This window comes from Thunnus maccoyii, chromosome 21 (genome assembly GCF_910596095.1).
Source record: "Thunnus maccoyii chromosome 21, fThuMac1.1, whole genome shotgun sequence".
NCBI lineage: Eukaryota > Metazoa > Chordata > Actinopteri > Scombriformes > Scombridae > Thunnus > Thunnus maccoyii.
The window spans coordinates 18,561,429-18,838,828 of NC_056553.1; the positions used below are offsets into that span (position 1 = coordinate 18,561,429).

At 39.7% G+C, this 277,400-nt stretch overlaps 1 protein-coding gene and 3 long non-coding RNA genes across 8 annotated transcripts; 1 reads left to right on the forward strand and 3 right to left on the reverse strand.

Annotated features, from left to right (window-relative positions):
• Positions 1 to 6,971: 6,971 nt before the first annotated feature.
• On the reverse strand, positions 6,972 to 8,363 carry LOC121888597. Its single transcript, XR_006093282.1, has 2 exons — positions 7,983 to 8,363; positions 6,972 to 7,753 (listed from the first exon to the last, which is right to left on the reverse strand). It is a non-coding gene; the product is annotated as an uncharacterized LOC121888597 (long non-coding RNA).
• Positions 8,364 to 20,759: 12,396 nt separating this feature from the next.
• On the forward strand, positions 20,760 to 159,829 carry LOC121888476 (matrix metalloproteinase-16-like). Of its 4 annotated transcripts, XM_042399997.1 has the most exons (14): positions 20,760 to 23,205; positions 23,766 to 23,917; positions 41,220 to 41,289; positions 68,913 to 69,154; positions 97,336 to 97,484; positions 98,673 to 98,687; positions 99,060 to 99,182; positions 106,714 to 107,018; positions 129,513 to 129,674; positions 134,770 to 134,987; positions 145,575 to 145,713; positions 150,020 to 150,170; positions 151,214 to 151,329; positions 156,234 to 159,829. In XM_042399997.1, exons 5-14 carry the CDS (start codon positions 97,381 to 97,383, stop codon positions 156,566 to 156,568), a joined length of 1,668 nt encoding a protein of 555 aa, XP_042255931.1. In that variant the 5' UTR covers positions 20,760 to 23,205; positions 23,766 to 23,917; positions 41,220 to 41,289; positions 68,913 to 69,154; positions 97,336 to 97,380; the 3' UTR covers positions 156,569 to 159,829. The 4 variants fall into 4 exon arrangements, with proteins under 4 accessions (XP_042255931.1, XP_042255932.1, XP_042255929.1 ...); XM_042399998.1 differs by lacking the exons at positions 20,760 to 23,205; positions 23,766 to 23,917 and adding an exon at positions 38,164 to 38,332; XM_042399995.1 differs by lacking the exons at positions 20,760 to 23,205; positions 23,766 to 23,917; positions 41,220 to 41,289; positions 68,913 to 69,154 and adding an exon at positions 73,702 to 74,239.
• Positions 68,341 to 88,450, reverse strand: LOC121888477. Its single transcript, XR_006093247.1, has 3 exons — positions 87,893 to 88,450; positions 68,841 to 68,904; positions 68,341 to 68,632 (listed from the first exon to the last, which is right to left on the reverse strand). It is a non-coding gene; the product is annotated as an uncharacterized LOC121888477 (long non-coding RNA).
• A 92,577-nt stretch (positions 159,830 to 252,406) lies between the features above and the next one.
• On the reverse strand, positions 252,407 to 256,381 carry LOC121888305. Of its 2 annotated transcripts, XR_006093192.1 has the most exons (5): positions 256,090 to 256,381; positions 255,561 to 255,609; positions 253,634 to 253,755; positions 252,842 to 252,959; positions 252,407 to 252,643 (listed from the first exon to the last, which is right to left on the reverse strand). It is a non-coding gene; the product is annotated as an uncharacterized LOC121888305 (long non-coding RNA). The 2 variants fall into 2 exon arrangements; XR_006093191.1 differs by lacking the exon at positions 253,634 to 253,755.
• Positions 256,382 to 277,400: the final 21,019 nt, after the last annotated feature.

Below are 277,400 nucleotides of genomic sequence, written 5' to 3' on the forward strand. Positions count from 1 at the left end.
CAGCATTTGTTTGGAGAAACTTACTTGAACATCACTCTTTACTACCCACTCCATATAGAAGCAGCTCAGCAAATCACAATGAACCATGATAAGTCAAACATAGATGTGGGGGGAAAAGTGCTGCTGAATACATTTAGAAACACCAGTCCCTGATTTATTGCGTTTTGTTGGGCGTGTGTTCAATTCTGAGGCAGTTTAAGGGTTCACCAGGGAGACTTTGTACTGTAAATCCTAGTATGTTTACATTTTCAAGGCAACTGACCAGTATGGATTTTCAAAGTTTTTAACCTTGAACAACATGTAACTAACACATAACTTTGAGTCAAACCCTAAATTAATTATTGTTTATATTATGTGTGCCCCACAGAGAGTATAGTACCTCTCAGTATGCTATATGACTGGCACTGAGCTGCTCCTTGCACATGGGCATAGAGAGATGGCTCCACATGATTCCCCTTGTTTACACTGAGCTTCATCCAAGTCCTCTGGAACACAACAGGGGGTTCGGTGTTCGCTATTGACCAGCAGGTCAAACCTTTCATCAGCTCCAAAGTACAGTATTATTGGTAAATGCGCTGTTGTTTGAATGCTCTGCTTGCTCGGTGCTGTAGCTTTTAATTAAAAGGCGGTTACAACTACGACCACCAGTCAGGGATTGTCATAAAGCAAACACACCAATATATGAACATAAAGTGACGTCTGCCTGCTATCGTTTTATATAACAAAGAGTTATATCCTCCTAAAACAATGGTTTATGATTGCCCAGATGTTAGCTCGGAGACTGAATTGTGATCAGGATGGAGAGAAAGAGCACATAAGGTGAGTAAGTACACTGAACTGAGTTCGGTAACTTGTTCCACCACTGAGAGACCACACAGGAGAAGAGATGGATTTAGGACCATTATAGATTAGATTATTTTTTTATTTCGAACATGTTAAAATAACAAAATAAAACATATAGGCAGTGAAACAGCAAACTTTCAGTAAGCCACTCAAATAATAACCTTTCAATTTTCAAAAAGGGCATAGGATGAAGTAAAGAGCTTTTCTAGGCTCATAAATAGCCCATTTTATGTGTTTTACTGGTTTTAACTTAACTTCAGGTTTTATTCAGGAATTTTCGGATCTTTTTTCAGTTATTATGATAAAATATGACCTTATTCTTGGTGATTTTAATATGCCTGTTTGTTGCCCTTCTTCCTCTTCATTTATATCTGACTTTATCAAACTTTATCAAACACACACTTGACCTTGTGCTCTCACATGGTTTCCGTGTGGATGATGTGAACTTTGTTGATTTTGCAGTCTCTGATCACAATGCAGTGCTCTTCCAGGTTCCACCCTAAAACCACCTAACTGATTCACTCCCACCCCTTAAATACACTCTCTGTTCCTTGTTTCTGCCAAGCCTTCACTGCCTCAAACACATTTCTTAGTAGGCCTACCAATGAACAACATGCTCCCACCATAGAGGAGCTTGTCAGTGTTCAATTAATTGTCTCTGTCGACCCTGGAATGTACTGTTGCACTCAAAATCATCCACCTGACCTTCAGACGGTTGGTCCAGATATCTCAGGCATTATTAACTGCTCTCTGTCCACTGGTATTTTCCCCTCCTATTTGATACATGCCACTGTTCACCCCTTTTTAAAGAAGCCCTCTCTAGATCCCTCAGTTTTAAGTAATTTTAGACTCATCTCCAAGCAGCCTTTTTTTTCATCAAAGATTTAAAAAAAAAAAATGTCTCCAGGCATCTGATTTCTTTTATGAACAACAATCAAATATTTGAAAAATCTCAATCTGGCTTCCACTCCCTACACAGCTCTGAGACTGCTCTGGTCAAGGTCACCCATGACCTACTGCTTGCAGCCGACACCGGCCTGTATTCCATTTTATTTCTCCTTGACCTCAGCTCAGCATTTGACACAGCGGACCATAATATCTTAATCAGGCTTCTGAAATACTATGTTGGCATCAGTGATGTGGCTCTGGATTGATTAATCTCCTATCTGTCAAACAGGTCCATCTCTGTAATGCTTGCAGATGCCTCCTTCTCTTGTGTGCCTCTCTTTTGTGGGGTAACTTCTTATTCACCATTTACATACTACTCCTGAGGCAAATCATGCATAGACATAGCATCGATTTCCATTGCTACACAGATAACACCCAATTGTATGTCCCGTTATAGCCTGGTACCACTGATGTTTCATATTATGTCCTGCCTCACTGAAATTAAAAATTGGATGTCAAATAATTTCCTGCAGTTGAATGACATCACATCAGAACTGGCCCCAGAACAAGCAGCATTAACAATCTCTGAGGCCCGCAACCCAGGGGTTATTTTTGACTCTATTTTATCTTTTGATGCTCAGGTGACCAAAGTGCTGCAATTATGCTTTGCACAATTGAGACAGCTAACCAATATCAGGTCATTCCTTTCATCTGCAGACGTCCATGCTTTTATCTCCTCCACACTTGATTACTGCAATGCACTTTATTCTGGTATCATCAGGCATAACATCCAAAGACTGCAATTGGTACAAAACGCTGCTGCCAGGCTTTTAACATGTACTAAGAGAAGCAACCACACACCAATCCTTGCTGCCCTTCACTGGTTACCTGTGAGTTATAGAATTGATTCTAAGATTTTACTGAAACTGAATGGTCAGGCTCCTGCCCATACCTGTGATCTGCTAACTCCGTATGAGCCTGATCATGGCTTGAGATCGTCCAGCAGGGCCCTACTAAAGGTTCCAAAATCTCCACTTGTCACTAGAGGGGACCAGACCTTTGCTGTTTAGGCCCCTCAGCTGTGAAACTCCCTGCCTGGAGATCTCAGGCAGGCAAACTCAATGTCATCTTTAAAATCTCTTCTTAAGACTCACTTTTATCATATGGCTTTTTCTTAACCAATGGTAATTGCTGTACTATTTAATTTATTGTATCTTGTCTTTATCTTTGTTTTGGATTTTATTTACTTGCATTATCTGTTTTTATTGTAAAGCACTTTGTAAATTTGTTTTTGAAAGGTGCCATTATTATTATTGTTATTATTATGTTTCACTTATGAATTCTGGGTAATTAAGTTCTTAAACTTTAAACAGTTATCTAATTGATAAAACATTTTGGCTGAAATACAGCTAAAGATCAAACTACTAATACTAACTCCTTCCTATAAACCTTTTCAGAAATATTTTTTCACATCATCTCAAATAAAAACCAGACATCTCAAGTAAAGCCTGTGCGAGAATGGCCTCTCTGGACTACTGCTAATGCAAAGCCACTGACACACTGTTAACTTAGCCTGTTAGCACCATAGACTGTATAAAAATATGGACGTAGTTACCGTGACGTCACCTGTTGGTTTCTGAAGAGTGGTTTTGAAGCTTAAAGTGAGCTGCTCCAGCCGTCGCCATCTTGGGAGTCAACTCCCAGCCAATCAAAAATGGGCAAAGAGGTGGGCCGAATGACTGAAACAAGCCACCTAGCAGCTGGTGGACCTCTCACTCAAAGCAGCCATGTCCTTCATTATGCACAACTTTACGGCTTAATAAAACTTAAACGGGTGAGTTATAAAAAAAAAATCACCCCCCGTACAGTTGTCATGAAAGGGGAAATTAGCTATAGAGACCAAAACCATTTTTTGTACCAGGCTGTAAACATGTTTATTTCTGCTGTAAAGTTGGGCATTTTAACATGGGGGTCTATGGGGAATGACTCGCTTATGGAGCCAGCCTCAAGTGGCCGCTTGGTTAGCACCTGTTACCACCAATGTTACTGAGGAAAAATATATAAAATAGCTCACGAGTTAATTAAATCAGGGATTCTTTCTAAGAAATGGTACAAAACCAGCTGATGCATCACTGCAGACAAGCTGGAAATAAAGCTGCTAATGTTAGCTGGCCTAATTCATTCAACACTCAACAGTTCATAAAAACTTATTAAAAACTGATTTTAATCCCACTGCTTTGATTGTTAAACTGTCAAATTCACACCAATATGAAGAGTACGTTTGTCAGTCAAACTGTCAGGTTTTATGTTTAACGTGAGCAGGTTTTTTTGAACTGTTGCGTGTTGAATGAATCGGACAAGCTAACGTTAGCAGCTTTATTTCCAGCTTGTCTGCGATGATGCATCAGCTGGTTTTATTCCATTTCTCAGAAAGGATCCCTGATTAACTCTCACACAGCTCCGTAAATGCAGATTTAATTAGCTTGCGAGCTGTTTTATATGTTTTTCCTCAGTAACACTGGCAGTAGCAGGTGCTAACAGCTAAGCTAACAGTGTGTCTGTCTGGCATTGCATTAGCAGCAGTCCGGACAGAGGAGCTGTTAACCAGCCTAAGAAAACTAAAACTGTTGTCCCAAACAGAAGTAAAACTACAACTGTGGGTTCTGTGAACTTTCTAAACATACAGACATTCAGCTGGTGGATATTTTGTACAGTTCAAGATTTAGATGTTTGAAAAAGGTAATCAAATTAAGTGTGAAAAGGTAAACAAATTCACACAAGCTTTACTTGAGAGCTTTCCACCCTGAGCATGACGTCAGAGGAAAATGGCCACTGTGTGAATATGGTCCATTATCTGCAGTTTTATTTCCAGTTAAGTTTAGGTAAGGTCACCTCCACGTATTAGTCAGCTGCACCTTTTTCTCCATCTGGCTGATAATGATCTATTTTCAGTCTCCTAAAATCCAACACAATTTCCTTAGTTACCAGTACAAACTGATATAGTGAAAATAGTTGATTTTACACCATTTCTAAATATAACCAGTTATTACTCTGTGATCACCCCATCCGCTAAAACACCTCACAGCTGCTGTGTCAGCAGAAAATTTCTGCATGTGGCTCCCTCAACTGTTGGGTGAAGCCATTAGTGTACAGGGTAAAGAGGGAAAAAAAACTCACAATTGTTCCCTGTGGAGACTGTGCTGCTCTGACTGGCCAAAATCTATACGTACTAATCAATATGTACTGCTTACTGTGAACTCAAATAATGATTCATCAGTATGCTTTATAATCACCAGCCAAATTGATGCATGGCCTACTAATAACACAGAATCACACGAGTCACCTTTAACTACAATAATTCCTGCTCACATACCGCAGCAGTTTATATTAGTGCGATTATCTAATTTCCTTGCTCAGCCACTGATACATTAGATTACAACTGCCACTGGATGAATAAATGTCAAGTAGAATAGTATAAATATGCAAATTAAAATCAAGAAGACAAGTATCCTTGTTAATAATGTAATTTCATAAATATTTGTATCATGTAAATGTGATTAAGAACAAGAAACTATCCAACATTTATTTTGTAATTTAGTTTACACTGAGCTGTTCTGGATGAATGAAACATTTTTGAAAGATGAAATCTGGCAGTGGTTTTTGTGTTTTCAGCTTCACGCCCGGGAGGCAAGACATGAATAGTCCTGTTGTCTGACCTTGATTTGCCATCAAATGTGTCCATAATCAATTCTGCACTCACCTAGAGGTATGGCTGCAGGTACAGAATAATTTTTGTTTGTTATATTGTTTCTGTATTACCGGTTTCATATATGTAGAGTAACTTACATTCACAAGACAATTTGGAGACAGAGATTTGACTTTAAACTTCAATTTAAAGCTTAGTAATAATTTTGAATTCCTTGAATTTGTAGTATGTAAGCTACTTTGAAACTGCCTATATAAATTTGCCTTGCCAAATGCAGAAATGCCTGAAAAAAATGAACAAAGTACTGCCATTCCTCCGAAATAAAATGAGAGGTTCATTTCTTCTGGACAGTGGTCACTCATTCTCTTCTGTAGTTGTGTTCAAGTGATGACAGTGGCAAATGATGGGAGTGAGTTCACATACATAACGCATCAGTAACGTATATGGGGACTGCACATTGGTCCGAAGGCCAATAATTCCGAAACCCCAACATTTCGAAAACTGTCCCATTGGACCAAAAGCCTGTAGTCCGACAGCCTGTTATCCCAGAAACAAAAGCCCACTGCTCTGAAAATACACACTCTTGAGTTGGATTTCAGTGACTCCTGGCCTCACTACTACTTTCCAGACACCGTTAACATATTGCTGAATTTAACAGATAATGTATAAACCATAACATAAATCATAACGGGTGACTTTGTATGACTTTGCCTGGATATTCTCCGGAGACCAGTGGAGTTTGTTGGTAGTAATACAGAGCGTAGCACAAGCTTCCCAGATGCTCTACTCCCACAATAGTTAGACATCATTTAATGCTGTCACTATCCCACCCCAGTAACATTTGACTATGCAAGCTGCCAGGAAATTGCATTTTTATTTGTTATTGTTATACCCTTATTAGACTTTATTACAGGGTTATTTGGGACACATTACAACAGAACTGTGATGTAAACCATGGTTTGGCTTAAAATGATCACTTGCACATCAAGAGTGTGAGTGTGTATTTTCGGAGCAGTGGGACTTCTGTTTTCAGGATAATGGGCTGTCGGCCTATGGGCTTTTGGTGCAATGGGAAGTTTTTCGAACTACTCGAGTTTCGGAGTATTGGGCTGTCGGAACAATAGCATGGCACCACACATACTGCAGAGTCATTGTTCACATGTATTTCTCTAAGTGGGCATTACGGGAGGATGTTGGCAGTTCTGGAACAGCTCTGCTCCCAGTGCCTGAGCTCTTCACTGATTACAGATTAACAATATTAACGTTGCCTTTTTTTAATTAAAAAAATGCCTTTATACACATGCCATAAGAGAGAGTGTTAAAATGAGAAGCACTTTTCTTAATTTCACTGATTACCTTCAATATGTAAAAGAGTTGGTGCAGGTGAAGTTGTAAAGAGGTGAATACATTTCTGTGTTGGTAAAAAATGTTTCAACTTGAGTGAAAAATTTGTGCTTACCCAGAGACTTTATGACTCTAATTCATGAACATAAGCAGCAAAGGAGTGGGACTGGAGGGAAATAACAGAAACAGCTGGGATTCTTGGTGATTTTAAAGATCAACCAGAGGCTAAAGCACAACACACCATGCATACACCATTGGTATATACATTAGCTAGCTAAAGCTAACAGCTAACGTGATGAATAAACACTTGCAACACGCCAGTGTTAATTTGTGTGAATAACGTGAGGTGAACATTTGCAGTCTCAAGTCTGAATTACTGTACATAGTAAACCACATCTGTAGGGATTAAAAAACAAACAAATAAACAAACAAAAAAACATGAAACCTTATATGCTGTTTACCACCAATTGCTGTGAAAAGTTCAGCTGAGGTAGCTTCTCAGCTGACAGCATTGTTGACATCCACTGTTTCCTCAGTCCTTTGGCTCTGTAGGAAATTAATGAACTTCCTGTGAATTGTGGATCATGCTTCTTGCAGTGCAAATGCACAGCTGTAGTTTAATTTGTCACTCCTGTTTGAGTCAATGCTGCTTCTGCATCCTTTCCCCCTGCTTCAGATTTGTTGCAATTCTCTGTGTGTCCTCAGCGTGCAGCCATCTCTCTTTCACTGCTTCTCTGCTCTCTCTCTCTGTTCTTTTCTCTCTATTTTCTCCTCACAGGTATGGTGTCTGTGTTTGTCCCCCTTTGGCTAGCAGTGGGTGGTGAGCTGTTCTTATCATATTTTTGCTAAACCAAGACCAAAACTCACCAGCTCTCCAGACCCAACCCAATTTTACACCAGTGCACACTGTGAGGAGCTCAGCTGGGTCAATTCTTTTTTATTCTCTTTCTGGCTTCTGTCACTCCATCACTCCTGTGAAAAGTCATCAGAATTATTGTTAAAGCCTCACTGACCTTAATTTACTTATTTGTGTCAATAAGCCATATTCATTAACGTCATTCATCTTCGTCACTCTCAACATAGGGAACAATCTGCCATTTGTGAAAATAAACTCCGGCATGGAGACCAGACCCCCCTACTGTACACGTTTAGTGATTCATATCCGCTGTTGCCCTGACCTTTATGCAAAATATGTAATTACCTCATCAAAGACATCAATAACAGCATTCTGAGTCAGTGTATCAGTACATCTAATCTGTCTGAGCCGGAAAAACGTGGCTAAATGAAAAGGAGAAAGGAATGAGGCAGCACACGCCAGCGTGTCCCTGCATCTGTGGCAAAAAGTTTAACTACAGGGCTGATTTGATTATTGCAATTCCTTGAGCGCAGCCCAGTCAGGCTTTACACCAGCGGGGTATTGTATTAGTAGATTTAAGACCTTGGTTACAACAGTAGATGATAATCCTGCTTTGAGTAGCCTGACAACTTGCAACAGACATAGCAGTATTTTAGTCACAGTAGCAGAAACAGTTGGAGCAGCTGTGATATTATTGTAATAATAATTAGTAGTAGTGGCAGTAACATTAGTAGTATTAGTACTTGTATCTTTAGTTCTCAAACTGTCAGTGCATTCTCTTTTGATGAGTCAGTCAGTAGTTTGTAACTTGATTAAGCAAACGTACTTAGAAATATGTATAATGTATGAAGTAATTAAACTATTGTAACTATATTTTATCTCTGGACTCCTCTACAAGAAGAGGTCTCAAGATTATATGTCACCTTATATTTCGTTTTATATTGTGCTTTCTTGGGCTACTGTGCAGTTGTGCTTGCTTTTACTGTTGTAGTTAGTCAAGGTTTTTTTTCTCTTGTCACGTTTAGTGAAGCGTAATCTGTGAAGACAACTGTTTAAATCTCCCGTTATATATTTATGCTGTCAGTCAGCCTGGTTAAGGTTCTGTGGACAGAGACGCCCAAACGCAGGTCAGAGTTGGTGTGGACTGAACAGATAGAACACATTTACGCTTACCGATCATGTCTCGCTTTCTATGTGGATTCCCAGTAATTGGCAGTCAGAACTAGTTCATATGAAGTGTTGACAGTGTTGGAAATCAAGTGTTCATAGTTGTTTCGAAGGGCTATACTCAAAAGCAGAGTGAACAGTCAGCTGTCCAAAAGGGGGAAGATATATCATTTCAATACGTGGGTAATGGCACACATATTCAGACAGTCTCTCTCGGAAGGCATTTATCGTGTTTCACTCAGTTGTTCGAATGAAAGGCGCTAGAAGTAGTGAAAAGATGCCTAGAGAGAGAAGTTCAAGCCTTTGCTCCTTTCTCACCTGCACACAGCTGGCCAGTCACGAAACGAAGTGGGTGTTAATGTTCGATTGTCGGTTTCGGAAAGTTACAGAAATGATCCAACATCAAAAACGTGTGGTGGAAGTGTTTCCGAATCTATTTGACTGTCTGTCAAGCCGTTCAGATGGAGTATATATCAAGTGGTAATGTCAATTCATTTTTTTTTTCCACTAGTGAGTATAGTAGTAGTATTGGTAGTTTTGTTATCAGCAGCAGTAACGGTAATCATTTTAGTAAAAGTTGTAGGTAAGTCTGAGAGTACACCAGATCCAGCTGCAACGCCTACTCATCCTCTTACTGATCTCTTAGGTGATTCATTTCCATTTCTCTGCTGCTGTGTGCATCCATTTCCATTGTAAGTCCTCAACATCAATTAAACCTTGATGAAGTTGCTGCCAGCAGTTGTATATTTAACTTCTAAGAAATGTTGTCATTTTTGACAGTATGTGCTGAAAACATGCTTTCCTCCCACATTCTTGCTTTAGTCTTCACAGAATCTAAAAGGATAAAATTGAGCCAAGCAGTTTATTTGTGAATAAGTTGCCAGTATAATAGTGAATATTAGACTTTCCGTATTCTAATCTGATTAATTTATTCAGTAAAGGGCTTTGAGGAGCAGTGGTATAGAGCCAGGGAGGTTACCAATGATGTGTATTCACCTTGCCATGGGCATGTATGAGACATGCAACTTAAGCACTGAAAGAAGGCCATGTCACTGTAATTAGCATTTTCTATGCACTTATTTAACAATTAACAAAATGAAAATTCTCCATAAGTGCAGTTTGCATAAGGTTTAAATCTGAGCCTGTCATTTGGCACTGTCTTGCCTGTAGGCTCAGCCATTCTGTGTCATCAAGTTTGTTGTGGTACAATATCACTTTCTGAAGGGAAGGGTCATCTAAAAATGTACGTTTATCAGTTTTGTATTAATTAGTTTATCCTTGTAGCCAGGGGTTCTTTCCGCAAAAGCTATTCACTTGCTTTGGTCATGTTTCATAACAATTATCGTTCACAAATTGTAGACACATTTGTGAGTTGGTCATGTGTAGGTATAGCATTTATTTTGATAAGTGAAATATGTCAAAATGAGTCAGAGCAAATTATCTGATTAAGCTAATTTCAGCTTCTGTATTGCAACTTTGGTGAAACAGGTCCCTGGAGTTCTGGACAAAATGTCTGAAAATGAGATAGTTCAACATTTTCAAAATGTGCTTTCTCACCATCTTGCTGTGAGTTTGATGAGAAGAGCAATACTACTCTCAGGTATGGGGTGCCTATCTGGGATTGTCTTTTTATGAAGCCCCTGTAGTCAATGCATAGTCTTAGGCTTGCATCTCATTTCGTCACACAAACAATTGCAGATGCATACGGGGATGTGGATTTGCGGATGAAGCCATTGTTCAAAAGGTCCTGTATGTGGTTTTCAATGTAGCCCATCTCATCTTTGTGCCTGGCAGATATACTGTATTCCTCCCTAAGCATTTGTTTAACCATAGCTTGTTGTTCAGTGGTCATGTAAATGATAAATGGACTGTACTTGTGTAGCGCCTTTCTAGTCTTCCGACCACTCAGAGCGCTTTTACACTACATGTCACATTCACCCATTCACACACACATTCATACGCTGATTGGGTACAGGGGCTACCATGCAAGGTCCCCACCTGCCCATCAGAGAGAACTAACCATTCACACACATTCATACACTGATGGCATAGCCATCAGGAGCAATTTGGGGTTCAGTATCTTGCCCAAGGACACTTAAACATGCAGACTGGAGGAGCCGGGAATCAAACCGCTGATCTCCCTATATTCCGTCAGATCTTCCGCTCTACCTCCTGAACCACAGCCTCCTGTGGTCCAGGTTTACAGGTGGAACTCACAGTTTGTCTTTAGGATTACTCTGAGACTTTCCTGTGGTTGAGTTGGGTGGAAACTGGGAGTTTTTGACTACTATAGCATTAACCTGGTGTTCCTCTGGGTACACCGGATAACAGTCCATTATTCTCTGTATGCCCTCTATCAAGATTCAAGATTCATCTATCATTTTACAACACAAGATTGTATAACAAAATGTAGTTTGTAGTCCCTTAATGCTACTCACAAAAACAGAAATTATATAAATGGATTAATAAGTAATAAGTCATAAAAAGTAAAACTATTTTTTATACTGGAGTGTGAGACTTCTCAGGCTGTGAGGAGTCTCACAGCCTGAGAAAAAAAGCTGCTCTGTAGTCTGGTGATACGACAGCAGATACTTCTGTTTCTCTTGCCAGACGGCAGCAGTGTGAACAGGCTGTGGCTGGGGTGGGTATTGTCTTTTAGTATCGTTTGGGCTCTGTGCAGGCTCCTCACCTCACCAGTATCACTGATGCTTGGCAGATGAGTACTGATGATATTCTGGGCAGTTTTAATCACCTGCTGCAGAGCCTTCCTGTCTTGGGCCGTGCACATCCCATGCCAATTTGTGATGTTTCCAGTCAGGATGCTTTATATTGCTTCTCTGTAAAAGTTAACAAGAATTTCGGACAGGAATTTTACCTTCTTAAGAAGTACAGTTGTTTCTGTCACAGTATTACCTGGAGTTGTGATGTCATCGTGCTCGGTGAAAAGCAGGAAATGTTGACCAGCTGACAGGCGATTTTGAGTTCTTCATCCAATGACAGGTTCTCCTCTTCAAAAAGCATTTTAAGTGATCACTTTAAGATCTGTTTTGACAGGGCAGCTAATGCACTTTAGTTGTCCTCCTGAAACTACAACAGATGTCCTACCTGTTTTGACAGTGTAAGTAATATTTTCATTTGTAGCACCTTGAATTAGCTTTAAAAGCACTTCTGCCTTTCCTGTACCTAGTCTCAGTGAGTTTCTGAGCAGAGCTGCACTGTCACTTGGCTGAACCTGAGCCTCCCTGTCTCTCATTATCTCCAAGATGGCGTTAAACTCGATTATGGGTCTTTGTACTATGTCCCTGCTCACTGGTACTGGAACTAGTATCTCATCAGATCCTGCTGTTTTAGTTTTTGGGTTGTATAGACTTAGTCTAAATTCAACCCACACCTGGAACGGGATTTCTGAGCCATTGGCAGCTCTCACGTTTTGGGACTTCCATGTCTCACTCATTATGGACACTCCTGTGACAGCCCTGTCCCACAGGGCTTGAGTTTTACAACTGTTCATTTTGCACCAGACAAGACACTTTTTGCCTACCAACTGTGCAACTTGCACACGTTTTGTTCCAGGGTTGTGTTGTGCAGTGAGGGTTTGTCTGTATGCTTTGAATTTGGCTCCACAGGTGCTTTACAGTGATGAGCAGGCTGTGTTTTTTATGTACTGTACCAGAGTTAGCTCATAGCTAATTTTCAGTTTGTACCAGATGCTACTTGTTCTGTGAGCTTTATAATGCATATAAATACATGGCGCTCCTATTTTTGTTAATAGGGATTTTCTTTGGTTGGTTTGCTAGGTTTAGCTCAGAGTGAGTGTCTCTCCACTAGCTTTGGACTTGCTCTGTGAGTGACCTTGTTTGTGGCTTTAATCTTTTGGGGCAACTCATTTTCATTATATTGAACAATCTGCATATTTTGCAGCAGCAGCTCGTCACTACTGTTCTCATCCTGCAAATACATTCTCATCTCTGCTCTTATGTCGTCATTTGACAAGCCTGTCATGATAGACTGAAAACACTGACTCTGAACTAACTCTTTGTTATATTTCAGGGCAGATTGGGCATGCTCAGATGCAAACAGGACCTTTTGGGGCAGATCAAGTACATGGACAATACAATCAAAAGATGTTTCAGTTGTTGGTACAGTACATTTGCATCCTTTTCTGCATAGTGAGCTCTTAAGATTTTGTCTAAGAGTTGCTTGTGTGAGATCTGTTTTCCCCTCTAAATACCTCCTCAGTTTCAATCTAGGACTCACAGCACATATCACTGCTTCCAAAATTTCCATTTCAGGATGGCCCCTTCTTAGACCACTTTCAATCTGTTGCTCAAGGCTGCTAAAGCTCAAATATCTTTGGAGTTTGACTCACCAGCATTGTCTGTTAATTCTGAAATCTTTTTGGAAACCACTGGCAGAAGCACAGCAGCTGTTGCTTATGGAGTCTCAACCAACTGTTAACCGTTAGCGAACCTAATCGTCAGCCGCTCTCACACACCAGTGTTTTACTGTGTTTTCTCAGGGCTGGGGAGTCTTCAGCAGTGAAACAATATTATTCTCAGTGGGACCTCCAAATTGTTACACCATTCAGACGGGGATGACATTAGTGGTGTTGAAGAATGTTCATTTTTATTACTTCACTGGCAAGATTTAACAAAACAACAATTAAACCTTCGTGAAATTGCTGCCAGCAGTTGTATATTTATCTCCTAAGAAATCTATTCTAATTTGATAAATTTATTCAGTAAAGGGCTTTGAGGAGCAGTGGTATAGAGCCAGGGAGGTTACCAATGATGTGTATTCACCTTGCCATGGGCATGTATGAGACATGCAACTCAGCACTGTAAAAGAAGGCCATGTCACTGTAATTAGCATTTTCTACACACTTATTTATTGGCAATTAACAAAATGAAAATTCTCCTTAAGTGCAGTTTGCATAAGGTTTAAATCTGAGCCTGTCATTTGGCACTGTCTTGCCTGTAGGCTCAGCCATTCTGTGTCATCAAGTTTATTGTGGTACAATAAACTCTCCGAAGGGAAGATGTCATGTGAAAATGTACGTTTGTGTATCAGTTTTGTATTAATTAGTTTACCCATGTAGCCAGGGGCCCTCTCCGCAAAAGCTATTCACTCACTTCGGTCACGTTTCATAACAATTATCGTTCACAAATTGCAGACACATTTGCGAGTCGGTCATGTGTAGGTATAGAATTTATTTTGATAAGGGAAATATATCAAAATGAGTGAGAAAATTATCTGATTAAGCTAATTTCAGCTTCTGCATTGGAGTTCTGGACAAAATGTCTCACATTCATTATAAGGGAAGAGATAGTTCAGCATTTTCAAAAATATGTTTATTCACTCTCATGCTGGGAGTTTGATGAGAAGAGCAATACTACTTTCATAGCTCTCCATTAAATATCCAGCTAGAGCCAGGAGACAGCTTAGCTTAACATACACACTGGAGACAGGGGATAACAGCTAGCCTGTCTATATCGAAAGGTAAAAAAAACTGCCAAGCAGCACTTATAAAGCTCAGTGAAACCCATTACATCCCATTTGTTTAATCTGTTACAAAAAACAAAGTGAAAACTGCAATTTGTGGTGTTACAGGAGGTTATATGTGGGAGTTTCCTCCTGCTTCCAGTCTAACTAAGCTAAACTAAACGCTTCCTGATGTAGCTTCAGACTTAGCATACAGACATTAAAGTGGTTTCGATCTTCTCATCATCTCAAGCGAATAGCGGTTTTTGCCACAATGTCAAATTAGTCCAAACAATACTAAGGAGTCTATAACCACTTATAAAAAAACAATAAAAATGCTCAAGCATTGTGATGGCATGCTCAGCGTCTAAAACACATATTTGATCTACATTATTGACAAATCACTTTAGCCATTTCATAATCACTTATCAGAAAAAGTGTCTTCCAATGAAATCTTTGACAGAAGAAAATGTGCTATTTAATCAAGTTGACTGTTTTATATATCAATATTTTCAGCTTACAGTGTGATATTATGAGAGCTATTTAGATTAGATAACATAGAGACACTTGTGTGTATACTCAAACATGTACTGTAGTGTACCAGTTTGTCACCTCATGCCTCAAGTGGCACATTGGTTCTTATTTTAAAGAAATAGTTGCTATGGGGGTGTGAAAAGTCACTAAATCTACTGGCAAAGTTGCAGATTTGTCAGCAGCAGTTGAGGTTAACTGAGGTGCCTCTCCTCAAACTCAGAGGAAAGACGAGACAGTAGTCTCAGAGTAAACTGCATTTGGAAACAAAACTACTTTATTAGACTTACTCAGGTTATCTGCAACCAAACCACAACTTTGCTTTTTTTCCCCCTAATGTGGTTTTTAAATCAGCACTCAAACACACAAAGAATTGTGCCCCTTTCAGCTGTGGTCACCTCTGTCCAGGGATCTCCTGGTGAAATAGTCTGTCCTCTGCCAAGCCTCAGCTCCGGGCCAAATCAACCATTTGTTTCTGTTTAACCTTTCACATAAATGTGATATACAGGGGCTGGAATTGATGCTGGCAGGTAATTTGTGTTTGTGGGATGCATTTCTACTGGTGTGTGTGTGTGTGTGTGTGTGTGTGTGTGTGTGTGTGTGTGGTGACTATTTCACTGTGTAGTGCTTTACTACTCCATCCCTCTCTCCATAATGCAATGAGTTCCCTGGCCCATCAGTCTATGGCCAGAGAGACTGCAATGCTGCATCAGGCCTCTCATTATTCTCTTTGCTCGCTATCCATGCTTGGCCTGCTAACAACGTGAGTGTTTGATCACGTTTGGAGCTATTGTGTGTCTGGACAAAAGAGCTCTCATAAAGTTCCATATTTTTCTCCTGACACCTGAAGTGGCACACAGCACTGTTGATTTATACATGCTATCAATTCATGTACAAATACCCCTGGCAGGGGTGAAAGCAGGCTTTTGGAGGGGAGACAAAACACAAATGAACACTATGGCAGGCCATTTAACAAAATCACACTGCACATGAAAGAAAGAGATGATAAAATCCCTTTCTCCCTCCCTGAAATATCAGTTTATGTGGATTTTTTGATTCTTTCTTTATGTTCTTAATGATTTTTTTTCAGCATCCCCCCTTTAATCCGTCTGTGGTTTCTGTTTTGCACACATCAAAGTGTCAGCACCTGCAGATGCAAACTGCAGTTAGTCTATTCTTTTCTTGGCACCGCCACTACTGGCAGCAAACAAAATAAAAACCTGTTGCTTTTTTCCCCCTTCGCTGCCTCCAAAGAGCCTTTCTTCTGCCTTATAAGGCGAGAGCGCGCTTAAATGTCTGATGGTATGGAGTTTGCAGATTGTTAAGACATTTAAAAAAAAGGCAAAGCCAGCCAGCGCTGCATGGAGTGAATCACCGGGAAGTTGGATGACACCATAACTACCAAACGTCAAACACACTTTCGAATAAAGACCACCATAGCAGAAGACTGATGGTTAGGGTTGGATCTGTAGCTGAAAGAAAAAGACAGGATTTTAAATGGATTGTGGGTGTGCATATGCATGTGTGCGTAACTGTGTCTTTTTGTGTGGGCACACTAACAGGCATAATGAAAGTTTTGGAAGATGTGCGGATGACAACGTCTTGACAAGCTGACAGCCAGCACATTAAGCAAATCTGACAGGAATTCAATTACAAGACACATCACTTGTCTCCGTGTTGCAAACGGATGTCAATCTTTCTTCCAAGCGGCACAGGCAAAGGCCTATTTTGGGCTGTTAGCTTTTCCTTTTACCATTTTTGTGTTTTCATCTGCTGGGGACGTTTTTAAATCGGAAGGCGTCTGAGGAAAAAAAAGCTGCAGGTTAGCCGCTTTGAAAAGACTGAAATTAGCCCTCTTCTCACTTAGCACGGCACATTTAGTCTTCTGCTTTGATTTAAGCCTCCCTTGGGCTGACCAAACATATGTGAGTGGTTGTGTGTGTGTATACAGAGAGGCAGAGAGGGCAAAAGAGAAATAAAACCCTTCTCACTGTGTGTAGGAGTCATCTGTGGGTTTAAAGTTCTTTGTTTTCATCTGCTACCCACCGCTTTGACTCCACTGAAACGTACTGTAAGCCTGCTGTTGGTGCATTTGTTTTTTTAGTCCTCTCTGTGTTAATATGATGTGTGAACTCACAATCATGTCTGCCAAGCAGAGGGTAAATCCGAGATCTCAGAGATGCTTGACATGTCAGAGAAAAACAACAAAACATGTGTTTCCTATTGCTAATCTGCAAATCAGATCAGGGATTTTTAATCCTTGGTGGTCAGTGATGGAGCCTTGGAACCTTTTGACCATGATGTGTTCACCAGAATATTAGAAATCAAGCTCTGAGCTCAATAACACTTCTTATAAAAACAAGATTATGAAATGAAAAAATTCAGCCACTAGTTGTTGAGCTATTTTACTCTAGAACACAGTGGTGGGCCAACCGACAGACACACACTGTCATCTGCATGCCGCTAGCATGGCTAAAAAAAAATCTTTCATTCCTGCCTTTCATTACCGCGATGACAAATAAGGTCTAGTAAAATCTAAGGTTACGTAATGCAACGAGTGATAGAAGGTTAAATGTGTCATGTTTACGTCTTTTGCATCAGATGCTGAGGTGAATTCAGGCCAGACATTTGATTGTGTTTGACTTATGACACAGATTGCAGATACGCTGGCATCCGCACCACAGGCTGTTCAGGGATCAGCCGTCAACCCCCAAAGTGTTACTCTTAATCTCCCCCAGAAGTCTTGATGAGATTTAAGTCCTCACTCTTCAAAATACCATCAACCGCAGCTCTGGGGGAATTGGGAAAAGTCGAGAAGAAAAAAAAAAAAGTGTCTGCACATAAATAGATTTCAAATCAGACAGGGATTAAAGTCTATCACAACCTTCGCCTGACTTTGGACATTAGGTCATAATCCATTGGCCGCAGAATCGTTGTATTCTTCATTTCTCTTGTTTGGAGAGTTAATTTGTGGCTTCAGCCATCCGCTAAAGCTCTGCTTTGCTGTTTGTTATTACAGGAGGGTTTTTCCAGGGCACTTTGAAAGTGTAGATACTGTACAGTGACCATTCTTCCATCCATTTTTAACAACTTTCATAAGATGCACACATCTGCATAATATTCACAAACACTTTGTGCATGTGTGATCAAGAACAAAAGTATGAAGTGTTTCTCCAAGTCAGATAACATCAGCTGAATTGTTCCTTCTGGGGAAACCTGATGGAGTGACACTTGACAGAAATAATTCTCACTATGTTGACTGGTGATCGTTAATTAACAGATGTTTGCAAAATAGCTGATACAGTCACAAATTTGCTGTTCAGCATGGATGCAGAATGTGTAGTATATAAAAATGACAGAATAAAGCCTAGAAGTATATGCAAACATGATAGCAGTTCATATTGTACCTTTATAGGCTGAAGAACATTTTACATACAAAACATGTCTCTAACAAAACAATCCCAACTCAAGGTCCACTTTTTCCAGAGCTTTCAGCCTAAGCCAGGTTTGCTCAGTTGCATGGAGATGAATGTAAGCTCACTAGCTGTTATGATTTCATCTGTAGCGCTTTTAGGACTTCTTGTCCATGTTGGCTTAAAGGTTAAAGGTAGAGTCAGTTATTCTGGAGAAAGATTGTTGCAATTTGAACTAAACACCCAAACAAACACACCCCTCCCTTTGTGCTCCTTCAGAAGCTCCGCCCTCCAAATTCATGGATGCACATTGCCATGGCAATGACCAAAACAGAAATATGGCGGAATCTGATCCAATGGCTGAGAGGACAGCGGCCAGACAAACTGCCTTCACCAGGCTGACTGACAGCAGACTTTTACTGAACCAAAATAGTTTGCATGTTGGGAGACTGTCATGTCCCCAGACAGACAGCTGCTCTGATGTCTTGGATTAGAATCGCTGACTTTTCCTTTAATCATCTAAGTTCATTCTTGACCTTAGAAATCATAGTTTATGAAAACAATCAGTTTTCAAACATATTACGCAATCTTTGGTTTCTATCCATGCTGATTTGCTACCGTTGATGCAGTCATTTAAGGTTTTTAGTCACTTGGAGTCAGTAATTTTTGTAAATTATGTGAATTCCCAATTCTTGAACTAACTGGTTTACAATTAGAATTTGGGTTTAGGAAGGCAGGCAATTAATATCCTCTCAGGTGTAACCATACAAGCCTGTCTCTGTGTATGTGTGTCCCAGTGCCTCAGTGTTGATATGATAAATAGAGGTGTTTGCTAGTTTAATCAGCAGAAAGCCCACACACAACAGGAGTACAATAACTCATTGAGGCAATGTCCTCAAGAGGAAGAATGAAAAAGAAAGCCAGAAATACAACAAAAAAGTAAGATCTTCCTGTGATACCAGTTTTATGCTTATGTGAATTTTATTTGTCAATTCATAAACTCAAGTTCAGAAACAAAAGTGGTATTCTACAATGAAGTAAAACATGCCTCTTCTAGTCTTTACTCTTACAGTATATGTCTTGAACATCAGTGGATTTCTTGGCTCTTATTACACCATCCAATAGGCAAATCTGATTGGTTATCTGTTTCCAGGAATACTGCACACAGCTGCCATTGTGTGTAGAATTAGTGGATGTGTCTTGAGGGATGATAGTGGAGAGCACGGACACCATGTCATCAACTGCTGGTAAAAGGGATAAAGGTGAATTTAATTATAACAGCACTTGAGGGTAGCAACTGACTTATACTCATATCAATACTCCATATCTCTCTGACTGAGTGGGTCTAATGAGAGGTTTCATTTACAGAGCATCATTTGATTAAATTCACCTCACTCTGACAGAGCTCATGTCAGTGGAGAGAGGACAGGAGAAGCTTTATGTTTAAAATTTGACTGGACAAAACTGCAGAATTCAACTGCGAGCAATTCTTTTCATTGCATATGTAGCTGAAATTCAGAAATCATAAATGTTTAAATTGAATAAAATTCACATATTCTAAGATGTGTTTTCTGAAGCTTCAACCTCACCGACCTGCTTTCCAACTCTCCTAAGATGTAAAGTGAGATTTTTTTCAGCTAATCCAGGCTGAAAAACTGGAGTACAGTAAAGACGACACAGCAACAATCAATATGTATGGAGCCCTAAAGTGCTCACTGTTAAATAAATTAAACACGAATCATAAATCACTAAAGATCAGATCATTAAACATAATCATATGAATAAGTTGTGGAATAATTTAAGAAAAATAATTAAAACTCAACAATTTCAGCCCATTATTGAAGTTAGTTCTTATTTCACTATAATAATTTTTATTTCTAAATTTAAAATTCTGTTCCATTCATAATGTCATTTTATGACAGTGTTGTCATCTCCAGTCACTTTCAGCCAATCACATGCCCCCAGCTTCTCTTAGACCGTGTTCAGAGAGACATTAGCCAGATTGGGGGCTAATGGGGGCTAATGTCCGGCATTGGTGAGTCACATATGCAGGCGCACCTTCCTGGTGGATTACTTTATCAGTCCCTCCAGGATTTCACTGAGTATTTTTGTGATTATTGTGGCCAAAAATGCTTGATTTTGCTGCGTTTTTTCTAAAAAAAAAAAAAAAAAAAGCGATACAACTTGCAATGTTTTATGTGCTCTTTTTGCGGCACAATTATGGAAAATTGCAAGCAAAGGAAAATAATGTGATTTTTTAAAAATAACTACCATATGTAATCACTTCCTACGACAAAAAGCATACTGCATACCACAGAAACAACTTTATTTCAGCACTAATTTTTAAATTTATTTTCTGAACACGAGAACCATGGGCTCAAAGTTATTTAAAAAAGAAAATACTGTACTGTACTGTACTGTATGAGTCCCATTCATGAGTTTTTATTAAATAAACTTTTACCTCAACGTCACCAAATAAAATCAGTCAACAGTGCCATTAAAATAAATTCATTAACATAAAAATATAGTTTCATGTCCAAAGCCCCTCCACTGTCAAACTTGGTAGGTGAGATTTGTCCATCTTCCACCTGAATGCACACTGCGATGGCCTAATTTACCACGACATGAAATGGAACAATTGGTCCAAATCACAAACAGTCTGTTGATTTGGCCATTTCATGCTGAAAAGTTGCAGTAATTTAGCAAAATTGCCACCTCTCTCAAATATTGCAGAGATTTCTTGAATTTGTGTTAGTTATCGCAAAATCGCAAGTTCCTGGAGGGACTGCTTTATTATGTGAACACTGTATTTCGACTCTTAAACAACATGCCCTCGCCAACACAGCCCTCTAAACTGTTTTAAGGCAGGATTGTTTTCTGCTAACTGCTATCAAATTTAGCCAGTTAGCTCTTGTTAGCTCAAGCTACAATAAGGACCTTATTGTCAAAGTAATTCTGAATCAATGACCTAAAGACTGCTGCTGTAAATAAACACAGTGCACAGACATAGTAACTATCTTCTCCTATTTACTGTAGATTAACAAGAGCACATTCTTCCTAGCTAGCTAGCTAACAAGCTAGGCTGAACAGTAAGCCAATGTTAGCAGTTTTAACTAGCTCCTGATAGCTAGAGTGACCACAGATAAAGATTATCTGTATTTTTGACCTTCACAGAGTTGTGTCTTTCTTTGAGGAACACTTTTAGAATCACAGCACTGAGGTTACTCTGAATTAACTGATTACTGTTGCTGTTAACACAACAGTAGCTAATTGGCCAAATGTGATAGCAATTGTCGAGCTGGCATGGCTAAGAGAGGCAGGGGTTATGTGACACCACTGTCATGAAAAGTGATATTCAGAATTAAAAAGTGACATTGTGATATAATTGCTTATAATAAAGCCTATAGAGAGCAAAAGGCCATGATATCACATCGAGGTTAGACTCTTAATCTCCAGGTTAGCTAGTTCCGCTAGCTTATGTAACTCAATGCACTTCTGTCATTGGTCTTTCTGACAAAAATGAAATGTGTTCTTTGCATTAACTACCCATATTCTGGGACAAACTGGCATCCACCACAACACTGTTTGATATTCAAACCTCCATGATTTTGAAAAAGTTAGACAACATGTGAGCTAACAAAAAACTACAGCTCCCATGAAAATTTACCAGTGTGGCAACAACGGCATGTTGCATTGTAACGTCATCTTTCCAGCTTTTTATCCTTTAACCTTTTAGTTCACTAAAGATTGCTAAAACAGAAATATTGAATAAACAGTTAGATTTGATATTAGATTGTCGTTGATTGTTTTTTTTGTTTTGTTTTTTAGTTAAAGTGAACCACATGACTGTCAAGTAAGGCTATGTTCCAAGACTAGATCTTTAGGTGTTTACATTATAGTAAATGTTCCAGTTCCACTTAGTCACTTCAGCTCTTATTTATTTATGTAACCCTGACCACTTTGAGACACCATACACCTGATGTCAGTCATTGGATCATGTTACTGCTTGGGGCAAACAAATAGCTGGACTCGCCTTAACTTGTCACACTTTTTTTATCACATTCTCCTCACATTTCTCTGTCTGGCTGCTGCGAGCTGATAACAAATGGAAACAATAACCATAAACACATCATACAAATAAAAGATCGCCTTCCCAAACACTTTGCACTCCCCTTCATCATTTTAAAAGTGTGAGGGCCCAGTCAGGCATAAACAGATCCTGAGGAGAAACAAAGACTATAAAAACCAAAGAGATGTGCCGCTGCAGATAAACATAACAGACAGACCCTGGGGAAGCAAAGCAGCTTTGAGTGCTCTGGGGGATTTATTTAAAAAAAAAAAAGGAAGAAAGAGAGAAAGAAAAGGGTTTTCCCATAAGGAGTGAAGTGGTGTTTGTTGGGAGCTGTTGGATGTCCACTTAACTGAAGTAAACAGCATCATAAAATAAACATATCCAGAAAACAAACACCACCATAAAACAAATGAGAAATGCTACCTAATTGCTCGGGGGTATATCATAAAAGCAAGTGTTTCTAAAGTTTCAGTTCTGTTTCTATACAGAAAGGTGACTGACTCTGCCTGTTATGGCGTGATCACACTAAACACAAAGTGAATTTTTGCCTCGCCTTTTTCCCCTTTCCTCTCTGTTTGTCCATGAAGTACATTCAAGTACATTTCCCCTCCAGTCAGCAGTCAACATGGACGAAGAGAAACTAATTATGTTATAACACCCGACAGTGGAGGTCGGCACCTCTGCGGCTCGCTGCTGCAGACAGGTTGAGAAGTGAGAGTGAAGATAAATCCACTTTTTAATCCCAAAAGTTTAAAAAATAAACTCTGAGCTCTCCTTTCACTGGTAAACAGCTCTCTATCAGAGCAGAAGCTGGTCTGACTCCGAATGTTATTCCTCCAGAAGCTCCAGCTCTGCTCCCGTCTCTCTCCTCCTGAGCTCCCCGGCGCTCAGCAGCTGTCTGTTGGTAAGCAGCAGCGCCGTCCCCCCGGTCCTCCACACACAACACTCTGCGAATCCCTGCGGTACACGTAATTTTTTTGCTCAAGTCGAATATTTCCAACTCATTCTGATGATGCAAATATTGCATATTCGCATTGTGTAATTTGCGTCTCCTGGCTGCATTGACTTTGTATGTAATCACGTGGAAAAAAATTCGCGTTCACGTTTGGTGTGAACACACCATTAGTCTCCTCTATTCATTATTAAAATATTGTTGTTTTTCATTTGGCCCTGGAGTTGTTTATGCATACTCCAACCCACATTATCCTCTGCAGATAAGCATGGATTATTGCCAGCTAATCTATTCATAACCATTCAGAATTCTGCTTATCATCTATCATTCACAGCATGTAGCTTTATATCTCTTTTCAAGCCATGCTGTCATTTCATCATCAGAGTGAATGATCATGTTGGAGCTGTAAGCCATCTTTATAGAGGGCCAGATGAGTTTTTTAATTGTATATCCTGCAGTGCAGAATTAACTCTTCCCTTCTCTCCTCTTCACTCTTGAATGCCATGTTATAGCTAAATGTCCAGTTGAGATGACCTTTCTCTGCCGATGACTCATGGGCCTCTATCTGAGCTCCTGTCGGGGTGAGTCAGCAGTAAATCACCACTGATTGCTCCGAATATCACCTCTTGTCAACTGAGACAACAGAAGCTTCACTTGGGTTCAGGTGAAGATTTTTCATGGGAAAATTAGCTTTTATAGGGGAGGAAGGTTGGTTTTCTCAGCTGTGAGCTCACATAGTTTTATACTGCACACAAATGTCCTTTTAGCTATTTTCTATATTCAAATAATCAGTCAGGAAATCAAATTGAATCCCATTTTGTCAGTCAAGTCACTGCACCTTTTTTGTTTCGCTGCATCATTATACGCAAGACAACAGCATGGCAGGCTGAGAACTTTTACAACCCAAACCTTTGAGCAAATAGCAAAGTAACTGTAATGGAAATAAAGAAGGCTGATAGAAACTGAGGACCGAATGACGCAGAGCAGTGCGACTCTTTTACATTCACTGCGCCAATGCTCCTGTGCTAAAGGCTAAACTACTTTTAAACCATACTCTGGTATAAAGTCCTCTGCTATGTGATTCTTCCACTGACAGTGCTGTCAGCAACCAGGCAGCAGAGACACTCTGTGGTGCACTAGGATTTATTATACTGACCTATGACCAGGACACACACTTTTTATCTCTTTGACTGTGCGGAAATCCAATGTTTTCACACCATAAATGATGAACGAAGGCATTGAAAAGCTTACGTCCTACAGGTAAAACATGAGACTTTACACATAGGTTGTAATTGGGCCAGATGCATAAAACTCTGTGTGACTTCATGACTAAAACTGTGTGTACACACAAAGCCAGAAATATGCATACACATTCTTTTCGTCAGATTTATAAAGCCATGCGTACACGTGGCTCTGCTTCATAGCTAAATCTTAACCATCGTGGAACTAAGCACATGAACACCAGCCTTATTTTCACTCCAACAATTAGCCATAAATAGATGTAGACACAACCTTCACCAGCTGTTATATCATCATATAATATGTTTCCTGCTCCACCACTCTTTAGACCTGTTAATAAAACAAACAGCAAAGAAGTGGATGCAATTTTTGTGTTGTATCAGCAAGCTTCTCCGACAACTATCAGTACCAATATGTGTAGCGGTGGCCACATATATACTGTGATATCTCAATCATCATTACTGAATGTCAGAAATGTAATTAATGATCAGTTAATGATTAGTCTCCTATGTAAATTAAAAGAAAGATCAAATTGATCACTCAAAAGAGATTAATCAAGTTTATAATAGCACCTTTGATTGACATTTTACGCATGAAAAAGTAATCACACAATCAGCAAACAAATGTTTTTCTTGATATTACGTCTCTAACCTTATATTTCATCTTCACCTATGATATCACCCGTGGCTGACTGTACAAAGACTAACAAGTCCTCCAAATTAAACAACCAAATATGACCATGCACTCCAGAATGACACATAGGAGTGTTTTCAAATCTGGTGCCCCAATTTTGAGTATTGATAAAAACTAAATAAATATCTAAAGATAAGAAAGAACAGGGACAGCATGACAAAATAAAATATAGATGTTGAGAGGAACAGCCCCCTTAACCCCCCCCTACAAACCCACTTGCAACTGCAGTACTACTGTTTTGACATTAAGTACAAAAAATAAATTAATCAAAATGAAAAGTGGCTGCCTGGAAGGAAGGAAATTGATCTATAAAACATGCTCACAATAATACAGTTAATGCACTGAAACATGCAAACCATCCACAAGGCTTTAAACACTGTCAAAGGGGCGTATTTAGTTGGGTATATTTGTATGCACACACTGTCTACATGTGAGTTTGTGTATGCACTGTGTGTACTGTGTGCGTTGATGTGTGAGGTCAGTGTGCACCGGCTTTAATGCATTTTATTAAGGTAAATGAAAGGCAGCGAGGTCCTGGTGTCACCATGGTTAACATAAGTGTTTTGGTATTTGGGCGAGGTTGATGTACTGAAAGGTCATCTCGTTGTAGCTCTGCTTTAATATGTTACAGAGAGATGACCTTCACCTCTACGCTTCATTCCATCTCTCACTGACTCACCAACAGACGTGTGGCTTACACAAGAAGTGGGTGTGTTTTTTAGTATCCAGAGAGTGGGAGGTTTCTAATTCCTGCCTGTCTCTAGAGGAGAAAAATTAAGTTGTTGAAATTCTTTGAGTGAAGACTGAATTATTCATATTTATTGTTCGAAATATTTCTGTCTTCTTTGAATATATCTGCCAGATTCCTAGAATTGTGTTTCTCTCTTTCTTGGTGCATTTCAGTCCTTACACCATTCTGGCGGTGTTTGTCACAGCTTTTCCAGGAACATAGACGCTCTCCTCCTACAGTTTCTTTTTTCATGTGTTCTGCTATTCTTTACTTGCCACTGATTTCACACCTGTCCCTGTGCAACTCGTACTGACGTCATGGTGTTTTTCTGAGAATAAATTCAGTTTAAGTCTTTCAGGGACACGAAATTCCACAAATGAGACTCAACTATTGCATGTTTCCCCCACATCATCATTCTTTTGTTCTTTCTCTTGCTTGTTTTGTCTTTTGTCTTGCTTTCTCTTTGTCAATCAGTCTGTATATATAAAGCAAGGAATCTCTGTCTGTCTGTTTGTATATGTTTGTCCTTCACATATCTCAAGAACTGTTCATCTGATCTACTTCATACCTGGTAGGTGGATTGCTAGGGAATCAAGGAAGTGCAGTGTTGATGTGTGAAGTTGTTTGGTTCTCAAGAAATATAAAAATACTTCATAAACAACATTTATATTTATGACAGTGAGTGCCACGATGTGTTTAATGTTTTTAAAGTAATTTTCCACACTGTGTAATGTTGGACTGTATTGAAAAATGTACAAAAAACATTTATACTTTTGATGCATTTAATGAGAGAAGAATGTAAAAGGGTCAGTGTAAGGGGTGTTTGTGTTTGTGTATGTATGTGTATGTGTGGGGATATACACACACATACAGACAATAGGAATTAAGAAATACATACATATACATATAAAATTTCATATATGTAGCCTTTAATAAAGGGGAGGTTAGGGGTGAGGGTTAAGGGTATGGGGGATTAGGGTTATGGGGTAGGGTTAGTGGTGGAGGTCTGGTGTTGTAGGTGTAGTATGGATGAGCTGTATGGAGGAGGACTTCAGTGCATGATGGGGTTGAGTGGTGTGGTGGTGGGAGAGAAGTGATGGGTGGAGAGCTCCAGTTCATTTGAATAACTGAAGGAATCTTTTCCTTAGAGACTTCTTCTTGGGCTTCTTGGGCTCTTGGGCTTTGATCTCATCCATCTGCTTCTCCAGATCAGACAATCTGTCTGTCAAGCCGCCCCTGACTCCCTCCATCTCCTCGAGGGTCTTGTTGTTGTTATTGAGAGACTCCAAGAGAAGAGACTTTTCCTCCTTCCACTGGTTCCTCTCATTCTCGAGGTCCTCCTTAACCTGGTTCAGTGCTGCCATTAAACTGGAGGTTTCATCCCACTGCTTGGCCAGGAGACGGGACCTGTCCTCCTGCCACTTGTGTCCTTTGCGCTGCAGGTCCTTGTTTGCCTCAGTCAGGGTAGCCTCAATTCTAAACGTTACCTCCATCTGCTGGGCCAAGATCATCTCTGTCTCTTTCTTGTTCCTTCTCAGACTCCAGCGCCTTCTGTAATTGTCCGATTTTATGTGAAGCTTCCCTTTTGGTCTGTCTCTGTTTGGAAAGCTAAACCTTAAGAAATCCGTGCTGTTTGTTTGTGTCTCCAGCAATTGTTTCCATTGCTCTACATGTTTGTTTGAGCAGGGCTTCTTTCACCCTGAACAGTTTGGAGATCTGCTCCTTCTTTTCTCCTGTGATCCGCTGAAGCCCAAGTTCAGAGATCAGGATCAGAGCCTGGTTGGTCTGCTCACAGTAGGCCTCCACAGTGGGTCTTTGGACTGGACTGGCAGGCTGTTGCTCTGCTGTCACAGGTTCTGCTATTGATTCAGGTGCAGGCTCTGCCTCCTGAGGTGCTATGGCAGGCTGTGGCTTCACAGGTGATGTGGAAGACTGTGGCTTTGGAGCTGTTGTTGCTGGCTCTGGCCCCTCAGGTGTTCTGTGAAGGATGCTTGGCAGCGGCCAGCATCGGGGCCCTTTTGAATGAACAACCTTGCCTATCTCCTGTCTTATCTGGCCTTGTTTAAAATATCTTCTTGGCAGAGTAGGATAATCAGCCTTGTCAAGTACCTGGCAGTACACCAGGCTACTCCCCTCTTGGAGGTTTTTCTTCCAAGGATTCACAGGCTGGGGTTTTTCTTTTTTTTCCTTCCTCCACCGGTTGGGGTTTCTCTCTTTCTTCTTGACTGCAGGCAGCTGGTTTCACAGACTGCTTGTGTTCAACAGTGTGGTCCTTTTTGCTGATATTGTCAGTAACAGCTTTTAAACATCTCACACAGAACTGCTGTTCCCCCAGTGTCACATGACCTGGTCAGGAACTGTGAAGACAATCTGCCTGCAGGGCTCCTCTGTGGGGACGTTTCTGGTGCAGGCTCGTCTCTCAGGGCAGCTCCACTGTAAGGACAGGAAATGCCACCAAAATAAAACAAAACTTACAAGACGATACCTCTGCTGTCAGGAAAAAAGACCACAGATATATCAGCTGTCATGGCAAAAATACATGCTGCTGTTTAACGTGATTTTGTCAATTATATATATCAAATAATTCTGCATTAACGTTATCATATCCTATGAATTCTTTAAATGTAGCGATATATATCTGTCAATATAGCATGTAAAGTGACTGACTGCCAATATAACAATACATATTGATTAAACAATAACAGGATATCAACGTAGCAGTATTATTTAAATATTGAATGTATTGATTTATTCTGTCAACATAGCACATAGTGATGAATTCTGTCAATATAGTGATAATTATTGATTGATTCATAAACATATATAGCCTAGCTCATAGATTCAAACACTGCTTATTGCTTGAAGCCTCTCCTCAGCTCTCATAGACACAAACACTGTTCTCCTTTTACTCGCAAAGTCATAATTTCTTTTTGCAGACAGACAGACTACTAAACTGTGATTAGGTGAATTTAATATAAAAAGCAGACAGTTGATACCCTACTTGATCTGACTGTTGTTGGTTGTAATTACAACCTTTAAAATCTGTGTTTAAGAAATAATAAATATGTGTTCTGAGTTTGTCACACCACGGAAAAGTGTGTTATTAACCACTAAGCCAAATTTGAATGATTAAAAAAAATTGCCAAGTATATAAAATTAAGTTTTAAAATCGTGAAAATCAAGCAGTTTTCTCTGCTCTGAAAAGCTGGGGGTGTGTCCGCTTAAGGCGCTCAACCTGCCCAACCGCGGGAAAGTCACAGCTTCTCTCAAGTGTCAACTATCAATCAAATACCACCACTAAGACCTCAATCTAGCAGCTTTATTCCATTTACACAGCCGTACATTTAAGCCACCAGAGCCAGAATCCAATTCTGAGCCAGACGACACTGACTTACCCGAAATACTTCATTCTTCTCAGTCTGCAACAGAATGGTCACTTTTTTTCTCCAATTTAAGTTAGCACTATGAATTACTGACTGGCATTACTTAACGTTCCCCAAATAAATCTGAGCTATCAATAAATAACATAAAACATATTTTGTCACTTTACCAGATAGTTTGGTCTGTATAGTCACAGATCAAACTATCAGCCATCATGTTTTTAGTTTTGTTGCATATTACCAAATATATAGGTGCAAGAATTATCAATATTATGTAGATTAAAGTAAAAATTTATTGTTAGTTTCATTCAAATATACATACCTGCAGGTCTTCTCACTGCTTTATGTGTGGAATGCTGAATGTCATCACTGCAACACACAAGCTGAGCAACAGAATATGCTCTAAACTGTTCAGATAACTACATGATTGTTCATAATATAGAATTGACAACTCAAATGGTGGACAACATCTTAAGTCGTACTGTGAATTAAACTGTATTGTACAGCTGCACCAGTGGAGAATGCAGGGCGATGCACACAGAGGATCAGAATGTCCTCTAGATCTCCAGCACTAAAACACCTTCTGACAGATAATCCAACAGGTTCAGAATAGATGTGGAGAGCTTCCTGATGAGCCACGGTGCATTCAGGTATTGAGCCTGTCTGCCTGAACCCCTACTCCATGCAGAATGCTCTGAACATATACCAGGCAGACCATGGGCCACTGCAGATGAAGGAAAGAGCTGTGTAAGTTAGACAATATATTTTATTGATTTGGAATGTGTAGAGATTACATTTGTGTGATCAAGTTGTATGCCTGTCTTTCAAAAACTGGTGAGGTTTGGGACTCAAGTCAAACTGTTTATGCAATCATATTAGTGGTGTTGATTAATGTATACATGAATCTGTGTAAAAAATAAACTATGAGAGGGTTCACTATGTTACAGTAAGTTGAGGATCAATGTGCACTAAACCATCATCAGTGTTTGTTACACCTCTGTTGACTAACAGCCTGTAAGTACCCAGATGCCTCCTCATAATCAATAAACACCACGTTTGCTAAAGTGCAAAGCTTGTAAGGTGGTGTAAAAGATTCACAAGTAAATATATTTCAACACATACAATAGCCTATAAATACAGACCAATAACTGTATCTACCTGTTGTTTGAACAGTGCTTTTACAGACACTCAAAGGACATAACAAGTACTGTCTGACTCTAACCAGTTTGATCCTTCATATTCCTGAGCCACATCCACTCATATAGGACTAGTTGACAACAATAAAGACCAGCTCATTCTGGAGCTGTCTCTCAAGTGGCTTTCTCAACCTACACGTAGGGTAGGTGGGCAGGCGATTAGTCATTCTGAAAATCTAGCTGTGAGGTTGTGGAAATTCACTGGGAAAAAAAACAAACAAACTGTTGTCCATGTACTGATTCATCCATACAACTGAAATGATTTGAGGCAGACTGCAGGTTGATGAATCAAACTGTCATCTTCTGGGTCTCGTTCTGTAAGACATGACTAAAATGGAGAGGAAAAATAAGACATAAAAAATTATCACATGACAGTTCTTTAATTATTTTGTCATTACAAGCATACTCCGTATTCAGGAGTACCCTGATGAAGATGGAGAGTACATAAGGTTTAAACCTCCCATTTAATTAAAAAAAATATTATCATAATTTTCTGGACATTTGTTATGTTATGCTGTATGTTGTTATATCTAATAAATGTCAAGAGTTTCATAAGTTTTTGAGTAATAACATGTTTTTATGGGTGTCACAACCTTTTTTTTTTTAATCGAGGCTGGTGGGGCTCTAGTTTTCTCAAATAGTCTCTTCATTTCTTTGCCTCTCCCATTTTTTTCCCTCTTTGTCCTTTTTTTTCATTTGTTTTCACCAGGTACCGTGCTGCTTGCTGTTCTTTTTTGAGCAACATTTAATGTCACAGCTTTTAACATTAGCACATAGAGCTCAGAGGAAGCAGATATCACCACCAATGTATATAAAATTCGAATAAAAATTACATTTAAATCCCGCTATCGTTCAGAATTCAAGACACCTAATGATAGTTTGATGACCCACAGTACACCTAATAATTTATTACAGTAATAATATCTTGCTAGTCATCTGTTGGTGGTCCAATATTCTGCCAAAAAGAAAAAAATAACATGGCAACAACAAGAGTGCTTGTAGAGGACATGACTCACTTGACATTTAAAGTTTATAGTCATCCAATGCAATACATATATGTGACTGTAGCTGCTTTCCTGACTGTGTGATATCATGTTACTATGAGTCGGGCCTGTATGGATTCATATGATACTCAGAGAGGTGTACTGGTAGTGATATCATCGAGTGAGTTTCTATTGGATGATAATGTCTCTGGTGTGCCTGTCTGGCCCTGGAGTAAATAACCTGATACTCGATCTGAAAAATTATTGCAACCTGAGAATTCAAAGGTGCATCAAAGCAGCATGACATCACAGGCAATGCAGTCACTGAGAGAATATAAAAGAAGGGAGTTTCAACCCTCTCTAACCCTTTATTGACCAAACAAAGAGTAACACTTGTTTCAGCTAGTAGCCAAATACACCATGTGTTTGCATTCAAGTGACAAAGCCCTCTATCAGCTGTAGGATTTATGTCGGGAGCAAAGGAGGGAATAGCGTGATGTTGTTATAGAGCTACAAAGTTTTGCAGAAGGAGGAGGTCGAGATGGGTCAACAGAAAACTGGTGTCAACACGAGAGGCCGGTGTTCACTTCCAGTCAACGTTGGTTTCTTTTAACCATGACTCCAATTGTTGCCTTACTAGAGCTGCAATGATAAGTTGATTAATCAATAAGTGGATCATTAGAAAATGAATCATCAACTATTCTGATAATAGTTTTGAGTTATGTTTTTTTAGAAAAGATGTCCAAGTTGCTGATTCCAGCTTCTCAAATGTGAATATTTTCTGGTTTCTTTAGTGTTTTATTATAATAAACTAAATATCATTAGGTTGTGAACTGTTGCTCAGGACAAAAGAAGACATTTGAGGACATCACCTTCGGCTTTGGGAATGGTGATTTCACATTTTCACATTTTTCACCATTTTCTGACATTTTATAGACCAACAACCAATCAATTAATTGAGAAAATAACTGACAGATTAATCGATAATGATCGTTAGTTGTCTTAACCAGTTACTTATTTTAACTCAAACCACGATATTTCCTCAACCCTTAACAAGTCATTTTTGCGACTAAACCCAACCAAACATTAATTATGGTTTTATTTTAACAGGTCTTGTAAAAGAGAAATAAGACTTTTTACCTGGTTAAATAAAGGAAGAAGAAGAAGAGTTTTGGAAGGCAGGAAAAGTGTTGCAATGTGTCCTAAGATTCAATATAATGCACTTCTAAGGTCACACTTTTCATCTGCAATGATTATGATGCATTAAGTGATCAGCTCTGATAGCGTGTCTTCTTGGAACCATGTGGGTGTTCAACAAACCCCTGAGACCAGCGGCAATACAGCAGGACCCTACCTGGTTCCAATTAGACTGTATATAAGTTGAACCCAGCCCAAGACCTCCAAGTAAAAATATATGTCACCTTATATTGACCTGGGATTGTAGCATATCCTTGTAGTATTTTGCAGTACCACCTCTTAATCTTGTCATGTTGGGGTGCAACCTGAGCACTCAGCCACTTCACATCTACAATACTGCGTAAACACTGGAAGTTTCAACATGAGGAAATCATTTGTTGCTTTGCGGATGGCAACTTTCCTGAACTTACATATCTCAACCATGTCTTGACTTTGGCTTTATTCCACCATGTGTTCTCCACTAAAATAAATGGTGGTCTCTCCTTGACCTTAAAGGATTTAATCAACTGACTTTTTTCTCTATGTGAAAAAAGAAAGAAAAGAAACAGAAAATCCTCCCTCAAGGAAATAAATAATAGATGTCATAATAGAATAAACAATGGACTAACAGCTTTATTCAGCAATAAATAAATGCAAATATGAAAGAAAATATGTTTTAGTCATACTTGGAAGATCACTGGCATAACTTTGGGGAGAAAATGTCTGTTCTTTAGCTGTGTTTTGACTCTCTCAGTCCAAATATGTCAAGATGTTGACATCAACTTTACATTAAACCATGTGGGAGCAAAGACCTTCACCACTCTGACTCCTTTAGGTTGTTATTGACTATCACACGTTATGTTCTTTCCACAGCCATACATATTTAATATAGGAGCATATGGTTTGTCGTCGGAGGAGGTCAGTGCTGGAGGTAAAGCTGTGGCTGCGTCCTGTTGGCTATGCCCTCCACTCTATGGACGGGGTAAAGAGTGGAGGGAAGTAAGTACTGTGTGAACTGAAAACAAGAGGAGAGATACTTGAGCTGCATGTGCCCGCTGAGTGAACTATCAGTAAAATACAGCCAAAATAAAAATTTAAGTCATTATTATCTCAACTGAACAAAGGAGGAAAGAACATCCCAACCAGCAAGTTAAATAACACTTTTGTAAAGCAGCAGTATAAAGCTAGGAGAATAACTAAGAAAAGCTGTTAAGGCTGTGATTGAAATGTGTACTATTTCTACTGTTAATTAGTAATGTGACATTATATATAACTTTGTAGGGTGAATGGATGGTCAACAAAGCTGTGAGTTTGACTCAGGAACCTGCTGTTTCCCGTTTCAGACACTTTTATCATGACAACATGGTTTAGTTTCCTAACCTTAACCGAGCAGTTTTTGTTTTTAAACCTATGCAAATCTTAACTGTAGCATAGCTAGATATATAACTTACATAAAACCTCTGTAGACTGTAATGTACCGACTCTGCAGCTCCCTGCAGTTTTACGGAGCTTTATAGTGAATGTTAGCTCGTTGTTTAGCTGTGCAGCTGTAACTTCACTGTTTTGGTTCACTCTCAGTGCTCTCATAGTGCTGTTTTCAGTCCGCAGCAGGCGGCTGTTTTTTGAGAAAAAGCTCTAAAAACCCACAATACAAGAACAGCAAACACACACAGTTAGCAACTAGCTAGTGAACATAGTGTAGCATTTAGCTGCTACAGAGCCAGATATGTCCATCAAGAGTTGGTTGAAATTAAAAACAGAGCTAAAGGAGAGAGAATACTGGACTTACATTCATCAAGTGTCCAGAAACATGACTCCAAATAAATTATAATGTTGCTCCATAACTGCCTGATGTGGAAATAAGCAACTGTTTGCTAACATAACTTAAAATATGTTGATATGTTAATGTTGCTGCCCCCAAGTGGCCAAAAATCATATGTGCATGAAAACATCAAAACCATCTTCACATCACAATCAACTCATAAGTGCTTTCAGCCCTCATAAAATTATTTTAACTCAACCATGTTTTTCTCTTCCAAACATTTGCATGTAACTTAGAATTCAGCACAAGCTAGCATAGGTTTTCAGCAGATTAGCGTAGTATCTTGTTGTAATTCGTACACTTTTACAACAATACTCTTTTGTTCTGTGAAGTAACTTAACTCAATTGTACAGATAACTGACAGTACAGAAACTCCAATGCAATCATCCAAAACAAATTGCTGTTAAACAATAAAAAATATAAATAATAATAAAAAAAATATTCATCACTGCTTTCTGATGGTTAATGTTCTGTAAAATACTCACACCTACAGGCAGGCTGAGGTATTACACCTTTAAAATCCACCCACATGTGCATGCAGTTTTAGTGAAGCCTCACAGAGTATAAATATTAGGATAATTGAGCAAGTTAATGAACCATTTTACATGACTTTGAAAAGTGGGTTGTCTTGTTATCCAACTGATAAAGTAGGACAAGGTATTTGCCAGACGCTGAAGTCATTCCAGTCATGTGTGTCGAAGTCTTCACTCAATTTGTACATCCATCCTTATCCACTCTTACCTTCTGTTACTTTTCTGCTGAGGAGAGACTGGTGAATTTGCCACGGCACCAAATCCCCAAATTCCCTCCACAGTCAATGTTAATGTGATTGAACCAACAAGTCTCCAAATCAAACCACAAAATATGTTGTTTGTCATTTCCTTCCCAAATGGCTCATATGAGCATTTTCTCGTCTGATGTCCCTTTCAGCAGAATGACAGTTTGTCAGTGTATGTCTCTTTTTGAGTCTAATTTCAGTAACACGCACTGAGAGAAAACAGAAAGATAGACATTGATGGATGCCAGCATCCAGTGTTGCATGGAAAATCTTGCAAATAAAAAAAAAAATGAATACATGCAGATGTAAGGGGACTCAGAGAGCGGCTACTCAGATTGGAGTGCTGCTAAAGCTGTGCAGATGTAATATATTTCAGCTTTAATTGAATGCACATGCTCGCACACACACATTAACGGGTGTATGGTGGTGTGTTCCTCTGCCTTCTCATGGCCAGTTGTTGCAGCGTGGCAGAGGTTGACGTGGCTAATCTTCCTAATGCACCCTCCTCTGCAGAGGTCATAAATTAGTCTGAAATACAGAGCGGGCCACCACTGCCAACCTCATCTGCAAAGTGAGTGAAGTGAAGCAGAAAGAGGCGGCCTGAGATGCAGCGTCAGGCCATTCTCAGCACAGAAGTCTGGCATGTCTGCAGCGCCAGCCCTACTTTTCTGACTCGCACTAACAGAAATTAGATATTACATTCTGTCATCTCAGAGTCCTCACTGTGCTTCACAGCTGCATCCAGCTCCGACTGTAGATAGTATTGACTGATGGCCTCATTTTATAAACCCGGCATTAATCAGAATTTCTAGAAGTAATAAAATGTATTGGATTTCCATTATTATGGAGAGAGAAAGATGAGGACCTCTTTTGTCTGTACTGAACTCTTAAAAGTGTAGAACAAAAAAGAGATACGACATGAAGCAGACGTTGCTTTTTCTAATTTCGATTGTAATTTCATTTCCCTAACCTTTTGAACCATTATGGAAATTGAAAAGCCGACATTCCAGAGAAAATAGTAATTTCATTTCGACCCAAAAAGCAACCTTTTATCTGCATCTTTCTATTATGTTTCCAAATGGTCTCTTTGTTTGGGTTGATTGGAAGGTAATTTTGCACTGATTGATATAAACTCAACAATAGTTGCTTTTATTGCTCTTCTGGTCCAAGATGTCTGCTCAAATCATTTTTTCCACCATCAACCATGATAATTAACATGCAACTAAATTAATTCCACATCTGCCCACCGCCGACAAACATTACTGTTTTCAAACCAATTTAAATAAGCTGTTTCAGGTCATGCTCTATCATTAGAATGATTTATGAGTATTTACCAAATGCCTCCATATAAAATATGCTTGTGCACTATCAGTGAGTATAAAGAGGAGTATCAACTCAGCATCCAGCAGTCTAGACTGCTTGATTTTTCCAGATTTGTTTCAGATTACACACCTCTTTAAAAAAGTTCAGAAGCTTTCCATGAAAATGTATCTATGCCAGGGTAACATTTTTTACTGTAGTTGTTCATACTAAATTAACGAGTTTCTGATGCATGTAAATCAAAAATGCCTCTGGTTGGTAAGGTGCACTGCTTCTGCAAAAGGTGTTAGCTTTAAACTCCCACAAACACTTACACCAATGAACAGTGAATGAAACCCACCTCATATCACCTTTGTGTGTCTTTCTGTATACATGAATTTTAACAGTGGATACTTTTAGAAATTAAACAGCAATTTGTCACTTTACTCGTTACTTTAGTTTTGTTGATCAGCTATGTCAAACAACTTCAAAGCCACATGTGACATCCTCTGTGTTTAACGTGTAGGAAAAGAAAAGGAGATGTTGAACAAGCAGCCAGCAACAGCAACAGCTGGCTTAATGTTAGCCCCGGTGACTGCATGAAGTCTTGTTCTCTCAGTGCCAACTACTTGTTTTCACACTTCTCTATTTTTTCTCTCTGTCAGTATTGATAACATATGTATCTGTTATCTGCAAACATGGAGGAGTTTGGATTCTGTAACGTATTACAGAATTTTGGCTTGTACCATTATAATGGGATGAGGACTGATTGTAAGATTTTTAGGTAAATGAAGGGAAGAGGAGCAGAAATGTCAGGAGCTTTAGTTCAGTTCATTTCAACTCAAAGTACCCTTGCCCTCAAGGGGAGTTTCTAACACAAATACACACAATCAGTTCAGTCACACACATAAAAACAATCTAAAAATACAAATATTTTAACACCACAAAGGCATATTGTGTCAAAAATGTAAAAGACTGTAATGCTTATTACACACCAGAAAAAAAATTGTTGGATGGAGGGGAAATTTTGCTATACAGCACTAAGACCCTCACCATTAACAGGGCAACAAGAAGGTAGTTTGGACAGACAAAGCCTGCAACTAACTGGTGACCAAAGTAGCTTAATTCTCAGATATTTTATTCAAGAATTGGTTGAGATCAAACAAGTACAATTTGGTTAATATTGGTGAATATACATTCACCAGGTGGCCAAAAACACGACTCCAATATGCCTGAAATGCATCCTCCACCTCAGCCTCACATGAACACACACACATACACACACACACACCCAAACAGACCACAGTTTCTTATCCTGTCTCAATTAAGCAGCAGCAACCATTTAGCATTTACAGTGTTTAATCAGCAGAAGATGAAGGAAGTGAGTCAGTTATGAGATTAGTTTAATCAGCCCCTTCCTGCTCGTCTTCCTGGCTCATTACAGCTAAGACACTAATGGTTTGAAATGCGTCAAGGTGCACATCAAGGTAGGGTAAGGTAGAGCTGATCCACCACCGCAGCACAAAAACACAAATCAACACAAACCATAATAAATGTGTCAGAGTTTTATTTGTCTTAACTTACAAGTATTAGTTATTATCCGTTTCATCCTGCGTTTAAGGTAGAAGACTGTTGATGGTGCATCGTAGGCTGGGCTGGATTTTGCATCACATCTTCAAACCTGTAGCATTCATTCGTTCTCAGACAGCACACAAAACAGCAGAAATCCTTGGACCAAGTCTGAAGTGTCGTAAGGTGCTTGGGTCAAGCATTACTTATCCAAGTAAGTTATTATTCTACACTTCTTACTGCTGTTGTAAAGGATTATCACTGATTCTCATTGAATAGGATTAGTCACTTTTTTAAACTAAGCTAAGGAGGGAAAAATACTCTTTTTGTAGTGGAGGTTTTCTTATAGTTTGATATTAAACAGTAAGAACACTATAAATCAGATCTCTTTGGTTTCCTAGGCTGAATTATTCTGAATTTAAAGGCAAGAGGCTACAACCACCAAGACTTATGAATTAACAGAGAAGTGATAATGAGTTGTGTAACTTTCTCCTCCTGGGGAGAAATTTGTGAAGCAATAATCAGACTTTAAAATGAGGACAAAGTAATGGCAAAGCAAACATTGTTACAGTAACAAGGTACAGTAACAGTACGGGCATGTCAGCCATCTTAATCAGACACATCACATCCATTCATTAATTAGGACTGTCCTGTGAGATCTTCCCTTTTTGAAAAGCTTGTTTCAGCAGTCTTTCCCATCATGCATCTCAACGCTCCCTGCTCATTGTCTGCTGCAGACACACTTAAGATAATGAATAGCTGGAGGAGGCTGGCGTTCTTTACTGCAGCCCAGTAAAAGGCCACTCTGTCTGGATCCACGAGGCAAGAAAAAAAATCTTTCTGGCAGCATCTGGTTGGACTGTGCAAATCAGCACACTGAATCTATTTAAATTTCAATGATTGCAAATGGTTTTATTAAAGATGCACTCATGTCATCATTTTATGTTGCTATGAAAACCAGATATCAGATAAAATGACATCTTTATTCACATTTTTTTTTTACCTCTTTTCCATATCTTCTCTGCTGCAACTTCCCATGACACTCCACAGGAAGGTCACTGCTTTACAGAATAAAACTGGAGTTTTTCACGAAAACAGTCAAAGGTCAACCTGAGACAGACTGGAGTTTTGGAGGAGCTTTAGAAGGGAGTGATGAAACCATTGGCTTTTGATTGTCATCATTTTCATCTGCCAACATTTAGTTGGCAACATATTTGAGATCTGTTTGAGCGTTTACTAATGAATTCATCCCAAATGAGCCAAATAGTGGCTATTGACACTTTTAATTACCTTATTTTGAGCTACAAGAAAAAATAGCTTCTACATGCTGACGGATATATGTGTGCATATGGAATCATTTCTGGCAGCGTTGGTGTCTTAATCGGGTCCTATTTAATCAGAATTTATCACAGTCTTAAGTTAAATGGAGATGCGACCACAGAAAAACAAGACTGTCCTCAAACTCTTACAGCCTGAGTTACTAAAGTCCAAAGTAAGGTGTGTTACTGTAAAATACAGTTGTATTTTAATGGAAAACTCTACACTGTATGACCTGCTAAACAAATGGTATGATTCAGCTTTAAGTTGTTTGTATTATTAAATTATAAAATGCATAAATAAGTTCAATTTTCACTGATCACATTCCAATATGTTTTGAAAGTATCACTATATTAAATAAATAATAGCTTCACTAGGTGTTATATAGTGCTATATAAATAAAGTTGTTCCTAAATAAAGACTGGCACAGTAGACGCTCCATATTGCATGACTCTTATGGGTGACTGCTGGTGAATCATCCGTTTGTTCCTAGCGAATGACTCCCAGTCTCAAATCTGTCGTAAGTTATAATAAACATGTTTAATCTAGCAAACTCTTTTATCAGTACTGTATAAAGTATGAGCAAAAAAGGCTAGTCACTTCAGTTCAGTTTGATGTATTATTGAATCAATTTCAATGTAAATTTTAAGAGTAACTTTACAACACCTACCAAAATCTTGTTTTTGCTAAGCTTCTGCGGTTTAACTTCTCACCTCGTTGCACTGATGCACAAGTGTACTCCAGGGTGTTGTTAGTACTCTGTGATGTCACGGTTGGGCGTGGTTACAGTTGCAACAAAGCATAATAGTGAAACATACTCTTAACCAAAGAGGGCAACGAAATACTGCTTTTCAGCCCGGTTGTTACTCTTTAAGTTTAATTTATCCAGACAGATATCTTTTATGTCAACACTTTAATGTGAGTTAAACGTGTAGGAAACTTGCTATATAAATAAAGTTGATCATCTGCTTTCTGCTAGAAAATTACAATGATTTTCAGTCTTAAATTGGCTAAAAATCCCATAAGGCATGCAAAATAACCTAGTTGCACACTCTTATACCATAGTTGTGTACAGTATTTGTATAAGAGACTATACACCAAACATAACATCTTTAATAAACCTGCACAAATGGCTTCTATTCTGCTCATTTGTGTGACAGAACCCTCTGCATATTCTCAGTAGATCAGCTTCTTTCCTTGTTTTGACTGTTTTGATCACATTTCCTATAAACACAGCCCATCAGACTGTTGACACTATTACTGCGACTACCCCAGACTGCCTTTTATGCAAGACAGTGTAAACTGTCTCCAACGAAAGCCTGAAATGGGTCAGGGGATATTTAGGGACAAGACAGTGCTCGGGGAGTGAAGAAGGGAGGATTCAGAGGGATTTGAAAAGCTATTTGTTTCATCACCATTTGTTATTGAAGCAGTGGGGATTATGGTGCATGGCTTGCATTTTTTTATCACTGTTTTCAGCAATATAGAGTGAGGATGTTTAGTATCACGAGGTGAATTATACCAAGAGGGCAAAGAACTGTAAAATGCAGGAGATTCTTTTAAGGTCACCAACTTACTGTAAGCTATTTACATAATGAGCTCCCTGGATAGTTAGTCTTCCCAGGCTGTGCTGCTGCACTGAGTAGACACATAGCTGAAAATATTCTATGCTAGCATAAACATACTGTACAAAATATGTTTACAGTACAAATTCATACTCAGATTGTTTTGCTGTGCTTGCCTTTTACATTTTTAATCTTTTTGTTTTTCATCTTCTCAGTCAGTCAGTGTCATCCACCTCTAATCTGATGCCTTCATGAAGCTGCAGTGCATTTCCACAGACAACATGATGAGGTACTGTTTATCACTGAGATGAATTATTAAAAAGCAGTGAAACTCGTTGCATATACAGTAGGTCTAGTTGGTGAATAGATCCATTTTGAAACTTTTGTCCATAATTTTAAACTGTCCATGTAACCTTCTTTTCATTGGATTTTATACCCTGAAATGAAAACTGGGAAACAAAAAAATGGAACTTGTTTAGTTAAATTCTGCAAGAGTTCTTAATTAAAGCCAGTCACATGCAACATCAACAGATAGAGATTAGAGTATTTAATGTGAGATGAGAAGATAACTATGGGGAATAACATGGGGAAATAAGATAATTTTCATCCAGTGAAATTAAGGTACACAAACCTCAAACTTCCTTCAACTTTTGACTTTTTTAAGATCAATTATCTCCAATCTTGATTGAACGAAAAAAGGAAGAGAGTTTTATCTTGCCTCTCCTGTTATCGTGAAAGTTTCAAAGTATATTAAATTTCACATTTTTCACTCACTCTTTAAGTACCTCCGGGTGTCTATAGCAGCCTCATGTACTGCCAGTATCACAGATGTGTCCCCACTCACTTATTTCAGTCCCTGTATACAGGTCAGGCAATGACACACAGTGTAGTGCCGAGGGGCCGTGCACACGCTTTCATCCTCACACCGCACTGCCAGAGATGAACATCACACACACACACACACACACACACAAACAGACCGTCGGCACGCATGCATGAACTCGCAAGCAAACACAGACGAGCAGGCATGTACTCACACAAAACCCACATATGCAGCCTCACACTTGCATACACAAACACATATACAGGGGTCATTTCTCGCTCTGGCGCTCTTCCACTCGCTCAAACACACACACACACATGCTGAGCGAGGAGGCCAGATGGAATCACAGCGTGGGCTGTTGGCCTTTCACACTCTGGAGACTTGATTTCTCACTGTTTCTTCTCCTTTACCGACCCTTTTTCATCTCTTTCCTCGTCCCGCTTACCCCTTTTCTTCTGTGCTCTCTCATCTTTTCTTTCTATCCGACCTTATTATTTGTTCTCCCGATTGCCTTTTCATTTTGTAAATAATACATCACAAAGGTCGATTGTGTTGAGCAGATTGTTCATTTGACAGTGAGGTGAGCTTTTTCTGAAGACCCTCTTTGACTCCGATGGTAGTGGAAGGTCAAGAGTTATCACATTGTGATGCTGGGGGGGTAAAAAACACCCAGCTGTCCTGAGCTACAACCAGTAAGCGCACTTTCACTCTGGCTGCACTCTTCCTCAATCAAATCAGAGGCAAGAGGAAAGAGAGAGAAATGCTTAGTCCTCCAGCCTTTTGGTTTGCCTGTGCTGTAAATATTGATTACAGGTTAAAGGCAATTAGAATAATGGAGCAAAACCTTGCAGCCACTGCCAAAACGCTTTTGGCTTTGATGTGCAGTTCGTGGAATAAAGATGGTAGAGAAAGCTTGAGAGCAGACCGGGTTCTGATTTAAAGATGTGGAGTGTCTTACCGAAATAAGCCCTTAATACGTCTTACAGAGGATAATGCACATTATACACTACCGATCAACATCCTTAGCAAGAGAAATCTCTTGCCAATGCCCAAGAGCTGAACTTAAAAGGAAAACTCAAAATTAGACAAGGAAGTGTTTAAGGAAATCGACTGCCCGAAAACATTGAAGATTTAATCAGCAAAAACAAGCGGAGGTGTTTAAAGTCCCAATGGGCTCTCTGCTGAAGGAGGCCAGATAAAGACTGACATACAGTATCCTGTAGAGCAGTGGTTCCCTCTCAGATGAACTCAAGGACCTCTTCATGGACACCACTCGTTTTAAATTGAGATGTTTAACACCATCAATTATATAAAAGTCGATATTGTTACAATACATTTTTCATTTCATTTTCATTGAACTGTTAATTTTTAGGCTGGTTTGGGAATGCAAAATTTTGCATTTGCCACATTCCCTTGGAGTGAATTTGGATATTTCAACCATTTATTCATTACTTTTAGCTTTTTCACCACTCAGTCATTAGCTTTAAGCTAGCTAACTATGTTTATACATTACTTTTAGATATCTACTTTAACCATGTATCAATACTTTAGCTATATAAAGTGCTTATCAGTTACTTTTTGTTATCTACATCAACCATTTATCCATTACTTTTAGCTTTACTTTTAGCATTTTTGCCACTTATTCATTATATTTAAGCTAGCTAACTCTTTGAAATGTTTATCCATTACTTTTAGCTAGCTATTTTAACCAATTAAACAATACTTTTCACACTTCAAAGTTGTGGGGGTGGAGCTGAGCCCCGCCTCAGTCAAACACCAATGCAGAGGCTGCCTGCAGCGCAACCATAACTTACAAAAACGTAACAAAAATACCGATAAAAGAACCAACGGTAAAAATATTCTTATATATAATAATCTTCTTTTAAGGTTCTTCAAACTTTAGAACCAGTTCCAAACCTGAACCAGGTTTCGAGGGACATCCTTAGTCGCAGGGTGTCTGTGTCACGGATACGTGGTGTCGACAGCGTTGTCACAGCTGTGCATGGTAAGGTGGTTTGTGTTTGTATCGGTGTATTTCTCTACACAGAGCTGAAATGAATCCAGTGCACATAAATTAGGTAAATAATATTATAATATAATATTAACATCAGGTTTCAGTGCGAGCCCGTCATGTGTGAGTCTATCGCACTCCTGCTGTACTGCTAGTATAAGTTATATTTGTTTTTATTTGTTTCTTCCAGGAGGGTGGAGGTCTTGTTTGCCACAATCACAAACTTTTTCAACTATTTATCAAATAATTGTAGACATTTCAGCAGTTTTTTGATTACTTTTAGCTAACTGTCTAGACTTCTTTGTTGCTAATTAGTTTTCATGTACTCTAAATCACGTTCAGGTGTTAAATCTGACTCAATGTGTTCATATATATTTTAAAATCCAAATGTAATTTATATATTTTCAAATGAGTTGGGTCTCCCTGGTAGGGAATCACTGTTGCAGTTCAGCTCTCTGCTGGTGGTGCTAAATTGAGTCTCAGGTCAGAGAGTGACAATCAAGAAAGTGAAGATGTTAGGTTTGTTTTAAAAAGAAGAATAGTAAGACTTTTCATTTGAAGGTGTGAAATGTTCTTCAGTGGGACAGTGACCACATCCCTGATGGCATATCATGACATAATCTGTATGAGGCCTCCTGATGCCAGGCTGCAGATGGCAGACACCCCAGGGTCCTAATTCAAAGCAAAGCATGGCAAGCAGTCCACTTCTGTCTTATAATGTGCCATACAGCTCAGGGCAAAGTCTATATCACCCACATACACACACACACACACATACACAGATTATCTCTCTCTCTCTCTCTCTCTCTCTCTCTCTCTCTCTCTCTCTCTCTCTCTCTCCACACGCTCTGTGTCAAAATGTCATATAAATATTTAAAGTCTGATCAGGGGACAGTCACGCAGCCAGGGAGCAGAGGCTCACAAAGGTTCCCAGAGGATCCAAACTCCCATTTCTAGCTTTCAATGCAATCCACTTTGTGGTCAGAGTCCACACATTCCCAGAGATCAGTATGTGATCGACTCCAACACACACTCACACAGTCTCTCTCTCACACACACACACTTTCTTTATCAATACAACCATTCAATCAGCAGCGCAGTGGGAGTGCTCTGTGGAATATGCTTTAAAACCCACACTGGGTTGAAAAAAGTCTAAAAGCTTAGCACTATACCAAAAACTTTTTTTTTCTTTTAAAGTGGAACTCCTTCCAAAACTGCACCTATTGCTTGTCCTTGCAATGGGCTAAGAAATTTCATCGACCGGCCGTAATTTAAGACCGCTTGATTTTCTAGGTTGCACCAACCTTAGGAGGTAAAAAACGGACTCCGCTTGTAAGTAACTAACATAGTTTCACTTCCAGTAAGAATCGTCCTACTGTGAGTGAGTGTAATGTTATTTTTTCCAGCCAAGACTAAATAAAGCATACTATATGATGATCCACACTCTATATCCATAAAGGTCTTACAGCCCAACTCAGCTCTGGTTGTGAAAATAAATCAGTCCTGCTTGTCCATTCAGTCCTGACGTTGGCAGGAATGTAAACTGGGTGACGGTTTCACCTTGAATAAACATGGAGACCCCCGCGGCCCCTCCAGTTCCTCCTATAACCCCCATCTCGCTCAGTGAGGCTCATTTTAAGGATGGTCTGATACATGCCAACTCTCAAACTGACAAGGGAGTATGCATGCATGCTTGTGTAAGAGCAGGCATGTGGGGGTATACATGTTCGTTTACATTAGTATTAGTATACATATACACGTTAGTATGTGTGCAAACATATCTAAATATGTATGTGTATCCCTCTTGGAGTGATATGCGTGTGTTTGTGTGTGTGCATGTGAGAGAGAGTGGGGGTGTTGTGTTACATCTATGAAGGCTATAATGTATCATGCATCTACTGATGGTCCCACCAGGGGTGTATCATCATTAAATGACATACATTTAAAGGAGCAGTTTAACATTTTTGGAAATACTGTATGTTTACTCGCATTCTTTATGCTAAGTTAAGCTAATCACCTCTTGGATGTAGCTTCATATTTAACACAGAAATGAGAGTGGTATCTCATATCACTTTCAGTGAGGAATAAGTGTATTTCCCAACATGTCAATTATTCCTTTAAAAATGCACACATGCAAGACACACATGATTCTAAACATTCTTATCTCATGTACACAGAACAGGATTTCGCCATAAATCAATGAGACAGAATGTAGTTACGAAATATCCGGGGTCAGTCCATTCCTCTACTGATTCCTGGAGCCTGAGGAATCCTAACCAGTGTGCATACTTGCACAATAGGGTACTAATTTTCTAGATATTTTAACTGGTAGTATTTTCAGTTGATATATGTGTATATTAAGACAGTTATAGGTAACTCATTGCTAATCAAAAAATTGACATTTTCAAGCATTATCAACTAACAAAAGATGAGCTTTTGGGCTCTGTCTCATCCTCTCAACTTCAGAAAAACAAATTTCACAACACCATTTACACACATAGAAAGACTCTGCCTCTGCAAAGTATTCTGAATATCCTCTTAAGGAATCTTTTTTTTTTTTCATGTTAAATGAAGTAGTTCCTTTAGAGACTATGAATAAAACTTGTTTTGTTACAGTAATCCGGATTTGTAAACCAAAATCTTATAATGACATTGAAATTTCCTGCAATGTAAAGAATAGTTACAGTAAATAAGTGATGCTAAGTTGCATGATCTCTTTCAGGTGCATTTATCATCCTCAAGCAACCCTGGCTCCTAGAAATTACATTCATATACAACAACATTGTTTCCCCAATAAGCTTAACTAAGTGCTACCAGTGCCTAAACACAACCATAAAAAGTTTAATATTATTGTACTGGTGGATATTTTGTACTGCAGGATCTGATATTTTGGTGGAAAAAAAACAACTAGGTACATTGTCTCTGAACATTTCATTCATACGTTCAGTATCAACATTTTTGCAGCTTGCCAAATGTGTTAACATTTTCTCATTATGTTGAGGGAAAAAGCAATTCAGCCAGCATTACGTTTCTAGCAAAACATATTTGCTGTTGCAATTTAGTTGTTTATGAATGTATGGCAGCAGATGTGTGCCAAAAGTGTGAGAGGTGCATCAGATTTGCTGTTACATTCTGTTTCAGGATCATATTTGAGGTCAAGATGGAAATCCAGAGCAGACATACAGTAATAGTATATAGTAAAGCCCCATTTTGATGATGAAAGTCACAATTACAGACATAGAGATGAAGTCTTTGGTGTTTTCATAAACTCTTACTGAGGATGGGTATCAAAATGGCTCGTGACAAAGCTGTGTTTTCACAACTACAGTTTAACAAAGTGGGTGTCAATGAGCTTTGTTTAGCTAATTCCCTACAGTAACCATATAAATAAAAGGACTCATATGCTAAAACTTCCAGCCTCTAAAGGTAGTGATGCTCATTACCCACAATATGCAAGTGTTGGACTGCATTAGCAAATAATGATTTTGCCAAAAGCAAAGCTTGTGGAGTGTCCAAAACAGGAAAGGTGGAAGCGTGAAAGAAAAAGCATTACTCTGGAGTCTGACTGACAGGTCAGTCACATAACCTCGATAAATACGCTTCATGTACACCAGTCAGGGCACCCGTTTTTCAAAGTAGGGGTGGTATTGTTTGACTTTACATAATCTAAATGAAAACAGTACAAATGGCTCATCTTACAACTGACAGGAGATCATCCCAGATCCCTGAACTGATCTCTAAACCTCCGAGTTCATTCACTTTGATCCTTGATCCTTCTCTATCCTCCCTCTCTCTCTACGAAAGCCCCAGAGGAGTCTGCGAAACAGAAACACATCAAGCAGATCAAACATGCACTCTTCGATACTGAGAGCTACAAGCTGAGTGTGTGTGTGGAGGGGGGGGATTCTGGGAATATGCTAGTATAGTATAGTAGTATAGTGTGTTTTGTATGCAAGTTTGTGTCCACCATGAATGTGTTTAAAACAGAGAGTGGGAGTTTTTGAATGTATGCCTACTGTGTGGGTGGTCCAGGTATTCCTCACATTGTGGGGACATATATCTCTTTACAGTCACGTTGTGGGGACTCGCCGCCCTTATGGGGACAAAAAGCAAGTCCCCTTAATGTAAATGATTAATTTTAGGGTGAAGACTTGGTCCAAAGTTAAGGTTAGTTTAGCGTTATGTTAAGGTTAGGGTAAGGGTTAGGGTTAGGTCAGAAGTGGTTATGGTTAAGGTTAGGATAAGTCTCCAGGAAATGAATGTAAATCAATGTAATGTCCTCTGAAGTGATGGAAACATGACTCTGTGTGTGTGTGTGTGTGTGTGTGTGTGTGTGTTTGCACAGGACAAAGGTTCTGTGATATAGGATATGTATATAGTTTAGGGAGAAAGAGAGAGCTGGCAAACCCACTTGGCTAAAATTGCTTCCAGCTTTAAAAGAAAAGAGGAAATACCATTCTAGGAGAGAGATCCTCTGCGTCTGTGTTCAACATCATTGCCATTGTTCATGTCTGCAGAGTTTAAGCTGAAACACCTGCTCCAAGAGGCCCTGTCAAGCTGAGAAGCTAGTTTTTCTGTGTCCATTATTGAAGTTTGTCTTTCGTACGAAAAGATTTAGGCTTGCAAAAAGTTCTTGTGTAATGGCCTCGGTTAACCTGCTGAGGCCATTAGCATTTAGTTCGGCTCGAGAAGGCAGAAATGTTCAACAGAGTAAAGCACGCTGGCAGTTTAAGGAGAAAATCACAAGGACTCGCTTGTATTGAACATGTGCTGCAGTCAGAATCTTAAACATTTAACCACTTTTTCAAGGCTACTTCAACAACTGTTCTGTTTTTACAACTGGGTGTAGAGAGGCGGGTATGCAACAATCTTACATAATCCACAACTGCTGAGCCAGTTCCTCACTACTACTGCACAAAAAGGCATCCACCAGTCAGGGGTATTTAATATGTAGATTCCATTAATATACAATAAAATCAATCATCTGGATTAATGAATGTATTTCTTGAAAAGAGGACAGAAAGAAATCGACACCTGCAGAAGCTGAATTAAAAATAAATATTGAATGAATTGATTTACAATTAGTGAGACACACTTTAGGACACGCACGCATACTGTATATGCTGGGCTGTGACTACCATTTAGGACACTGAGGTCATGTCCTCAGTATGTGGTGGGATGTGGAGGTTTTCAGCTCTTGTATGTCATTTCCCATAATTTATATGGGCTCATAAAAACGTATTTTTTCGCAGTGGTTGACAGAAAATAGTAAGATTCCATATTAGATTGATAGAATACAATTACTTGTATATATTAAACTTAACTATCAACTTTGTCCTCGGGGTCTGCCTCTTTTTGCTCACATGCACACATTTTTTGGTAACATTTACATAAAATTATGAGTCCTTTGGGACACCCTGGTAGTCTACTGGTTAAGATGCATACCACATAACTGCACCATCTGCATTTTGATTGTGGCTGCAGACTTTCATTGCATGTCATACCCCTCTTTCTATGTTTCCTGTCTCTCTCCACCTCCAACTATCAAAAAAATGTATCTGGAAATGATCAAATAGTATTTTACAGTCATTTTTATAACAAAAAAGAAGCAAAAAATCACTTCTTGTCCAAAAAAGCCACATGTAGGACTTGTGACATCTGACTTTCAAATTTCTTGGCTATAGCCCTGTGTATATAGAAAAAAACATGGACTCTGGAACATATTGTGTTAATTTATTCAGCTAAGCAGACTTTGATTGAAAGGATCCATGGAAGCTCCAGTGTTCAAAATGTGCTGGCTGATCCATAGTACAAATGCATTTTTGTGGTACAGCATATAGAAAGCAGCTGAAAGGCAAATCCCATTAAATAGCTCCATATATGCCAAGAAAAAAAAAATGTCAGAAGACATTTCCTGAAAAGAGGCTTGCTGCTGATATAATCAAACACACATGCTGTGTATACTGCCAGATACCATGTATAACTATCAAACCGAGCTGAAAACTGTTTGGGACAAATGTTCTGTTCTGATGATCAATGGACAGGTTGTGCTGCCTTATGATGACGACTCAGTGAAGGACATAGTTCACCACCCACCTCGTCTTATGTATGATTCTTTGGCTCTTTGTCTCTCTTTCTCTCCAGATAGTGTTCAGCGCACACACTATCTCGTCACTGGCCATTTGGGCCCAGACTGCAGCACCAGATGGATAAAACAAGAACCTTTAAGACTGCGGAGTAGAGAGAATATTTTCTAACTGGTGATATAAGAGGCCGGATGTTTTGATATGTCTTACCTCTTTTTACCAAATGGCCATTCACTGATCGTAAAAGATTCATTAATTCACAATATTAGTCAAAGATTTACTTCAAGGGGCAAGGTCGGTGACTCTTTGCAAGGGAATGAAGGCTAATTATAAGTTATTCATTGAAAAATACAATAAATTAATCACAGTTTATGGGTGTAAGGACATTAAAAGCAGAATTTAAAGTGTAATAGCATTGTTACTAATGTTGGAAGTACTTGTGTGGGAAATGAATCAGCAGGTAGATAATGTGACATTGTCTTGTTTAGTTCAGGCTATCTTGACATTGTTGTGTGACATTACAAATGTACCTGTTTAGGCGTTAAAAGGCAAAATTCAGAAGCCCCCTCTCACTGTTGATTTTGTCAACAAAACCTCCAAAAATAGCTAAAAATATTTGTCAATGACAATTTTTTCCATAAGGAAAGTGGTGAGACTAAAACTAAATTTAAAAAAGTCACCTTTGAAAATTAGAACTATATTGCAATTTTTATGTTTTTTGTAGTTAAAACTAAATAATAATGTGAACAAAGGACAAATAGAACAAATTACTGTTATAGTACAGTCTTATTCAACAACCTGCATGAATCAGCAAAATCACGCATTGTAACATCTGATTTGTAAAACCTATCCTCCACCACTCAGAGTATCTCTTCTTCAGAGGTTGATAAAGCTGATTGACTTGTACTGCAATAAGCAGCATTTTGCATCTCAGTAACATTATTCCCCTGCCTGAAATGTAAGTTAACGTTACTGGTTCTTGGAAGGAAAAAAATTTGACCAGAAGCAGCAGCAAAACAGCTGGGACAAACCACAAAAATGGTGTTAACTGCGTTGGCTATCTATTGTGTTCATAGGCTGTCGGCAGGAATAAGAGTAGGAATAATGTAGGCTGTTAACCATTTAAATCTTCCCCTAGATGTTTGCCAGTCCCATCCATGATCTGAACAATCTGTACACTACTCTGTGATTTTGTCTCATAAACCTTAGGAGAAAAATCTAAACATACAGTAATTGGTGGTGTGGACAGTATTTTAGTGAGCATAACACACCATTTCATTGACAAAAACTAGACTAAAATTATTACTTTTATAAAGCTAACAGTAATCAAAGGACTAAAATTTGCCAAAAAAAAGTAATATACATTTACAAAAGACTAAATCATCAAACCAGAATGCTAAATATAACACCACTTCTCAGCCTGTAAAGACCATCATGTAACCACGTAACCTTGGAGCACCTGGCTAACATACATCTTCACTTTTATCCTGCTTCAAGGTTGGTTCTACAAAGAGCTATAGTCATGTTCTCTCTTTTGTGACTTTTAAATGGATCTATAGCCTAATATCCCCAGCGTGTCCTCCTGCTCACCCCAAGGGGCCTCTGAATAGATGACATTTTCAGTGTCTCACCGACCCAATCGCTCATATGAAGAATAAGGCAGTGATACCCTTGAGTGGCAGAATTAACCTAGTGAGTCTGCAGTTATAAGCAAGGATACATACATGGAAGCACCAACCCCTCGGTCGGCCTAATGAGACTGTTGTTTGGTGAAGTCGTCATTGATCACTGGAGGCTGTCATGATGATTGAAGTGTTGTAAAATGCTGTAATGCGATGTAGGAAAATGAGCGAAGCATCCACTTTGTTTATGATGACAACACAAGGGTTAGAGTTGCATCTCATGTGGTGACCGGATATTTGAAATGCGTCTTTCAACTACATCAATGTGAACAGAGGCCAGGCAGAGAAAAGAGAAAGAAAGACCCGAAGGGTGAGATGAGACGGTGACGACAGGTCAATGGAAGCCTCATCAGGGGTATGTCAGGTATAAGTCAAAGGCAGGACACAGCTGTTGACAGGACTGAGTGCCATACGCTGCTATCCAACCCTCCCACTCAGATTTACAGCTGACTTGCCCTTGACAAACCAGCCTTGAGACACACAGAGGATTGTTAGGAGCTGAGTTTGAGTTTTTACTGTTAACGCCAATACGGCTAGACCGCACAAGACCTCTAGATGAAAGAAATTGTGAAACTTGTACTTTCAGCTGAGGTACAGTTCACTGCACATATTGAGCTAAATTGTAAACTGTCTAAGTTGACCTCCCTCTGAGACACAGAGTAGCATTTCCTACCCAGTGAGTGCCATGCTTGTTGAATCAAATGCTACTCAATTACTTTCTCCCATAAGTGCACCATGACCTCGGTGAAAATATACAGTACTGCAGGGCTGGCAGGAGTGGAGGAAGATGGGACTCATTCTGACAATCTCCAGCAGAGTATCTGGGGTTGATAACACCCATAACCCCCCCAGTGTGTCCAATTTTTCAAGCTTTCACAGGGTTTGGACATAAAAACACTCCCCCCAAGGCAATCATACCAGCTTGATTTTTATGCCACACTATACTCCGACTCCATAAAATGTTCATGTCCTCTCATAACTGGCATTGCTACATGAGCAGCAGTGTATTAGGTTTTTATTGATGATGATTAGGTGGTTTTCTTTTCCTCGAGCCAATTGCATGGCTCCTGTCGGCAGCGATTGACACAAACAATAGGGAGTTAATGTGTGTTTATTGTGTTGGTTTCATAACTCCTTTCTGTGTATTGATATTAGTTTTATTATTATTGCTCTCATAGGTGCGTTGTCATCTTAAAAGTTTTCCCAGTACAATGATGCACAAGCAGCAGTGATGGCAACGATATAGGGTTTCAGCAAGTTCCAAGTGTATCTCAAACTGTTTGCCTCAAGGGGAGATAAAAAATTATTGAGGAGAGACCTATTGTTTTATGATCCTTTTCATATTTGTCAGGAAATAAACTTTGGAAGACTTTCAGCTCATACACTATTTTCCACTGAAAGCTACATAACAAATATTGCTGGCTATGGGCAAGCAGTTTGTTGGTTCATAGGATTGAATGTCTAACTCGTGTTTGTGTATGTGTTATAAGACTACTTCTGTGTTACAAAAAGTAAACTAACTGATAATTCATGTGAACACTTGGAAATGCATTTTTGTCTTTAAAAATAACAATAAAAGTCCTTGTGTTGAGGATTAGCCACTTGAAGAAAATTTCTCGAACCTTTTTCAAGGTTTGAGAGAATGCTTATTCAAAATGCACTGTAATCTCTCAGGTTACCTCTCAGCCAGGTAGACTATTACTGCTCTTATTTTTAGCTGGACAAGATGGCAGACAAAGGTCATTCCTTTGTCACTTGTCTTCAAGGCGTTTCAGAAAGAACACCTATCAGGACGAGCAACATATGAATCTTCCAAAAGGTTGACTTGATATAGAACGAAACTTGACTGGAGGAGTGATATGAGACTGGTACTGAGTGCATTGCCCAGAATTTCTCTGCTACATCAAATGCATTTTTTAATACTAGGGCTACAGCTTAAAATTCAATTTAATTGCTTTTTTTTTCTCCAACCAAAAGTCCAAAACCCCAAAATATTCAGTAAACTATCAGAAATGTCCAAGAAAACCATTAAATATTCACATTTGAGAGGCTGGAAACTAAGTTTTTTTGGCATGTTTGCTTAAAAAATTAAGCAACTGTTGATCCACTGATCGAATAATTGACACCTCACCACCATAAATGCCGAGCAGTAGCTGATTTAAAGAAAATTCTACCCTTGGCTAATTTTAAAAATATGGAATGCTCAGTTTATTCTCTCAGTTTCCTTACATTTCGTATTGATAACCTGAGGTGCTATCTATTGAAGTACCATGTGAAAGTGAAGTTATACCTCAGGCTCTTCTATATACTCCTTCTTGTATAATTATTGTTAATTGTTGAACCAATGTCTCATGGCAGCTACAGAAAGAAGCCTTACAAAAAAAACTAGTGATGATGATTTTACATATCAAAAATATTTTCTATCCTCTTATATAGAAAATATTTATTGTATTTACTTATTATAGGTTGTATTGCTTGAAAGAATTTAACCATTTCTAAGTAATATTGCTAGTGATATAATGTCCTAGTGTTTTGGCCAGCATCTTAAAGTCCAGGTTACTTACACTAACTATCCAATAAGATCAGTCATGTGAAGGGTTGTTGAAGAGTTTTTGAAGATTATACTCATAGAGGCCATTTTGGTTTTGTCTTCTTTTGCTATCTTCCTCCAGGTGACTGTTGATTAGAGGCATCAGAACAGGGCATAATTCAGGCCAAGACTTTTTATAAAATTTTAATGGGAACCTGTCCAAGCCAGGTGCTTTGCCAGAGGGCATTAACCGAATGGCCTCCCAAATTTCTTCCATGGTAAAGTGAACATTTGGATGAGCTGGTGTTCATATTCTGACACAGAAGGACGAGAGCTCCTGTCCAAGTGTGCCATTTAATCCTCTCGAGTCATTATTTCACTCCGAGGTGAAGAGGGATTTATAAAAATCATGAAATGTGCTATTAATGACCAGGGGAGCATAAGTATTACTGTGTAAGTAATAGGTCCCAGACTTTTTATTCTGCTCAGTTTCCAGATGATTTGTAGATGACTGGGCCCGCTTCCAAATTTGTAGTTATTTTTGTTTATTAAAGTTCATTTCTTGGCAAGTTCTCTGCAGTCAAGACAGGTGAGTTTGGATTTATCTTTTCTCTAAAAGAAAACAAGAATGTATCATTGCTTAGAAATGAAGTGCTAAGCCTTCTGTAATTGACCTTTTGCTATACTCGCCTCCCAAACAGAAGTTGTCCAATTATAGATTAACAACAGCGGGCCTGTCAAGCTACAGCATTAACCTATCCCAGCGCTACTTCCAAGGCCAGATGGATTTCATACTACATTATTTTGTGTCTTTACAGGTTAGTTAAAAAAACTGTTCACAACTAGGACATCAGCTGGTCCTGGATGCAACTATAGCAGAGTATAGGTCAACGTTAGCTACTTTTTAGTGTGATGTAATTGTCAAGTGCATGTTCAAGACACCTTATGAGGTTTCTCATTTTCACCCTGGAACAGTGTTTTCAACCTCATGCAGACAACATTAGCTTAATTAGCTAGCCAGTTACAGCTGATGAAATCTACTAGTGACTGTTGTCATTTCAACCAAAAAATTCAACGGTTAGAAATGAAAACCTGCTTTTGGCTATTTTGTCTGAAATCAAGGAACCGTTGCTTTGAAAATAGGCCACCGTTATCATGTAAACTGCATATGTTGCCATGCAAAATTGGAAAGCTTGACAGTTGCAGAAACTGTAACAGGAGCAAACACTCAGTTTGAACTTGGAATTGCTACATCAGGCTCTAAATACACAGAACCAGTATAATACAGAGAAAAATGTTCACAGAATGTTTACAATCAGAGCGAATGAGAAAGCACTGCAATCTAGTAATTTTAAATAATAGTAATTTTAGTGGTAGATTAAAATGTAATGTTTTACTCTTCATGTAGACTATACACAAATATGTATCTGTACACATATCATAAAGACCATATGATTGACCATAGTGCAGGAGAAAATGTTTTTAAATTACCTTCTAATAATGAAATGTTTTCTATGATTCTCATTCTGTGTACTCTGTATTTCTTGCTCAAATGTACTGCTGCGAGTTCAGTATTTATTTTTCTTAGAGGAGTAAATACTGTAGGAGACATATTCAGAACTTCCCCATCCATCCAAGAGCTGAGGGAATGCTCCTTCTCCGAGGCCAGATGTTTGGCCTTGGTTTAAGCTTGCATGTTGTCGAGTGAGAAGAAAAAGCTGTACAACACTTGTCTTTCCTGAGAACCTGGGAAATGCAGCTGATGTCTGTACAGACTTTGAGGGAGGATATGTTTTGAAAATGACCTGTAATCCAATCCGAGCTCCCCAGTTCCTCCCTGATGGGATTCCCTCTCCGGCCTCTCTTGTTTTCATTTTTGACAACATGCTGAAGCATATTTCATCTCCACAGTGAGCAACCTCCTCTACAGATCATCCAGTGCACGTTACGCTGATGTTGCTGAGCCAGGTGCCTTTGTTCAAGGAGAATATGCCTTCTCAGCATGGTTGTCTCCTGTGGTGAACAAACCACAGGCTTTTACAATAACAAGCCTCACCGACTGAGCTGCACAGGACCAAAGTGTTCATAGCTGGGCACTTTTATTATGCTATATCACTGTGATTAGACTTTCTTGTGGAAAGACCAAATCACAAATGAATAGAGGCACAAGTGGGACCTGAAACTGTATTTATTAAGGTTATGAATTAGAAGAAACATGACCTCTAATCCTTTGCAGAGGGCAGTGAGTTTTGTATATCCTCTCAACTCCACTAAGCAACAAGAACTCACACTGTTCATATTCTAGATACTACATGCACTAGAATATACTAAATGTTGAATATCATTAGCAAATATCACAGTCATGAATTCACACTTTACAAATTCACTGTTGCAGATTTAGAAGCTGTTCAAACATGCAGGAAAACATTTAGTCATTACATCTAATCTTGAAAACAATACAATTGAATTGCACAGCGCACAGTGCTCTTCTACATGTCTAATGTAAACTACCGTGTGCTACTTTTTTTTGGGTATGCTTGCAGCTGAAAAACCTAAAATGTATGTCTAACATTATATTATATTGATTAGTGTTTGATTTTTGTCAGCTATTAAACCAGTGAGACATTAATGGGTCTTTGATCACACAGTTACATGATAGTGCACTGTTTTTACATGTGTTTTGTTTTGTATTGTGAATGCACACAAGGAAGCGAATGCACATGAGCGAGCATTCATGCATTTGTGTGTATTGATTGCTGTTTTTACTCATTGTTGTATTATCGTTGTATTTATTACATTGGGGACATTAAAGCTTTACTGTACTCTCTACTCTACTGAATGTGAATATAACTAATTTACAAAAAAAAGTCCACAGTACACCTTTAAGTTATGTTTTAAATGCAAAACCACACCAAACTGTTCACTAATTACGCAATATTTTTCTGCAGAAAGTATTGAATTATTTAGGTCTGAAGTAGTTAATTTAATACATTTTTCAGACACATTTCCCAAATGTATCAAACAGATCTATAACTGCAAGGAAACCTCTCATGCTGGCAGCCCCAAACATCAGTGTTAGATGAAGTTAGAATTGAATTTTGAGGACATCGATATCCAGAAATCCTCTAATATGATGTAGGTAAACTAAAGCTGTTTATGCAGTGACTGCTGGAGATGGAGGTACTGAAAAGAATAAAACTTCCTCTGGACTCTGCACAACTTGACTCAGTGAAGTAAAAGTGTGTTTATGGAGGATACATTTAATGAGGCTTTATTTGCATATAATAACCATAATCTATATACATATATTTACAGTAGGCATTGCTGCAAGAAAGTATTGTATGCTATGTTTATACTTTCAATATCAGGATCCAATTCCTATCATTGAACTTTATGTTAAAAGCAACTCTGTCTACCTGCTCACTCTATTGGACACAGATAAGAGCTGAAGGTGTTCATTGATATTTTTCTCTCTTTGCCCTGCAGCAAGTTTTTCTGCAAAAAGTAGGCTGCACAGCTAAAGCTTCCTTCGCCTGCAACGGCTCCATCTGGGCACCAAATGAAGAGTGGGTGGAGGGAGGGGGAGAGAGAGAGGGAGACGTGTGCAAAGTGACCAGAGTCCCTCCCCAATGTCAGCTCTGTAACAGAGACAGATTGCGGTGGGAGGGACATGTCCCATTTCTGAGTGTGAGTAATACTGAAAGCAGATGACAGTGTGATCTCAATCAAAGAGGCTGTCAGAGATGGAGGGATGGACAGAAAGAGAAACCGAAACAGAGCCAAAGATTCTAATGTAACACTTCACATACAAAATCAGGTCGTGATAACTGGGGCAAACCAAACCTGAAACTGTTTTTTTGGAATTTGGTTTATTCATGAGCAGCTTTGCAAATCAACGTTGCTGTCTCGCCAATAATACTTGAAGTCAAACTGAAATTTGAATTATAATCTTATTGTTTGATTTCAGTTCGACTTTAACGAAGTAACGGAGGACTGGTGTACAAATTCAGGAAGTGGAACACTGGTTAAAATATTCTGCTGCTCTGAGGCTGAGAATATATTTTGTGGAAACACTGAATATGGAGAATGTTCTCATTTCTTTGTAACCTCCCAGTCACCCACAACACTGGCGCCCGTGTGGTCCTGTGGCACCAGCAGAGTGATTATGCTGTTCCCGCTTGGAACATCGACCCTGCAGCTGGCTGCGGCCCTCAATAACTACCCGGACAAATCATAAACGACCCAATCAGATAATTAAATTCCACCTGGCGATCCAAACGATTGACTGAGCCGCCTGGACGGTTATTAGCCATTGATTACAGCACTCACAGATTGCCTATCATAGTTTTAGTTACAGCTTTAAGCACCCATGTGCTGCAAGCCCGTACTGGGTCAAAAGGATAATAATGCAGATAGCAATAAGCAGCACTGATGGTAAGATAGCTGATGCCAGCAGCTGTTTGGCTCAGCAGAAGGCCACCAGTGGAGGACAACAGTCACTGGATTCATTACAAAACAGAATGGGAGCAATTGAGAATTGTTACTGTCAGATATTACTGTTTGCTTTTGTAATGGGGATTAATGATGATGATAAACTCTGCGAGCCTCATAAGTCCATCAAGTGAACACACAGAAAAGCGCGCACACACTCACACGCCCCAATAAACTGGTGGATAGGGGCTGCATATTGATGATAAAAGTGACAGAAAAAAGCAAGAAACCCAGGAAAATCACAGTGTAGGATTGAAAACCTGCTTAGGATCTCACAGGAGGAACATAAAAACCCAGGGGTGCATTTTCACTCTCCTCAATGATGGATTACAGTGTTTCTACCTTCTGTATATTGTCATCTCTCATCTTTCTCTCAGGATTTTTTTTGTTGAACAAGTAAATAACGTAAAAGTGTGAACTTTGAGCCTCCATCTATATGCAGAGGTCTATTTGTTGATTGGTTGAACTTACCATATATATGCTTCTTCATCTTCTGGACACCCTCTAGCTTCAAAATATTCAATACATAGATAATGTAATTTTTGCAAATATCTTCAGCTGTCTGTTTTAGACAAGCCTAACCTTTCAAATGAATATATCTTCTTATCGTGAATACAGTTGAGAGATTTGTTTGCCATGCAGAATACCAACAACAGCGCTCCCTTTGGCAGAATTTATTTCCTGTGGCATTTTGATGTGGCCCTGCTTCACGCTGTGAGGTATTCATCAGGGCTAGCTCATCATCCTAAGGGAGGAGATTGCTGACCTGCACTTGGTACACAAGACAACCCAAACGCAGGACAAAAGACTGCTCTCCCACCTGTGGTCAACAGCCCTCACCTAATCCACAAACCTGTGTGCAGTAACGTAATGATAAATTTAGTGTCCGATAGTTACTGACAGTCTGTGTGTAAACACATAGTTGAGTCTGACGCCATCACCTCTTCTATCTGCCCATCACTTGAACCCAGTTATGTAAGATAGATATAAGAGGTTGAATCCTAAGATGATGACTGAATTAGAAGAGACACAATCTCATTACTGGGATCCACCTGAGATTCCCCCAAAAATCCATATCTGCTTAAATGTAATGATGATATATATATATTTTGGGTGTAGGGATTGTAATGTCATTCATTTTGCTCAGTGGTCTGGCACTTTGATCGAGACTGAAATATCTCAACAACTGTTGGATGGATTGCCATGAAATTTTGTACAGACATTCATTGTCCCCAGAAAATAAGGTATACTGACTTGGATGATGCACTGACTTTTCTCACTGACACTGTACTGGTGCTGCTTGACCTTAGCGCAGCACCATTGATTATGCTAATTAATAGATTTAAGGATTGTGTGGGCATTTCTGGAACGGCAGGTCAAAGTGTTCAATTAAAATATGAAATATCTCAGAATCTATTAGCTTTCAAATTCATGGCTCCCAGAAGATGTATCCAAATAAGTTTGGACATCCCCTGACCTTTCCTTTACGGTCACCATGAGGTTGTCATTAGTCTAAACAACTAGTAGATGCAACAAGTCCTCCGAATTAAACAACCACATAGATCATTTGTACAATGCACTTCAGAACGACCCATAGGAGTGTCAATAGGCAGAACAACATAATTTGTCTGTGCTTTCCAAACCTGTTATACATCACTGTTAAAAAATAATTGTTTTATGATGTGACAATGCTGTGGTGGTCTGGTTAGGTTTAGGCACAAAAACCGTTTGGCAACCTTCGTCATCATGGCTACAGTAAACACCATAACAATCGTAGTTATGGTTTTTTAAAAACTTGCAGTTGGAAACGTGACACTCGCAGATGGAAACAGGAAGTAAACAGCGGTCTCCCGCAGCTAAGTCCACTAAGTCCACTTTTTGCAAATTAAGATCTATCCATCCGTCCGACTCACCACCTCTAAATATGGAAATTTGTCACTATATATAGATGTCATCTAAACTGCGTCACTTCTGCAGGTCATAATTACTACAGCCGCTAGATGCCGTCTGTCACTCAAATGTAAATATAGGTTGTTTTTGGTGGCTTAGTTTAGGACCCATAGTGTTATTTTTCATAGGAAGACAGGCTTATTAAATGGATTGCAATGAAATTTGATACAGTTATTTATTCCCATATAACTTTGATCCTACTCTAGCAGCATCATAAGATAAAAAATGTGCTAATTTGCAAATGTTAAACTGGTAAATATTACACATGCTACACAACATCTTAGTATTATAATTGTGAGCATGTTAGCCTGCTGACATTAGCATTTTGCTTAAAGCACTGCACTTTGTCATAGCACAACCTCACAAAGTCTTAGGCTGGGCTGCACCAACAAGGATTCATTTTTAAACCTGATTAAATCACGGTTTAACTTTAAAACTTAAAATTCAGAAACATTAAATTTAAGCCTCTTTTTAAATGTCAGTTGAGTTTTTACTCTAAACCTAGATTAACTTTAATTCTATTGCACTGAAACATTAAACTCCTGCCTTTTTGAGATGGATTGAACAAAATAATCAAGTTACTTGAAAAAAGTTAAGGGACAGACTCAACCAAATTGAGTTTTCTGATGCTGCTGAATTTTTTTTCAAGATACCGGTTCAGCAAGGAAACTGTTATGGAGCTGAACAGGAAGATTGGACCAACTGTCAAACATGGCAGTGAAAGAAATGCAGCTGTACCACCAATGCTCCAGCTCCTCATGGCCCTCAGATTTCGTGCCACAGGATGTTTCCGGAGGGTGGATGGGGGCCTGTTTGGCCTACACAACTCCACTGTCTGCCGAACTGTCAGCAGGGTGTCTGGGGCAATAGCAAGTCTGAAGACCCAGTATATCCGGTTCTCTCCAACGGGGGAAACAGCTGCTGCTAGATTCTACAGTTTTTCTCAAAAGAGGAAAAATAAGAGCTTCTCTGCTGAGCCGTCATGAGTAACTTTTTAGTTAGTTAGAAAACAATGTAATGTTTATACAGAGTGTTTATATGTTAATGCAGAGCAGAAAGTTAACAGCTATAATAGTTTCTGCCCCTCTCTTTTATGCTTAGTAGAAATTTTATTTATTTTCATTTATTTAGCCTTTTTTATTTATTCATTTTAATTTGGATAAGCAAGCATCCCCATACTGATTGAACTCTATTTAATTTCATTTTAAATCAACATACTTACATTTGCTTAACTGAGATCAGTTTTTAATTGTGCAACAGAGCTCTGCTTAATTTAAAATCTGGATTTACCCATTTTAAACCTACTTTTGCTAAACTCTGATTGGAACTAATCTTAGATTAAATTAATCTTTTTTGGTGCAACCCAGTCTTAATCTTGTTTTGAGTAAGTTTGGAGTGAAACTGGCACAAAAATAAAGGCAGGTAGCTTGTATTATATTTGATGGTGGATCTTTTAAATTGTATTCGTATCCAAGCATCAAAACTCCCAATTTAAATAAAGTAACATTTGTAAAGTATCCATGGATGCTCATATTGAATATGATCAAACTGTCCATTAGAAACATTTCATCTGAAAAGTTTTCTATGACTGTAGTGTTGATCAATTCTGCATTAAACCCTAACCGCTCATTCTGTAGTATGGAGGATCGCACTGACTGGATCGGATTTATTATAAAATGTCGACAAACAGTAAATATCAGAGGGTGTGACCTATTACATCCTCTGTGCAGGGATCCAACACTGATGCAACACACATAAACACATTCTACATCATCCTCACCCCAGTTGGCAGTTAAGTTTATGAGTCAGGGTCAAAAGCAGCAGGTGAACTTCCTGTGATGCTGTCACTTGTGTGTTTAGGGGGGCTGCCAGGAAATGACACATTGTCTAGGAGGTGATGCTGCCAGGTTGCTCTCTGACACACACATACTCTTCGTCTATTTGTTTGTTATCTGTGAAGCTCCCGTATCTTTCTCTATACTGTCCTTAAGGACATGATGCTTGATGTCATTCTTTCCATGTCCTCTCCATATGGACTGCATGATCTCAGGTTGCTACTGGTGGTGTAAGCGCCTTAAAATGAACACTGAGTCTTACTTTCTCCGGTTGGGCATTTGACAACGTGTGGAAAGTGGGCATAAAGTTGGACAGAGAGACATATCCCTACTGGATTGTCTGACACCACACACTGCTGCTTTGGCAGTCTAATGTGAGTTTAATGTCTAGGCTGCAGGTGCGCTCTTTAAAAGAATATTTTCAGGATTGAATTATTTGGTGTTAACAAGCACAGCGAGCCCCCACTCCTTTCCTCTTACTGCTCCCAGAAGTGTTTCCACTTGCATCATCTGAAAGTTGGCAGTGGTTTCAGTCAGGAGTATGTTCTTGTATATTGCAGAGAAACACAAAACCAAACCCTTTGTACTCCTTCAACCTCCTCACCCATGTTCCCAATTCACCCAGCTTATTAGCAAGATGCATTTGCATTAATGATCATAGTTTAAAAGTCCTTCTCTTCTCTCCCCACTTCATATCAGCTCCACATCTGCAGCATAGACTTCCCATAAAGTGTTTCTTAACTGTTGGAGCAATTTTGCCTTTGAAAGCCCAGGGCTTTTTGCTTACAATTAACATTTTTAAAGGCCTCTAATGTCATAACACCTTTGTTTTAATGTGATCATTCATCTGAGAAGCATCTGCAGGATAATGGTTTTCCCATGGCATATTTTCAGCTCACGATTATTCTTGGCCCAGGGCTAATTTAGCCCATTACATTTTTTACATTTACATTTCAGACGTGTAGCTAACACTTGTATCTGGAGCTGCTTACTGGAACATTGGAGTAGGCTTCAATTACAGGCTCACCCACATTACCAGCAATAAATACATTGTTGCTAAAATATGGAATCATGGAGAAAAATAAATATATATCTGACCGCTCATCAGAAGTGTGATTCAACCCACACAACTACTTGCTGCCTTTAGGACAGCACAGATCGTAACAGTTGCTGATGACAAGAAAAGGAGCAAAATCTTCCTGTGACCATGTAATAATGATAGAGACGCAAAAGCACCTGGAAAAGATAAAAAGATGTTAGTTAAAACTGCTCATTATTTTTTATTTATCAACCAATGATGCAGTTCCTCTCAGCTTTTACAAGCGTTTTAGCATGCAGCAGCTAATTGTTTTGGTTTTACGGCTTGCAACTTTACTATTTTGGTTCACTCCCACTGCTTACATCTGTGTTATTTCTAGACACAGGCAGCTGATAAACAGACTGTATGTTACCTGCCCAGTAACACACAGCAGAAAGAATATGTTTACTACATGGTGAACATAGTGGAGTGTTCAACAGCTAAAGAGTTGGATATTTGCCTCAGGAGTTGGTGGAGACCTAAACAGAGCTAAAATAAATGCGAATATATTCCACCCTCAGTGAAGACCTGACTACCCTTCCCGACCACATACTGGACCTCTCTGGGGCTATATAGGCTACATAGGAAACATAATAGAGTATCCAGTGCCGAGACGTGCCACAGCATTTTCCAATTTTTCTATCCACCGTAGACTACAATGTCATCTCTGCTCTGACTGGAACTTTTTCTTGTTTTAACAACATATGGAAGTTTCTTGTTATTTTATAATAAAGTTTGTTTTAATGCTATTCATTAAAACGTTAATTTTGTGAAATAATGAGAACATTTTGTGATATAACAGTCGATTCTTGTGAAAAATTAATAATTTGGTGTCTGGTAACGAGAAAATATTTCAGAACAAGAAAAATATCTTGTTATAACATAAAAAGAATCTCTTTTAAAAATGAAAAAAACATTCTCTCTTTTTTTTTATTGGTGCAAAGTGACAGTGCATAAACACAGAGGTATAGACAGGACAAAACTCAACAAAATGTTCTTGTTATAACAAGAAACTAAACATTTTATTTTCATGGTGGCAGCAATACGCTGACATATCATTGCAATTTATTTTACTGCACTTATTTTTCCCTACACAAAAAGTGAGTCAAATTTCTGTTTGACTTTAACATTTCTCCTGGTGTAATACTGCAATTTATCAGCATGTGGAGCAGATGGAGTTGGGAATCTGAACTGATGCAAGCTGTCAGTATAAGTGGGCATTGTTGTTAAAACTGACTTCAGTTCCTGTACATTTTTTTCCCTCCCTTAGCTAAACTGACAGAAACTTGTTGTCTGAGTCACACTACAAGAACCTGGCCAGTCTGGGACAATGAGTCAGACACACGTTAAAAATCATACACAACTACGACTGGCCTGGAGCCTGGTCTGCAGTCTGGAGGGTCTAGGTGTTCACTCTTTCAGACTACAGGCCAATCTGTGCCGACAGTTGGGTAACTCCAGTCACACTTAGAATAAGAGTAAAACCCATCTAGTGTAACATTGAATTAATTCATATGCTAACGGCGACAGGTCTAGGTTAACCCACTTCTGCAGTGCAGTCTGCCATAAAATGTTCCTGTGTGAAATGGTTTTTTGCCCAGAGCCAAGAACCAATTTAGTGCTTGGAGAAGACCGGTGTGAGAACCGCTTCTGGGAGCTATAATCAATCATAATTTCTCAAAATAGGGTGGTAAGTGCATTGCTCATCTTTCTGCTGTGGCATTCCCCTCACTGCTGAACGTGCATCATTCAGCTTTTTATTCAGCAGTATGTTGAGGTGGATGACAGGCAGCGAACGGCAGCTGTAATGCTGGAGGTGGTTGATCCATCAGTGAGAGCATTCCTACCTTAACATCAGCTGTATAAAACATATTGGACAAAATCTAAAATCTTCATTATAGGTCTCTTATAGGTCACATTTTACTCCTTATTTCTTTATTTCTAACACGCACACACAGACATTTGAGGGAGATGGTGCTGATATCATTAGACCCTGACTGGTAAATTATAGATCAGTTGGCAAACAGCACTCTCTCGCTGTGCTAGAGCATTCTGTGCTTTTTCACCACAACATTTCAAAAAAAAAAGACACAAACTATGAATAATGTATTGGTGGCAGTAATTTATACTCGTCATATTTCTTTTCTCTGTGCAAAACACATGGGATGTTGCTGCTTCCAATATTATTGGATCATTTGGTGTTGTATACACAGTATTTATCAATATGTCAGATGGGGAAAGTGATTAAAAGCCATATATTGTGACTCTTTTTTGCAATTTGTACCATATGACTAATCGATACATTGAATCATATACTGAAACAAACTGAAGGCTACAGCAAAAATACCCAGAAAAGATGCACTGCCTCAGCAAAAACTACATATATTTTTTATATCTTCTTATAAAGTGCAGGAGATGGGAAGTGGCCATTGCCTTCTTTAGTGTTGCACTTCTCTTCCAAGTTTCTCCCACTGAAGTTATTAACAGCTCTGTTATGGCATCAGTCTACCTTATTCCCACAAGCACAAGTCTAAAAAAAAAAAACAGAAACTGTTGGCCACACTGAGCCAGAGAGCGAGTTTGCCAACAACGCCAATCGACCTACTTCCAATTTTGCGGCGCAGATCAGTTTCATGATTTTGGGCAATGGGTGGCTGCTTGGTACACATGTACAGGAAGGGTGGAAACATTTTTGGTGCAGAGCAGAGATTTTGGGTTTCAGAGCTGCTGAAACCACAACCAATCACAAGGGAAAATCTCAAAGCCATATGTGTGTGTGTGTGTGTGTAGTGAATTAGTTTCCGTTGCTCTGACTTTGAAGCTTACAGTTTTTAGTCTTATCAGATCTATGGGGAGGTACTGCACAAGTCTTTCACATTGCAGTGGCCATCTAGAAGGTACAGAGGTGCTGTGCATTAGCTGATACTATCAATATATGTTAATAGCAATTAGGCAGAAGGTGTTGATGCAAATTTACTAGTTCAGAGGTACAGTAGACAGTACATTGATTGGCAGCGCTTATTCAGTTTGTCAGTCTAAAGAGCAGATACATTTTAGTCTTTACACATGAACAGTAGGTCAAGTGTGGGCAGGTTTTACTGAGTTTATCTTCCAAATCCAATCCAAATTATTATCAGGCTTCCATCAAATTTTTCTGCATGATGTACACCCAATGCCAATGTTCACTGCTAATACGGGAAGTAGTGAGTATATGTGTACAGTAGAGTATATGAAGTAAAGTCTCATAATGGAATAACAATTAAATCCATAACCATTCTTTCCCATTCTTTCTTACCCAAGCAGTTCTTTCCAAAATCTTGAAAAACACCATGACTTTTCAACTTGTTATTCACATCACTGTGGCCGTTCTGATTATGGGTCATGCTTATGAGATTAGGTCATGATTAGGAGAAAAAGGAGTCTGGAAAGAAACGGGCAGTGCCTTTTGTCCTTTTGCTGCCTTTATGCTTGTACTTATTTTTTTTTTTGTACAATTTCTACAACTTCCAGAGAGAGGGATGTACAATGTGCATTAAGATATATAACACCTGACACACAGGGGAAGGGACCACACTTAAACACACCGAGCTAACTCCTCCCATCCCCCCTGATGATGCCTCCCACAAATACTGACAGTGCCTACTCCATGCTTGGCTTTTCATAGCCCTTCTCCACACCCACCCTTTCTGTCTCTTTTCCTCTCCCTCTTTATCTTACTGTGTCTCCATGCAGGTTCCCTCTTCAGGTTTTTTGCTTTCATCAGCGAAGAGACCGCCAAGAGTCTAAAGCCAACAAATCCACCCTGAGCATCCTCAACCAGTATACTGCCAAATCAAATGACCACCCCCTCCCCCCTTTCTGAGAAGCATCAACTCATTCATTCATCTATTTCCATTCTCAGTAAACTAATTCAAGCGACATGAAGTTGTGGTTCTTCAGTAGTGAAGTGGCTGTCTACTCAAGAGGGTGAAGCACATGCACACATCTGACATATTCTTCTCTCCACACAGATAACAAGGACTCTATTGCTTCTGCAAAGTGAATCTAGATTCTTGCTGGTGTGAGCTGGTGTGAAGCTGACTGCACGACTAAGCTTATTATGTATATATCCAGTCTGTTCTCAGCGATGGCAACGTGTGGGCTGTAATCGGGTTATTTTTATACTGAGCCGACCCATTTCTGCTGTTTGTCTGTATGTCTGTGTGTCCAAAGATTAAACAAGCCAGTGCCTACCTCCGTTTGTGCCACATGGCAGGGACTGCGGTGTCATGGCTGGGTTAATGAAGACCAGCGCTCTGCCTTGTGTCAAAACTTCCTAGAAGGAGGTGCAATCACATCAGCTGTGATCAGAGCCAGAGACCCAGATGTGTTGATTTCCTGTGTCATTTGCTCCTGAGAGCTGAGCCAAGACACTGATTCAATATGGCAAAACCAGGTTTTTACATCAGTGCACATGCAGCGCCATATTCTGTTCGGTTGAATGACTTCATGTAAGTATGCATGTATGAAAACTGCAGTAGGACCATTATAAAAATCCAAAGTTACATTCAGGTAGCCTTGAATAAGTTGTTTGAAATGTGAAAGGATGCAGGGTGAAAAACTAGGCCAAAACTTTCCATCCTCTATTTAACTGAATGACCAAATAGGCAAAATTCTATTAATCCACCAAAAAAAGGAAAGATGAAAGGGCTAATGGAACAAGTGACGTTGAATATTAGAGCTGTTACTATAACTTGACATGAAAGGAAACCAAGCAACATCTAACAATGTCTTTATTTATCTATGTATGACATAAACAAAGCACTTTAAGAGTTTTTTTTTTAGATGAAATTTAAAATAGTGGCACAAAACAGACAAAGAGTAATGCTGCCAATCGCAAACAATTTGAGGTTTGGTAGAATTTTCATGTGAGTGAAAGCAACCCTGTGAGGGTGAAAAACACCCTGAAATGATTTTGGGTTCAGACCCAAGTCAAATGGTCCAACTGTGAAAAGGCTCTTGTTTGAATAGAGCAGTTATTTCTTACTGGAGTGGTGTTTCCTTTTAGTTGGCTTCAGCTGGCCGTATGATAACACAGCAATCAATCCGAAACCTTGTTGAGAGGGCGGCTTCTCGCTGTGCTTCCAAACCGACCCTGGAGCTTCCTCTGAAAGTGAGAACGTGATCTGATCATGATCCCACCCGACCTCGGAGTTAAAGATGATGTCTGGTTAAAGACAAGGTTTACTTCCAAACTCTTGTGCCAAATATCTTACCAATGAATGACTCATCCCAAGGGAAAAAAGTACTATAGGCTCAAAAATATCTTAAATGATCCAAAAATTTTGGAAGAACTTTACATTTAAATTACCAACCAGCGGCCCACTGCAGATCGCCGCCCTCTCTTCATCTTCCTCTCTTACTTTTTTCTTTATTCCTCTGTGCAGAGAGACAGGGAGACAGACGGGAGGCTTTGGATTAATGCTGCCAGGAGATCCAGGAGGTCTGACTGGGAGCAGATGCAGCAGTTATGAGACAGAGTCATGTTTGGAAAGGGAGGCTTTGAGGATCCTGGCAAAGCTCTGCGCTGGTGGGAGGACCAGTTGGAAAGGGCCAGAACCTTTCAAAAAGGGTATTCAGGATTATCGAGTGAGAGAGGAAATCATTAAGGAGAGGAGAGGAAGAGACGGTGAGTGTGAGAGAATTAAGGAAGGAGAGAGGAAGTTGAGATGAGAAAATGATTCAGCCAGCCAACAAACTTCTAAATGAGCACAAAGACAGGAAGGCAAACTTTCACGCTCAGAAAGTTATTGTCAAGTGTTTTCACAGTTAGGTGTAATGATATTAATGAAATCCTAAAGGGAAACAATGTCTGTGTCACAACTTTTAGGTCCCTGTTTATGCAATTTATTCAGCAACAAACATTGATCCAAATACAATGTATCATCTTCAAGTCAATGGAGCACACAGATGTTTTCTGAGATAGATTAAGGGATGCGAGAGAAGACAAAAACTCATCCATGTGCCCTTAATAGATTGCTTTCTTTGTAGCTCTGTGCTAATAAAAGGGCCTCTAAGCAATACCATTGTGAGATACACGTGCATGTGGTTGGTTGAAAACAAACCAGAAGCTTATGGAGAGCTTAACATGAGAAGTTTTATTCCTTCATTACACAAATCACAAAATAATTTGGTGAAAAATGTTCAATATCTCAAGGGATAAACCTCGCTTTTAGCTTAGAGTGCACAATTAGCCAGTAGCATGAAGTGATCTGGTCAGAGGCCTGGGTTTTAATAAGGTAATGGATAGTTTTGCATGGATACTTGGGAGGAAATAACACTTGTATTAGGGCAAGACTGCTCACACTGTTACTGTGTCATTATGGCAGTTAAATGAATATTTAATGAATGAATCAGTCTGACAGCTGATAGAAGTGGCAGACTGATGGCTTTGGATGGAGGATGCATCATGTTGTCAAGCTCATAATTTTTCATAGAAAAAAAACATCTCTAACTAGCATGTGGAGTCTCTTTTCATGATCCTGTGTGGCTGATGAATAATACTTATTAAATTCTGTATAGCCATTGTTTCTTTTGAATGAAGCTTTGCCTCATTGCCTCTATACACTGTCGTCATCTAATTTGAAGATTTGCATTAATGTTACCCATCTAGCACATATCCATAGTCTGTTATATTTGATGGTAAACAGCAGGATTTTCATACATGCTGACTAATATGGACCTCAGTTGTTGTCCAGTAACTATTAAAAAGATGGCAATGAGCCATGCCGTTGCACTGGATGACATGTTCCTTCGCCAAGTTCCTTGAGAAATGAACAATGCGGTACAAAGTTCAATTCATTGTTGGTTTGGTTCTGCACATGAGGTTTATTTGTTGACAGTAAGAAAAATATATAATATCAATAACAATATCCTGTGGTATGAGGACTGTAACATTTACTAAGTAAGGCAATGAGCACTTGTCACAACAACAGTACAATATATACACTTTCATACGATTGCCTTCTTTTTCCTTCTCCAGCTATATGTGTGAGTATGAGTTTGTCATTTGCTCCATCTGATAAAGGTCCCATACCATATTTTGGATCCATGTATTGTATGTGGGAGGGTCTGGTTTCAGTCATCTTATGGTTACACACTTCAAGGCTGCTGTAACTAATATATTTAAAAGGTATTTCTTGGCCCTCCCGTCCAGGCCTTTAGGTATTACTCCCAATAGTGCCACTGTGGGATTTTGTGGAATGTCCTGTTGGAAAACCTCTTTGAGGGCATCAAATATCTCTCTCCAGAATACACTTAGCTTAGGACATATCCAGAATATATGGGTGTGATTGGCACTGTGTGTTCCACAGTTCCTCTAACATGAGCTGGGATGTGTTGGGCATATCTTGGCTATTATTTCTGAAGAATCTAGTGATTATTTTCCATTTGAATTCCCTCCACGTGTTTAAATTTGTAACTAGAACCGCCTCAGTGCACACCTCCTTCCAAGTGTCCTGTGATATGACCTTGTTCGTTTCCGCTTCCCGTCTCTGCTTTATCTGTAGGGAATTATGTAGATTCATAGATAAAAATATATGATATAATTCACTAATTATTTTCTTATCTCCATTTCCCATTTGTATTCATTGTTGTTGTTCATTTTTCAACTGTTCAAGTGTCTTAAGATTGTCACCACTGAATAACTGGTGCAGATAAACCGGTCTATGATCTGACCATTTTCTAAAGCTGATATCTAAATTGTTAGCTGTAAAGGTCTTTGTAAATTCAATGCTTATTAATGATGCGATTAGCCTTGGTAGCCCAAAAGCTGGCTGTATTTTATTCCAGATTTTAACAGTGATCTTAGTCCAGTCTGCCAGTTCTATTATAGGTGCATCTAGAAAAGGTAGGATTTGCAGGGGCTCTGGACACATATTTTTCGATATTAAGCCAGCATGTGCCATTCTGAATGCCCACTATCAAAGGCTTCATTTGTGCAGCCCAGAAATAATATTTTAAGTTTGGAAGTTTAAGGCCTCCATCTGGGTGTAAAGTTTAACTCTAGGTTGCTTTTTTTTGCCATATAGAACTTGCCACTATAACATAAGTAAGTTATCTGCATGGGACTCCCCGGGTGACTTTATTGTCTATATTCTCATCACTTATGGGGTAAATCAACCAGCTGTGTCTAAACAGGGGCTCAGCTGTGCAAAGGTAAATCAGCTCTTTATGAGTCTGCAGTCCGCCTTCATAGTGTGAACTAATAGCCATGTGGGTCAGCAGACTTCAGAGCACAACACATCCCTTTATCCTATCGACCCGTGATGAACTGTGTCACATGATGTCAATCTCCGAGTATCAGACAGCGTTTGTCATTTACTGTGTGTAGAAGTGTGATGTACATTGAATTCCTGTGTATAAACTGTATTTATAATAGTCCCATTTTGACTTATAGTGAGCATGATGAGGTTAGTTTTAAACTATCCTGGTGTGACAGTGTGTCCTACACAAACTCTTGGGTCACACAGGGGTCAAACAGATAATTGTGCTGAAAAATTGGATTGCTGATGTTTCTCAAAACTTTAAATGGAGTTTCCCATTGAGTTTGATGGGTGAGAATTCCTTAGAGGAGGGTGGTGGTGTGTGTGTGTGCAAATTGAAACCTCATCAATGGGCTAATGGTGTGGCTCACCTAACTTGGCTGTGGCACACACATACACACACACACACACACACACACATGCACTTGTTTCTCATCCCTTGCTGTTAGTCTAAGTGGAAAATCATTGATCTGGCTCATTAGATGTGACCCTTCTCTATTATCCAAGGAGATTAGAGAATGGCTTTAGATACTGCTTTGTTTATGTATTACGAGGGAGCCACAAGTCAACATATCTCTTTTGCCAGGTGACAGCACATATTTTTTAATCTTAATATATGCTACATAAACTTATAACAATATGCTTTATATTGAGTGTGACAAAGATGGGACCTTGATGAAAGCCTTGCCGGTAAAAGCAGACTCTTTAAACCTTGAAAACATCAGTCACTTTAGAGTATGACAGGCCTGACGGGCATCATCATCATCACCCACTGTACTGGAAGACGTGCTGTGACACAAAAGACTCTTCTGGGTAGGATTAGTCACCTACAGTGTATCACGCTGAGGGTTATGGTTGTGTTTGAATTGAACACTGAGCCTTTTATCGCCCTCTAGTGGACTTGAAGGATCTACAAAATAAATACAGTAAATGACACCATACAGACAGACAGAAATACAATAGAACATGCTGTCTTGTGCTGGTAGATAGAAAATATGCAAACATAAAACACCTTTTTTCACCTTTTTTTCTTTAAAGTGTTCTCATACAACTTTCTATGCAACTCACTGAAACATTTATGTCAGGAAAAAATATAGGTATAATTAATTAAGGCTGTATAAAAGCAAAGCCTCAACTGCATTTTGTCCTGATATACACTCACTGGCCACTTCATTATGATAATTCTACTTTATGTTTATTATTCAGGTCGTAGTGGGTAGTGAGTGCATTATATTTAATGGTGTTCCTAATATTTTGTCCACTCCATTAACATACATGAGGGGGGTAAAATATTAGGAACATTTTTCAATATAATGCACTCCAGGACACCACCACCACCACCCACTACAACCTCTGTAATAAACATAAAGTGGAATTATCACCTTTCTGAAAATGTCACAAAAGCTGAAATATACAAGCTTCGTAAATGTATAATTTATGGTAGAGTTGTTGTATTGGATTGTATTAGATTGCACAGGTGTAGCTAATAAAGTGGCCAGTGAGCGTAGGTCATTAACTATATATTTCTTACATGTTTTCTCTCCACTTTTCTTATATATTTTAGTTATTCATAAATGAAAGCAAAATAATAAAAAAAAGCTCAGTACTTTCCTGTATCACGATTTCTCCAAACCGGTGATGTAAAAATATGCTTGAAAAGTGGAATAAAGAGACTTTTTGTGCGTATTTAGAAAGTTATGGGCAAAAGTTGTATCCTGATAAACGGACACTGCTGTTGGGTGACAGAGGTGAAATATTGGACCGAGTGTTTGTTTACATGAACAAGTAGGCTATAGGCTAATGTACTGCCTGTAAAAAAAAACAGCGACCTGTAAGATTAACAGAACCATCTCAAACACAGAGTGACTGTTTTGATTTTATAGGAGGATGTGGATGAGGAGCGGGATGGGGGCGCGCCTGCCAGTGCGCACATGCGCATTCGGTGGGAAACACGATTGAAAACGGGCAGCTATGCCGCGCGGTGCGGAAAACGGGCTGGACGCGTCCGCTTGGAACAACGGCCGGTGTACTGGAGGACTCACCCGGGGACAGCGGGACCGGGAGGCTGCTGACAGGCGTTAACAGCGACTCTATCCCCGGGGGGAATAACCTCCAGCTGGAACCGAGAGCGCTCGACGAATCCGCTCCTTCTCCCCTTCTCTCCTCTCCTCTCCTCTCTGCTTTCGGCACCGCAAGAGAGACACCGAGGCTTCAGCAATGTTGCTGCTAAACGTCTAGGATTTATTCCCGGTGTCCGTTTGTTTTTGTATCGACTGTAAATAAAACTGAGCAGAGACAAGAAGCGACAACAAGCGGGGTTCACTATGGTTTTACCGGCGCTCCGCAGTAGGAGATGTCTTAATAGCAGCTGTATGGGGACGTTATGTTTGCAGTTGTTGCTGTGGATTTTATGTGCCGTGAACGGAGAGGAGCAGCCGTTCAGTGTGGAGGTAAGAAGCGGGACTCTTATTTGTTGACATCATGAGATTTCATTATAGGAGCAAGAGTCACGCTTTTCCCTCCTCACAGTTTGAAATATTTCTTCTTTTTTTTTCTTTTTTTTTGGTCTGGTTTCACAAGCAGCCTGTCTGAGGCACATTGTAGCCCGGGTTCATTCTGTGTTGGGGCTTCAACAACAATCAGGCTCTTTGTGAGATGTCCAGCTGGGCTGTCCCATCCTATCCCCTTCTCCACTTTCTTATTTTTCTTTTTAAGGAAAAAAAACACCCACATAATCTGGAGGGGAAGTGAATTCAATGATTGTATTCTTGTTTTTTTTTTGCCTTTATGTGCTTGTTTATGTTGTTCTCAAAGTGAGAAGTCTCACCAAGTGAAGAGAGGAGAGCCTTATTTTCAGTGTAGGAATTGTCTTTAAAGACAGTAAAGAAAGGCTGCAAGACTGACTGTTGCAGTTTTGAATCCACTCTGACCATGTTGTCTCTCCACATAAACACATCATATTCATGCAATTCAATCCTGAGTCAACAGCAAAAATCTTCCCAAAGAAGTCAGTAGGGCAGATATTCAGAGTGGATCCAATGCCAGATGTTTGAGTTTCCAGGAGTCCGTGACTTGAAATTTTTCAAACAGGACATGAGAACCTCCGCTTTAGAAGCACTTGTGTCATGAAATCAAAAGCAGCACATACTCTAAGGCTAATTTCTGTTTAAAAAAAAAAAAAAAAAAGGCAGATTTTAAGGGGCTACAGGCAGCGATTTGGGCAGCTAGATGAGATTTAAACAGAGCAAAAAACCTTTCTTTTCAAACTGAGCTTTTAACCTGATCTGCAGCTTTAATAGATTGTTAAAAGCCTTCAGGCTACAAGTGTTACACCAATAAACTTAAACACACAGTCAGCTTTATAAAAAAAAAATAAAAAATCAATATTTATTCTTTTTGTCTTTTTTTTCTCCTGCTTTTCGAGACTTGCATACTACCGATCCTGCAGAGCCAACACAAGCTCGCCTCCTTTTTGAGTGAAATTTGGGTACATTTTGATCTGTCTATTTGACATCCTCCTTTATTTAGCCAGAGTTGAATGCATAAGCCTATCATAAAGTGTTACAGCGCGCCCCGCTAAACCCCCCTCGCTGTCTCTCACACTTGGCTGCACACACACAGACACCACACAGGAACATCCTGGCATGTCTACTGACAGTCATTCAAGTCCTACATCCACATATCCACATGATTTGCAAGCTTGGCATGCCGCACCGTTCCCTTTGGAGAAAGGCAGGCAGCAGATTCAGTCCAGATGCTACAGGTTATTCGGTTAAAATGTCCAAGCTCACATGACAGAAAGAGGAAGACGGTTAGAGAGATGTAAAGAGGGCTGTTCTTTTCACTCAGCAGATGTATCTTAATGCACACTGGACTGAGTAAGTTGACCGTTTTCTCCTAAAATGACTAAAAAAGCTTTTTTTTCTTGGCCAAACAGATGTCAGAACCCATTCGTCACAGTAATATCTAGCCTTGTTCTCTGTTGCAAGATGAAATTAACTATATAAATAAAACCAAGTATTGATTATGGCTGGAATCAACATCATCATCATCATATTTTAGTATTTATTTCAAGTTCTCAAGTCGCCTCAACATTTCCTTCTCCCACATCTTCCGCCTCCATTTGCATGTTGTCATCCTCCCTCAGCTCTTTCCTCTCTAATTTCTTTCTCACGCTTTGCTTTTCTTTGTGAATATTGTCATGATCCTGCCCGTTTTATGCAAGCTACTTGTAATTTAGTGATCTCGGAATTGTTATTCTTATGTAATTCGGTCTGTGGCAGCCGAGTGCTTTGACTTTTTAATGTCTGAAACGTGCCCTTGTAGCTCTATGGGCGAAACCACAGGAGACATGAGACCTTTTAATTTGAAAAGATGTATTTTCGGTTTATTGTCGTCGCAGACAAAATGTTTTTCAGCTTCCTGATGAGACAGCATGAGTTATGGCGTTGTAAAGCCTCCCTGTATTGACGTTTACGTTGTAACGCGAGCCGTTTACGGTGCCTAATTAAACCATCATCATTGTTCAAGGTATCTCAGAAGTGAGGGTCTGCTGGAAAGCCTGTGACTGACATTTCCCCCAATGCTCATGAGCAAACTTTAAAGATCCTCTCCAGACATGTTTGAGGACATATAAAAACACTCATCTTGGAGTAATAAATCGTGCCTGACATGTTTTTCCACCAAAAATGTTAAATTACCATGTTAAGAATCCTTAAAACGTCTCCTTCTACCTCTTTAAAAACCCTCAATATATGAATATGCAAATATTGTTCATTTCAAATGTTTAACTGCAGGACACAAGTTGTCTTCTACTTCACAGAGAAGTGCATTCTCAGTTTATGTGCATCGGAGATGTCAAGTTTCCACATCACACTTGTGTAAGTTGTATACTGGTCCACGATTGGCTCCTAACTAGTTGTGATGTCACAAATCATGCTCGTAGGTTTGCACCTTTAAACTGGGGTTTAAGGTGAGAACAGAGGAACTTTTCCTCCTTCAGCAGATGAATGTGTAAACAAACTCTGCACGTACACAGACTCCTTCTGCACAGTGACGCTCAAACATCCAGCTGAAGGAACAAGAAGGAAAAAACACATTTTCGAGTAGAGGGGAACTTTAAAGGTTTGAACAATGAGTTGTCTTTTTAAAGCAGTGGTTCCAGTGCAACTAAAAAAGCCAGACTGGCCAACTTTCAAGTGTGGATGTCAAGTAGGACGTCTCCGGAGGAAAGATTGCACATTCAGTGAGCAAAGAGTTATAAAATTTGATGCAACAGAATGCAAAAAAGATACTTTATTTGACCCAGAGGGGCAGTTAAGTGGGGCTAAGTCACAGCCTAACACGTGTCTTACAGTATGTATTTGTCCCAGTTCAGAAGCCTCGTCCAGAATGATGCTGCATTTGGACAAAACTAACAGCTACTAGAAGGATGATTGACGTCTGTGTGTGCTGTTTTGTTGCTGGTTAGAGAAAGTCTGCTCTCAGTGTGGAGATTGCAGGAGCCACTTACTGGACTTGTTATGACTATGTGTCCACAGGTTATGGAGGGTAATAATGAAGAGTACGATGAGTATTTTTCTCTAAATAACAGGTGTGCTTTGATGTGGGAGGTCATCCAGAACCTGGCCTGTAATTGCTGGCCAGACTGCGGTCTTTTAGAGAACTTTACCCTCCTGGATGGCAGCTTTAGTGCCGACTTCCTGGATTTGGCTTCATGGCAGAAATGACTGTATCACCACTGTTCCCCAACAACGTTTCTCCTTTTCTTTTCTTTCTTTTTTTTTTTTTCTCTTTGGATTGCAATTTTACAGAAAGTACAGCCTGCAGCTGAGAGATAAAACAGTAATTAATACCAACTTGTAAGACCTCACTTCAACACTATGCATCTGCCAGTCTGTGCTCACTCCTGAAATATTTCTGAAAGCTTTTCAGCTTTTGTTTACCTGACTGTCTTCCCTGAAGAAGTAATTTTCTCTGCAAATGCGACAATGTCCTTAACAACGGCACAGCCACGAGTTAATTTCATTTATCTCCTCGTGAGTTTTATTTTCCGTTTCAATCCATATTGATTATGTGTGAAAAACCGATGACTTTGTGTGTGAGCCGGTGAATTCATTATGAATGTTTTTTCTCTGTGAGGCCAGATACTGTAGGTGGGCTATGCAAGCAGTGGAGCTAACTTGAGTTATTTTTATCATTAGTTCTTATATAACACAGAGTAATTAAGAGAGAGATAATGGATTTTTAATCTCTTTTTCTTGTCTGTGTACGACGGTGTCAGTTAGGATGAAATTTCGCTTAATCTTGCATAAGAGTTTTCTCACAAACACGCAGGCATCTGGAGTAGTGTTCAGCTACTGTATGTGTTCCTATCATACAGGCCCTGTTCACACCTGTGATTAACATAAGTCTTAGGTGATCTGATCACAAGTGGGCGGCTCTTAAGTACGTCAGTTCACACCTGGCTTAGAATATGTCTCCACATGCGTCTTGAGTGACCGCTTGTGATCGGATCTCACTTCCTCGCTCTATATGTGAATAAACATGTACATTATTTCTGTTTGCAAAGACCAAATGCGGTGCAGAGGAGAGCAAAACTCGGGAGAGACTCAGTAGCCACACATTTCTGGTCCACTTTAAAGGTCAGTCCACTTTAAGTGAGCCTGGTCAGGTTAGGCTAACCCGTTGTCGCTAACTTTGAGGCTAACCCACTTCACTTGACTCAGCAGGTGGGAAGCAAGACACGGGAACTTGGCTTTGGTTTTGAGGAGTTGTAGCATTTATTCACTGACAAACAGCTTAAACTGTACACACATTGCACTGCTACATTCACAGCTATACTGCTAACTTCATACTCTCTGCTCCAGTCATCAGCCTCCTTGTCGTTTCTCACTTTAATATGACGCCACTGGCATGCAAGTGAGTACATACTTCCACTTACATAGAGGACAGGTCACGTGAGTAGGCGGTCCTTCAATGTGGTCCAGGACACATTCGGTCCACACTACTGAAAGAACGTGGTCATATGCGGCCCAGACCATCTCCGAATGTGGTCTGGGTAATCGGATCTCAGTGCGTCCTCAATGTGTCTTGGGTGCATTCACACCTGTACTTAGAGCTGTCCACTTGTGATCGGATCACCCAAGACGCATTTTTAAATGGCAGGTGTGAACAGGGCCTCTGTTTAAAGTGGTAGCTGAAGATACAACATCACATTTAGCAGTGATGAAAGCCAAATGCTTTGCTGGTTTTGCATCGGATTGAAGCTGCTCCAGAATTAACGGTTGAAGCTTTGAATGCAGGCATCATGTGACTGATACGTACATTTCAAGAATTCTCTTAACATGTCAGTGAAACAGGAAAATATTCACTCGACATGCCTGTGTGTTTCCAACTGTGTCAGTGAGATAAAATCCTCATTGTATCCCTCACATGTCTGTGCTCTGTAGTCTTACCTTCTTTTCTCTCCGTTGGGATTTGAGATATTTTGACTCATGGATGATTTTTTTTCTTCTTTTCTTCACTACAGTAGCTTTTTCCAAGAAACATGACAACAACAATGTGGAAGAGCCAAAGCTTTATGAGCATTTCTTTGCTTCGGTCACACTCAGTATTTCTCAGCGAGGCATCAGGTGCAGCGCTTCCCTCTGAGTCACATTAAGTGTTTGAATCATGCCGCTGTGCTCACCGGAGACAAAGCGAAGTTGCTTAGTCAGAGATAATCTGCTGCACAACAAAGAGAGAGCAAAGTTGCTCCGGTGTACTCCCATCTGTTAACACATCCTGTCTCAGATGGATGAATGAATTAATAAAAGCTGGTTTGGCTCCACTCTGCTGGCTGTCAGTTGTAATTATTAACTCCACCGTGGATTTGATCTTTTCCCTCTGTCTGTCTGTTTGTCTGTCAGCGTGGTGACTCAGATATTTATGAGCAGATTTCCATGAAATGTGGTCGACAAATATAAAATCATGAAACAACTGATTAGACTTTGTTCAGGATCCAGAAACCATGTGCTCCGACTACTCAATTAGTGGTTATTTTCATTATCGATGAGTCTTTTGATTATGAATTAATCAGTCAGAAAATGGTGGTAAATGTTGACCACTGTTTCCTAAAGACTCCTCACAGGTCTTGTTTTGCTCCAACCAAATAATAATTGAAAGATATTCAGTTTACTATCATGAAGGATTAAAGAAACCAGGAAATATTCACATGTAAGAAGCGGGAAGCCAAGAATCTTTGCATTTTTTTTTTCTTGGAAAAAATGACTCAGAACGATCGACTAATCGTTGCAGCTCTAATTTCTTGTGGTGAAGAGACTTCCTAAAAAAAAAAAAAAAAAAAAAACGCAAACCAAACCAACGTAAAACCACAACTTGTTTTTTTTTTCTACAGTTTGGTTTTTGTACAGATTAAACAATATAGATACAATGTGAGGACATTTCTGAGCTTGGGAAGGTGGAAATTTTTGTTCTACATGTTTGAATAGTTTAGTCTCATCAGTATCTGGGTGTAGATTTCAGCCATCGCATACCGCTGTAACTACTGTAGCCGTTTTCAACACTCCGCGAACTCCGAGCACGGTCTCGTCCAATGCAAACTACTTAGCGCTGTTGTCACCATGTGGGGAATGGTAGAGCTTCATTCCCATCACCGATCGTGTTACCAGTTGGCATGCTCGACCTCTGAGTGGCATCTGAATAATGGAAAGCAACTGGTGTGAATGTGTGCGCTAGTGTCTGTTTCTATGTGTTGTGGCTTCTCCTACTTTCATGGATTTTTGTTCTCACTGCTCAGTGTTTGTGCATGTGTTCATCTGTAGCCACGCCGTGTAATTGACCCAGCATGCAGTGTGTGTTTGTGTGTGTGTGTGTGTGTGTGGTTGTCTGTCTTCCCAGTCATATTTGCACGGAGGCCAGTGGCTTCCATCTCCCTCCCTGCCCTCAGATCTGCTGCGGTCCTGACGGTCACCAGACCAAAGAAAAGAAGTGGTAGATTTTTGTTATTCAGAGAGTCATTGCTGGACTAAATTTAGGCTTTAATATAACTGCATAACAATCCAAAACTGTGTTACAATAATCTGAAAGATCTTATTTGCTATTTTTGGTGATAAGAGCTCAGTGGCATATTGTTTTAGGCGCTGCATTTCCCAGAAATCACTTGGCAGTCAAACAGTGTACATGGTACTTTTGGTGTGTTTTTCCTTGAATTTTCTGTTAATGAAGTTTGATGTTCTTTTTCTTTCCTCTGCCACGGTGGTTATCAGCAATGGTACTTAACTACTCTACACAGTTGTACAAAATAGCCCTTAAATTGAAAATGCATCACTTTTGCAATGGAGGGTTGTTTTTTTTTTTTTTTTTGCCTCCCAGAAATAAATGTTCAGAGCAGCAAATGTAAAAAACCTTTTATCAACTGACTGCTATTTAAATTGCCTTTCTGTTACCCCAGTCATTGATTTACATGAAAATATAGTCAGTTATTATTTATTTTCTTCTTGAAACTTCAAACTACCGACGACACACACAACAACAACGGCTTTTTAAACAATCTATATGATTATCACCCTTATCTTTAACAAATTAGATGTTAAATAGTTGCTGTTGTTTCCATGCAGCCTTATTTTCCTCCCACATACACTTTTTATGTATGAGCTTACCTTGTATGCCTGTGTGTGTGTGTGTGCAGGCGTGTATATGAGTATATTTATATTTGTGTGCTTCGCCCTCATTTCTCACTGCGCCGTCATATGTATTGCAAGTACACAAACACACACACTCGCGCAGCTCTCTTGACGTCATTTGGCTTCGATAACAGAGCAGATTTCTGAGCCACTGGGGTGTCTGTGTCAGTCTGTTCATCCAATCCTACAGAAATACACAACACCCGCACTGACCTAAATGATTCATAATCACAAAGACATACACACACACACACATATACAGACACCTGATTTCCCTCAGCAGCCGCTTGTTATTGTCGTGTTTTGTTCTAAATCTTTCTCTCTCTCTGTGTGTCAACAGACAATCTTTCTCTCTCGGAGCTGCTTCTTCTTTGGTCACAGCTTACTGAGCTGTTAAATCTTTAATGTGACTGACAACTGCAACATTAGATGATGCCATCGGGGCATCGCATGTAAGGCTGTCAATTAAGCTGTTGACAGAAATGCTTGTGTGTGTGTGTATGCAAAGGGATGTGTGCAGTTTCACATTTTTACACAACACAGTTTTGTGAGTTGCACTCGGTGTCTGTTTGCAATAATGTAATCGCATACCAGCATGTTTGAATATGTGATTACTGTTCATTCCAAAATGAACACAAGTGGGTACCTGAATATCAATCAGCCTTGTGGAGGTTTTTTTTTTTTTCTTCTTGTATGATTGAGAGCATACTGCAGAGGGAGTTTATAAAACATCAGTTGATGTCATAATCTAGTCTATTTTTTTCCCATTTTCCAACATCGTTAGTTGTCAAAATGCTTCGGAAAACCCCAAAAGACTATCCACTCAAAAAGGCATCGCTCTGATCAGTATGTATGATCAGACTGTGACATTTTTGGGTGACATTTTTGTGACATTTTGTCCTAATGGGGGCCACTGAGATGGTGAACATCGTATGCATAAAGCATTTTTTTTTTTTTTTTGAATATATGTGTGTAGGCGCCAGGGGCTAAATATATAGCCTCAGCCTCTGCAGTGATCACACTGCATCAGGTCGCGAGGTGCAGAGGTTAGTTTTGGTATAAGTTAAAAGTTCTGTTGACTCTCCTGAATCTTATGCAAATGGAAAATACAGTATGAATTCAACTACAGCGGTTCAAATTATGTGTGTGGGTTTGTGGTTACTGGTGTGGGCAGGAAGGCTGCGGTTGCCTTGACGACCCTGGCACACTCGCCAGTGGTTCCGCGTGTCCCGATGAATTATTCAAGGTGGTCAGAGGCGGGCAGGCTTTCCCAGGAGGCCGTGATCATGTTTCGGCGAGTCACCTGTACCGAGTGCTCCGGTCAGTCGCTCCCAGCTGCCCGGCTGACTCCCTGGATGTGTCGACGCAATATCTCTCCTCTGCCAAATACTCAGAAATGTAGAAAGCATCTTTTTTAAATTGTCGGACCAGTGGTTAGTGGCTTCTTTGAATAAAGGTGCAGTGAAGCAAGTTTTCTCTTAAGTTGTCTGTTTTGAGCGTCTGTCTAACCATGAAAATTGGATGTTCTTACCAGTCATAAAAATACAATAAATCTTTTCTTTAACAATCTCCATAAATATCAAAGCTGGAATGATTCTGACGTCTGATTTCTTCTTCAATTGCTTTCTTAAGTTTGTAATAATTGGTAGACCTGTTATTTGTGGTGTAAAAAAAAAAAAGGACTTGGGGCAAAGTTCTTTACTGATTAATATCCTAGCAGGGAGCTAATTGTTTTCACTCAGCATCCCTGGGTGTAAATTGTTCACAGGGTAGATGAATAGAATGAAAACCAGAGGACTCACAGTACTTACAGGTACTGGACCACAGCAGGGGAATTTGTTGAGGAACTTATTGTCCTTTTTTACAGCTTTTGCAGGCAGTTTTTGGCAGAAACTCATCCCGCTGACACTTCACACGTCAAACAAAATAACACACCTGTCACTCTGTGTTTGTGGAAGGGTACGGAGTGCCATATGGCTCACAACCTGACCAACGTATCTGCTATAAAATAATGTGAAACATTATCTTGGAGGTTAAGTTACCGCTAACAGATGGATCTTCTGAATTATGAAAGAAAGTTTATATAGGTGTATCTGAACTGTTAGAAATATGCAGGAACGTTATGTGAACTCAGGGTGAGTAATACTGTTAAATATACAAGGCACCGTTTATCTCCTCTGTCCTGTCCTGCCTATAAACCTTCTCTGAGTAGCTCAGGCTTGTAAACACACTCCACTTTCTGGCTCGAGCAATCATTGGCAGTCTGTGGCAAACCTGCACTGATCACAAGCATGATTTAAACGTTTGGTCTAAACAGTCTAAGCCTAATTGCCTCTAATATTGTAAGCCCCGGGGTGAGTGAGTGGTTTTTTTTAAATTCTTTTTCTTATGAGACCCAGTTTATTGTAGCATTTCCCAAAGAAAGTCTGATTCCAGCGCATTAAAGCCGCAGTTACCTTTTAAACACACCAGACTAAGAGCTCATTTCTCCCCCCGATATTACTTTTTCATGCTATATATGGTTTCTCATTAAATTTTCAGCCATTTTTAAAGTCACTTTAATGTCAAAAGTACACCGTCACCTTCTGACTAAAGCTCAGCTGTCATGTCCACAACTCACCGTAAACCGTTAATGCACATGTGATCCGCTGCACAAGTGACTCGCTGCCCCTGTAACCTGAGGGACCCAGCTCCTATCAGCTGATCAGTCACAACCGTCAACATCCGCTACACGCTGTCTGCGCGTTGCTATGCCGACCAGGCTTCCCGAGGCACGCCTCATCCATAATAGAGCGTTTCCACCGCCTTAAGCCTTAGGTTGGCCTTTTGATGGCACCCATCAGCTAATTAGCTCGCCTTCTGCTCGTCAGGTAGCGGGCCAAGCTGGCTGGTTAAGAGGTGGTTCGAGGACATGAACGCCTCGGGTTCACCTCAGTTCAGTGCCTGTGTGAGGCATCTGGATGAGGACAGGGCTTCTGAATCACTCCAGAACTCTGCCCTTTCTTTTACCGGGTAACTTGCTTGTTATTTTCCTGACGTGTGGAGTGTTTTGGTACCACAGGCTGAGCTGCTCAAGATGACAATATTTTCTGGTTTTAGTCTTGCTCTTAGAGACTATTCTTTAAGTCTTATATTTGGGTATTAAACTCTTTCGGCTCAGATTTTTCAACTCTAAGTAAGATATAGTTGTAAATGCAGCAAAATGACCTTTAAGATTAGCTACTGTATGAGCTGTTTTTCTCATAGTGTGACAAAGGTGAAAAGGAAAAGCACTCTCTGTGAAAGTATAGAGAAGCGAGGTGAGGCCGGGCTCTTCTTGCATCAGAAGTAAGAGAGAATTCTACTTCAAAGTGGAGTGAAATCAAGTGTGGAGAGCCCAAAAATAGGCACTGATGCATTTCAGACATTTTAGCCTTCATCGGGGCATGCTGGTGGACTCCTTATCTTTCCATTTCAAGAGTGCGATGATTTCTGGAGAGGTTTAACCTCATTATTAGCTCTCTACTCTTTCAGGAAGTGCTCATTGCGTTTTTAACAACATAATGATCACATTGCACATTATGTTTGTTTTATGACGTGTTCACACTTGGCTGGTTTGATTCAGTTGAAGCCTGGTGTGGGTTAGGGTCCGGGGGCTGGGGGCTGAATGCGTGAATGGATCAAAGAAACATGCCAAAAATGATTTCTGGTTCATTAAACAAGAAACATTTTTATCTGATATCATAACAAATACATGTTTTTCTTTTCATGTTGCTATTAGACATGAAATCTATCTCCTTTTGTTTCTAGCAGAGCTTTTTGTTATTTATAACAGCTGAAGTCCACTTGCACTCTCATTGGCACTCTACATTTTGGGAAGTGCACTAATACATTTTCTTGCTGAGAGTTCAATGACAAGATTGATACCACTCAAATACAGTGTATATATATACACTGCAAATATGAAGCTACAGCCAGGAGACCGTTAGCTTAGCATAGCATAAAGACAGAGAATGAGGAAGAGCAAGCACTTAACCCCCCTTAAAACCATAACATGTCATCATTACACTTTGTTTTTTTTGCACAGATTACACAAGATAAAGTGAGTTTTAAAGGTGCTGGTCACTGGATTTCCAGCTTTATCTTATGCTAAGCTAAGCTAACCAGCTGCTGACTGAAGCTTCATATTTAACGGACATATAAGACGGCAGTATCAATCTTGTATAACTCTCAGCGAGAAAGTAAGTGTTTTTCCCAAAGTATCAAACTATTCCTTTATGCTCATATCCAGTTATTTCTTTTTTTAGCTCTGTGTTGATGATGCAGGTTGAGAAATCCCCGTCAGCCTCTGTGACTTGGTGATTTCAATTTTCAGTTTGGTTTGGTGTGTCAACTCTAAATGGGCAAGAATGAAAATTCACCAATGTATAATCTTCCCTCTTTGATCCAGGGAACTGAACTACAGATGTGAACATGCCCATAATATCTCTTCATTAACAATTCATGAAGCTTTTCTCCCCCCTGTTATGATCTGATACTTTGGCCAAGATAATTATTATGCCTTAGTGATGTTTTTAGTTCCCCAGACAGTTTCCCTGAGCTCTGTTTACAGTAGTGTTGCTGTGGGCTCTAGTGAGCCACTTATAATGCAGCACTACATGAGCTATGGTTACCATTCTGTGTCATTATTATTACACCAACATGAAGTCCAAATTGCAGCTATATCGAGCAGCACCGACTATACTTACAAGCTCCCTCGTTATCCATTTTCGGAGAGAGGATGCCGAGGAATGTCTGTCTTATTGAATAAGGAGGCTGTCGTGCAGGAGCCTCCTGCTCTCAAGAATCCTTACATCGGCAGAACACCGGGAACCATAGATCACGAAGAGAGTGAATCAATGAAAAAGAGAACAGGGCAGCAGAGAGGGAGAATAACGAAAGAAAACAGAAAGAGATAACCAGAGAGAGAGAGAGTGAAAGGTAGGGTCCTGATTCAGCAAAACACATCTTTACGATCTACTCTCCATAGGATTATAAGAAGAAGGGTCACTATCCTGGAAGTAGTGAAGCACTGGGAGAATGTCTTACTAGTCACTGGAGTTAAAATGAATGGAGTAATGTTCTGAAAGTCAGAATAATGCTGAATTTACCCAAACATTCAGTTTGCCACTGTCTCCAACTTTAGGCTTTAATAAAAATCTGTTGTTTTGTTTGTTTTGAGAATATTAGTGACTGTCTATTAGCATGTATTCTACTACTTTTGAGAACTTGTACAACGACATGGACGCTTCATCTCTTATAATTCCAGGCCCATGTGTTTTTTTTCCTTCCCAAAAGAAGTCACAGAATACTAATAACGTGTGGGCTGAGATAATCTATAAACTTTGGCACGATGATGGAATTAGAGATCAAAGACTTGGATTCAATCTTTGAAAGTTTATGCAGTATTAATATATGTAAGCCTTGAGCTTGTGCCTCTCTGAATCTTGTATTGGAGCGTGTGCAACTTTTGTGTCTGTTTGACCATGGAAGTTTTAGGTTTTTCTGTGTGACTGATGAACAAAGGAAGGACACAAGTGTCCAAGAAAAGTTACAGCTTTTGGAAAATAATGAAATGAGTTGAGTAGCCTGAACAGAGTCGCTGAGATATGGAGTATTTGACTGGATGAGAATAAAAACAAACACAACTTATCCGAAGTTACGGTTTAGCAAAAATGGGGCTTTGTCAAGTCTGAGAAAACAACTCTGATGATGTCATTGTGATGTCATTAGGGTTATCTCAGCTTGGGCTTGGAGACGACAAATGTGTAACAAAGTCTGCTTACAAACTGATGTGTGGAGTTTGAAAGATGTGGACACTTAACAAATGGGAAAGGTATTAAAAAAATGGAATTGGTTGCATCATGGGAAATGCAGGAAAGAGTACTTTGGAGCTTGACCCATAACGGGGAGTAAAATTCAGGTCAAAAAGTTAGTCTCTTGTGAGTCCCTCCACTAAAAGTGCAATACTAAGATGCTCTAGTCCTCCTCAAAGCCAATAATCATCTACAATCGTCAAGCCCCAGTGTGTATGACATTTATCTGTAATTCTATATCCACATCTACATGAACAAAACACAAGTCAATTACAGTATCAATAGTCAAATATTGATTAATCTACAAAATGTAGCTGAAGAAGAGACACAGTGACCAGAATGACTCAGCTGACTGTTTGCTGTCACTGTGGAAAGTTGCATTGAAACTACAGGCGGCTCTTTTCTGCTATATTCATTTGAAGCACCAGTGTGACAGCTACACCCTCCATATCCTCTTTCTCATTTTGTTATGTGACACTGAAAACACACACACACACACACACACACACACACACATCATCCAATATCCTGTCAGTGTCTGAGTGACAGACATATCCAGCAACAGTCTCAGCTTCGTGTTTACCTGTCTTTTCTTTTCTGATGGCTCTAATACATCTCTGGATCTGATAATGGCTGCATTATCTGAAAGCACAAACACAACACACCGCCTCTCTTAATACTTACTGCCAACGCCTCTTCACTGTCATGTTTTCTTCTGCAGCTCCTCATTTACATAATACTCTTGACATACTGCAACAATACTTTTTCATATACACTTTTATTATGTTCTGAGCAGTGCTCAAAACAGAAAAAAAAATCCAAGATATTATTTATCTGTACATGTAGATGAAATTCATAGGAAATATGTTCTGTACATCACAGAATACATTGTTCTCAGTTGTAAAATGCAAATAAAATTGAAATGAATAGATAGTTTCTGTCTGTTTGGTATGAGTGGTGCATTTTTCAAACAGCAAAAAGAATAAATAAGTCTTCACAGTCTCCTTCATCTTCAAAAAAAAGTAGTCTTACTTTTTCTAAACCCGTCAGATACTTGCGTTGAATTGAAATGTTTCTCTACAGGCACAATCAAGCTGTATTCTTTAAGACTGCAGGAGAAAAACAACCTCATACTGTTTGGATTTTTGTTTGGCTAAATATGCAGTGCCACGTCTAAGTCATATACTTTTTCATCAATATCTTTTTTTATTTTTTTCCCTCCTTCCACCCAAAAACACCAGGGAATTCACCGGGGCAGTGGTTAGGACAAAGCCAAATGTGGTTACAATAAAAAAACTCCGATGTCAGAGAGGAGATGTGAGGGAGGGACATGGGAGAGGACAGATGATTACAGGAGAAGAAAAGGGAAAGTAGACATTAGGAGGAGAAGGAATGGCAGTAGAGAGTGACATGACAGAGAGAAGATATGGGAAAAGGAAACATGAAGCATTGCAGAGAGCGAGAGGAGACAAATCAAGTGAATTTTATTTGTATAGCGTCAAATCACAACAGAAGTTATCTCAGGGCACTTTTCATATAAAGCAGGTCTAGACCGTACTCTACAATATTATTTACCCAACATTCCCCCATGAGCAAGCACTTGCCGACAGTGGTAAGAAAAAACTCCCCTTTAATGGGAAGAAACCTTGAGCAGAACCAGGCTCTGGGTGGGCGGCCATCTGCCTTGACCGGTTGGGTTGAAAGAGAGCAGGAGGAAAGAGAGCATAGCACAATGCAAGTTCCACATAGAGATGTATAGTGATAATAATGGTGGTAGTAATAATAATAATAATTGTAGTAGTGGGTGTTGAGCAGGGTCACGGGGGCAGTTGGAGGCTTGCAATTACAGATCCAGATTCTACACCTCCGGAGGCAGAAATACCTGCAGAAAGCAACAGGAGGAGAAAGACAAGAAAGCACAAAACTATGGGGAAGAAGCCAAGTTTGTAACATGCATTAATGAGACATGAATGCACACAGATGGAGATGGGGAGGAGGAGAGAGGAGCTCAGTGCATCATGGGAAGTCCCCCGGCAGGCTAGGCCTATAGCAGCATAATTAGGAGATGGTCTAAGCCTGAGCCAGCCCTAACTATAAGGTTTATCAAAAAAGCAAAGTTTTAATCCTACTCTTAAACATAGAGAGGGTGTCTACCTCCTGGACCCAAACTGGAAGATGGTTCCACAGGAGAGGAGCCAGATAGCTGAAGGCTCTGCCTCCCATTCTACTTTTGGAGACTCTAGGAACCACAAGTAAGCCTGCATACTGGGAGCACAGTGTTCTAGTTGGGATAATTGGGTACTATGAGCTCTTTAAGATATGATGGTGCCTGACCATTTAGGGCTTTCTAGGTGAGGAGAAGGACTTTAAATTGTAGTCTGGATTTTACAGGAAGCCAATGCAGCGAAGCTAAAATGGGAGAAATTTGATCTCTTTACCTAGTTCTTGTCAGTACATGTGCAGCTGCATTCTGGACCAGCTGGAGAGTCTTCAGAGACTTGTTAGGGCAGCCTAATAATAAGGAATTGCAATAATCTAGCCTAGAAGTAACAAATGCATGGACTAGTTTTTCTGCATCTTTTTGAGACAGGATGTGCCTGATTTTTGCAATATAACGTAAGTGAAAAAAGGCAGTTCTTGAAATTTGTTTTATGTGGGAGTTAATGGACATATCCTGATCAAAGATAACTCCCAGATTCCTTACGGTGGTCCTGGAGGCCAGGGCAATGCCGTCTAGAGGAGCTATATCATTAGATAATGTGTTTCTAAGGTGTTTAGGGTCAAGCACAATAACTTCAGTTTTGTCTGAGTTTAGTAGCAGAAAATTGCAGGTCATCCAGGTCTGTTTGGAGTTTAGTTAACTGATTGGTTTCATCTGGCTTCATTGATAAATATAACTGGGTATTGTCCGCATAAAAATGAAAATTGATGGAGTGTTTCCAAAATAATATTACCTAAAGGAAGCATATATAAGGTGAATAGTACTGGTCCGAGCATAGAACCTTGTGGAACTTCATATCTAACCTTTGCCTTTATGGAGGATTCATCATTAACATGTACAAACTGAAATCGATCTGATAAATAGGACTTAAAGTAGCTCAGTGCGGTTCCTTTAATGCCAATTAAATGTTCCAGTCTCTGTAATAGGATGTGGTGGTCAATGGTGTCAAATGCAGCACTAAGATCTAACAAGACAAGTACAGACAGAAGTCCTTTGTCCTATGCAATTAGGTCATTTGTAAATTTCACCAGTGCTGTGTCTGTGCTATGATGTGCTCCAAATCCTGACTGAAAATCCTCAGATAAACTATTGTTATGTAGAAACTCATACAACTGAGTGTTGACTGCTTTCTCTTAGAGAAAAAGGGTTGGTGAGATATAGGTCTATAGTTGGCTAAAACACCTGAATCAAGAGTAGGCTTCTTAAGAGGTTTAATTACAGCTACTTTAAAGGACTGTGATACATAGTCTGTTACTAAAGACAAATTGATCATATCTAATAAAGAAGTGCTAACTAAGAATAAAACTTCCTTGAACAGCCCAGTTGGGATGGGGTCTAAGAGACACATTGATTATTTAGATGAAGAAATCATTGAAGTTAGTTCAGGAAGGTCGATTGGAGAAAAACAGTCTAAATATATATCAGGTTTTACAGCTGTTTCTAAGGTTCCTGTGTTTGGGGGTAAATTGGTGCCAGTTGAGGGCAAGAGGTGATGAATTTTGTGTCCTATAGTTAGAAGTTTATCATTAAAGAAGCTCATGAAGTTGTTACTACTGAGAACTATAGGGATGCATGGATCAATAGAGATCAATAGAGTTTCAGACAAATCATCATAAATAAATTCTCCTATTTTGTTGTGCTATTGCAGTGGTGGTGTTAATTTTGATTAGGATTTTATGTATAACTTTTCTGTGTACTTTAGATTTAATTGATTGAAGTGGTCGGGGGTCAGACACAGTTTCTATGTGGTTTTGGGTGGGTAACTGCTCTAATGGGAGTGCAGAGAAGTGTGTAGAACTGCAGCTCTGCCTTCTGGTCTCAACTCTGGGTTGTCATGGTTTTGGTCTACTAATAAACTTGGCCATATCTCTAGATATGAAAGCTGCTCCATCCAACGTGGGCTGTATGCCGTGTCTCCTAATCAGGTCAACCAGTTCTTCCCCAGAGAGTCCACCAATTATCTACAAAGCCCACATCGTTTGCTGGACACCACCTCGACAGCCAGCAGTTGAGTGATGATGTGGTTATACATTTCATCACTGGTCAGATTTGGCAGGGGCCCAGATAAAACTACGGAGTTCAACATTGTCTTTGCATATGTACACATTGACCCAACATTAATTTTAGTGACCTCCAATTGGCGTAATCGGGAGTCGTCACCGCCGAAGTGAATAATTTTACTTTACTTATGCTTATCCTTATCCAGCAGTATCTAATAGGATTCTATGTTGCTTTGGCCCCAGGAATACATTTGATGATGGCTGCCGGTGTCACTAACTTCACATTTCTCACGATAGAGTTACCAGTAATCAGAGTTGGTTTCTCAGCGGATGTGTCGCTGAGTGGGGAGACCCTATTAGAAACATGAACTGGTTGGTGGTGAACTGTGGGCTTCTGCTTAGGGCTATGCTTCCTTTGGTCACTCAGCCACCTCCCGGCTGCTCCAGAGCTGCCTTGGGAACAGTAAAAGCTACGCTGGGTCTGCTTGCACCGGCTACTAGGGGCTGATTAACTACAGCAGCTAACAATTGGGTTTCCATGGTGTGGAGCCGCATTTCTAATTCACTGAGCCTCGCCTCCATCACGGCAAATAAAATATATTTATTACATGTACCATTATCACTAAAGGAGGGAAAGTAATAGTTAAACATAAGACACACCGAGCAAGAGACAGCAAGAGAGCGAGAGGGAGAGAGAGAAGTCATCGCTAACTGCTAAACTAAAGTAACCAGCAGATCTGAGTAGCATGTAAACAACTGTGGGATTAGTGAGAAAGCCGCTAACAGAAGGAGAGCTTGAGCAGAGCTAGTGTAAGTTTAAATGTTTAAATTTAAATGTACAGCAGGTAATTAGCCATTGTAATGAAGAATATAGCAAAATTAACTGGGTTGAGATAGAGCAGCAAAATTGCTACCAGTAACACAGAAACACCGACACCCAGAAATAAAACACTATGCTTACCACAGCATGTCGGCACAGCAGGCAGGCTGTGCGGTATTTACCAGTCAAGATCGTACAGTTTAATTGTTGTGTGATGCCTGCTGGTTTAAGGTATTTGAATAAAATAAGCTTTATTACTGGGCCACAAAGATGATTGTTTGGCTTACCTGTAATTTAATGTAAAGATATAATGTGAATGTTGTTTCAGGTAAAATCTAATTCACAATCTATAAATCTGAAACAAAGATTTGATATGTTAAAAGGGCAGTCCACCAATTTTACACATGAAGATTACTTTACTGGTCTTGTGTGGAACTAATGAAAATATTTGAGTAATGTCCTTTGTGGCTCTTGAGGATCTTTGTCAAGTCTGGGAAAACACCTCTGATGTCATAGTGATGTCATGAGGGTTATCTCACCTTGGCTTGAGACTACAAATTTAGAACGCAAAACTGCTGTTATAAGGTGGGGTTTGGAAGTTTGAAAGATGTGGCTATTTACCAGATGGGGAAGATCTAACTAAGACACATTATCAAGTTGCATTATGGGAAATGTAGGATCCATTGTTTTTGGAGCTTGACCCATACAAAGGGACTAAAAGTCAGGGTATTCTGCTTCTGCTTCAAGTTTTATCTTTCTTTTTCTTTTTTCTTTAAAATCTCTTTCAAATCCCCAACTTTATAGAAGTCCTGCACTAAATTGCTGAAGTAGTTTTGAAACTTTAAACTGTAATTTGGAAAGTTAAAAATAGGATGTAAAATTGAGATTTGAATGTCTGTAATAACTGCTCTGCAGTGGTAATGTTTGCAGTGTAATGTTTGCAAAGATTTAATTTCAGAGTTTCTGAGTACACCTTGCAGAGCTTCAACACACACCTCCAGAGATTAAAACATGCCCTTTCAGCTTTGCATGCTGGGATTTATGACATCATTTTAACACTGAAAAAAAGAAGCTTAAAAACAACTCAAACTAGACTTGGCGGGGTATAACAGAGGCATTTTTTGTGTTTTTCACACTCATAGTTTAAACTTTTAAAGCTTACTTTCAGTTTTGTAGATTGTGAATTTCATACTGTCACCTTATAATGTGACTTTCTCAAACCAGATTACAGGTCCATCCATGCAAAACAATAACAGAGCATATGAGTTTGTTTCAGAAAGATATTTATTGATTGTTTTGTTTGTGTTTGTCTGTGAGCATGTGTGGCTGTTGTATTGTCTTGAGATTTTTCACTTGGAGGCCTGATTCACTGTGGGCTGTCATGTGTTTAGCTGAGCTTTGTCAGTGTCACTGGGCTTTAGTAAGTGTGTGTCTTTTTAAGTGTTCTTGTGAGTGTATAGCCTGTTTGCAAGTGTTTCATGACTGTGTGTCTACATCTTTGTCTACCTTTGTGCACGTGTGTAGGTATGTGTGCTGTGCGTGTGTATGATTACGGAGCTGTAGTTTCAGTACCTGAGCAGCTGAATGAAAATCTCCCATGCACCTCTCTCCCCAGAGGTCTATTCAGAGTGTAAAAACCTGACACACATCATAATGTTATCACCCACTCACCGAGTGCAAGGAAAGGGGAGGGGGGAGGGGGGTAGCAAGCATAGATAGAAGTGGGAAGGCAGTGGGAAATCCATTAAATAGACCAGAGCACCCAGCAGAGGAAGATACAGAGAGGAAATGAAGGAGGGAAAAGGTGGAAGAAAGATTGACATATGAGGAGGAACCTCAGGGCGTGCAGGAGAAGTGCGAAGAAATGTGACTCATGACTTTTTGACAAGAGTTGGGTGTGATAAGTCATTGCTGCAGAGTGTGAATCTGTGCATGTGCCTACCTATAGTCCTCAGGGGACAGGAGGTGGGTAGGCAGAACATCAGCGATTTGTCAGAGTGCCAATCACAGCACAGATAAACTACAGAGAGAAAGTCTGGTTTAGATACAGCAGCTTCCTCTGCATTTATCATGAGACACTTGCGTATTTGTGCATTTTGGGTTCTTTGTATTGTTCACTCAGATTATGGGATGGGCAATAAATCAAGATATTATCAATATAATGATGTAAGACTCAATGTCTTCTAGGATTTTGGATATTGTAAAATCAAGATTTATCCGTAACACTTCATTTTTTGGTTTGTAATTTGCAATTTCCTGAAAACAACCATGTAATTTCATACTAAGTGTGGAGAAAATGGAAAGAATTTTCTGACATTATTTGAATTTAAGTAGTTGTGTTGAGATTAAAAATAGTTTTCAGAGGAATTTCTTTGAAATAACTGCTCCAATTAAATCTAAGTAAACATTATATTCATTCATTATTAACTATTAAAAACTTTCTGTATATATTGAATTGTATGCCTGCCTAGAGACACATTTTACATTTTTGCATGCTCAGCTGACCTGCTGTTGACTAATTAACTGGAGGTTTTATCAATTAAACACTGTCTCCATTTCCCCCATAACTGGTACTATTATGAAGAAGACCTTCTCAGAAAACTTTACTATGAATTTAGTTATGAGTTCCTTCATAGGAAACTATGGGACCTGTAAAGAAAAAAAAAAGTTTGACCGGTGTATCTTTAAAGTTTTCTTCTCCGGAGCTTTAAAGTTATAGTTCAACATCAAACTTCTTTGCAGAAAGTTAGATAAGAAAATAGATCATTCTCATATCTGTCCGTTTAAATAAAAACCAGTCAGGAGAGGGTTAGCTTAGCTTAGCATAAAGACTGGAAAAGGGGGAAACATCTAGCCTGGCTCTGTCAGAAGTTAGCAAAGTCTGTATAGCAGCATTTTGCTAGTTGCCACATTGCAACCCCCATTAAAAGCACAAAGTGTTATTTTCACACTGCAGGTTTTTACAAATTAGACAAACGAGATATAACGTGTTAATAAGTGAGCTTTAGAGGTGCTGGTAGGCATTTGGACAGAGCCAGAACTAGCTGTTTCCTCCTGTTGTCTTGCTTGTCCTGCTAATCTAAGCTAACATGCGGTTAGCTGTAGCTTCAAATTTATTGTAAAGATCTTCTACCTCAAATGATTTCTATTACTGGCTTGACACACAATGATTTTCGCATTTTATATTAATATTTCTCAATTGAATTTGAATTCTTTATGTCATGCTATTATGATATAAAATTATGTAAACACTTCGTCCCAGTTTGTAGCACTTTTAAGTATGTACAAACAGCCCCTTCAATGACTTTCTAAAGAGCTTGTTGTTGCTGCTTGGAGCCTGACACAAGGCTCACTCACTGTAATAAAAGCTGTAAACTCACATTTGTTCCATTGTTGAGTAATGGTTTGCCTTTTATTGCATTCTCCCCGCTCACTCTCACACCACACCTCCCTCCCTGTTTAGTGAATTTCATTCCGTGTGTGTATGCTATCCCGAGCAGCAGGCCTCCATAATGACTGAAGCAGCTCGACAACATTGTGTACTGGAATAGCGCTCAGGTTTCACAGCGCAGCTCTGTTGAATGAAGAATGAAAAGGTTTGAGGCAAACGCGCAGCCTGACAGTTCTGAGTTCATTGGGTCTTTGAGATTCTAGGCCAGTGTTTTTGTGTTGTTTCAGTTTCTCTACACTTCAAACAATACAATTTAAGTCTCTTTTTTTATTGGTTGGTTGGCTTTGTGTTGCTAAATGCAGCAGTCTGATTTTGTTTACCATTTTTATAATGAAGACTGAAAGAATTCAGAGAGGCTGGGACTTTACAAATCCCTAAAGCCTCTTCTGTGGGAAAGCCCAGCCGATCCCCCCTCTCCTGACTGGTCCAAAGATCTGAGCTGTGATTCCCTCTGGCAGGATTTTATAGGGACACTGAAAGCTCTATTACACCAAAGCCTTTCCCTGACAAGCCAAATGACGTGATAACAGATGATATTGTGCACTGTAAACTGGTATAGAGATTTCCCTCTTTCTGCTTATGCTCTTATTCTTACTAAAATGTCTTGGGGTTGGGGGGGGAGTATCTATAGAGCTGTTATTTACTGATCTTTTTCTTACTTATTCTAAGTGTGTCTCTACTTCCCATATAATGTTATATCTTCATGACATTTTAATGGTGTTCTAGGTCATGCAGAACTGGGGATTGCTTTTAGATTTATTTATTCAGGCAAAGTCAGCAGTATATCATTTGTTTAAAGTGTTTCTTATGCACAAAAACAATACTATATAAATTCACAGCTGGCCTTACTGGATCAGGTGTGGTTAAAGTGCCATTTCCCAACTCATGCCTATTTCTCTAAATAAATAATATGACATTCTTGCCGAGAGTTAGATGAAAAGGTTGATACCACTCTACTTGCTCAAGCTACAGCCAGGATACAGTTAGCTTAGTTTAGCTTAGCTTAGCATAACCGCTAACCTGGCTATGCTCGAAGTAAAAACACAAGGCTGCCTACCAGCACCTTTTTAAGCTCATTAATTAACATATATATTATATCTCGTTTGTTTAATCCGTACAAAAACCAAAGTGTAAAAACATAAATGTGTGGTTTTACAGGGGGCTATGTGTTAATTAGCTTTAGTGCTAAATGAGCTTTAGAGGTGCTCGTAGGCAGAGTTTGTTACTTTTGACAGAGCCAGGCTGGCTGTTTCTCCCTCTTGACAGTTTTTTATACTAAGCTAAGATAACCATCTGCAGTTTCTAGCTTCATATTTACCGTAAAGACATGAAACTGATGTTAATCTTCTCAACTAAAGCTTGGCAAGAAAGTGAATAAGCATATTTCCCAAAATGACTATTCCTTTAACCACTAGTCTGTAATTACCTCTCGTGTGTTTGAACTTTTTGCATAGCATCTGAATTTGAAACCCTTAACAAAACCATAATGTCTAACCTTTCCCTCCGCTCTGTATTTCCATGTTTTTGTTCCTAGGCATGGCTCCAGAGGTATGGCTACCTCCCTCCTGCAGACCCCAGAATGTCAGTGCTGCGTTCTGCCCGAGTCATGCAGTCCGCTATCGCTGCCATGCAGCGCCGCTACGGCCTCAATGTCACAGGGACGCTGGACAACAACACTATAGAGTAAGTCACAAACACCTCTTTAAAAATGCCTTTGAATAAGCCACAAAATGGGACCTTGAGTTCTTCGAAATACAAGGAAACATTGTTGGGAGGTATCAAATTTAAACAGAATGGAAATGTGTATTTTAGGAGTTAATTAGTTATTTAATTAATTAATTAAATGTGCTTGTTTCTTTGGAAAATTACATGTTCTAGTATTTCAAACAAAGCTAAATTGATAAAATGAATTTTGTCATTGTGTTTAAATGATTGATATCAGCTAAAAGAGAGACATGCTACTTAGATATTAGATAAGTATTGCTTTCATATAGATTTGTGTTTATTTATGCTTGATTTTCATGATTCTTCAATCACTATACGATGAGGAGACAAGACAGAAAACAAGGGAGAACCTGCCAGAAGGGTCAATGATGTTGTAACAGTCATTTATTGTTTCTGATTGTTAACATTCACACAGTGGTCTAAACATTTTCAAAACAGGAGAGTCGCTCATTCATCTCCTGTTTTGCATTCTGAGGGCAAGAGCAGTTATTTTGCCAGACATAAAGTTACCCTGACATGGATTAAGTGGGGCGTTTTAATTTGACCAGAGGGACCTTTTACAGAGAGCACACCTCTGTTGTCAGATCAAAGGCTGCAAAATGCCATAGTATTGATACGCAGCGGAAAAGAGGGAAGAATAGGAACAGAGTTTGTCTGCTTCACATTCGATCAGCCACAAGCAGACAAGGATGACATGTGGGTTTAGAGGAGGAATTCAATTTTTGTTTTTACTGTAGAATGACAAAAAGTGTGAATGTGCACATTCAGCGATGTACTGGAGGGTAGACCCAAGTGAACAGAATCTGTCAAGATGCTTATGTAAGGTAATGTACAGTGTATATATACAGTAAATACAGTTACTGAAATACTGCTGAAACATATATTTTCATGCTTGTAAATCAAAATGTAATGCAGGTTTTACCAAGTTTTAACCTTTGTGTCTTTTTACCTGCAACAGCGTTTACTGACATTTACACTATAAATACTATCCATGCCAATGAACTTTAAAGTGGGGATGTGGTGGCCAGTGGTGTGAATGCAGACTAACAGCTGTCCATCCACTGACCTGAAACACAGTGTAATGTGATAAAGCTAACAGTCTGCCTGTTTTTTCTATTTCCCCCCCTGCTTCTCTTGTTGATGTAGCAATAACACAATAAGGTGAGGTGTCTTTTGTGTGTAATACAGTATGTGTACATCATTTCATGAATGTATACGTGTGTACAGTGTGGGAATTATGAGGGATGTGCATGTGTTTTGTTTAATTACGAAATAGCTTTATGTGTAGTGCAATCATTCATTATCTGTGTCTGCGTATTCTCACTTGTACATACAAATGCTCAGAGGGCCTATATGAATCATTTTGTTCTCATCTGTTACCGTCACTCAGTCCGTCTTTGTTAACAAATCTGTAGACCCACACTGAATCAGAATAAGTTTCTATTAATCATGTCATCAGTGTCGACACTGATGAAATATGCTGCCGATGATACCTGCAGCACAATGACGGACGTGCCCTCATCTCTCCTGTAGGTGGATGAAGAAGCCCAGATGTGGAGTCCCTGACCAGATAGGAGGTGCATCCAAATTCAGTGTCAGGAAACGGCGGTACGCCCTCACAGGACAGAAGTGGCAACACAAACATATCACATACAGGTGGGTGACCTTTTTTTTAAAATCAAGATTTGTTATTAACTTAATGAAGAGGTGGAGACATTACAGCATTTTATTATTTGCTATCCCCATAACCACCCCGACATGCACAGAAAATCCCAGCAACACACTGACCATCCCCATCAAGAGGGCCTTTGTCAAGTTGCGAAGATACCCACACAACAAGATTAACCCAGTATAGGCCAACAGACACAAAGAAATAACTAACTATCAGCACACACACACACACGCACACACACACACACACACACACACACACACACACACACACCTTTTTGTTAGTATAAATGTTACTCACAGAGAGGCCGAAAAGGAAACAGCCTGCTATCATTTTTCCACACAGTTCTCACTCTTTTCCTGCAAATCTGCCTTTTTAAAAACCTCTTTCCTCAGCTCAACTCTTCTTAATGTGACAACCGATTTAAAACTGTAAAATTCTTGTAGACTTTAGACTGGAAAGCTATCTGTAGGCTTTTGTGCTTAAACATTTCCTCTCTACTAAACACATTTTACAATACTTGAACTTATGTAATAACAAGGAAGGTACAAAACTTAAGGGTCAACCAGAGTTCAACACAAAAAGTACATAGACAAACGAGCGACCAGTTTACTTTGCAACGTTCTGTATCACAAAGGCAATAGCAGCAAAACACTGTCTATCCAACATGCTCAACCAACAGAATATAGCTTAAAATACAGTATATTTACACCGGCAAGACCAGCTGCTCATCAGCTCTACAGTGCACGGCACTGTTAATTAACTATTTTATTGCACAAAGTGGCAACTAAACCCAGACAGCAGAGAAGGTGTGAACACAGACAGAAATTGCACTTATAACATATCCCTGGTGCATTCTTTACAGCCTACAGCCATTGTTTTTAGCACCAGTCAGCTCATGAAAAACCAAATCTGCACATCTCATAGAAAACTGCGTCCTTACAATCTATCAAGAAAACTGTCCATAACACTTTAATGAGAAGTACTTTGATTTTCCATTCTTGACTGTGCAGGTAATTACATACAAATTTAGCTGTGAATGTGATTCATAAACTGGCAGGTGAAGCCATAGCCATGAGAACATGATTTCAGTTAGGGGCACAGGGTTACTGACTATTAAACACCCCCTCCCCAAAAAATGTTATTAATGCACAGCAGTGTAGCGTCATTGATTATTTAAATCTCCAGACATGCCAACAGGATCGGTCAGGATCTAATTTTAATTATTGTTCTGTGTTCTTCTTCACATCCAAAAGGTCAGCTGTTACACAAACACACAGTCCAGGTTCATACAGTGAAATTGTTTGGAGTAAAGCAACCGTCCTCCTGATAAATCCTGAGCTCCATCAGAGCTGTCTAAAAAAATTTATTTCAGAAGCTAAAAGTTTAATTCTGTTTCCTCTGGAGAGTTTCCTCTGTCCTGTCAGGTTCATAACTACAGTTTTTAGTAGTCAGGCTGCCGGAGACAATTCTAACCAGCATGTGTCAACTGGGTCAGTGAGCTGCGCGTCTCATCTCATTCCTTTCCCCACTCCACTGTCTTTACGCCCACGGTCTACATGATAGAAAAAAAAAAATATTGCAACAACACAAATGGCCCTATAGGCTGCAGCTCCCCCAGCACCCCTAATTCCCACAGCAGCTACGGTTGAACCCGCATTAGGCTGACCAGGAGAAAACGCTGTACTGCCAGGGAGCGAGCAGCCAGGCTGACCTCGTTGTAGGCTGATGAGTCTGGTGGACTTAGTTAATGGAGGTGGTGGCGTTTTCTTCTTCCTCAACTTTTTTCAAATAACACATTAACGTTACAGTGCATGACAAGCCAGCCAGCTGACTGAAGGCAGCTCAGGAAGTTATGAGTTTCAGAACCAGTCAACTAATTACATTATGGAAACTTCCTACAACAGCTTTGTTTTAAACAGACGACCAATTCGACACACACGTCAAGTCAACAATAAAACCAGTTTATATTTATTTACTTCCATATATATTTTTATATTTATTGTTAAGAAATGTATTTTGATCAAACTAAGCCCATTACTGGCTACGTGCCTGTTACACACAACACATACCATGTTCTTCAAACCTCGGACTGTAGAAGAACTGTAGAAGAGCTTTATCCCTAATAAAACATGTAGCACGAATGGGAAAGAGTGCCATACATGCACCAGAGATTTCATCACCGATTTCATAATTCACAGGCACATTTTCTGACATCAAGCTACATGAGTAATAATGTATAGGACAACATGCTGCGGTTATATAATATTTCTCTGTTGATTTAGTGAGGTCAGTAGCCCAGATTCTGTAATATTTTATACATACGATTCTGTCACTTGCCTCCAGCTCCATGTTTCATTGGATAATCCTTAAGAAGTGAGCTTGTTTTTTTTTTTTATTTTTGCTCTGCCTTGAGGATAAATGTATGAGCAGTGTTACATGATAAATATAATCTAGTGGATCAGTGACCTACAACTGAATTAGGACTGTATATCACCGATAGCAGAACGGTTCGGCTTCACGCCTATGCATTTTTCTTTTTAAAATATTTCACTGGGACCGGGTTTGGAATTTGTTTCAGGAGCACTTGGTTCATCTGATGGCACAGATCTGAGAGCAAGAAAATGAGCAGGCTTGATGAAGAGTGGAGGATTAGATAGGTGGAAATGAGGAGTGGTGGAGGAAAAGCAGCTGCAGAGAGAAAGAGATGAGCTGAGAGGAGAGGAGGAAACCCCAGTGGAAAGCAGAGGGTGCTCTCTGACAGATTAGGGTTATATAATAGGATGGGAGCATTTTGTGTGTGTGTGTGTGTGTGCTCGTGTGTGCATATATGTCTGTGTGTGTGGTGCACAAGGATGTGTGTCTGGCCTCCAGTCAGTAGTCAGATGTGCCTGCAGCTGCTACTTTTATCTCATATTGGTGCAATGGAAGTAGTTAGAAAATGTAGCACATTTAATATCTTCTGAAGGCCTTTAAAACCTGAAAGGTGTCCTGTGCGGCATTTCAACATCAATACATTGTTACCATATTGAACTGTGAGATATTCCCATTTAAATGTTAATGAAAATCCAAAGTTTATGGTGAAGAAGAATAATACAGAACAAAACAGGAACCATTTACCCTCCACTATTCTACTATTCTACACGTTGACTTGAAGTGTCTTTACCTTGTCAGATTGTATATTGGCTGTTATCAAAGTATAAATTATTTCAATTGTCATTTCATTTCTTGGTTCTTCAAAACCAGTGCACACATATTGAATATATGCAGGGCACAAAATCCTCACCAGCCAAATGCTGGTAAAATAAGCAAGTGGCTGATAGATTTGCTTCATTCACCAGCCAAAAAAACAATGGTAATATATTGAGCGGCTGGTAAGATCTGAACATTTACTAGCTATGTGGCCAGTGGACAAAAAGCTTAATTTTGAACCCTGAATACAGGAATGTATGGACTGTAAAGATATGATGAAATTGTACTTTTCAAGGTGCTGAGATCCTCAAACATGGTGACATTGCTTCGATGAAGTCCCATGGGACAAGAAACAAAAGAATTATTTAAATGAGCCCTCGTTTAGCTAACTGGTTATTAAAGTATTTGCTTTTTTTGTTGTTGTGGAGTGCACCATCAGATAAATGTTTAGTTTTTACTTTTATATGATTGACAATAAGGCTTCTGACTTTAACACGAGTAGTGTTAGTTAGCTAACTAGCCAGCCCACTTAACCTCACTTACCTGAATCCTGGAAGCAGTTTTTTCCTGCCATTAATTATATTATGTTATATCATATCACACATTACCACTAAAAATGACACATTTTCTTTTCCATGCAAGGAAGACCGTTTTAAACACACTGTAGATCATAACGCTTTTTTTAGTGTCCTTTAGATTGAAGATGGAAGTTGAAGCAAAAGGTATATTTATTGTGTGTCACATTTCCATAACTGAGTCTGTAATTTCCCTCCTGGTGGCTCAGATAAGGTGCAGCAGTAAAACTGGGTTCGTTGTGGGTTTGAATGCAGCTTGGGGCCTTGGACTGTTGTCATGTCACTCTTTCTCCTGTTAAAACTTCCTTCTTTCTCCTTCAAACTGTAAGCTGAACGGGCCAAAAAAATAATAAATAAAAAAACAACTCTGGCATTTGGAAAGTATAACGAATGCATGGCCGCCCCAGGTGTGTGCTAGTTTCCACACAGCCACATACAGTACTTGCTGTCGGGAGGCACTAATTAGCTCTGGCACCCCTACTGTTCTCCCTGCATGCAGGTACTATTATAGCACAGGAGTTGCATCCGGAATCATTATCACCTCACAACATGGACTTAAATATTTTATATGGCCTTAGAGTAGGTTGGGAATCTTTCATTTGTCGCTTTGCATTGCCTGTGCCTCTCTCTTTATCCATCTTGCCCTTAAAATAGGACACACATGCAGTTACTTTACTTACTTTGGTAATAGAATCAAATGAAACCATCTTTTTATTCCTTGAGTAGCCGCAGTTGTTGTTGTTAAGGCTGTTCATTTCAACTCCAGACAGAGCAGTACAAGGACAAGTGTTCATACGGAGCCATGGAAGAGCTTCAATTTTTTCTCTATATTTTCATCTCAGGAAGAGAAACATTTGCACCTTTGCAGACTCTCTGTGGGTCAGCTGATATTGATTTGAAAGCAGGATTGTTTCCTTGTGTTTATCACGCTTGTACTCTGTGCATCCCTATCTACTCTACATAAGCACTTCAAAAGACAAAAGGGCCATTTCATGTTGCCTCCATAAGTTGCCTCAATCAGGCAGAGATAGTTTTCTTGCTCCACTGCCAGCCATCGCACTCACACTAACAGCACTTCAACTGATGTTCAATATTGTTTCTGTAATTTAAGGGTACTGGCAAATCTTGATGTATTTATTACTCACACTTGCTGTAGGTCAGTTGAGGACACACAGTTTTCAGACTGTTATTGATCACAATTTATATCACTTACAGCAAATGTAATCACAGACAACAGCAAGTCATCAAAACATGGTTGTTGTTGCCTTCAGTTGTGTGAAACTGTTCATTTCGGATAAAGCTATAATGTGATGTGTTGGAGTACTTGCACAGATAGTGGGATTGAAATGTGTAAAAATGACTCAGCACGGTCTCAAGGCATTTTGAGTATACACACTAAAATACAGTTTCTACTGTCATAAGTATAATTTATTTATTTTAATTTAATAGCAACTATTTGACCCATGATATTCAAATCTTTGTCATGTGAAAGGGTTTGCTGACAGTTAAAGCTGCTGTAATCAAAAACTTTTTATCAACAATGGATCAAATGACTGTGTGTAATGTGAAAGGTGTGGCTCGTAATGACGAACCCACAGAAAATTTTAACCTGACTCTGCACTTCCTCTCATCTCTAGGGAGCATTTCAGTGTCTTTCAGCTCATTGTTTTGGTTTCATGGCCCTTGGACTGTTTTGGTTCACCCTCACCGCCCTCATCAGCATTGTTTCCAGCTGTGGCAGGAAGCTGTTTCAAAGATCTAAAATCCCACTGTACACCACCTGGGCAGCACCAAACAGCAGACAGACAAAGTTAGCGACTAGCTTGTGGACACATTGGAGCATTTAGCAGATAAAGAGTCAAATATTTCTCTCAGGAGTTGACTTACATTCATGAGGTAGCCAGAAACTCCAGATAAATGCTAATGTTACTCTGTGTCTGCTCGATAAGTTAATACGCCTATTTGCAAATACAGGTTAGCCGTATCAACTTAATAAGGTGATTATTTGTAAAGGCTATGGTTATAGCTTGTTGGGCTGTGTCCAACTGGCCAAAATCAGGTTTAAGTTTGGGTAGTAAAAACCCTTCTGGGTAACATTAACTTACTCTTCAGATATATGCCTGCTGAAACAAACCTGTTCATCTTTGCAGATCTTTGCTGTTGACTGTTTGAACTTCTTACTCTACTGTACATATCTGATGGTTTGTTCCTGTAGACTTGTCTTTTTTAAAAATGATTTATATTCCTTTTTTTTATCATGATACCTGTAGGTGTCTGCAGGACTCAGATCTGTCAAAGCAGAAAGTCATTAGCTGAGGTTTTGCCAAAGCTTGTGAGAGTGTACAGTAATTAAAATAAACACATCTCTGCTAAAGTGGAAGTCAGCTGTTATCTCGTCAATTCTGAAAGAGGCGAAAGAGAAGTTTGTGGTTTGGTTTGAGCAATTAAATGAATGTTGCAGGTTATTCAGTAGCACTTTATTTATATTTCATAACCAGCCTTTATGCTTCCCTTTTCACTGAGTTTGATTGAATAATTAAAGAATCTGAGCTTACATGCAATATAAATATGCAGTATATAAATGTGCCTTGCAGCAGTTTACCCACCATGCAGAAGAAGATGAGCAACAGTCAAAGGCAAGAGACGTTCTGATAATATTTACTCCTATTATGGAAGATGACAGGCTGACAGCCAAACAGAGATGCACAGAAGAATTAAATGAAAAAGTGAACAAAGAGGAAGGTGACAGAGAGCACACAAAGGGAACAGGGTGGGTGGGAGGAGAAAAAAGGGAGTTCTTGAATCAACTTGAAATGACTGACAAAGAAGAAATTTGCACAATCTATTTACACACTGCACATGTAAGTATCTACTGAACATCAGCCAACCAACTTTCCATTCAACTCAGACGCCTCACTACCGACAAAGAGCGTTGTGTGTTTACAAGCTTCTAAGTTGGCTGATGTAAAGTATACCTATCTGTCTATCCCGGGAGTGAAACCAAATTTTAATAGAGCATGACCCTGAGATATTTTTGGAGGGAATAAAGTGGTGAGAGGTTTTCCTGATTGCCCAAACCAGACTGTGGCTCTCAGCAGGCAGTGGGCTGTTGATAATCCTTAATTAGAAAATAAATTCCAGTGGCAGGAAATTGTCCCGTCCTCTCCACACCTGCAGCAACTCAAAGCCGGCAGGGGAGGACTCAGCTGTTTTCTCTCACAGATCGCTCCATTTAGCTCTCAGTTGGCGAACAGGATGAGCGTGAAATGGCAGCATGCAGAGAAAACACTGATAGTGACGGATTTTTTTTTTTTTTTTTTCCTTTTTGGCTGGTGTGATCATGTAGATTGACATGCGGCAGTATTCTCTCTTCTTACACTTGTGTTGGTTATAGTAAAACTAAACTGACTGTATTGTTTTCTATCTCACCATATCTCATGCTTCAGAGGAGTTAGAGGCTGTTTACTCTGCCTGATTAGATTCTGTTCTTTCATTGTTCCTCTGAGTGGACATCTAGCAAAATAAGATACTCTAGGTATGCTTGTTTTACCAAATACTTGGAGTACCCATGAGGTTTATCAATTTATAATAGATTTGCTCATCCTGACAATTGAAGGAGAAATCCCAATCTGAGGCTTATTGGAGCACGATGATTAGAGAAAATGATCTAGTTGCGTGAGACGTTTGCAGAACCTTTATAGAGTGTTTCCAGCCTAACTTTTCTTTCTTGTATCTGGTGTCTCTGCAGCATAAAGAACGTGACACCCAAAGTCGGTGCTGAGGAGACCCATGATGCCATTCGGCGAGCCTTCGACGTCTGGCAAAACGTGACGCCGCTCCGCTTTGAGGCTGTGCCCTACAGCGAGCTGGAGCGCACCAAGAAAGACGTGGACATCACCATCATCTTCGCTTCAGGTTTCCATGGTGACAGCTCGCCCTTTGACGGCGAGGGCGGCTTCCTGGCCCACGCCTACTTTCCAGGGCCGGGAATAGGAGGCGACACACACTTTGACTCAGACGAGCCGTGGACGCTGGGAAACCCCAACCATGACGGTAAGCATCGCTCAATATTAAAGAATTTTTATCACGGTTGACATCGGACATAGGATAGGATTCAACTCATGTGGAAAGCATTAATATGTGAATATAGATGCTGGATATGTACAGCATTGATCTGACCTCGTCACTCCCTACAAAGAAACACTGAGCTCAGTACAACAGGAAGTGGGGAGTGACAGTAACGATGTCCCCCCCCTAAAGGAAAACGTAGACTCAGCAGCTACAGGTGGAGGCTTATAAAATGATGTTAACAGCAGCAAGGGACAGCATAACTTTTAGGTGAGTGGTGTGGCAGCAGGCACTACCATGGAACTGGGTCGTGTGTCATTATGTTTATATTATTACTAATATTGGAATAGTAATTTATTAGACCACCGTTTATTGGGAAAAAAATACAATGCTATCAATGTATAGTGCTACATACATGTAGTATGCGGTTCCTACTGGTCCTGGAGTTTTTACAGTAGTTTTTTTCAGGATTCTGAGGAAGTCAGGGAATATTGTTTGTACAATTTCCTCACTACACAGGAAAATAGCATCATATATTTCATTGCTTGTTTCACAGCATTTTTGTGCGTTAAATTGGGTTTTTCAGGCCGACTGCTTATGAAACTAGACTGTTTACCTCCTCAGATGAGTGGTTCCGTTATGGATACACTCAAACCAAAATCCTTGAAAAAATGTGGAGTTTTAAAATAGCAAAAGTGGAGGAGGAAGATATTTCATCAAGTATCAAATCAAGTTTTCCACATGTATATCCACTCTCACTAAACCACAAATGTTGACGTTTTGCTAACAAGTTAACTACCATGAAAACATGAAGAACTGTGATGCTGGATAATGGTTTTGCTGGTCAGTGTATTGTGGATTTCTGGTCTCTTCTGGTGTGATATAAGTCTGATCTGTTGGGATTTCTCAGGCTTTTGTCTCTGAAAACATTCAAGCGCGGTGACAGATATCTCCCCTCGGTGAACTATAGTAATCATGTCACCTCTCACTCCACGTCGAGCTTGTGCCCTGTGTACTTGCCCTTGGAGCTTTACCGCTTCTCAGGCTGTACATAAGCCTATATCATGGTCCATATGTCATTCTGTTGTGTGGGTTGCATGTTGAGCAGCTGTGTCTGTGTTTAATGTTGTGGTTAGGTCCAACAGATCTCTAAGTGTGTGTGTATGTTTACTACGTATGTGTATTTGAGAATCAGTGGCAGCCAGCAGCCAGTCGACTAAGCTTCCAGCTCGACCTCTGAACTCTGTGCAGCTTTCAGTGCGGTGATGCAAGGGCCTCGTAAGAGAGTAGAAGGAAAAAGAGATGGAGGAGAGGATGAGAGAAAGAAAGAAAACACTGTGAAGAAGACACAGTGAGTACATGTAATCGAGAGAAAAGACACTCAAAGCAAGCAGCAAAAGTTAAATGGATGCTTGGTTCTTGACTGGACGCTTGTGGCAGCAGGACAACATTTGTCTCTCGGAATCTAAAGGATGGATGTTTTCAGTGTTGCTCTTTGAATTATAATTAAATCTAAGGGACAAGCCTGCCCTGCGGTCCATAAAGACAACTCAAGAGGAGTCATGATGGTTACTGAGTCACGAGTCAAAAACAATGACTGAGATGACTGAGCAAGAGACTCCTGATGAAAGAGGGACACAAATGAGACAAAAGATGAGCGAGAAGGCAGAGTTACTAGCAGGAAAGCAGCAGAGATAACAGAGAAAGAGAGGATAAGAGAGAATGGCAGAGTATCTCTAGACAAATATTGGAGGTTCAAGAGCTCACAAGAGAGACAGATGGAGAGGGAAAGACTGAGAAGGCAGCATAGTGAGAAGTAAAGAAAACATTTGAAGAGGAAAGGGGAGAGAGGAGAGCAGAGGAGATGAGTGGGAGCTGTTGAGCACTATGCGTCGGAAATAGAAGTGAGGAACTTGATGTCGAAGACTGAATTTTAAGTAGGAGCGGAGGGGCTTTTGTAGGCTTAGATAATGTGTTGTGAACGGCTATATTTAAGGCTTTTGAGAATGCGTAGTTTGATCGAATCGACTAGAATCACTCCTGCAAGTTGAATAACACAATGGAAGTGATAACCTCAAGTAAACTATTGATGCTTCTGTTTTATTTTTGCACACTCACCCACATGATTCCACTCATAAAAACTCTTAATATATTTAAACACACATATGTGCACACATGTGCAGGTGAAGATCAGCTCCTGAGCACGTGCACACACACACACACACACACACACACACACACACACACACACACACACACACACAGTGTTGTCATCCCCACTGTCGCTCCTTGGGGGAAGGAGAAGCAGCTGTCATTGAAGGCTATGATTCACTCTCTTCAACACACACATACAGACACACACTCTCCCTGCCCTTCAATGCAATATTAATACAGCCCTGCTGCGGCCCACACTTCTGTGAAAATCCCATAATGCATGCAGTTCTATTACGCACTGTCCAGCTGGCTTTCTTGCCAAATATGAGCATGCACTGGCTGAATGCTGACTGCTTGCCGTGGTGGGGGGTGCTCTTACTCCTGCATGATGACTACTGCTACACTGAGATGAATCTCTGAAGGCTCCTACAGCATGAAGCTGAACATATTTTGTGCTGCTGTAAGTGTTGTGATTAATGTGCCATGTCCTCTTGTATGTTGTGTTTGTATTTTTGCCCTCTAATGCAAATCACATTTCCCCTTAAAGAGACAATAAAGATCTGAACTGAACTGAGATATTGAACAACTTTAGTTTAGCAAAGCATTTGCTGCAAATATCAGGTACTCTGTACTCCTGCCAGATTGTTTTTTCTTGGCACTGTAGCAAAACCTCATTGTGTAGATTTTGGCAAGCTAAAACTAAAAACCTGTAAGATAATACACTGTAAGTATTACTATTGTCACAACTAATAAGTAAACATTGCCATGTGTAGCTGTATGCAGTTACAACCATTGATCAGCTGGTTTTGTGATGACACAGTGTCTCTTGAGATATGATATTGATACTCTGCCATCACTGATTTCCTTTTAATGCACACATTAAACTCTGTAATGTTTTGCTTTCTGACAGTTCAGCATTTTGCCAGCTTTGGCATTGAGACGATGGCGTGGCTTGATTGCTAAGAGGAAATTAAGTTCCTACAGTTTAATCCCTGCCTCATAACAATCTATAAATCATGACTGCGTCCTCCACTTTGGACTCTCTGTCCCCTCAAAGTTCAGCACCGTCAAGAGGGTTTGCTATCGGGCAAATTCGTTTCCTCCAATTTCACCAAAGATGAGCTTGAATTGAAAAACTAGCCAGCATATCTTTGCCCATTCGAGTGTATCCACTAATCCCAACAGTTCCACTGAAATTGACAGATCTTGCCATTAAATGTTACTGTTGAAAGCGCATCACTAAAAGGAGCAAAAGACCGATGCTTCTAAATTATGATGGCACTGTTTTACAATCTCCTGTGTCTGTATGGAGTTGATGGAGTGAAGTTAAAGAGCCAGGTGCTTCACTGAGCACTGACAGGTAGGGGAACATTGTTTGGAAGATAAAACATGTGTCTAAGACCTTTTTTTTATGCCTTAAACATGCCCATTAGCCATATGTGATTCCACTTGGCTGACAGTTAGACATTCCACCTCCCACATGAGCAAAGATGTAGGCTTGAATCAACCTGGTTATGTCTTGTTTCTGTCAGCATTTTAATAACAACATGCGTGCTCATGTTCATTTTAATCTAGATATTGTCTCAAAATCTCTGATAAAAGATAATTCCATATATTTCCAATCCAACTTGTTTTAAGGATTTGTAATCCATCTACCACCCCATGTAGCTAGCTCCTAGCTTTGCAGAGAACAGCTGGGAATGATGTAATTTTAGCCCAGAAACAGCACATGATGTCTGGCTTTTCTTTTCTCTTTTCGTCTCTTCTCCCTCATTTTATTCACTTTTAAAACTTACTACTACACGTATTCATACACACACACACACACACTGGAGATGAGCTCCTGTCCGGTAAGCTGCCCTTGCCAGTCATACCTAATCCTCTACACTGTTGTCGAGATGGATCAGTCGCCACGGCGACCATTGGCAGCATCACACCGTAGATGTTATTGTTGTTGTTTTGGATGATGACGTCACTGATGCAGACTGGAGGATTAATCCCTGTCTGCATGGAGATAAACACTCGCATACACGTGTTTAAGTACTCACATACACACACACTTCCTCTCTCTCTCACACACGCAGTTTTGTCTGGACCTTCACTCACACAGCAACTCACGCATCTGAGAATAGAGGATTACTCGAAAGTTACATTCAGTGGGATGGTCGTTTTTAGCACGCGCAGCAAAATGAGGTTCTTATTAGGATTAGCTAATGGCATTTTAAGAGAGACGTGTGTGTGATTTGATGCTTTTATCACAGAGGAGAAAGTGGAGGGATGTCTGCACATTTAAAAACACAGTGGGTGAAAAAAGCAGAATCAGGCAGCATCAAGAAAGTGGCATCTGATTTGAGGAATTTCTTGCAAGAACTTAATATCTGTTGGAATAAATACATCTATTTCACAGTTTATTTCAAGTTGTCACCACCATAGAGTTTAATTCATCTGCAAGTTCCTAAGTGCCTTTTAGCTTTTCTACAATCACTGCCTCATCACCTTCATCTGGCCAATAATGCATACAGTAGACATTATCGTCTTGGCCAAGTAATAAAAATCAGAATCCCAATCAGGACTCGACATTAAGGCTTCTCCGCTTGTCTAGGACAAGTGGATTTTTTTTAGGGCAAGTAGAAGAGAAATTTACTTGCCCCACCAGACAAGTTAAAGTCATAAAAAAATTAAAAAAGGTACTTCACGTGTCATGTGTCACTCATTACTCAGCTATTTAGTTAAATTAATACATTCAGAAACAAATGTTTTTCCCCACGTCCAACTCAGAATGGGATAGCTCATTTTACAGGAGTTGCTTTGACCAATAAATAATAATTTCATGTACTTTTTTGGTGGGGGCCTAGGATGTAAGAAACCTCACTGTAATATTATCTTATTTATATTTCACGTTTAACCTTGATCAATGTAAATGTGAATGACTAACAATAATATAATGTAATAATAAAATAGCAAAGTTGGCTCGCTGGTACAACCACCTCTACTGCCCAGTGTGTTTGACTCCTCAGCTGACAGCAGCTGGACAGGAGAAACACTACGTGGCGCATTTAGATTTTATAACTGAATTAATACCAGGATGCACACTTGTTATTTCTTTAACTGTGTAGAAATCTGAGGTTTAACATCACAGGTGTTGAGCAGCATTAAAGTTCCAGCTAAACAGAAGTTAGAACATCTAAAGCTTCTGTACTGCACAACTATCAGCATAATGTGGATATTTGAATAGAAAATGCACATACAGCTATCTAGAAAAAACTGCACTTTAAGTGTGACACCAGAATAGTACCTTCAAGGCAAGTCTGTCTTTAGGTGTATGCCCATGTCATCATCTGTATGAGTAATTGCGTCAAGAATGATTATCCGCACCTGTAAAGTGCAACAATCTCCTTCACTGTTAATAACATTTAACCGTGAAGGCAGTCCTCGCAGACAGCAGCCTTGACATTCGAGAAGGATACAGCACACACTTTTTATCCCCTCTGTTTCACACTAGACACTCTCCTCTGTGCCGTGTGTGGTAACAAGTGCTACGGTTGACAGTGGACTCCGTGATGACACCACAAAGACACACACGTGCCAAACCCCAAACCAAGAGCCAGAACCTTTTTCTATGCAGCATATTGTGCCTGAAAAGAGTTCAGAGCTCCAGCGAGTAAAGTGTGTTTGACAGAGGTTTGGAGAAATCCTTTTTTATGAAGACTAACAGACGGATTTACACATTTCCACCCTCCCTCCCTCATTTCTCTTGTGCGTCAGCCTTTGGTGCTGCTTTATAAAACAATGGGGTTTGCAGTCGAGGGAAAGGATTTGTTTAAGCAATATTTAAATGAACAAACATTTCCAACAGTGGATTAGAGATCCAGTTTTGGCTTGAAGAAGTTGTTTGTGGGTTGTATGCTGTCATAATCAAAACCCGTTCATATTAGAGTGGTTTTGTTAACAAAGTGGAAGAACAAATACATATCCAGTTGGCAGAAAAGATAAAGTGGATATACTGTATGAAACCTGGCAGCTGGGTTTGCACTTGACATGTTCATAGATACTGTATACAAGATATATCAGCATCATTGTTGATTTTACAAAATTGAGCAACATCCAAGATGACTGGCAAACAGTTTGTTTCGTGCATCCATCCAGGAGGTAGATAACAACACTGTTATGTAATCTCAAACCTGTAGGCACCTTGGACTGACTTACCTGCTGTTCTCTCCCAGCATTTCCTCTCTCTCTTGAGCTTTATGAGAAGGACAAAGTCACATTACAAAAAATAAATAACATGTTTAAGGAGAAAACACATTGATTGACGTGCTCTGTCCTTGGATGTACTGTAGACAGCCTCATTTTATCTTTAACTGTGAGAATTCACACATTTATTGTGTTAAGGATTGCACAATGATCACTGCTAGCATTATTTTAGCCTGGATAACACAGAGTGAGAGACAACAGTGGAGCCAGGGAAGGAGTGCATGGGGGTGGGTAATCAGCCAATATCCCTATTGAGAGTGGGACATCCCTGGGGGCAAAACAGAGAGGAGTGATCCTGAAGCTCCTACAGCTGCCCTACATTCCTAGCCTGCTTGGCTGTAGAGACTGATGGATGAATAGCTGTGTAGACTGAGGGACAGATAGATGCTTAACGGAATAAACTAAAGACATTATAGATTGCAATGGAGGAGGGCAGAGGTTGGATTGGAAATTCACGCAGGGAGAGTAAGAAGATAGAATATGATTGGATGAAACATCATGGAAAATGTTTCAACAAAGGAAAAAAACGGGTTGCAGAGGCAGAGCGCTGGAGGGCAGAAAGGAGAGGATTGTGGAGGGATTTAGTGTGAACACAGGATAAAGAGAAAAAAAACTGTAGCTGAGATTGAGATGATTAGATTGTCTTTTCATCAGATCTCAATATGTCACGATCACTTTGAAAAGGAGCGCATTTACAGAAGGCGTTTTATTTGACAGTTTTCCATTTCTGCGCGACAAAAAAGGCGAACAAGCAGACGTTCATCCGAGCTTTATCACAAGGTCATCTTTGTGGGCTGAAGCCGCTGTGTTTTTCTTTGTAAAAAATCAAAGTGATGCATGCATGAATAGATAAGACAGATTCCATTTTGACTTTGAGTCATACTGATGCTGATTTGATTTTTCAAAAAAAAAAAAAAAAAGAAAAAGAAAAAAAAGTTTCATCACCACTGCTGCTGCATACCATGACTGACGCACAAACACCCAGCCTCACCCGAGGGTGACTTATAAGGCCTGGTATGCCTTCAAGGACCTCCGGTAGTAGAAGTGAAAAGTATGTAACATAACACAGCATGCGAGCTAGACCTACACACAGGAAATGAGAGATTCCTGGGCTTTATTATTTTCTTCACCCTTGCCCCCAAAATGAACCAAAGAGGTTAGAAAAACACATCATCACAAGGAGGAAAAATAGGCCAAGAATTTATGTTACCAGGTATTGGGATTGGATAACAGGGGCCCGGTTGGCAGGGCACTCAATAACAAAGTGATGATTGGCTGAGGGTGGAGTTGTCGGGATGGGCTTGACATTGATCAGCTGATTGATTGATGGTTGTTGCTCTGCGAAGGAGAAAGCTCGGCTCCCTGTTGTCGATTGGCAGAGCAGTTTATCATCGGTGTCCAGTTCTGTAACTTGATTGTACATTCCAAGTGGTCGTCAGTTTGGGTGTGTTACCAGAAGACAATGAAAGATCAATCTTCAGCTTCAGTGGGCAGTCACTGTCATGTGGAGCCCAGCTGCCTCAGTCAGGGTATTGTAAAGGATAAAAAACAATGTAGGAAATATAGAAAAGAAGAGAATATTTTAAATGTTAAAGCAGGTAGAGTACAAGAGAGGAGAAAGGAAGAGAGATTGAGGAGTCGAAGAGCATATGGTGGCAGGTTTATTTTTAGGTTGCTACTCCTACTGGGTGATGAAGAGGAAGCAGTGGATTCAGTGTTTTCCACCCTGTTTCTCTTTTTCTGTTGTGTCCTCCCTAGTCATTTTTGCTCCCACTTTCTCCATTAAGATCAGTGGGTTCTTGTTAGCATTTGATGTGTTTCCAAAGCACCATTCAAGTACTGTTAAAATAATAATGACTGCAAAAGAAACTGGCAAAAACAAAAATAGAAAATAAAAAACAAAACTGATTCAGATATCCTGGAGACTTTTAATGTAAGAAAAAGTAATAAGAAAGAAAAGGAGAAACAGATTATTTGCTTGATTCATAAGGTGATGTTTCCTGCCGGGCTGTCCATTTTTTGTGCCAGGCAGTAACATATTTTAACGGCCAGCAGTACCCAAGATTGAGGCGTAATTTATCCCTGTTGTCCAGACATTGGAATTACATTGTATATTTTTCCACATGTTTCCAAAAAGAATGTCGTTGCCAGTTGTTTGGACAAAGTTTTAGGAAGTTGAGTTTGTCTGGAGAGCAAGTTTTGTTTGTCTGCTTTCAGAGTGTGGTCGCACTAAAGTCTGTGCATTGTCATGGTCTTTTTTTAGATTTCTTATCAGGTACTTTGGTCAGTTAGTCTGCAGCTATGTTTTATTACTGTTTGTGTTTGGATATGTCATTCCATTTCAGAGAGTGATGTATTTTTGTTTTTCTTAGTAATAATTTGGTCTGCGTTTCTAAGTGACTGTCACTGTCACTGCTCGTGTCCTGTGGCTGGCTCAGGTTTGTGATGTCAGCGGGAACTCCTGTGTCCACTTCTTAGCAGGAAAGGCCTTGATAGTCTTCAGAGGTAATGCCACTATTTTTGATTTGGCTACACACCTTTTTGAGTGTTGGGAACTAAAGGATATGGAGCTTTTCTTTGGACCTTTAAGTATACTTTTGCAGAGAAATCCCTATATCTCACTCTGGACTGGACCAGACGGGGTTGCCGCATGAGCATAAGTGCATTTTGTCTCAACATAGTCTGCTCTGCTCTCCAGTGCATTGTTAAGTTCATTATTTTGTAACTCTCCCTCTGTCCTGGTATCAGAGAAGACTGTGAAATTCTGAGGAAAACAGTCTTTGTTTCCACATAAATGGTGTTAATGTGAAGTCCATTAATTGTTCTAAGTGGAATTCGGATTTGAATTGAATGATTAATGGTATGAAATGATGGTTTGTCTTCTGTTTGAGTTTCCTAAGAAATATTGCATAAAATCCTCTGTAAAACTACTTCTCTGTTTGATTCCCAGCTATATGAAATTTTACGGAATTTCCCTTTAACCTTGATGTTTTAAGAAATTGAGTTTTTTTGTCTTAACATTGACAATCAAGTCAGAGCCACGGAGTCGTGGGTAACCTGCAAAAAAGTTGTGTAACAGGTAAAAAATTTAATAATATAAATTCACGGGCAATGGTTAAAAATGAACTAAATGCGGGGGGGTTGCAGGTGACAACAAAGAAATTATTTGCAGTATTTTTAATATCTAAATCAGCTAATATTATCAAGTCTAATCAGCCGCCGGGTTTTTTTGATTTTGAAGTGAAGTGGAACCTGTCAGTAGATTACTATGAAACTTCAGAGTATATTGCACACTGTTAGAAGGCATACAAGGAAGCAGTCTTTTTTTTTAAAATCATTTTTAAGTGTGTGTGTGAGAGAGAAAGGCCTGCGTTATCTGCGACTGCGTATCTCCGTGTGCTCACTGGCATGTATGAATGTCAGTGAATGTGCAGTACTGCTCTTCTTGCAGAAACAGATTATGATTGTGCAAAAAGTAAAAATAAAGCACTTTAAAGTAAGTGACTGTGTAGCCTATGTGTTTAAACATAGGTTGGATTGTCTTTCTTATATTTATGGGTCCTGGCAGGTCTGGGTTTGACATGGAGATAATTGCTGGTAACGGGTCAGTTTCAGTACTGAGCTTTGCCAGTGCAGGTTTGTAAAACTGGACCTGTGCAGGACTCTGTGTCAAGGTTCAAGTCTTACAGTAATAACCGAGAAGGTCCAGGCCCCATTGAAGCCCTTCTTTAGTGATAAAGAAGCACGTCGTCTGCATAGAAGAGACATTTGCTTTATGTGTCATAAATTAGACTGGAAAGATTCAAACATATATCTCATCTTGGGTTTTTGTCTCCATACTGTTGCTCAGTTAAAGGGTAATCCAGAAAAGTGAAATCACACTTAATTGTTTCAAGGTTGTTCAGCTTTTCTGAAAACCTTCTTTCATCATTCTGCAGGTTCTTCAAAGATCTTCAATCTTATCTTTGTCCTTCTGTCTCTTTCTTTGTCCCTCTATCTCCCCTACCGCGCCACTGCCTCTCTCTATCTCCCAGAGAAAATAAATGGGGAGATTCTGATGCTTTTTCTTTCCACAGGAACAGATCTTTATCTTTTACTGGAAGAATGTGTATGTGTGAGTCCTGAGGACGTCCAGCATGGCTACATTTGGGCAGGCAGTAGGACCAGTATTGATGGTTGGGTTACTGTAAGTAGAGGACTTTGTAGGAGGACACAGGCGGTAAAACAGCACAGAAGGCTACACACATACACAAACACTTCAAGGGTGTTGGAAGAACTCCCTAGCTTGTTGGCAATTTATTTCAAGGATGCAGTATGACAGTTGACATTACATGATGTAACACTATGATATGATACAGTGGAACATAATAAATCACAGTCCATCATTCAGTTCAACATGATGAATATACTTGATGCAGTTCTATAAAACACAATACCTATATATGTGTTATACAGTACAATGCATATGTGTGATATGTGATCCACTGTACTACATACAGTTCAGTATGTTTTTTGCCCTGAGCTTTGCCTCTCAGGTTACATAAAGGCTATCATATGCTGTGATTGGTGGAGGTTGTTGGGGCTGCACATGGCCTGACAGAACAACAAAATGTTCAAGTAGGTATAGTGCTGTAATTCTATGTGTTAGAAGTACTAGATTTATACAAAGGTAAGTATATGCAGGAAATAGCATTCATATACTTTCAGGTTTTTTATTTATTTATCTTTGGTTAAAGATTTATTTGGTTCATTGTGTCCCTTCATCAATCTGAAGCCAAACCTACCTCTTTGAAGAAATCAGTATTTATAGTGACCAGTACTGAAAGGACTAGCACCCTCTATCTGTGTTGGAAATTCTGATGGGTTACTTTACAGCAAATAAATAAAGAAGTAAAAACTGCTTCATGGGACAAACTGGGAGCTGTTTTCAGGACTTGGCAGCATTGGCTGACAGGAGTTAAAGACTCATGGAAGAATAAAAAAATCTAGTGTGTAAGCTCTTAACTAAAGCCAAAAAAGTAGCATCAGGAAGGGGTGAGGTGCAGGAAGCAATGCTTTTTATGGCAAGAAGTCACAGAGTTTATAGGAAATGTGGTCTTAATTTTTGGGTAATATTAGCTGTTACAATAACACAGGTGTGAGATAAGTGTCTCAATCATGCTGTTGTTCATTTACATCACAATAAATGTAGTGATACTAGCTTTTGAATGTGCCACAGTAGATAGGCACCTTTAATACATTGTTTACTTAGTGAGAAAAAGTCTCCGGTGGTTATGTAACCATATTAGTTAAATTTTCCAATTATGAATATCACTTTCAAGAAACATAAGGGATTTGCAGTTTAGTGTTGCTTTCACACTTTCACAAAGAAAATCAAGCGAAGAGTAAGAAAGCAGAGACATCACCATGCGTTCCTGCCCACCAGGCCGCCACTAGAAATAGACGGCCGCCTACTGACAGCAGCATTAACTTCCACGTGGGCGGCAGTACTCTCTTCCGCCCCCACATATGAGTACACACACACGCACACACTTACACACTCAGGAGCACATACACACACACACAAATCGCGCACCTGGGGAGGCTTGCCCTCCCACTAGTCAGTCAGATGCTCTCATAACCTCGTACCCATAATCCGTAGCAAACAAAAAGTGTAAACAACACTGCCTAGGGTACATCTCCTTCTGAGAACACACATATTTTAACACTCTTCAAGGAATATCACTTGTGTCTCTTGTGATGTTTTACATATGCCCATTTTTGTATTCAAAACTGGTGATAGAAATGTTAAATGTTGATGACAATATGGCTAAGAGAACATTTTTTTTAATCTTAAAGGATGCTTTGGCACACCAAGCAGCTCATATTTTAATGAAATCTCAGCTTTTGCTACTATTTGGATCATTAAAGGAAAATGTGTTTGCTGCAACCCAGACAGCCACTCATAACCTACTTACATTAAGACCTCAGGCTAGAAACTCTGAAGCACATGCACAAAGGCAGCATTAGTCATCTCACTATCTGATTTGTAGTTCTGCATCCTGGAAGAAAATCTTGATCCTGATATTGCACCTGTTTATCCAGTTTGTGATGAGAAGGTTTTTGGCAACTGTGGAAAAACAGTGAACATATTCTATTACTACACAAGAAGATAGAAATGCCAAATTTATGAAGAAAATGCACGTGCTTGCTGCTGTAGTACTGAAATATTTGAAGTTGTAACAGTTGAAATACAAATACTGAAAGTTAAATTGGCAGTTAAAATGGAAGTGCTGAAAGAAGTTGAAGTGTCAATTTTAAGTGTAAGCACCAAATTGAAGTATCACTTGAAGGTACTGAAAGTAGACGAGAAGTTGAAAGTGGACGTGTCAGTTGAAGTGGAAATCCTGAAAGCAGTTGGAATAAATCAAGTATGAACAGTGGAAGTTATGGGGAGTTTTTTGTTGTTGTTCAAAGGAGAAGACCTGAGGCCTGAAAGGGTTTGAGGTGTCAGTCAAAGTGTGAACACTGAAAGGAGAAATGGCAAGTGAAGAGAGATTAATTAAGTCAAAATGTTAGTTTGGGTGGAACCAGTGAAAGCAGCTGATTTGTCAACTTAAAAAAAGATGAAAGCAGTTAAAGAGTAAATGGTGAAAGCAGCTGAATCGTGACTTGTAAGTGGTTAAAATAGTTGATATTTCAGTTGAAGTGGAAGCGCTGAAAACAATTAAAAGAGACGGAAACTTCACCTTCTTTCGGCACTTTTGTTTTATGTGTGACTTCAACTTCTCTCAGTTGTTGTATTTCGACTGCCACTTCCACTTCTACTGTATAGTAAGCATTGACGGAGAAATACTAGTTGGAAACTGTGGAAAAGCAGTGAACATTTTCTTTTATTCCACAAGAAGAGATAAAAAAAATGACTGAAGACTAACAAGCTGAGTTGAGGATTTATTGAAATAAAAGTTGGTTGGTAGGTCATCACTATGCTGAACGTACCAGAGAATCTTAATGACCAAAGAAAAGTCCAAAGTGATGCCCCACACGCTGCAGTATATTTTTCTAATCTTTTGGGTTGTGTAGCTTCACTGAAAATTCTGTTATCATTATCTTGCTGTCTAGTCTACTGGTACAAGCTGAGTTTGGACTTTTGAAGTTTTCTCTGGCATTTCTGTGGTTAAGAAACACAACTGTTTGTTGTTTGTGCTGTTCATAGACACAGCTGCAGAAGTGTGTGTGCGCAATTGTGAATGCACACGTGCACACACTGCTGCTTGCAAATGCATTATTAATGATTAATGATCACAATGAAAATGTACACAGATCCCCGTCTCACTCACAGGTGCTGCACAGAGATAAACATGACAAGAATAAAGGATGTCCTTTCCTTGGCAGCATTTTCTCTCTCCTTTCTGCTGGTTTATTTACCTCAAGTCCACAGGAACGGCCAATATTTGGATCCCTGGCACCTTTCCACACAAAGAATTTCAGTCTGTAGCAGTTTCTGTAAATAAATAATTACTCCAGTGTACATATGTTGCTCCCATCAGCTGGGGTTTTGTTCTCTGACAAGCTTGCGAGAATTAAGTGTAATGGATTCAACAGCACAAATGTTGCTCAACCAATGTCAACAGCCTGGAGCGAGGGGCGCTCAGAGATAGAGAGAGAGACAAAGAGGAAAGGGATAGAGGAAGAGGGGAGGGAGGAGAGCAAGTGGAACAATAGAGTGTTTGTCTATAAGATAGTATAACTCAATGGATGTTGGATGGTGCTGAGGGTTGGAGGGTGAGGGCTTTGATTAACTCCGGGGGTAACTACACTAACAATGGGTTCATTGCATCTCCATTACTGCTCATCATGGTATTCTTAGAATAACAGGCATTATTACAAAGTCAGAAAAGGTCAAAGAATGTGATGAGTGTGCTGTGCAGTAACTTTATGAATGAATGACACTTTTATCACATGAAATGATACTTTCAATCCTAATATCATGGAAAACAATGGAAACCAGCCCGACCCGAGAATATACTCATACTCACTTAAATTGTATGTTTCTGGACTGATCATAATGAAACATTATAGATATAGATGCTGCTAGATGGGACCTGTGATCCCATTATTATTAAAGTTAAATGTTTATCAATAAGACAGATGATTGCTCAGTTTGATACGGGTGGTTTGAAGCTACAGTCTTACTTGTTCTGGTATGACCAGTAAATAGACTGCTGTTTAACTGACATTACTGACTTGTGTTTTTACATCATTTGGGCCACATGGGCCGCAATTCAGCAAAATTTACACTATTGCTTTGTTCTGTAGAGGTAGTCTGTCTGATATGCTTCCTTATTGGATATTGGTGGTTGGGAGTAACATTTCCCTCCAACTTGGTTATGGAAAGACCTGGAGTTTTACCTCTGAAAATCTTTTTATTTATACTTGTGTTACTGTAAGGTAGTTTGGTAAAATGTACCCAATGGCGCACAGTGTGTGTTTCTGTCTTGTCCTGTGAGGGTATGTTGGAAGCAGAGAGGGTGTGAAAGCAAAGCAAGCAGAATGCAGCCATTGTAGTTTGGCTGCTTTCTTCACAATGGTCACTCTGTCAGGTTAGGCACACAGCTCTGGTTTGACAGCCAGCAGAGCTCCATCTGCCCGGGGGCCCTCTGAGCCAGGCACTGAACCACTGGGCTGAGATCCTCTGGCAGCTTGTCAGTGTACAGCACAGCACTCCTGAACGACCAGTGCTCTCATTGACTCACACTCTGTTTCACTGTCTCTGCTCCCTCACTGGACTCTCTGCTTTTCTTTCTCACTTCATATATCTCCAGCTTCCATCAGGGTCAAGGTTGTACTGATTTCTGATGACATACTGGCTCAGAGAAACAACATCCAGTGTCAGGATTGTGAACTTCACTGGGGCAAGTGGATAACAGCTGATTTCCTTCCCTTTCCTCTTCCTGCTCTCCACGGGTTGAGATTTCAGCCAGTGTCAGGGACAGAAAAATACCTTACAGCAGTGTCACCAGCTTAATTTTGTTTTTCATTTTCTCTCTGGATCACACAGATTAATGAACTAGTGAGACAGAACACCCAACAGACAATCAGTGATTCCCAACGAGGGGTACCTGCACCCCACAGGGTATTCCTGCAGTTGCAAAGGAGTACGTGGAAAGATTTTGGAGTACCTCAGCTAATTTGAAAAAATAGAAATAAGGATTTTAAAAGAAATGCATCCATATATTGAGTTAGCTGTAAACACCTACATGTTGTGATTATGAATGCATGAAAACTAGTTAGGAAGCGAACAGGTAAGTCTAAACAGTTTTCGATAAATGGTTAAAATTGCCTGCTAAAAGCAGTGGTTAAACAGTAGAAAAAATTAAGTTGTGTATATATAGTAGTAGTTTGGTTGAAATAGTGAGCTAAAATATAGGGAAAGTGGTTGAAATAGCTAAAAGTATTGGATAAACATTTAAAGGACCAGTGTGTAGGATTTAGTGGCATCTAGTGGTGAGGTTGCAGATTGCAACTAAGTGAATAGCCCTCCCCTCACCCTCCATTTCCAAGTGTGTAGGGGAACCTACGGTGGCCACAAAAAACATGAAGGCACTCTTTAGAGGCAGTGTTTGGTTTGTCTTTTCTGGTCTACTGTAGAAACATGGCAGTTCAACATGGCGGAGTCCGTGGAAGAGGACCCGATCCCTCTGTAAATATAAAGGGCTCATTCTAAGGTTACGAAAACACAATGATTCTTTTTTTCAGGTGATTATACACTAATTAAACATACTTATGAAAATTACATTCCACTAGATGCCACTAAATTCTAGACACTGGACCTTTTTAAAAAAGCAAAAAGTGTTGGGTAAATAGTTGAATAACTTAAAGTAATAGAGAAATGGTTGAAACCTCCAGACTCTGCCATTTCAGGTGTTAGTAGTGGTAGTAGTAGTAGTAAGGGTAAACTTATCCAAACTGACCTGAACACTGACAATTCAATTGTATGAAAAAAATCTCTTATACCATTATCTACTTTTATATAATTAATAGTGTTAAATAACATCCAGTTTAAAATCAATCCAAATGAACACATTTGAAAGAAGACAGGGTACTTGAGTTTATCTCACAGGGCTGTGGCAGTACGTCAGACAGAAGGTTGGGAACCATTGCCCTACATGTTCCCAGTGCACTGAGCCACCAAAAACATCCCTGCAATTGCAGTTGACACCTTTTTGCATTTACGTTACCATGCAGCACAAGATTTTCCAAGACAAATGCTGAAAATGCGGTGTCAGCCACTCAGGAAGTTGTGGGAGCTGAACAATGGGAAACATTTGAGTTCCTCTGGGACAAAGAGAGTGCTTATGCTTGCTTTGACTCGGACGGCAAAACAACCGCAACGTGATAACAGGAGTAACAGTTGCAGCTGTGTTTTCTGAAAGGAGGTTTCTTCCGAGTTATAGCGTGGGGGAGTTAGAAATTGTTCATGTCTGCTGGGTGACAAGAAGAGGAGTGAGGGTTTTTAATCGTTTTCTCTGTGGGGTTTCGTTAGTTCTAGATGTTGATGTGGTGCTGAAGTCGCAGAGGATGTTGTGTTTTTGAAAGACTTCCTGACTGCAGAGAGAAAAATTGGTCCCTTGATAGCGCTGGTAATTTGTCTATACTGGACAAAAATAGTCAAGAGTGTGTAATCCGAAAGCTGAAGAAAACTTGCTGTAGGGTTTGAGGAACAGTGAAGTCAACAAGTGCTGGTGGCCCTTGCTGGTAGTTCATGTCAAATGTCATGAATCGAGTGAACCACAGGCGCTTAGTTAAACAGTAAGGAAGCAGAGAGGGTTACAGCCCCCTGGAGGCCTGCGCTGACAACCTGAGCTATTACTGCAATTGAACAGCAGTGTCCAGGGCCCCATGCCTGATTTGTGGGCCAGTGTGTGTTTATCTGTGTGTGTTTTTATGTCTGAAACCTGTATTCCCACGTCACGTGTGCCCCCAACCATCAGACAGGCTGTAGCAGCAGTGGCATGTGCAGGGAGCCGGTAAATTATGGAGAAAGAGCAGGTAGAGTTTTCTGGTTTCTAATCACAACCCCTGTTTACTTTACTGCAACCCCTGTGGGGGAAGACAGAGAGAGCTACGTCTGATCATAAATCTCCAGTGACTCTCCTCCTCCACCTTTTCCACTCGATCTTCCTTTCTTTATTTCTGTTTTTTTTTCCCCCCTTTCCTTCTCGGCTATACTATCTCATCAGCTGCAACCTTGACCTATCCTGAAGAGAGTGCTGTCTTGCTGGCACTCTGCTGCCACCGCGGGCTGCCAGTGTGATCGTTGCCCACTTAACATAGAAAAAATGTTTAAATTATTTATCACAATTGGAATTTTGTGCTTTGCTACTTCAAATCTAGCTTTTGTGCCTTAAATAGTTGCTTCAGATGAGTTACTTTTATGCTAAATTCTTGCCCAAACCAGTGGATGGCACAGATGATAATATAGGACTCACTTTCTTTTGTTTTTCCCCCACAAGTAAAAAACTGTTGCCCTCAGCGGGTTACCACACATGCCCCCACGGAGCTTTGTAATAAATTTCATCTCCTGAATGTTTTGACATTGTTTTCTTCAACTGTATCTTGCAGTTGCGCTCTATTTTCCGCTTTATTTTTTTGTGTTTTGAACTGAGATACGGCCACTGACAAGGAGAGTGATGATATAAATGCCAAGGTCAAAGGTTAGACTTGTATAATTTATCATATCCATCTTTTGTGATTGCGGAAACATTGGAACACAAGATAACAAATAGTACAGAACCTTATCATTTTCCTCGCCTCAGTTTTTCCCCTTCTCTTTATCATCCAGTTCTTTCTCTACTTTTCCTCATGTAGCCATCACTCCAGATGCCCTTTCTCCTCGGTTTACCTCATCTTTTTTATATTTCTATTTATCTACTCTTTCGAACCCTTGTCTCCCACACATCTTTTCCTTCCTCCCATAACTTTTTCTCTCGCCTTCATCTCGCTTCTTTTCTCATCTTGTACACTATCCCCTCACATTTACCTCTTTCGTCTCTTTCATCTTTCGCTGTCTGCCTTAAACCCTCCTCGTCTCTTTTCCACACTCCACCATCTCCTGTGTAGTCTATGTATACTTTTCAGCTGATAATTAGCCAAGCAGTGCAAACTGCCTTGGCTTTGTTTGTTGGCCCCAGGTTCAACAGGACGTCCCTGACTTCCATAGCGTGTCTTACATAAGCAACTGAAAGAAAGTGACAACACTGACCTCAAATGGCCCCAGGAGGCAGAAAGGCTGACTCAAGATTGAGGGATGGAACAAGATGGAGATTGAAAAAGACAGACAGTCCTTCCCTTAACTCATGCAGCTGATGTGACCAGAGCTTCTGCAGTATCAGGACTTGTACTAGTTCCGCTCAGGTGAACTTATACTCCACTTGTCTGTAAATTACTACTTAAATCATGTTGGGCATTACATTTTCATAGCATAATTAGATCAATTTAACAAATAAATGCAGTAAATATGCTTGTTTCTATAGAGAAGTGGTAGGTGGTATGCGATACGTGAATGAGACAATGTACACAATAAAATAATTGAAGGATTTATTGGCTCTAAGAACTAGTATCTATTATTATAAGCTTTATTTATACAGGAAATCTCATTGAGATCAAGATCTCTTTTGCAAGAGAGACCTGAGAACAGGTTATATGTACACAGGATCACAATAAGACTTTTCATTCTCATCACAAACATTATGAAGAGTATCAGCTGTTAAAACTTTCAAGCTCCTCAGAGGAACAAGTGTCTCTAACTTTAAGCTGTGTTGCAGTTCATTCCAGTAATGAGGTATTACCTGAAACCAGTTTTCCCCAGTTCAGAGTCTGTATGAGGAACTTTTAAAGCCAACCTGCTCTGTGATCTGTGATGTGGTCATGGTTATTAACTCTGAGCTCAACTAAAGATGTTAAATAACTCGGCAACTTACATAGCAAGGCCTTATTAGTGAAGACACAGGTATGCTGGTGCCTTCTGATGTCAGTGACGACCGTCCAACCTTTTCATATAACTGGTGGTGAGTGTGATCGCTGTCTGCTGTAATGAATCGAATGTGGACTGTGGTAGATAGTGTCCAGAGGTTTAAGGATGGTGGCGGCAGCCTGAGCGTACAGGATATCTTCATATCTGTAAGGGCAGAGAAAGCAGGAAATAAAAGGATGGTATCTTTCTCCCAATGTCACTCTCCTACAGGCCTTATAGCTGTGTGGAAACATCAACCACATCAGGGTTTTAGACATTAGCAAAACATGTTAAAGGAATACTTTGATGTTTTTGGGGAATTGCACTTATTTATTTTCTTTTCAAGAGTTAGAGGAAAAACTGAATACCACTCTCACATCTGTGCATTAAATAAAGAGCTATAGGGAACTGCCCATTAGTTTATGTTAGCATAACGACTAGAAACGGGGAAATAGCTAGCAGGCAAAAAATCTCACAGATGAACATGTTATATTTGGTTTGTTTGATCCAAACAAACACTAAAATGTGAAAAGAACAAGTTGGCATTACGAGCTGGAAATGGTTTCTTGGCTGAGCTTCTTCTTGAAGTCTTGTACGTAACTCCCTGTAAACTCTTTTTGTACAGATTAAACAAGCAAGATATAATTTATTAGTGAGCTTGAGAGGTGCTGCTGAAGAATTTTGTTACCTTTGGACTAGAGCTGCAACGATTGCAACTAATTGTTAGTTGTTTCTTAAGAAGAAAATTTCCAAATTTAGTCCTCTATGATAATAAACTAAATATCTTTAGGTTGTGGACTGTTGATTGGACAAAACAAGACATTAAAGGACATCTCTTTGGGCTGTGGCAAACAGTTATCAAAATTTATTACCATTTTCTGACATTTTATAAACCAAACTAATCGATTAATGGAGAAGTAATCTACAGATTGACTTTGCACAGGTTGTTTCTCCCCGTTTCAAGTATTTGTGCTGAGCTAGGCTAACTGCATCACAAGTTTCATATTTACTATACAGAGAGCAGTATCAATGTTGTCTCCAACTCTTGGCAAGAAAGCAAATAAGCATATTTCCCAAAATGTCAAACGATTCCTTTAAATGAATTTGTTCACAATCCTCTGTACCAGCAATATATCTCCCATAAGAAGCTATCAGTTGTCACAGCTCTGGTTGCTTGTTTACAATAATTGCACTAGCTACTGTGTCACAATGAATTTGACAGTGATATTTTGATGTTAAAAACGGCTCCATTGAGCACATTATGCCATCGTGTGAAATGGCCTGAAGAAGGGTCTTCAGCTGCAGAGCAGTGTGACCCCGTTTCCTCCACAAGTGATTTTTTAAGTCACTGAGCCGTTTCTTTCTTCTCTTTATCTCCTTTCTCTCTTCTGTCTCTTTTTATTTGCTATAAACTCTATCTCCAGACACTTGTTCAGCTTGCATAAATTTTGCCTCAATTTCTGTACCTCTCCCAACTTTTACAAGCTGTCTATTTTCATTGGAAGAATTTGGCTGAAACGTCAAGCTTTTTCAGCGAACCCGTGGATATTAATGCAGTCTGTCTGTCTTTTTACACCCGTGGATTGGAGGACTTAACGTCCACCCTATAAAGAGTCACTGACATTTATACAGTCAAATATCCTTCACGAGGCTCCAATTAAGCCATTTCTCTGTGGTAGTCTAGTCTGTACATTCTTGAGCATTGTACTATACCTGCTAAGAAGTGATCGGAATCACCGTCTCTATCTGCTGATGTGTTATTCATGTGACAGATTTGCAGTAGATAAGTGCCTCACTTTAGTAGGAATCGCAATGAATAAGTGATGCTCTTTTTCATTCCTGTCGAGTCTCTCAGTGTGATAAGAAAGAAAGAGAATAGTAAACTGAAGAGATGGCATTGGGGAGAGTACTGGAGGAACAACCTTGAAACTACAAAATTTAGATCCTGAAGTCCAAATTCCAATTAAGAAAAACTGACTTTGCCAGTGTTTATTGTCTTTAAGTCGGCTGATTTTTGATGCTAAAACAGAGCCATCACTGGCTAGAAAATGCTCTTCTTTGAAGTACATAAGCAACATATTGAAGCTTAAGATTTCTCATTGGAATAATATTAATAGTTTCCCACAAACCAGCCAGTGTACTATTATAAATAACACAAGACATAACAGTCTAACCCTGATTATATGACTAGTGACAATGATGGTGAGTTTCTTCATGGGTCCGATTCGACATGTTGGCAAAACATCAGAGAAGGCGACGAGTTGTTTTCTCTTTTTTTGTTGTTGTTGTTTTGGCTCCGAGTGACGTAAGCCGCGAGGGACTTGAATGGGACATGGTTGGGAGGGGTGGCTTTAAATCCCAAATATCTAAACCTAATACAGTTGGGATTGGGCTGGGGCTTGGCTGTCAGCCACAGAGGGTTTCTGAGTCAAAAGGTCAACCCAGTGTAGTCATCGGCTTACCACGGCTCGAGACTAATTACAGAGCGCAGGCTTTTCCGTGCTCTGCAAGGGGGAATGTATGTGTGTGTGTATATATATGTATGTGTGTGTGTGTGTGTGCATGTATTTCAGTGTAATATGTATCATCAGTGGCTGTGGCTTGCTACATAATCCACTCATTAGGTGCATAAATGGTGGATTATCCATGCTCATACACCCACATTCACATATGTTTGGATGCATATTCTTGTGAGGACCGTGCATGGACTATTATATTGTTCAACCATTAACTAACCCTAACTTAATCCTTATTTAAATCTTCGATTCAAATCTATCATTTTAAGCACATTGTTGTCTTCTCTGAGCAAAGATGATGGAGCCATAGTGAAAGTTTGGGTTAAAGCTTGTTATTTATTCAAATCAGCCATTACACAACTCCCAGAACTTGGCTTTATTTTAAATGAACTCATTGCCAACTAGAACAGGTGCAACCTGACAAGCTGCGAGGTGACAAAAAAGATAACCAGAGGCTGACCGAGGACATGAACATAAAACGCTACAAACAAATTTACTGCACAACACTGACAGAGCTGCTCTCTCTTTTCCTCTGTCCCTCCTGTCTCTTTCTGTCTCTAGGTAATGATTTGTTCCTGGTGGCAGTCCACGAGCTTGGCCACGCGCTTGGACTCGAACACTCCAACGACCCCACGGCCATCATGGCTCCTTTCTACCAGTACATGGACACTGACAACTTTAAACTGCCAATGGACGACCTGCTGGGCATCCAGAAGATTTACGGTGAGGCCTCCTGGCTTCATTTAAATCTACAGAGAAGCATAATTATAAATCTAGTAAACATTTTCTTCATGTTAATCCATTTGTTAATGTCAAGCTGCTGTTGCTGTTGGAAATAACAAGAATAAGATATTAAAATGCCTTAGTAACTTGCTGCAGTACATGTCCAGTCACACCAGAAAGTGACTTACAGTGAAATTTGTGAAATATGTGGTTTTGACTCCCCTCCTACTTAAATTTATGGAGTTTTAAATGATTAAGTCAGGTATCATAACTGGCTTTCTTAAACTTGGAATAGTATATTTTGTGTTGTTGTTATAACACAAGATCACTTAGAAAACCAGATAAAAAAAGATCTAAGGTTTAGACTTATTGATTTGAGATCACAAGAGGTGAGAGCATCGTCATCAGAGCACCTACACATCCGTTTATTCTCACTGACAAATATTTGTGAGTTGACAGATGCTGAATGCAGTGCTTTGTCTACTCCTAAAACTGATATAGCTGTGGGACAAGTGTGTCAGAAGTGTGAAATTTTATTTGATGGGAACTGCTTTATATAAAAACTAGTGTAGTATTCATTTTTACACTCTCAATAATAATAATAATAATAATGATAATAATAATAATGTGGTGTACCCCTTGGAACACCTTTTATTAGTAGATCAGGGTGGTTGTTAATCTTCATATATGTTTTTTTTATGTATTGTTCCATTGTGGTAAGATAAGTGTAGAGAAGTAAAAGCCTCAGTTTGACATCTTAAGTTAAGAAACAACTTGGTGGGAAGTGACAGAATTGTCCCTCACAGCTGTTGATGCTGTAAACCAGTCACACTCCACTGAGATGACTCCGCTCTGTCACATGACTGGCTGCACACACACACACACACACACACGCACACTCACACTCACACGTACACACACACAGAACCTGCCATCTGCTTACATGGTCAGGGCACGTCCCTTTGGGAGTGACAGACCTGGGCAAGCGATCAAATCTCACCTTATCCCTCTCGTGTTTTACTCCTCTCTGCTGCCGCTCCCTCCTCCTCTCTGTTGTACTAAGAGTTGAAGGGCACGACAAGTGATGGCAGCTTCTCTCCCAGCCTCTTTTTTTTTTTTTTCCTCCCAGGAATTGGCCTCATTTTCTTTTCCTTGTGGCAACAGTGACGCTAGATGTGGAAGCTAAATAAGGACAACAGCGGGAGCCGCGCAGTTCCGATCAATTAGAAGGCGGCGGAGTTATGGTTGAATAGGAGAAGGTGTGAATGAGTTTGCAAAGGTAGAGGTGTAGTATAGTCGTGAGATGTGAAGAGAATAATGGGTGAGGCGTAAAAGACGGCTAAGATGAAGAGTAATTTAGAGATTTACATGGACAGGCGGAGAAGGGGTGTAAATGGGAAGGAGATGATTCGCAGTCAGGCGTGATCACACAGTGAATTGTGGGAGGAAAAGGTCTGACAGAGGTAAGATGAGCCTGATGTTGAAGATGAGATTTAATTTTCTGTTTTAGTTTTGGACATCTGTCTGTACTGTTCCTGTTTTAATGCTAAGGTCATAATTTGTTATAGCAGGGAAGAAGTGACTGCTGGTTCAGAGAATTTATTATCTCTTTCACAAACACATAATAATTTCTCATGAATAATTAACAGCTTTAAATTCAACGGATATTTATTGCCTTAAAAACAAATGCAAACTTTTAGCAGCCTGTGAGTTATTATAAATAATAAAGACAGACCATATCCAAACATATAAAAGTGGAATTAATGTCATGTAGTCATTTTGTTTTATTCCTCTTGGATAAATTACTTTTTTCTCAACAAGCTTTGAACATAATGCCTTCCTACCCTTTTAAAGATAAGAGCCTACTTCCTGTTAACAGTCACATTACTGCACATGATAATATTGCCAACTAAAGAGGAAAATCAACATGAAGTTATTCACATAGTGCATTTGTCATATTTGCACTGAAGTTCATCTCGAGTCCATTAAGGGTGGTGTTATTAAAAAAAATAATTATGTAGTGCTTACACAGTTTAGTTTATATAATGCCTTGTAGCAAAGGAAATTAATAAATCTAATAGCACACAAAACAAGTGGGTTTTGAGGGTGGTGACATCATAAGTGTTGAGTCTAGTCAACCTTGTCTCCCAGAAATGATTTGAGGGAAACATAATGACCCCTAAATTAAGTTGTTTTTTTTCCCACCAACATAATGAGAAAAGGTTTTTAATTCAAGTATCTGCCAAGCCGAAAAATATTCCTACAGAATGTATCTGTAAAATGTTCATTTACAATCTGTTTCATTTGGTTTCCCTACAGTATCTGCTCCTGCAGTTCAATATCCACTTGTAAGGACAGAGAAACACTGTGGCCTTGGTTTAAAATTGAAAAAGTTAACATTAACTTTAAGCAACGAGACATTACATGTTGTTGAAATCTTGGTTCGTGTTCCCTCTCACATCAGTTTCTTTTCACAAAGAGAGAAATCCAAGCAAACCAAAATGCATCACTACAATCCCTGTGAGAACATTAATTCTGCTGATTGGCTAGGCGTAAACAGCCAAACGTAAACACAGTAAGGAAGTCCTGAAGAATGTCCAATCTGCCAAATATCAGACATACCAAACTAGTACTTTGTTGTTAGTCCATGTGGACCTTGATTCATTGTCTAGCTGTTAGCAACTGTTGATTTAGCTCAACTGCATCCCAGCATGCAAAGCACCCCTGGCTACAGGAGCCGTTTAGCTCAAATTTAGCAGACAACGGCTCGCAGTTGGGTCGGATTGAGGTTGGATCATCGCAAAAGAACCACTCCGAAGTTCGTTTGGGACTGGACTGAGACCGCTTCCTCAAAGGGTCTCAAGACAGTTGTTTTGATCCACACCTGAGTGCGACTGCTGTATTCAGACCTGCCCCAACAAATTGCACCAAGCGGGGAAAACGAACCAGAGTCCGACTGAACAGGACTAAAAAATGCAGGTCTGAAAAACACCCAAAATCTAACCACGTGGGATTCTGGATGCAAACTCCGTTCTCTGGTCCACCATCCACTTCAACCTCTTCCCTACAGATCTTGTGTGGTAGAAAAACTTTCTTCTGTTGGAAAAATATAGCTACAGAACATAACCCAGGCAGCAATTACTTTTCCTGCTCAACTTAATTTGCAAAACAAACAAGTTGTATGTAAATATAATTTCCAGGAGACATGGTTAGCGGGTCTAGAAAGGCCTCTCAGACACGTCTGTTCTTAGCCGGATGCCAAACATACTGTACAGCAAGCTTGTTTTGCATTTGTACATGTTCAGCTTTTCTTGTCATGGGTTCACCATAATGTTGTTGTTTGTGCACGCATTTGCATGTTTGTCTACATGTCCACGCTTACATAACTGCAGAGTGCTTTGGCTCTGCTAATCTGGGATGTATTTCAGGGGATTTAATTCAGTCAGTGAATGGAATCTCTGTCGTGTAGACCGGCTGATCAGTTTTGTGGACTGGGAGATGTCTAGCTGAGTGGTGCTCTGGCCCTCTTAATCCTGGCAGGCTGGTCAACTAGTTTGATGGTTTATCTTTCTTCATTTCTTTGTTTGATTGCTCACTATAGATCAACTCCCTCAGTGAAAAGATCGATTGCTCATACAGTTCTTTAATCCTCTTTTCATTCGCTGACTTTTAAATCATTTGTCGAGTCGTTTAATCATTCATGCATTCTTCCTGAATGTTTACAGTAGCTTTCAAGGTCATTATTTATATATGCCACCATTACTCATTGATGCTTTTCATGACTAGGGGTGAGGTGATGGGGGGGAGGGGAGGGGTTACTTGTCACATTTGCATCTTTCATATTGCAGTCATCTATTCCTGCATCTGTTGGCCCCAGTCAACACATGGCGGGCAACTCATATCCTCGTTTTCACAGTTACACAGTGTGTTATCCGTGCGCCGTCATGTGCTCAATTATTCATACACACAGCCCATTGGCTTGCCCTCCCTCTAGCTCTCTATCGTTGTTTGTCCACTGCATGTCTTTTGTTCTCTTTCTCTCATGTAATTCATGAATTTTAAATGACACCATGTCTCAAATTTTATTTTTGTCTGTATATACATTTGTAAGCTTCATTCCACTAACCTGTTTTTATTCCTTTGTATTTCACTTTCTGTTTTTTTTCCATCTTAACATATCATATTGTGTTTTCAAACTTTACCCTCTCATTTTTGCATGACCTCAACTTGTTTTTCTATCTCCGCCTTTGTCTCTCATGTATTCTTTCTCTTTAGCCTCATCTTTTTCTTCAACACCTTGTTGCAAAATTTCTTCCTCCCTTTCCACCTCTTCCTTTGCCATATTGGTTCCAGTTCCAGGTTAAAAAGTTAGACTTGGCTTGAACATTTGGCTCTTTTGCAAGCTCAGGTGGCTGGTTGGCTTGAGTTGGCACAGTAATAATGAGAGTGTTTCACACTAAATCTGCATGCATTTTTACGTCCTGGATTATCTGAAGCCTCACAGTGTGCTTACACATTCACAAACTACCTCGCTCTCACGCTACATTCCACCGTGTTCATGGCTAATGCATTTAGGAAAGCATTAAATTTAGATTTTGTAATCATTTTCACATTCTTTACTGTCATACATTTCATTATCTGCTATACTTTTTCCTCATTTAAGAGATTTGTAGCAGGAGGATTCTTCAGATGCATCATTTTTAGGGATGCCAATGTCATCCTCAGTCACTTGTTTTGTTCACTACTTTGGTCCAGACTGAAATATCTCAGCAATAGATCACCATAAAATTTGGTACAGACATTCATGATCCAGAGAATGACTCTGACGATCCACTGACTTTTCATTTTGTGCCACCAGTCTTCACTTATTCAGTGAAATATCTCAACGTCTACCAGATGGATTGGTACAAATTTGGTACAGAATTTCATGGTTCCCAGACTATGTACATTATATGTAATGGTCCAAATGAAACCACCTTCCCCCATAAACTTAGCCCAAAAAAGTTACTTCTGAAATCATGATAGAAAATGTGTTGCAGATATATAGTATGTATGACAGCAACAGAAAGATATATTTTTCTCTGACTTTCTCCAGGGCCTCCTGATAAGATTCCCCAACCCACCAAGCCTTTGCCGACGGCGCCCCCTCCCCGCTCCCATCCTCCTTCAGATCCCCGCAAGCCAGACAGGCAGACGCGACCTCCGAGGCTTCCCCCGGGGGACAGACCATCCCATCCCAACTCTAAACCCAACATCTGCGATGGAGGCTTCAACACGCTGGCCATACTAAGGAGAGAGATGTTTGTCTTTAAGGTAAGCAGAGATTCTGGGAAAACAACTTGTGAAAACTTGTTGGGAAGGCTGGTTTGTGATGTATTCCCAAACCAACACCTTGGAATGATCCACTCAGCTGTGGATTACAGGTTTGAATTCTGCTTTACAGTATGTGAATCCTGAGTTAAGGATGTTATATATTCCGTTAATGCATGACACTTCTGGTTAGAACATACAACCTAATCGGCTGATAAATGTAACAAAATAACAACTCATCCCTGAATTCACACCACTGCAACTTGTCTGTATGTTTGAAAACACCTAATGGAGAGAGAGCTGCTACTGACAGTATTGAATGGGGTATGGATTGCTTGAGAGCTTCAAGGATTACCTAGATATACAGAGGGTGGGAGCTTTCCTGCTAATCTACTCCATGTTTAGTGTGTACATATTGTGCAAATGGCCCACTTGGATGAAATATAAATTATTTGGTCACTTTTTTTTCTTTTTTTTTTTACCAGTGAGTAGAAAAGTTGTATGGAGTAAGCAATATTATAGTTTATATCTTGTATAAATATAGTGGACTCAGTTATTTTATCTGAAAACTAGTGCCTGCGTATTTTATTGCATAATTTAAGAAGCCATTCATTCTAAAAGGAGCTCTTTCCAGGTTACTTTGGGCCAATTGAGCAAGAATTTAGACAAAATGGATGTTTCACTAAGAGGGAACACTATGCTCAGTGCACTACAGTTTCTACTTCTCCCAACAAACTCAGCCTGGTTTTTATTCCAGTACAAGAGAAAAAAAAACACACATGTCCGTTAATGCATCTTTATCCTCGGTCTAAGCTTGTGAGCACAAGACCTTGGCAACACGCAGTAAGGAACAGAGAAAAACCTTGGGGCAACACAAAGCTGTCCTGTGTTCTCCACAGAAAGGAGAAAGAGCGCCTCTGATGCTTTATGTGAGTGTGACTGTATTTTTCTGGGGATATAAATAGATAGTATTCATTGGTTAAATAAGAGGCTTGTGGAGCCAGGGGAAAAACCCTTTCTGTCCTCTCTGTCCACTGCCCCCCCCCCCTCTCCGAGTGTGTTCTTTAATCTGAGAAAATAAACCTGGCTGTAGACCAATGCTGCTACCTGTGGAGGTATTCAACCACAATTGGACTCAAAGCCCACACTGTGTCTATTTTTGTGGTGGAGATAGTATCCACTTGTTACAATAGCCTAAATACAGCTCCTGTCTCTTTCACATGGTTTCTGCAGTAGCTCCTGTCATCCTTCATTACTCCCAGGGCAGCAGCCTGGTCTGATGGAGTGATGAGGATCATGAGATTTCTGCAGAGCTCAGAGGTACCGCTGAGACAAAAAGGACGTTCAGCAATCAGCCTTTTTATGAGGTTTGGGAGTGATGGAGACAAGTTGGGCTCTGAAAGGCATCCATTGTAACTGCTGGCTCTGAAATTAAATTTAGATGTGTTAAACGTTTTCATTTATTTTTCTAGTGTCAGCATGTCAGTCCTCATACTTTTATTTGTCATAACTAATCAAACATGACCTGTAACCTGTTTTTTATTAATTAGAATCTATTAATTTCACCAAGAGCTCCTGTTACAAAGAGCAGCACACTCAACAACCACAAGCTAACCATCTAACTTATAACTGTCTGTTTATTTATAAAGAAATGTCTAGTTTGTAATGGAGGCAATTCCCCCAAATTTGATTTCATCACTGATGTATGGATCATTGGAAATGTGCAACAGATAAGATTTCTCTTAGTTTTGGTTTTGTGCCAGTGCAGAAAAAATGAACTTTTCTCCCTTTGTACCTTATCTAATCTGACAGCGGTGGAGACTGAGTCCCAATGTGGGTTCTTTAGCGTTCCTCGATCACTATGTCCCACTTGACAGTCTGATTTGCCTTGACAGTTGTTGTTAGTGTATTGAATTTTATCTATATAGTTGCTATTGTTTCTTTCATATTGCACTCGTGCAACTAAAGAAAAGAAAGTAAAAGTTTTAGAAACCTTACTGATGAATTATCACATAACTTTAGCTTAGTTTTTAGTAAAACCTCCGCAGTCCTTATTCTTGTATGCCAAATGAGTCTCCAAGCACACTCTGGAGGCTGATCCACAGGGGCCACCCATGTAAAATGCTGTTCAGCATAAACTGTATGGCTCCCCTTCTTTGTCTAAACTCACACAGAGACCCAGCTTTCCAATTAAAGGAAATGTTCGTAATTAACCCCTAAGCAAAAGGGTAATGGACTACAGCCGTCTGTATACTCAGTAGTGCATTATACTGTACTGTATGGATGTGTGTTGCATTAAAAAACAATGCAAATAAACAACCAACATGCACAAGATGTAGCTAAACAGGTCTGTAAACCAGCCTGTATTCTCGCTAAATACAACCACTCACTTATACCTCTACTTTCAGAGTTCTGCATTGTATGAAAGCACGAAATTTAAATAAAATCAAACACTTTTCTGATGCTTAGGTGTAGTGACGATTCAGTGAATGTTTTTCTCTTTTGACCTTTAAATAAGAAGCACCAGATCTCATTTTTCCAAATGTATAGAGGGATGGAGGAAAATGAGATGATTTGTTGCAGAACACATGAAAGTACAGTTGTAAATCCACAGTGCTCGGATCATTAGGACCACCAGTAATATTAGGACTCATGATGAATTTGCTCACCCTGTAGCATAATCCACATCTCAGTCGGTGAATCAAATGTGCCCAGTAAAGTGAAATCAATAAGGGATCACAGGTTTGCCTTGGATTCACTCAGCGGGCTGCATAGGAGGAGCAGGTGGTCCTAATATTTCTTGATTCTCAGTGCGACTTGTGCCAATTTCTGCTGCTGTCGAGGAGTTCTCCAAGAAGACTGTGGTATCATGTTCACGCTTTCTTTTCTTCATCATTACTCCTGGTAGATGAACATGTCCAACAGTTGATCTGGAATCATAATTAGTAATGTTTATATTCCTCCGCAGACTGATACATTCCCTTTGGAGCGTGCCAAGGAGACTACAGATTGGTTCAAATGATAGCTGACAGAATAGGAATGATTTATAGCATGTGCTTACTTCTCATTTTGGTTTTATTTAAAATTTTGTTCTCTTGTTTCTATCGTTTATGAGGCAGATTTTTTTTCTCTGCTTGATGGTTCGATTGATTGTTCGCTTGGTTACTTCGTGCTGTAGGTCCATTTGGCCTGGCTATACTCACCGTCCCAACTTGATTGTTTTGGAAGAGCTGAGTCCAATCGATGCCAAGTCATTATAGCAGAGATCTCAGCAGTCTCTCGGCCCCCGAGGTCCACAGGTGGTCCAGCCATGTAAAGTAGGGAGCTTTAGAGAGCAGAGTTTATGTGAGTTTATTTGGTGAAATACACTGGAAGAAAAAGCTGCATCTACACTGTTGGTACATATCGTAATTTGACTAAAATTGATTCATTTTGTACTTTTGTAGATGATGCCTCATGCAGTATGAACTCTCCGAAGCTTGTTCAGTTCATTGACAAGAGGTATGATGCAAGGCCCAAAAATGTTTGTCCACAAATGTTGTCAGCCTAACAGAGCTCGAGCTTTCACGTGAATGGAACCAAGTGGCTCCAAAATTAAAAATAAAGGCAAAGTTTTATGGTCAGTTACAGTTAAGAAGAGCCAACAGAAAAGCATCACTCATTCATCTCTACGAAAAAATGACTTTTTTTCAAAACTTTGCATGTGATTGTTTCCGCTTTCCTGTTTTGTCTTTGAAAGAGTCTACAGGTTTGTTGTTCGCCTCACAACCATTTACATGGAAATAGAACATTTCCTCTCAGTCTACTTTAGTATTTGCAACATTCCTCACAGTTTTTGACAACAAAAAAAAAAGTGAAACTTGGTCTTCCACTTTGTCCCGCAGAGACAGAGGTTGTTGTTTTCAAAACATCTAAATGTTCCATGTTTGAGATCACATATTATTGCATCTTATCAAACAAGTGCAGAGAAAATGGCCCCATATTTCATATTGAAGCAGGACTTCAAAGTTTGTTGTGATCTGTGTCAGGTGATACAGCAATAAGACCTGCAACAAATTACTGCTTTATCTTCATTTATTATATTACAGTTTCCAAAGAAAGAAGTAAAACATCAACATTTTTGTTTTTACTCCCTCCAAATTTCAGATTATTAATTATCTTAAAACATCAACCCCCTATTATTCTATTAACTTTCCTCATAATTAGCTGTTATCCTGTCATAAAGCAAACTACTTTGATTACATACGCCACGCTCCACAGAGTAACAAGTGGAGTAATAACATCAGCCAGTTGCAGAAAACATATTGTAAGAATAACAATGCTGAGAATGGCCTGCTTTATACAAGGCACGTTAATCTACAAAGGCAGGTTAGGAGTCATGCTTGTTAAGGTGGCTGTTTTACGGTCGATCATTTTTCCCTCCAGTGGGGTTACAGAGGGTCGTTTAAGGTTCACAAATGACTGTGTACAGCCATGTGGATCCAGTGTCACCGATAAACACACCACTAAAATTACAAAGCTACCACTTTTATGATTGCCGTCACTTCAGGTTCAACTTTATTTGAACTCGCCCACCATATGGTATCCCTTTGGATACATGCAGTGGAATTACACAAGCACACACCAGAAAAAATCAATGGTGGCATTCTGGGGAATTAATGCAGCCAGGTATATTTCTCTACATCATAGTGGACTGTAACCTCAGTAGTAATAATGTCCGACAATGACCAGACTGCAGGTTACCAAAAGTCCATTCATTTCCCATCAGACTTATCTGGAGCTAAAAGTGTAGAAAGTATGAAAAGGTACGGTATGTTGTAAAGGTATGTTTTGAAATCTGGATTTAGGTTTATGGTTGGCCGCCATCTTGTCCTTTCATTGAACCAGAGTCCAAACAGGGCTTTTGGGATTTACACCAAACATGACCTAAAACATACTTCTCTTGAAGTGTTTATATCCTCAAAACCAGCTTACACAGATTACAAGAAGGGAAATTAGCTACTGAGACCGAGACTGTTTTTTTTATTCTTTTTTCCTATTGACTCCCACATAGATTAAAGCAATTTAAAACCAGATCAGAACCACTGTTCACTTTCATGTGAAGTTTTTGGAAAGCAGTGATTTAGGAATGGGTTTTAGGATCAGTGAGTAAAAGCGTGAAGGTAATTATATTGAGATAACTTTAATTTTAATTTAATAGTGCCTAATTATGATGCATGGTCTGCATGTTCAAATATTTGTAGTTGCAGACCTTTGCATAGATGCAATCAGAGCCTCTTGCTCTGCTCACAGTTGTTGTTACACATATATGTGCGTAGAGCTTTCCTCTCCGCACTCTTTCCATGTAAAAGGAAACTGCTTGTCTGCTCTCTTCAAGTCAGACCTTCCTCTTCAGTCCTTTGCCCAACTCTCATCCTGAGACAGTCTATAATAAAGGAAACTGCCACCCTCTTGTGTCCCTCCTCCTTCCTCCTCCTGTCCACCAGCCCTCCTTTCACTCACAAGGGTCTTGCCAGTCACTGAGAGATACTTCCTTCCTTGATGTGGACACATTTAGAGCAGGGGATTCTGGGACGCCGGAGGGTCCCTTGCTGTTCAGGATCGGCCACTTGGCTGCTGAGGTTTGAGACATGCTTTGATTCTGACATCCATTAATGAGAACACAGTGGCCAAGTGGGCAGTAAAGCTGTCCTTTCAACTCAGTATCTTTCCTCTTTCCATTACTGACAGGAAAGAGATGGAGAGTCAGGCAACAACAGGGTATCTGAGTGGACAATTGTGGAAAAAAGAAGTTTTTGATGGCACCTGGAATTGTTGTTATGGCCAGTTTAAGACTTAAAAAAAGTCAAATATAGCTAACAAAAATATATATTGAGCAAAGGTTTTACTGTATTACTGTATACATTACTGTATCACGTTCATTCATTCAGATATTCAGGTTTTGAAGGTGTTACAAGATTCATGAATACCTGACACAGAGATGGAAAGAGAAAGAGGGGATGAATGTTCAAATATGTTCTTGCCGAGAGTCAGACGAGAAGATCGACACCACTCACTCACATCTGTACTCTGAAGCTAGAGTCAGGAGCTAGAGTCAGGAGACGTTAGCTTAGCTTAGCATTGTTGCTTGGCTTTGTCCATAGTTTAAAAAATCTGCTTACTAGGTCTTCTAAATTTCACGAACTAGCACATTATATCTCATTTGTTTAATTTTTACACTGGCTAGCTCTTTTCCCTCGCTTCCAGTCTTTATGCTAAGCTAAGCTAATTGCCAACCGGCTCTAGCTTCATATATTGTGCAGACATGAGTGGTATGAATCTTCTTATCTAACTCTCAGCAAGAAACCAGGCAAGAATATTTCCCCAAATGCTGAGTTAGTCCTTTAAACATAGGAAATTGCTATAAACGGCCCTCTGCACTCTGATTTTGGAGAGTGAGCCATCCAGCTTTTACTCTGCTTCATTTTGACATTTATGTACGTATTTACTTTTTGTCACATGGATGAACTGTTAGCAGAATGAACAGCAACTGAAAGAAACAGCTGCATGTTGAAAAATTGAACCACTGTTTATTACCGTACTAACTGTGTTTCAAGGTCATACTTCAGTATTTACAACAGTTGCAGTCGGGTTAATGTGATTTGGAGAAAGCAGCTTTGTATTAGTATATGTGGTAGATTTCAGCATGTGGAATTTCTCCCAGTGAAAAGGATCAGATTCTGGCAACAAAATCCTGGTAAAAACTGAGATCTCAGACTTCAAGCCGTATCCTCATCCCTCTGAATTATTCACACCTGCATTCTGCTCTAAGTCAAGCCAAGCAAGCCAATGCGTCACATTAACAGAGTGAGAGGTCAGCAGCGCTGTCATCCTAACACCACTGTCTGTCATATTCTCACCTCTTCACTCGCACACAAACACACACATGGCAGCAGCAGATGCTCACCCACGTTTGACCTGGATTTCAGTGATGACGAGGCTTTGATTTCACCTCAGTGTTACAGTTGGGCCTGTGTCCAATAAACAAAATACACCCGTATTTATCAAACTGCTAAAAGTTAAATTATGGACTTAAGCGAAAAATGAAGGTGAAAGCCCTTCACTTTTACTCCTACTCACAGAATTAAGTATAACAACTATTTAGTATGACATCAGACATGATTAATACCCACTCTTCAAGCTGCTGTTATCAGTTTTTATCTCCAAACGCACATTTAATACTGCATGTTTTCTCTCTTTCTTTCTTTCTTTCTTTCTTTCTTTCTTTCTTTCTTTCTTTCTTTCTTTCTTCAAATACTTCCTATGATGTACCTCATCTACCATTTTCGTTCTGCTCTGGTTTGTTTTTGTTGTTTGTTTTTTTTCAATTTTACTCACTTTCCTGTTATTTCACCCATTTTTACATATTTAAATATCATAAATATATAGATTTTTGTTTGTCGTTGTTTATTAAGTAAGTGTTTAACTGTTACTGGAGAAAGATTTCACACAAATAAGACAAACTTTTTTTGTAAGTAGGAGTGAGTCTTATTCTTTTTTTTACTCCTCAGTCTGCTGTTTAGGGCGTTACTGAGTGTTATTCTTAGAACTTGATAAATACTGGTCCAAGTTTTGTGAGATTCCCTTGTTGGTCATCTTCAATCAAAAGTGATGAGAAGACACCTAAATCATCCATCCTTAGTTCAGTATGTGAAGGTGGAGATCTATGATAGAGAACATATAACAGAAATCTGTGTGCGATTGATTAATGTTATAGCTCATCTGGAATCAGTTAACGATGATCAGATTTCCAGGAAACTACAGTTCATCTTGATTGATACAAACTCAAGTTTTTATCACTAAAATGTTAGCCTCTATATTTGCATAATGGTTTTTGCACCAATCAGCTAATTCTCTGATCACTTCTGTATACATGTCAATTTAGCTACTAATGACATGCAAAGCAGGTACTATTATTTATCTGTTCTGAAACTGAAAGTTATTTTGTCAGCTCAGCAGACCACAAACCTTTTTCAGTGCAGTGATGTCTTGTACAGTGTTAACTTACAGAACTCTCAACACATTTGTTGGCAGGACAATTTCTGCAGTTTGCGTTGCGCTTCACAAACTTCCCTCAACGCTGACAAAAGCACATCGGTAGGGACAGTTTGTTAATGCCGTAGAATTGATATTCCTGTAGAGAGCGTATGGTAATTTAGCCTCACTGCTCTGAATGCATTATGTGCCATGAGACAGTATGCGTGACAAACCCTCCACTGCCCTTTCTCTCAAAGCAGAAAACATGAACAATTTGAGGTATAATATTTCTAACTTCTGCCAGGACTTAAACTTGTAATAATTCTCGACGTTCCTGTAATTGCAAAGTGCCGGCTGAAAATTTCTACAAGTGAAGTCTGCTTGTTGGAGCTTTATTTTCAGAGTGGGAGTAGGACGGTAGGGTGGGAGACAGAACATTTTCTCTTTTATGAAGTCAAAAGGATTTAAATGGGTCAGATTTCACAGTTTGATCTGTTTTCAATTACTGGGCCGGGCCGTGTACAGAAGAAAATGCTGAACAATTGAAATCTATGGAGGCGGTAGGTGTAGAGCAAGAGAGAGAGGCAGAGGAAGAGAGGAGGAATTGGAATGAGAGGCCAGGGGAAATGAAAAGAAAGAGGAGCAAGAGTCCAGGGAGAGTGGAGAGTCTCAGAGAAACAATTGGATTAGACAGAGAGAGAGAAAGAGAGCAGCGGAGAGAGTGTTTGATAAATGGGCTGTTTATTTAGCTTTCACTGTGAATGAAGCAGGGTGTGATGATGTGTTGTCTCCTCTCTCTCTCTGTCTCTGCGTCCCTCGCTACTCAAGATCAGGTCTTTTTTGGCCCGGACGCTCAGTGCGTTCAGGAGGCGCAATTGTCCGTTCATTGCCAAAGGGTGGGACATCTCGCTGGGTCCTAATGGCTTTCACAGCTGGGTCTCCCCCCAGCTCCCTCTGTCATCAAGTTTCATCCAACATCAAAAAGACACACCTTCCACTTGGCCGCGCTCACGTTTCCCCATTCCCCCCCCCCACTCAAAGGAAATCAGAGACTCTTGGCTTCTCATAAAGCTCCAGGCTATCACTTTGCCCCCGTTACTTGATGGTTTTCCCAGTATGTTCTTGAAGTTCTGCGTGCGTAGCGACGGTCGCACCAGCTTTCCAGGCAACCTGAGAAAGTATATGTGGATCTTTTAAAGCATCATGGTTGTCAAAGCAGCAGCCGGAGTTGATCATCGCTTTCTGTAAGAGCAGCAAAGCAAGAAGTTGGCCTGAATTCACCGATATCAGATATTATCATTTACTGCCAACTATGTTACAGAATGCCAAATTCATTATGTTCTTGGTTCAGGACAGTATGTTGGTGTCAACAAACTTTTAACTAACTCAAATTTATTTTGCATGAGAAATATTTACTGCAAATAAAAGTCTGTTTACTGCGTTGTCATTCACTGATTTCCCACATAGAGATGCAATACACAGACTGTACATGTAGAAACACAGACACATCATACATTAGTCATGTTTGGGACAGTTTTGGATGGCTCCCAAAAAGAGCTAAGGGAACTTTATTTAACTTTATTGGAGGTGAGTAAGTTAACCAAATGTGCATTTGCCAAACTAACCGGCTAGTCTTCATACTTGAAGTAATTTTTGTGTTGCTTCATTAAGTTTTTTTTGTTTTTTTTTTGTGCTGCATATTCTTCACCCCCTCCTGTTGCCCCAAGCCGTAATGGGCACGTTACTGCCCCTGAGGTCACCCACTGCAACTACAGTTGATAAGAAACACAGTCATAGTTTGCGTTTTTCTCCCCATCTGCCACAAGGGGCAGCAATGAGACCATTCCGCACTTGAAAACAAACTACCTTTGCGCAACAAGTTGAGACTGAAACTCACTTCTTTGTAAAAGCACCACGAAGGTGATATGTAAGCATTATGAGAAGTTTTTTTATGTTTTACATGAAAGAATGCCTCAAAGATGAGCACTAACTAGTTGGTTCAGCAAATGTACGTCTGGTTAAAAGGCTTCTCCAGTGATTTAGTACTGCACGTTCATGAAGTAGGGGGGACTCATAAGTGACAGATTTAAAAAGTCGAATTAGCAGAGGCCGAGTGATCCCAACTTTTAGTCCCGGGTCTGGGTCAAACTTCAAAAACACTATGGTACATTTCCCAGTGGAACTCACTAGCATCTTTTATTAGACCCACACCCCTGCCTCCAAGATGCCCACGTCTTTCAAACTCTACACCTCCAATTTGTGATGTAAACTTAATGTTACAAATTAAAGAACCTGATGAAATTATTGAGGTTGTTTTTTCTAACTTTGAAAAGCTCCCTCCAGAGCCGCAGAAGATGTTATACGACTCTTTTCAGAGGCTGGCTGGTACTCCTTGTGATGAATAAACTGAACTTCATGTGTAAAATCGGTGGAGAGCCCTCCAATAAAGAGCAGCGCACAGCATCTTTTCAATGTAAAACATCTGTCTGTCTCCCACACTTAATGTATATGAAACCTACCAGTTTGTAAGCTGGAGAAATGTTTGACCTTTACTGTGTTTTTGCTTTTTTTCAGGACCACTGGTTTTGGCGAGTGAGAGATAACTCTGTAATGCCGGGGTACCCCATGCTCATCAGTGTTTTCTGGAGGGGTCTGCCACCCAAGATAGATGCAGTGTACGAGAACAGTGAGGGCAAGTTTGTCTTCTTCAAAGGTAAGGTCACATGCCTCACTGCCATCTTCACTGTCATCATCACTCTGCTGCGTAAAGCTGTTTGATTCATCCTCCTCCAATCTAAATATTGTGTCTGTACCATCCTGGTTTACATTACCTTCCCATGTGATCTACCTCCATGTATTATTCAACCAAAGGAATTCTTACTTTAGGTATGTTCTGTTTAAACAGCTGTCATGTTGTCTTTTTCTATAAACTGTATGCACATGCCTTTTTAGTATTCTGCATGCGTTTTCTATATGCACTCAGAAACAAACACAGGGTTTTTATCTTTACTCATTGCCACATGTTATCATGCTCAGTCAAACAACTCCCTTGATCTTATCTGTGTGTGTGAGTTCAATGTAAATCTGTGGAAGATTAAAGCAATGTTTTGCTCACTTGGTTGGAAAATCCACCATAATCCACCAGCTTTGACTTTTAATAATGCTGGTGTTAAGTTTAGTGGTGCTGATGGTAATATTTTTTAGTTCTTCAACTTGTCGGTGGAGCAACTGTTTGATGAGCCCTTATTTTGATTTTTCTACCTTTCTGAAGAGATTTATCTACATGTTTAAATCTAGATTAAGTTTGCCCCAAAACACAAAGATTTAAAGCTAATTATGTCTGAAGCCTTGTCTTAAAAGAAACAGAAAATAAACATAGCAGAGCTGTAAACTCATATTTGCATGCACTCCAGAGAAAGTGTGAGGGGGGGGGGATGAAAGGAAATGTAGGTAAGCCATGAAAGTCTGCTGGGATAAAAACTACAAATCTTCACTCAAACCCATTTCTATTTTCAGCAACAAACAGTTCCTGGAAATGCAGACTACAGGTCCCGTGTGCGCCACAAGCTCTCAAAGTTCTGCTGTCTTCGCAGGCAGCAGGATTGCACACAGATTTAGAAGAATTTTACTAAGAGAATGCTGTTTCTCATTTGAATACGCACAGCTGATTTCCCAGAAGTCCTCACTCTGTCCGTCCCCATTTGGAATAAAAACGTAGGAAGAAAGTCGGTCAGAAAACAAAATGCAGCACTCCAGGTCATTGTCTCACCAGCCGTTTTAGATATCCTCTAACAGCTCGTTGTGTGATGATTTCTCCTTAAATAAATACACAGATGGAGCATTTAGTATCTAGTTTGCGCTGAAGTCATGGATGAGACACTGATTAGCATAGTGCTGCTAAGGCGTCACAGAGCAGGTCAGTAAGCAGACACCACTGGTATACATTAGAAGTAAATTCAGCATGTGTTGTTGATTCCTACAGCGCAGCCTTCTGCCAATATTTAGTCAGTGTTTCCCGGTTTCCATTCTTCTGAGATATTGGATGTGTAAGTCAAGAATGTGCAGTCAGCTCATCATTTGAAAATTATATGCAAAAGTAGAATCAAGCCTTTTGTCAGCTTTTCTAATCAGACTAAATGTCTTCACAGAAACACCATTCAGAGCACGCAGGCAGGTGTTTGAATTTCATTGTTTAAGGCTGCACTTGGCAAGATGTGAATATGAAAGTATAACTACTTGATTAGCCAAAATCACAGTGTGAGGTTAGAAGTTGCATGAATTCAAATCAAATTAATCAAATTAAATGTTGGCAGTAACAGAGATACACGCAGACACCTAACACATGCAGCAGGGTCTATACGTCAATATGCATTTTCCTCCTGGGAGGCAGGATCCAATCAGAGCTGATTGGTGCTTTTTGTGTCAGGGGACAGACAGAGCTACTTGCTTCATTTACCTCATGCAGGCCTGTCTGAGAATGTGTTATTTTAGATTAGAGCTAGCCTGATACATCAGCTGGGCCAACCAGTATTGGCATATTACAGATATATCAATATTGGTGTGTTCACTGGGTGATTAAATAAGAAATTTAAGTACAAAAATTCCCAAATTATGTTTGGTCATTTAGATTAAGTGTCATCATTACATAAGTTATCCTCCAGAGAACACTGACATTTGACAAAGTGTATTTTTCAACTGTTACATGCCCCGCTCATATCTTATTCGCAAATCACCATTTGCTAAACCCCTCACGCTGGTCTGTTAGCCAAGCTAAAAGCTAACGCGACCAGGCTAGCCATTCCATCGCTCTTTCTGGTCAACGTTCACACACTGGATAACAAAATGGATCTGATCTGAGACACTGAGCGTTCATCGGAAGATGAGGAACTGTTGTGCTTTTCTCCTGACGGAAACTTGGCGAAACAGCCGTATTCGGCTTTTCAACTCACCGAGTTTCTACTCTTCCGTGCAGATCCGAATCAGCTGTCGGTGAAAAAACCTGAGGAGGTAGATTCTGCATATAATTATCTTTAATTATAAATGATCGGTTCCCTATATTTGTGACGTAGGAAATCCTGCCTGACAGTGTTTGAGACTGTCCTCGATTCACTGCATTCTCCCTAGACTGCTTATTTCACTCCTGATTTGTCTTGTAGCATATGAAAAACACCACATGGCCATGTTGACAAGATTAAAAACTTGATTTTACTTGGAGGGGGTTTTTAACAAAACATTTTAGGTCACAGAATCAAAACCATGCAATAGTCAAGTGATTTTTACCTCAGGAACTCTGGTTTGTGTGCGTATGACACGTGTTCATAATCATTTCATTGCGTACATGCACATGTGTCTTTCATTTGGCACTATATGTGTTTGTGTGTGGCCCGTGTAAGGAGGAGGAGTCTCTATTTGGAACAAATCTTCATCCTATACAACACTCCTCATACACTGCTGAGGGCACGCAGGGGATTAGTCGTTACACTGCAGCAGATGCTGAAGACGCCACTACATCAAAGCAGCCCTCACAGCTCTGAAGATGAAGCCAGACTTTCATGTGGAGGGCTATGCAAGACGACTCCGATTTTAAAAAATAAATAAAAAGAAGGAAAAAAAGAAAGGAGAATCCCATTTTTTTTTTTGTAAGACGGAGAGAGAAAGAGTAATACTTTGAGGACGCTTTTTTGAATTTGTAATCGAGTTGGACTAATTGTTTTTGGGTATGTGTGACCTTATTAATCTCAGGGTGTGGTGTGTTCTGTGTGTCTAGGCAAGAGGAAGTGTGACCCAGAATGAGCTGAGCGCTGTAAGAGAAAGAGGTGAAATAAAAGGAGTTTCCTTTCCAAAAAGAGGTCACTACGGGTCTCTCCTTCAGAGCTGCATTCAGCCAACACCATGTCCTACTGTTCCTTCCTCTTTTCCATCTATAAATCTCCATCCCTCCACCACAGCAGTGTAGTGTTAATACTTATGTGAACTTGTCACATATATCAATTTTCTTGTACTTGAAAATTTCTGTTCTGCTAGTTCCCTTAATCTGTAAAAACTCACAAATTCTTACCCCCATTACAATGATCAGTCAAATGAAATAGTGTGAAAAGGGATGATGGAATTTAAAAAAAAAAAAAGTGTCACTGTATGAGTCAGCATAGATAGGACAAACTATTCGATATCTTGCGTTATTTCCTTCTCTACCTTCGTCATTCTACCTCTTTCCTCTTTTTCTCTCTCTCTCTTGCAACACTCCCCTCCCACCCACACTTCCTCCTGGTCCACCCTACACCTCCACTAGTGACGAAGAAAAGCACTTCCTGGGGTCACATTGTGTCAAAATCGTGCTGTTTAACCTAATTACTCCACAGGAAGGTGGTTTGACTGGTGAAAGAAAGGTCAAGAGGAACAGACAGAGAAAAGTTACAAAATCTATATGATTTAAAAAGAAAAAAAAAAGAACATATTACATCGTTTTCAACAACAGTGTCATAAATATTCCCTCCCTAACTCTCTAGTGTCCAGGATTGTGCTTTTAAACTTAGTTGAAAAGGTTGTAATGTTTGTATTGGTTCAGTCTTCTAGCACTGAAAGTTCCCACAGTACCTCAAAGCAAGGGCAAGGAGAACTTCTCACCATGTCCTGTTTTAAATTAGAGAAAAATCAACATCAAAAACAGTAATACAAGGCAAAAGGTTATTGCCTGATGTTTGTTGCAAGGCTTGTTTCGTAAGCACTTTGTTCTGTAATGTGTCTTTGCCTTCTGTGCAGTTTTAATTTCTTTTTCTTGGTATTTTCTGTTTTTTACTGAATCTAACTTTCTATATATTTTTATTTTCTCTAATGTTTTTATTATACAGTACCTTAACTCTTGTTTCGAAAGTCGCTTTATAAATAAAATTGACTTACTTAGTTACTTGAATCTGTCCATGTAAATCTGGCCTTCTCATGTGTTGCTCCTGGAGGGTCATCCCTGCTGTTACTTGTCTTCCCTTCTTTAACGTCGTCTTCCCCTCTTTCTTGGTATGCAGGGAAGCAGTTCTGGGTGTTTAAGGACACCGTGTTGCAGTCAGGATACCCCAAGGACATCACCCAGTTTGGTCACGGCATGCCAGCCCAGAGCATTGAGACGGCTGTGTGGTGGGAGGATGTGGCCAAGACCTACTTCTTTAAAGGCGACAGGTAAGCCTGGATGGAGGAGGAACACTATTTCCACAAATGATAAGGAACCTTTTTTAAACAGTTAACCTGTAGGGGATGACATTATTCCAAAAACCTACAAAGTTGATTTTCTGTAGCCTAATCAATCTTAAAAAATGGTGGACAGCTCAGTTCTCACAAACATATTAAAGTGTTGCTGTAGTTCACCATTAACATCTCATTTCTGTCCCAAAAGTGACAAGCTTTTGCTGTGGTACAAGTTAAACTGTAAGCTTTGACTGCAGGCTGAGCAGAACTCTGTTGTCAACCATGACTTCGATGATGGATGTTGTGCAGGGTCAACACCAGTATAAAAATGTGTGACAAATTAAAGGAAAAAAGACTGTGAAAGACTCAGTAAGATGGTGTGTCAGCCTCCAGAACAGAACAGTTTCAGTGCTCATTGACATAGATTCTAGTCTTTTGAACATTACTGGGAGAACTCTACAAACTCATTTAATTAAGGATGTGGAAAGCACTGTCTCGCAGACACTGTGACTGCGACGGCCAAAGCATATGATTCACAATTTAGTATTGCACTTTCATAAAGTTGGGGAACTCGCAAGAGACAGATTAAAGATAGAAGAGGTACTTTTAGTACCTATTATGGGATCAAGCTTCAAAAACGCTAGATCCCACAATTCCCATAATGCAATTTTCATTAGACCTTCCTTATTAAATGCCCTTATGTGTAAAATCAGTAGGTTGACCCTTTAAATTTCTTATTTCTATATAAGTCACCAGTGTGGAAGGGGTTTCAGAGTAAATGTTTGACAAAGTTATAGTTTTTTAATATAGGTATGATATTGTCCTCCTATAGGTTTTCAATTCCTGTTAAAACACATGTATTCAGTTACATTCGAGTTCACTCATGTACTGGAAACCCTCAATCTGACGTGGTGTTAAGATACTAGATATGAGCATAAAATACCATGTGCTGTCAATTTTACCCAATTTACTCCTGCATTCATAGACATGTGGTTCCTGCTTTGTCTTCCTGTGGTTCATCATTTGTTCCTGTTTAGGTACTGGCGCTACAATGAGGAAATGAGAACTATGGACCCTGGCTATCCCAAGCCCATCACAGTGTGGAGAGGTGTGCCTGACTCGCCACAGGGAGCCTTCGTCGACAAAGCCAATGGTACGATTTGTCCTGCCCAATACTCTGATTTGGCAATAACAGCATGGTTGATGTGCCAGGCAGCATTGATTTCAGCTGGTCACTGGCACACATTGTGCACGAGGTAAACCAGGCTAGCATTGATTGAAATTTGCCCCAGTTATTATACTGTGTCTTAGCGGGTGGCACACTTCCATACATGCAGTATCAGGGGAAATAGACTGATAGAAAGTATTTGTATATTGCAAATGAAATATGAAAAGAGGTCAACTTGCCCAGAAATGCCTTTGTTTTTGGTTTTTGAAATGTTTCACAAGCCCAGTGTTCCATAATCAGTCCATCAAGCTCAGTGTGCCATAAGACCCAGTTGGAGCAGGATTGTGGAAAGCAGAAAGGACAAGACCACCGCTGGGTGCTCATTCCGGTTTAAGCCAGTCGGCCTTCACCAAGGGTGGGGAGGCGGGATTTATCTCGTTCAAAGAGCTCAGCCATTGGCCTGTCAGATAGCGTGAAGAGGAGAAAACCTTTCCCAATTGGATGTATGATGCCAGGTGGGCTTGGCAGCACCCAAGTTGGAAAAAGCAGGCCAGGTGGTGTTGAACGCTCAGGCCATCTGTGCTGAGGATCGGCTGCCAGATCCGTAGCCGGGCGTTTTTGCCGGTGAGGCCAGGTGGAGCGGGCATCAATCGGACCATGAAGGGTGGATTGATATCCAAGGGATGATGGGTGCTCATATGCATCACATGTATTTCCGCTACTTTGTGTGTCAGTCTGCATTTATTTGGCGGGCTTGCTGTTTGCAGAGACAGTGTGTCAAGTGGCACGCTCATAACATTGACCCAGATAACCAGGCGTAATTGAGTTTGCTGCTGCTGTCGATAGTGTGTGTGAAGCAGCACGTTTCAGAGTAGGGGCCCCAGGGTGATGTCTATAGGCCCTGAACAATGGAGCAAGTGGAGCAAATGCATCCTATTATTCATTTAGGGGGAGCAAAGTTATGGCTTTGCTACCCCACTTTTTGTCTTTTTAAAAATAATCTTATCATCATACAGTCCCCACAATCAGGCGATTACATTTAAGCAGCCTATATCTATGATTATTTTACTATTTTCAGCAACTGACAAAAACAAGTAATAAAAAAATCACACAGTTTCAGACCACCCTTTGAGTCAGTTCAGTCAAACCCCTCACTGATTGTTTGCCACAGCATGCTTTGGCTGTCAATCACAGTCTGTCAATCCACACAGAACTCTGACTGTTTACAACGGTGAGAAACCTGCCACTTAGCTTAACTGCGATCATTGATATAAAATAGAACATAGGAAAAGATACGCTAGCGCATGTTGAATGAACCTGCTCGGCCCACTGACTCCAGATAAACTTTAAATTAGGGGGAAAATTGGGATTGTACTGTCACCAAAATGCTGAATCGATTTGTGAGTAAACATTGCCTAACTTTAACATTCCACCCACCTAACGTTAGCTTGCTTGCTGTTTATTTTGCCCTGACACTTTCTTGCAATTCCCAATAATAAGTTTTCAGGCTAGTATGCACCATTCTCCCTTACTGGAGCAAGAGACTGAAAATAGTGCCTCCTTTTCAGTTCATTCAATCGAGAATCAGATTTGAATTGAGAATCAATTCTGAGTTGAATCAGCACCCAAGTATCGTGATAGTATCAAATTGGGAGATAAGCATATTGTCCCAGGCCTACAAAATAAACACTGTCATCTGTCACAACCTTTATTTTTCATCTTTTTGTTCCATCTCGGTATAAAATTTAAATCCCTATGGACACTTTTGTCTGTTAAGTCATGATTTTTTTCACTTAAGCACACAACACTCTGGTGCACGCATAAACTGTGTACGCCGCACCACGCACGTTCTCCAGTCTTTGCCACCTTTGTCTCAAAAAAATGCAGGGAAAACCCTGTTTGTTCTTAATGCATTCTTGGTTTTCATAGCACCCTCAATTTAACTAATCTAGACTAGTGCAGGTGGCTGTTCTTGACTTAATCCAAGAGATTAGGTGATATAGAAATACAGGAAATTTGTTTTAAATTATGACCACCAGACCCCCCCCCCCCCCACCAATTATGTATCTTTCCAAGTTTGCTCCCCCATTTTAAAACATAACCTGGCGCCCATAGTGATGTAGACCTGGCTCTAACCCACAACAGCTCAGCCTGTTTCCTGTTTCCTCTCATCCCCCCCATCTCCCCTTTCTCCCTCCATATTAATATTCACATTTGTCACAGTGCTGAATGTTTGTGTTCTATCTGTTGCTTCATCTGGATCTTTCTGTTTTTCACATCATTTGTTTTAAATGTAGGAGAAAATTGCGGCAGAAGCTGCTGCCAGGTTGGAAAGAAAAAAGTCCAAAGAGTGGTTATATTTCTTCAGCTAATCACAATACTCAGCTGAGCTCAAAATGAGAGTAGCTTGGTTGCCTAAACAGTAACATGCTGCTCGGACCGGTCAGGTTGTGAGGACCAACGCTGCGCCTCCTCATGGAGCAAAGAACTTGTTTAACTCTATTTACAGTTTGTGTCTCATAAGCTTTATTCATACTTAATTATTCATTTTTATTTGTTTCTCCAAATAACTCAAGGTTAAAGGAGTAGTTAAACATTTTGAGAAATACACTTATTCACTCTCAACATCAATACCACTCTCATGTCGATGTTGAATATGGAGCTAGAGCCAAGAGGCAGTTAGCTTAGCTTAGCATAAAGACTGGAAGCAGGGAGAAACAACTAGCCTGACTCACCTCTAACTTGCAAATAAACATGTTTTGTCACATTTATTTAATCTGTACAGAAAATAGAAATGTAAAAACAACATTTTGTGGTTTTAGAGAGAGTTACATACTGTTATGATGACAAGACTGGGAGGTCACTGGTCTTGTTTACCAAAAAATAGTTACAACATATGACTTCCTTTCAAACAATAAAACATCAGAGATACAATGTGTCATGCTAGCTGTTTCCCCCTTCCTCCTATTTGGATGCCAAGGTAATTTTTTTAGGTTACGCTAATCACCTTTTGTGTCTTACAGAAATGAGATTGGTATCGATCTTCTCATGTAACTCTCAGCGAGACGGCCAATAAGTGTAATTCCCAAAATGTCGAACTACTTTTTTAAGGATTTCTCTGATTTTTCTACTGCTCCACTAAATTAGTTGTCATGATGTTGGTTGTACAGACACACAGCCCAAAAACCTCATCATAAACACAGAAAATAACAAATTATTACACAGATAGAAATTTTAATGGGGTTTGCTTCTATCAGATGACCTCTGAGTTTGCTAAACACAAAGCACTTGCTGTAGTTTTTTACAGACATGGAAAACCTACAGTATATTGGATATAACTTACAGATTGAATTTGATGGTAATTAGAGTTACTTCTTATGAACACTCAATTAATCTCTGTAAATTGGGCCAGTGAGGAAGAGGAGAGCCTGAGACATCAGCCAGGATCATGTTTACATGGCATATATTTTTCCAGAAAACATTTCAGGGACAGTAACTTGCAGGAGGCAGCAAAGTTTAGTTTCACTCCAAATATACACAACAGTTTCACAACCAGATATAGTGGAACAGTGGTCATCTCAGCACTTTTTACGCCATTTTTCAAACTTTTCAACAATTATTCGTCTTCCAAATGTTTGCTGAAATGTTTGCTGAAATGGGTGTGTATGTGCTGAATTGATAAACAGAGAGAAAAGAAACATTTACTTTGTGTCTTTGCTTCTCTCACCGTTTTCATTGCTCTCTTCACAATCAAACACAGAAGGACAAATGTCCCCATGTGAAATATACCTCACTTTTCCTCTTGGGGAGGGAATCAAAAATGAACACTGACTCACTGTGTAAGTAGACGAATTCATTTGTGTGACACCAGGACCGTTGCCCACATGTTCTCGTAAAAAAAACTGACACACTTGTGATTTGAAAAGCACCACAGCGGCTTGTTTCTCGATTATATTTGTTGTGCTGTTGTGTGATATTAGCTGTGGGGTTTGGCTCCTGGTTGGGTGTGTTGTGTCTTTTATGACCAGATATAATTAGTCTTCAGGGACAGTCAGAGACATCTCAGCTGAACAATAGAGCTGCAACTGAAACAATGGCAGAGCCCCAGAGACTATTTCTGAAATTGTTTCAATATTTGAACTATTTGAGGCGCACTTGTTTTACCATACTGGCAGGTTGATTTCAGTTCAATCGGTATTATTTTTCCTCATGATAGGCGAGGCAGCTGTCTCAAGGCAAAGTTTGTTCAGTATTTTAATTAGATAGAAAATACTCTGCCTGAATTGAAAGTGAGCTGAACTCAGCCCTGCTTGGCAGACATGTTAACAACCTCAAACACAGACACGCTGCTTGCCAAATAAAGTCAATCAAGTGATTTTTGGTGTTTTGAGGTGTTCATCAGATACTATTGGATTGTATTTTGGACAGTTTGGACACACCATGCATGAAAAAGAAACCTGCATAAAAAGGAGCAAATTAGCTGAAAATGGATCTAGTGCTAAGATATTTATATATTTAGCCCATCAGACACTTGGTGAACTTGTGACCTTTACATCACTTGAAGTAAAGTGTCATCATTTTCTTCAGTTTGTGTTAAAGAGGGATTTTAGAGAAAGTGACAGCTTTCTTTGAACTGATTGTATTTACTACTTTTTCTTTTCATTTTAAGGTTAACTAACACCCTGTGAAAATCTTTTTTCTGCTGAATTCCCATGATTTAAATTCTCACCCAGTGATGTGCAAGTGTACTCCAGGGTGTGGTCAGTACACTGTGACATCACTGCTGAGTGTGGTTACAGGGGCAACAGAGCCAGACAGGGCTGTTGTTCAGTTACTCTTTAAAAAACTACAGATCACAATGCACTCACAGGTTTGTTTCCCTACCTCAGGTTTCACCTACTTCTACAAGGGGAAGGAGTACTGGAAGTTCAACAACCAGTTCCTCCGCGTGGAGCCGGGCTACCCGCGGTCCATCCTCAAGGACTTCATGGGCTGCGACCTGAAGCCCATGGACCCTGCCCGCCCGCCAACCGACGACGGCAACACGGACGTGGTGATCGAGCTGGACAACGAGGCAAACACAGTGAAGGCCATCGCCATTGTCATCCCCTGTGTGCTCGCGCTGTGCCTGCTGGTGCTGGTCTACACCGTGGTGCAGTTCAAGAGGAAGGGTACGCCGCGCCACATACTGTACTGCAAACGCTCCATGCAGGAATGGGTCTGAAACATGGGAGAGAGGGTGTGGCGATGGGTGGGAGAAGAGACTGGTGAAAACAGGATGACAGCCCCCACTTTCAGGGAGGAGAGAGTGATGCAGTGGACATCTTTAGTAAAAACACACAGCCACGCCTCCTCCTTTTGGGCAGTCTGATGTTCGTTCAGACCCGCAGAAACAGCCAGACAGTCCGTCGGCAGACCCTCATACACAAGGCACGACTCTGGGACTTCAAGTTGACTCTGCTAACTCCCAGCCTTTTTCACTAACAGGGGGGAGCAGAGGGACAGTTTGTGGGGGGATCTTTGCCTAAAATGACCTTCAGTCCCAGTCAAAAAAAAAATCAGGAGGGTCGGCATCTCTTTGTATCTCAGAAACTTTACTTCCTCTCCTCTTCCTCTGTCTGTCTTTGCCCGACTGCTCTTAATCAGGGGGAGGACTCACTTTCAGGGGGACACGCACTCTTCACACAGGGCACTGCATTGTCATCTGTCATATCAGGTGTTGATACAACAACAATTTTATATTTTCTGATCTCGGTGCCCCCACCCCCCCCTCTCGCTTCACATTGCGCTCAAAAGAAAAACCGTCTCAGATAAACACAAGTTAATCACATTAACAATCTTCTCTCCCTTTTCTTTTTTTTCTTTTTCTTTCATTTTTTAATTTAAGGTCCTCACAGTTCCCTTTAACACGCTCCTGAGGAAGAGACCAAACTAAACCAAATAAAATCAATTTCTCTCCAAAGAGGATCGCTTTTTTTTTTTTCTTTTTCTTGTAGCTTTTATTTTCTCATTTTGTCTTCAGTTCATCTTTTCTTCCCTTCTCTGGATCCTTGCAGCGATTAAGAGTCGGGGAGCTCTGACTGTTGTGGCAGTCTGTTTGAGACACAGGGGCCAAATTATTCTGCAATATTTTAACTCGCCTTAATTATAGATCATACTACTTGTGCTTGGTTTTGCTGTACTTGGTGTTGTTTTTTTTTAATATTATTTGTATACCGCTTTTGTTTGTTTGTAAAAGATGCTCATTGAAAGCTTATTGTGATTGGTATTTCTGGATTTTATTACATTACCCAGAATTCTCAGCACTGGCTTGCTGAGCTATTCTTGGACAGAATAAACAGTAGGGTCAGCCTGTATTGAGAGTAATGTATTGTACGTTGGAAGGTTATGGAGTAAAGCCACTATTTTTGTGTTAAGATATTTGTTACTGTCTAACTTACTTTTATCATTTCCCTACGACAGAAATCAGGCTAATTAAGAGCTTGAGAGTCTTATTATTGGATTGTAATTTTTTTGGCCCATATTCCCCTTAAAGGTCACATATTATACTTCTTTTCAACAAGTTAACATAGGTCTCTGACGTCCCCAAAACATGGCTTTTTTGCTGAAAATACCACTGAGATTACGCATTCTAGCATCCCTCTATACCCCTCTGTTTCAGTCCTGTTCTCCATGGGCTGTTTCTGTGTCTGTAGCTTTAAATGCAAATGAGCTGCTGCTCCCCACGCCCAACTCCGGAACTGGCTGTGACTTTCCAGCTGTGACACAATGCAAGATTATATGACCGCAACTGGAGAGACCGGGGACTGTTAACAGTATTCATATACATACTGGAACTGCAACGGAGGTGCAGTAGCGCCACTAATACTAGTATTACAGTAACGCTAAGTGTATCCGTGGACCAGAATGGTCGTCTTAGCCTCAGTTTGACTTTACACACACTGCCGAGTGGGCCACTACAGCTTCATGGTCTGAGCAAGTTAGCTGCTAGGTGCTAATAAAGGTTACACAACATTGCTGAGCAAAGGAATTCATGCAGTTTGACGATTTCTTTTTCACACGTGTATTGTTGTCTTCATGGCACGTCTATCATGTACATTTACATTAAACTACAGTAGCAACACACACAAACCAGCGAGGATCACGGTGCAGAAGGGGCTAACATTTAACAACAAAGCTAGCTGAGCTAGCACTGCAAGTTCCACAAAAAGCAACATGAAAAGATAGTTAACACCATCCAACCTACTACTGTTGTCATTTAGTTGGCTTCAAATGAGGATTAATGTTCACAGTTTTTCTTAACCGTCCCTCAGTATCACAACATTAGTCCAACATCGCTAACCATATTAGCTGCGCAACATGATAACACCAAGTTCAACAGACTAACCTGTTAAATAAACAGTAAAACAATATAAAACATGGCAAAACTTACAGCTTCCAAGTTTGAGGTCAGGTCGCAAACAGACAGTATCAATCCATTGCAAACACATACAACAGTTTTCCAGTCTGTTGTGTTGGTCCCTACAGCCAACCGACTGTCAGTCTGCTGGGGGGAGGTCAATGTTCAACAGATCCCTTTATGATGTCATAAAGGGAGCCGAATCTTAACGGTGTGTTTGCACACATATTTACTGAAAGATGGAGCAGGAGAAAAAGAGAGAGGATGGTCTTTTCTCATAGTCTTTCCCTTCATAGTTTGGGGGTCTGTAGACACACCAGGGACACATATTTATGTTGAAAAGACGTGAAAAAGTGCATTTAGCATAATATGTGACCTTTAAATTGAAGAAGAGTTAAAGTGTGCATCTGAAATGGTCACTGTATGGTATTTGTGAATGGACAGACCATTTAAAAAAAAAAAAAAAAAAAAAAAATCCTGTTGACTGCCTTGTTTGAGAGAGCTCACAGTTCCCAGAATGCTCTTGTCTCCTGACTGAGGACCCACAAAGTGAGACACCAAGTCAAGATCAGTGCCTGTGTCAACATGCATGCAAGCATTTACTGTACACCCAACTGGTTCTGCTCAACGTGGCTTTGGACCCCTCAACAGCTGAGGAGGAAGTTTTCTCTTGAAAATACTGTTTGCATTTATTTTTGTACATTTTCAGTGTACCCCAAGCCCCCTCCTCCCCCCTACCTCCAGGTACAATTAAATCTAAAAGAGAAATACCTTAAAAAGATTTAAATGGTACATTTGGGAAATTAGTGGGGAATCTTATGGGTGATTTGCGATTCCAATTGGCCTCAAATGCACCAACAAACCAACCGTTAGCGAACATTTAGTGTCCTCGCTGTTGTGGCGAGCAGTCTTCGAATGTGTGTCTGTTTTCATGATCACATACTGTTTTTTTTTTTGTTTTTCTTTCTTTCCTGTTTTCTGGTCAAAACAAATTGGACATCTCACAATGACTTCTTTGTGTAAGACTTTGGGACAACAGAGGAACATGTCCTGACCGAATGAATAAATTGATCAATATATGATTAAGAGCTGCCTTCTAACTCTCTGCTCATCTTTTGTACTGTATGTTAAGTGTGTATGTGCAACACAGATCCATGCTTTTTGTGTTCCCCGTCTCTGATTTTGCGGAGTGTTTGATTGCGAGGTTGTTTGTTGTCTCTAACTTTTAGATGATGTGCACCCTGCAGCAGTGTGATACTCACTTTTGTTTGAACACATTCATGAAGATGAAGCTGCACTTTGAAATCGTGCACATCACTCACTAACATTTACTATTTATCGCTAAACACTAAGTACAGCTGAGGCTGATGGGATTGACATCAGTTTTGCAGGTGTTGGAGTATAAACTAAAGTATTGGACAAATTAAGATTTTGGCCTGAAGATGGCACTACATTTAAAGTTAAATGATCACCAAAATTATTACAAATCATTCTGAGGGAAACTGACAGGATGCTAGCATGGCTAAAAAATATATCTTACCTTGTACAGCTTTAATTAAAGGTTAGATTTGTATTTAGAAACTTAAAACATGGCTGGAACCAGTGTGTCCTTCCACCTACAGTAGAAAAGAACTGTGCAGACAGAGGGCTGACATAAATGAAGATATTGGCTCAAACAGCAGTGAACTCTGTAACTCAGCCTGCAGCAGTAAAGGAAAATTAAAAAAGTTGCTTTTGATGCAGAGAAAACTGTACATGTGTTGATCTGGGACCAAGAGCCCTGCAGTCCACTGTTATTGTGTGCTGCCATATTTTTGGGTGGCACAATACAAAAATCAGGGCTTCAGATGTACGATCCCTGTGGTGCAGCGCTGGTATTTATTGCAGATTGAATGAGAAACTGGTGTTTATTCTGGCTTTGCTGGGACACATTCGACATACAGTTACTGACAACAAAGAGGGTGAGGGTGTGCCAGTTTACTGACTGTGGTCATTGTGTGTGTGTGTGTGTTTGTGTGTGTGATGAAATTACACTCTTAGGGATAACACTTCATTGGTTCTCATCACAGGACTGTTCAATGGTGAAATTGCCTCTCTGCTTTTAGACAAAGGCATTATATGCTCAGCTGTGTTTAGATTGGTGCTTTTTCTTGAGGCTCTTACTCATTGTCTGTTCTCTCTCCATCCCTGTAAGTACAGACTTTGAGTGCCTATTTGTGTTCTCCCTTATGTTTCCTACAGATGTACTGTATGTACCAGTCCTCTAGCAGTGACACAAGCAGTGCACTGAGTAGAGTGCAGTGTGGGTGTTAAAGAAGTTATAAGTCAGTCCACAAACCCCATGTTGCTTTGCCTGCCGGGTGTGTGTGTGTGTGTGTGTGTCTCAGTCTCTGTCTGGCTTATAATAAGTGAATCTCTTTCTGCATCTTGATCATGTGCATGCTTGGTAGAATGTGTGTGTGTGAGCATGTCAACCTCACAACTGGAGCCTGGACTAACCCTGTAGGCCCAGCAGCCTCAGAGACTGCCATGCTAAAACATTTGGTGCTAAACTGACCTACTCTGACCAGGGCTGTTATTCTACGGTGCTATTTTTGCCAGCCCTCCTCCTCCACCTCCTGCTGTCATTGGCTCAAAACTTGAGTGATTACAATGGGAGCCGATGTAATACATTTTCATTTAACCCGAGTCCTTACGGTGCACTGCTTATAATGGCCCCTCTTAGGTTACGGACCATTTATCCTGGTGATGGTTATTAGCGCAGCACAGTGATGCAGCTGAGAAGGGCTTGTTGAAGGTCAGCGGGGGTCAAGCTGTCGCCTTGGCCCAGATGAAAAAGGTGAAAACATATAGCTGAGACACACAGGAAGATTAATGGGTGTTTACTTGCACTGTCTCTTGCAGCTGGGAGGCCAGTGGATCATCCATATTCAGATTCACATTGTAACATCGCTTGCGAACATCTTTTCTTGCCACTTTTATTTGCCATTTTGTATTTGTTGGATCATTTATATGTAGGTGTGATGACATTTAATGTTTGTACTGTATGTGTGTGACATCTCAGCACCCCCTTTTCAGCTCACTCATTGTCAAAATTGACTGTCTGCTAAAACCTGCACCCCGATCTGCAATTGTCCAATCATAGCTTAGCAACCATAACTAGCTGTCAAGTTTCAGGCGGTATGAAGGGTGGTTTCTTTTATTTTGGCCTTTCCAAACCACAAGAACAAAAGTGTAAGGAATGAATTAAAGTGTGTTCTCATGTGAGCCGCAATTGTTAGCATGTCCGGCTAACTAGCTTACTACCTACATTAGTAAATGAGCTTTACTTCAAAGGCCAAGCAGCATATCATTAACTAGGTTACGTTAGTTTTTGTGGTTACATGATACATTTTTTTAAAAGACCCATGTGTGACTAGTAGTTCCACTGTGTAGTGTTTCCCTACTGTGTGGCAGCCAATCCTTTACGCTATCAGAATTTAGGCTAACGTTAGCAGCTCTGTCTGGTTCTTTCTTGGATTTGGGGAAATTTACAGTCTAGAAACCCCAACCAAACTTATTGTTTGAGGTAGTGTTTGCCAAACACAATAGCTAGTTCTCAACCTAAAAACCTCCTGTAACGTTAAAAGTGAAACATATTGTTTGAACAGAGGGAAGTATTGTCTTTCCCGACTGTCTATAAGCTAAGCAGCCAGACAAGTTTGTGTTAGAATGAAATGAGTCTGATTTTACATTTTTCCTTGTCACACGTCAACTGGTGAGGAAGCTGACTTTTTGTCTAGGACATATTTATGCATATTTAAGACCCTTTTCACAGGATTCTTGTCTTAAAAAAAGTCAGCTGGAAACATTAAAAGTCAGGCGGAGACAACTTTTCCAACCAGCTCATGAAGCTAACGCTATAAAGAGCCTGATTGTGTCTACTTCTGTCTGAAATCATTGTTTCCAAAATAAATATAAATTTTAAACAGTAAATCTGCCAGTTATCATTATAAACTGCATATATGCTGTGCAAGAACAGAAAGCTTGACAGTAACCAAGGAGGGCAGGGCTTAGCAAACTGTCAATTGACCTGTCTCACCATGTCATTATGTTTGGGGAGCCACTTTGATAAGACCCATTTAAAAAAAAAATGTCTATTCTCCTTTTTTTTTTTTTTTTTTTTACCATTTTTCCACTGAATGTCTCTCAGCATCGTTCTTCTGTTGTAGTCTGTCGTTGGATCTGTTCTGTCGATCAATAAATACATTAAAAAGATGTTCCCATGCGTCCTTGTCTTGTTCATGCCCATGTTCATGCATACACAGTCTTGACCCACCGCCACTTCCTGCAGAAATACAGCCAAGCTCAGACGCTTGTGACATGACAGGCTGAAAGGGAAAAAGATACAGATGATCAAGGAGGGCTGGGGATTTTTGATATACTTTTTTAAAACTTATCTCTACAGGTATTTGAATATGAAACAGCCATACCTGGGATCTAAAATGTTATTTTTGTTAACTTTTCTCCCCAGTATTTTATATTCACAGTTTGATCATCCTTAAGTTTCATGTCATTACTCCCACGCCCATTCAGAGATCCTCTATCACACCTTCAAAGAGATGAACAGGGCAGTGCCATGATTCTTTTTTTTTTCTGCTGAGAATAGAATAGTTACTGTCACTATTTGGAGTGTGACAGATGAAAGCCATCTTCCAATCTCCCTCGGGTCCATTCAGAGGCAGAGAGCCTTTCTCCTCATACCATAGAATAGACCATCTTCATATTTCTTCAGTCATAAACCACCTCTGTAAGGACAGGAGAATTCAGAAGGAGGATGAAACACTAAAGTTTCGAACATGGCACCATGTAGAATGATAGTGAATGAACAAATCAATGACGCCTCTCTGCTGCAATACACCAGACGCTACATCTACAAAGAAATACCCATTTCTGTGTCTGCTGGCTTTGAACGAGCTGCTCGGACCAGACTTGCTCATAATCTGTTTCCAATTTCTATCTTTTCCATCGCTGGTTCCAAATGGTTTTTCAGCAGCGGTGCACCTTCTCGCTGAAATCTGCTTAGAATAACACCTACATGCATATGAAAACATACCCAGGGCACATTGTACATTCCAGACACTCAAATGAGACACATAATGCTTTTGTTGAAAGTATTTCTGCACTGTTGTAACAGTATTAGATTTTTTTCTAATTGCTGACATTTTGTTTAGCCTTCCCACCATGTTTTGACTGAAAGCTTTCTAGTTTCTGATTCCCCAGCTGTCTCCGACAGTGCTGTTATGTGTGCTGTGTTCACATCATTAGCTTCAGTGGTGTGGGGCTGATGAAATGAGACAGGAAGGCCCAGAGGTTTAATACAGAACAGACCTAAATGAATTAAAGAATATAGTGGTATCCATGTGATATCCCTCCTAGGATTGATGGTATGGGGAACATAAGATGGTACAAGCAACAATCAGGCTGGTGAGAGTAGAGCTGCAGGCATTATCCTACTATGTAGATTTAGGTTATATAGACTTTGGGTTAGAAACATTAAGGCCATCTGCTCACCCTGATTTCACCTATAAATCTCCACTAGTTTGAGGACAATTACCCCAAACATTTTCAAGCTTATGCCTACTACAAACACCGCAAAATATGTGTCATGAAGACACATTTTGTGTCTCTGTTCCATACTTAATGATCTCCTCTAGACATGTTTCCAGACATATAAAACTACTGTACTTTGATAATTTATGTGTGATATGGTTTTTCCACAAAAAAATTCAATTTCCTTGTTAGAAATTCTTAAAATGACATCTACTCCTTCTCCCTCATTAAAAATCCAGAATCTGTGAATATTCAAATATTTTTTACTTCAAAATGATGTCTCTTAAAATTATGTCTGGAGGCTTCAAGTTTCCACATCACATTTGTGTAAGTTGCATACTGGACCGGTTGGCTCCAAACTAGTTGTGATGCACAAATCATGCTCATTGGTACACACCTTTAACTTAGATTTACAGTGAGCACAGAGAAAGTTTCCTTTCAGCAGATGAATGTGAAAAAAGCTTTGGAGTGTCAAACTCTGCACATATATCATTCTGTACAGTGAAGCTCAAACATCACAGTGATCTTTAAGCAAAGCATTTTTTTGAGTGAAACTGGGACTTTAAGCCTCTTCTTACTTCTGCATTTCCAGATCTGGCATTCACAACCTGATACTCCAGATGCTCTCAGACTTTTCCAGTCGATACACACTCCTCTTGATCCCAGACGAGTGTGTTTGGCAAGTGTTTTGTGTATAAAAGTCGTGTAATTCTTCAGCTCTAAATCTACTTTGTTAGAGACTTTAATCATCCAAATTACAAAAGGACATATTTTCTCATCTAATGGTATCTTGCCATGCAGACAGTTTTGGTTTATTTTGTCCAGGTTCTGAGATATCTTTGAAAAATGACATTTAAAAAAAATCTACATCTCTTTTCCCCCTGTCACACTGGATAATCAACACCACACACTGTTACCAGTTTTCATTGGGACTATTTCCTCACTGAAAATGACAGACTTTCCAATAAAAGCTGTTTGTAGCGAGTAACCGGGACATTGGGACTCATGCAAGAACAATTTTGTATTTTTATCCTAAACCTCTATCCCAAACTTTTCTACGAACTTTTCTATGAACTTTGCTTTACAGTGAGCACAGAGAAAGTTTCCTTTCAGCAGATGAATGTGAATTCAAGCAAAGTTTTCTATGAACTTTGCTTGAATGAAAGTTCCAGGTCAGATTAAATGAACTCTCTTAACTTGTAACTACAACATTGCGTGTTTTCAACTTGATAAATGCCACCTTTTCATGAGTAGGTCCGCATTTGTGAGGGGTGATCACTTGCATAATCAAATTGCTATATAAGGCCTCCTGGTCCGCTTCCGCAAGTTTCATTCACAAAAATGTTACCCAAGAGTAAAAAGAAAAACTTCCCAGGGCGGTCCAGCTGTCATAAATCAGCAGACAAAAACAGAACAAATTTAGCAATGTCAGTAGTCATATTAGGAGATCTGGAACAATCAGAGAGTATTAATGGTACAGCTGCCAACAATGTGCCATCAAAGCAGCTGTCAAAGTGCTTTAGCTTGGACTAAATTTACCTCCTCAAGTGTAAAAGAATCCATGCCAAACTATGCCAATAAAATCATAAAATTAAAAGAGAAGAAATGTCTAAGTCAATTCCCATGATGATGATGATAATAATATTGTGAAAAGAATATCAATTTTACAGTTTATTTTAGTAATTTATTTTTATTGGAATTTATTTTTGTAATGTATTTTGGTAATTTTTAAGCCAAACAAAGGTTTTTCACTTATATGGGCCAAAAAAAATCCATCTATATGAGCTATTTTTCATGAGGGCCGATATTTTTAAGAAACACACACTGCTGTTAAATTTAAAAATCTATTTTTTTAATACTGTGAGTACTTCAAACAAAATTCCTTTCACATCTATTGTATTGGTGTGGTGACTTAAATCTCACTGTTTTTTGTGAACAGACCCTTTAAATGGTGAGAATAGAGCTTGGCTGACTCATGTTGTCACCCTCGCACATTTATTGTACGAGCCCCTGTGGGCTTATTTTTTTCTCTTCTCCTGCATGGGTCACAAGTTCATATTTTGTAGGGGTCGTCCTGAGAAAACCACCCTCAGGAGGTTCCTTGTTTTCAGCTGTATTTCAAACTGCAGTCTCAGGTGGCCTCTGCAGCCATGCAACCTAAATTCACAGAGAAGGGCATCACACATTTGACCATGTCTCACTCTGAAACTGAGCTCAAGGTTAAAGTCAACAAAAGATGGTTTACTTAGTGTTGCTGTTGTTTGAAAATCTACAAAATGGCAATTTTGCCAGGGCTCAGAAAAACAGCCTTGACCTTATGTTGACCTTATCTTAACCACAATGCATCTTGCGTTTTGAAAGGGCTTCACAAACCCAAAAGGTCTGAAAATTTTCCCTTACCCCCAGGGAAACGTGTAATAATTCAAGCAGGGTAAAGTTTTGGGGGTTTTGGGGGGGTTTTTTTCACATAAAACTGAGGTTTTATCACAACATTTCTGCTGTAAAAGTGTTGCAGACTCAGATATGTAACACTCTAGTTGACCATCAGCTAAACTTCTTGCCTGAACAGCCAGGTCAAGTCAATTTTATTTATATAGTTACAACAGAAGTTATCTCACTTTTCACATAGACCAGGTCTAGACCGTACTCTTTAATTTACAGACACCCAACATTCTCACATGAGCAAGCACTTGGCAACAGCAGCAAGTAAAAACCCCCTTTTAATGGGAAAAACCTTGAGCAGAACCAGGCTCTAGGTGGGCGGCCATCTGCCTTGACCGGTTGGGTTGAGAGAGAAAGAGACATAGCAACAACAACAACAACAACAATGATAATAACAGAAATATGACTAACAATATAATGTTAGCAGTGGGCGTCAAGTTGGACCAAGGGGACAGCAGGTGATCCACAACTGAAAGTCTCCTGTGAGACGAGAAAGCACAGGGTGAGATTCCAAGTTAGTAACGTGCATTAATGGTACATGAGTGCCAAGAGATGGAGAGGAGGAGAAGGAGAGAGGAGCTTGGTGCATCATGGGAAGTCCTCCAGCAGTCTAGGCCTATAGCAGCATAACTAAGGGATGGTCCAACACAAGCCTGGGCCCGCCCTAACTATAAGCTTTATCAAAAAGAAAAGTAAATTATTTCCACTTTGTCTCTGAAAAATCACATTTTGTCTGTCATTTTGACATGATGGACAGCTCAAAATACAAAAATACCCATGGGCCTCAGCCACCGTTGCTATGGAGAAGAGGCCCATTAGAGGCGTGAATCAGAGCGGTAGCAAATCCAAAATGCTTTGTCATTCCTGTTGAGCAACAAAAAACAGCGCCATAGTTGCTGAATTCAACCACAGTTGACACAAAATTTAAAAGTGAATTGATTTATTGACTTTTCAGTTTTCTCAACATCGTAGTTATTTTGCTTCCGTACTCCTTTATGGAGCAGTCAGACCAAAACTCACTTCCCATTCATTTCTATGTGGAACAGGACGAGAAACATTCTCCTTCCAACCACCAATTGAGCTGGGTTGGTTTGAACTCTCATTCAGGAAATATTGATCGTTTATATTCTTGTTTTTACAACTGCAGCGGAGAAGAAGATGTGCTGCTTGGTTGTAAGGAGTTGCAGATGGTTAAAGAGGATAATGACAGTAAAATTTTTGTATGTCTTAATACATGTGTGTAGGGGATTTTTAAACTTTCCAAGTGCATCAACTAAGGGGGGCAGGGTAAATTCCTGTACTGAAATAAGTCTGGAGTTCAAAAAGAAACAAAAACAAAAGTTGCAGACAACCACCTCCACATTATTTAGGTCAATACGAATTAGTTTGGACTAAATCTGTTAATTACTTACATTTGATTTAGTGTTTCTCCCACAGTTTTATTCTCATCATGGTGGGAAAAGTCTGGGAAACAAAGTTGGCAGAGGCAAAAACTCCCCTTAGAAAGCCCGTCTAATGAAATATTGTTATGAGACAGGTATGTGGGATAACATTTCAAGTCAACACATTGTCAGTGGTGGACGCTGTAGAGAAGGTCAGGACTGTGTGAGCTGTGGCGGTGCTTTCAGCGGCTGCTACAGATAGCATCTCTGCTCGCCAGACTGCAGTCCCAGATGACTTGTCGTCCGTGGCTTTACCCTCCACTGTCCTCTGTCTCTCTGTGGGACTCTCATTAGTGAAGCAAACACATTACCCACGCCGACTTCCATATAGACAGAGGGAAGGAGGAGATGGAGAGCAGGAAGTAATGATCCGCAGTGTCCAGGCAAAATTAGCTCCATTAATCACACCATTGATTGGTGAGCTGCAGAATGCAATACCCCTTCCCCGTCTCTCTCACAAGAAGCACTTATGAACTCCTGGCGACTGGCACAGATATGGTTAACCATAAATTATATGTTTTGATTGTGGAGGAATAGCCTTTGTTGAGGCGTCTTTGTTTATATGGGGGCTCTTTTCTCGCGCTGTTTGTGTTTTTCAGTTTTCGGTGGAAAAGTCGATACCTGTCTCCTTGTAAATTAAGAAGAATTGGGCTTGAAAACTTCCTCCATCTCGTGCTCATTCAAAGAAGTAAGGCTCAATAGCAATTTGCGTGAAGACTTTCAAATCTCACTCTCTGCATCACCACCTTTGTCTCGTGACAAAGGTGGCTCATGACAATTTTTTAGCAGACAGATTCCAGAGGGGGAGTGAGAGAGCTTTCTCTTTGATTGATATCCACCTTTCAGAAGATGTATGAGATTTCAAAATGGAGAGGCTAGAAAGTTCATTACTATGCATCAACCATTAGAGCCAAATACCTGCAAACGTAGGAGAAATACTGCTGCTGTGTTCTAAACCTATGAAAGGTTGAAGCTTTTTACTTCACAAATACAATGGCAGGAATTTATTTAATTCATTTGCCTTCATGTAACTTTTTCTCTCTCATGTTACACTGGAGATTTAAATAAATCTGCTTTGTGTTATTTTCACGTAGAAACCTGGATCGCTTTCCTTCAGTCACTCTGATGTTTTTCTTCCAACAGCTTATAAAAAAAGATTTGTGTTAGTCCAAAACCTGTTTGTTCCAACACCCTGGTCGTAAAACAAGCTGGAACAAAATACTGTCAGCGAGGAATCACTTGTTCTGAATAAGAATACCTTTATTCAGGTGTTTGGGAAGTACACTTAGACTTTAAATTCCTCTTAAGATACACATTTTACTTTCACACTGTGAAGTTTCTGTTTGGGGTTTTTTGCCAGTTTTCATTGCTGATTCACAACAGACAGTCCAGCACCTGGAGGCAATGGTAGAAGAACTCGGATCTTTTACTTGAGAAAAGCTATGGATTGTTAATACTGATGCTACAATGTGTGAGTAGCATTTTCCAGTTGTAGCTGGTGAAGTTGGGTCTAGTTTATCTGCTTCAGACACAATTAGGTTTAGTCTAGTGGTTCCCAACCTAGGGGTCAGGCCCCCTCCAAAGTGTCTCAAGATAAATCTCGGGGGTCATAAGATGATTATTGCGATAGTAAAGAAAACAAAAAACTTCAACACAATTTTTTTTAAAACTTCTCTCTAAAGTGAAATATTGGATAGTTTAATCTCTTTGGACCTCAAACAATTATTTAAATAAAGCCCCTCTGACATGTTTACAAGGAAATCTGTCTTTGGTGAAACTACTAACAACTCATAGACATGTGAAATGTGACATGGGGCCCCAAATGGAAACTGCTTTTGTTGAGGGGCCATGAGCCAAACAGGTTTCAGATAAAACTATAGTGGTCTAAGAAGTACATTTCCCTCAGAAATGTAGTGTAAAAGTATAAAGGAGCAAAAATGGAAATACTTAAGTAAGTAAGCAAAGTTGCACTGAAGAACAGTACTTGAGTAAATGTACTTACTTTACACCACTGCCTGGAGGCTTATTTTGAAGAGTTCTCTGTTCAAAGATTGTATGAGGTCGCAGTTATTAAATGTCCCATTACACGCCTCTGATATGGTGAAATAGTCATGAAAATATGAGTGCTGTTGCGTTTGTTTTTGGTTTATGTTCATGCGATTCATTACAGTGTAGCTTCTAGCTGTTGTTTCTAGATTATATGAACTAATAGCACAGTGGCTATGGCTGATATTCTGCATTTTGACCTTTGCAGAGGTGAGTGTGAGAACATCAGAAGAGCAAAAATATCTGTTTATTTTTTCCTGAACCGATATCACAGCTTCCTGTGACAGTGATAGAGTTTTGTCAGCAGGGGACATAGGATACAATCTCTTCATGTTCAACACTATACCATTTTTGAGGACCTCAGCAACAAATCTGCTAAATCAACACACCCCAGACATTCTCCCTTCTTTTTCTCTTTGGTGATTATTTTCAGTGAGTGGAAACCCAGGCTCAGGAAGTGTTGCGCATTTCAAACAGTCCAGAGAGGCTGTCTGAATGGCTACCCACTGGCGGCCCGGCTTATTTGCTTTCCCTTGCTTTGTCTCAAGCCTCGATGTGAATATAATATGAGAGGCCTGCCTGGACTTTATTTTGGTGCTACAGCCATGATGGACCCCTGTTTGTTTCCAGAGACAATTTTTTTTCCCTGTGCTCAGCAGATTTTGACTCAAATCTCAAGCAATTAGGATAAGATCTACAGTATGGAACTCTATTAGCATCAGTCAAACACATCTACATCTATAATATCAAACATAAACATGTTACTCACTTAAGTAGACTTTATTAAGTCTCTCAGGAATATGGGGAGGAAAGGAAGTGGGGTTAAAATAAGATGACAGCAGGCTGTTTGAGACAAATGACTGTGGGAACAACAGGGAGCTCCATGAAGCAGTCAACCTGATGTAAATGGCTTTTTACAGAGGAAATGTGGGCTGTGGCCTCGTAAAGCAAAGTGCATGTTATGTATGCTGTACTGTATGATCACAAAGGAACTGACTAAGGGCAATGAAGGGTATAGCCGCATGTTGTTCTACTTACATGATGTATGGTCAGTGGCCTGAATAGACTGCAATATGTCTCTGTGTGGTGATGGCGTGTGTGTGTGTCTAAGTATATCTGTGCATGTATGTGCTTTCACTATGACTCATGGGTGTCCTTATGTGTTTGTGAGCTTCCTTGTGTACTTGGGTTCTGCCTCACAAACCACAGCTTTCACTCGCTGGGCCACACAACTTATTCACGGCTTTTAGGCTGTATATATGCATGGTGCTGTATATGGTCTAAATCAGGCAAACATCAGTATTATCAACAGTAATATGAACACATGCTTTGAAGGTTGCATGGTGTAGGCAGCAACACTGAGAAAAATACAGTGCAGGATTGGACCCTTAAGATATTATTTTCCAGTATTTAGAGCAGACAGGTGCAATATCCAATCCATGCAATGCTTACAATATCAGTTAAAAGTTTGGAAACACTTTCTCATTCTGGGAAGGTGGGTGAGTCCAAACTTTTGACTGGTACTGTATATATTTGTGTGAGATCCACCACATTTTATACACAAAAGCAATTCAAAGTGTTTGTCATGATAATAAAATACTGTAGTGTCCTTCAGAAAGAATACAATGAGACATTACCTGGATTTGTTTAGTTGTTTTAGTTAATTTGACTTAGTTTTATTAGTGAACAATACACAGGCTACTGGTGGCTGTAGCCAAAACATTCAAAACCTGTGCCGTCAGCTCTGAACTAGCCTCTTGCTTAGCCTCCCAAATAAAGACTAACTCCCCCTCCCCAAACTAGCAGGAAGAGCAACCACATTCTGTATAACTCTCCGCCAATCACATGTTCTTTGTGTCACACAAATCACTGTCATAGGTAGCTGGGATGACAGGCTGCACAATACATGTTCACTGACACCCTGGATATATCAGTAACTTTAATTAAACAGTAATTTTGTCTCAACTGAACTAATAAATTAAATAGAAATTACAGCATGTAAGCAAGTATTTTTGTTTTTTTATTCTTTCTTGGATTGTTTTAATTATTTATAACTATTGAATACATTTTAAAAACATAAAAAGGCATATTAAAATGAACAGACGCAGAAACAGAGTTTAAAGGAGATAGAAAAACTTAGAGCATTTTTTAAAGTTAAATAAATTCAGCAAAGCCTGCAACTAGTTCAGGCAAAGCTGTTGTAACACATGACATACTCTACATGCTGACAGTTATATCTAACGTCCCCTTTGACATGGGGTGCTGTATTTAAACAGTCTTTAAACACTGTTGCACTCTTTCCTGAAAGCTGCAGTTAGTTAGTCACTGCTGCCACCATTGTCATAACGCATTTAATAAAAAAATAGCTAGCTAGCAGTCCGATAATGTCGGTTCCGGAAATTTTGTGAAGGACATACATGTTTCTTTACTCGTCTTGCTTCTGCTGATGTTCTGTTTATTATTCATAAATGCTACAAGCCACAAACACGGACTTCAAGGTGGACAAAGGAGTTTGCTTGGCTGTGCTGAGATGGCTGGACGACCCTGAAAGGAATAAATCTGAGCTGGGACACCAGGGAACACTCCTTCTCTTCAACAAGATTTTCAACCTTATCTCTAGCTATCTGAATCAGGGATATAGTGTGAAAATTGCCTGCAGTTGTCTCTGGGGTGCAGCTGCAAAATCTGTCATTCTTCCAGCACTAGTGCTGTCATTTGACGTGGACAGTGATGTAGTTGGGGGCAAAGAAGAGGGCTATTTCAGCTTTGATTTAGCCAGGGCAGGTGGTGTGCTCTAGATGCAGCGCAAAAACAAAACTTGTATTGCAAACTAGCTACGTTTCCAACAGTGAAAATGGCATCCCAAAATATGAACGCAGAGGATGTTATGGATGAAAACGTGGCGAAATTTCCCTTTAAGTATTTTCTATTTCTGCTAACATACGTGTCAGTTGTTGTTTGGTTGTGTTTGCTCAGAGGCTATAGAGTATGAGGCTGTGCTAGCTTCACTGTAGCTACTGTATGTGTGTAATATTTGCATTAGTATGAATTGTAAAAACTTGCTGCAGGGGCTTAACTCATGTTCTTTTGGTTGTTGTTTGACTTGTTTATTTGACGCTTTTATGATGATTTAGTAGTGAAATATGAATGATCATGTTTGAGAATTATCATCGTAATGGGCTAAATTTGTTTTGCTACATACAATATATTTCCTTTAGTTGGTGTTTTGGTTGTTCCAATTGCTTGGAGTCATTACTTTGCACCACAGAATTTTATTAAACTGCAACAATTATATGACCATTGGGGCTGCAACTGGCGATTATTTTTTAAATTGTTTTGTCTATAAAATGTCAGAAAATAGTGAACAATGCACATTATAATTTCTTAGAGCCCAAGGAGACATCTTCAAATGTCTTGTTTTGTCAAATCAAAAAGTCCAAAATCCAAAGATAATAAGTTTATTATTGTATATGATACACAGTATGTATTTACTTGTATAGGAATGTAAACATGTATATTGCACACACAGGCCATTTGTACAGCATAATTTTTTCCCTGTGGGCTTTATTAGGGAAGACAAAATGACTGTTGTCACATACAGGATAGATAGTCACAACCACATTTTGTATATTCAGCTAAACATTAGAAAATATTCTAATTCAGAGCTGTGTATGTATATGTCAGCTTGTTTTACATATTCATATTAATGAATCTAATCAGCTCCTGTTCTTTGGTTTATGCTGGTGCTACATTAATTGCCAGTTTTTTGTGCTTTATCTGCACATTATGCCACATAACATTTGATAAGGAGAGATTTTCTGTGCATGTTGAGAATTTGTGATTTTAATATATGTAAATGAGTTATTATGTTTCTCTTCATCCTGCAAACCTGTTAAACATTTTGTCAGAAAACAACCAGCTTGTTTTTTTGATTATAAACTGTGGTGGTACTGGGACAGATCACTTCAGATGTGGATTCTGATGTAGTTTTTGAAGTATAGACAGAACCTGGTTTTATTGTCACATCTTTTGCTTTGTACACCTGATTTGCAGGATGTGTAGGCTGGAGAATGCGCTGTTTAGAACGAACCACAAGCTGTCATTTTGTTTCGGATACAATACCATTCAGACCATGAGGGTAGTTAACGAGGAGCATGGCTCTGGTGGCTCTTAATTATGTTCGTTAAAGCTCGTTAATGACTCCTGTCAGAATGGACTCAACACTATCGATGGCATCATATGATTTTAAAAATTAAAAAAGTAAAATTTATTAAAATTACCTTCCTGCTTTATCAAATTTTCAACTTGTGCACCACTTGGCCCAACTTTGTGAATCAATTTAAGACTTCATAATGGAATTTTCATTATTTATGACACAGTGGCAGTCATGATAAAACTGTGGCAGCGCGCCACAGATGGCCCTTTGTAGGGGAAACATTAAAGTATCATAAAACAGTCATTCATTGAGCCTCCACTGTAACATGGCTGCAACTTTTGTCACCTGTATGGTGAGGACACATAAAAAACATCTAGTTACAATATAGACCAGAGATGTGTAAGTGTGCTGCTCTGCAGACAGTGTGTATTTATAGGCAGCGGCTGTGTTAGTGGTGAGTAGCCATGGCTCTCTGACAGTGAGTTACTTAGCAAACCCCTGTGGGCTCAGACTATCTATCCCTTTTGCAGGGAAGTCATTATAGAAGTGGATTATACACGACAGCAGAATCTCATTTCCAAACCTCTCAGGAACGCAGGCTGAAACGTTTGGATTAAAATACTCGGGAAAGCTCATTCCAAATATGAAACATAAATTTGCACTCAATCTAAAATGCTCTGTACAGTTTAATTTTTCAACACAGAAACTTGTATTTATCAATAAATTAGATGTATTTCTCAGTGGACACACTCAACTATATGAATTCTCCCTGGACTGGACCTTACTACTTGTTTGATTCAACAACTGAAAGCATCTCCGATTCTGATCTGATTTAATCTTTCCTCTAATCCCACAGCACACAGACAATTTGACCTTCCTAATTGATGAGATGATCATCCATCCGTCTGATTTACCCATTTCTTGTGTGTTTGGGAATTAAGGCTTCAGTGATGTCAAGAAAGTGGATTACATAGTGTTTTCAAACACAATGATAAATGTGTTCAGATGATATTCATGTAAGTAAGTGTTAAAGATATTTGATTGTCACAGTATCAGGCTTGTTATATTAAATCAGATATCAGCAGGTTAAGTAAGGGTTGCCATATATACACTAATCACTCATGAAAAACTTTATGACCAAATCAGATGTCTTTAGCTTGACCACACTGTTGAGTAGATGAGTGAAAGGATTTTACAGGAAACAGTGTCAACATGAGAGGGAAGTTGAATGATCTTCTTTCACCTTAACAGTCCCCCTGCTGTGAGAAGTATATATGACTGCCTGGTTTCACCAGATGCTGCAGATGTCTCTTCACAAATGTGTCTTATCACAGCTTGTAGGTGACAGTAAGAAAAATATTAGGAGAAATAGAACATTTTTCCTCGTCTCCAGAATTGTGACATCATCAATTGTGACTGCCAAAACCAAAACATAACTGTGACCACGCCATTTTATCCTCGTCTTTCTCAATTGACAGCGATACAGTGATAAAGTTATACTAAGTTTCCATATTTACAGAGGTTGAAGCTGAGACCAGCTGAACAAAATCAGTGAATCAATATCACTGTATTTATTACACTATATGGCAAATATCATTACAGTTTAAATTCGCGTGGAATCATTACTTTGCACAATAGAATTTTATGAAACTGTATCAATATGAGGGCTGCAACTAAGTACTTGAAGCCCAAGGTGACATCTTCAAATGTCTTGTTTTGTCCAATAAAAAAGTCCAAAATCCAAAGATAATCAGTTTATTATCATGTGTGATACCCAAAAGCTCCAAATCCTAACATTTGAGAAACTGCAACTTGCAAATGTTTTAGCTTTTAGAAAGTACATTTTCTGACTTTTGATTGTTAAACTTAATTACATGTTTAACAAAGGTTGATAGGGGAGAGCAGCTCAGAAAAAGAGGAAATTAAGTTGCATGAATAATAAACTTTTGGCAACTGGAGTAAAAAAACATTTCAAAGGAGTTAAATGTTAAATGTTAGATTAGCAACATTTAACATTCGCTTTTTATTTTGTAAGGAGAAAAAAGAGTGAAAGCAAGGTGAAATCCATATTGGTGAACGTCAACCTTAAAAAAGTTTTTATCACTGGCCAAGACATCAACAGCTACCACGTATATGACTGCAGCTGAACTCATTTTCAAGTTTTTCTATTCCTCTTGGAGGTGACGGACTTTGTAGAGCTTGACCATGTAGCCAGAGGCTTTAGAAAAAGTCCTTTGACAGGTTATTGCAGGGTCATTTAGTCTGCATAATGGGCATCATTGATAACTGTAATAATGAATCATCTATATTTGCTTTATCCTCACTTCTTCATGTTATACCATTGCAATATTGTCCAGCATTATAACAAAGAAATTGCCTTTATCTGAATCAGGTCATTCCTTCACTTGAGTGCTCCCTTAAGCTATGCGCTCTCAGTGGTCACAAAAAGTCTCCGTCGCTCTCTTATTGCCGTCATGAAAATTGCTTCTATAAAAGAGGCTAATTAAAAATTGCACTAATTCTAACACTGGGTACGGATCTTATCTTTGACGATCTGTGCATTGCGTCAAAAGCAATTAAGGAAACTGGATGGGCTAAGTTGGCTTTTGTTCCCCAGTCAGTTTAATTAGTGTGATGAATAGTGTAAGAAGAAGGATCTAAATGCCATTCAGCACAGAACTCATAGGACGAAGGCTGTTTTGTGGAGTCTGAGAAAAATGCTTTGTCTTTGTCTTTTATATCAAACACTGCAAACGGCTCTTTGGTAATACTTTGCTAAGGCGCTGTGGTCGAAGCCTTACTGTAAAGGCAGTGATTGAAGAAAGGCTTTCTTAAATAAATATATAATATAAACTGTATTACTTCCCTCTGATTCTGATACTACAACTATAAATGCCCTCCAGCCTTTAAAATCTCCACTGGTATTAAAAAGAAATGCTCCTTTAATTATATAGCATCCTTTGAAACATAATTTCTATAGTATGTACAGGTACACATACCTAATCTGTAACCCATACCCTTGAACAGCATGTTCACCCCCAGGATCCCGTCTCTCCAATCCCTGAATAATTCAGACTCACTGATTCCCATTGTTGTGGTCACTATGGCCCTGAAGTGGTTCATAACAACTATTATTCATGCTGTTGTATCATGGCTTTTATAACTATAATTCTGGTACAATGGGCATAAGTGCTGAATGCATCTGTATTTGTGTGTGTGTGTTTGTGCGTGTTTCAGTGAGCGAAAGAGGAAGATATCTCATTTACCCATTTCTCCAGAAATATTGATCCACCCCTGAACATTTGAGTGGTTTCCGTATTATGTAAGTCGTTCTGTAATGGGCTCGGTTCTGAGGAATCCTCACCCCGGATTCATGGCATCATGTGTCAGTGATTCCCCTCAGTGATATTTGTACTTGTGTGCAATGTAACTACACTGATACCAACTGTAATGTTGCAGCATTATAATGAGGCAGCATGTTGGACATTTAGTCCTTCTTGTTTGACTCAAGAGAAAGATGGTGCCAGAATTTTACAGTAAACATTATCCAGCTTCTCTCTGGTGAATCAGCAAAAATATGAAAAATGGCAATAAAACATATTGTTCTTTCATTTGTTTCTTAAAATACTACCAAAGGTGTTTGGGATATTTTATATGGAAGCCAAAAGTAGCCATGGATGCTCTTATGTTTGAAACCTGTTGTCTCAAATCACAAAGTAATGATGTTATCTGAAGATATCACCCACTGTTTGATGTCTGTAACCAGAGATACACTGATCCGATACACCAGTTTGATATTGGTGCTGATACTGACTTTATTAAGCAGATCAGGTACTGGCTATGACGTGATCAAACCATATTCAATTCTATTTCTTTGTCATTGTGATTGCAAAAATCAGTTTCTTCAACTCAGTTTTTATGGCCACAGCAACACCAGGTTTCATGGATCAGGGCATCACTGTCTGTAACCTAAGTAAAAACTGTGGAAGATATCCAAATTGTTTCATGACTTCATATTTAAGGTTTCATGGTTTTCAAAATGCACGGTATGGTTTCGGCTGGCTGGGTATCAAAACTGTAGTTGTTCGCTCAATTTTCTTCCCAATTACAGCTTTATTTCATTATACCAGGTTAGCGTTTATTTGTGCATTTCATATTTTTTCTTCATTTTCGCTGTTCTCAGGATAAAAACAAAAAGCTATTTACAGGACAAAGCAGAAGCACATTGTGTCTCATGTGGTGTTTGCGGCAATTTGCAGCCAATGATGATGCAGATACACCAGGTGGTATAACTTTTTATTCTGTTTTTTCCAAAGTGGTGCGCTGATTCATTTATTTTAGTCACACTTTTATCGTCAAAGTCAAAAAAATCTGAGCATATCATATATTTACAAATGTATCTGTATTGTCAAATTCATGTTGAAAATGGCACTTTGCAATCTGCCATCATGTGCTTTGATGGAGATACAGTCTATTATCTCAATACATGATAGAAAGACATGTAACCATGGTAGTGCAGATGATTTAATCAGATTTAGTTGGATCCTTACACATGATTTACTACAGAACAATTAAACTAAAGTCTTCAATGTCTGAAAACAGCACTGCATATGAAATTGCAATGTAACTGTTTATTGCAGGGCATCAGCCATTACCCGGACTCACTTTCTACAGTTTAAATTACCAGCCTGTGCTTCTGAGTGCCCAACAGCTGATATATAAGATAGCCAGTAACACGTTTTTCAGTCCCACTGCAAATGTCCTTAAAGCACTCCTGTTAAATGATGCAGCGTGCTCCAACAATGAAAGCTTTAGAACACATTTCTGCGGTGATAACTGACTTGAAGTCCTTAAGCTGTTAAAACTGACTGCTTAAAGAGACATATGGTGAGTTGTAAGTTGTAATATACATACATAGCGGCAGGCATTTTTCCACTCTCATTATTTAGTGAGGCAGATATACAGAACAGAGACAGAGAGGCTGAAATGAAATGGAGGCAGATGGAGTAATCGTTTAATAGCAGGATAGCTGCTGGTGCTCATTCATACAGCTTCACTGATGTCCCTCAGGTCCTGTTCAGAACGAGTGAAAAAGCACATATAAACACACACTGTCCTAGACAGACTATGCTGCACTGTCATGTGGCACATTCACACTGACAAATGAATCAGAAATGATCTTATTTACTCGCATCAGAGCCTGGACCTGCCTCCTCCATGATAAATGATGCATGGTAATATACAGCCGGCTACTGAGACAAATGAAATACATGTCCTTTATGTGTGTATGTGTGTGTGTGTGTGTGCGTGTGTGTTTGTGTGTTCATCTCTAATCATCACAAACAAAAACACATGCAGAAAAGGCTGCAGAGCTTGGGAAAACAGATGATGCGCACTTCCTCCTTTTATGAAAACATGAACACACACAAACACGCACATGCACACATACAATGATAGATAGATGGCATTCTCTGTACAACCCACCCCATTAGAGTTGCATGCTATCCTCCCTCTCCTCGGTCCACCAAACCTCACCCAGGGGGTCAACAACAATCTAAATTTCAATTAAAGTGGAAAATGCCGCTGATAGAGACCGAATGAATGTTGATGCCTCTTCGTCTGAGGGTTCAGGTTTCAGCGACTGCTTGGGAAAAAAGCATTTGGGGCAATTATTTCATTATCTCAAATCCGCTCACAGCGGGCCAGGGTCGCAGCCCTGGCCGAGATTAGCCGGAACCACAATTATTATTACAATTAGAAACCAGACAGCACCAGCAGAAGTGTTTGGCCCTGGGAAAAACTGAATGTCAATGTAAGACTGTTATTAGAAAGCTGAAGGTGAAGAGAAGATTGAGACAGCGGAGAGGGACGGGGCAGGTTTAGGAGATGTTTTTTTTAATTGTCTGTTTTCCATGTTGTTCACAGGCTACAGCATGCAATGTATGCTTCATTGCAAAGCCTGAAGTCTGAGGGAGGATTTAATGAGTAGAGGAAAAAAATGAGGGAAAAGTGAAGCATTTCCCTACAATTGCTAAACAAAAACTACATTAGTGTAGTTAAACTGCACACAAACTGAGCTGTGGTAATTCATGGAGGATTGATCTGAGCACAGATTAACTGAGAACAGAAGGTATGAAACATTAATTCAGTTTATGTTAACCTGTGAAGGTTTATTGGGTTGAACTGGTGAACTTTGGCCAGCTGAACTAGCTTTGGTTTTCTAAAAAAGAATCATGCTCTCAAGCTTGTATTCATTGGCTCTTTGGAGAAGAATGAGAAGAGACAGCTTTGATGCCAAGAGCAAGAGGTGCACCCTGTACCTAAGAAGTAAATCAAATTTACATTTGTATTACAAATGAAGTCCAGCTGCATTTTACTTCATATCTACTACATCATGCCTCTCCAATTACTGTTAACAAAATAAGCAGTGCAGATCAGTCAGTGTGAGATCAAAGAGGAGAAAGAACATGGCGTGAAAGGATAGAGGGGTAGAGGAGGTGAGAGGAGATACTAAGAGGGGAATTTCCAGGCATACAGTATGTGGCTGTTTAACTGTCTTGGTGGTGATGCAGGAGAGATAATAGCAATTAATGTCATGGATTAACAATGACTGGTTGTGGTTATGGTGTAAAATTTCTCTAGATATTTCCCATTGATGTTTACAAAGCCCTGCACCCTTTTGTTACTGTTGCTACATCTGTCAAATTTAGGGTGACCATATTTTCAAACCTGCAAACCGGGACCCTTAAGTGTACCGCATGTTCATGCACGATTAGCACATGTATGCACTAATGCATGCACCTGAGTGCAACTTTCAACACTATGGAGCTCCTCTCAGCAGACAAAAAATTATGTTTTGTCTCCCGAAATCCACTAAGGTTTTTGTCAGTGTGCACAAGCACAGGCTGCCAGCTAAATGACCAACGAAACTGATGATACTGCCTCTTGAAATAACAACTGTCCTAGGCCGATTTTATCAGCTATAGCTAGTTAGCTAATTAAGGTTAGCTATACACATTGGTTGAAACTTGTCTCTGGCTGACTTTAATTTTTCTAACTTGTAAAAGGGGGTTTTGTACTGAAAGAAGAAAAGACTATTGTGCTAAAAGACTGATGCTAAAACTGTCCCAGGCAAAACAATCCATCTAACATAACACTGTTTGGCTGCTTAGCTTACCTATATGTTCATATTTTCATTATTTGTATTTGACAAATGTAACTATCTGGAGTAAATTTTGTCTGGGGTTGCTGGAATGTAAACCTCCCCAAATCCAATAAAACCAGGGCAGAGTCGCTAACTCTTCACTTCCACACAATGGAGATGTACTACACAGTGGATGTATGGTCGTGAACAGGTTTTTTTATGTGACCATAACGTCACTTTACATAACAGTTGGTTAATGATGGCTTTGGAAGTAACCATTGATTAGTACTGTTGGTAGTAAGCTAGTTAGCTGGGCATGCTAGGTTTGTAGCTTAGTGAAGATAAGCACACTTTGATTGATCCATTCCTTACACTTTTGTTCTTGTTTTTTTGGTTGTGGAAAAATTAGCAAAACTGTAAACTTTGTGCAGGAATATGACACAAAATGTAAACTTTTTTGAGTTATTGTAACAAAGGATATAATTAGTAATTAACATTAATTAACACAGTGCTGCTGTAGGTCCATGATAATAAAACAAACCTGTCCATTAGAGCAGCAGCAGCTCTAATGGACAGAAAGAAGGAAATTTATTGATATTCTGGTCTCAATCTTTTTCTGCTGGTCTTTATAAGAAAAAAAGTAAGAAAATTGTGTTTGGCAAATGATCAATCACTAACATCTGTTTGTTCTTGCTATTATCCAGGCTGCAACAGCAGGAGCAGATTGTGTTGCAATTACATCGTCTTTGGTTTACAAGAAAATATTTCAACAGGTGAAAAACAATGTATGATGGCAAACTGGTTTATCGTAGTGTGTATACTGTGATGTAAATCCCCACCAAGCAACTGAAGGGCTTTACATGGGCACATGCACACACATTCACAGTTTCATAAATGTGAATTAGTTCTACTTAGCAGCACAGCTAAGATGCTATTAGGGCAGACTAGCATCAACCAGAGGGTTTTTCGTGAGGGGATAATAATTGGAGATCTGAAGAGGTCGTCCTCCCCACTAATTGACTCCAGCTTAGAAGTGGCTCCCAGTTGACAGATTCCCAGCTGGCTCCTATTGATAGTTGATATTAAGGTTACGATGAGGTTGCAGAGATGCCATTTAGTGATAGCGGCGTAACTAGTTTTTGATTTGTTTCACGGCAGGGAAGGAAATGAAATGAGGTCTCCAGCGCCGGTGTGTGTGTGTGCTTCCAGCACTAGGAACACATAATGATAATCATAGTCATAACATTAGCGTCTAGGCGTGATAATGTTTGGAGCAGCGGTGTAAGCAAGAGCTAATGGGAACATAATGACTGCGGGTCTGTTTGCTGGGAGGTGGGATTGGTTTGGTGTGCTGGAGAATGCTTTGACAAAGGAAGAGCGAACTGAATGCAGAACAGAGACACCACTCTGTGTCATACAAGGAAACTCTGATGCTGGGCTGCTGTGTAAACCTCATTCATTCATCATTCTTCAATTAGCAGGCACAGTTTTGTCCCGGAGGCTTAACTTTATTGAGATGAAGTTCATTAGATGTTATAATATTAACAGCAAACCAATGCTGAGTTTAGCTCACGCATGCTTATACATCTGTGAGATCTAATGCAATCAATGTTTTTCACTGTAGATCAGCAATAATGATACATGATGCTGTAATATCTCATCTGTGTAATGTTGAACAGACACCAAGTGCAGAGAACACACCACAAGCAAGATTTCACTCTTCAAAACTTTATATTGACATAGAAGAGCTTAGCTTAGCATAAAGCTGGCAAGGCTGGCTAAGTATGGCCACAGCCTTCGTGGATGGGATGTTCTCCAGTGCTCTGGATTTCTGAGTGAGGAACAGTTTTCTTGTTTCATTCACCACCATGGTGTCACTCGTCCTGTCGTACATCAGCACCGCAAAGCACTCCAACAGACTTGAACAGCTCACTCACATCACTTGGCATCTGCATGAGCTCAGTGATGGCCTCGGTCACTTCAGAGAAAAACTTCTAAATCTCCCATGCAGTTTTCTTTCCTCTTCCAGCAAATGCTGACACTGTGTCATATCCCGTAAGTGTGTGGAACAATGGAAGAGTGGGACGGATATTTGGATCCAGCTTGTTGGCCACTTCATGAACCCCAATGTATCTGAAACTGGTGCCTGTACAAAGAGCAATCCACATTTCCTAAACATGGCCACGGCCAAGACAACAATGCCAGTATCTACAGTACTAATAGTCACCTTCTTGCAACCCTTCTGAGCAGCATCTGACACATGTAGAAGCAAGTGTGTGTCTGCTTCCATGAGAGAACATGGAGTGAGGTTCGTCCAGTCAGAAAGGGCAGGAGTGCAGAGCAGCATCTTCCTGTGAGTTGCATAGACTTCTTTTCCATCATCTATCGGGACACAAGCGACTTGCTGGGAGAGGAATCCAAACAATTCTGTTTCGTTCCCATCAACACACAGGAAGTCTTTCCAGTGCTTTGGCAGTGCAATGATTGGAATCATCCGTCTCTTGATTCCCTTCCCTCTCCTCTGTTGGGTGGTGCCTTTCAGACTGTCTGGGATGTGGACATCTCAGATAATATCAAGACGGCTCGTTTTCTCAAGCTGGAATTTTGCATATGGCTCAAAGACACTGTCTGCATAGTCCTGGAAGATCTTTGCTGTACCAGGATTCAGCATCTGGACCACAGCTGCACCATCAAGGAACACAGCATCAACTACAGTAGCAATCTGTGAGTCAGTGTCATTAGTCTTTATGCAGTGCAAGAGGTCTGGTTTTCTGCCAAGTCACATCTGCCCAAAACAAACTAGCATGCTAGCTTCTGATTAGCATGTTTGCTAATGTGCTAACTTGCCACATAATTACTGTAATTCTGTCTTCTACATTCTTGCTAATGTAGCTGTCAGTCAGAATAGAAACAATTACTTTCTCAAATTAGGTCCAACGAATGACAGTCATGTAATTCCATATAACATACAGCAGAAAGTACACCTGGAAATAAACACATACACTTGGTAGGGTCAGGAGCCCCTCTGGCCAAATTGGTACTCTAGAGTCTAAGCAGAATTTTGTTATGGAGCCATGGCTGAGGCAGCTGGCAGCAAATAAGCATCTTTATTAGAACAAAAATGCAATTTTGCTAAAGATATACGTGATTATAATGCAGAGTGATGGGGCAAAAACTGGAAAAATGCAAGGCTGAGGTCAATGAACTCTCAGGGTCACCAGAGGTCAGATATAAATTGCCTCCATGTCTGAAATAAAACCTTGAGGTATGTAGATTATATGCTAAAACTTTCGTGCTTTAGTCATAAAATGCACAATTTGTTTGCCTATCTGTCCCACTAATTGCCACATTATTTGTGAGAGCTAACTATTCATCCATCTCAGTATTCTCTCCAAAAGTTGTTCATCAGGAGAATTACTGCAAACTCATCACCTTATTCCCATAAAACCATCACATTCAGAACACTTATAAGGAGCACAAATCAATAAATATCAAAGTTATCCTCAACAGATACAGGTTTTACTATGTATTTGCCAGCTACTCACTACTACAGGAATGCTCACCAACTGCTCATATTTACAGACCAAGTGACTTCTTCAAACCTTCATATTATTCTTTAAACTGCAGTTGATTGCAAAATAACAAAGATGCTTGCATATTGCGTCTACATTTTATTAGAAAAGTTTCTGGCTCATAATTATGACAGCATAAAACATACAATCCTGGTGGGACTTCAAATAATTTTCTCAATAAAAACAAAAGAATAGTAAAGCATGGGAAAGGATATTGCGTGGTCAGGGACGAAACTCCAGCACATCAGAGATGAACAAAATACACTTTTCTACCAAAGCAAATATTGGTCTTCCCTGTTCGAAGGTGAAAGATATTCAGTGTTTTTTTTTTGTTTTTTTTTTGATAAAAGGTCATTTGCTCTTAATCCATAACTTCTGTCACTGTTCTCCTGTCGTTCTTTCTCCCAACTTCTTTTTTTTCTTTGCATGTTAATTACTGGTCAAAGTTGTCACCAATGATCTCACGTTATATGGAAGCCATGCAATGTTGCTGAGATAATCAAGCTCGATAGAAGTGGATGTAGCAGGTCGACTTTCAATCAACTCCTGATTAGTATGTCTCCTGACTAAGTTGACCTGCAGCGGAAGAACTCATTATCAGACTTTAGTAATATGCAGAAATGAGTTGTCCATTTTTTGAATAGGAGAACCAATTGCAACACCGGAAATCACCAATCTGAAATCACCTCTTGTCACATGTGTGCATGGGGTAACACATTCATATTCAAACAAAATCAAAATGTGACTAGATTGTTTCAGTTTAACTGATCTTTAACAGTGGTTAATAGGTAATAATTGGTAATTATAGGCTACAGAAAGCTGGTAATGCCATCTATCACATGTATCACTGAGTCATCTGTCATCTGGGTCAGCTAAATGTCAGCACTAACATTTTGATTTGTCAGTGCTATAGGACATGATAGATGCATGTCAGATAGCAGTGAGTGGATTAGAGTTCAACTTGTCTGTATATTAAAGTAGTGTGAGGGCATAGAGCAAAAACATTATTACTCGGTTCCCTTTGTGAGACAAGAAGAAATGCACCTTGTTTCCACAACAGATCTGATCCCACTGCTCAGCTTGGTATGGACAGGTAGGATACTTGATTTTATAGCATAACAATTTTCATGAATTTCAAGTTTCTCTACCTAGTCTCCTCTTCATGATTGATTAGCTGGGGAAAAAGAGTTGATGACATATTTCTAATAAGTAAATGTTTCAAGTAATTAAATGTTTCTTTGCTCACCAAAGCAATTTCAGTGCTTTATGTGTATAATAGGCAGCAGAAGTTTCAGAGGGATGGCAAAATGCAGATGGATGCAAATTCAGCTGAAAATTGGTCCAAATCACTCTATGATTTGTTTGAAAAATTCAAATGAATCCAGGTTTTGAAACAGTTTTCAACTTCTCTGCTTTGGTAAAACAATTTAAGGTTAAAGTCATCTTCCAGTTTTCTGTGGCAGTAACTGGTCATCAGAGTGTTATAAATCTGGCCCACAAATTTCTGTTCACTCATTGTGGCCTGGTCAGGGATCAAGCAAGAGGCATTTGATTGGGGTACACCAATACTCAGTTGGCTTTTTACCAGTCAGTGCTGCACACCAGATATGGAATTATGGCATGGCTCATTAATGACATTACCTACAACAATCTCTGTAATTTGCAGTTTCTAACTTTTCATGAAAGACAGAAATGTCTTGGCTGATTGTTGACTGATGCTCTTGTTACTCACCTGGAGTCAACATCCGATCAGCTGTAAAGTAAAACCTTCTCTGGCTAACCAACGTGTTGACTGAACCACGTGACACCTCAGTGAGCTCCGTATAAATGAATCACCGTTTCGTTGATTAACTTTTGAGATCGCAGCATGCCTGGCTCCCTATAGTGCCTTTCTACTAATTATTTATAAGTCCTAGCAATATGGATTGAAGTGCTAATGAGATGGCACCCCCTGCTTTGGCCCCCCTCCCGTCAGCAGCAGCGCCAGGCTTTAGTGAAGGTTTTAAAAGCATGCCATCGGTTGACACGTGCCACAGACTCAGCTGCCAATGAGGCTCCAGTCATTGATTCAATGTGGCTGTGAAATGGACTCATTTTTTTTTCAGTGTCTCATATTAAATCCGCCGGGGTAATAATAGGTGTTTGAGCTGGCTGTAGTCTGAGAACATGACTGTTTATCAGCAATGACCAGCAGTTTGCCCATATGAGAGCACACACTGCTCAGCATACATCAATATTACCCCCAATCGCTGCCCACCATTACTCTCCTCAACATCACTCCGTCCTTACATCTATACCTTCTCCATTCAGTAATCCTTCCCTCTCCCTCCCTCCCTCTTTCCCTTCCCCTACCTCCTTTCCTCTTTTTCTCCAAATGGTGTCATCAGTCCTTATTGAGGCCATTGCCCAGGCTCATCACGCATAGTGCCACTGGCTGCAGCTGAATGCATCTCTATGGGAAAGCAGTGAGAGCCAGGGGACAGGCCGGAGGATACATCTGCGATGACACTAATGCACTGACTCAGCGCTCAGAGCTCAACACTGTGGCCTGAACAGTCCCCTGAGAGGTCTGGACACACATACTAACATACACACACACACATGCACAGGAAATCAAGTCTGCAGACAGATGAGCGTGTATATGCATAAACAAACACACAATGAAAGTTTGTTTGGATATGTGTCCGGAGATTCCTAAATGTTGAAGAATATACACATGCACACAAATATATACAGAGAATCAGGCATGCATTGGGACACCCGTGGTCCCTCCACTGTCTCCTCTTATGTTCACATCAAAATCCAGACGACAGCCTATTTTCCAGCAAGCATCTGGAATACAAAAACACCATCGACCCTCTGGCCACCCGTTCTCTGCCAAGATAAAAATTTTCTTCCTTCCAACAGTGTCGTCTGTTTGCCTCTCTTTCCCTGAGCTTTATCTCCCTCACATCATCGTAAATTGCCCCCTTTGTGAAATATACAGTGTGAGATGGAGGGATTCTTTCAAACACACACAAACACACACACACACACACTTTAGGGATTTTGTGGGCATACTGGGAGTGCTGCAGCTGTCGTCCTAACAATGATAAATAGGAAAGAGACAGGTTGAGATGGTTTTGTCTTTGTCTGCATCGGCATCAATTGTCCCCCTGAGCAGAACGGTGATAATGCCTTTAATGGCTCAATCTCCATCAACTTCATGAGCAAAACATGCACAGGCATGTGTGCCGAGATGCACACACACACACAATTACTATCGCGTCCATATGCCACGATTCCCACGTCCCCTCCTCCTTCCTCCTCTCTGTCTCTTCTCGTCAAGTTTTTGTTCCACATTGTCTTTTGATGTCAAGGCCACCTTAATGAATGTCTCTCCCCTCATACATCCTACTTTCCAAGAGCAACGTGGAAGGAAAGATGTCATAGATCAACAAATGTTGAGACAGCAGGTTGAGGGAGAGAGCACTGCAAAAAATGTCAGTGGGATTTAGTTTCTTATTCATTTTAAAGGAGTTTGGCATGTTTTATATTTTGCATCCCTTTACAGGGTTTGGTAAAAATAACAAGACTTGGAGATGCATTTGGCCACACCACAGTTCTCATTTACTGCAAAACAATATACGGGAAAAAATTATAAATCACCGGGAACGAGAAACAGACAATTACAATTCAGCCAGCGTTACGTTTCTAGAAAAACGTATTTGCTGTTGCAATTTAGTTTGTATAGGAACATAATTTCTAGGAGACATGGTAACTATGCTATTGTTATTCTCTTTGCTAAAGCAAAATGGAGAAAACTAGCAAGGCGTGTTGAATGGATAATTATCTCACCAAATCATTTGGTAAAGATAAGGCTATTTGCTGACTTTTTAAAATGCAACTGCCACATACTTATGTTAGCTTGTCATTTGAGTGAAGCAGCAGATTTAGATTAACAGAACAACGTCCGTTCTACGTTGTAGTTTAGGATTAGGCTACATGGGTTGCCTTTAAATGCAAAATACATGTTGGTTCAAATTTTTTTTTTAAGTTAAAGCCCTACACAGTAAGTTATAGTACATTAGAGTGGTGGATATTTTTTGCAGTGCAAGAGACATAGTGAGAACAAGAGTGAGGAGGAGGAGGAAATAGTCCCAGCTGACCTCTCACTCGAAGCCAACGAGACAGTAAAAACTCATCTGTGTTTGTGTGCTTGGCAGCAGGCAGACCTTGTGTACACACAGCCACGGAGGCCTAATAATATTTTCCAAAGGAGATGAATCTGTTTTCCTTTTTGTGGTTGCTCAGATGGACCTCAAAACTTTTTTTTGCTGAACTCATGGAACAGATGGGATGTGTGTTGTTAAGGCTGGCTCCCAACAGCAGGTTTGCATAGTGTTCCTAGCCCTACTTTCAGGAAAGTGGTATTAGTTGGCTTCACGGGACTGACAGAGGGATAGGTGCACTGGCAGCTTAACACCGAACTCAAATGCCTTCATTTTGTTCAGAGAACATGAAAAAAAAACAGTCTTCAGCCATTGTTGGGATGCAGCACTTTCTCACTGCTGCTTAAAAGAAACTTTTGACAGAGATTTGATTTTAAGTTTCGATTTGTCACTAACTGTGCTCTAAAGGATTAGCTATTAATGACAGAAACAGACATCAGAATGTATTTAGGGCACATACTATGGGGGAAAAGCTGTTTTATTGCAGCCCAAACCTGTGATTTAGTCTGATAAACCAACTGGATGCATACATATACATTTTGTCTTCTGCTGCTTTAATGTAGAGAGTGTTAATGTTATACATCTCCCTGATAATGCTATACATAATTATCACTGTGTAGGAGGTGTAACTTTTAAAATGTGTCTTGAAATTGATCTCAATCACATCAATATCATGTCTGCAATTAGATCAGTTGGCACTTACACTACATAGATAGAATTTCAACCTCTTAAGGGAGCCAGCTTATTGGATTGTGACCAATTACTATAATTACAAGTACATAATTTTTTTCTTTAATGTCATCAGATGATGCAGAGTACAACCTCACTAAAGATTCAGACTCAGCTCCACATGATTTCAGTGAGTCAATATTGTCTGAAAAGAAAAGTTACGGCTGAGAACGAGGCAGGAAAGTTTACTGTATAAACACCAGAGCCCTGTCATTATAGCACCACAAGCAGGACTAGATCATTGTGCCCATGGGCGTTTGGCCCATAATGCATCGGCTGCAGAGGCCTGGTTACCTTTACCCAACCTCACAATGAGTCACTGGTTGCCGGCTGGTGGGGGAACAGGGGAATTCAGAGAAACATGATTGAAAGTCAATGGAATAGAATGAGTCCTATTGATCTCTGTCAGAGATACACAGTGAGAGAGCAGACACAGGCTGCCAAACTGACCCCATTTAACTATAATGTGTAAAGTCCCAGTTATTGAATCACCCTTCCACACACAAGTCAGTATGCCAAACTGTCCTGCAAATCAAATAACTCATGCCTTTGAGTGTAAAGATAGTGGAAGCTGTTTGAAAAAGTAGTACCTGAACTAAAGGAGGCTAAAATGTAAAATAAAAAATATGGCAACATTATTATTATTACATTTCCCATGATAACAAATCACAGTATTGATTTTTGTTGGGGTTCAGTAGTTTCAGTGATTTAATTTAAACAGTTTGTTGCTGCAATGACCACCTCTCTAAATAGTGAAATGAAGTTAAGTTTACTCAGAAACTATAATTTTCTTCATCCCCATTTGTTATTATCAGGTTCAGTAGTCTCCACTTTTGGTTTACTCAGGCATGCTCTCAGCTTAAGCTAGAGCTGAGATGATGAAGTGGCATTGATTTTTATAGCACCAAAGCAAGAAAGGAAAGGAAAAAGCTATCTGGCTTCGCTGATCATTCATACGGAAAATACAGAAGAGATCTGCAAGTAGTATTTTTTAGGGTGTACTAGTAAAGGAATAATGAGAGTAACATTATTGTTTGTGACTTTCTATCATTCCATATGTGATGCTAAAGTAGACATCACATGTCTCTGAAAATGTGTAGTGTGTAGTGTTTTCTCTCAAACAAATTGGTCTGTCAGCACTTGGCCTTATTTTCTGTGTTCCGTGTTCTACATTTGACACACCACTGTAGCTGCTGCTGGAAATGTAAATCTCATTATTATCCCCAGAAGGGACCTACCAGACCTACCTGCTTGAAACACCAAATATAAAAGCTTTTGCGAAGTTGCTATAAATTGAATCACTATTTTGTTATCAATTAGCAACACAGGGTAGTTAAAGCCCACAAAATCTTAGATCATGAGATTCATATTTTGGGAAATATGCTAATTAGTTTTTTAAGATGAGTGTTAGATAAGATTGATTGGTGAATATGAAGCTACCGCCAGCAGCTGTTTAATCGCTATAACAACCGCAGTGTAAAAATGTCACACTGTTTTACGGGACTTATCTCCTGGGTGAAGTCACTTCTTGAAGTCTAGTCATCACCGCAAGGTTTCCAGGAACCAGAGGAGACTTCAGGAAGTGACTGTTACTGGCCAAGTAATAAGCAGGGACGTATTAAGGAGAACTGGATACTGCATTCAAAGATGCAGTATTCATTCCTATTAAAGTTGCTCAGTGGCGCATGAAGCCAAAAAAGACTGCCGTGTTTCCAAAATGTATTCACCGTTTTATGGCCGCACCTTTTCCAATGATTGCGTATGGGGACAATGCTTTTGACGGATGACGGAAGTTGTAATTATACGGTTTTGGCCACCATGTCAAATTGGCTTCACAGTCCGGCTCTGTTCTAAGAGCATGGAAATAAGCCCTTTCTCAGTGTGCGTTCTTGTCTGTGTTCTTGTGAACTTGTGAAACGTCAGTCACAGGCCAAGTACTGTTCTAATGCAAAGTCCACATCTAGCACACAATTACAGTCCAAATGACTGGAAGTGTTCTTGCGCCGCCCGTTTTATCAAGGATACATTGGGAGCTGACTGTGTGGACTTGGGATAGCCAAGTATCCCAGAATGCATTTCGCACCAATCGGCAGCAATAGTGGAGATACTGAGTCAGGCTAAAAGCTATTAGAATTTTCGTCCTAGTACTGCTAGTATGTCACTTTATTAAGCTTTGATATTTTTTCCAGGCAAGAAAGTAACTATTTAAATTTCCAGTGTGGAAATTTGCGATGACATTTTTGGAGATGTGAGGATCTACTGGCAGGTCAACGTCTGTCGTCATCTCAGGGAGAACAGTATCACAGGTAGAGGAGCAAGTGGATCCAAATGCAGAAACAACAAGCAGGCAACAGAAACTGGAGAAAATGATTATTTATTTACCAGACTCTGGTTACTGGCAGTTGAAGACAAAAACAGAACTGGCTGACTTGAAACACGAGGAGCAAAAAATAACAACTGCAAACCCCTGGATACATTGAATACGAATTGACATAGAACTCAAAGAACAGACAGGTATAAATACACAAGGAACTAATCACAGAACAAGTCACAGCTGAGTGGGGCAGGCACTGGAAAAGGAGGGAAAGACAAGGAGACAACATGGGTGTGGCAGGCAACAAACATTGAACAGGTGTGCAGGAGAAAACAGCCGGAGTAGGACTACAGCAACACATAAGAAACACAAGGTTACAAACTGTCAGGAATAAAACCAAAGTAAGGCACAGATAAAACTAAAGAAAACAAGCCCTGGACTCAAAGGAAAAACACTGCCAAGCTCAGGCACTACACAAAGAAACACAAATGGCAAATGCAGTTATCACAGACAATTTGTAACCCAGAGCAACACCAAAAAATCCCAAAACACAAAAAGTCCAGACACAGATTCCATGACAAACAATCTTATCTCAGCAATCCCGATGGTAATTTTCCGCTGGCTCTAATGTTTCTGTAGAGGTTTAATATTTGATATAATTCCTTTTGGAAAATAAATATTGGTCTCACAGATAAGATAATATAACATTTGTTACTGCCACATTAGTTTGTCTGAAAGTAAAGTTAAGCTTCATGTTTTATTTAACAGAACAACAGTGCTGCCTGTGTGGATCTTTCAGATTTTTATGTTAAGATTAAACAAAGGAGTAATTGTAACATGTTAATTAGTGAGCTGTAGGGACACTGGTAGACTAGTTTTGCTGTCCACTACCTGTGGACAAAGCCAAGCTAGCTGTTTCCCCGTTTCCAGTCTTTGTGCTAAGCTAAACTAACTATTTGCTGGCTGTAGCCATCAACTGTATATAAATATTGACGACTGTCTCCACTTCCTTCCGCTATGCAAAAGTAAAGCCAAAATATCTTGTTTCCAGGAGCTGCTGTCTAGGTTGTGTGATGCCATTTAGAGCCAGATTCTGCACAATAGAGTCAGCACCCCCTCAGCTGTCCCTCTGCCTGACGGAGGTTTGAGAGTGGCTGTCACAAGTGTCAATCATGACGTCACATCCCCTTTACATATCATCAAATAACTAATTCATTACAGGTTTGTTGGAAAAATGAGCATTTGCAAATGTCAGCATGATGAGAACCACTTAAAATGACAGAAACCATCTTTGGGAATGTATTTTATGTGTGCTTTGAGTTTTTAGTTTGGCTCATGTCATCCACTAACATGGAGGGGACTTATACTGCATATAATGTATAGGTATAGGGGAGCTGACATGATGTCCATATTTATATACAGTCAATGGCTGTAGCTTCATATTTCAGTGCAGACATGAGTGTAGTAACAATCTTTTCATTTGACTCTCGGCAAGAAAGTTAATAAACGGATTACATCTGGTGCTATACGTTATAACATTAGGGCCTTATGAAATCTGTTTAAATTTTTTCCAGATTCTGTTTTGATTCTTCCTGAATTCTGTGTTTTTCTAATCATGTGGTGGATGAAAACAATTTCAACACTTCAGTAAGAAAGTATTCAAAATGTAATCATACATTGAATGAAATGAATATATATATATATACATATATATATATATACACACACACACACACACACACACACATATATATATATATATATATATATATATATATATCAGTGAATTTGTAATGACGCAACACAACATTGCACATTGCTCAAAGAAAATGCTTCAATAAACAGTACACTCAGACATTAGCATGAAGAAGTGAGACAGATATGGCCTGAGGTATTCCCTCACATTTTTGTGAGTGATCGCACCATAAAAAATAACAATCACAAAATAACATTGGTAAAATGAAGCTTATAATGAGGGGATTTGAACAGTCACTATATAAACTTGATAATAAAAATGTCAATAACATAAATAAAATTCACGACATGAAAATACTGAGTGAAGTTTAGAAAGAATGAAGAACACAGACATCAGCGAGTATTAGTCATTCCTCCTGTCCTCTGTTGTCCTCCCTCTGCTGCTGGTAGAGGGAGGGGGGACCGCCATCTCAGCCAGCAACTAAAATTACAAGAATTTGACACATTTTAAGATTCGTGGCAAACTAAGGTAAACTGTTAGGCTACATAAAAACAGCTTTCGCTTAACTTGTTCATAACAATTTACTATGGACAAAGCAGATGAAAATATTGCTTTTCTACATATTTATGCTTGTTGAACAGGTGTTTTTATAAATTACTCTTATTAGCCTTTTACTCGTGAAGCTTTTATTGCACTTTCAGTAACTAGCGTAGCTGTTGTCAACTCGAATAAAACTTTATCTTTCACTTCACCTGGTTCACTGTCTCCACCATGGCCTCTCTGATTGGCTGCTCCGAGTGTGTGTGTGTGTGTGTGTGTGTGTGTGTGTGTGTGTGTGGAGGAGCTGATCTCCGCCCTTCATGAAACTCCAACACAAACAGCAGAGGACAGAGAAGCAGTTCGCCCGTAAATGACACCAAAACATGGCAGAGACGCTTAGCATAGTTTTTTCTGTTTATTCAGCTAGGTGCTGTGAAAAAAAGCATAAGTGCTGCGCTATCTTATAATGGTAGGGAAAACTCAGATTTTTATAAATTGCATCCACTTTTTGGCAAATTCCATGAAATTCCACGTTTTACAGTTGATTCCATTTTTATCGTCAAATTCTGCAATTTCATCCATATTTTCCACTACACATAAATCATAGGGCCTATAACATTTTGAAAACAAAACATCTGAAAATGTTTAGCAGTCAAAACCTCATCTTCTTCATCAGGACTGTGTGTGTGCGGTTTGACCAGATTTGATTGATCATGGGCTGATTGATATACAGAAGTACATAATGTCACCTTTTGCCTACTGAGTCCCATCCACTTCAACCCAGTGAACACAGACAAAAACAAAAACAGAGATCTCTCATGTGAAATTACTGAAACTGTTATAACTTTGGCAGAAATTTTTGTGTTCATGTCAAACCCCATCTTTACTACGTCTGACTCATTTGTTCAGATGGAAACATTTCATGCTTCATTTCAAAATCAAACAGAATTCATCAAGAGGGTTGAGGATTGAAAAGCAAAAAGAAATTCCCGCTCAAAGTTCCCAGACTGAAAATGAAACTTCTCTCAACAGGAGTATTATAAGAGCATAAAAACAGGTGACTGTGTGTGTTCTCATGCAGAGATCTGGTAGTTGTTTGTCAGACCCTCCTAGGCTGTCTGGCCTGCCTGTAGGTCATGGTTGGCTGTCTTCAATGACACATCTGTCTCTATCTGAAAGCCTGGCCCTGCAGTCCAAAGAGCCAGCTCTGGTTACCTGAGGGGCCTCCCCTGTACTCTGAGCCCATATCAAAGCAGGGAAAGAGGCCACATTTCAGACGTCCATGGAGAGAGAGGGGAACTGGTGAGAGACTGTTTTGCCACTCTCTTTACTTTGGATACATCTCAGTTAGAGGAAGTGCTCTTTCCATGAATCCATTTCTTCAGCTTTAGTCACTCATAAAAGATGTAACAAAGAGAAAAAGAAAGTGAGTAGGGGCGACCTTACGCCGCTGAGCTGCGGCCGGCAGACTAAGATGACTTAGACCCTCATCAAGAGTATAATGACTTGAAATGACCAGGTGTTGACAGTCCGCTGTCATTAATGAGCAATGATGAGGTGACATGGGGACAAATTAAAAGGAGACAGAGGAAGTGAAAGAGCATGAAACAAGAGGCCGATGTGGGGTGAACTTGGCTTATGGGACTTATTTTCATTTTCTTAGAGGAGCACAATGGTAATTTTGTCAGGTGCAAATGGATTCTTTCTTTGCCTGCACTCATTTGGTAATTTCATGGCTCGTCATGACATTGCTTGCAGTGTAATGTTAATTACAGTACACCTTTGGTGTGCAAAAATATAGAGTAAGTGGAGTTACATTTCACAGGCAGGTGCAGTTGTATTATTGTATCATAGGGATGGAAATGTCAGTGGGTCGGTCCACTACTGTGGTCCAGACCAAAATATCTCAACAACTATTTGACATTTGCATTGCAATGACATTTTGTACAGACGATCATGATCCACAGAGGATGAATCCTACTGACTTCCTCTGAATTTTCATATAGCATCACCATGAGGTTGGCATTATTTGACATCTTAATTTATAGGCCTCCTGAATCTGTTTATTTATAGTTTTTATATATTGTTATGCCTAAATGCGACAGGGTGCTTATTCTTGGTGATTTTAATATTCATGTATGTTGTCCTACCCATTCCTTCACCTCTCATTTTTTAGATCTCATAGACTCTTTTGACCTCATTCCATCTGTTAAAACATATTCTAAAGGTCACAGTTTAGATTTGGTTCTCTCCTCTGGTCTCTCTTTTGAGTGTCTTAATTTGGAGGATATGGTAACTGACCATAAAGTTTTTTAAGTACCACTACAGCTTGCTATTCTCAGTCTCCACCTTACAATACATTCTTGCATTCACAACTCTGGTTCTGCAGCTAAATTCTGTAATGCTTTTAATCCATCTTCCTTTATTCACAATATTCCCTCTCAATTGATTCAGTTATCAATTGGGTAATCAATTGTGTAATTGATTCAGTTATTAATGGTCCCTCCACTTCTCCTTCTGTACCTGACTGTGAGCTGTCTGAAAAAATTTCTTGCTCATTTTGTTGATAAGGTTGAGAGTATCAGGTCCCAAATCCCGCCTGACGCTTGCCTTATTTCTAGTTCCCATATTAGTTCTGCCTCTTTGTTCCAGTTTCAACCCATCACAATCTCAATGTTAGAGGTTACAGTCTCCCATATGAACGCCTCCTGCATCTCCCCACTAAACTGCTCATGGAGGTATTTTCCACTATTGGCCGTGTTATTTTGCAATTTTTTTTAACAGTTTTAAGCATGCTATTATTCACCCACTGCTAAAGAAACCTAATTTGGACCCCCTTTCCTTAAGTAACTGCAGACCAATCTCCACATTGTCTCTTTTATCTAAGGTTCTGGAGAAAGTAATTTCATCCCAACTGATATCTTTTATGAACAATAATAGTGTTTTTACTAGTTTCCAATCTCGTTTTAGAGCACTTCATAGTACAGAGACAGCTTGTTAAAGTTACAAATGACCTACTGCTAATTGCTGACAAAGATGACTGCTTGATTTTAGTTATTTAAGATTTAAGTGCTGCATTTGATACAGTCAATCATGGTATCCTCTTACATAGCTTAGAAACTTGGGTAGGCTTCAAGGGCATGGTTCTCAGCTTATTACATTCATACCTCTCCAACAGAACTCTTGCCGTTGCTCTGGGTAACTCTACTTCCTTGTTGGCTCAGTTGAGTCGTGGTGTCCCTCAGGGTTCCGTTCTTGGCGTCCATCTGTTCTCTATATACATGCTTTCTCTTGGCCATGTTATTCAGAAGCATGATGCGCTTTACCATTTTACCATTTTTATCCTGACGACACTCAATTATATCTGCCATTAAAACTGCAATTAAAAATTGCCTCTGATATTAAATCCTTGATGTCCCAAAACTTCCTTAAATTTAATGATGTTAAGTCTGATGTTATTCTATTTGGTCCCTCAACTTTCATCAGCCCTTTTGCTGCTAATTTGGGTGATCTGTCAAATCATTTTACGGAGGCTTCTAGGAATCTAGGGATAATATTTGATGCTAACCTCTCTTTTGACGATCAGGTCAAAAATGTTGTCAAATCATGTTTCTTCCAGTTCAAGATGCTCTCTAAAATTAGGTCATTTGTACATGCTTTTATCTATTCTCGGCTTGATTATTGTAATGCACTTTACTCGGGTATCAGACAGGGCTCCCCCCACCGTCTCCAATTGGTACAAAATGCTGCTGCTCGACTTATTATTGGAACAAAGACACATGCTTATATTACCCCCATGCTTGCCGCCCCACATTGGCTTCCTGTTAAATTTTGCATTGATTTTAAAATCTTATTGCTCACTTTTAAAACCTTAAATGGCCTTGCACGTAAATACATCTCTGACTTATTGACCTGGTATATGCCCTCTCGGCCATTAAGATCCACAGATGGAGCCATGCTGGTTACTCCCAGGTCACAGTAGGTGACTAACGGTAATAAGGCATTTGCTATTAGAGCTTCCCCACTATAGAACTCTCTGCCCGCTGAACTCAGACACACTAATTTGCTAGTTTCTTTTAAATCTATTCTTAAAACTTTTCTTTTTGTAAAGCACTTTGTAATATTGTTAAGAAAAGTGCTATATAAATAAAGTTTATTATTATTATTATTATTATTATTATTATCATCATCATCATCATCATCAATAATAATAATAATAATAATAATGGTGAGTGAAATCAGCCTCAGCCTAAGCCTCAGCTTTAGTTTATGTTTAGTGCTGATAATCAAAAGTTAGCATGTTTTCCATTAAACTAAAATGGTTAACAAGGTAAACATTACACATGCTTAACATCAGCATGTTAGCATGGTCATTGAGAGCATGTTAATGTGCTGACATTAGCATTTAGTTCAAAGCACCACTATACCAAATTACAGCCTCAGAACAGCTAGCGTGGTTGTAGACTTTTAGTCTTGTAATGTATTAGTTGGCAGAATTGCACACATTAGAGCCCTTCAAAGACACATAAACCCCTTTGTTTTCTTTCATCCACTTTTTGTGTAGGAGCTTGAATTGCTCAAGAGCATTTTGTCAGATGTTGTTCATGGAGGGAAAGTATCATTAATTTCTTCACTAGCATAATCTTAAACGTTTCAGGGATTTAAAAACGCAGCTTTTCAGTTGCAGGTCCATCTCCCTAAAATTGAGTCTACCACCAGCTGAATGTGGAGCCAACTGTGAGCTTATACTTTGAAGATGAAGACATCCCAAGGGCAAAACAAACTCCTTCCCTTCAGCCACAACACACCTCAGCAGATGGATCACTTAGTGTGAAAGCAAAACACGTTTCCCCGTTCCTCATTTTGCTTCGCCTCTATCGCTCATATCTCCTACATTGCTTTTCTCATCCACATGCTCTTTCTCATTTTCTCTGATTTAGTCTCCATCAGGTTTTTCTCTCTGGCTCTTTTCATCCCTTTCCATCCTTCCTTCTCTCTGCTGCTCCATCTGTCTGAGATCATCACAGGAGGGTCATCAGAAGATGCTCATACATCCAGATGCATTCCATTACAAAAATGAATTTCAGAAGAATTGGCTTTCAAGGCGACCATGCAAGACGGGGCTGAGTCAAACACTGTCGGGCGCTTTGTTACATCGCCACCAGAACACCAGCTGGTGAGCATTTAATAGCCCATTTGGTCTCGAGGTGCACCTCAATCCCCAATGCTGTCAGGACTTTTGACATGATGGAAAGGTGGGTAGCAAAGACAAAAGCCTGGAGGGATCCCATAGAGCATGCTTCTGAATAAATCAGCACATACACAGACACCATAAGCACTGACCATATTATAGTAACAGGAGGTTAAATAATCTCAAAAACTTGGCAGACATAGATGAAAGTCTGTTTGCTCTGTCTTGGAATGGAGTTGTGTCAACAATGTTGTGCCAGTATTTCCACACGAGTGCTTTGGAAAACGATAGAATTCTCAACAAATAAACATTTTTTATAATGCAGACCCCAACGTTGTAGCTTAAGCATGGAAAGACATGCATGAAGACAAAGTCACACCACAAAGGAGCTAACGACTGACCTTAGTTACGTCGTAAAAATGACGACTGATGTGCTACAACCGTGCAGAGCAAGGCCTTGCATACTTGGATATATTTCCTCCTTCCTGTCTCCCTGCTGAAACAGGACCACTTCTCTCAGGATGGAGGCATCCTGCAAACAGCGGTGTAATGTCGTGGAACAAACTCCTTCTAGGCTTAGAGTAGCATCCCATTTTGTCTGCTCAATCTACCAGTCAAAGGCTGACAACGAGATTTATGAGTGAAATAAAGGCAGCCATCGGCTCCGGGTAAACAATGGAAGTCAAAGGAAGAGGGATGTACCTTTTTGTTTCATTATTTTTAGGTAAAGGTACAAAACACAAAGTACAAAAGAAAGTGACGAGAATTGAAAATGTTTTCCCATTGATGCATCCAAAGGCCTCCCAAAGTATCAGAGCTGCCTTTGAAGAGCTGTTGAGTGATGCAGCAAAAGGCAGGAAAGAACAGTTGGCAGTAAAATATGGAGTGAGAGAGGACTTTTTAATAGCATGCCATTCGGACTTATAGGACAGCGTATAAAAAGGAACATTCATTTCCCCGCCAGGAGCCATCCAGGGGAATTGTATTCCTCACCAGATGTGAAAAGTTGGTCTGCTACAAAGTAGCAGGCACCTAGTTAGGATGCATATATATACACACACTCAAACTCAACACAGTAGGCCTTCATGGAGGCCAAAGATGATCTCAGGCAAAAAGGAAGGGAGGAGGAAGAGGAGGGAGGGGTAGGCCTCTGAAACCCTCATGGTAGATCTGGAGCAGGTGGCTCATGTTTTTACACTAAACCTCCTTCAACAACACCCCTTCTTCCTCCTTCCCCCACAGCACCACCCTGACCAACGCTGGGATTTTCTTTACTTTGTAATAAACTAAAACAGTGAGCTGTATCCTGTTTCAATTCCCCTATCCCCTCCAGTCATTATTCACCTAATTACCGTCATCCACCTCACCAGTTCCTGTGCTCTTCCTAGCATGTAACTAAGCATCACACCACTGTACAATGTTGGTCTTCATTGACAGCTCAGCCAAGATCGAGGGAAATGCTTGAATACCTGCATTATATAGGCAGTTAAAATTTAATGATTGAGCCGAAATGTTTGCTGAATTTACATTTCCATGAACCATATATTTTTGTATCATCGGTCAGCTGCCTGGGAAATTACTCAGAGCAGTGCTGGTGTAGGGTATCAATGTGGATTACAGGATCAACTTAAATTGGGTGTAGTCTAAATACACTGGTAAGAGAAGCAGTGAGGGGTGGAACGTGCAAATCTTGACACACAATGACCGGTTGTCAGAAAGCCACCCCTGGAGAGTTTTGAAATGCTACAAAGCTAGAGATCCGGATGCAACATGCACTTAAACTTTCAGGTTCCTCATTGCCACCTGGTATCAAAAACAAGACTGAAAGTCTGCAAACCTTGTAATGGCTCCTAGAGGCTGAAATGTTCATTATACTCCAAAAAAGAAAGCATTGGATGATAAACCAACAACATACTGACAGTTTTGCTATTTTTACAGATTTACCAGTAGTCTGAGTTTGTCTTATGGGATAGACTATAAAGGGAAAGCCTCAGGGTCATTTATATCAAAAAGGTCTAGTTGGGAACATGAATGTACTCATTGGATTTCACTGCAATCTGTGTATTAGATTACCTGGGGCTGTATTTGCAAAACAGGCTAAAAGTAGCTCCTAAAAATAAGAGACACTCAGCCCTAACTTTAAGACTCCTCAGACTTCTTTTTGGTTTAACTTCCCACAATAATTCACAAAGCTTTTTAGGACTAAAACCAGTTCTTGAGGAAGAGAAAAGTTAAAGATAACCTTGGGGACTCCTAAATCAGGATGACCTGCTCACAGTTAGTCAGATGTTGTGATTAATGAGCCTCAGTGTGTCAGGATTTTGGAAAAATACAACAATATTGAACTTTTAAAGCACATTTTGAGTGCAGGGGAGTTGATAAAGATTTAATTGGCTTACCAGTAAATTGAAACAAACCTATAACTGGAGATGATGGTTTTCAGAAATCTGCACTACTTGGGCAATGGAAAAAGCTTTGATGAACTTAGAATTCAATCCATCTGTCAGAATTTTCATCAAACCCAAAATGCACTCTTTACACCCCAAATTGTTTGAAGGTTAATTAAATCTAAAACTTCAATAAATACATGAATAAAACTGATATCAAGACTGTCGCTGGATTAGCCTGTAAGAATGGCGCTGAATGTAGAGTAACCCCATCATAGGATGAAGATTTGTTCAGTCAACTGGAATAAAATATTACAATATCATTATGCAAATGGAGTTTGATGCCAGATACAATATAGTTGACAAGTCAATATTTTTTACTTTGTTTCTAAATGCCACTCAAAGTTCCTATCAGTACGTGTTGGACCAAAGAGTTCAACAGACAGATTGACTGACCAGCATTACTGCCCTGAGGCCTGTAATACAATATAGTCTAACAGCAGTCTGTTCCTGAGTGGTAGAAGAAAGAAGGTAGTTGTTAAGGTCTCTCAAGTAAAAACAAAACAAACATGTGTTACATGTAAGTACATGCACACAATCAAAAGAAAGTAAGATGAAGGTACTGTAAGGTAGTGAATGTATTATCCACTTTGTCATCTCCAATTACAGTCAGCTACTTTAACAGCTCCCATTATGCCATATTTGCATGTTCGTTTAACTGAACCTGGCTGGTTTGAGGATCAAACATGATTTTTTTTTTCTCGTTTCTCGTTTCGTTAAGGCCGTCTTGCCCATGGGAGAGCAGAAATGGGTCAGGGATATTATTTGGATGCCTGGCCCATTATTTGATGAAGTGCTTAAAGTTTCCCTGAGGTCTAAGTTAAGATTCTCTAATATGATTTCCCCACAGGCTAATTACATCATGAATAATTTGTAGCCAGTCCACCACTCTAGCTATCACATCTGGAGCAGAAATTGATAGAGAGAGATAGTGTGTGTCTATGTGTGTGTGTGTGTTTAGGGTAAAACATAAGAGAGGGAGGAATAAAGAATTAAACAGAAAGAGAGAAAAAGATCAGTCTCGGCGACAGAGGAGTGCACGGAGATGACAAGGTAACTGATGTAATGTCAGAGCAGCAGGCTAAAAGGGGCCATAAAAATGGGCCATTCACTAGACTGCAGACGATAATAAGACAAGATAATGCATAGCTTTCTAATAAAACCTTTATGAGAGTGAATCTATGCTGGAGCTCTTGGCGTGCAGATCATTCAGTCTGGCACTAAAATGCAAATTGTCTGTAGCTGAGCTGTGTCCCAGATCCACTTAATATGCAGATTTTAGTGTTTAAAGTTGATATTTTTATGTACTTTCTACGTTTGCACTTAGATACAGGTTACTACAATGTTAAACACATCATAGACTTGTTTTTTGACTATAAATTAATTGTAGAACTGATCAATACTACGCTGGTCACCTATGGGAAGCTGAACCTGAGCAGCCAACTGTTCTCAAAAAAGAATACTGGAACTGTTACAAATATGACTAGATGATAATGCTGCAGCTCCACAACAAATGTGTTTGCTTGTTTTTGCCAATGAATGATTCACTTGATTCATCAGACTGAGAGAGGCAGCTGTGAGAAGTTCGGGGAGGAGCCCGGCTTGGGAGGCGAGCTGAGTCGTGTGAGGCGTCGTCCCTTTGGGTGTTTTTGACGTCGTCGCTGACACGGTGTAATTTGTTTCCTCTCTGTTGTTTCATTTTGTCATCCATCTAATCGAGTTGCTGCGTCCCTGTGTTTTCTTCCCCGCGCCAACATGTAATTGGTTTGCGAGGTGGTTTTTTGTCTATGACAGTTGTGCGGCATATGGTGAAGATTAATGGAAAGTGTCCTAAAAAAAACCAAACTGTTGCAGTAAACTGTAAAAACTGTTGCAGTGCGGTGGCATTACATGGCTGTCTGGTTCAAAGACAGAATAAAACTGTGGTTTTCTATTTGTACTTTCACTACCAGTTATCAGCTGTGCGCCACTGTGTCTGCTGTATGATGCCTCATTGTGTCTGAAATAAGAAATTGACAAGTAACACTGGGGTCTGTGACTTAGGCTGATAAAACAAGTATATTTGCAGTTAAAAATCTCACGTAAAGCAACTCGAAACTTTCTTCTTTGTGTCCCTACTGTGTTTGTTATAGAATTCTATATAGTTATATAATTCAGTTTTCGATTGCTGCTGCTGTCTGAGTTGGTTTCAGCAACACAGTACCAGCATCGTCCTGCCTTCCCTGACCAGCAATACTGACTCTTCTGTTATGATATGATGAATGCGGACAGCCTGGATAACACAGGATACCTTGTCTGTGGAAGATATTTATAGCAACAACTTTGATTCGTAAGCATACAAAGCCAAACTCTCTCATAAAAAATGTCACAGTTGCCATAATCATTGTTAAAGGGGACATATCATGCTTTTTGTGATTTTCATTCATGATGATTTATATACTGTTATGATGTTGAATGTCTTTTTTAAACATGGTCCAAGTTCCAAAACGTGAGGTGACCTTATGTGAAAATGTTCGATGCAAGTCAAGAGCCTGCTCTGAATGCTCCGTTTGCACTGTTAACCTCTACTTCCCCATCGATCTGATGTCAGATTGTTCACACATACCCACAAATAGCCATCTGCTCTGTAGCCTTGCTTCCTAAGGTTGTTGCTAAGGTTGTTCCATGGGTTGTTCATGTTGTCCACTCTCATATTTCAGAATGGATTTTGACTTGAACATGTACGGTAGTATTTGGGAAGTTGACATTTTGAGTAAAGAATGAGAAAAAGAGGTGAAATCCTACTACAATTTTTTTTTTTACATAGCCACCAGAACTGACAGATGTCTGCCAAGGGGCAACTCCCAGGAGCTAACCAATCAGAACATATTAGCCTCATTGGGAGTGGGGCTGTGAAGAGACAGGAGCTAAAACAGCCTATTTCAGACAAAGACTGAACCGAGGGGCTGCAAAACGGGTCAATATAAGATAAATAAAGAGATTTCTTCTGAACTGTAAATCATGCAAATATATACTTGTAGAGCCCCAGAATATAAATATAGACCTGGAAATATGCATGATACATCCCTTTTAATGTTTTTAATAGACCACGTGTGATTGCATTATCCTCCTTATAATTTCACATTCCTCTGCTCTGTTTCTGCCAAATTTCAGTTTCAATTTAATGAATAAAGCACACCACACAGGGAGTTCATATTCCACTGTGACACCAACTGGTGTATACTTTAAATCTCAATTGTAGATGTTGTAGGCTCATGAATTAAATCTACACATATGAATTGTCTGGAGTATTCAAATGTACAACAGCATGCCTTATTAGTGACTTTTGGAGCCAAAAGTCACACAGTTCAGCGACAAGGACCCACGAGTGTTTATTAACACAATTCACCCCACTTTCTTGTGTGTGTGTGTGTGTGTGTGTGTGCGTGCCTCAGAGCAACCCATGTCTTTATCTGTCTCTCATATTGGTGGTTAAGTGACAGACAGATGAGCTGAGCACTGGACAGCAGAGGTAGATAAGATGACACAGAGGACTCAGAGACTTTAAAGTTTGAGGGCGAAGCATGGAGAGGGAGAAAGCGATCTAGCAGTGGAAACTGAGAGACCCTTTTGGAGGACAGGCAGACCATTGAGAAAATGAGGAGTAACGTCATGCTCATGAGCAGTGGCATAGAGAGGAAGAGAGCTGCAGGACACAGGAGCTTCAGAGTGACAGAGTGAAAGAAAGAGATGTATGAGATGCAGAGGCTATGAGAATACAAGCCTACTGTCCTACCATTAAAGGAAAAGAACTACAAACAAATTGCCATTTACTCTAAGCACTTTTTAAACTTATATTTACTTAGATGGTAGATATGTCAGTTCCATCAGTTGCAGTTGTGTCATTGACAGCTTTTATATTTTAGGAAAAATATTGCCGTAAATTAAACTTACGTCATGATTTCAAGTTTTCAGCCAAGAAGAACTCACAGGACCCTTTAGTTGCACTTACCCTTTAAGGCACTTTGATGCATAATAAAGAGTGACAGTCAGTCTTTGTCATTGTTTAATCGGCATCATTTCGAGTGGATTAATATACAGTGAGATTAAACTATTCGTCATTTGGCTGGGAGCCCCTACATCACCACATAAAGAGGACACTTCAATATTGGATCATCAATGTTAGTAATTTTCCTAATTTCCTAATAGTCCCTAATTTTGCCTTTGTTTATACAGTTGCATCTCAGCTGCCAAACTGCCTCGATTCAGGCTTTGTCCTTAGATCTTTTTAATGCGGTCATTACCAGCAGTGATTTTGGTTATTGCATCTCTAGTTTTACCCGAGTGCATTGAATTCTGGGTTTTATGCATTTTGTTGTATTTCATTACAATCTGATTTCACAGGATGCACACGCAAACACTTTTCAAACAAGATTAATTATCAGCACAATATGCAGAAAATAACTGTACACCAAACATCTGCCATTGGCCAATTTGCACAGGATAAGGAGTGTGTGTCATCAGTTTCAACAATTAGCAAAATTTTACAAAATCCCGACAACAAAAATATGCACATTAAATACGTAACTTTCCCCAATTAGTATTTAAACAATCAAAGTACTGCATGGCTTTAACAGCACAGAAACGGTGAAGCTTTGGGCCTCGACATCAGTCACAGAAACATGAAAAATTTAGAGGTAAAAAAGGAAGCTGACATGGCAAATGTGGTTTAATTTATAGGCCAGTATTGACTATGTTATATTACCACTCCACCCACTATATAACTAATCCTGTCCAAATACGGCTAAAGACAACAAAATCCACCTAAAGCTACAAAGGTCTCACACAGGGGGCTAATTTGAGCCTCAGCAGTAGGAGCAGGGCCTTTCACAATGATGTGCAGGGTTATTTAATATATTTAATGTTTCCAGAACTGTTCTGGGAAAGGCAATGTGGAATTTACTCATTACTCAGTTCTTATTTTTGCTCATAAGAACCTCACATAATCAGCGTTTAGCAGGTTTTGTCACAAAAAGGTACCCTTTTTATGTGTCGCATTAGCTGCTAAATTACTGTGTTTTAAGCAAATCCAAATTTACAGTGAAAGGGGTGTCAGAGAAAATCTGTGTGTGGGAACCTTTGATGAATGACTCATGAGACCCAGTGGCAGCAAAAATTGGCACTGCAGTTGGGATACCTGGCTGTATGAGCTATAGCCTAATGCTTATGTTTTACATTTAAGCAGTAAACCAGGAGTTTGTTCCATCATTCTGAATTTGCAGAGAAAACGTGGATAGTGCAGTTCTGGTGCTCAACTGTCCCACTGAAACCTGGAGGAACAATCCTGTAATGTGATGTACATACATTTGTGGTCCCCAGAGGATGTATCCTACTGACTTTAGTGATCCCCTCACGTTTCCTCTTGCACTACTATGAGGTTGACACTCACAGTTTCAACAACTACTTGATACATTGCCATGAATGTTTGTACAGATATTCATGTCCTTCTCAAGATGAATTGTAACAATACTGGTGATCCCTTCACTTCACATCTAGCACCATCCTCAGATGATCACTTGTCCAATACTTTGGTTTAATACCTGTAACACTAATGGCGTTCACATCAACATCACCTGTACTTGTGAACTAGTGTGAATTAGGAAATATTTAGGGCTGCAGCTACAATTGTTTAAATTATCTATGAATCTGTCCATTATTTTATTGATTAATCGATTACTTGTTTGGTCCATAAAATGTCAGAAAATGTGAATCACTGTTCCCAAAAGCCCAAGATGACATCCTCAAATGTCTTATTTTGTCTCGACCAACAGTCCACAACCAAAAGATATTCAGTTTACTATCATAGAAGATAGAAGAAAATATTCACATTTGAGAAGCTGGAATCAGAGTATTTTGACTTTTTTTTTATTAAAAAAATGACTCAATTAATCGATTATCGAAATAGTTGGTGATTAATTTAATAGTTGGAAAATAATCAATTAATTGACTAATTTTTGCAACTATTAGCATGCTAGCACACAAGATGGTGACCCTGCAAAATAATACCTTCTACACATCAGCATATCAATTACTCTTCTAATTGTGAGCATGTTAGCATGCTAGCATTAGCATTTAGCTCAAAGCACCCCTGTGCCAAAGTACAGCCTCACAGAGTTGCTGTCTGTTCTGTCGACTCATAGCCTTGTTTTTATTTTATGTCCCAAAAGCGACAGTGTGAAATGGGAAAACCAGCACACAGACAGTGAACCAAGGCCAGTGGCATGTTGTCTGCCTCTCTTTCCTTCCCTCTGTCTTCACACACATACTGTACACAGACACACACATACACACACAGTCAGTTTCCCATCACCCCTGGAAAACCATCAAATAGCAACCACAGTGGTTATTAACCTCTGCCACAAACCATAGACCAACAAGTTGGCAGCCAGTCTAAAGAGCCCTCATGTCTTTGATGAGGTTTTTAAGGTCCCTGTTTTCCTCCACTGAGGAAAACACTGAATTTTAGGATTTCACTGTGAAACAGTCTGTAGTAAATATGTCTTAAGTTGTCTTTCTGTATATTTGTGTTCCCATTTGCATCTCCAGTTGCAACTCCCTCCATCAACTGTCATTAGTCAGAGATAAAACAAACACTGCAGACAAAGGAAATTAATCAAAAACTATTAATGTTATTGCTATTTTCTTTACCAAATAGCCACTGGAGAAATTGTATTTTCTAGCATGGGGCACTTGATAATATAAGGCTTTCTTTATTTTGGTGGTTGAAAGTCATAGTTTGAATAAGTTCTGTAAGGGCATTGCATTATTCATGGGTTCCTTTTGTTACATTTCATGACAGTAAATAAGCTGCTCTGACTCTGTACTGTATCACTTTGATAATGTCCAAAAAAAAAAAAAAACATGTCAAATGGCCTATTTTTCATTGTATGTTTATAATTAAAAAGACAACAGATTAATTCCTAATACCTCAGGCTAACCTCAAATCAATTTACTGCTTTCATTCTACTCAAAACCAGGAAGGCAGTGAAGCATATGACTTGTGTCTGGAGGACAGTTCACCAAATGGTTGTATTTGTTGGACTGGATGATCAAGGTGGCTTGTGTTTGCTACCATATGGTTTTATTTTTCAGCTGAGCCAAAGGCCTGAAGGCGGAACCAGTTTCTCTGTTGTAATTATTATTTTTAAATTCTGCCCTTAGTTACGAATTTAGAACAGAGATTCAAGATTCAAGAGATTCAATACTTTATTGCCATAGAACTTGTTGTTAGGAATTTGCCGCAGTGTACTCATGACAGAACAAAGAATCACAGCATAACAGTCAAGATACATAAAAAAAAGAAAAACAACACATAACACATAACCCCCACCCCTTAAAACATTACATACATCCATGGATGTAAGATAACAGTCCAAGAGGAAAGTCTAGTGCAAAATAAGAACAAATTGTCAGGTGCTTTAAAATACAATAGTAGTTAGTGCTTTGCTTTTGTAAAGTGCTGATGCAGAATTGAGGAGCCATTTAGTAACTGGATGGTTCTGCAAAGTGCTGTCTTCTTCCTGAGGGGAGAGTTATTAAAGGCCCCATGAAATGAAAAATACATTTTCCCAGTTTTAATCCTGTGTCCCTGTGTTAATTGTTCATTATCTCTTGTTAGATGCCAATCATATGTCAAAAAATTAGTATCAGAGTATTTTTACATCAAAATGTCTGTCTATTCTCTTCCTCTAAAAAGGTTTTGAATGTTTGATGTCTCATCCTGCATTCAGGGGCCTTTACAAAAGTTCATCCAATCAAATGTGACTTTGGGCCAGTAGCTACCTACACTAGTCATATAAAACCACATTTCACTGTTTGTGGGTCGTAGTAGCTAACAGAGCAATATAGAGAGAGACAGGAAGAGATGTGTGTTTGGATGTCACTGGAAAAAAGTTTGTTTTAATTTCCAGAACGATGTGGCTGAGGTCTAATTCATACATCTCTCCTTCGTCCTCCACCTGATCTAACAACAGGTGAGGGAGTATGAGTATATATGTGGAGCCAACAGTCCTCTGCGCTCTGTTTCTCTCTGCAGCTCCATATTAACTCCGCTTAACTCTGTAAGCCCCGCCCACTTTTATCAGTCCAATCAAATGCCAAGGACTCTTGTAACTGTACACCGCTCAAATATTTAATTTCACTGGGAAATACGTCACAGTACAGAAGCTAAAGATGCTCTAACTTCCGTTTCATGGGGCCTTTGAGAGGGGGTTGGCAGGGTGCGTGGAGTTCTGTAGTATTTTTAGACCTTTGCGCTGAATGCAGGTCTCATAGATGTCAGAGATGAGGTTGAGTTTCTAGCTGATGATTTTTGAGGAGGAGCAGACAGTTCTGTCCAGCTGCTTCCTCTGCTGAGCTGTGGATTTGCCAAATCACACAGCTATAGAAAGGTGAGAACACTTTCTGTCCCAGCTCTGTTGAACTGCAGCATCCCCTCTCTGGACACCCCAAACTTTTGGAGCTAGTGCAGGAAAAAGAGTCTTTGGTGGGCTTTTTTGATGGTGCAGATTGAGTTGTCATCCCATTTCAGAGAGGAGGAGATTGTTCCGAGAAACTTAAGGCTGTCCATTCTTTCCACTTCCAGGCCATTGATGGTCAGACGGGAGAGCCTTCCCATCTCTCGGAAAAGTCAGCCACTAGCTCTTAAGTTTTGGAGAGAAGTTGTAGAGACAGCACCAGTCAACCACAGACAAGACCTCATTTCTGTAGGCTGATTCACTGTTGCATGAGATCAGCCCTACCACTGTTGTGTCGTCAGCAAATTTAAACATTTTAACAGAGTCATTTATGTACAATGAATACAGGAGAGGTGATAGTTAATTTTGACTACTTGTGTTCTATGCTGTAGAAAGTCAAAAATCCAATGACATAAACAATGATTGACTCCTGGTTGCCAAAACTTATCAAAAAGTTTTGGTAAGATTGTATTAAAAGCATAAGCGGATAAGTAGCAGGAGCCTCTAAGTGCTGCAGGATGGATGGAAGGGACGCAGCGTCCTCTACAGACCTATTTGCACTGTATGCAAACTGGTAGGGGTCTAAGCTGACTGCATTGGATAAGTGTTTACATACTAGGTGTTCAAAGATTTTCATTATTACAGATGTTAATGCGACAGGTCTGTAATCATGCAGGCAACTGAAGTTGGATTTCTTAGGCACAGGGATTATCACAGCGGACTTAAAACATGCAGGAACTTTGCATTCCTTGAGATACCTGTTAAAAATATCAGCGAAGACTGTAGCAAGTTCAACTGCACAACATTTTAGGGTAGCTGAGGATACAAGATCAGGGCCTGCTGCTTTCCTGCTGTTCTGTCTTCGCAGCAGGTTCCTCGCCTCATACTCCTCTATCACAAAGGGGGGAATTAGGGAACTCTTGGCTGTCTTATCGGGCTTTGATTGTTGTCAAAGTTACTACAGAATTTATTGAGACTGTCAGGCAGTTTTGGGTCGTCATTGATTACTGAAACAGTGGTTTTATAGTCAGTCATCTGTTTAAGGCCTTGCCATGCACCCCTGCTATCATTGGCCTTGAGTTTGTTTTCTAACTTGCACTTGTAGACAGTTTTAGCTTTTATGACGACTCTCTTAAAATCATATTTGGCATCCTTATACAGTTCCCTGCCTTCGCTCTTAAAGGCATTGTGCTTATTTTTCCATAATTGTTTTATCTCTCTACTAAACCGTGGCTTATTGTTGCTGTATATAACCACAGACCTAGATGGAACACACACATTTTCAGAGAAGTTATAGTAGGAAGTTACCACATCAGTATATTCATCAAGATCATGACATGGCTCTCTGAAAACAGACCAATCAGTATTGTCTAGACAGTCCCTTAATCTACCCATTGCCTGGGAAGACCATTGTTTTACTACCTTAGTCATTGGTTTAACAGATTTCAGTTTCTGGCCGTGGGACAGGGATGAGAAGGATCAAATTATGGTCTGACTGCCCAAGGTTGGCCCAAGCTACAGCATGAAAGGTGTTAGCAATAGTATAGCACTGATCCAGTACTTTAACATACCTGGTGGGCACATGAATCTGTTATTTAAACCTTGGCAATGTCCTCTTCATGTTAACGTGGTTAAAATCCCAGAGTATCAGCACTGTCGAGTCTAGGTAGGAGTTTTCTATTTCCATGATGTGGGCTGATAGCTGCTGGGCTCCTTCAGTTGCTGCTGGTTGTGGAGGTATTTAAACAGGAACTAATATGATAGAAGTGAAGTCTCTTGGCAGGTAGAATGGTCTGCATTTAATAGAGAGTGTCTCCAATACTGTAGAGCAGGCCTGTGAGATCAGTGTTGTGTCTGTGCACCACCTCAGGTTCACATAGAAACACACACCTCCAGCTTTCGTCTTGTGTGAAGCCTCGGTGAAATCGGCTCGGTGTAGAGAGAAATCCTCCTGGTGTAGTGCTGAGTCCGAGACGCCTGTGTTCAGCCAGGTTTTGGTGAAATACAGTATGGAGCAGTCTGCAATATCCTGTCCGCTGTAGATAAGGATGGCCAGTTCATCATGCTTATTAACCAGAGAGCGTACATTAGAGAGTAAAATACTCGACAGCAGGGAGCAATATTTCCGTCTTCAAAGCCGAATCAGAGCGCCAGTTCTTTTGTCACACCTCCTTGGCCATAGCTGGTGTTTGAGGTTAGCATTAGCTCCTCCTACGCTAGCCCTGGTATCTGTGGATCCAACAACAAAGTCACTTGAATAAAAGTTCAGCTCTGGTTGATAGTTAACCATGTTGTCTCGGATGTGTAGCAGGTCCAGTCTTTCATATCTGAGCAAGCCATTGATGTAATCCACATGAAAACACACAAACAACAGAGACAGACATAGGACGGCGCCATCTTTAGTCCTTAACAGATTTAACAGAGCCCAGAAGGTTCACCTGACCCCAAGGGCAAAATCTTCAGTCAGATACTGGGGGGGGGACCAAGTGGGTATGGGGTTTTAGGATTATCTTGGATTTCCTGACAGCTCTGATGGAGCTCAGGATTCATCCATAAAGGCTGCTTTATTACAAACAATTCCACTGTAAAAACATGGAATCCACATATAACAGCTGACCTCTTTATATACAGTCAATGGTGTAGATGAATAGCAGAGCACAGAACATTAATTACTGTCAGATCCTGACTGATCCGGTGTTAATGAAGTTACTGCTGCTGTGCCACGTGCGTAAATGCGCACATCACTCTCTCAATTTAAAGACACTTATCGTTTCAGCTGTTGTGTGATGCTGCAGGTATTTAATAAAGTCAAAGGAAAGAATGTGACACACAGCAGCTGTGGGAAACAAACAGAACGTCAGAACTGATGTTTCTGCAACATCGCAGATACATTCAGTGACACCTGAACAACAATATTGTAAGATTTAGACATTGATCTAACATGTTTCAGTCCTACCTAAGTCACATTAATGGCTGTATTTTGATGGACATTTGAGTAGTATAGATGCAAAATAATAGAGAAGTAAAAGAAGCAAAATACATGAAAGTTGATTTTGGAGAACTCTGCTGACTAAAGCCACACAATTTGAGGCTTTTGTGCTCTCTGCAGTTTTTCATTATGGACCGCCACTCACTGTAAAAATAACTTTACTGATCTTATAATGCATCCATGGCCTGTATGTGTCTTGTTATGTGCTGCACTATATTTCTCCCCCTCCCCCTGTCACTCCACATTAAGTTCCACTCTGTTGCATTAAAATACCATTTTTAAGGACCAGAAATATGCGGGGCTCGACTCAAAACACTCAGGGCTGAAGCAATGGCAGCCCTCAGGACTACAGGACGGACCCAAAGCTTTGGCATCGCGCTCACAGCTGTTAAGTACACTGTTGCTGTTGACATGAACACAAATGAGACGCAGGAGGTTTTCTGTGAATGACACAAATCCAGAGTGTTTTGGAGTTGGTTTTACACTGAATGTTGAGGGAACAAGTTAGCTGTCTTTCAGCTTATGGAGGGATTTGATGTTGTGTCAGTTATAAATATTGGGGGGATGATAAATTTCCATGTTTCATATTTTGGAGAGGACGTGACCCCCTGTCCCGCACGGTGATTACATGCCTGCTTTTTTCTACTATCAAGCTGTGTATGTTCAAGTTACTTTTATACTGTGAGCTGTAAATCAGTCATAGGCAGATTTATGGGCTTAGAGACTGCAAAGTCTCTATTAGATCTATTCACCGCAAGGCTCACAAGATAAGATTTACCATCAAAGGTTCAGGGTTTGATCTCCAATGATTAAAAATATCAAAGCTAGCCATAGGCTAGTTCTTCACACCCCCCAAAAAGTTAACACTCTAAAACAATATAAACTTAACTTAAAACTAACTTCACTGCTGCTCCAACAATGTGAGGTAACTGAACTAAACTTACAAAGAATGTACAAAAACAACACGTAACTTTGTTAATTTAGACATGTTTGGGGTAGGGACTGAATTGGATACTAAGCAAATCATGTTTAACATTGTTTTCATCACTATCAGAGGAAAAAAAACATGACTTATCCACTATATATTTAAAAAGGCGCAGCAACTCTCCATCATCTTATTCAAACTACAAGGAAAATGTTTCTCTGGAGATATTTAATCCTCTAACCACGCTAATAAACTATGTTTCTAGCCATACTATCCTCGAGCAGAGGCAAGCTAGCTGTTACCCCCTTCTTCCAGTATTCATGCTAAGCTAAGCTAGTTGGCTTCTGGCCATTGCTTCATAGTTAGCATACAAACGTGAATGGTATCAATCTTCTCATCTAACTCTCTGCAAGAATAAGCATACTGTATTTCCCAAAATGTAGAACTATTCCTTTCACAATTTATTGAGAAGATTCTGTAGTAAAATCATCATAAGAATTCAAGGTAGCCGGAAATATTCTGAAATGGCTCTGACTTTGAAAACTAGATATTTTAAGTTGAATCACCTGGAAATTAATAAAATGTACTGTATGTATTTACAGTAAACTCATGATAAAAATGTGTTAATTCCACCAAATTGTATGATGAAATAATAAGATGTTTTACAATGTAAAACATTTTGCTGCAATAATCAGCTTTTGCCTTTTAATTTAACCTGAACTTCCTGATAAATCTTGATCTGACAGTATTTGTGTTAATCCTTTTGTTGCTATAGTGAAGACTTATCATGACAAGTCAACTTTGATTCACAAGTATATACTGTCACAGTAAATTATAAATCTCTCTTACTTCATTTCTGAGACTAATAATAACATGAGACTGACAATAAATAACAATAGGCTGACATTTCATTCTGTTTTCCATCACCCGGACCTTCAGCGGTACAGAAGTGAGATACACAAAAGCGAAGCATCTACATCAATCTCATACACACCCGCAGATGCTGCTCAACACTCCACCTGCCTCCCCATGTCTGCCAAATTAATCTGTGCGAGGAGATGAGTTTGGGATGAATTCATCTCTACTGGATGTGAGAACAGCTCCCATATGTTGGGCCTGCTGGGAACCTGAGAGCCGTATCCTTATTTCCCCTGAGGCGGCAGTCGGTGTAACCCAGACTGAGGCATGGCGGCACTAAATGGAGTAGAGATAGGGGAGCGTTATCTGCGGAGACTGCTGAGAGCACACACACACACAGCCAAGCAGAGGTTCATATCCTTAATGTGACCTACTTCTCCTTATGTTACCTGGTGTTATGATAACTTCTTATCTTCTGTCTGTGAGACGGTGGGGCATCTGAGGTGAACTATACTGTGGAGATGTTGCCTTGAATTCCAATCAACAAAGATGCGGAACAAAGCAGCACACAATTTTGAAGACTAGAAGTCTCAATGTGAGAAATTTGAAAAATAACAAGCTCTGAAAAGTGGATCACATCTTTTCAACACAAATATAAAGTTTATGATTTTCCATCATGAACTGAACTAGAGGGCCCGAACAAAATACCAAGAACAATTCGACACAGCAACACCAATCTCAAAACATTACAAGCTTCACAATGGTTTTGCACTAAATTGCTTTATTTTGTCTGGACATTCACAGTATGTTTACCATGACCACCACCCGTAACTGACAGATGGACTCTTCGTGTGTAACGAACTTTGAATTAGGTTACAGTTAGGCGACTTCGGTTAACAAGGGCAACTAAAACAAATCTAAAACAATTTCATTAAACTTTTTTTCGCGGGTAAATTTGGGCGGCCCTTGTTATGGCAATTGTGTTAGCAAACAGTTGCACATTTACACATGCTGCAGACATGCAACAGCATTAGCATTCCTTCTGGATTGTGTTGGTGGCCACCTGATAAATATAAAGTCCAATACATGCTCTCTACCAACCACTGAGATAAATATCCAACTATTTAGCTGCTAAATGTTTCACTTTCTTCACCTGCTAGTTGTTAACTTTTTCTTTCTGTTGTGTGCTGGGCAGGTAGTTTATCAGAGCTTTTTGCTGAAAACAGCTGCCTGCTGCAGCTGGAAACAATGCTAATGAGAACAGTGAACCATAAAACCAAAATGATAAGCTGAAAGATGCTAAAGTGCTCCATAGAGCTCAGGGGAACTGCTGAGTCAGGCGATAATTATATATTGCTTTGTTCGTACAAGCAATACCTTTTACATTAGACTTAGTCGTTTGATGCATTATTAATATAATATACTGATTAGTACACATTTAAAGTCATTGTTGACAACTTATTGCTTAAAATAATAATCTTATCTTATAGTGAGTGTCAAACAAAACTTTTTATAGCATTAGCATTATAGCAAATACATTAAATTAGTATTAGGAGCTGTGGCTCAACAGGCACAGCAGGTCGCATATTAATGGCAGTGTTGGTGGTTTGATCACTGGCTCCTCCTGTACACCTTTTGAAATGCACTTTAACAAGATATTCAACCCCAGTTGCTCCCAGTGGTCAGGCCAGTGTCTTGCATAGTAGCTCACTACAATCAGTGTGTAAATGAGAGACCAATTGGAAAGTGCTTTGGATATAAGTTCAGTCCATTTACCATTCAGTAAAAGATGCTATTAATCTCTGCAATCCTTAACAAAGTCAGAAGATATTGGTCCTCCACCAAGGCCCTCATTTTCTATATCTACATGTTTCACAGTGCATTATCACACATATACCACTGTCACTTAACAAAGAAAAAAAGCTCTTGATAATATCTGTTTTTGAGGTGTCCTAATAGACAATTTCACTGACACCTGACAGCCAATTAGTGACAATTATAGGCCATAGTATAAAGGATTTTACTCATTGTTAACCATAGCCAGTGAGTGTGGTCTGTACTAGATGTGAGTGTCAGAAAGGGATAGACCCTAATGGTAAAAAGTTACTCACAATGTAAAAAGCTGTGGACATGAATAAAACCTGGATTGTCAAAACTGTTAGAAAATCTATTCATCATCTACCTCAAAGACATACGTAATGCTTCCTGTTAGAAAAACCTATTTCTTTAACTTTTCAGACATAAAACATGTATAATCTGCATTTGAAAAGATGGTGTTCATTTTATGAACTTACAGATGATCTGCCTCAAATGTTGACTTGTTGCATTAAATCTTTCTGTGACCTGACCGCTGATGTCATTTGTTACACTGAGAATCTGAGAAATATTATAAATGGCTTTGTCAGTTTAATAAAACAGAAACAGAGTTTTAGCCATTGAAATGTTATGCCCCAGCAAACAAAGGAAACAAAGCCATACTGGCCCTCATATATTATGCTAAACATAGGCATGTCTGGATATGCTCAACTTCTTTTGTTATGCTACAGCTGTAAAACAGCACAGCACCATATGGAAGATATCACACATCCAAAGCCAGTTTTGAGTTTCTCTGAATTATCTCCAAACCTAATTTCCTTTTGCTCTTTACCCTCATGCAAAAAATCGTACATCAAATTGTGACTTTGATCAAACAATCATCTTTTAATTATTTCACTATGATCTATTAAAATTTCCTGGATCATTTAAATAAATGGAGCACTGACCCTTATCACAAGGACACACATGTTCATACTGTCTATGACTTTTGCTGTAGACATTCATAACTCATACTTGTCAAACTGTGATGGGGAAAAACATTACATTGAGATATACGTCTGAGCACAGACTAAACACAAGCTAATGATTTATCATGTAAATGTTATGGCACAGCTGGAGCAAAGCTAATTCCTATAAGAATAACTGGGAAGTTGTGGCCTAACTCTGCGTAAATCAACAATGGAAACTTACCCTGCTTACCCTGCATAGTGTAACTCCAGATGAAAATCAGATATAACTGAGATTTCTGATATCCATCTAATAGACAGGAAATTAGATGTATGAGTTTTGTGCCAAGTAAAGCAAAAGCCAAAAAACAAATGGGTCAAACTGGCCTATTTGTTTTGTCTTCTCTGTTAAAGTCATTCAAGCTCTATTTGGATGCCTGCAGTCTGTAGGACAGAAAATGAAAACACGAGCACAGAGACGCAGATATGGACAGACATTGGGTATAGACGCAAACATGCTCACACACCAACATAGAGGCTGGAGTATGATGAATGATGTTTGGGCTCGAGAGGTTGCACTTCATTAGGGAGGAGGACAAACTTTGTGCCAAGCTCGGTGCTCTGTTTATCCTTTCTGGTCTCCGACGAGCCAGCGGAGACAGTGGGAAACAATGCTCAGTGTCAAGGGGGGGCATAACACATCCGTGACTGGGCCAGACGCTCTCAGACTCTCTTGTATGTCGTCCACACGGGTCCCTGAAAGTTAGCCAGTCAGCACTGTGATGATGGATTACCTATAAGGACTCGGAGTCAAGCCGGGTCTCATGTTTCCTCCTATGTCCTATGTTTATTATTGCACACTATGTGGAGTCATCTGTCAGCAGACCCGCCTCTGGCCGTGTTACAGATACAGTGCGCCAGCACCGACAATGTTTGACTAATCAGCTGCATCGGGTATTATGGTTATTATTAACTTTTAGTGCATAGTACCAGTAAAAAGTTTGGACACACTTAAAGTGTGCCCAAACTTTTGATTATATCTATATCTATGTTTTGACTATATTTCAACTGTGTGTGGAGCTAGCATAGCTGCAGCTTACATAGCTCTCTGCCACAAGCTGGCATGTCACCAAGATAAATATAAATACTTACTCATGCCATTTAAGTAAGTAACTTTATTTATATAGCACCTTCCGAGAGCAGAGACATCACAAAGTACTTCACAGAGGAAATAACGCATAAAGCATACACAAGTACAGACATAAAACACCATCAAGAACAGAAATAAATAGAAAATAGAAAAATTAGACAAAGGCAATTCTAAACAAATGGGTCTTGAGCTGCTTTTTAAAGGTGTCCACAGTGTCCACAGATCTTAAGTCCAAAGGGAGAGAGTTCCAAAGTTTAGGAGCCACAAACTCAAAAGCACAGTCTCCTTTAGTTTTAAGCCTAGATCAAGGAACAACCAGCAAACCCTGATCAGAGGACCTTAGCAACATGCTGGTGATATAGGGCTGCAGTAGATCTCAAATGTAGACAGGTGCCTGACCATGCAGAGCGCTATAGGTGATCACAAGAACTTTGAATTGGATTCTGTGTTTGATGGAGAGCCAGTGAAGAGCAATCAGAATTGATGTCACATGTGACCTTTTGGAGGACCTGGTCAAGAGTTTAGCAGCAGCATTTTGGACTACTTGTATAAACGATCCAGGGATGTTTTGCTGAGGCAGGTGAAAAGAGAGTTACAGAAGTCAAGACAGGACGATATAAAAGCATGAATTAACATTTCCATCTCTACTTGAGATGCAATGGGCCTGAGCTTTGCAATGTTTCTCAGCTGGAAAAAACAAGAGCAAATCAGACACTTGACATGTTGGTCCAGAGTCAGAGCCTGGTCCATAGTGACATTTAGATTTCTTATGGAGTATTTAACTGACGAGGTAAGAGACCCAGGGCCATACCTTATCTCAAGAATAGGAGGAACAGAAATAAGGTCTTCTGTTTTGTCTGCATTTAACTGTAAGAAATTATCTGTCATCTAGTTTTTTTAGTGTTAAAACCGACAATTTAACTATGTTTTGAGGTTTGAATGAGACGTATAATTGAATATCATTTGCGTAGCAGTGATAGGAGATACCTTCAAAGTGCCTTATTATCTATCCAAGGGGAAGCATATACAAGGCAAACAGAATAGGACCAAGGACTGAACCCTGGGGCACACCACAATACAGAGTTTCAGATGAGGAGGCAAACTTGCCAACAGAAACTGCGAAACTCACTGCAGGGCTGACCCACTGCTCAAGTCTCAACCAAAATATGGTGGTCCACAGTATCAAAAGCTGCACTGAGATCCAACACCACCAACACCAAACATTCTCCTGCATCACCATGCATCAAGATATCACCAAGTCTCTGAGAAGAGCGGTTTCTGTTGAGTGCAACCAGCGGAAGCCAGACTGAAACTTATCAAAGATATTATGCTCATCTATTGCAGTTCTGAGCTGCTTAGCAACCATTTTTTCTAGAATTTTGGCCACAAAAGACAACTTGATGGGATGAGCCTGTAATTTTGAGGCAGGGAAGTAATTGAATAACAGCTTGTTTGAATTGAGCAGGGACCAGATAACAGAGAGTTGTTGATTATGGAGAGCACACAGGACCAATAGAGCCAATGACATTTTTAAACAGAGATGTTGGTAAGATGTCAAGGGGGCAAGAGGAAGTTCTCATACGGTTAACCAAGTCAGTAAGATCTTGGAGTGTTATTGGAGTAGTTGTGGTAGATTGTTTGGATTGCATAGTGTGCACAATTAGCATTAGTGGTATGTGTTTGATATATGACAACACTGTATAAACTTGGCTTTATACTGTAGATGTAGATTTATACTGTATACTGTTTTTTATGGATACAGTTAATCAGAAAACAAACACACACACACAAAAATATTTCCTTTATGAGAGAAGTGTAACAGACCTTTGTCTCCTTGTCTTATGCTTGGTTAGCAACCTGGTACTTTGGCAGCACATTATACCTCTGCTCCTCCCACAGCGGCCACAAACACAAATCAGGTGTTGAGTGAAACTGATTTTCTGAGCCAGGATTGCTTCGGAGCACAGTGTCATTCAGAGAACAACAATGGCATGCAAAGTGGAACTGCTTGTTCCCCTGACAGTGTGTTGAAAAGTGAAACATTTGCCCCATTGTTTGGTTTTCTTCACACACAGGAAAGATGAAATGTAACAGGGAAATATAGACAACAGAGTCTCTCTTGTCGCTGTGGTGTCATTTGGTATCAAGCATGACAGACCAGGTGTTTGTGTCATCAACTGAGTGTGTCAGAAAATCGGGTGAATATCAGTAAAAATCTCTCAACTGAAATCAAGAAATTCTTCATCCAACACTAAGGGTTGTGATAAATGTGTGTTTTCCAGTGCAATTTGTGTATGGCTGTGTGTATATTTGGATGTGTGCTAGTGCTGCAGGTAATCATACACCTGGGCATGTGTAAGCTGCGTTTGTATGCACTTTTCATTTTAAACGATGACTGAAGACATATTGGCCTTGGAGGCAGAGCAGCGATCACGCCCCAGCAGCTTGTCCGGATGGGAGGTCATAGGAAGCGTGTGTTATATTTAAGGACCTGTCAGCTGGTTTCCTGGTGACACCTCCTGCGGCAATGGTGTCACCGCATCTAATGAGTCCTCTGGCCTCCTGGGACGTTTTCACAGGGTTTAGTCCAAATAGCGGAAATGACTTGGCTGTGACCCTCCTCCCCTTTACCTTGCTAGGGCAAACAGGAGGCTGCACAGACTCAGCAAACCTTTCAAACACTGAAGACAGAAAATGTGTATTTCTTCACATTGGAATAATAGTTTCTGAAACAGTTTTGTGACTTTGTGAATGTAGTGAAATAGTTTTGCAGTTGAACAGCCAGGTGATTTAATGTGCCTTTTTAAACCTTGTTAGGACTGCACTCTTAAAACTGCCCTACTGGGTAGGACCCACTTTTATCAATAATAAGCCTGCCTTTTTTGGTGGTGGATTCATATTACAATCTTCATCATCTCAGTTGATGACCAAATTAAAGTTACTATCATCATACTAAAGCATCTGAAATGCTATAATCAACAATTTTATATTAATAATGAATCACATGTCTACTTGTACGTGAAGGATGTCGCACGTAGTGATGAACCCACATAGAATTATGTCTCTTCACTCTGTAGTTCCCCTCAGCTACACAGGTTGTTGGAACATTTTTCAGCTCATTGTTTGGGTTTTATTGCTTTTGTTCACTGTCACAGGTTCTCATGGCATTGTTTTGGCCTGCACCAGGCAACTCAATGAGAAAGTCTAAAGTCCCACTGTATGATACCTTCCGGACACCAAACGAAAAACAGACAAAGTTACCATCTAGCTGATGAACATAGTGGAGAATTAGCAGCTAAAGAGACAGATATTTCCCTCAGAAGTTGGCAGAGACCAAAAACAGAGCTGAAAGGATAGTTAATATTGGAATTCATCAGGTGAAAACATGATTCCAAATGAATGCTAATGTTGCTCTGTATCTGCTAGATGTTTAAATTGGCAGCTGTTTGCTGACAAGTTCATCATTTCAAGTTGAAATGTTGATAGTATGTCAGTTTTATGTTCATAGCTTGTTTACCCCAGTTGATCAAAAAATCAGTTTTTGCAGGTTTTAAGATAATGGTGCATGTTCTGCTCAAGATTCCTACTCAGCAACAGTTTTTGACTTCGCAGCTATCAAAGATAAATTGGTTTCAAAAGACAGACTGTGAACCAGGAAAATATTTGAACATCAGTTGGTGTTGCTGGCACTGAGCAGGGTGGATGGAAGAATCCCTGTAATACTGAATTTCCACCTTGAAGTCAGTATGTTGCAACAGTCACCAGGATGTTGCAACACACTGACGGCATCCTGTGATGCATTTGCATACTTTTGGTCCACCTGTTAGCTTTTATGACTCTTGCTTTTCTCCGACCTCTTTCAACAACGTGGTGTTTTCTCCGGCTTGGTGGTTTTTGCTGTTGCAGTTTTTCCATAAACATTACACAGTGCAATGCCAGGATGGTTGATGCTGGAACCAGTGGGTCTGGCATAACAATCACTGTCTGTACAAAGTCACTTAAATCACATGTCCTATCCTTACAATGTTTAGTTGAACAGTAATCAAACCTCTCAATGTTGACTAATTGCTCTGTAATTGTGCTGCATTTAACTACTACTCATTTAAATGAGGACGTGTACCTACTGAAATGCTATGTCACCACTAAAGAAAGGTTACATTTGTTGATTGTTTACAGGAAAAAGAAAAAGGCACCAATAAAAAAAGAGAGCCAGACGTGGAAAAAAGCTGTTTGTGCAGTTCTCTTTAGGTAATGTTTTTTCCTTTCAATTGATATTTTTATGCACCAATGTCACCAGGACGAATTCTCTCACAATTATAGCTGAAAGAAGAGATTCTCATTGAGATTAATTGCTTTTATTTGACAAGTCACAGAAACAGCGGCGACAGCAGAGACGCATATCTCCAAATGCATAACATACGCCAGTGATGGCACAGCCTGCGCTAATGTCGGCCTTTCATCTACCATCTCTGCTGATAGGAATATTTCCCCACCTCGACAGATAAACTTAGACATAAAAGTAATGACTGGAGCAGTAATTACCTGATGCAATCTGAATCCAGAGCTATTTTCATCACACCCTGCATGGTGGATCCACACCAATGCAGCCGTAATGTTGTTTTTCGTTTCAGTCAGACGAGATGTATGGTTTATAAAGGCTCAGATATGATCAAATGAAAAACAACGCAGGTCATTTAGCGCAATGGTCTCAGTTGTTGTTCTCCTTTGAGAATCAATTTACCCAGACCGAGGGGTTGTTTCAGTTCAGGATGGCCAGAACTGTTTTTTTTTTTGAAAATATGAGAAGAAACCAGATGCTTGAAGAGGGTAAATTAAGGTATTTAAAGTCTCAACATGGTCTGCTTTATGTTCTGAAAGCTCTCTGTCTGTACTGATGCTTGAAATATAGAAGTGTCCTTGTGTGACATTCTGTTCTGTCTGTTTTAAAAGGAAAGCAAATAATATCAAATGTCACTTGATTTTTTTCCTTTGTGTCATCTTGTCACACTGAAAAAGCAGTGTCTGTAAAGAGAGCAACTAATGACTGACCAAACAACAGCAGAAGACAGGAAACATTTCAGTTAACATATATTAACGTGAGCTGGTGTTGAAAAATCTGAGATGTGTTCCAACTACAGTTTTAATAGTTCACCCCAATGGTCTGCATCCAGTCACAAAGAGCTAAGTGCAGATGTTTAGTTTCTCTGATGCTCCGGTTCAGAGCAGTGATGCATGGTTTCAGTCTGGATAATATATGGTGAGTGTGTGTGTCAGAAGTGGGATTTGCGAGAATGAAGTCATCCTGTAAACAGCAAATTAAGGTTTGGCAGGGAAAGTTCCAGTGTTCATTTGAATATTGCAACATCTGGCTTCCTCCTCAGTCGAAGTCGGCACATGTGTGCTGGCGTCTGTGTGCGTCCTACAAGATCCACTTCTCTCTCCTTTTCTATTATTCCATTAATATACAGCGCTTCACATGGAGCAGATGACACATTCAAATAGAGTGTGTATGACTTTAAATGTACACTGTGCAGAGTTTGCACGTGGCTGTGTGACCTGGCATCTCCAAAACCTTTTTTTTTTTTTCAGTGATCAAACTAGAGTATTATTATGAGTAAAGGAATAGTTTGACATTTTGTTTTGGGGAAACATGCTTATTCACTTATGAGAGTGGTATCAATCTTTTCATCTAACACTCAGCAAGAGAGCGAATGAGAATATTTCCAGTAATGTTGAACTCTGTTAATAATGTTAGAATTGCACAACAATCAGTGATGTGTCTGGTGGAAGATCAGATGGATTTCTGGCATGTTTAGCTTTTAGTCCATCTTGCAGTGTGAGCAGTTCCATGTTTTTATTTCCCACATGGCAGCTGTCAAAATATCTGTCATGATATTTCACATCGACTGAGCCTATGCTGTGATATCACTAAATTTTACTGCAAAACAGACATAGTGTCCACATTCCACATCTTGCTTTCAAGGTAGGACTGTAGAAAAGTAATGCTGTCTTTCTCTATGTCAGCATTCTTGAGGATGTAGCAAACTTGTTCAAAATAGTACTCAAAATGAGTAAAATTTAGTTACTAGCACTAGTTTACCCAGGTCTTCACACAATCTCTGTATAAGAGAGAACAAAGAACACGTTGCAAGAAGCAGAGTCATTATCTACAACAGGAGAATGTATAAATCAATGTATTACTATTCCTTCAACTATCTCATGGGCACGCAGTTTGGATTAAAATTATAGGAAACAGATAACCAATCATAGAGTGAATTAGAGACAGACAGACACCCAGACTGATTTGGCTGTGGAAACAAATCAAGGGATCGATGTGCATTATGTTTATGAATACAAACCGCTGCACTCTGTCGGGCCAGTCAGGCGGTGTTGGATTGAAAACAGAGAATGCATGCTGTGCACTCATTATCTGCCTTACAAGACACATGCTGACGCACAAATAAAGAGGCACCTGTGCTGCTGCAGACACACACACACACACACACACACACAGGCACAAAGTAAACAGACAAATATACAGACCGAGTGGGTGCACTTGAACACGCAATTCAATAGAGAGGGTACTGGAGCATGAGCCCTTTTATTGGGTTCATTAGAATCAACCACAGGGCAGAGTCTCTAAAATAGTCATAAAACAATTAAAAGGTTTTTAATTACTCTATAAGGTGTTTTCAAATGAAAGTTCTGACTTTGTGGATGATTTTTGGGTGATGAACCACATTGTGACTCATCCCAGCCTGTACAAAGTAGTAAAATACTTAATCAAGCCATTATACAGATGTACATGTATTATGGGTCAAAAGAATCTTTGTTACTCAGTGATATAACACAAGTTTTAACAGTTGCAGTTTAGACCAAATGTTGACACCAAGTGGTTTACCAAAATGAAGCCATGTCACATGATTGTATAAGAGGGTGTTTTGGGGTTGATAGGTAGACCTTATTTATGTGCGAGTTTATTGTAGAGTGGTGTTATTTGAAGAAAGCTCATAGTCACTTCAGTCCTGCTTTTGCTTTTATCAGATCTCCAACTCATCCACACCCATTTACCACATCCACATCCATGCCTGTAACTTATCCTAATGTCAGGGAATAGACACACACACACACACCAAAAAACAAAACCCCCAAGCAATATAAGTTTAGGCAGTCGGTGACGCAAGTGCTGATGTCCCAAAATTACAGCCCAGTTAAGTGACTAACTGTAATTTATAAGAGAGATTCACCCACTTTTAGAGTTGCCAGACTACAGCTCTGGGATTTACCAAAAATAGATATTAAGGCACATTCCCTGTGTGTGGGTCGCTTTGACTAAAACCATATTGGTTTGGCTCCCAATAATATCCCACAAAATACGAATATCAAGCCACTGAAGATGCAACAGCTGCTTGTTAATGAGCATGGGCAGATATATTGTTAAAAGTAGTGAAATACTTAATCAAGCCATTGCACAGATGTACATGTACTATGGGTCAAAAGGATCTTTGTTACTCAGTGATACAACACAAGTTTTTACAGTTGCAGTTTAGACCAGACATTGACACAAAGTGGTTTATAAAAATGAAGCCATGTCACATGATTGCATAAGAAGGTGTTTTGTGAATCTTTTGTGGGTGGGTGAATCTCTCCTATAAATTACAGTCATTAGTCTTGATTAGTTGGTCAACAGAAAATGACTCAAATATAACTTTGTTAAAAAGTTATTTTCAAAGTAAGATTTCTAATAGGGAATACAGTAAATGATCAAAATAATAAATAACAATGTCAGAAAAAACTGAGAGAAAATACTGCAGATTAATACCACCTGCACCACGATAAAAACATTTTAATCGAGGTTCTCAAAATGCTCACAGCCGAGATCTAATTCAGTCTTGAAAGCCATTAAAGTATTCTGCAAATGGTATTCTGCACTCTGCATCATGGGGGCTTTGAGAAAAAACAGCCACCTGTTGAGTGTCTCTCATTTCATCTAGTTTAACCATCAAATTAAACACTTTGTTTAGCTGTACTGGATGAAACTACATGCCACTATACAGGCAGTACGACATGGATGAACACTTTCAAATTATAACAACTAATCTGCTTTTTATCCCTCCTTTTATGCATCTGTAACAGCCACAATCTGAGCACATTTTTTAGAACTCCTTAACCTTTCAGAGAATCATTGTTGTTTGAAATCTAAAAACAGCTGTGGAGGGAACTCCGGTCATGGATGGGACACAGACCACAGACACCATGAAGTCTAACAGCTGGGTTCGGCCTCCCCTGGCAGGCTCATTGGCCAAAGTTCTAAAGGCCAGATGAGAAAATTAACCCTGTTGTACTCACCAAGCCTAATTCTGCATATGGAGATGTGAAGCATTAGTCTCTGACTTCCTGGCCTGAAGGAGGGACAGATGCTTTGCCATACTGTGTGTGAGATTAGATTTTGGGGCCTAAAAATACAAGTTACTGACCAAAAAAGATTTAGAAACTATTTTTTAGAGACTGTTAAGTGAAGTACTCGTCTATCATTTTGCACCTGTGTGTAAAACTACCTCTATCCGTCTGTCTGTTAGTCTGATATGATTACACATAAGCTGTGCAAGCACAACAACATGTGATCGTGGGGATTGCGTTGGAGTGGTTAGCATCCGTAATGAATTTCCCTCCCTAAGTCAGATTTTAGCCATGGCAACGATGGAGCACAGGGCGCAATGGTGTAATCGTCTTGGGAAAATGGCAGAATCCCAACACACATCTAACACGACACAACCACAAACAGAGGGAGGAGGGTGAGCAGAAAGAAGGCGAGACTCGTGGAGGGAAAGAGAGAGAGAGAGAGAGGTTTGGTAGAAAACAAAGAGAAACCATTGGAGCTGCTGGCAGGGAATTAGTGAGCTCTGCTGACTATCAAAGCAAGTCGGCATTTGTGTCTGCTTTACACCACGCATCATGGTCTCACACACATTCATATAGCAGGTAGGTGCGCTAAAGAGGCATTCAAATGAATCATTCAAACATTTAGCTAAAGTCTTCTGGGATTTCCCTGTCACATCAAATATGATGTTTGATTGAGTCCCTGACAGCTTGTGACTAATAATATCACATAGTTAGTTCTGACAGATGGAGGTTTTTAGGTATCTTGTTAGAACTCTTTTAACTCAAATGCTCCCAGCTGATCCCCTCCTACTGCAAGACAATAAGGCACCAAAACTGCCTGAAACACATGAGATAATTCAACAATATACAGTACTGTATGACTTTAAACATGAAAACATGAGTCTGTTTTTTACTTTTAGCGGTGGAATCCCCGGCACAGTTCATCATAAAGTGATTCACCATGAGTAAGCCGCCTTGTCTGCCAAAGAAAAGCTGACACCATCAGTGTTATTTTCCCATAGGTGACCTCAGGTTGACTTTTGACATTTCTGTGTGAAAGGCTGTTATGGGATAAAGCTAAATACAAAAAGAAAGGTAAGGGGAGATCGACCTCTCCTATTGCTGTATTCAACAACTGAAAGATAATACAGTATTGCTAAACTTAACATCTTTTCATTCTTCCTCTACTGGCATCATTGACCCTCAACAGCCTTTCGATTGCACGCCCACACCAAACCTCTCTGTTGAAATCCCTTCAGCTCTATCGTTGTTTGAATCAGCCATTTGAATTTCTATGGAAGCCAACCAGAGTGGACCTTTCCTGTTGACCCCACTTGTGTTTGAGCACTAACACTCAAGAACCATCCTACTTAATGAACAGTCAAAGATGTAAAAGGTTGTGTTTGGTGGACCTCTCTGGTCATTTACTGTAGTCTGTCTCATTCTGGTAGGAAAAAACAGCTTTGTTGCAGATTTTCTCTGTGGATCAGGCTGATAAGGAGAAAAAACAACATGAGAAGCATAAGGAGGTGAAAAGCTGAGAGATTGAAGACAGTGGGCTGTCTGTGGGAGTCAGTCATATTGTAGCCAGCCATTGTGAACTGCATCCTTCCACCCTTGAACAAGCAGCCAAGTTGAAACCAACTTCTCCAATAATATCAATTAGTCATTTTCTACTGAGGTTGGACATGATGACATGGAACTGTGGACATGATGTAACCATGACTACAGATGCAAACAAAATGAAGATAAAATGTGCATTAGTGAATTCCTCGTTGGATACAAATGTGCACTAAATGTCCATAAAATCCAGACCAGCAAAGATCTATTCTTCATGTGCTATAAGCTAGCAACACAAGCTGTAATGTGACTGTTTTTGTAATGAAACTGCAAATAGCTGAGACCCAAACAGTTATAAGAATCAACACTTCTTTAACACAAGATTTTATACTCGGCTTTGAAACCTGCTAAAAAATCCAATATTAAAAAATGCTGAATGAATTAAAATCCTGTTTAAGACAGGATGCATTGGATTTCTATGCAAATTTTAAAGATTTAAAAAACTGAAGCTGTGAAAGGGTAAGGCTGGTGTTATTGTTCTTATTGTCAACAAATCCCATGAAAAGATCAAAACCAATCGTGCTTTAGTCCACCGCTCTTTACATCCTGATTTCCCTACACTGTCTGTGACATTCAGCCCCAAGCTCCATCAATCCACTAAAGACACAAATCTTTAAAACACGGTCACAAGTTGAAAAAAAAAGCTCAGGAATTGTACTGAACTGTAGTTCTTAGCAAATGTTACTCAGGCAGGGATAAACAGTGTATTTGTTGGGGATTACACAGAAAAAAATAAAATGTTGAATCAACTTAAAAAAAATTTAAGTAATCGATCACACGAAATATTTGACACTGACTCAATGAAAATAATTTATTCAGTTTAACCTGAAATGTTTAAAACCATGCAAACTATTTTTGAATTTTGGAGCAAACTGATTATTTTAAGTTGTAATAAATAGTAAATAATAACAGTTGTCATTATTTTAAATGTATAGCAAATCGAAATAACAAAACGCTTTAAATACTTTTGATCAATGACTCCTCAGAACACATTCCTTTAGAACACATTCATGTTTATTGTTCCATAAATTGATAACATTGTACATCTGTTTCAAATTTATAAAGATGAACAGCTGAAAACCAGAGAGACAAAACTATTGATGTCATCAAGAGACAAATCCTGGAGCTGCTCCATAGAACAACTCCTAAGACATTGTGCAGTAACCATGGTGATTTTACTGGGATGTGGCCACATTTTCTGATTCAGAGGTGTAAGCCCTATGATCAACTAAACACATGGCCTATTTGCTGCCCTACTGGTTGATGCTTTCACCTTGCTGCTCACACTGCCCCACACCAATCTGTGATGTCTCTTTGGAGGTACTAACAAGGTCTGTCTATGGAAAAAAAGGTACTCTGACATCACAGATTGGGGTGGGGCAGTGTGTGCAGCAGGGTGAAAATAACCACTAGGGCAGCAAAAAAAACCCATGTGTTTAGTTAATCTTTGAATGCAACTCATTTGGATGTAATGGCTCAAACAAAAATTCTTTGAGCCCACAAATTTAGTGAATAATTCAAATCGTCACTTGATGACATCACAAATTAGTAGTAAAACTTAATTAGGAAAGTTTTCCTGACAGATTACATTTCCTCTTAATACCCTAAAATGGAATTACATGTTACGATAACAAAATTGTACATCTGTTTCACATTTATTAAGATGAACAGTCTCCTTCAGCTGAACACCAGAAACAAGACTATGGATGTCATCGAGTGACCACAAAGTTGGTGACTCAGTGTCACTTGATGAAATCACAAATTAGGAACACTGAAATAGGAGCGTTTCTCTGACCAAACACATTTCTCTTAACACAAACAGTTATCCAAAGAATTTTCCTCAAGGGTTTTAAGATGACTTGTGTGAATCTCTTCAGTTCTCGAGACAGAAATCTCCTGGCCCTCTCCCTCGGTCTGAAAATCAAACCTTTCTGCCATACAAAATCTGTGCAAACGCTGCAGTGCAAATGCAATCATTCTCTCCGGTTTTTCATCACACTGTGCCTACTTCGGTCTGTGAGGCTGGTAGTCTCTGAACTTGGGCAGACATGTTTGTAAATACTGCAGTGAAAATGCAATCTTTCTTAAGTGCAACCTCCAAACACCAACCTCTTATAAAGGGTCCAAAGTCTTGGTTGTACTATAAAATTGGCACTATAAAATTTAAGCACCAATGGGAAAATAAAATCAAGTGAGTCAGTGTAGTTCAACTCTGGGCTGTACAGCTGGCTGCTCAGTCTATTAACTTTTGGCATCATCTTTTGCCCATCAAGCTCCATCAGGATTTTTCCCACAAATTTAAAGGTGAATTGCAGTTCTTTTTGGATATTTTAGGTTGAGTGTGTACATGAGCACGAAGAACATGGCAAAAGCTGTTGCAAACCATGGGCAACTTGTTCAGGACCTCTGTTCCTTTGATGACTATCTTAATGTCTTTGAGTGGATGGGAAGGATCCTCTTCCCAGTGATAAAGATCACTGGGATAAAGATCACCATGGTTGCCTGCTCCAGTTCTTCAGCCTCATTTTCCTGCATGACAACTAGAAGAATGCACAGTAGAGTTCAGACCTCCACCAAAGCCTTACAGTCTTCCCACTATGCTGTTACTTGCACACTTAACATTTTACTGGATAGATGACAGAGACAAGAGTTCTCAGTTTAGCATGATGGCAGTGCTAGAGGAAAGGTCGGGGGGTCATCAAAAGAAATAGGTTTTTTCCACTAGAGGCCATGAATGTTCACAGCAGATTGTATGGGAATTTGGCTATACTTACAGTTTATCCTGATGGATAGCTTTCTTTCTCTAGGGGTCATGAATGTACACTGCAAATTTTGTGACTATGACAGAGATCAGGAGATACTCTCATTTGAAAATCACAGGTTTGCTGTGATGGTTAAGCTAAAGGAAAGGTCACAATGTCACCTAAATCAATAGGTTTCTTCCTCTTAGGATAATGAATGTGCAGAGCAAATTTCATGGCAATCCAGCCGAGATATCTTGTTCACTAACAAAAAGACAGACGGGGGCAAAAACACAACCTCATTGATGGAGGAGATTGAACACATATCATATCCTGTATTTACACTGGAAATAGTACAGTGAATAATAAGAGTTCATCCATAATTTATTTTTATGTGTGATCTATCACAATCTGTTCTATTCTACATTACATATAATTCATCAACAGCACATGGAATGGGATATCACTGAACCCTCTGAGACCCACTATCCCTCATGGGAGATGGCTGACATGACAGTCTCGGACCTGCCAACCCTGGACAAATTTTTTGAGCACCACTTCAGTGACCTAGATGTGTCAGATGCGAATCACTGCGGTTCCCACAATAAATTATTTTACATAATTTGCATACTTACGCATTACAGTACATCATTTGCAAACATGCAGCAGTCATATGAAATATGTGATATTATATGAATCCATAGATTCCATCCATATCATGCATATCATGCAGAGCTAAGCAAAACTTTGAGGATTAAGCATTGGCGGGACTACTTTTAAAGGGGTCTTAATGATAATGGGTTCAATGAAACCTCAGTGAGTCTGACCTTTACAGTCATGCCCAATTTATGCTAGTCCCATGTAGTTTAGGGTCAAAACCATGCAGTTATTTGCATGCAGTACAAATATGTTATTTTCCCTTTCTAAAAAAATTATGTATTGCCTATTTCTGCACACTCTGAACAGTCCTGAGAGTGCATACATTGGGTATGGCTGTAAAGCTGGGACTTGTGGATTCAAAGATCCCAACTGTATTCATGTGCGATAATGTGAGTCCTCACAGTAGCTCTATGTGAGTGACACCATCTTATGAAACTTGACCTTGAAAAGTAAAATAAATATGTAATTCTTGCAGAGATCTCCAGATTTCATATGTTTCAATCGTAATGTTCCAAGCTCTTATACACTCCAAACTTTCAAAATTTGAATAGGTGCAAATCAAACAAATGTTTATCACATATGACTAAGAATAAATGTACACTGCTATGTTGCATCTCATTCTTTTGGTTCCCAGTTTTCAGATAGCGTATAACACATCTATGTGACTGTTGACTTTGTATCCCCCCCTTAAGACCCCTCTGCCCCCTAACAAAAATGGGCCTGGCTACACAGAAAACACTTGGATCATTAATTGTTGGTTTTGGTCTTGTCATGGGATTTATGGGGTTTATGGGATTTATTTTTCAAGTCTTTTTTTTAACATGTAACAGAAGCAGCAGGTCACTAAAAGATTCATGGCCTGGCCAATGAGGGATTTAGCTGCTGTCTGCCTAACTTCTCTCAATCAATGCTGCAATGTTTCTCAGAAGAAACAATGCTTGAGCTCCCACAGTTTCAGTGAAAGCTACTCTTTATTTTAAGCACGATTCAGCATAATTGGCACTGACATCCACTAATTACCAGTTGCTCACAAAAGCCATATTCAGCTTTAATTAATCTGGCAAACAAATAAATTGCAGAAACTCTTGTTTGCAACACATGTAATTTATTGCCAGAAGTGCAGTCATCCTCTCTGACCTGAGAAAAGTGGGCCAAAGTGATAAAGGGCAAATTGCTGTTCTTCTTTCTTTGTTATGAGGAAAATAGAGCCCCAACAAAAATATGGACGGTAGCCAGATCACTTGCTACCATTGTTCTCTGTAATCACTGCTGTGTTATTCAAAAATTAGATATAAATGACCTGATACTTGTTTAACATTTTAAATGTATTATTATTTTTGTTACAGTATGTGTGTGAGAGTTCAGTTATGTTGCTATTAACTTTTTATATGTGCTGCTCTTTGGTTATATTATATGCAGCTACAGTAAGTCGCCGTTATTGTTGTCATGTTAACGATGACAAATCCCAGCGATGCACAGAACGCCTGTAGCTCCCCTATGGGCCAATCGAACTGTGTCAAGGCAGATATCCTACTCCCACTAAGCCCAAAATGCACAAACATGTCTCATATGACACATCTTTTAATCCTGTCAGCTGATATTGCTAAAGACCGGCATGTCACTCTAGACCCACAGCTGTCAACAGCTAGAAAAACATTTCCAACGTTTCCTGACTTGCTTTCTTTTTACTTCTTAAAACATAAGAAAGCTTAGGAGCTCCACATGGTTTATCCTGTTTGGGGAAAATCCGTCAAGGCTTTTATCCAATCTAAACACCAGGGTCACGCTGTAATTTTTAGGACCAATTTGGTCATCATGTCTGGATTTCAAGATTTGTCAAGCACAGCTGGGGCTGTTTGGATTTCATGACTCAGATCATTGCAGACTCCTGTGACCTGCAGCAGGAATTGACACTGAAAACTGAAGAAGAAAAGAAAGTTGAACTCAAAGTATGGTGTCATGGCAGAGATAGTGTAGGCAATAATGACATTTAAGCGGTCACCTCAAGTACACATAAAATGCTTCTTCCTAAGTATAGATATGTAATTCCAAAGATAGTCAATGCTCTATTTACTCTTTGCACAGATTTGTTGGTTTTCAATTAAAAAATTCCAGAAGTGCTTCATGGGTTTTTAGCTGAATCATATGGCGAGCTGCTTTAATGGCACACGTGAGACAGCAGACAGTGATTCGTTACCCCTTAAGTCCAGAAGCTAGGAGATGAAGGATTGCAAATGTTTTACAAGCGAGGGATAATATCAAACAAATTGCATGTTCCATGACTGTAATGGATGACACAGTAGTGGATGGCAGTTTGCTCCACTAGTTTCTGCACCACAGAAATTCTGACGCTTGCATTAAAGGGCAATATTTAGCTCAACAGGAAGTAGTACATTTCACAAGGCTGGGACAGTTTTTAAATCCTGAGATCATCTCTTTCCTCCTCCTACCATCATTTGAAGTTAAATTTCCATGGCTGTCACTGTGAAATTATTCATCTGTTGTTTTTTTTTTGTTGTTGATTTGTTTATTGGTTACAAAAATAACCCTAGCTTCAAGCTTGCCTCATTTTTGCTGTCCTTACTTAGAGCATAACATTGGCCAATCGATTTAGAACTGTAAACAAACACCTCTGTCATTAGGTGTCCAGTGTATGGTTACGAAAAGGTAATTCACACATTCCAGCCAATCAGAATCATGAATTTTCAGTGGCAATGGTATAAAGCAGATTTGTTGGTTAGATAATTAACCTACACCAAGTAAAGAAAATCAAGAATCTATGACAAAACAAAATGATACAGAACAAAATATAAGCATCACACTGAAGCAAAACATAAAGATAAGATAATCATAATATATATATTATGATATATATATATATACATATACATATATATACTATATATATATACTACATATAATAAATAATATAATTAATAACATTTAACATAACTATATTATATAAAACTGCAGCCATGGTTTTTAGGGTTGGACAGCTTCATCTGAGTGTGAAAGACATGCATTCTTGTGATTGATTAGTAGGACTGGGTGTTACAATCCCTGAGCTTTCTACACTACAATTGAATTGACTGGGGTTATTCTTGGAGATGACCAGTAGATGATGTTACTACCATTACGACACATCTTCAGCTGTGCACCTCGACGTCACTGGGTGTTTCGGAATTTTATCACGAGACACCCTCAGCTGAGGCAGGCCCAACGCTGGCTGATCAGACCTGGGTGTGTGTCTTGTGGTTAGTGTCTACATGGTCACTTGGCAGCCCAGACTGTATTTCTTCTCTTCAGCCACAGCCAGTGACTGCTCCTTTCGGTGGCATTGGCAATTGCTTTGATTGCCTTCCTATGAGTAATCAAAGCGATTGCCAAAGTGTATATTTTAGTAAATCGCAGAGTGATCCATTTCAATATTAAACCGTTTTTAACATTTCACCTCATTTCAAAATACATGAAGTCTCCTGTCAGGGCAACACCCCATTTTCCATGTATTTCCAAATAACACTATCATGCCTCTCCTGACCACTTATTAAAATAGAACACCATGTGTAAAAGTTAGAAAAAAAAGTAAATCTATTGTGAACTACAGCAGCAATGCACCTTTATCAGCCTACAAGGCCTTAGGTGAAAGGAACTTGTTTACTGTCCATCAAATCTCCCTCCTGTATTTTCAGGCTCTCAACTGCTCTCTTATATCATTATTGCTGAGTTAGAGGAATATTATGTTCAATTTATTATTACTGCATTGTACTGTATATTTTTCTCTTGCACCATCCATTACTGTGTTGGTAATAAAAGTTTATTACTCTCACTGCAAGCCAGTCTGGATAAAATCATCAGCTAAATGCCCAGAAATGTAAATGTAGAGAGTAACTCAGTGAGGCTCAATTATACAGAGCGTCACTGACAAATACACAATCTCAGTGTTTAAATTCAGGTTAAACAGTCACTTGTTTAGTGCTGCCTGCTCCTCCTAAACCACAGTTTACGGTTTCCCTCTTGCAACCATCTGAATCATTGACACTGTAATGTACTTCCCTGTGACATGCCTCAACACCTCTGTAAGAAATGAAGAAAGCCGTTTGAGCTGTCTGTCGGGGCAACTGCATGACTTAAGTTAAGTGCGGCTACGCTATGACTTTTCAGAAGGTACTTCCCAGCATATCATGCAATTCCCATGACCCATTTTTATTAGCACGTGAGTGAAACATCAAACACTTGCTCTTCAACTTTGGCACTAGAGTGCACAGTTTCCCATACAGGTCTACTTTATAGTAAAGGGCACTGACTGCTGTTAACAGACAGTTTGTATTTCACACATAATTTGCAATTTACTGCTTCCTGTCCACTGAGAAATACAGCTCACCAGTGTTCACACTCAACTTCAAAGGCCAACGGGGTGAATCTGTAATGTGTTAATTATTTGGGATGGGACCCGTTCCCCTCTTGCAGCTTGTTTTTACATTAAAAAACAAAGTATGTTTTTTCATTAATCCTGCAACAGTTTTGAAGTTTGCATGACCTCACACACTGTGCACCTGTCTTTTTATAATGGATTTGGGAACTGGTGTCTCCTCAGTGGAATCCTTTTTTTCCATTGCTGCCACCCATCTGCTCTGTTATGGTTCTGTGTTTCCAGTCCACATCCTGTCTGAACTAATGAGCCTGAGACGCAGACTCCATCATCTGTTCCAATCTGCTTCAGCTGTGCACCAGGAAAAAAAAAATCTTTGCCACTGTAGACCCAAGAGGAATGACACAACATTAAACTGCAGCTGAATGATGCAGCCACCCTTTCAGCCTGTCAGTTGTGCAAATGTCAAAGTTTCAAGTCCGTTCTGGGACAAATGGAAAACATTTTCTGAGGCCAGACATATTTTTGGTATTTGTTGAATATGTCAGAGTAATTCTGAAAATGCATCATTCCCAAACTTCCATCAAAAGCAAGCCAGTGACAGATGCACTGACAAAACAAATGGAAAATGATCTGTAGAGAAGATGTGACCAGTTCAAGACGAAGAGCATGCTTTGATCAGCAATGAAATTGAACTCAAATTGTGTGTTGATTTGTATTGTGCCTTTTTTTTAACTTAGTGTGTGTTTCTTGAGATAGCAACATAACAAAAGAGCGGCAAGTAGTTTAGATTAGCTTACACATCTGTTTCCATTGACCACGTACTATCAAGATGCTGCACTCCCAGTGCTACAAAAATCCTCTCAGTGCAAAACACTGACAAATGGCTCTTAGCTGATAACACAAAAGCCAAAAGGAGAGAAATTGAAAGAGTGAAGGAGGTCAAGAAAAAGAGATTATTCCCCTTAATGTTTGCACTGTGTGCTGCTGTAATTACACTGACTCTCAGTGAAGCTTCTACCATCTTGAGCAGTACATCAGTGCTGATGGCTGTTTTTTTTAAAACCTTATCTCTGTGAGGTCCACAGTGCCACAAACAGGAAGTATCAGACTGGCCTGCAGGTTGAATATACATCTATTAGTGTGTTTGGACACACTGGAAAGCACTGTGTGAGGAACCGAGGGAAGTTTCACAGTGAAAGTAGCAGATGTGAGTGAGCGTTCTCAGGTGTAATCTGCTGAAGACATGGTACATTCAGATGAGACCTTGGTCTTTTCTCTGCCTCTTACAGGAGTAAATGAGCCAGATGCTCTTGTCCTCCCTCACAGTCAGTGTATTCAGGCAGGGAGGACAGGTGATAGTGAATGTCTCTGTAGAAAAGTAGAATATTAGCGGGAGGAATTCTTACTATCTTGCGAAGACTTTATTTGCCTCGTCATCAGTCATTTCAAATGTAAATTAACTTATCAAACAGACTTTTCACAATTCACTCAGTTCTTCTGGTACATTTGGCATCATGTTTCACAAAGCAGAACTCTGATTTAATGAAATAATATTATAAAAATTGTGTGGACGTGCTGACAGCAGTTTTCGGGATGTCAAACAGTAACATTACACATCTTACTTTAGTTTATTTAACTTAGTTCGCAGAAGAGCTGTTAAAGTTAAACAGCAGTTATTTCTTTTGGAATCATACAAAGTCATTTACATTTTGATTTGTGTTATCTGTTAAATTGAGCAATATGTAAACAGAGTCTGGAAAGTAGTAAGGCCTGCAGTCACTGAACTCCAACTCCAGCGTAACAGGCCTTCGGAGCAGTGAGCTTTTGTTTTCAGGATAACAGGCTGTTGGACAATGGGCTTTTGGTCCAATGGGACATTTTTCAAACTATTGGGGTTTTGGATTAATGGGCCTTCAGACTAATGGGCAGTTCCCAAACTCACTGAGGTCCACCACCATCGACAATGTTCAACTGTCTTAAACATATCTCAGAGATGATAAGGAATGAGTAGATGGGGGGTTGGAGCGAGGAACCACTTTAAACTTTTTCTTCATTAGCTTCATTTCTTATTTTCAAGTACATCTTGGCTCATTCAGGAGAAGGAGTTGTTTGTCCTGCACAGTCTTAGCCTGAAAGAACAGATGAAAATGTCTTCTGACACACAGAAGCGAAAATCTTGCGACAACCACTTATTTTCATATCCCCCCGATGAAATGGAATCTCAGGATTGTTTTCTGCTCCACTCTCCTACATACAACTTCAAACGAACTTCATACAATATCATTTTAAATGAGCTACTGGGAACGACGCATGGAAAGACGTCACTGGGGAAATTAACTACTTTGTCGTGCACCGGTATAGTGGCAACATAAGAAAATAACTGCCCAACTGGAGCTGAATATGTAAAACACACTCTCAATGCTAAACACATCTGCAATCGTCAGGTTCACAAGAGACATCTTAGAACCAATTTGAATCAGTGTGAACAAGGCAGTGTTGTACCTGCCTATCATAAAACATACATTTTAGAGCACGCACAGGGAGTTATTCCACTGTAATGTGTGTTAGGTTATTTTTGGTTATAAACAAATTTTTTATTGCCGTTTTTCGATTCAGTCGCTGTCTGTAAGCCTATGGTTATTAGAACAGCAGACATAGCATAATTCTTGAAATAGGACATTTTCACCCATTTGGTAGTTGCAATTTCTATGTCCTCAAATGTCTTTTTTCATCTCTGTCTTACATTTCTTCTTTGGAAGAAGCTAAGAAACAAGGAAGAGATGTAAGTGAAGGAAAAAACACATCAGGGGTTCTTCAGCAAACTAACCAGTGTGTGTTATGTTATGCATTGGGATAATTGCTTTGTCTTCAGTAAAGATGATTTTTTTGTCTTCTTGACTTCTTGAAAGAGGATACAAAGCTTTTATTTCACACCAATACAGACACAACAGCATGGCGGGCAGAGATGTTTATTAATCAGCTACAAATTGCAGGCGTAAGTGTGATATATGCTCTGGGAAGCAGAAACTGGCATCTGTGATTGACACCAGGCTAATGCGGTGAAGCTAACACCAATGTTTTTACTGGTTTGCAGAGATGGCAGAAGCAATCACTGTCTGTGTGCAATACGTTTGCATGTATCTGTCACTGTATGCAGGCATGGCGCATACACTGAAGTATGTTTTTTGTCTAGTCATAGAAAAACAAATCCACCGTAGTTCAGCTCGTTGACTGTCTAGTTAGCGAGTAAAGAGGGCTAATAAGGGGCAAATCATCTTCTCTAATAGTGCAGTAATAGGCGGCTATTACCCTGTTTGAGCCTTTCATTGACAGTAATGAGGCCAGTGGAGTTGTAATCAGTCCATAATGTAGTGTGGAGACCTGGCACATGGAGCAACAGTGGAAAAAGATGGAGGAAGAAGAAAAGACAAAGACAGCTGAAAGCTCTCAGACGAGGCCAGATGCCAACAAACGCACAGGCTTTAGGAGGAAATTAATTAATTCCCAGTGGATGTATCACGTAACATCAGTGTACACATACTGCGGATAGCTCAGTGGGAATGCTACCGAACACTACCACAGCCACACAATACGGATTTTAAGCTTTACCACCTGCATTCCCTGAAGGCCGTAACGCTGAGCCATCCCCCTCAATTAAAAGACGTAGTGACAGATCGGCAAGTTTCAGCCTGGATTCTACACAGGATTAAGACAGTAGGCTTGGTGAATCGATCAGGTCTTTCACTATACAGCACTACGCATGGATCTCCATTTTTTACATGTAATCCATCCATCCAAGGTTGGTGGGATTAACATGCCTGCATGTACAGTAAATGTGATCCTCAATTCTACGTGTAGAAATCCCACAAAACAATATGTGAGATCTCCGTGTAGGTGTGTGCCTGTGCTAGAGGAAAAAAAACAAAATGGCCCAGTAGACTAACGTGACTGTCTGGACATGAGACACATTATTCCGATAGTGTATCCAGTATTAAATATTCCATGGTATCTTATTCCAGGACGGTCTGCTCCAGTTTGGAAGCGTGGGAAAGCAAAGCTGAGTCTGAGATGGGCCAGAACAGTCAAAGGGCTTGTGAGGTTTGTTTGCATGTGTGTGTTAATGTGTGTGTATTGCAGCTGCAGCATCACAGTTCGTCAGTGTTGTCCAGCATATCCATGATGTCATCCAAAGTCATAAACGCAAGAGATGTGTGTGCGTGTGTGTGTGTGTGTGTGTCATGCTGCCTCTGTGAGCTGCCTCTGTGTGTGTGTGTGTGTGTGTGTGTGTGTGTGTGTGTGTGTGTGCTCATTATAAAGAGCTCTGAAGATGAGATCATACTGTAGTTTTCTGCCTATTGTCAACACAGCCTTTAAACATCTTTACACTTATTACCAGAGCTTTCTGATTCCTGCACAGAACTTCTCATGGAGCATCAATACTTCATTAAAAGCCAGACAATCTTTTGTTGTGTAAAGCTGAAAACATGCTGCTTGATTACTAAAGGCAGGTAAAGACAGGAATGTGTGCCAGTTGATTCAGGTTTGCTGCAGTTTTATATAAAGGGATTTTAGAAAATGAACCTTCATGCAACCATATTGTAGGTCATCATCACAGATAACTAATACTTCTCCTCTATAGCTAGCAAACCATCACTCTTGTGCATACGTGTGTGTGTGTATGCATATTGTTTTCACCGTTCACTCCCCTCATCAACTGACACACATTTTCCCATGACTCCGTTAATCAGTTAGGGTTATTTATCCTGACTAATAGTCATTCATAAATTCCATTATAGTGTTCCCGTAAAAATGTAATAATTGGGGCAACAATAAAATATTAACGAGTCATAAAATTGATTCATAAAAAGGTTCAGCAGAGTTCCACAGTTCAACGTGATGTGACGTGACGTGATCTTGTTTTGTCCAGACAACAGTCTAAAGCTCAAAGATAATTACAATGCTATAAAACAGCATTGAAAAGCAGTAAATCCTCAAACTGAAGAAACTGCAAAGAATGATTAGACATTTGCTTGATAAATAACTAAATAAATATTGATTAACTGATTAATTAGTTATCAACATCCTAAATGATCATTGCTGTTTCAGCTGTGGTTTGCAGCCACAATTCAAACCCAAAATATGCTACAGGAAGAGAGCAAAGAATAGATTTTGTTTAGACAGCTAGAGCAACAATACTGTAAGCCAGGTCACACACACACACACACACACACACACATTCAAGTCTGAAGCTGATCATGACTGTAAATAGGCGATTATTTCTGAAAGCCTCATTTGATCCCCTGCAGGTAACCATTTTGACTAAATTTTTTTTCTGTAAGATGTACGTGTGTCCATGCATGCGCGCGCACACGCGTGCACACACACACACACACACACACACACACACAGACATAATGTAGTAAGGAAAAGAGAAAAAAGATTTGCTTGTGCAATCACAAACACATGTCTAGCTTTATTTCATGCCTGCAGGGAGCACTCTGAGAGGTGAGACATACTGTAGCACGACACACACACACACGCGCCGCTACACAAAAACACACACATCTTTTTCTCTTCCTTCATGAATCAAGAGCCTGGATCGTTGCATACAAATGAGAAAAAGCGATTAAGACAGAGACAGCTTCATTTTGTGTGCAAGTGACTGTGAGAATGTGTGTGCACGTATAGATATATGTCTGTGTGTGTGTGTCTGCTGAAATCATGTGCATCCTGCTGTCAGTCACCTGTCAGGCATATGCGCTGATAAGACACAATCAATCCACCTTCCCTTTGCCGGCCTGGTTAGCTGTTATCTCACTCTCCACTCAATCTATCCATCTATTTCTTCCTCTATTTCAGCCTCTCTCACATTCTCACTACACAAAACAGAAGCAGAGGACTTCAGTCACAAGACCTGTCAGGTGTGAATATCCATGATGGAGAAAAGATGAAAACTAACAAACTTCTGACTGACAACTGGGAAGGATGTACCAGTTGCCTTACATTTGTATAGCTTTAAGTGGTATAACTGTTTGCAAAAACATAAACAGGTGATATTTTGGATATGTTTAAGTATTGTATTCCATTGTAATTAAGCTTTAATTTCTTTACATTGTCAGTGGTGTCCAAACTGTAAAACTGAAAATGTCACACGCTCTCCTGAGTGGATGCAGTGGTTGTGTCCTAGCACACATACTCTCACTCTCTCTCTCTCTCTCTCTCACTCTCTCTCTCTCTCTCTCCCTGGACTGTGAATGGCACTCAAGCACTTTGCCTATTTACTTATGCTTATTTATTCAAACCCCTTATTTATATCTTGGTATAACATGCTGCTACACTACGGTGCAAATCCATACCTTGATGGACGGCGCAATATCTGTTTTTCTTAAATGTGCAATATCTCCTTCCAACTGCTGCTACAGTACTTCATTAGAAGTGCTATAAATAATTGATGTAAATAATGTCATCTCTCTCAGACCTTAGCTACCCTTTTTTTAATTTAATTTTTAACTTAATTTCATGTAAATTTGTGTATTTTCTTTTAACCTAACTGTGTGAACCGCACAGAATTCCAATGTGCATGTACCTTGTGCCTGTGCAAATGGCAAGGAACTGTCTTGAATCATAAATCTGGGCTCCCTTTTTACCATGGTTGGCAGGAAATTGGCCACAAAATAGATGGAGAGTGTTAGTCACTGTATGCTCATCCCACAAATGTCTAATCAATCTTAGGGTGGAGCAAGAGGAAAACTCAGGGGTTCACCAAAGTCCTTAGGATTCGCCCTCTGGGCACTATCGATATCTGTACCAAATATAATGGCAATCAATCCAATAGTCGTTCAGTTATTTCAATCTGAACCAAAGTGGTGGACTGATCAACCAACAGACCAACCTTACAGGAATAGGTGAAATGGATTCAGGAGCTACGCATGCAATAGTGTTACAGTAAGATGCTGGATACTGAAGAAGGAGCAAAACCTGTTTGACATTAGAGTTACAACAAAATGTTTCCAATAGGATGAGACATTTTAAGCATTTTGGATGGTTATGTTTCCAGGACACACTCGATGGTCATCATATTGGCTTCACCAGCAGCCTCCAGAGAGGCAAAACTTTTACTGAGCTGTGCCAACAGAGAGAAAAATGACAGGTTAAACTTGTAATGTGATCTCTTTTTATTTCTGTCAACAGATAATTTTTCTACATCCACCCTCTTGTGATCGGGCATCTCATTACTGGGTCCTTTGGGTCCAAGTCTTCTACCAAGTCCAGATTGTAGGGCTGCACCTAACTATTTAGAGACACATAAAATCCAAAGTTTGGAAAACACTGTCAAGCAACAGGGAGGAGAGACAAGCAAAGAGTGAGTCATATTGCTGCTATTTTCTGGATGAACGTCGTCATTCATGGATTTCATGGCATGACCATCAAACAATCAAATCAAACAATCATTTCAAGTCTGATTTCAGCACATTCCCATTCAGCTTTTATTACTCTCTTTTTGGGCAATTAATAAACCAGCCTTCACCATGATAGAAGCCAAACATCAAACCATGGCAGGGGCTTATCTCTCAGAGAAAAACAATTATGCCAGAGTCTTTGTCTCAAAGGACAAACACACGTAAGCAAAAAACACAATTCTGATATTGCACATTTCACTTTTGCTGTCACGGATTTCATAAAGCAGTTTTTTTGTTCAAATTGCATAATGTATCCAGTATTGACATTTATACCTGACATATTCAGCCATCATTCTGTGTCTGCAAACCTCTGGCATTTTAACCTTAAGACTAGGGAGAGGGATTTATTATCTTCAAATTGCTTCTTGCGTTAGACTTGTCTCCTAATCATTAACAACTACAATATACAAGTGATTATCAGGTCTGACAAAGGGAAGCAGTTTTGTGAATGTGAGAAAGGGAGAATGGCTTGAATCAAAGCAGCGACAATCAATGAAAATCCATTGAGCGCTGTCGGCTCTGCTTTGACAGTCTTTGATGATGACAAATTGATTCATAAATTGAACCTGGTTTTCAACAATGTCTTCAACAGTCAATCTAATAGAGGTATAATCATTTGCAGCGGAGCTTCAGCATGTTTCACAGGACAAGTTATTTTCACCACAGGTGGATACTATTCATCAAGAAGAAAAAAAAAATATGACAATTTTTTTGCTGGATTAAATGGGGACCATGGTCACTTAATGATGATGAGAGGATTGAGGTAGTCAGACATTGTACAGTGATCATGGTTTGAGGCCCTAAATCCAACTTTGGCTAAAGCTGGGATGACCTGGATTCATTTTGATTTTAACCCCAAATTTTAACCCCAACTAATTTTAGAATTGGGCTGAATTTCCACTAGATTGGTTGTCGTTTGATGTTCAGTTTAAAGCAGCTGTAATACATTTTTTATGATAATAACAGATCAAATGAAGCTGGAAGGATTACTTTGAGGGGCTCATGAATGAAGAAAATGAGAGAGAGAGAAGGTTGGATGATGTGAATCAGGAAGTGTGGTGGATTAGCAAGGATTAAGTGAGTGTAGCTATGAAGAGGATGAAGAGTTGAAAGGCGTTTGGTCCACATGACATACCTGTGGAGGCATGGAGATGTTTAGGAGAGAAAGCAGTGGAGTTCTTAACTAGATTGTTTAACACAATCTTGGAAAGTGAGAGGATGCCTGAGGAGTGGAGAAGAAGTGTACTGGTACCAATTTTCAAGAATAAGGGTGATGTGTAGAGCTGTGTCAGCCACAGCATGAAGTGATGGGAAAGAGTAGTGGAAGCTAGGCTAAGAGGAGAGGTGATGATTAGTGAGCAGCAGTATAGTTTCATGCCATGAAAGAGCACTACAGATGCAAGGTCTGCTTTGAGAAAGGTGGAGAAGTATAGAGAAGGTCAGAAGGAGTTGCATTTTGTCTTTGTTGATCTAGAGAAAGCATATGACAGGGTGCCGAGAGAGGAGGTGTGGTATTGTATAAGGAAGTTGGGAGTGGTAGGGAAGTATGTAAGAGTGGGGCAGGATATGTATGAGGGCAATGTGACAGCAGTGAGGTGTGCAGTTGGAGTGACGGATGGGTTCAAGGTGGAGGTGTGATAACATCAAGGATCGACTCTGAGCCCTTTCTTGTTTGCAATGGTGATGGACAAGTTGATGGACGACATCAGGCAGGAGTCTCTGTGGACTATGATGTTTGCAGATGATATTGTGATCTGTAGTGAGAGTAGGGAGCAGGTTGAGGAGAGCCTGAAGAGGTGGAGGTATGCACTGTAGAGAAAAGGAATGAAAGTCAGTGGGAGCAAGATGGAATACATGTGTGTGAATGGGTGGGAGGACAGCAGAATGGTTAAGATGCAAGGAGTGGAGGTGGTGAAGGTGGATGAGTTTAAATACTTAGGGCCAACTGTTCAAAGTAACAGAGAGTGCGGAAGAGAGGTGAAGAACAGTATGCAGGCAAGGTGGAATGGGTGGAGAAGAGTGACAGGATTGATCTGCAACAGAAGGGTACTAGCAAGAGTGAAAGGGAAGGTTTACAAGAAGGAAGTGAGACCAGTTATGTTGTATGGTTTGGAGGCGGTGGCACTGATGACAGACAGGAGGCAGAGCTGAAGGTGGCGGAGTTGACAATGCCAAGATTTTCATTTGAAGTGACAAGGATGGGACGGAATTAGGAATGAGTATATTAGAGTGACAGCTCAGGTTGGACGGTTTCAGGCCCGGACTGGCAATTAGGAGCAACAGGACTTTTCCTGGTGGCCTGGCCTGCGAAATGGCCGCAGGATTTTTTTTTTTTTTGACCCTGAATGCAACACTGCCCTGCGCACTGTGCCAGCCAGGCAGGTAGAAGTAGAGAGCAAGTCGAGAGGGAGAGAGAGAGAGACATAGAGAGAGAGAGAGAAAGAGAGAGAGAGTAGTTGGCAGTTACATGTTTTGTTTGGCAGCAAGTGCATTTAGAGCGGCTAAATGACTTAGCAGCAGGATGAACGGTGGAAAAAAGAGGAAGGGTGGAGCAGAGAGAGAAAGAGAGAAAAAAGAAAGGTAAATGAACGTGCTAACTAGCCAACGTTTGCTATCTAGCTAACGCAGCTAATGTTACTGATGCGTCATCATCGTCCCCTGTCAGTGTTAAAGCAGCCAAGAAACTGGACAATCAATAATAAAAGTGGTATTTCCCTTTCTAATGTCCTCAAAAACATTGATGGCATAATCGGCGTATCTAGTCTAGTTAATGTGGTTAATATTATTTGAAAATTTGTTCGTTTTGTTGAAAATTTCAGTCAGTGAGTTCATACTTTGAGCTCATAATTTAAAATTATTCAGACAACACAACATCTTCTGTCACACTATTCAGGCTACTGTAATTTGTTGAAACTTAAAGATCTACTGTATGTTATTTAATGTTTGTGTTGGCTAAAGGGCTGTTTTAACCTTTGATGAGTAGCGTGTATCAGTAAACTGAGTAGGGTATTGTGCTCTTGCTCTATTCTTTGAATAGGTGGAGAGAGTGGTTAACTGTATTATAATGGTGCATTAAAAATATGGCGTGCTCTTCCTTTTTTCTTTTTGAAGGTGGAGAGAGTAGCATTGATGCTGCAGTAGTGTCGTCTTTCTCATTAATGTTATGTACCTTTGGTTTTATTTGAGGTTCATAACAATACATTGTACTAAGCAATTGTTGGCCCATTAGTTTGTTATTCACATGCACTAAAATTCACCAGAATGCAGGAAATCAAGTCTTTGTAACTAAAATTTTCCTAGTGTGGGACCCCCAGACCCCCCACTTAAAAAGTGGCCTTACTGGGGCTATATTTCCCGGCCTGAATGATTTTCCCAGTCCAGCCCTGGACGGTTTGGAGACAAAGTGAGAGAGGCGAGATTAAGATGATTTGCACATGTGTGGAGGAGAGATGTTGGTTATAATGGGAGAAAGAAGAAGATGGAGCTGCCAGGCAAGAGGAAAAGAGGAATGCCAAAGAGGAGGTTTATGGATATGTTGAGGGAAGACATGCAGGTGGTTGGCGCGACAGACTGACAGGAAGAGAATGGGAATAAGAAGAGGAATGGATCAGATGACTCTGTGTAATGTGAAAGGGGCTGCTTGTAGTGAAGAGAATTATCACCTGACACAGCAATTCCTCTCAGCTCTCTATAGAGCTTTTTAGCTTTTTCAATTTGTTTTATTGGAATTGACAAAAACAATTAGGGGTTCTGTGTTTATGTTCAATGTAAGCTCCGAAGTTGTGACCAGTTAACTGAACCATACAGTGTGAGTTTAGAAGTTATTCACAGACATTTTGGCTATACAGAAAGGGAGATTGGGATTGAGTTTGGGAGAAACGTGGTGTGTAACATAGAAGATTAATTAGATCATACAGTGCCAGGTAAACACATCAAACTGACTGATCTTCATTCTGATTGTTTGATTCAATCTGTAATTCCCCTTTGTCTATCACAGCCTTCTCTCTACCACATGAAAAACAGTTTGTACCGTGCCCTTAAAGCAACTCCCTTTTTATTCACATAAAAACTGTTGTCATGGCTGCTTCTCAGGGAACAGTTATAAACCAGTTTAAAGTACAATGAAATGAACTAAAAAAAACACCTGATACTCAGTATTGTGAAAAAAAGCTCAAACCCAAAAAAGCAGCCAGAAGCAATATTGGAAGGCAAAGTGTTACTTATTTTTCTCGGTGCCAAGCAGCAGAAAAAGTTTCTTCCATTCCAACAACTTCCACTGTTGCATTATTACATTTGATCATTACAGTTGTTGAAACTTGTTTGACCTTTTGTACCCTACACAGTGGATTATGCTAAGGTTCTTAAAACATTTCAGTTCCATCAAAATTATATTTAAAGTGGAACACTTATGTCATATTGGCAGATAATTACAGTACATATGAGTAATAAACACATTTAGTGAACCATTTGGCACCATAATAACATGCAATGACCGAGGTGTTGGAGGAGAAGGAAAAGTGGAAGATTTTTTTTTTCTTCCATTCAAAACTTGCATTTTGATTTCTGTGCTGTACAGCAAATTTTAATTGATCTTAAATTACTTTTACACTCAGATAAAACAAAATGCATGCCATTTTCTAGAAAACTGAAGTTCCACTGAGGTGAATATAACTACCCTTATTGGGACATTAATTAAAAGAGTATCCTCTTATAATACCTTGGTTTCTGGCTTGATGACAAAACATATTAATGAACTGACTAAGTCCTTAAAAGCATATAGAAATAAAGCATGTATAAGCCAGAATTGCAGAGAGTAAATTGTTCAGTCAACCTTTTTATCCGTCATGGACTATGGCGATGTAATTTATATGCACTCTCCTGTCACTACTCTTAAACTTCTCGATGCAGTCTATTCTGCCCTTAGGTTCATAACTGGAGAAAGTTTTAGAACACATCGTTGTATTCTTTGTGAGAAAGTTGAGTGGTAGTCGTTGGCAGTGAGAAGAGAAAGGCACTGCAATCTATTTATATACAAAGCTCTCCTTGGCAAACTTCCTGGGTATCTCACATGTCTTTTTAAGTATGGATCATTGTCACACTACACTAGATCCCAAGTCAAACAAGGCACATGGACCTGCGTTATCGTTTTATGTTTCGTTTGATTGCAGTGAATTGGTCTCATCCACCTGTGTGACTATGAATCACACACCTGCAGAATCTGGTTGATGCATAATTGACAAATACTTTTTATCACAGGAAAAAACCAATATGTTTAGTCAAGTATTAAATTGTGCATAAGTGTAATGGCCAATGATGTATTCTTTATGAGAAAGTTGGGTTGGCAGTGAGAAGAGAAAAGCACTGCATTAAATCTATCTATAAAGCACTTATTAGAAAACTTCCTGGGTATCTCACATCTTTTTGACTATAGATCACTGTCAAACTGCACTAGGTCCCAAGACTATTTGGTCCTCGAAAATCATCATGTTAGTACTGAGATTGGGAAACTGGCTCCACACAAGTGGAACATTCTGCAGAAGCTCGTAAAATTAGACAATCTTATCCCTTTTAATCAATTTAAATCTCTTTTGATTGACATAGAGCAGTGTAATGCATGTGTTTTTGAATTGATGTTGTCCTTTATGTTGATGTCTTTCGCCTGTTTGTTGTATAATCTGTTGATACTGTAATTTTTGTGTGCTTTTATTGTTTTTATATTTACTTTTATTGTTTCTATTGTTCTTATATATGGTTTGATGTTGAAGTATACTGTAACTTTTGTGTGCTTTCATATGTACTGTAATCAGGGTGTCCTTGTAAAAGAGAGTTTATAATAATAACTGCTATGCATTTGTAAAAGCAGTTCAATTTGACCAATGGATCGTGTGACTCTCATTAATTATAGGCTAAATGTGTTGCTGATTTAGTCCAGTGGTTTCCAAAGACCCATAGCCCATAATTTAATCAGTAAATGTAATCATAGCTTATAGAACAATGGCTCCCCAATGGAGGTATGACCTTCCCAGCTCAGTCATTACCACACAGGCAGTCAGTCCCTTGGTGCCAGTGTGAACTGAAAACACATTTCTTTAAGAAAAGCTTCAGATCCCATTGCCCATTACTGTCTCATAAACCCTAAATTACATCTCTGCCTTCCTGTTCTCTTCTTACGCTTCACCTAATTTATAATAGAAACATTTTCTGCCTGTCTAGTCATCCAGTTCAAAAGCTGGCTATTATTCAAATATTTTTGATACCAGTACCGGTACTGATACCTTGACTTCGATACCAGTTCCTGAATGATACTTTTTTCGATACCATTTTTATAAAATCCATTTTAACAAAAAGAAAATTACATTATGGTACAAATCTTAAGTTTTATTTTTCAGTTCCTTGGCATTTTGATACACTCAAAGCAGTTTCATAACATAAAAAATATAAATATATTTGGCATATTGCGCTGTTTGTGTTGAGAAGCTACAGCCAGATGTTCCAGACAGGTCCGCTCTTGCTTGATATCGAAAATTGGTACCAAATTACAAGGCATTTTTCAATACTTGAAAAATGCCCTACCCAGTTCCCCTCCATCACGTGTTATAATGTTCTTTATCATATGTAAAACTTGTGTATTTCATTTGTTGTTTGGACAAGGATGCGCCATTCTCTATTGTTTGGAAGAACTGCATAAATATATGAGGGTGTTTTCAGAAGAATCCTCAAGTTCAAATCAAGCAGCCAACCTTACAAACAGACAGCAATATTAGGCAATGTATTATTATCCATCTATTTTCTGCTGCTTATTCAGGTCTGGGTTGTGGCAACAGCAGACTAAGCAAGGTACACCCTTCTCACTAACTGTACTACAGGTCTTCCTGTTGGATCCCCACAACTGCCCAGTGCCTCTCACCCTGGGAAAGCAGAGAGTCAAGAGTTCAGCCCTTATCTAGGAGTTTGGCTCCAGAACTGGTGCTGTACATAGAGGTAATGGAAACCATATCTAGTTGGCATGGCTCCACCTACCACACTACCTCCGGCTCCTTCCTCACCAGAGATGACATTCCATGTCCCTAGAAGTAATTTGTGCCCAAACCTCAGCCTGCTGCCCAATTGGCAGCGCATCCTGCCCTCATGAGTTATGGGCCTTTATTGGTGGTAGTTCTATGTTGCTTCTATGAGCTGAATCACCTGGGCCCCACAGATATAGGCCTGGCCACTAGGCGTCCACTGGTGAGTTCCCCTCTCTGGTCTGGCTCCAGAGGGGGCCCTGGTTTCCCTAGTTTGGATGAGGTTACTTCAACCCAAAGAATCAGATTCATAGAGGTCTTTTGAACTGTTCTTAGTCTGGCCCCTCACCTGATACAGTTTGCCTTAGGAGACCAGGTGGAATTGCCCCTGACAACAACACTGCTCTGAGGATCACAGGGATGCGTAAACCCCTCCACCGCTATATGTTGGCGATTCGCGGACAAGAGCTCATAGCACCTGATATTAAATTTATTTTATTTACAATCATTTTGAATTGAATAATAAAGATTGCCAATTTGTGATTGGCATTTGGCATTCTGTAGTCTAAATACATTCTGTAGTCTTTCTGACTTATTGATTGATCAAAAAGTATTATTGCCAGTTCCAGCCCTATTTTAATCCAAAACACCATTGCAGAAAAAACTAAAAAGGCTGACTGAAAAGAGAAATGACTTTAGAAAAAGTGGAACAATTGCTTTTCATGCTTTTATTTGGTGGTTGTTGCTACTTCAGTTGTGACAAGTCATTGCAGAGGCTAAATGGCTGAGTTTCTTGAAAGTGGTGGAATTCCCCATGGTGCTTCTCATCTCCAGTCATTCCTCTCCTGCTGCCTCCCAACTGTCCTCTTCTCCTTCCTTTCTCCTTTCCTCCTCTCCACTCTTGTATTTTCTTCCCTCTGCTTAATTTGTCCAACTCTACATGTAGAAAGAGCTCTTCAGCTGAGGAGCAGAGATGTGGGGGAGAGAATGAATTATAGATGGATGAATAGAGACTGAATAATTAAAAGAAACAGAGGCAGATGGGACTGCTTTTGGGCAATCAGGCAGTTCTCCTGATATTCAAGTTCAATTCATCTGACAGAAAATGCAGTTGGTAGATCCAGCGTGGTATGATGGTATGTATGTGTGCACACTTACTTGCATACATATACATTCATGTGCTTGCTCAGACATCCACGTGTAATGATTGTCCAGGCGTGAGCGGGCAGACAGACTCTCCATGTTTGTTTTGCCTCCCGCCTCCCTGCAGCTAAATCTGGTAGACACACAGACAAAACCGTCCGGTTGCTTGATGTATTCAAATGGCTTTGGTGAATAGAATGAATAATAGATGGTGATTGTATGTGTTTTTTGTGTCAGTATGATAGAGAGCGGTGGCAGGGAATGTGCCTGTCTGAAGCAATAACATCAAAGCTTTCTGTGACTATGGAGTAGTTGTGAAAACAAACAGCAGAAGAGTTGTAACTGCCTGTCAACCTGCCAACCAGTCTGTCTGAATATCTCACTGCCTGTTGGTCTGCCTGTCTCCATATCTCTCCCTCTCTCTATGTGGGAATTTTGAGAGTATAAAGCGGTTGAATATTGACTATAGTGGTCTTTGAAGTGATGTCCAATACATAAGAGAATGACACAAGCGTTGTATATTACATTGTAAATCAGTGTTTCAAACAGCAAACAGCATTTAAATGAGTGAAACTGCACCATGAGAACAAACACAGGTTGAACAATATCAAACAATCAAAAGGTTAATTAGGTTACATAACCTAATTTACTGTTTCATTTTGCTATTTTGATGTGCAGACATTGAAATAGTAGTGTCTCAATGCAATGCAGGGAACATTAACTTTTTCAGCTTCAGTGATTAAAGTAGCCTATATACTGCTATAAAAGAAGCTCATTTGATTAATTATTCCCTTAAGCAAAGTTTACCCCAATTGTGAAGCAGTGCAGTCAACAGCTAGTCTAGCACCACAGATAGGAGGTGTAAATGTCTTGCTTTTCAGGGAATCCAAGCTGAATACATCTGCAGTACTACCCATTAGACTGGCCAACTGTGAAGTACATGGAGACAATAGAGACAAAGAGGAAAGTAGGGTTAACTTTCTCCGTTGACATCCCGCTGTGGAGACAATGAAGACATGAAGACAGGAAAAGGATGGCAAAGTCTGCCAGAAAACTGCTTTCTCTCCAATACAGTAAAAGTCCTCAGAGGTTACTGTGAAAACAACACATAGCTTTTGATCAGATTGCAACCTGCAACTTGAACTTTGAACTTTGCCGGGAAAAGTCACCGCTAACCTGCTGTTACTGTGATTTTATGTTCACAAACGTGTATATATACAGTTTGTGTGTGTGTGTGTGTGTGTGTGTGTTTTGCCCCACCAGATAGAGCAGTGATGATGATAGGGTAATTAGGTTGCCGATGTGGCTGCCTGCTTGCAGAATAGGTCAGAGACATCAATCACAGAAAGCTCCGCAATTCAGGCCTGCTGGGAGACGCTGTGTGTTTATGTGCATGAGACACAGAGAGATGTGCTCATACGGGTGTGGGCTCGCTCTCTATGTAATTACAGAAGCAATGTTTGCCCAGTCTGAAGATGTGTTCACAATGCAGCAAGAAAGCCACATCACACACAAAACCACCACCTTTCTTTTCTTTTTTTATTTCTGTACATTCATCTAATTTCATCTCATCACTTCTCATAACTGTCACTGTGAATAGAGGAAGCCAAACCAACACCTATTATATAAAGAAATACTTTTTTAAGATACACCACACTTTGACTCTAGTCCTATTGGGACAGTTTCCCTGAGAAACTATTAATTCAAGGAGAAGAGAGTCCTCATCCTTGAAGCTTTCTCTCATAAAAGTGAACTTAAATCCTGCATTTGTGTAGCTGGTCTATCAGTCACTCACACTCTCCTCTAAGCCTCTTTGGAGCAGTCAAAATCATTTTCTTCAGTGGTTAGCCTTTTTCAGATTGTTTCTGTCTTGATGATTCACGTAATTTCCAAAATAAAATATCATCTTGTATTCAGGCAGTGCACTGTACTGTTTCCATAACTGTTTTCAGTCACCATGACAGCTGCTGTTTAAGCCTCCAAAAGGGCTTACTGCTGTTTTTTCTCTTTCTTTTATTTTTTCTTGTTCCCACGTTCTCATGCTCCCGCATGTTGACGTGGCATTTCATAGTCAGCCATTAGCATGACTCATGTTGTTTAGCAGGGGACTGATGAAGAGACACAACGCTGTCAACACTATGGATGGAGATGTCAGAATCTCATAAATTCAACAAGCAAGTTTTAGTTGACTAAATATCAGAGGATTTTAGTCGAGTAAATCTACAGAAGAATTAGTGAACTAAGATCTAACAGATTTAGTTTAAGTATAAAGCATTATTTAAACATTTCTCTAAAACTCAATATGATGTCCTGGAGGAAACATCTATTTACCTGTTATTATGGAATGATATTAAGGTTTGATCGTGCAATACAGACAGTTTTAACGGTTGTGATATGAAACATATCTTTATTTATCTTCAAATCAAATACAAATAAAACCAAGTCTCATATAAAAGAATCAAGAATATAGACTTGCTTTTTCGCAAAAGACCATCTCAAACAACAACAAAATAACATCAATGAGCATTATGCCCACTCTCCCTGAATAATTAGATATACTCTAGTGTCTCCATCATCAGAACAAAGTCCTCATCTTCAGTCGTTGTGACTAGTAATTCTGTGTGCCCAATTCATTTTGCTACGCCCTGCTCCGTGGTATGTTGTTCTTTAGAGTCACTTTTGTAATTTGAAGCACTTAGAAGAGCTGTTGAAATGTTCTGCTGGGATGCACTACCTTAATTTGCACTCAGTGGCCCATTCTCGTCATTGAAGGTCTTTTGTATCTGTGAGGTTGAACAAGGGGAAAAAAATCAAGTTGATTTTTCTCTCTCACCCCCTAACCTCCCTTCCCCTCTCTCACTCATACACATGCACACACACAGCTCCAAGTTGTCTCTATGCTACATTTCTGCTCTTTTCTCCCGTCATATGTCTAACATTAAGTTAACATGAACATTAAGTTTAATATTACATTTTTTTGACACGTCAGTGTGGTACTGAGAGCTCGATGTAAACATTTCTTCAGACGTGCATTCTTCTGTTTGTATTTGTTTCAGTTTGAGGACAGAGAAACTTTACACTTATTATGTTTAGCATGTCGTTCAATCTTTTAATTTATGATCTAAGATTAGCTACTCTGGGTCATTCACTTCTCTAAACAGTACAGGACAGCGGTGGTTTCTTTTAGCTTGTATTGTGCTACAAGGTTGGCGAAAACACACCAGCTGGGGTTAGCTAATAAAATAACATTAGCTTGCGCTTACCTTTGCTTGAATTTCAGGATGACTTGTCTGCAAATGTCGCTTCAAGTTCGTTGTTTTTACCAGTGATTGTCGCTGCACACAGTTTACAAAGGGTCTTGTGAAAGTCAGTGAAAAAATGTCACTGACAAAAACTATGACAAAAATTATTTGTCAACGAAATTAACACTGCTGCAAGCAGCAGCTCAACAGGACCAGTAAAGCATATCCAGTAGGGTAGAGTAGCATGCAAACGGGTACAATACTTCCTACCCACCCACCAAGCAATTTTAATTAATGATCAAACAAAGTGTGCAGATATACTGTATGAATCATTTCCTGTGTGAGAGCTTTTTCTGACAGCTCCATTCACAAGTCCTGCCAGAGCTTGGAGAATTAAGATTTTGTTGAATAGAAATTGTAACACCATCTCACAAACTCAACATGTTGAATGAAGATGGTGACAAATTAAGGAAAAACCTGAATAAATGAGTAGGAAAACAAAATAAATGCAGATGTTTTCACACAGGTCATAGGCGGGTCACTGAATGTTTTGATGAGTATGAGAATGATCTGAATCATATGCTATGGCCCTCACAGTCAACAAATCTCAATCCAATTATTTTGGACTGATGTGTCAGACAGCGCTCTCCACTGCCATTATCAAAACACCAATTGAGGGAATATATTTTTGAAGAATGGTGTGCATACCTCCCATAGAGTTTCAGAGACTTGGAGAATCTACGCCAAGCAGCAATGAAGGTGTTCTGGAGGCTTGTGATGGTCCGACACCTTACTATGACACTTTATGTTGGTTTTTCCTCTATTTTGTCACCCATATATATGTTTTATATAAGGTGAAGATTGGATTAAAAGAGTTTATAAAGAAGCAAAAAGGGATTGTGACAACAGATGATATGTCAGTGTATATTCCAGATAATAGAGTAGAACACAGTCCACATTTTAATGCAGACCATTTGGACTGGATCAACAATAGACCTGTTAGCAATTATGGATTGGGACTTCAAGCGGGCGAAATTGGCTAGAATATATTCATCAGACAACATGGTTATTGACCAAAAAATGACCTCAACTTCGATCTGATCGGGCCACTCAAAAAACTAAATGAACACATTGATGCATTGAACAATCCACTGAGCAATTTTGATCATGATTGGGGAAAGCTATGCATAAATACGGATCACTTTCATGGATATGGATCACATGCTGCCCATTCATTGATGTAATGAATTTAATTACTTGTACCTATCCATCATGCAAAAAGTAGATTACAAAACAAATGTCTCTCATGAGTTTCCAGAGTCCAGTTTAAGTCTTCAGCTGTTTTTTTTTGTATCAGAAAACCAAAAGGTATTTAAAATATTCCTCCATATGTAACATTTCTGTACCAAAGTCTAATGTTGGATTCCCTTTGTGCAGCTCACATCATCAACATTTTAAAAGTCAGGTGGTGAGCTCCTTCTTCCACCCTGCAGCTTACCCACCTGCCAAGTCGAGCATGGCTTGTCAATGATGAATCCTCCAACATTGAGGACCTCTGTCCTCTCCAACCGAGTCATGCATGACTTTTGCTGAGCTCTGCCTCATAGCTCCAAGGTTATTTTAAAAGGTTCAATGCAAGACAAGCTCAAAGAGCCTGCATGCTAAATCAGTGCTCATACATCTAGTCACACTGAGGCCAACAGGGAATAAGCTGCCTGTGGTATCTGCACTTGACTTCCTTCTGATGGTGTTCTTGCATTTGTAAGCATAATGTAATACTTAGTTTATGGTTATTGCACCTCATATGAGACACGATGAGCTCAGTTTGTCAGTTATACTGGAGCCAAAGTTAGCGGCATTATGCTGAGATGTGCTGTTTGAATCTTTTTAAACAATATTCATGGGACTATGGAGGGTTTTCCTTTACTTCCGAAGTCTCAGAAGGACCACATGTGTTTTTTTGCAGCCACCAAAATGGAAATGAGAAGTACACTATGGATTTAATTTTCTTTCCTGCATAATGATCTAAACAGTTGGGAATCATGACTTAAAAGGGATGCTGTGTATACAGTATATACAGTATACAGTATATCTATGAACAAATGGGGAAAAAGCATTTCAGAAAAGGGTTAAATGTCCAGACAAGTAATATATATTATATGTATAACAAACTACACAACATGAATTGTCTGCTACTTGCACTGAATGAAGACACCTCACTAATTAGATTTCTGGGACCTCCACTTCATTGGCTTTGCTCCCTTTGAGAAACAGTAGTCGACATTTTTCACCATTTTCTGACATTTTATAGACCAAACGACTTATCGATTAATCGAGAAAATAATTGACATACTAATCGATAATGACAATAATTGTTAGTTGCAGCCGTACCAAATACCATTCAAAACTAATGACATTCCCATCAGCCTCAACTGTACTTTGTGTTTAGTGCTAACAACTAATGTTAGTATACTAACAGGCTAGACTAAGATGGCGAACGTGGTAAACACTCTACAGTATCTGCTAAATATCATCATGTTGCTGTGGTAACATTAGCATTTAGCTCAGATTTAGCCTCATTGAGCCACTAGTGTGGCTGTAGACTCTGTTTTGCATTTTTCAAATGGCATAATTTTTGCTGTTTCATTTGCTACTTCAAAAGCAATAATGGATTTACATTATTAGTGATTCTTTTTGATTTTTGGATTTCTATGGCAACAGAAAGCTATTGTCCTTCTCTAGCACTTTATTTGTTGTAATAAAATATTTCACTGTTCTGAATACTTCACAGCTCAGTGGATAAATAAAACCCTAAAACAGCAAAGCTATGCTATTCTTAAAACCCCAAGGTCAGGCCGTGAGGAGTGCTTGGTCTTCATTCTGCTTTCACAGTAAACAAACATCTCTAATTAATTCAGGCTTTAACTGCTATTTTTATACAACTCAGTGACACTTACAGTATCATAAATTTTCCAGTGATAATAATAATTGCTCCTTTAATCCTTCCATATATTTGTAATTAATGGGTGGAAAAGTTTATCATTTTGAGTACAGGGATGACTTGAATTATTCTTGGGGGCAAAAATCATTTTCTGAAGTGTCAAGGATTTGTGGCTACTTGATGTACGTGTTCACGTACACACACACACACACACACACACACATGTATGTACAGCAAGGAGCTGAGCAGACAGAAGATAACAATTGTGTAAGCAGGGTGGCAGATTCATTTGTGTGGTGCAGGGTGTGTGTGTGTGTGTGTGTGTGTGTATGAGAGAGAGAGAGATTGATAGAGAGACAAACAGACAGACAGTGTCCTATGCCAGAGGGGGTCAGCTTTGTGCTGCAGCAGTGTGGTGCTGAGTGGTGACTTGTACAGCTTCTGTTGATAACATACTCCAGAGAGTTTGTCACTCAAGAAAAACATGGTAGTAAAGAGACGGAGACACAACACAAGAGGATGATCTAAACTGCTGCACCAACAGATGCTGACACAGTCCATCCACTGTCTTGTTCTAATTTCTCTTCATCTGGCTTTCTGTTTCAATCCGCCTCTGCTTACTTTTTCCATTTCCCCCAATAGCTTCCATATTTATACCACATCACCATTTCCACCAACCACACTCTCTGAAACTTACTTTGCATTTATTGTAGCAATATAACCAAAATTGGTGTGTTGTGATTAGGGCAATTAATTATTTTTATATTGAAATTGCAATTTGAAAGAGTGCAATTTTCTGATGCTAATTATAACATTAATTCTGTAAGTTTTAAAGCACCAAAAAATAAATATTGGCTGTTATCTGGTCCACAGGCTTGTGTCTGTACTTTTCATATCAAGCCACAGATTGTGTTGTGAAAAAAAAAAAAAAAACACTCAACAACCAAAAAAGTGGCAAGTCTTTTTCTAAATAAACACATAAACCTATAAGCTGTAGGCACAACTTGATGCCTAAGGTATGAGGTGATTAGTCATAAGCACTAAAAAGGCCCCAAATCACGGTGAATATCATTAGCATGGCTTTTGAACAATGGCTATCAAAGCATGACTACAAACTGAAGCCATATTCAAATCTGATTAGATACATACTAATAAAAGACAAAAGCAAACATAACAAAAGACAAAAGCAAACAAAAGGGAAGATCAAAACAGCTGCCTGGTTGTCATAAAAGTTGGCAGAGAAACCAAAAGACAGCTAAATATGCTTTCATGAGAAATATCAGAACCATTGGAACACATCTCACCAGACTCCTTGGATGAAAATGCTTCCTCACTGTTGGAAAAGATTACAGTCCTCCGTCATCAATCTGTCATCCTTAATAATCACAATGATGCTGATTCCAACTGCACACATCCTGCTCCTCAAGATTCAACACATCAGAGGCTTTCACAACCAACACTCTGGGCGTTGAGGTGTTGGATCAGATTAGCTTGAGGTCTAGTAACGCCCAAACCTCACAGTATAGTTTTCAACACAGCTTCAGGGTATCAGTATCAGTAAAGATACCTGCTGTTAGTGACCTGACAAGAGACAGAGCGCAGCCTTGCTCCGGCCGATCCGACACTATCTTACTGGCCACGAAATACCTTCATTTCCCCACTATCTCCAGTGGATGTGGCAGCAGAACATTGCCACTAAAGCAGAGTCAGCCGGTGACATAAATCATCGGGACACCGTTGATAAGAGCTATCTTGCCGAAAGTTGGGGAGCAAAGAGCCCCACTGACTAGACAGCAGGCAAAGTGGGATTAGGGTTGAAAAAAGAAAGGTGGTGAACTTAATTCTAAGTCAAAGTGCCACTTTCCCTCTGTGATAACAGCAGGGGGAGGCCTTCGCTGGCTTGATCAGTGGGATCTGGAGACTTTGATTGCTTCTGTGATGGCCTCGACTGTCCTCTTGTTTGTTTTGTTCTTACATCTTTTTCTTGCCTCTTCAGAAAGAACTTAAAGGGGTCCAAGGTCAATCCTGAGGAAAAAGCCTGGCTGGTCGACTTTCAATTTCACCAGCAGTAGGGGATTGCAAAGGATACTGTAGCCCGGTCATGTCTTTGGGGGACTGTGGGGCAATGAGATTCCTACTAAAGCCATTTAGAGATTTATCAGCACTAGCCAATCATTGCGGCCACTGTGGAGCGCAGAGGACCATCCATCACAGTAGAGAGAGCAGGGTCTGGGACGCCTCTGTCACTAGATAATGCATTGTGAGGAGAAAAGGGGCAAAGAACATCTCAAGAGGAGGGTGAACGTCCTCCACTGTCCTTAAAGGACCTGTCTTATTTCAGTCTGATGTAGTCTTTCACTGTGGGCGTGACTTGTACACTGCAGCCAAGACAGAGACAAAGTGAAAAACAGTCCATAACAAACACCAAAAATACAGAACTTGCACAGAAACTTCAAACCCTTCCCACACTCTAACAACCATGTTTTTCTAGAAGCCTCAGCCAAACGCCAGCAGCAACAACCAGGCCTGAGCACAGAGAGCCAGAGGGCTCAATGTCCACCATCATCACCCAGTCTGGAGCAAATCCCAACACCCAGCCACTGGAACACTGGGTTTGATTAATGCCCTGACTCCTCCAACTGTTAACAAGTGAGAGAAATAGAGAGCCAGAGGATGAGAACAACCGAACAAAAACGAAATAAATGAGCAAAGCAAGGGTGTTTAGAAGAAATCTTTTCTCATGGGGATTTCCCCAGCAGCAGCAGCAGCTGTCTTTAAACTGGAAGAGAGACCTGGCAGTGGGATGTGAGGTTATGTCCCACCTCTGCCAGAAAGAATTCAGTCTCGACAAAAAGAAATCCACCACAGAGATTAGATTGATAATATTTCAACTGACTATGAGGCTCTGCGGCAGCCAATCTGAGTGCCAGTGAGAGATCGGAGAGAAAGGGGAGAAAAAAAAGCAAAAGATGCTTTTTTTCTGAATCCAGTATGAGATAGATGAGGTCTATTATATTACCTAACAACCAGAGTATATTTTTTATTATTGGCAATAACATCTTCCCCATACAGTATGATAAAAGAAAAAAATCCAAGCCCTTTTTAATAAAAGTGTCTATCAGATAGCTGTTCTCTCTTTTGTGTTTGCAAAGGAACCACAGATTAATCCTCACCACCAAGGCCTCTGTCACTGAAAACTGGGAGATAATGCTTACTAATAGAAATAATATTCTGTGACAAATCAGTTCTCTTTCTGAGGGCATGCAAAAGTATCAATACTTCATGAGCAGGCATGAAATGAATGTATATTGTAGTTATTTTAAAGCTGAAAACATGCAACAATGTTTAGTTAGTGTTGTTAAATTTGTCACATCACATATGTGTCCAGACCAAAGGCCAAAATATAATTAGGATAATAGTCAGAACAACTTTCCCAGAATAGGTATGTGAAACTTTTTTTTAAAATGAATTCACTAACAGAAAGCCTTCATTCATTCACTGTGGTTTTTAAACCGTAGTTTTCTTATTTCTCATTTTGGGAGTGCTGTGCATGTTGGCCTGCTGTAAGCGTCTACAGTGTGTCCAACTTGGCCTTTGAAAAGTTGGACATTTCGTTTGTGCACCCTTGAATACTGTCTGAGTGATATATCACTGTCAAAACCATATTGTGTTGTGAGTTTTTATGTGCTCTATTTGGACAAAATGATGGAAACAGTAAGGTTTTCCAGCAAAGAAGAATTGGTGCCCGTGGGGTTTGACTTTGCCATGGTACAGACAGCAGATCCACGAAGATGCCAGCTGTGGCTTCAGGTTTATTGAGGATATTTGTGGAGGAGATGTTGGTATCTTGATATCTGTCTCTCAGATGATAGATTTCTATCTGGCTGTCTGTGCAGAATGTCAGTGTGAGAAAGAAGCTCTTGAGCAGTTGATACTAAAACATGATATTTTGATGACTGTGGGTGTTATCAGCAGTGGTGGGCAGAAACATATTTCTTGGTAACACAACACAATAACATTGTTATTTTTTCTCAGTAACATGTAGTGTAAGGGATTACTATTTGAAATTCACAAATTACATTACAGTTACTAATCCCAGAAATGCTGTTGCTTCCACAGTTGCAGGTCAGCCTGTTGTCTGTGTTACCGCAAGTTAGATGAAGGGTTGATGTCAGTTTTGTCACTGTGGGTTTCGTGAAAAGATGTTTCTGTGATGTGTTAGCTTGGCACAGTACCTTTACAGTACCTGCTGTATTTTCTTAGCTGGCTTGCTAACATTAGCCACTGGAAAGCCTGCGCTCAGGAATTACCTGGTTTTGTTCAGAGTTGGAGGGTATTTGATCCCTGCAGCAAGTACAGGACTTCTGGAGAGCTGTGTGCGATCGGTAGGGCTAATGCTAAGCTAGCTGTTGATGGTCTAAACTGTAAACCACAATGGGCCCTAGTTTAACCGTGCAACAACAAGAGCAGCATGGTAGGTCTTGGGTTCACAGACAGTGTGGGCGTCTCCATGCGCACCTGCTATTTTGTTTCATTTATGTGCAGCAGCGCAAAGTGCAAAAGAGCTGAGTGAAGGTGAATATAAATCAGCAGGTGTGGTGATTATTAAATACTCTCTCAACCAATGATGTTAATTTATTATCCAATCCAGTTTACTGATGGTAGAAATGAAAAGAATAAAAATACATTTGGTGAAGCCATTTATATGAATATGAGATATGGACCCACACTATTTCAGCCATAATTATAATGTATTTCTCCGCGTAAATGGTCAAATAGTTTAGTAAACAATATTATACAACAATGTTTGCACCACAATGTATTTCAAGAATAAAACATTAGATGCTACTTTTGCTAAAAAGGGAGTAAGAAAAGAGGCTATGATGAGCCCTGCATGATAACCAGACTCCCACAAAAAGAGCAGAATATCAAGCTATAACCGACCAGTCTGATGTGCGTAGAGGTGTGTGTGGTTATTTTGTAGCAGCTTGGTGTCGTTTTCAGCCAGTTTAATGAAGGTAAACACAGTGAACGGCTGTGCGTAATAGCAGTGCGCTCTGGCGCTGCACTTCTCTAATTGGAGGCTTCAGATTTATCAACATGTCTGTCCTACTGCCTTCAAATGCTTCAGGGATTTAATGAACTGGAGAAGCTTCTCATACAGAAGCAGCTGCTGGACACCATATACTGTAAGAATCACCCACATTCATTTATAGATCAATACAGACCGATTAACTGACTTTCCAATTTTGGTTTGAGAGTGTTTAATTGAAATTATTTATTTATATTTCAAGCATTAATCCATTATTGCGGCACGTTTTCAAGTATTTACTTTGTTCTTGTTGATAAAATCACCAAAACACCAAAGCTTGACGCTGCCAGGAGCAGACACAGTTCTGAGATTTCTATTTTCAGCACAATGTCTAGGACCAAATTTCATCCAAAATACACTTTGCACTGCTTCATTTGAATGGACCTCCCATCTGTCTGCAGCTCTCCTCCCACCTGTGCACCCTTTGCTCTGTGCTGGTCACCAAAATACCACACATACGGGCAAAGTGAGTTTGAAGGTCAGGGAAATACCAAACAGTCGGATGTCGTTGGTCATTGTGCCTCCACGAAAATAGGGCCCAGTGTCTCATTTTCTATTTCCACAGTACATGTAGAAGATGTGAGACGTGAGTGTGGAGGCTTTGGTTTTTTTGTTTAAAAGCAGCTTTATCGGAGCGGTGCTGTGTAATGAAAGTAATGTAAAGAGTAATGTAATCAATTGCTGTTGAGGCTACTCAGTAATGCAATTACTTTTTCAATGAGTAATATGTCATTAATGATCAATTACATTTATCAAATAACTTGTCTGCTTGAGCTGCTATCAAAAGGTGCTACAGTATCATGTGCGTTGAATAGTCAGTAATTGGTTTTGACAATTTTCTTCCAAAATGAGAAATTTTACAATTTGGGCTTTTTCTTTGGGCTTTGTTCTTGACAGCACACTTTGACTATTTGAAGACACATGTCCCTGTTTCACGCCACATCATGGCATGACATGTTGAAAAAATTATACAGATAATTCCACTGTTGTTTTTTTTATTTCAAAAATGAAAACAGGGACATAATGCACTTACAACATTTAAACTGAGTGGTATTTCCATCCAGTAGTCAGCCACCATGACTTCATCTGTTTGACTTAAGGACCATTTCTACCCTTAACATCTGTCTGTGAGTGTTATATGTAGGAGGACGATCCAAAGTTCATTTCCACTGCTGGCTTGTGTGTCTGGATGCCTTGAAGTTAAACACTCAGCTTCCATTAAAAGAGCAACTCCCATTGTCTTGTGTATAGTGATGTGTCTTTATAGCTGTGCAACTCTGCTCAGAATTGATAAATGTTGTCTTCACAGAAGGTCTATCTTAGGAAATTGCCTGAATTTTTCCAGAAACCAAAATCACATATTACATATTTGCTTGATACTCAGTGATGTCTTTGTAATGTGGGGTAAAAACCACACATCTCTGCTAAGGAGAAAAGTTGAGGCACTCACTTCAGACTGTAGATGCAGGTGACCATGCTGTCACATTGAGATTCAAATTTCACTTTTCCTGAAAATGTCAGTTTCCTCCTCTATTTTTTCTTTCATTAGGTGACTGAGCCGAGCTGTGCTCTGTAATCTTCTTCGCTCCAGGGAACTCTCAGTCTCTCATGTTTCACCACTAGACTGGAGGTACTCCACAGGCAATTGTAGAGTGAAGAGTTCATGCACTCATAATGAATGACGCTGCCACCTCCTTTGGCCTTTTACTGAGTCCTGAAATGACTGCCTAGCCTGCCTAGAAAACTGAAATAAAATACAGTGTTTCTTGCTTGACAGTAAGCTGGGTAGGATTTCCATGCACCTGACTAGTCCTGAAAGACGCTCTACCTCGGTTGACCCTAAGAGCGGGATGGAAAGGAAAAGTCATTTAGCATTGTGGCGCTCCACAGGATGACTCACTCCTCCACTGCCAGAACCAGATGAGAAGGGAACTTCCCTTCTTTCTTCCTTCAGCGACTCCTGTCTCTCCGCTCCTTTCTCACTGTTGACGTTTCCACAGCATGATGAGTGCCTGGGTAATATTTATGTCCTGCTTCTTTTTCCCCTCCCGGCACAGTGTCTGACACATTTAAATAAAAAAAAAGGAAAGATGGGCATAAAATGAGGTGAGCGCCAGAGGGTGAGGGGGGGGGGGAGAGTAATCTGGAGAGATATTGTATTTCCAGTACTGTATGGCTGCAGGAGGGTTTTATCGCTGGACTGGCCATGGTGCTAGAAAGCTGCTTCCAAGCACCTGTCTCATATTGGAGAGTGACGCTCTGCCTCCCAGTGTTGTTCACTCCATCATTCCTGTGGCAGGCAAAGTGCTGGCAGAGACTTTACAGCTATCTGTTCCATCTCCTGGGCTGGCACTGCATCTACACAAATCTCCTATGCATACTCTACTGCATTAAGACAATTTCTCTAGTGCACATAAGCCTAGCAAAGACAGCTGTGGATTTTAGTACCATGCAGTGTGCATAAGCATGATCGACTTATCAGTCTAGATGTATATCACACTACGAAAACATGCAGCAGCTCCTCAGTTTGATTCATCACACACAGCACACAACTCACATTAACAGGGCTGAGGTTCAGCAGAGAGGAAGATGGTTAAATCATTTTCTCATGAGACAAGATATCACTCCCATCCAGGGCTCTGGCACCACTTCTTTGGATGTTCACAGTTGCTATAAAATACTTCAACACGCCGTAGTCCTGTAGGTCTCTTGTTTCTGGAAAAACCCAGGAAGAGCAGAGTTTATAGGCAAAACAGAAAACTGGAGCGATCCATGCTTTTGTACACTGGTCCCAGTTTAGGGATAATTCCAGTTTCAAAGGCAGATCTTAATCATTCAACAGACATTCAATTGACATTGTTCATTATTTCCTTTGTCAGCAGGTCTTCACCCCTAATGGAATGTCATTACCTTTCAGACTTCTTTTGTGGTCTTTAATACTGAAACCTTATTTAAATTTAGATGCCATATCATTCAAACCATAGTCTATACTCCTCAGAGGCAGTCATTTACGAACCTTCCTCAGGGGAGGTAGACTTGGGTCTTAAGCGCCTTGTAGTCTCTTCACGAGCTGCGCAGATTTGACCTGTTTGACAGTTAATACTTGAAGGAGGGAATGAGATTAGTATCCCCCCAAACTGTCATGGCAATTTACCTTTTGCACTTGACTTCAATGAGGAAAGAGACAATTCTCAATACAGTATTGCAACACTTTAATGCTCAGAGCATGGCACACTCGACACAGACATACCAGCTGCTGCAGAGGAGTGAGCCCCGAAGAGTGGGACAGACACTCCTTTACCTCTTTCTCACCGTCGTCTAGGAGTTTTTGTGACTAATCTTTGTGTGGCTATATCCGAACAGACATGACAGGATATGCTTCAGCATGAACAGATGTTCTTTGTTTCTCTTTCACTTGGGAACATACTGTTCAGACGTACAACCATGATTCCTATAACTGTCACAAAGCATTTTAACCTTTCACAAGTTTGCACAAGCATTTGTACATATTCATACAAGGATTTCCCTCATAACTGTAAGGTTATTAACCAAACTGTTTCATCATTACCATCACAACCATAGGTGCTAGGGTCATGTATCTCTTCTTTTCAGACAATTTGATACATATCAGAGCTAATTCGAGAAGATTCAACTTGGATTTTTTTAAAATAATTAAAGAATGACTAGAATAAATCAATTGTTACCACATTTTTTTAGTCAAATGCTGAATCAGAAATACCCCTGAAAGATTATGTCCTTTGCTACACAAACTAGTAAACATGGACAGTGATACACTGGACAACTTTTTAGTTAGTTCCTAAGGCAATTTCACTGAAATGCTGCTGACAGGGTATTGTTTACTTCAGTTCCTGGAATCTTCTTTCTGAATATAGTATTTTCTCTAACACTCAATGGTCGCAAGTAACAGTTTTGCCTGCAACCAGGATGAGATAGCCACTTGGAAGTAACATTACCTGCTAATGCTAGCATTTTTCATTCTGCGTTGACTGCTTCTCTTTGTCTTTCTCTTTGTAACTGTATCATTGGCACCTTCTTAAATTAGTATTGAGGTATGTGTTGCATGACTGCTGATGTCAGGCAGTGTTGTACATTGTAGTTTCTTTTAGTGTGGGAAAGTTGCGGATGACTCGAGGCAGATATGTGATTGGGAAACGTTATTGTTAATGAGTTATTTGGAAAGATCCGTTGAAGGTTTGTTGACAGCCATTTCTTTTTCCAAATTTCATGTAGAAATATCTGACTCGTGCCAGTTTTCCAATACGTATGGGTTAATCTTTACACCCCTAATATTTTCTGGAGTGCTTAGTTCTGGAGTTCTGGCAATTGTGAGCACCCACAGGAAAATTACACTGTTGGGTGACCATATGAGGAGAACGGTAATATTGTCCAATGAAGATAAAAAGAGAAAATAAATAGTGTCAAAACAGTGACTTAAAGCTGTGAAAAAGCACAGGTGTTACTAATAACATTAATGTTGGATATGTTCTCTTACGTATCCCAGTAAGCCATGCCAGAGTGACAGTGAGTGAGCATGCACAATACCAGCTAAATGGAATTCAGCCATCTTTAAATTGATTATTTACACATGAGCTTTTTCCACTATGACATGTCAAAATATCTTTTGTGAAAAAGGCCTGTACAGTGTCATTAACAACCAGACCTATAAAAAGAAATGGATATGTTTTCAATAAAACAGTCTGCAGTGTTTTGCTGTGGCTTGTCAAGTGACAGCAATGCTAGTCAATCTAAACCTGTGGTGAGTTTGCCTAATGTAGCTTCAGATTTTCTGGATAAAATGTCACTTGTTTAAGTAGTTCCAAATGTAGTGTTGGTTCCAACTGCTAAGCAGCATGTGTGGTGGGCGTGTGTGTGTATGACTGTGAGTGTGTGTGGGTGTAGCCAGCTGTATTTATGTTTGGTGAAACCCATGATTTTTTGCACTGATTATATTCTATTGACTTGTTCAGTGATTAATTCAGCAAATCAATCAGACCCAACTTGTAATAAACTGGAATTATCATTTTAAAACATTACAGTACATAACCTAGTGTGGACCAGAGCTCTTCACTCTTTGCAGGATTACAATGCAGCAACCAGGTTACACGGGCACATCAATGAGCTTAGCTTTTAGACCATGAGCCACTATGTCTGATGCCTCAGGACTTGCTGCATATTGATCACAGCCTGTAGTTCAGTGGACAAACACAGACACAAAACCAGAGCAGGCTGGCTATCACATTTCCATATCCACTCTAACATGATGGTGCTTATTGATTGCTCTCATCCCAATGGCTGCTAATAAATACCTTGTTGCTTCAGCTCCTGCAGTTTTTCCCTGAGCTTGCATCTCTCCAATATGGATCCCTAGTACTGCGTAAATCCCCCATTTGCTCTAAGTAGGACCATCTGCCATTACTTTCTAATAAAGATTAAATATATAATATATAAAGATTTAAGATCTTGGATAATAGTGTCGAGGCAAATAGATTGATAATGATAATAGATGGCTTTAAGACAAGCAGAGCCATCAGCTAGGGCAGGGAGGAAATCAGGAAATGAATAGCTGCAGTAATTGTGTGTGCATGCGCGCGCGTGTGTGTGTGTGTGCGCACGAGCATGTCTTGCCTGGCAGAATTTGCGGTGCACAACACAGAGACAGCAGGCTGTCTGGCAGCCTTCCATTTGTTTAATTATTTTTCCTTTTTTTTTTACCCACCTGACAGGTCTTCACTCATTCAGAGTGTTGTGACAGTTGGTAGCAGCAACATCCAGACAGATGAGTGAACGACATTATACTGAGCTGCTCACTTCTCTGTGCTGTCCTCTCCGTTAGCCTTTGTACACTTCCTTTGCTGAGGCAGCGTGTCAGTTTCTTATTGTAGGTCACCTCAATCATAATGAACAGGACTGCTCGATTCTTAGTAGTCTAATACGACTACTTACTAAAGTAAAACTAGTAAACTAAAGAAAAAAAGTTATTTACTGATAATATTGGTGATTTACTTTGTGTGTTATATTGTACGTTTTGTTAATAGTTCTTCAAGTTTTTTACAATGTATAATTTAAAAAAATCATTTAAGCCTTGCAAGCATTCAGTGTGTAGAACATCGACACGGCACATACAGCTTATAGGGCTGTTTGTTCATTGATTAGAATAAAAGTATACTGTAATGATGTTTATTTTGAATAATACAAAATGAATGAAAACAGAAATCCAGGCCAAGAAATGGTCAAGGACATGACCCACCGTAAAACCACAAAATGTTGTTTTTACAATTTGGGTTTTTGTACTTATTAAAGAAATTTGATATATTGTAAAATCTGCTTACCAACACCTCTAAACAGCTTTAGTGTTGGTAAGCGGATTCCTTTACCTTCAGACAGACCCAGGCTAGCTGTTTCCCCCTGTTTCCAGTCTTTATGCTAAGCTAACTGGCTAGTTAGCTTAGCTTAGCACAAAGACTTTTCATAAATATAAGGCTACCAGCTGTAGCCTAATACTAAACAGCCAGATATGAGAGTGGTACTGTATCAATCTGGCACAGCCGTATTGAGTGGTATCAAGAACATTGGTAATACAATAAGCATAGACAAGGTAGTGGCCAGAGTAGGGGAGGAAAGGAAGGGAAACAGTCGTTTTTCTGTCTGTATCCACCTACTGTACCAGTGCTTGAATGTTTGGAAAGAGGAAATGGAACTGGGAAAAAGAGACTAAGAGGGAGAGAGGGGTGGCTGATCCATAAAGAAACATAAATAGACAAAATCAGAAAGAAAAACATAGGGAAAATGCAGACAAAGCAGGTTCCTTGCTCGAGTCCTGTCTTCCTTCAGAAAACAAGCCATAAGTTCCGCTGAGCTCGCGCATCAAGAGCTCCTGTCCCTCTGGCTGTTACCCATGAGCACAAGGGCTGGACACCCATCCCATCCTGTCCCAGAAAGACGCATCGTCCGACGTGGTTGGGGTGGAGGGGCAGGTGCTGCTCCCCAGTGGGATGACGGTGGGGGGGAGGAGGGACAATGTATGCAATTCCTGTCTGGCACACTGTCAAGCTCTCACGGGAACAAGGCACAGGAAGTGTGTGTGTGTGTGTGTGTGTGTGTGTGTGTGTGTGTGTGTGTGTGTGTGTGTCTGTCTGCTACTATTGGGACTCTACTCCCCTCCCCTGTGAAAGTGAAAATCTGGTGAGGCAGCAGGCATAAGTGGAAAAAACTGCAATGCACTTGGATGTGATATAAGGTCAGCAGTACTGTATATGCACACAGACACACACACACACACACACACACGTGCATACACACACACATACACCATAAATGCCTTTCAGCAGGTCTGTTGTAAAAGTCAAACGATCCATTTGAGCCCCATTATACCCCAGCTCCTCCTCTGCCTCGCATGGAACAGATTCAGACAAACTCCCACAGACTCACATATTTACAATCAAAACATTTATCAAAAATAAATCCAGTGTTTCACTCAATTGACAATCCTCCAGGAAACATGTTCAGCAGTCAGAAACATTAGCAGTCATGGTTTCAGCAGGTTGAATTCTAAGAGGTTATATGGTCTTGAAATCCACACAGTCTGTGCTACAGTGTAAAGTCATATTAAAGTTGAAAAAGGCAGCTTCACACCTCGACAGCATGTGTTGCAGCGAGAGATCCTCAAGTGTTTGGGCTTTTACAGGTTTAAATTACTTTTGCTACATCCACACTAATATGTTTTCATTTTAAAACACATAATTTTTGCTACGTTTATGCATGGCGTCCACACTACTCCGGCGTTTTCAAACCCCTAAAACAGAGACTTTTGAAAACGCTGCTGACCCTGTTTTAGTTTGAAAACTCCAGGATTGCATTTTAGTCTTGACAGGTGGAAACAGAACAATGACGCAGACACCCACGTTCGTTTCCTGATTGGGTCTTATCAGTCATGACTTATATCGTGTTACTTTCAGTAACAGTTCCACCTCGTTGTCGGTCCAAGCAAAAAAACCTCTGGTCTTACTTTTCGCTATTGTTGTTCTTCCTCCATAGTATTTTCTGCAACTAAGCAACCAACCGCAGAGTCCATCTTTTTGTGGTTTTATTGGCGGTTGGCAAACAGCTTTTGGGTGCTGCCAACTACTGGATTTTATCAGTTCCACAGTGCAAACTATTTACAGCATTCACCCCAAATGCTCCCATTCACAACACTGTCCATTCTATAACCCAGGCCCAATTGCCTGAGTTCATGCAAATCCCTCCCTCAGTGTTACATCCAGCTCTTCTCCAGACATGTCCACAACGTTCAAGAATCTCCTGGCAGCATCCAATACCATCTTAATCCTTTCCGACTTTGCCTGTATTTCAACAGCACAATTGATAACCATGGCAATGAATGCCAAAAGGCCTTTCTTGTCCATGCAGATATTTTGTTCAGCTCCATTCCTTTTCTGCTCCAGTTCCTTTTGTATGGCCACTATCTTGTCTTTTTCTCCATTCTCATAACAGCTTCGGTGTAAGACCATCCTTTTTCTGCTCTGATCTTACTCACTTTCACTTCTTTAATCCTTTTTGTACAATGTGATGACCCCGCATGGTGCTTCCCCTCGCAGTGCGGGCACTTTGCTGGCTCTTTAAAATCCTCCATATTGCAGTTGTCCTCTTCCCACATCGTCTGACTCCTCTGCACACTGCAGTAACATCTCCATATCCCTGACAGTAGAAACATCTGAGAGGAGCCCTCTCATATGGCCTCACCTTGTAACACACATAATCCAGGCACACTCTTTCCAGTGCTTCTCCTTTAAAAGTCAAACATATCGACTTACTGTCCTACTTTTTTTTTCCTTTTCTGAATCTTTTCATTCTTCTTGCTTCAAACACACCTTCAAAATTCTCAGACGACTCAGCATCGGTAGACTGTTCCAAGTCAGAAGCATTCCACACAGCTATAATCTTTATATGTACTGATATCCAGGGCCCTGACATTTAGATACACAATCGATAATGACTATCTCTCTTCTAGTTATCCTGAATGACTTAACAGCTCCAACTTTTTCTTCAACAAACTTTCCAACCTCATGTGGATTCTTCCTCAATTGCTGACTGGAATCACTTGAAACACTTGATAAATACTTCTTGCACAGAGTACACAATCTGTTTCATGCTTACAACAGCAGGACGGAGATCGTGTTTTGTTTTAAAAAGCTGTTTTAAAATGAAAATGTATTAGTGTGGATGTAGCCTTTATTATCTGGGAATATTGTGAGGAGATGTCAGATGATGAGTCCTGTGTGTTCAGGATGCTTTGTGTTTGTTCCAGTTTGTGGATTACTAGTTGTTAGATGTAACTGTGGTTTGCAGAGTAGCATGGTTTCTGGGTTCAAATCTACAGGCTGTGCTGGGGTTTTTCTGTGTGGAGTTAGCATATTTTCCCATGTCTGTGGTTTTCCTCTCCCTCCACAGTCCAAAGACATGCATGTCAGGTGAATTGGAGACTCTAAATTGCCTGTAGGTGCAAGTGTACATGTTGTATCCTGCCTCTCTCACTGGCATAAGCAGGGATAGAAGATGGATGGATAGATGGATGGATGGAGATTACATTACATTTACTGTTAGTAAATACCCAACAGGTTTTTCCTGTTTTCCTCAAAGACACATACTTTAGCTCTTGACAGTCCTACTGGTAGACACATTAAACATTAGGTTACACCACAGTCTCTGTCTTGGCAATGCTGCCACTCATTTGTTTAGACTTGGAATGCAGAGTTTGAAATGATCCTCTGTGGGTCTGTGGGGCTAAGTAGAAGCCAAAGCGTGGGCGCAGAGTGGAGGAAGTATACAGTGGCCTGGGTGAAAGTTGGTCTAATCTGTGCCAAGTGTGAGAGGAGGAGGTTGTGTTAAGGCTCCGGGAATTATAAAAACAATGTGTGGCAAGTGACGGACCCTCTCCCGGTGCCCCGAAGGATTTTTAATTTATCCAATGAATGCCATATTGTTGCTTTGTCAGCTACAGTTTCATCACAGACTCAATTCCTGAAAGAAATAAAATTGCATGAGTTTGTTTACAGTTTTACAAGAACATAACAAATGTAAATGTAAATAATATAACATGCATGAAAAATGCATGATGGTGTGTGCTGTAGTACAGCTGCTAGCTAACATGTCTCATTGCTCTGAATAGTGTTAATTAAAATGCATCTGGAAATGGAGGATTGTATCTATTGCATTATAACTGAACATCACCTTAACTTAAATTTTGTTACTTTTACTACTTATTTTGTGTAAAAAAAAAATCCATCACACAGATTTGTGAGTTCAGTACCTACAGCGGCCCTGAAAACTCAATGCACTGCAAGTTAAGAAAACACAAACCACAACCAAATACACAAATGGTGAAACAGAAAAAACACAAATGGGTTAGGGGAAGGGAGGGAGGGGATCACAAGTACTGGCTGCATTCTGAGAACCAAATCTATATTTGCAGTCTTTTTGTATTTGGTTGTAATTTAACTTCATGAAAGCTTTTGCATTTTTTGCTTCAAGCATTTGATGTCTGGTTGATCTTGCATGAAAAAAAGGCCATTAGTTCACAGGAAGGGATGTGTTTATATGTCTGTCGGAATAAACAGAGTAAGAACTACAGTCAGTATTTAGCATGAAATGATAGTCACCAAAACTAAACAGACAGAGTAAATGGCTGCAAACTAAAACTACATCTTTAGAAATACCCCCAAAAAGACACTGATTACAGCACTTCATTTATGATTGAGGTGATATCTGGGAAGTGCACTGTAAATCACCAAAGACTGAGACAAAATGATGAAAAAAGAAGGCCACAGATTGCCACTTTTACAGGATAATACCAGTGTTTTTGGTGCCTGTATTTCCGTTCTTGCGGCTGGTGTCTGCACGCAGTCTGAGAACAAGGAGAAGCCACTTGCATGTCATGTAAAACATGAGATGTTTGGGTGAAATATACACTACGCTTGTTCCCGACAGGCAACTTTGTCTGGCATTAGTGATTTTAAATCAGAATAGCTTTACAGTAGGGTGCAGGCAAAAGGTTAAAGTTGCAGTATAAAAAGAATTACGATATAAGTCAGATGAAATAACAGTGGCACTGCAGTGTTTGTTCAAGTAGATGTCCACCTGCTGTGCACCATGACAAACCTATCATAAGCAAAACAGCATTTTATCACTTTGAAAACACCAACTGGAAGCACAATATGTATCCTTAACCAGAGGCCGACTTCCCTTTGTTATTCTAACATGGCTGCTTTATCTTGAGGAGATCATTTTCACATAAAAGGCATGATACAGTATCATTCATTACCGTGTTTCATGCTGTATAGTACACACACATACATGGTATCAAAGACCACAATAAAAGGCTGTCCTATATTCCTCACAAATGAAAGATACACACACACACACACACACACATAAACACACACACACACACACACATACATAGACCTGACGGATTACAGCCAGCATCTGTTGCCCAGATATGAAGATAGTCGCTGCCACAGCTGTTATCCAGAGGAAGTGGAGCTCGGCAGGGAGGCAGCCCGGGGCCAGAATGCAGCCAGGGCTCGGAGAGGAAAAGGGAGGATATTATCAGCGTCTCCATCTGTGGAGACACAAGACAAGATGAGAGACACACCTTTCATTAACCTTCACCTTCCTCCTCTTGTTCTCGCATGTGCATGTGTGAGTGTTTGTGTTTATGTGGTCAGATGGCAGATAAAACGCTGGCAGAGCAATTTAGTTACAGAGAGTGAAACGGGTTAAAACCCTGCTTTCAATCTTTGTTTGAAGATTTTTCTACAGTATTCTATATCTACTGTATCTATATGAACCACGTTCTTCAAATTTGTTTTGTATTTCATTTATATTAAAATTTTGAGGACTGTTTAATTGTCCGATATGTTCCATCTTTGGTGTTTTTATCATATTATGTTTTGCACATATTACACATCCATTTCTTTATCTCAGTATCAAGGCATTTGTTGTTTAAACCCTACCAGGAATTAAATTAAGACAAATATTTAAAATGAAAGAAACAACAGAAAAATATCTTTTTATGAAAAAAGGAGCAGGCTAGAATCCATTTAGTGCATCATTTTGAAATAAGTGGTTCTGGACACTTGGCCACAGTTAATTTTCTAAAGAACATGAGTATATTGTGAGATACAGGACTGACCCGTGGCACAAAAGAAGAGGAAGGGATAGAAAGTGGAAAATGCTTGACTTTATGCAAATGAGGGCACATTTCTTCACATGTCTTAAGACATATAAAAATACTCTGCTTTGAATAGTAATTTGTGTCTAATATGGTTTTTACACCAAAAACATTCAATTACCTTGTTAAAGTCTTGAAAATTACATCTAATGCTTCTCCCTCATTGAAACATGGAGATATAAATATGCTTTCATTTCAAACTGCTGGACACAAGATGTCTCCTACTTCATTGGAAAGTCCATTCTCAGTGTTTGTGCACTGGAGGCTTCAAGTTTGGCTCCAAACTAGTTGTGATGTCACAAATCATGCTTGTAGGTACACGCCTTAAATTCAGATTTTAAGTGAGCACAGAGAAACTTTCCTCCTGCTGCAGATGAATGTGAAAACAGTCCTCTAGTGTCAAACTCTGCACATATGTCATTATACAATGAAGATAAAACATCCAACTAAAGCCATAGTAATCAAAACACATTTTTGACTGGAGGGGGACTTTAAGTTCTTTAGTAACAAAGAAAAAGTGATGCAGTGTTGGAACAGGAAGTCTTTACCAGAGTGGGGATACATGTCTTGGGAAGAGAGGCATATTATTGTAGTTTGAGAAATTAAATTGTATAAATAAGTAACACAAAATATTCTGTAAGCTTTCTCACCAAATAATGCACTCATAATTTTTCAAATTTCTGTAACCTGTGCTCTCTCACATACTTCATACACACTTACATATCATACATAACACGTGTTCCAGACCTTTGTAATGCATTTCTACTGTATTCTAATATTTATCTGGTCTGGTTTTATATCCTGCAGCTGTTTACTGCTGTAATGACCATTTCCCCCCAAGGATCATTGAAGTTTCATCTTATCGTCTCTACCTCTGTCAATCCTAATTCAGGAGTGTTGACCCAGGGAGTAATATTTTTCAGAAACAGCTGACCTTTGTCAGGCTGAAAGTGTTATGATGAGGAGACCTGTAGCTTAACGCCAGCTGACAGGTTTGACATGTAAGATTTGATTGGTGCCAAGGGGTGTGTCAGACACTGACATGAAAA

Bases quoted from the DNA above. Each gene is read 5' to 3' on its own strand.
- LOC121888476 (XM_042399995.1), top strand. From the start codon at position 74,114: ATGGTTTTACCGGCGCTCCGCAGTAGGAGATGTCTTAATAGCAGCTGT. The intron at 107,019-129,512 runs GTAAGCATCGCT...TTCTGTCTCTAG, and splicing joins GGGAAACCCCAACCATGACG to GTAATGATTTGTTCCTGGTG. The intron at 150,171-151,213 runs GTAAGCCTGGAT...GTTCCTGTTTAG, and splicing joins TACTTCTTTAAAGGCGACAG to GTACTGGCGCTACAATGAGG.